The sequence below is a fragment of the Dermacentor variabilis genome, chromosome 10 (assembly GCF_050947875.1).
Source record: "Dermacentor variabilis isolate Ectoservices chromosome 10, ASM5094787v1, whole genome shotgun sequence".
Classification (NCBI taxonomy): Eukaryota; Metazoa; Arthropoda; class Arachnida; order Ixodida; family Ixodidae; genus Dermacentor; species Dermacentor variabilis.
In genome coordinates this window covers 25,650,033-25,938,390 of record NC_134577.1, presented here as the reverse complement: position 1 = coordinate 25,938,390, position 288,358 = coordinate 25,650,033, and the positions used below count along the sequence as shown (strand labels likewise).

At 46.9% G+C, this 288,358-nt stretch overlaps 3 protein-coding genes across 5 annotated transcripts in view; 2 read left to right on the top strand and 1 right to left on the bottom strand.

Annotated features, from left to right (window-relative positions):
* Positions 1-71,749: 71,749 nt before the first annotated feature.
* Positions 71,750-246,543, bottom strand: LOC142560192 (uncharacterized). 3 transcript variants are annotated; one of them, XM_075672105.1, is made up of 4 exons: positions 246,432-246,543; positions 119,677-119,735; positions 79,539-79,899; positions 71,750-77,381 (listed from the first exon to the last, which is right to left on the bottom strand). In XM_075672105.1, the coding sequence occupies exons 3-4, from the start codon at positions 79,845-79,847 to the stop codon at positions 77,112-77,114; spliced, it is 579 nt and encodes a 192-aa protein (XP_075528220.1). In that variant the 5' UTR covers positions 79,848-79,899; positions 119,677-119,735; positions 246,432-246,543; the 3' UTR covers positions 71,750-77,111. The 3 variants fall into 3 exon arrangements, with proteins under 3 accessions (XP_075528220.1, XP_075528219.1, XP_075528218.1); XM_075672104.1 differs by lacking the exon at positions 246,432-246,543 and adding an exon at positions 245,334-245,576; XM_075672103.1 differs by lacking the exon at positions 246,432-246,543 and adding an exon at positions 173,160-173,617.
* Positions 246,544-254,971: 8,428 nt separating this feature from the next.
* Positions 254,972-267,010, top strand: LOC142560191 (glucoside xylosyltransferase 2-like). Its single transcript, XM_075672101.1, has 6 exons — positions 254,972-255,573; positions 258,286-258,433; positions 259,108-259,239; positions 259,804-259,996; positions 262,404-262,714; positions 264,749-267,010. The coding sequence occupies exons 1-6, from the start codon at positions 255,374-255,376 to the stop codon at positions 264,923-264,925; spliced, it is 1,161 nt and encodes a 386-aa protein (XP_075528216.1). The 5' UTR covers positions 254,972-255,373; the 3' UTR covers positions 264,926-267,010.
* A 12,880-nt stretch (positions 267,011-279,890) lies between these two features.
* LOC142560190 (E3 ubiquitin-protein ligase SIAH1-like) overlaps positions 279,891-288,358 on the top strand; it is a 21,893-nt gene continuing 13,425 nt past the window's right edge. Inside the window, exons 1-2 of the mRNA XM_075672100.1 lie at positions 279,891-280,055; positions 285,141-285,417. Of these exons, the coding sequence (XP_075528215.1) occupies positions 285,225-285,417 (193 nt within the window). The 5' untranslated portion in view covers positions 279,891-280,055; positions 285,141-285,224. The remainder of the gene's footprint in view (positions 280,056-285,140; positions 285,418-288,358) is intronic.

The window sequence follows — 288,358 nt, the reverse complement described above, 5'->3', positions numbered from 1 at the left end:
AGAAATGAAAGTACGCTCACGCGAAATGCGGTTTAACTTGATAGAACGACGGTCGTTTTTCTTTCTAATCGTTCTTTCTTTCTTTTATGCTCGTCTCTAGCATCGCAGTCACCATGTCGAAGTCCTTTCGTACGGCGTATCGTTCTGCGCATCCCGTTAATTCCTCTCAGCCGAGAATGACACATTGAGCTTATCTCGCGGCTAGCAACGGCTGATTAGGTATGCGCGTAGTAGTGGTTATAGTGCACAGCTTAGAGTCACGTTACCGCTGGTTTGGTTCATCATGCCAACGCGCGTTCTTCAATTTTTTTTTATTGTTTAATGAATATCGTTTAAAATGTGTTCGAATGGGCGAAACGACAAAGCGCATTCATTAGCTAATAAGGCGGTTGCTCTCAGGAACACTGGTGGGCTTTTACCGCGAACGACACTTATGAGCTAGGAAATGGGCCGATCATGTTTACCCGTTTCCTATAGCCATGGTCTGAGCCTAGCTCGGCACGCCCGTTACCTGAAGTAAGAAGAATGATAGTATCGAACATATACCCACGTCTACGAAAAATTCGCGACGCGCTGAAATCGAACCAGTAACCTCGCCTTCACTTTATCAGGTAACTTGATCAACGTTCGCCGAAACCACTCGGCTGCAGCTGAAACAATTACTCCGCACCATGAGTAGGCATCATGAGTTTGATCAGGTGGCCACGTTACGAAAACAGCAATTTTTAAACAAGCGTGCGACGAATGTAAGGACGAGCAATACGCATTCTAACCTTTCCTCGCCTTGTTATGGGCAAAGTAAGCCCCTTCTTTCCAAGTTTAATTTGAACTTTCCATTGCTTACGGGAGTTACGGTGAGCCATTCGCGTTAATAACGTTATAACACACAGCCAGTCATTTCATTTATTACTCTGATTAGGAAACAGACTTTTGATAATGTAAATATCCCGCCAGTAAAATGTATATATGGCAAACGTCTGCTAGTGTTTATTGGAATTAAACTATAGAATAGCATACTACGTAAAATTAGTATCTCGCAGAATTCGTTAAGAGAACTGAAAAATTATCTTTGGCTAATGTTTTCTGCTTCCTTATATGATGGGTGGTTGTGTTTTGATTTTGTCAATTCCTGTGCAATTATTTTTATGATGTAGTCTTGTGCTTATTTTCAAGTGTTTTGTACTACTATTCTATTATATTTATCAGCCGAAGAGCCTCAACGCGACCTCTGTGCTGAACCGTGCTCCCTCAAGGGCAGCCGAAGGCAGTGGCAATCACTCCCTTCTTCATAAAGAAACATTTCTATCTCTCTCTCTAACGTATCCATTTTCTCTTCTTTTTTTCTTTTGTTCTCTATTGTGCGACATGTCTCTGTATCTCCTCGTAATTAACTCCAATTTCCGTATTCGCTGTATTATTGCATTGACAGCTTTTAAAATGCATTTTTGTACCCGTGCTAGCCATTGGCTATGGGACCGCAGATATGTTGTGTACTCCTTGCGCCATAAGACACTAATTAATAATAATAATAATAATACGTTGTGTACTTTTTCAAATAAAGTGATCGCAATAAACAACTCAGAACTTTATCGTCGTTTCTTGACTAGCTTCTCCAGCGAGGTGGAAGCGAATTCAATGAAATTCGCAAAATCTCTTCAACATTCCTATCGGCAGAGTAGTTTGTTCAAAAGTCGACTTCCTTATATTCATTTACTGAATAATACAGACATGCGTCCTTGCGCGAACTACATCTAGATATGCACCAAAGACAGAAATTAACCTGGAGCCCACACTCACTCAACACGTGACCAACACGCGGGTCTGGGTGCTCTTGTTGGAGTTGGCATCGGATGGTGAGCAGCATGTCTTCGCAGTTCGCGAGAACGTCGGTGGGAGGCAGCTGGTGGGTACTCGTCGGCGTTCTCGTTGCTGAAGTATTTTGTCGCAAACGTGAAACGGAGTGATCACAAAGGTGACAGTTAATGGATGTTAGCGTCGCGCCCACACGAAAATGGCTACGTTCAAGAGATATTTCCGTGTCGTTGAAACGCGTGGTCACTTGACAAAATGGACCGCAGAATTGAACGCACGTGAATTGGCTTCGGTGTGCTGTGCCCCATGGCAGCTGCCTTGGGCTCAACAGATAAAGTGAGCAAAGATGTCATGGACGTTGAATAAAGTGTGTGTGCGTGTGTGTGTGTGTGTGCGTCTGTGTCAAGAAAATTCGTTCCGTTATGGATAGCAATGGGAAAGCAGTGCTAAACAAACTTCTGCTAAATTTTGAATATTAGCCACTTCCATTGCATGCATGGGTGCCGATGTCGACGTGAGCACAAGAACTGGCCGCAAAAACAGGCGGAAACGCAGCTTAAATCGAAGCGAAGGCGCGAAAATCGCCAACGCGATGCGCAGGGTATTGCTGCTCACTGGGACTGCGCATCGACTGTACTGCAAAACAAGACACTGCAACTAGTGGGCTTCACCACAGCTCACACGATGGGAAAAACAGTTTGGCCAGTTTGGTTAAAAGTTAAGCCTCGCAATGAATGAGTATATCCTCTCTGCTATTACATATATCCCAGTAATCTCACTCATCTACCTCCCTCTCTGGTGACAGTCGTTCATGTGTAAGCAGCACTATGGTATATGATTACAGCGTGGGCCTACAGTAATTTCCATCTCTCCCTCCGTTTTAGTTTATTTTTTTTATTTTAATACTCTATACTACTACGTACATTTTATACTACACATTGGCTTCACTGCAAGTCAAGACACTGCAAGTAGTCGGCTTCACTACAACACAGACCGTGGGAAAAATTTTTTGGTTTGATTTTGCGAAAGATAAGCTTCGCACTGAGTAAGTAATGCCACCATTTAAAGTTTCGCGCCACTGAATTTTTTCTCCACCTTTCTCCTTTCCTCGGGCCTCACCCTCCCTAGAGTTACTGTATATACTACCGCAGGTAGCTACCTGTGGTAGCATATACAGTAACTCTATACGGAGGCTGCTTAGAGCGCCAGCAACAGGCAGCAACGTGAAGCGCCTCCGCTTGTGGCGCCATCTATATGCGGCCAGAATAAGCATACACGGCTGATAGGCAAGCGGCTGCTTCCCTATCAGCCAGGTGGATGTGCAACAGGCGGGGCCTGCAACGTAGCGTCTGCTGCTAGCAAACCGCGCTCGGTACGCTAGCACACTAGAAACGCGGGAGGACCAACATATGCCCGCTGGTTAATAAGCACTCCCAGCACATTCTTGTGCGTAAGCATTCTTTGGCGAGTACCGCAACAAGATCTGTCCGCCATGCGAAAAGTGTAATGCCTTTTATCTGTACAAAAATGCGTAGTGCACGAAGTTACGACATTTAATCATTGTAATAGTGTAAATGTAGATTGGTAGCTTTAAAATCGACAAGGAACAATTGAAAAAAAAATTATTAGAGACAGCAACGATAGATATGCATCAGGTCCATAGAAAATGCATGGGGAAGCCTATAGTAAGGGTGGTCCAACTTAAATTTGGGGGTGGCGCAACTTGAAATTTAGAGGTGGGCCTACTTGAAATTTGGGGGTTGGGCCAACTTGAAATTTGGAGGTTGGGCCAACTTGAAATTTGGGGGTAGGTTTATGGACACTTTCACAACTGCAGTAGAGTTCCTGCGTACTTTCTTTGCAGTACGGAGCTCTGGCTCCTCACTCAACCCATAGCGTGAACAAACTAACCTGATTCCGAGCGGTTTAGGAGAGAAGTGCACTCAGGTGAAACTTTAGCTTAGGGAAGTAAGCGTAATTATTTCTTTAAGCAATTATTCACGCTGTTATTCTTGTGATGACGACATTTGCTCAATTACTCAAATGGCCTTCGTTAAAGTTACGACGGGGACGTCTGCATCTGTAAGTGAGTGAGTGAATAAACTTTTATGTGGTCCAGCAAAGCGCGATAAAACGCGCACCCGGCTAATCCCACGACGGGACTGACAGATCTAGTCTGCCGGCCCGATCGCGGGCGCGCTGGACGGCCAGGATTTGATCCTCAAAGACGGGACTTCGCAGGAGCGCGTCCCACTCTTCCTTGGTGAACTTCGGGCCCAGCGACCCGCACTCCCAGAGCATATGAGGCAACGTAGCTACCTCACCACAGGCCACGCAAGAACATCTGTAATTAATAGTTAAGATTACTAAGATTAAGATTTCAAGTTACCCTTAATTATTCTTGATTGGGCTCCGTTGGTTTAACCTTCGTAACTCTTGATTAGTCTAATAATTTAACATAATTTTTGATTAGCCTCGATATTCCTAATTACCGTCAATTAGTGGCCGCTACGCTTAACTAATTGTATCCTAAATAACCTTAGTAGTCTTAATTAACCTTGATTACACTTATACTTCTCTGTACTGACTATATATAGTCATAATCATAAATCTCAGTAGCCATACGTACTCCTAAGGCATTCTCATATACACCTCCACCATAGGACCTCACGTATACTTATACACGCAGTGCATCGTGTCACGCGCTGCAGATAAACGGACAGACGGACAGCTTCCGATGGAATTAGCCCCAGAATGCTTACGCTTTAATATAGGTACGCCGGGAGTACCTAATAACTACTGGGCGTAGGATTATCGCTTGTACGTTTCCAGCGCGCTTGAGTACCCAACGCGGTTTGCTGGCAGCAGACATTGCGCTACAGGCCCCGCTCCTTGCGCAACAGTCTTGCGAGGGGGGCAGGGGGGGGGGGGGTGTTGGCGTTCCAGATATTTCTAGCAGGTGCTTGCCTATTGGCCATGCCTGGTTAGTCTGGCCGCGAATAGATGACGCCACAAGCAGACTTGCTTCTCCTTACTGCCACTTGCTGGCGCTCTAAGCAGCCTCCGCAGAGCCGTAGCCACGCGCTCGCGTGTTCCCTTTAATAAAGGACCGCCCAGTGCAAGACGCTTACGTCAATATCTTGTAAAATATATACAGACATTCCACAGCCACCTTAACTCTCCCCAAGTAGTATGGTACCTATAAAGAAAGGGGTCAGACAAGGAGACAATATATCCAGTGCTATTCGCTGCCTGCTTGGAAGAAGTATTGGAAGAATGCTTAAGAGGGAGGATCACCGGCGAAAATCTCAGCAACCTTCGATTTGCAGACGATATTGTCCGGTTCAGCAACACTGGGAACGGGTTGCAACAAATGATTGATGACCTTAACAGAGAGAGTGCAATAGTGGGGTGTAACACTAATATCCAGAATACAAAGATAATTATTAATAGCCGGGCAAGGGAACAGGAGTTCAGGATTACCAGTCGGCCTCTAGAGTCTGTGAAGGAGTACGTTCACCTAGGTCAATTACTTACAGGGGACCCTGATCATGAGGAGGAAATTTACAGAAGAATAAGAATGGGTTGGAGCGCATGCAGACATTGTAGGATTCTGTCTGAAAGCTAAGCATTATCATTAAAGAGAAAGGTGTACAATCAGTGCATACTACAGGTGCCAGCGTATGGGGCAGAAACTTGGAGACTGACAAAGAAGCTCGAAAATGAGGACCGCACGAAGAGCGATGGAACGAAGAATGGTAGGCATAACGTTAAGAGACAGGACAAGGGTGGTGTGGGACCAGAGAGCAAACAGGCATGGCCGATATTCTATGTGACATGAAAAGAGAAAAATGGAGCTTGGCAGGTCATGTTATGAGCAGGTTAGATAATCGGTTGACCATTTGGGTTGCAGAACGGGTTCCAAGGGAAATGCAGTCGAGGACGGCAGAATACTAGGTGGACGGGTGAAATTAGGAAATTCGCAGGCGCAAGTTATCGTGGGTTGCCGCAGGACAGGGGTAATTGGAGATCGCACGGAGAGGCCTTCGCCCTGTAGTCGACATAAAAGAGGCTGGTCATGATGATGATGAATTATTTAAAAGCTGAGGATTATTCCGAAAATGTTCAGCTCACAAAAGTGGTTTACAGCATGCTTTCTCAACTAATCCGCCCTTTTCACTTTGCTGTGATGTCCCCTGTTGCATGCCGCTGGAAACTGTTTGGAAGGGTGCCGGAGCTTTCGCCCTTTGATTTGTGCACTCTCGCCCGTGTTGGGTGTGCGTGATTGGCTCCTTCGGGGAAGCATGTCGCACCTGGAAGCCATGTCGCCCTCACCGACTACTGGATGAACAAGACTAAGCAAGCTGTTGTGCCAACGTTGCGGCCGTTAAAGGCGCAGTGAGTTCTGCCTGCCAACGCGGCGGCCTAGGAGTCTGTTGTCGCTGATTTCCGCACTGAAATCTCGCTTTTTGTACCCGTCTTACACATTTTTTTTTACATTTCGCATATTCCTCAAGTCTTAGCGCGCAGCTTTGCGCGTCGGATTAACCAAAGCGGTGCATTTTGTTTGCATCGACATCTACAGCCACAGATGGTTCATTATTAACTTCAAATATCGTGGAAACGGCGCATCGCTGACATAAAATAATGTCAAAGTGTACCAAACGAACATATCTGAGCATACGAGTGGCCCAGCCACTTAAACAATATATCTTTGCACTTTAACAGGCACAGCAAAAACATTCCACCCTGCTGGACATCCTGGCCAACCGACATCCAAAGTCGAGTAGCCGTCTGCGCAGAGACATCACAGACTGCTCACGCCACCGGCACGACTGGAGCACCGTGTCGCCTACGCTGCTCGCAACTGGCACCTGTGGCCCGACTTGAGCGTGCGGCAGCAGATGCTGTTCACCTCGCTGCTCCAGGAGCCAGGTGGACCTGGGAGTGATACCAAAGCCACAGTGAGAATCGCAGCCTACATGTATTCTTGAGCTCACTGATTCATTGACTGCGGCAAACATTTACAGCCAGGTTACGTAGTAGTCAACAGTAATTTCGCGCGCTTCATTCCTTCATTAATTTATTTCAGTAAACAAGGAATTACCACTACGGTAATACATTTACTGGCAAAAGGTGCAACGTGGATCTATATAAAAACTGGTGCGAAAAAGCTTCACCTTTAGGTGTGTGTTTCTCATGAGTATCCTAAGCCTTTGCAATCGTCATTAGCGTTCTATAGCATAACCAGTATAAAACACGTGAGCCCGTTGCCCCTATAATAATGTGCAAGAGGTGTGACACCTGTGGGCATTCTATGCAAACGACCTATCCACTGTACTCCAAACGACATGACTCCAAGCGAGAGAAGTCACGAGCTCTGGGCAAAACTGTCAGCGCTAATGCACATTCAATGACATTCAATGGCACAATACGTTCTCGTCTACTCTAACTACTAACAGCTCTTGCCACAGTCTTACGCAGTGCATTCCATGTCTGGGCGCAATTTTGTCTACTGATACCTGCTCCTAATAACACACTTAACTTCAGTGGTGTTTATGTTTTTCATGCAGTCACGTTTTATTTGTTAATGCAGATGTGGTATTGCTAGACCAGTCCATTGCTGGCATGGACATCCTCGACAGCTTCTTGCTCATACATTATGTCCGGGGGGCGCATCGGCATCATTACCGCTCACCCACCCACCTATGAGACCTTCGCCATGACCACACGAGGTAGGTCGCCATCTGCAGCATACAGCAGTGTAGACAACCTGCAGTGTGCGAATACGGTGATATACTGCCAACTGTGTTTGCGAATGGGCAAAGAAAGCTGACTACATGACATGCATAGACAAGGCTGCGACTACGATTAAAGCAATTAAATCCAGTTGGACGAATTTATCGAAAGGCTCCATGTCATTAGACTTTTCTGTTTGTGAAACAATCTCCCTCAGAGCGGCGAATACACAAGTATGGATAGTGATTCGATCTGCTCTTGTTGCCTCGATGCAGCAGACATCTTGTAAATATGAAGCCTTCCCTCAATGTCACTATAACTTTCGCTTACCATGTCAGGTTTGCTGACGAGTAGTTTGCTCGTATATCTAATTTTAGATTTGTCTTGCAGCACATGCAAGGCAAACAGTATATATAACTTGGGTGCAGTATTACAACTAGTATTAATTGGGAACTGCAGTTCAGTGATGCAAGCAGCCATAAATATTTGAATGGGTACTTAGTGCTTTCATAGTTTGCATCTATGCAAGTGACTATATAAAGAAGTTGTACATCACTATCTTCTTTTTCTTCTTCCAATGGCCATCATATCGAAAGTTCGCATGGTGTACCACGGCAGGCGGCGTGTACTGTTCCCGTACGTCTCCTACATCGACTTTTCTTGCCCGGCTTTCTATAGCCCACGACAACAGCGTAAGCCAACGTTGCTTCCCGCAATTAAAATACGCGCTTCTGAAAACTAGTGCCACTGATAGCCAATGGCACACCGGGTCACAGGCTGTCATTGCACTTTGATGATTAAGATAGTACATCTCGAGTTAGATAATTAGCATTACCTAATTAAATCTCAGTAACGAAACAATTACTGGCAGCTACTCCACTGTACTGTAAACAATATGCACTAGGTTTTTTTTTAGTAACCCATTGCTCTTTCTTTAAATCTTGGTGCATGATAGTCAGTGGGGACACCCTACATATATTTATGACCTTTGCATGCAACTAATGTTTCCGTTCCTAATAAATATTGAAAACTGTTATAAATTTTTTTTTTCATCAGTCGTTAGCATTGCTTACTGGAAAGAGAAGCAATACTGAGACACACAACATTCACATGCGTTTCACACGCCCTTGATGAAAGACTCTGCCGAAGGGGTCACTGCAGTCTATAGGTCTTTTTCATGGTCAAAAAAGCACGCAAAGCAATTTGAAGCCTGGTGAACATAGAGCAACATATTCATTCTCTAGGCATAGGCTATCCATACCTTTAGAAATAATTTTTAATTGGCTACCTCCAGAATAAAATTTTACCATACCATACCTCCATCTTTCAAAAGCATAGTGAACTGTGTCCTGTGTGTATATTGAAATATATTGTATATGTGCATGGTGTTTACAGTGGAAATTTAAAACAATGTTGAAATGACGAAGTATGGATGAGGCAGCTGCCGCTAGCGCTTCTAATGCGTGTGTCCTCCTGTTGTCAGGATTGGCAGAAATAAAGCGAAATCATAAATTAAAAGCCGTGCACGTCCGCGCCAACAATGATACAGCAAGTTATTAACCCTAGTAAAATTTCTAGTGAAAAGGTCGAGGAAAGTCAAAAGAAATGTCAAATGATGTGGGTGACAAAGCTCTGGTAATGACACTTTAGGTGTGTGTGCGTGTGTGCGTGTGTGCGTGTGTGTGTTTGTGCGTGTGCGTGCGTGTGCGTGTGTGTAGATGGGGGAGGCGGGCCTTCGGCATCACCCGGGGAGGGTGCTCAGCCCCCCCCCCTCCCCCGAAAATCTCCGTAGGGGGCTCGGGCCCCGAAGCCTTCCCCCCCCCCCTCCTTAGTCGGCGCTTATGCCATAGACAATAAATATTTCAAGTGTACTCCGTTATAGTTTTTCAAGCACTTCTACATATTGTGCCAATGCATGAACAACCGAAATTTTGAATCTAAGTTGAATGCAGTACTGCGCCGAAACAAGTTATTCAATTAGAGAATTATATGTTCAAAATTCCTTTAAATATTTCCTTATATTAGAATGCAACAGCCTACAAAGAATAATGGAGCTAGACTTCCATAAGTAATGTCCCATGCCGGCGGCCCACCGGAGACTTGGATAGCCATTTTGAAACCGTGTATAGTGGAGAGATCACTTTTTGCTCATGTATGATCTGCCTGTTTGAACAGATTTGCTTTCAAATGGAGTTTATGGGCATTTATTTTCTATGATAAAGTTATTCAAGTTTCACCTGACCCATCCTTCTTCACAATGATAGCGTGTAGTAGTCATCAGAACTTTCTGTCCAAACTCGATACTTCTGGAACAACCAATTGTTTAAATCTGAGTAGGTGTTCGTTTTATAATGAAATTACCTGTATGGGGTCATATCCCTTACATACTATCTAGTTTGTCTTAGCTTGTAAACGTGCTGGTTATTTTGTTATGTCTGAGTGAAGGTTGTGCGATATGTGTTTCTAAGAAAGAAAGACGATATGCAAGGGAAGAACCAGCTCATTTCGTTCAATACATTCCGTCCACGTGTTCTTTTTTTGAAACTCGACACTTCTGGAAGAACCAATTATTTACATCTCAGTATGTGTTCATTTTCATACTGAAACCACCCGTACGGGCGTACTCGAGGTATTGGCGTACTCGAGTTAAGTGTGTGTGAAGTCGTTTTATACGTGATTACTTTGGCGGAGCGAAAGGCAAATAAAAGAAATTACGACGCTAAACGTCACGTCATCGAACTGCTCACCTTGCTGGTTTGACTCGTGCAGTCGGCTCCCGTGCTGCCTCCCCCGCTTGACCTGGCGATGACGCACGAGAGGCCAGCATCGTCTTCGTCCGACAGATGCGTGCAGGGCACGAACCACGAACATGTCCATCTCGAGCCGTTCGTTGACAGCACCAATGAAAAAAGAAGACAACGCACATGTATGTGAGCAGCACGGTGAGGACAAGAAACCCTGACCTATTTTGTACACCATTACAAAGCGAGCTTGGCACAGAGCCAGAAACGCTTTCGGTCGTATGCGCGCACGTATCCGGTGTGGTCGCCCTAAAAGTGGTCGCCCTAGAAGTGATCGTCCCAGATGCCGATTTATAACCGCTGGCCGTCCGCACCTCGATGATAGCTATTCGCCTACGTAGTCCCATACACAGCAACGCCAGCTGTACGTGCCGTGGTGTTTTATGGCAGGACATTGATAGGCTGATGGGAAGTAATTGATGAACAGCAAAAGAAAAGAAAACGGCAAGCGCAAGCGAAGCGCACGGACATAGCGCCAACTCCCGACAAATGAATCATTCTGGAAAAGGAGAGGATAAATACTACGTCTCATCAGAGGGGATAAGGAACACGAAAGAGCCGCAATTGTAGGTTGTGCATAAGGGTCTAGGCCATCCACTCCATGATACCGTGATTCCCTAAGTAACAGCACAAGCGGTGCCTTGCGCTACCAACGCATGACGAACCCAACCGCCGTATGTTTCTTAGCTAATCTCTCTCGTCTGAACTCATTCCTGGGAATACGCAACGTCTGACTTTCTTTCGTCTTTCGGTGATTGCTGTAAGTCTGAAAGCAACATTTTGCTCACGCCCATTCTGCCTTTACTTAACGCAGCGCGCAGTTTTGCCCTACGCGTTCTCTGATGATTCATTGTCAAATGTTATAGATTGTACCTGTGCCCATGCAACGTAACCAGTGCGGTGCTTGAGATGAGCTTTGCTAGATGGATCAAGTCTTCGTTATAGCCCTACCATATTTTTGGTATCGGAGTCACCACATGTATATGATTGCGCTTTGCAACCTTTCTTTTCTATTATTAGATTTGGTGTTACACGTAAGGTATGATCTCTATGGTAAAACCAAGTCGGCAAGATAGAAGAGTAAGCTTGAATATTAATAGTCAGAAGACTAAGGTAAAGTTGCATAGCAACACAATGAGAATTCGCGATTGGTAGTCAGCCTCTTGAGCCTGATGAAAACGTGAATGGTGAATGGTCAACGAAAACGTACATCAAGGCCAGTCAGTCAAAGGGAGCCGTGATCATGGGAAGAAAATTTACAGGAAAATAAATTCAGCTAGAACACATACGGCATGCACTACAACATCATGACCGACAACATACCGGTATCTTTGAAATGCATACGCTCATCGTTTCTGCTGGTGGTAACACATTGAGCAGAAACTTAGGGATCAACAAAGAACCTTGAGAAGAAAAATGTTCGACCTCTCGTTCAAGATAGGAAGACAGTGAAGCGGATTGTTAGGGCTAGCTGGTATTCTAGTTGACATTAAGAGGAAAAGATGGAGCTGGGCGAGCCATGTAATGCGTAGGGCAGGTAATGGGTGGTATGGAAGTGTGATCGCGGACGGGGGGCAATTAGGTGGTGCGATAAAATTAGGAAGATGGCAGGCATAAGAAAGAATTAGCTGGTGCAAGACAAGGGTTATTCGGAATTGCTGGAATATCACATAAATAGGCTGTTGGTGATGATGACTGTTATTCCCCTTGAGGATTGTTTCCTTTTCCTAGCTTGCTTAACGTTTACCGGTCACATTCTATTATAGACGCAATGAGTGGCAACAGCTAACCACGTGAACCAACCCGTTAAGTTTGGGCAATAACCAGCAACACTAAGCGACAGATACTCGAGAAGAAAGCAGATGTTATTTATTATACCTTAAATACCCCGATGGGGCAATACATTACAGATTTGCTGGTTGTTTATTATCGTGCGTGAGCGCGGTATTAGTTGCGCTATCACGTTAAGAGTTATGATACTTCGGAATGGATGACGTATAGCATTCATATTACTCTTATTTTTTATTTATTTTGTTAGAACATCGCGCTATACTTGCACGCTTCGCTTCTATTAGTCCATTCATTCACTATCAGTATACTTGGATTATATTACCAAGGATCCGAAGCCCTAAATATCTAACAGCTGTTTTTCTGAGAAGGCAAGTACAAGTACATTGTAAGTACATGGAGTAAAGAATTGAGTAGGATATTAGGATGGATAGTTGGGCGTGTTGGTTAAGCATGATCTGAAGCGAAGGCGCTAAAACGACGGAGGACAAAGAAGAAACACACAGAAGAAGGACAAAGAAGAAACAGGGCGCCCTGTGTGTGTGTCTGTTTCTTCTTTGTCCTCCGTCGTTTTAGCGCCTTCGCTTCAGATCATGAGTAAGATAACGTGGAATCTGGACTATCAGTGTGAAAAGCAGAGCCTAAATGCTTCCGTTGTCTATCAGCTGATGATGTTCAAAGAGGCGCAGCACATATATAATTGGCTTACAAAGAACAAACACGGCATACGAAACGTAATAAGCACAAAATGTCAATGAATGAACCGGAGTAGAATTTGTTTCCCTTATAGTCACGCTGTTGCAGAATCTGCAGTATCTCAGCTGGCCCATATTAACAATTCAATATTTCTAATACATGCCACATGAAAACGGTTATGCAAATCCTACGAGTATGTTAGAATTTATCGCAGCTTAAGTGAAGCGTACACTCAAATGCTATAGAACTAACTGCGATGCAAGTTTACATTGGACTGGCGCGTGTAATCCCATACGATGTTTATCCACCACAAAGGTCATAACTTGAATCTCATGCAATTTTTTTTATATTTGTAACTGCACCATTCATAAGCTCTGCCGAAATTCAAACACTAAATCAGACAGTTGCACACTGTCAGTCGTCTATGCACCTATCTCACGAGGGCAAAGCCAACTTATGCTTGTCGATGCAAGAATGGCGATTACACAGAGAAGCGCACAGAGAAGCGTGACACACGTTTATATACATTTAGGATTGTGTACCTCTGGTGTCAACATTGGCGCATAACCATTCTGCAGGGTTAACTAAGCTTTAGCGCACACCCGGCGGGACATACCTAATGGGTAATTCAAAGAAAATCAAATGCACTAAATAATCACTTGATTATAATGTGCTAATTCATTAGGACGTCCATGTGCTTCAAAGCTAGTTATGTAGATATATGTCCATGTTTTATGTAGGAATTGTTTTTTTATTGCGCACAACATAGGTACGCTTGCTGGTGGCGCTAGTTTGTCGTTCAGCCCACAAGTAGTATACAAGCCTACTGACTCGTACTTGCACTTGGGGCACATAAAATTCGCATACACAACCACAAATACATAGACCGACATAATTACCGACGCAGAACCAGTGGTGGCCCAGCCAAGCATAGCAGGATAGGCAAAAGAACCTTCTTGGCAAAATAGGCAAATAAAAAAACGCACCCGTATCTTAACAATTGAACAACCAGTGGCGTACGTGTGCTCATCAAAGCAACTCCTGTTATATTGTTTGTGTGGTTTACGTTATGGCTAAGGTATTCTCTACTTTGCGGGTAGCTATCTGTCTGGCTACCAATATCGCACCCTAACTACTGTATCTCACAAGTGATTTGCACCACTACCCTAGGCACGACATGTACATATATTTTGCGCAGCAAAATATATATATGGGCTTAACTGTCAGATTACTGGCGGGATTGAAGATTGTTATTTTTGCTTTATATATACGTTATAGCGACACGCAAGATCTTAGGCCCTTGGCGCATGCACGTCGTCTACCGGAAATTGATAATGTGGTTACCACCGGTAACATTAATAGCTGCCTTAACTGTGATTACGCAGCAACATGGCAGCGCCCCGCGCAGGCCAAACCACCCGCTTCGATCCCAATTCGCGCTTGTTAAGGGCTGTCCGCCCAGAGAGTAACAAATAAACGGTAAAATCTATCATCGCTTAGTTTCATCTCGTGCTGAGGACATAGTTACGTTTTGTCGTTATCCGGATCAGCCGCTTGTTTTGACGCTGCTAGGACTACAGAGGCAGCGCCGATCAGCAAGTTTGGTTTGATTTCCAGTTAGCAGGTGGCACCACAGCGTTAGCGCTGGTAATGCTTTCACGATGTGGAACGCTACGAAAGCCTAATTATCCACTTCATCATTAATTTACTACAGCGTCCTAGTATGGCACGTGATGACGGTGGCGAGCAAAAACCAAATAGACGCTGAGCAGACGGTGCAGGGCGTGGGAACATTTATCAGGGCGTTCACTTTTACGAAAACCGGCTATGGAGGCTACAGTGAAATTGTCAAAAAGCGTATCCTTGAAGTGAAGGCCTGCTCTGGTATTCGTGAAAATACGGTCTATAGTTGGAACACAAAAACATGTGTTGCGCCACTCCACGAGCACTGGATGATGTATCGAAAGGATGGCAAGCAGAGGACGCGGCGGGTATGAATACGTGTTGATAGGCATTCAGCCTTCCTGCAGATTCTCCAGTGCTGCAAGGAACTACTGAGATAGAGTATAGCTCCACACCCTGTTTCCAGATACTTCATCCTTTTTATCAGTTAAACAGTGGTGTGTGTTTGTGCGCATGTTTGTGTGCGAGTAAGAGAGAAAGATAATTATGATGAAATGGTACGATGACAAGTACACACGTTGAACCACGACAAAAATGACGAGGACGTCATAGTGCCTAACGAACATTGCGATGACGCCACGAAGACGACCGGGGAAAAACGGCGACTCGGCTGTAACGGTGATGTCTGCGATGAAGCTTGACTGTGACGCCAACATTGACGGCTACATAACCACTACAGGGATGTGACAAAGACTGCACAATAACGATGACGGTGAGATACGGAAATGACAACAATGACGGCGTGGATACAGTAACACGTAGATAATGACAACACCGAAACGCTGAGCGCGACAACCCCAATGTTACAAAAGGGCAGTGTACGATGACTGTGGGATGGTGACTATGAGATGGTGGCATGGTTACATAAGTGCAGTCGCAAAAAAATTCTATGATTGCCTATGTAAGCTAATAGCCCAAATGAATGAACGAACGAACACCTGAACGAGAGAACGAACGGACGAATGCACAGTTTAACCAAGAAGTAATTAACCAACGAAGGAGCGAACAAAGGAACAAACAAATGAAGGGTTCCTTGACGAGTCCAGCCACCGACCAACCACGAAAGCAGACGGAAGAAGGGAAGAAAGTACTCGCCCAGAAGTTTGCGACCATAAACATTCTAAAGGGTGCGCTGCTGCTTAAGCATCACCATCAACGAACACGAACGCGCTGTACATGTTCAGAGTTGCAACTTTTTTTTTTGCCACAGCAGTTAAGTAGTCATGCCAGCAATGACATATCATCACGTCGTCATGCCAACGTATTCTTGTCGTAGTCTTGTCCTTAGCACGCCGCTGTTATTGTTATCATTACTGTTGTTGTTGTTGTTTTGTTGTTGTTTAAGTGTACATAAACAGTTTGAACAGTTTGAAGCGACGATAGAAGGGAAAATTGAGTTCCAGAAATGTACAAACTGAACAAAATGCAGACGGTAAATATTGCACACACACAAAAAGAAACGAGAAGAAAAGACAGGCACGGGGACTGACAAACTTAGAAGATACGCTGGTCTCACCAATAATGCAGCGTGGGGAAGGCAAACGCGATTGTTTCTCATTTTAACCAGGTTCCTTGACCAACACTGAAGACACCTGACGTTCCCATATTATACGATAGACCATTGAATACTCAGGGACTTAAGCACGTAGCCACCACAGCAGAGAGTACATGGCCCTCGGTGACACTCTACGCAAAGCTGCGAAACCACGCTTTCTGAAAATTGTGCAATTTCTCCTAACATGTCCCGAATACATGTGATTACAAATACCTTCTACTTCTCTGAGCACACACCTATCATCAACATTCTTCCCTCGACAAGCCTTCGTCCTCGTCACATTGCTACACAGGCGTCTCTAAATGTGCATCCGCCTGATTTGATGTTCGCATCTCCAATGACTCTGAACAGTGTAGTGCAAAATTCTTAAATTTGCACAAAGAGAATGTTGTGCATAGGCTTTGCATGGATTTGGCGTTGCACAACATAAAACAAAGAAATTGCGCGTCCCTGTTAGTTGTACAGCATTTATTAAGAGCTTCACTTCGAATAAATTAGAACATCTGCGTTGGGTCAGCATTATATTCCAATGATGCTGCCACGAGAGAAAATCAAAAACAGCGTGAAACGTCAGCAAATGTAAACCTGCCTGCACTATTCCTTAAATACTCCATCGACCGGTTTGGATCTTGTTGCTCTCCGAGATGCCGCTGATTGTATTAGCAACCAACCGACTAATTGGTGGGCGATATGTTACGACTCGAAATGAGCCCTACAGTGACTTTAGTCAACTCTTCGTCGCGGGTCCTGTGAACCTCTCGCGTCGGAGATACGAGAAACGCACGATAATATAATCGCGAAGGGACATGGCGTCTTGCTTCAGCGGCTGCCGGGAAATTGCGGTATCTCCGGCAAGGGCCTCGCCGACGAACTTGCTAGGAAAGCCCACGAAGACGCAAACCTTGTTTCTGTACCTTTATCGAGGACTGGCGCAGCCCTACACTTAAGCAAGCTAGCCCACCGTATGACATTGGAGAAGTGGAACACACCTGAGTTCATCCAGCATCGAGTGCATTCCCTCGACCTATCCATGAAACTGCAGCTGTTACCTAGACTTCAGCGAAATGAGGAAACAACGCTATGGCGCTCACGCTTAGGTGTCTCAGTCACCAATGCATATACGTGTTTAATTGGAATGGCTGATAGCGCGGAGTGCAATGCCTGCGGTGTCGAAGAGACTATAAAACATCTACTGTGCTTCTGCCCATCTTTGAAAATGAAAGACACGACTTCTCTAAGGCTCTAAATCAGTTAGAAAACTGTTCAACTTGAACAAGGTGTTGGAACCATGGCCTCTCATATCGCAGCTACAAAAGGCCACAAAAGCGCTGCTGCGATATTTGAAATCTACCGGATTGAGTGGCCGTCAATGGTTATAAAGAAAAAACTGTTACCTCGTCGGCGATATCCACAGTGGAATTTCTCTTCTTCTCTTAACCTTTCCCTCCCCTTTCCCCTTTCCCCTTTCCCAGCATAGGGTAGCCAACCGCGGGCCCAGACCTGGATAACTTCCCTGCCTTTCATTTATCATTTTTCCCTCTATCAGCAAGTTTTAATTACGTTTCGGAATAAGGACCGAACAGCTGATTTTTCAACTACGCGACATCAAATTCAGGGACTTGCCGCACAGAAGAAAGGGATGTAGTGTATTTGTCTAACCACAGACACGCCAACTTCACCAGTACGAAAGAGAAAGCGCTTACAGCGAAAAGCAGCGGATTGCACTTCGCGTTGCTCCCACCCCAAAAGTTAACCGGGGCTAATTCAAAACAGTCGTAAGGAGTGTGCTCACCTCGTCTCTCATAGGAAGCGGAACTTGGCCCGGCTGTATGTCCCCGCGTTCTTTGAACCGAGAGCCACGGGGATGTCTTGCATTTTCGAGCAGAGAGCATTGATCGATCCCAATTAGTGGTGTCTTAAAAAAAAAAAGAGTGGTGTGAGTCGCGTTCATGAGTTAAAGTCTAAAGATATTCACGAAAGCAAGTGAGCACTCATTCGCGCAACCAACCACATGCACGATCAATAGTAAGATGACATCCAACGCAAAGGTAATCCGCGATAACGAGTCAGGCTACATCTCCCGTTATCGTAGCGAAGACAATCTTTAAATAAAAATTAATGGCAGAAATAAATAAGCACAAAACATCGAAGGTAACACAGACGCTGAATTTCCGTATGTTAAACAACTCGTCCAACTTGTCTTTTTGATAAAGAAATTGTGATGGAAAAAAGTTTGGCACCTGTGATTGTTTAACGCATGCGTGATCTTCTGATCAGCAGCCAAGGAGGCCATAGGAACAGCTGGTCACCAGGTCAGAAGGCCGGGCATCGCGATTTCAGCTCGCTAGATCAGCAGGTCACTAGATCCACAGGGTGGGAGCATCAAGACACCATGCAGCTGCTCAAACAGCCGGCCACCAGGTCATCAGGGCAGCCCCTGCCACATGCCATCTTACTAGAAGGCCTGGTCACCAGGTACGCAGGGCAGGCAGCAAGACACGTGGCCGCTGTAGAACAGCCCAATGACCCAAAATGGCATGAAAGAGGAACATTAAAATGCTGCTCATGCCCAGTAGCACATACCCAGTTACGCAAGTTGTATTAAAGGATAGCGACTGAAGGCCAGTACGTCCTCAATGGCACATAAAACAAATTAAATCGCGGTGTTTTATGTCGCAAAACAACGATGTGATTGTGAGGCACGCCGTAGTGGGGGAATCTAGGTTAGTTTAGCCACCGGGCGTAGTTTAATGTGCACCCAATGCATGGTACACGGGCATTGTTGCATTTCGGCCCCACCAAATGTGGCCGCTGCTGCATGGATTTTTTCCGCGGCTTCGGGCTTAGCAGCGCAACGACAAAGCCACTGCGCCATCACGGCGGGTGATGGCGCATATCCAGTGTCCAGGATGCCATGGAATACATTCATTGAGGTGCGACACATACCCTCACAAAGCCCGTGACCCAAGATGGTCCCTCAGCCCAGCCGGCCGATGTCCTACTCATTGCATCATGGACTACACTGTGACAGTTGGCGTGGAAGAGGTTAGATACGGATAAACAAACCAACCGACAAAGATACCTCAAGCTGCTTGAAGTTAATGAATGCTAACCACAATAACTATAAGGTACAATTGTAACAAGCAAGAGGGGCAAATGTAATACTGTCGTGTTAAGGTTTTGCGTTGTGCCGTTATCTTTAGAATACTATAAGTATTGAGTCGGTGGGCTCAACGATTTCCCACTCGCCAACTATAAGAAACCCTGGGCCCCAATTAACCCCAGTCATGTACTCTTAATTCTTTTATGGATTGAAACTGCGCGACTTCTTTGAGTATGATGCCCGATGGCAAGAACAGGCGACAGATTTACGCGGAATTGGATAGCGTTACCAGCGACGAGGAAGCCTGGAAAACCGTTATGTGTTTCGCTTTTGCTGCAGTTTTAAATTGGGGTAAAATAATACAAAGCAACTCGGGGATTGCGAAGGACGCCGTAGTGGACAGATGGGACTCATTTTTACCACACGATACGAACGAACGATACGAAAGCGAAGTACATAGACAAGACTTATTTCACTGCTGGCATTCTGAAGTGATAAATGTAGCCTTTCAGACCGCACGCACACAAGACTCTGAAGAATACTATCATTGGGGCATAACTGAAATGTTATTGGACAACAGCGCAACATAAATGCTGTGAACGATGCAGATGCTTTCACGCTATTTTCCAATTAACTTTCACTTGTCAGGAAGCGCACGTCTGCCATTTTCTTTCTTCCCTGTTCTCGATGCGTTGCTGTGCTGGATAAGTTCCAGTTCGCCCAGTCTGCAATTTTTGGCAGTGATAACATTATTGAGGTGGAATTGTGGACTGCGCTAGGTTACTTTTTCATGCTGAAATGCTGACATAAACATGTATGTTGACACTTCGTTGATGAAAATTACAGAAACATTGGCGCACTCAAGTTTAGGGTGCGTGAAATTGTGTTATAGGCAACTGGCACTGCGAAAGGCGATGGAAAGATTTCGGTGCAGGACATGTTTTCGATGCGCTCACCTTTCTGGCCAGATCGTATAGTGCTGCCTCCCACACGTGACCTGGTGATGACTCACGAAAGGCCAGCGTCGTCTTTGCCCGATGGATGCTTGCACGAAAGGCCAGCGTCGTCTTTGCCCGAGGGATGCTTGCACGACACGACCGCGTCGACCTCGCCCTCTTCGTTCTCGGATCCGATGAAAAAACCAAAAAAGAAAAAAACACCGCACACGTATGTGAGAAGCACGTTGAAAGATGAGGAAACTAAACCTTAGCTACTACCATGTCAGCTAGTAAACCCCCCAGTTAACGAGAATTGTATCATGAGCGCCATTTTGTCCCCTGGTGCTTACTTAGCAGGCGAAACTCTGGGCGAAAAAAAAAAAGCATGCTACCATGACAACGGTTTTGTTCATGCGCGAGGGAGAAACGCCATCCCGCTCGCCGTCTGCAGGCTCCAACAGAAACCAACGTCGCTTACTTTTTATTTTTTTTTTTCGAATTGTTTTAGTCTTTCAGACCTTGTTTTCAACACCTTTCAGCTTCTCATTTTCTTGTAATCACAACATTTGTGGAACACATCTGTGTAAAAATGTATCTTTTTCTGTTCAAGATTCGCGAGCCAGCACGCCATGACGCCATGCGTCATGGCGTGCTGCAAACAAATAGGCAGAAAAAAGATTTATTCACTGTTTTTATTACCAACCTATCGCACAGCAAGGCATTCAATACACAACACAATAATGTACCGCCGAGTATGGCATTGAGTACAAATGGGCACATTCTGTACCACGATCATACGTACCTGTAGATAACACAGCTTTCCACAACATCTCAGACAGTAAATTACTACAGACGCCATGTGTAGTTTGGTGTGCACAACACAACTCTACCAAAGCAGTTTTTGTCGAAACAGTTATTTGCGAATAATGGAAAGATTATCAGGAGCAGCAAGTCCACATTTTTGGCATACCAGTATAAAGTTCTGAACTTAACGTTACAGCGCAAACACCTAAGACGATTCACAAGAAGTGTGTGTCGTGTCTTTCTTTTTGTGGATCGTCATAGGTGTTTGCGCTGTAACGTTAAGTTCAGAATTATGTACCAACTAGGCCCAAATGAAGTGTTACAGTATAAAGTTTTTATTTCATAGAGCGGGTGTACTTGCTAGTCAAAAAAACAAACATAACTGTGAAACAATTTTTTCATGTTTGGTTTCTTTCACGATACATGTAAGACCACCAGAGCTTCATTCATATCGAACACTCCGAACAAGGTATAATTAAGAAATTGCTCACGGGCATATTACAGACGTTTCTTAAAAATTTTGGTGCACTCCGCCTATTCTATCATTATCTAGGTATAAATGGCACATTCCCAAAACAGTAACAATAAGTAGCCCCGAGCCTTTTTGTCGAGAAATAGTAAATGCAGGAGAAGCATGTGTGAAGCAGCGGTTGATCGTCAGATGAGGTTGCGCCAGGACAGAGGGATGCACAAAGGTATTATTTAAGGCGTAGCTTCGGCACATGAAATTACTTTAAAGGTAGCTCAACTCGGCTGCATTCAATGCATCAGGGCAACCTGCTCAGAACAGTTTTCCTTTGAATGGCTTTTATGATCTGGCGCTTATACGCTGATCGTCGACTGTGCACTTTCTTTCCCGGAGCCCATAAGCTCAGTGCTGTGCCACCTGTTTCAAGCATGAGACAGGTTGCAGAGCTATGTTAGGAGGTTAATTATTGGCTAGAAGTAATCCGTCATGAGAATTTCGATGTCCGCACAATACGAAAGCGAAAGCAATTCAACTTGGCTAAACACCCGTTTATGGAACGGCATGCTTTCTTTGATTAATACGATTATTCGTGGCTTAGCCGAAAGGAGCACCCCTCTCCCTTTTTTTGCGATATTAATGAAGCCACTGAAGTCAAAAGTGTCGAGCAACATTAGTACTTGCACTTTATTGAAGCAAGCTCAGGAAGATTCTAGTATCCCAAGATCCGTGTATGGTAGCTACCTAACAAGTTCTAAAGAGGAGGGTGCAGGTGTGAGAGCAACGATTGCCTGCACAAAGAACACGCTGCACGATGTTTATGAAAATATTTAAATATGCCGAAATATTTTTCAAATATAGAGTGATCAGGATACCGCACTAATACTTATCGGAATTGCAAAAATAAGATATCGGAAAACGTTTCCTAATTTTCATGCTTCTGGAACTTTTTTTTGCAGTGGATTTCCTCTCACGATGTTATTTTGAGATCCGGATTGATGTCATTTATGTGCAGCAGAAGCCACGCATAGTAGAACTGCTGCAGCAGGTCTATGCGACACTTATTGGAGCAGAAGATTTCATATAGCATACTGCTGTTCTGCTTAAATTCAGTACAGTGGTCACACCGCACAAGTGCACGACCACGCCAAATTGCTCCAGAAGACATTTCTCCATTTCCTTCTCTTCCTCTTGCGATAATGGAGGACCACTGGCTCCAGAAGCATTAGTAGAACTCTGCGCTCACATGATGCATCAACTTCTCCAGTGCTTCCCCCGTGGTAATATTTCGGCAGCTCTTTAACTTAGCGCATTTTCGATATCTTTGTCTATCATTCCTCAGCCTATTTGCGACACGTGCGACCTCTGGCGAATATATTTTCCGCTTTTTGTCTTGCTGCGGTGATGCAGAACCTGCAAAGACAGATACCTCGTTAGAACATCTCGTTGGACCAGTGGGCAAATTTACGCCAAAGTTGCACGCTGTATGAAGGAACACTGCACACAGGCACACAGGACAAGTGCAGTGTCCAGTGTATTCTACAGTGTCATGTTGTATTGGAAAGCAAATTCCTTTGGCGACAAATGCGTACCATATGATAGCACTATGAATTTATTGAAACATGACATGAAAAGCACGTTCATTAGCAAATTTCTAGGGCACGTGATAAAAAACCGAACTGTTTTCGTAATTTAGTACCTTCAATCCATGCTCGTTATTTATGATTATATTTGGTTGCAGTATTTCAAGTAGGAATATAGCTCGAAAATTTAATAAGCGACTTCCAAGTTTTATGGCTGCTACATAGTATTGTAACACGTTAAGCATTCCTGCTTTCTCAAGAGCTGGCTCAGAATGCGAGGCATCAGTTCTTTTTATAGCTAGTTTTCTTGATCGATGAAAACCTTTTATTCATCTTGCTAAGGATTAGGTAATTGGGTGTTTTATCTACCTTGGCTTCATTTTTCTGCAATATACTCGTAAGAGAAAAATTAACTTCTATCTTTCGATGGTTTAAAGCTGCTGGGCAACTGAGCGTTGGAATTTTCGCTGCGGAAGAATTCCTGCTACAAAGCGGCAAAACCAAACTCCGGGAGAATACGGCACCGCGCGACAAGAACTGGCTTCACCGTATCGCATGCTGTAGCACCAAGCCCGGCGAGACATTTTTACGAACCGGAATTGGCTCATTGTCTGTTAAAAACTGTTCGGCTTTGTAGTTGAGCCTATAACCGGGAACATCGCGCACCGCAGACGAGCAAACGAGAAACAAACTGACAAACACGTGGTTTCTTCGCGCACGCCGAGCAAGTTTCCCTGCGTAACGTCACATGGCACCAGACCCCGTAGCAAATTATGTGCGTAAGATAGCGCTCGCCGTGCTAATGACACTTGCGCCGTGCCCCGTCGAGTGGCTTCCGTGCGAAAATAAGGAATTACAGAAGCACAGATTCGCAAACACTAATAACTTGTTTTCCTTACCTTCGTCGATCCGGGGACCGCACTTCCACTCCAACAGTGGGCACAGCCGACTGCAAGTCTTGTTTTGGCCGGAACGGCGTAGTTTCTTTCTGTGACATATTCCGAGCAGAGGCAGTTGCCGTTGCACATCTGCACTCATGTCAAACCCGCCAGGACAACCCATTTAGCGTAATTTCGCCAAATTTCGCATCTGGAAAATGGGCAAAATACCGCATGGTCATGGTTAAAGAACACCTAAACATGCAATAAAAGTTGACAGCATGAAGAAGCGACGAACAAGTTCTGTCCTTCTAGGCACCGTTTCAAAACAGAAGTGCTACTAGGTCGTCACGCATATAAATCTAACTTATTACAATTGAAAACGCAAGCGGGGACTTCTACGTAATTGTATTTTTTTTTCTGTCGTATTCATGAACATTTAAAGCTCGTAATGTCACTACAAGAAACTGGTCACCGGGATTCTCTCCAGCGGAACCAGTTTGTGCAACAAGCATTTAAATGCTTCAGCCAAATATAAATCGCAAATTTTCTACTCGTGGAAAAAAAATGAAGAGTCACCGCTAACATATACCGAAGTCAAATTTCCATCTGCGTGTCACCTAAGGTCAATCGGCCCATGTGCAACTGTCAACAAGTAGCTTCACTTTCTTACAACACCGCAGAAAAATGTGCTGCGCCAAACTTTAAAAAAAAAAAACCTTCACTTGAAAACAACCGCGGCACATTTTTCGTTTCGTCCTATGACTGTTTTGAAAAGGACAGCGCTTGTTTATTCATTACTGCAGAAAAAGTACGCTTACCTCTCGTCCGCAGGGAAACGGAAAAATTTCGCCCAGCTGTTCCTCCCCGAGTTGCCACACCACACAGCCGCGCAGCACGCCTTGTGCCCTTTCCTCGGTTTTTTCGAATTTGTCGGAACGTTCGAGGGCACAGAAAGAAAATTGTTTAACTGCGGAGCATACGAAAAAAACGTACACGTGCATAGAATGCGGCAGAAGCAAACGAGCAGAGTAGTAACCGAAGCCGAAGATAATTGCATCACTTTACTATATTGTTATGTAGGTTCGAAAGATAGAGCCACGTATGCAAACGTTATTGAATTTTCCTTTGGCTTCCAGTGTCGTGGCAACTCTTTATTGCCAATACCGAGTCTACCTCAACCGTCCACCAACCGCATTGACGTTATATTCTATACATCATCATACAGCGAGCTTGACACAGAGCTAGAAACGCTTTCTGCCGTTTACTCGTACAGATCCGATCTGATCGCCCGAGTAGTCGTCACCATAGATGTCGAACTCCTGGCTATCCACGCCTCGATGGTAGTTATTCGCCTACGTAGTCCCATATACGGCAATGCCAGCTGAAACGCAAAGGGATGGGCCGTGGTCTTCTCTAGAAAAACAACTCTAGGCTGACGGGCAGTAAATCCCCCCAGGGACAGTAAAATAAAAAAACTTCCAGACCCAAACGAATCACCCGAACATAGCGCAAACTCCCATGAAATGAATCGCTCTGTAAAACGCGAAGATAAATGCAATGTCTCATCAAAGCGACAAATCAATATGGTGCAATGAAGCGCAAAATTATAGGTGGTGCAGAGCGGCCTAGGCCATCCACTCCATGATACACAATTCCTGGCATGAGACAAGAACCGTTGTCATCTAACGATAATGTGTAACAAACCCAACCACCATATATTTTCTTGTACCTCGAGTATCTCTTTAGCCATAGTTAATCTTAAGGAATATGCAAGATTTGAGTTCCGTTAAATTTTCGGCTACAAGTGTGTGCCTGGAAGTTGAACGCAACCAACATATTTTCCTGACAATTGGCTTATGCTCATTCGATCTTTGCTTAACACAGCGTGCAGCTTCCCTAATTAATGTCTGCCGACAGATTGCCGAATGCCATATACTTCATTTTCCTCCGATGCCATGTAAGGACCGCGGTGTATGCGAAGAGTTTTGCTACAAGGATCAATTCTTGGTTATAACCTCTGCTTTTGGTGCCGAAATTCTCACGGGTATATAATCTTTTTTCCTATTATGTTAATTGATGTTAAAGGTAAACTATGACTGCTTTGGTATGACTGAGCCAACGGAATGAAAGAGTATGCTTGAAAATCAACATACAGAAGACTAAGGTAATGTTGAATTGCTTAGGCAGAGAACGGAATCCGAGATCGGTAGTAAGCCTCGAGAATAACAAATATCAAGGCAAAGGAGTCAAAGCCGATCATAATCAAGGGAAGGACATTTACGGGAAAATAAATGTGTTTGTATTGCAAAGTGGCGCACATTACGAAATCATGATCGGCAGCTTACCTCTATCCTTCAAATGGGTACAGTCATTGCCTTCTACGGGGGCGATAATATAAGGACCAGAGGCTTAGAGATTAACAAGAAATCTTGGAAGGAAGATCTTAGATACAATGTTCAGAGACAGGAAGACAGTGGTGTGGGATTGTAAAGAATTCAGAGGGAGTCGATAATACATATGGTTCGTATTAAGAGAAACAATGGAGCTGGGTCGGCCATGTAATGTGTAGGACAGATAACCGGTGCTTTAAAATAGTTACACAATGGGTGCCACAGGAACGGAAGTGCAGTGGAGGGCGGCTGGAAATTAGATGGCGTGATAACATCAGTAAATTGGCAAGCATAAGAGGGAATCAGCTGGCGCAAGACATGGGTTATTGTTTATTTCAGGAAGATGCAATTAATAGGCTGATAGTGAATGTGATGATTGCTTTATGCTTTCCATTGTGGTTCGCTTCATTTTCAATGCCTTAACTTTTTACGGTCACCTTCGCTGCTAGATGCAATGAGGTACAACGCTTAGCGAGACGAACAAACGCGATCAGTTTGGGCAATAACCAACAAAATTGAGCAATAGATATTCGAGAAGAAAGGATATATTTATTTCCCTTAAAGACGCCGATTGGTGGCTTTCAGGGATTACAGATCAATCACTAATCCCAAGTGAAAACCTGATCAGGATTTCAGTTGGGATTACAGATCTGTCCGTTGCTGATGATGATTATGATAATGATATGATGACGATGATGATGATGATATGTGGCTTTTAATGGCGCCAGGGCCAGTTATGGCCAAAGAGCGCCATAAGAAATGTTAATTTTAAGGATGTGTTATGAATGGCGTCGGCAGTGAATTCATAATGGTAGGTGTGACATGGCAGTCTAAGGGCCTAAAAACTGCCGCTGTAAATGGCGTAGAATATATAGGTACTAAAATAATGACACTGATTAGTTAGGGATGTGGACGATGGCACTTGTGCTTTGGTAAAAGCATACGAAAACGAAACAACAGTTCCACTAGAGCATCAACAGCCCCTCGAATACAGGGGCTGTTGATCACGTGTTAAAATTTCCTAGACAAATTATTTTCAGGGTATCGGTTACGGCTGAGAAATCTAAGACTATTTGCAGATTAAAAAGCAGTTCATCGCTAAGAAAAAATGCAGGGTGAAAAGGTATGTTTCCCTGATATGCAGAAGGGAAATACTTTTTTATCTCTGTTTCTATTGCAGGGCACTGGATAAGAACATGGAGGACTGTCAGGCTATTGCCGCACCTACTACAAGTCGGGGAATCCTCCCCCCCCCCCCCCCGCCCCAGTCAAGAGATAGGAGTGAGTACTTTAAGTGTGTCCTATTCTTAATCGGCAAAGAATTACTTGATTGTACCGTGCTGTTTTCTGACTTATCCAATTCCCTAGTTTTGGTTTTACGATTTGTAGCTTATTCAATGTTTGTGTGTCCCACTCTCCTTGCCAATGACTCCTCAGTTTACGCCGTAGAAGAGACTTTAGGTGTGTGGCAGGTATGGGGGCATTACCATCTGTGTCGCTAAACCTCACTGACGTAGCGTTTTCGTCAGCAGCTACGTTGCCTTTTATAACTTTATCACCTGGTTGCCAGCATAAGACAATCGCTTGGTTGTGCATATATGCGGAGCCCCACAAGGTATACAGCTCATTCAAAACAGAATTCTTATGTTTTCGTAAACTGATTAGGGCTCTCACGACACTTAATGAGTCTGTGAAGACAACAGCCTTAGCGACATTTCTGATTCTTATGTGTTTAATAGCCAGAACTATAGCGTATGCTTCTTGAACGAAAAAAACCAGTCAAAAACACAAAGGACAAGAGGAGAGGTTCACACCACAACGACTGGTGCTGTGCAGTCGTTGTGGTGTGAACCTCTCCTCTTGTCCTTTGTGTTTTTGACTGGTTTTTTCGTTCAAGTATGTACCAATTGGCCCAGATTTCAACCCTTCTGCGTATGCTTCTGCTGCAAAGATACTTCTGCTGTAAAGTTGCTTTTGTAGTGTGCGAGCATGGCATTCGTTAGCTATCGCAAGAAGTGATTGGTAACCCCGGAATGGATGACAGAGCATTACATTTCTCCGATTTGATTTATTTTGTTAGAATATCGCGCTATGCTTGCGGGCTTCCTTTCTATTAGTCCGTTTATGCACTCCGAGTATATCTGTGCTATGTTAGCAACGAGCAAGTCGTAAATGTTTTCTTCAGCAGCTTTAAATTTGCGAGAAAGCACATATAAGTATGTTGTCAGTACATGGAGTGCAAAGTTGAGTTGGATAACGTGATTTCTGGAATAGCAAGGCAAAGAGAGAGCTGAGGCTAGATGTTTGCGCTGCCTATATATATATATATATATATATATATATATATATATATATATATATATATATATATATATATATATATATATATATATATATATATATATATATATGCACTAAAATGTACACGATTATCAATATTTGAGCTAGCAGTGGCGTGTGCTTTTAAATCTGCTCCTATTACACTGTGCGTATAGTTTACCGTACGTGACGCTAGTTTCCACTGAGGGCGTAGATGTCTGCTTGCCTAATTATGTCGCCCACAAATGATAGCTCCGCACGGTGTTATCAGATGCTTCATCGCCATTGTCAGGCAAAAAAAAAAATTGGGCGCGTGTCCATTCGTGGGCATGTGTGAGTACGTGCGAAAGAGGCAATGGCACGATGACGACTACTCAAGGTTGATACGACAAAAATGACGAGTACGTCGTGGTGCCACATATAACACGAACAGTGCGACAATGTCGCGAAGACGACCGAGGGTAAACGACGACATGGTCGCCAAGGTGATGAATGCGACCAAGCTTGACTCTATAGCGCCAACAAGACGGCGATGACACTAAATACAGAGATGTAAAGAAGACAGTACAATACCGAGGACAGTGAGATACGGAAAAGACAACAATGACGTCACGGATGCAGTGACACGTAGACGGTGGCGCCGACATGTTGAGAACGACAACCACAGTATTACAAAACGACGGCAATATGACGACTATAAGATGACGTGGGTGGCATGACTACTTAAAGTGCTGCCGTAAGGAAAACTTTCGCAGTTACCATCGACGATGATTGCCATACGAACGAATCAGCAAACTAAATTACGAACAGAGGAACGCACCAACGATTGACTGAACGAGCGACTGAACGAGCCAACTCACTAACGACTGAACAAGCGAACGAACCAACCAAAGGACGAATTAACCAAGAACTAACTAACTAACTAACTACTAACTAACTAACGAACGAGGGAGGGAGGGAGGGAGGTTTCAGAGTCAGACCAACGGCCGTTGCCCACCGATTAACCACAAAAATGGGCGAATGAGACAATAAAGCTATTCGCTTAGAAGTTTGCAAGCGTAAACCTTCTACAGCGTGCGCCGCTGCTTAAGGATCACCGTCAATGGCGATGAACGCACATGTTTAGAGATGTAAGCTTTTTCCTACCACAACACGTAAGCAGTCATGCCAGCGATCACACATTCATCCTCACGTCGTCACGTTAACGTCGTTCTCTCCTTATATTGTTGTCCTTCAAATGTCGCTGTCGTTGATTATTGTTAGTATTATTATAGGTTAACATGTAACAAAATTACTAGAGTCCACGATGAACTCCTCAACATTGATGGTACACTAGAAGTGAAAACGCAGTTCCCGAAAGCTGCAAAGTGAACACATAAGCGAAGATACGTATTTCAGACAAACGACATATTCAGTGACCACCCACACATACAAAAAAAAAAGCACACTACCGGTAGAAAGAAGGTTATACGATACTACCGTTTAAGGATAACGCTATTTATTCTCTGTTTAACAAGGGGCATTGACGAATTCTGAAGAAATTCTTTCCCATAATGATACGATCGCTTTTCTAAGACACACACGGAGTTAAGCATGCATCCGTCACAGCAGAGGGCAGAAGGCCCTCAATGACCGCCTGCGCATAGTTGCTGAACCGCGCTTTCTCACGGTTAGAAATTCCCCGGATATGTCCCGAACACAAGTTACTAAAAATGCGTCCTACGTCTCTGTTCACACGCCTGTAATCAGCAGCCTTCCCTCGACAAGCATCACACATCGCCTTAGTCCTCGGTCACATCGCTACACAGACGTCTCAAACAGGGCATCCGTCTGATCTGGTGCTTGCATTTCGCAGTGTGTCTGAACGATCTAGTGCAACATTTTGAAGAAAACGTGCAATGCGCAGGTTGTGCATAAATATTGCATGAATTTATCATTCATAGGATGAAATTGAACAGGTGTGTGCATCGTGATTAGCTAATATCATTCATTAAGAAAACCTAACTTCAAATATATCATAGCGTGGCTGTGGGACGAGTATTATTCTCCACTGATGCTGCCACGACAGAAACGGCCAAATTTGAGCTGAAACGTAAGCCTATCTAAACACTGTACCATGCCTTGAATACTCTATCATCAAGTTTTGAATTGCATTTAAGAATACGGAACTAAAAAGTTATTTCTTTCAACTACAAGACATCAAATTCTTGTATGTGCTGCATTGAACTGGCAGCTGTAGTACATCTGTTTAATCATAAATACGCCAATTTCATAAGCACGAAAGAGGAAGCGCTTACGAGGAAGCTTTATCTCTGGCCCAACTCCAACGCGGCCTACTGAAATACATGTAAAACGCAGAAACCCTTTTCTGAGATAACTCCTCGACCGATCTTAATGAAATTGGTTGCATTTGAGTGAAAAAGTTAAATTATAGTGACTGTTGCAAGCGGAATTTCGATTTAGGCCTGAATTTTGTGAAAAGAATCTTCAAGAATTGCAAAGGTCGAAAGAACTAGACGCACGAAGTTTATGAATCAATAGCTCTGCATCAAAAACAGACATCGCGGTTCTGTCAACGGCATCCATTTGATCATTCAAAGCAGACAAATTCGATATGTCAATCTATATCTTATGTGAATTTTTTACGTGGTGTACAAGAGTTCTGAAAAAGGTGTATTTCCACATTACTGAAGTTTTTTTTTTTTAGATTCATGTATAACATATCAATCTTGTCCGCTTTAGATGCACTATGATATGCAATTCACAGAATTGTGATATCATTTTTACTTGCTGAGTTAATGAGTTATAAACTGAAAGTTATTTCTGAATTTTTTTTTATTTCTGCCAACTTTATTAAAATATTGACAATATTAATCAAGAATTCCAAACCAACAGTCACTACATTTTAAGTTTTTATTTTAAATGCAACAAACCTCGTCAAATTCGGTGCAGTGGTTACCGAGAAGAACGAATTCTCCTTTTACATGTATTTAGCTAGATAGGAGCACCCGAGCTAAAACTTCCTCTTACAGCAAAACAGCAGAGGACGGCACTTCGAGTGCCTGCTACAACATTTCAGCATAATGAATTCCAAACAGTCGCAAGGATTGTGCTTACCTCGTCCGCTAGGAAGCGGAACTTGGCACGGCCGTCCGTCCCCGCGTTGTTCGAACCAAAAGCCACGTAGATGTTCTGCATAAAGGAGTAGCGAGCATTGATTCATGCAGTTCGTTGTGTCTTCAAAAAGAGCGGCGCGAGTTGCGTTCGCGCGTTAAAGCCTAAAGCTATTCACGAAATAATGTGAGTACTCTTTCACGCGAACACATGTACGGTTAATGGTAAAGTGGCAGCCAAACCGAGATCAGCCCGCGATATCGATTCCGACTACATCGCCCGTTATTGCAGCGAGGACAATCTTTAAATGCAAAATAATGGCAGAAATCAAACAGCACGAGAAGAACGAACACAGACGCTGAAGTTGTGTATGTTAAACAACAACTCGCCCGACTTATCTTTTTTGATGGAGAAATTGTGATCGAAAAAACCTTCTGCGTCCGGTGATTCCTTAACGCACGCGTGGTCTTCTGGTCAGCAGCCTAGGAGACGATAAGAAACAGTTAGCCACCAAGTATACACCGTGCGCAGCAAGATGTAGTACAGCTGAATAGCTGGCCACCAGGTCAGCAGGGTGGGCAGCCACGTACTAGGTCGCTAAATCAGCTCGCCACCAGATCCACAGGACGGGGATCAGGATATCATACCCCTAGGAATGCTGGGCACCAAATTCACAGGGCGGGTATCAGGAACACCAGGCTGCTAGAACACCTGGCCACCAGGTCAGCAGGGCCTGCATAGAGATATAACATCGGTAGATCAGGTGGCCACCAGATCCACAGGGCGGGCATCAATACATCAAGCTGCTTGAACAGCTGGCCACCAGGCCAGCAGTATGGGCTTAGAGATACCACGTCGCCAGATCAGCTGGTATCTTCATGGTTCTACATCAGGACACCAGCCTGCTAGAACAGTTTACCACCAGGTCCCCATAGTAGGCACCGAGTTACAAGGTCGCTAGATCAGCTAGCCACCAGATCAGCAGTGCGGGCACAGGAATACCACGTCGATAAATTATAGTCAGTATATCCACAAGGCTGGCGTCAAGACACCAGGCTGCAAGATCAGTTGGTAAATAAATTAATAAACAAACAGCAGAGCACCATACCAGCACGGTGGTCCTACAGATACCACGTCGGCAGATCAATTGGGCACCAGCTCCACGGGGAGGACATCAAGGCGCCTGGCTGCTAAAACAGCTGGACACCAGGCCAACGAGGTGGGCATCGAGTTAGTAGGTCGCTATGTCAGCTGTCCACCAGTTCGACAGGGCGGGGATCAAGACACCAGGCTTCTAGAACAGTTGGAAACCAGGTTCGCAAGGCGGGCCGTCAGACAGCATCGTGCTAGAAGGCCTGGCCATCATGCCCGCAGAGCAGGCAGCAAGACACCATGCCGCTATGGAACAGCCCTGTGAAAGAGGTTCATGGAAATGCGGCGCCTACCCAGTGGCACATACCCATGCAATTACCCAAGTTGGTATCAAGAATATTTACTGAAGGATTACATTACGTAAGCATTACATGAAAAAATATAAATTCTAGCCTTTTGCGTGCCAAAACCATGATATGATTATGAGGCACGCCGTAGTGGAGGACTCCGGAATTATTCTGGCGATCTGGGGTCCTACCCAGAACACGCAGTACATGGCACACGGCTGTTATTGCATTCTGTTCACATCAAAATGCGGCCACCGCGGCCGGGATTTGATCCAGTACCTTCGGGCTCAGAAGCGCAACGCCAAAGTCACTAAGCCACTTCTGCGATTGTTGGCATCTGACCGGTGACCAAAGTTGGTGTAAAAGAGGTTCACTGACGAGCGGCACATACACAGTTAGCCAGGATGGCATCAACGAAGTTCACTGAGGGGCGACACAAACCATCGTATAGTCAGTTACCAAGTTTGTCCGTAGGTTGGTTTATAACCCGGTTCCTTCAGCACAGTAGACCGATACCCGACTCATTAGGTCACGAACTACCCCGTGACCCAAGCTGACATGGAACAGGTTTGATACGGATGAACAAACCAATGGACAGACGAAGATATCGCAAGCTGGGTGAATTTCCGAAGAAGTGCAAACCGCAATAATAAGAAGGTACAATTGTAACACAGTACAGCGCACAGAACTGCCATATTGTCGTGTTAAGGCTCTGCGTTGTGCCGTTACATTTTAGAATACTCAGTATTGAGTCTGCGGGCTCGATATTTTCCGAGTCGTTAATTGAAAATGACCCTGGTCCCAAATAAATGAGCCATTTACTCTTGTTTTCACGTTTTAAAATGTTCACCTTCGTTTTATGAAATGGCCATTCAGAAGTACGGGTGGCAGCGTTAAGGCGAATAAGCTTGCGTTATCGTCAGTCAGGAAGAAGCCTGGATTCCTTGCATTCTTTGCTAAAGCACACCGCTTTGCTTCAGACGACCGCTTTGGCGAAGGACGATTGGCAGGACGATTGAAGTGGGGCGTTTCGGTAGTAATTGAGGAAGATTTTTTTCCTGGTAATGCTTGCACCCACTAATTAACGAGTGTATGTAATACGAGCGGGTGATTCAATGATGTTAATGAATAAACGTAGCATGACTCACTGCACAATAAAAGAATATTGAATTACTATGTAACTGAGATGGGTCTCTATAAAATGCAGAGTATTTCTTATCCCACCTTGACTTGCTTTCGATTGAGTCCCCAGCACCTTGGCGCACAAGTACGTAAATTTCACAAGTTTCTCGACAGTCGATCGTAATTCCCGACTGAAGGGGATATCGTGGGCGGTGACTGTGTGGACTGTGTTTTGGGTGCAACCTTAGAGGTCATGCGAGTGCTTTCAGAGCTCATTACGCCTCGTCCAAGCGGCACGAGCAGCGCATACGGTGCTTGTATTAAACGCGGGGCTAGAAATGTATTCCAAGGTGTTCGGACTTTCCGCTTAAGAATTAAATTCAGATCAGTTCGTTTAACTATTCGTTCTTCATTCGGCAAACATTTTGAAGCAGCGGTTTGTCATATTTCTGTCTCAGTAAAGTACCTCGGAGCAGTCACTATCCGACTGTTTAATTTCAGCCTAAATGCTCTCGTGTGTGCTGCGTTGCGAAAGATTTGTTCTTGTTGCGCACAAGGCTTCGAAAGTAAGTTTGCTTTGTGATAGCTTTTTGGCAGAACGGACCTTATAACTCTCGTCACTTGCTTACGTCAGTAAACGTTCAGCTTCCAACATTCGTGCGTTGTCGGTGTAGTCACCGTCAATCGTGCTTTGGCGCTAAGTGTACTTCATACCTTGGCGGTAGAATGGTCGTACGGTTGCGTGTGAGTAGTGGTGGATGTTTGTAGGTAATGTGCAAGAAACTTAGAATGCCACTAAGTGGCTCTGCCTGCTTTTGTGGCAAGCGGCACTCACTGTTAACGGCCGACGTTTCGAGGTTGAAGATCTTTCTTTGGAGGTTAGCGATACAGCACTGGCGGATGAGCGATCTTTCTTTCCCTCGAGAAAAGCCGTGCATCGCGAAGGACCGGTAACGCGGGCAGTCCTCACGTAGCAGCGGCCACACAGATTGAGTCCATTCCTTAATATGCGAGTCACTACTTTTGCAGCCAACTTCCGCACATGTGTTCCCTCTATCGTTCCATAATTTGCATCATGAACTGAGAGCACAGTGCGTTAGAGAACACCAAGTTGCACTTCGGACAGCTGATCGCACAGTAGCAGGGCACAAGCAGTAATGGTTTCGCATTCGTGCGCTTTCGCGTAGGCAGCGTGCTGCGCGCCGCCGAAAGCTCTGTCTCTTTGCTCTAGAGCAAAATGCTTCGCGAAATGAGTCAGTACGACATGAAAGTGAAGTACGTAGAGAAGACAGGCTTTACTCCTGGGATTCTGGAGTGGGATATGTACTCATTAAAGCAGCAACACAAGGCGATCATTTGCTCATAACTGAACATTTTTTTGGACAGCAGCAGCCACATACATGATCTGAACGAAGTGTATGATTTAACGCTATTTTCCGATTAACTTTCACTTGTCAAGCTGTACACATTTTCTGTTTTCCTTGTACCGAGTTCTTCATGCGTAACTTCATTGAATAAGTTCCAGCTAGCCCAGTTTGTAATTTTTCGTAATATTATTAGTCATGTAAAATAATTGGGACACCGTTAAATGTAAACATTTATTTGATTATTTTCTGAAATAGAAAATTAGCAAATAAAACATTTATGGCGTCTTCTTAACACTTCGTTGCTAAGGGTTTCAAGAAGCATTGCCATACTTGATTTTAGTGTGCGAAACTGTTTCATAGGCAATTGGCAGAGCAATAAACATGGGAAAGATCACCTTGCCGTCCTGGCTCGCACAGTAGGCCACAGTGTTGCCCAGACCTTGGCCCGGTGATGACACACGAAAGGCCAGAGTCGTCTTCGCCCGACAGATGCGTGTACGACACGACCCTGTCGATCTCGTACAGTTGTTGCTCGGTACCGACGAGGCAAAAAAAGAAAAGAAAGCACATCGTATGCCTATGTGAGAAGCACTGTGAAAGAGACGAAGAAACGAGACCTTGACTTTCTTCTATACACCAGCAGATAGCGAGCTAGGCACAGATATCGCACAGATCTACCTATACTCGCACAGATCCGGTGTGATCGCCTCTGAAAATGATCGCCCGAGCAGTGATAACCCAAGATGTTGCTCCATAACCTCTGGCTGTCCGCGCCTCGATGCTAGTTCTTCACCTACGTAGTCCTATGTACAACAACGCCAGCTCAAATGCAAAGGTGCGGCCCGTGGTGTTTTCTGGCAAAACATTAATATGCTGATGGACAGTAAGAAAAATATCACAGGCAAACGCGTGTGATGCACACGAATATAGTGCTAACCCCGTACAAATGAATCATTCTAAAAAAAGGAAAGGATAAGTACTATGTGTCACGAGGGAGCAAAATCAAAACGGAGGAACAAGGAGCGAAATTGTAGGTCCTACCGAAGGGCCCAGGCGACACACTCCGCGATACAGCGATTCCTGACGTGACAGCATAACCGAACCCATGCGATGCTAACGCATTACGAACCCAACTGCCATATGTCTTTTAGGGGAGAGAAGTAGCGGTGTAAGGAAGTCTGCAAACATAAGATGGAATCAGCTGGCGCAAGTCACGGGTTACAGAATATGGCTGATGCAATATAAGTACGCTGATGATGATGACTGCTATATTATATTTTTCTTCTTGGGATTTGTCTTCCGCTATTTATTGCTTCCTTTTCTTGAGGTCACCTTCGGCGACTAATGCTATAAGGTGCAGTGGGTAACCAGACGAAACGACGGAGTGAGTTTGGGCAAGAACTAACAAAACGCGACAAATACTCGCGAAGAAAGGAGATATGCCGGTTGGTTTGGTGGTAGGTGAGAGTGGAGGAAGTTTCCCTAGCTCACAACTAGTTAAGTTATCCCAGAATGATGATATAATCTTACTTTCTTTTCTCAATTATTTGTCCGAATATTACGCTACTTTGCCCGCATCCCTTCTATGTACTTGCCCCTTTTTTGCGCCGTCAGAGTATTTGTATTATATTACCAACTAGCAAAGTCGTAACGTCTTTATTCAACAAATTTATAATGGTGACGTACTGATAACATTTCTACCAATAGAGAACCCAGTGTTGCATAACCATCACGATAGCTGTAATGCATCCTCTAAATCACTCAAATCTGTACCACAAAAATTCTTTAAATTATTCCAAGAGGTGAAAAGCACAAATAGACTTGTTTCATTCCTTTAACATTTTTACTACTTCGACTGTCCCAATTTCGCAACTGCAACTGCTCGGCTACGCTCGTCGTGTGAACAATGAGTCGTGAATTAAGTAGGATAACGTGGTTCCTCGAGTAGCGAGATGAACAGCATAAACTAAACTCGTTTTGGCTAGCATTTTATGGTTTTCCTCAGAACGGTGCAGAATTTCAGTGGCTTATGAATAAACAAAACACGGTAGACGAAAAGTAGGAAAGTACAAAAATAATAATATTTGGGGTTTTACGTGCCAAAACCACTTTCTGATTATGAGGCACGCCGTAGTGGAGGACTCCGGAAATTTTGACCACCTGGGGTTCTTTAACGTGCACCTAAATCTAAGCACACGGGTGTTTTCGCATTTCGCCCCCATCGAAATGCGGCCGCCGTGGCCGGGATTCGATCCCGCGACCTCGTGCTCAGCAGCCCAACACCATAGCCACTGAGCAACCACGGTGGGTTATAAAGTACAAAAAGTCAGCGTTCTAGAGTTGAATTTTGTTTCAGGAATTTTCACTCTGTTGTGCAACCTCTATGAACCAGTCGGTCCAAATTCACATTCCGAAATGTCTGATGCACGACAGACGAAGAAAATATGCCGATCCGGTGTGTTTATTTTTAATCTATGTTGAGCGAAGCTTAAGTGAAGCGTGTCGATAAATGCTATACATAATACGTCGATGCGTAAAATTGTGCTTACTTTTATCCTTTGCAGCGTTTAATCTCATACACTGCATGTGTTTATCCACCACGATGGTTGCAGTTTCAATCTCGTGCAATATTTCACGTCTGTAGACTACACCGTCCACCAGCTATGACCAATTTCCAACCACAAATCAGGCGGCTGCACAGCATTAGAAATATGCGCTGCGGTGTCACGTGTACATAGGCGACTTATGCTTGTCGATGCAAGAATGGCGATGACAGGTGTCGGCACAGAAAAGTAAGACATGTCTAGATACGTTTAGAATCCTGTACTTTTGGTTTTGCAGGGACGCATAACCGTTCTGCAGGATTGGCCAAGAATAGGCACACAACCAGTGGAACATACCGAATGACTAATTCAAGGAAAATCAACTGCACAAATACGCTTACTCATTAGGACGTCTGTTTGTTTCGGATATATATATATATATATATATATATATATATATATATATATATATATATATATATATATATATATATATATATATATATATATATATATATTATACATACATGCATACACACACACACACACACGTCGAGGGGCCGACCAACCCAGCAGCAGGCACACCAAACACGGATGGGCAGGGAAAGAAAGTTCCACTGTAATATACACACGTATCTAAAAATTTGCGCAACCTGTTGATTGCGCATGTAAAGATTGGTCCTACTACGTTGTTGAGGTTGCTTACATGATCGTTACGCTAGTCTCCACTGTGCAGGTAGCCATCTGCATGCGCCCTAATGGGAACGTCCCCGCCTTGTTACCAGATGATTCAACCTCAGTGCAAGGCGAATAATTTGTACATGCATGTGCGTGTGCGTGCGTGTGAGAGAAAGAATCCCAAATTGAGATGGCAAGGGTTTAACGAAGACCACACATTGTGAACGGTGATAACGGCGTTGAAGTACGACGCAAATGGCGAGGAGGTCGTGTTGACAGTGACAGCCCGAACACATTGCGATGACGTCACGAGGGCGACCGCAGAAAGACGACGACACGCCGGACACGGTGATGGCGCTTTACTGTGACGGCAACGTGACGTCGATGACATAACCACTTCAGTGGTGTGACGAAAACAGCACAATAACGAGGATAAAGATACAGAAACGACGATGATGACATGGCGACATTGACGAGTCGGTGACGAAAACACCAACATGCTGGGCAGGACAACCACAAGATTACAAAACGACGGCTAAATGACCACAGAACACCTAAAATGCTTCGAGAAGGGAAACTGTAGGTTCCACATTGGCACGGAAGGAAGAGTAGCGTTGGCGTCGTTAAGTAAGTAAACGACCTAGAGATGGCGCTGTCAAAATCATAACTAATATCTTTACGTTGTGAGCAATATGGCCGCTGCGGTAGCGGCTGGTCGCACTGGCCACTCACTGATTTGGGGTGTTTTATTACCGCTGTAGGGCAGTACTCGTGTGTATAGCACTCTGACATGGCTACAGATATCTATTATGTCGCCAAACGACCGAGAAGTTTCAACTGGCAAAAATAAGAGACTTCAAACAAGTACGCCTACATTGTTTATTGTCAATGATGAATGAAGCAGTACATGCTCACAATTTTCGCGCAGGTCAGGCGGACTTCAAGCTGTCAGTCGCTGAGCTTGCAACATATAGAAAAAGAGATATAGAAAAAAAAATCGAGCGAATTTTTCACATCGTGTTCAGGCGTGCCGCTTCAAGACAGAACGAAGCTTCAGACAACGACTTTTATGCTGGGTTATCCTTGCACTTTGGGTGCGTACAGTGGTGCTTGGCGTGTTTCACACCACGCGTACATAGCCTGCGTTGGATAAGTCCAGCTATATTTAAAAAAGGAAGCATAAAAAGTCATAGGAAAACATGAAGTTCCAGCAAGCTCGCGCTGCAATGTCCCATTATTTCGATAATATATTGGCGAGAGGTATGTAGTGTACGATCACAAAAAAAGAAACCGCGCTATATTTTCCAGCACATATCCTATTTTTATATTTGTGGTTCGAAAACAGGTCAAACGCGTCGGCCGTTCATACATAACTCGTCGAAGGTTCAAGCAAAGCGCTCGCATATACCTTCCAGAAAGTGGAACACTATTCGCACGGCGCACGTTTGTGTAGCTGCCGCGCGTACCGTAATGAAAATGCACATCCTAGCCACATGTTACGTTTAGGTGCGTCATTGAAAGATTTGACACAAGTGGAGTACTCGCAACGAACGTTATGGAGACAATAGTGCTTACAAGGACTTCTGCAAAGATTGTGTGACTTAACAAGGAGGCTGTGTGTGCATCTCTGTTTCTGTTCACGTCCGGTCTTCCTCGCGCAGTTCAAATTTTGCTGAAGCATGTGATAGTTGGTGGTATTGCCTTCAAGCTGATTTGCAAAGAACAGATGACAGAGTTTGTACAATAGCAAGCACGAACTCACTACCTTGTTCTGTTCTACTTGTCATCGTTCTGATGACCAGAAAAGAGACAAGTTGGGATTAAACGTGTTACTTTTTCGTTTGTCATAGAACGACCTTAAAAGCAAGTTAGCTTGTATAGCGAATTTCAGCATTCCCGCTCGGTACGATACAAAACAAGACTGCTGCTTTCCTGATAGGGCTCCGACCTCTCTATCTGGTAAACTTGCAAACATATCATGGTGAGGCCCATAGTTCAAGAAGACGTGTCATTATGATGACCGCCGTTGAGCTTCTTATGGTTCGATGACGGCAGCTTGCGCACCAATCATCTCTCTTTTGGCAGTGTGCCTGGAAATAGAAATGATGAAGCCATGATAAACATGCAAGCAAAGAATGATGAAACAAAAGTTTGACCGATGAATGAACAAATCATGGTTCTAGATGTTTAGAAACATACTTTGTGAGTATTCTAATCCTTGTTACTTCCAGTGGTGACACATTCACTGTTAACTTGTACGTTCCGGGACAATGAAGTCCAAAGAAGCGAAAAAATATGAGCAGCGTCTTGAAGGCTAGAGTCGGAAGAAAACGCTTCAATTGCTATGGCGTAAACGTGGGTGAACTTGTGATTCGTTTCTGACTAAGAACAGTGCAAAAAACGCTCAATGACAGAAAAGCACACACACACAACACTGTTTTGTGGGCGCATTCTTTTTCGAGTCAAACCTCGAATAGGTGACAATTGTTTATGCCAGATACTAGTAATATTTTTATTACGTCTCCAATGCAATGAATCTGACTCGGTCATTGGAAGTAAATCTGTCACTAATGTTCAGTGAAATTATCGCGATGTTACATTTATGCAGAAACAGGCAGAACTATTTATTATTTATGCTATATACTCCTGTTAGCAATGGGGCAAATTAACAAAAGTCTCGTTAGAATTGCCTTCGAAGGGCAATGATTATATAATAATTTTTTCCGCTTTCAAGGAATGACTACAGGAATATGCTTTATATGCCTCGCACGCAAAAAGAAAGAATCAATATTTAAAACGAGGCACTGCTTTTTTACTCACCGGTGCATCCGGCCAAAGGCTGCAACGTTAATCCGCTTTCGTGGGTAGTCTCCAAGCAGACCGTGCTCGGTTCCAGCGATGAATTTTCGCGCTAAATAGCGCATTCTTTTTTTTTCAAGCAATACGTCATTATGCGGCCAGACGCGGCAGATCAATAATGATGAAGTCGTGCAGCCGTTACGCCAGTGAAATGCCGCAGCTGATAAAATTCCCCATGTTTAAACACTTTCGCTTTGTGGCGGCTATCGAATGTTGGACGCATAATCTGACAGATATAATTCACATCAAAACAAGACTGCTTTAAAGCGAACCTGCGTTATGGTGCTCTAAAGAAGCGACCACTCCGATCGGTAATATTACCGTCGTACAATTTTAATCAATAAACGACCCGGACTGCAATCGATACTAATGAACTGCTTATCGCACAGACTTAACAGAACTCCAGTAAAATCAATGGCTCACATATCTTGTAAAAAATTGCATGTTAACCACGGTTGTCGGCTTTTATATGTTCATCTATAGATACAATGTTTAGCCGCGTTTTAATGTATGGGACTAAATTACAGTAGCTCGACTTACGCGCTTCATGCTATAAGGTTGATTTTTAGCCCTCTGTGGCGATCGCTGGAACTTAAGGGTGTGCGGGGCGTGAAATGGCGACGACGTGATGATGACTTTGACGTCAACGCATGATCACTGAAGTTCCGGGCCGAAATCACCGCAGAATATTTCCATTGTAAGTGATAAGTCAGAGAGAGAGAGAGAAAGGCAAAGAAAAGACAGGGAGGTTAACCAGAGATTATCTCCGGTTGGGTACCCTGTACTGGGGGAGGGGCAAGGGGATGCAATAGGTGAGAAAGAAAAAAGGATAAAAAAGAGGGAAAAAAACCTAGGCACACACGCGCACGTACACACAAACTATTTCTGTGGGCACTGTCACGCAGCCCGCAAACGCTTTCCTAGTCTTACACAGTGTCACCGTGTTATAAGTCAGAATGAGCGCATGAACCAGCGGGCCAACTAATGAATCACTGAAAGAGAACTAAGGAACGAACTAATGAACGACTGAGTGGCTAAATTAGCGAACGAATTTATTATTATTATTATTATTATTATTATTATTATTATTATTATTATTATTATTATTATTATTATTATTATTATTATTATTATTATTATTATTATTATTATTATTATTATTATTATTAGGTTTATAATTAAATCTAACTCGAGTAACTGCGGCACACAATGAACTGCTGAAAACTGACGTGACGAGAGAAGAGTTACCGAAAGCCACAAACAGAAGTAAACACGAGAGGGAAGGTACACATCGCACACGAAACTTTCCAAAATCGTCCACGAAGGAAACGGGCACAGGCGGAAACAACACGTTATACACTACACAGGTCTCACTAATAATGCAGCATGGGCAGCGCAATCTCCACTGCTCATAACTTTCACATTGTGCATTGACTAAGGCCGAAGGAACTCTTCTTCCCCACAAAGCTAAGATCGCTTTTTGGGTACAGTGGGACAAGCGTCAAGGCACGTAGTCACAACAACAGAGGGCACATGGCCCTGTGTGATTATCCTCATAGAGCTGCCGAACTGCACCTTCTCCACATTAGAAGTGCCCCCCACTGCGTCCAGATTTCACGTGGTTACAAATGTGTCCCACCTATAGGTGCATGCACTTGTCATCAGCATTCTCATCCTTCGACACGCGTCACACATCGCCTTCGTCCCCGTGACATCGCTACGCATGTGTGTCACACCGTGCATCCGCCTGACTGGGTATTTGCATATTTCGGAATACCTTCTGAACCCTGCTGTGCACAATTATAAAAATTGTCCTAAGCGAAGTTTCTGCATAAACACTGCGCAAATTTACTAGTTGTATAATATTAAATTCAATAATTGTACGCATCACCGTTAGTTGTGTGGTATCTATATGTGAAGCTTCACGTCGACTAAATTCCAGTGTGTGCCTTGGACCTGCGTAACATTTTTCTTTCGGCATAATTTTATCGCTCTTGGCAAGGCCCTGATATTGCATGTTTTCCTCCGTGGTGGCCACGGCACAAATCAGAAAAAGATATGAAAACGTTGTCAAACGCAAAGCTGCCCGGAATAGTCCTTGAATTTGCCTTTAGCAAGTTTTCAACTGCGTTTCGGAATCTGAAACGAACCGGTTATGTTTTCAACGCGCCGATATCGAATTCGGCGACGTGTTGCATTGAACTGGCAGATCTAGCGCACTTATCTAACGGTTGATACACCGACTTCTCGAGTAGGAAAAAAAAAACGCTTTACAGCAAAAAATTAACCAAAGCTACACATGGCGCAGCTGCTACAGAAAAAGTTAACTGAGCATAATTACGTCACTTCAAAGCAACAGAAAGGATTGCGCTCACCTTGTCACCCGGGGAACGGAACTTGGCCCGGCTGTTCGTCCCCCCGTTGTCCGAACCATGCGCCACGGGAAAGTCTCCCTACATGCACGAGAGCAGCGAGCCTTGTTTCAGCAAATTTGTGGCGCCTTCAAAAAAGTTGCGCCCTGGCGACACAACCTATTATTATTCGCAAAAACAGGTGTACCCTCCTGGCCTGAATCAGATGCACCGAGGAATGGGAAAACGGCAGCCAAAGCTAAAGCAATCCGTGATATTACTGCAGGCTACATCGCCTGCTACTGTGGCGAAGGCAACGTTGAAGTACGAGGAATTTGCCGAAATAAGAAAACTCGAGAGGAGGGAATTTGATTTATCAACACGTCGACATCCGATTCGGTGGAATGCCGCACTGGACTGGCAGCTGTATGGATTTCGTCTGGTGGTTCATAAGCCTAGTTCGCGAACAGCAAAAAAAAAAAAAAGGCGTTCTACAGCAAAAGGAGTAGAAGACACTTCGCACAGATGCTACGGGAAATGTTGAGTGTGCGTAATTATTTCAAAACAGTTGCAAGAATTGGTCTTACCTCGTCTGCTGGGAGACGTAGCTCGACCTGGCTGTCCGTCACCGCCTTGTACGAATCACGAGCCAAGAAAATGTGCCACAAAAATGAGCGGCCAGCATTCTTTAGGTCACTCTGTGGTCCCTACGAAAAAGCGGCGTGAGTTGAGGCCAGACGGCAGAACCTAAATACATTCAAGAAATCAGGTGAGCACTCTTGCACACAACCACACGCACCGACCAAGGGCAATATGGCAGCCAAGGTCAAAGCAAGGCGCGATATCAGTGCAGGCCGCATCGCCCGCTATTGCGGTGAAGTCCCAGTGCAAATAAATTGCCCAAATCAAACAACGCCAAAGTAATGAAAAAGAGGACGCCGATTTGGACGATGGTAGCCTACCAAATCGCCCAGCTTGCCGTTTGGTAAAGAAATTGCGATAGAAATAAAGAGACAAGAAAAGAATCTCTTCCCACCTGGGATTCTTTAGTGTGCGTGTTACCTTGTGATTTCCCGCAGAACTAACAACCTAGGCCTTTGATTGTATATTCCAGTACCTACTTGTACTACAGATATATAGTTCAGTATGTATACTAGCCTTCCTATTTTAGATACCCAAAACTTAATGTATCCAAGAAACCGACTCTTGCGCAAGCTTTGCGCGCGTCTTGCCGTTTTTAAGTCAGGGTAGTTTACAGGCCGGGAAGCCAACGATGACGTTCGAGTTGGATGACGGCGACTTAAGGTCTGGAGTGACAGCTTTTACTGTCGCACATACAACGTCCAACTTTTGCTGCCGGAGTGAATTAAGTTACTATTGTTAACGGCTTTTAGGCGGTCATTAATATTGCTCTACAACGGAAAGCGGAACACAGCTGGAAGCGAGACAGCACGGACAGCTCTGCCTGGCCGTCTATGTTCTCTGTAAGACGCTGCACCCGGAATATACGTGGGAGCGAAAAAGACATGCGCTGTGATATGGTAGCAAAATGCAACTTTAACATAACTGTCACTTTGTTTTTCGTCTCGCTGGAACCTGTGTTCAGTTTTGCGCCGTAAGTACATCATAGACCAACTCACTGCTGTGCACAGCGCACGGGCAGGTAGTCCTGTTCGTGGACGACACTGGGTGACACTTGCTGGTTTTCATATTGTGAACTATAGTTTCAAGCGTGGCCACGCAGATGGGTAAGATTTGGCCCGTTACTCTTCCCTAGCGGCAATGCTTGATCGGAGCGTTCGTTCTGCACCTAGCGATCTGCTCGCGCTATGATTGAATGGGTAGAATGAATAAACGGCCCTCAAGTTACACCAACCATACTAGGCGTTAGATTGGTCGGGTAACTGCAGTGAAGTTAGGCTCCTATTCAAGTAAATTTCTCGAAGCGTCCTTGTTCTTCCGCATTTTAAGACGCACGCTCGAGAACAAAGGCTCACCTCCTCCGAGGTGCGGCTTTCACAGAAGTCGCCGTGGGGGCTATTGCTTGCTCGTTGGTCGTGAGAAGGGTTCTGTACAACGCTGTCCCGTCGTGTCTCCCTTTTCGTGGTCCCCCTCGTTCTTCGAGAGTGGCTACTGTATAGTTCTCGAACTTTCTCGAAGACAACGAGGTTAAACCGGTTAAACCTGGTTAGGCGATTCTTTCCGTCATCGTCATTTGAAGAGCGCCCTCGAAACTATAAGAGTTCCCGCGCCACGAGTTGACAAAAAAAAAAGGAAGGCACGCTCGTGGGTCTCGCTTGCGTGTCAGTCGCATTCAAATTTATATCTGTCTGACGTAGTTCGCGTTGGTAACTCTTCTTATCAATCGTGCCAATGTGCCGCACAATTGTGCGCTCGTACGCGTCGGTTGCTCGCGAGACTTCACTGTGTAATTACTATCTTGTAAAGATGAGCATAGACCCTGTAATGCCCAACTTATCTTTTATGCTACAGACGCAGTGTTTCAGAGACCAAAAAAATTAAATTTACGCAAATGGACGGAAGTCGTAGCGTATAGTAGCGCCTCTTGTACGCTGAAGCGAGGTTTTAGCCGTGGATGACGTAAAAGAGTAATTACTAAATAAATCATTACTATGCTAATTAAGCTTTTGCTGAAACAGTATATTAATCTGACTTTTTAATATATTTTTGTAGAAGTGCACTGTCTATGGCCAGAAATAAAAGTGAACAAGTTGCTTTTCATGAATGTGTAGCTATGTTTGGGTAAAACAGGATTAATTAAACGGCAAGTCATTGCTTGCATATAATAGGTTTTTAGCGAGTAAGTCTGGCCAGGTGGAGAGAGGGGCCTTTCACTAAAAAGTGAACAAAATGTGACGCAAACGGCATCGTCTGAGCGAGGCGCGCAAGATTTTTTTACATCCATTGGGCACGAAGAAAATACACGTACAACGTGTTTCCACGACGACTGTCTGAAACCGGAATAGTATTGACTAAATAATTTTAAAATATGACTTAATTTATAATTGCTTTTTAAATGGTTAAGGAGAAGTTGCAATTTTACAATAGAAATAAGCTAGTGCTTTAAGCGCAACCATTCATTAGGAGCATTGTGTCTTGCAAATGTCTCGCGAAATGTTGACAGTAAAAAATGAGGCGAAGTGCATTGCTACCCCAGCAATGTTACCGTAGTGTGTGTTTACGATGGCCGCGGGAACAAATTCACTGCAGCAGGAAAGCACGTTACTGCACATCCTGATTCTTGATCTGAAAATTATAACAGCGCTAACACGTGCAACCACGCATGTGGTTGTTAGCACTGTTATAATTTTCAAATCAAGTGTGCATCAAATCGCCCAGAAAGAAATTTTAATGAAGTACTACATTCCGATTCTCGAGGCGGGTGCGAGCCGCAGAATTTCTGGCAGGGGACAATGCTTTCACTTCTAGCTGACCTCAAGTCTGCAATTACACTACGCGTTTTGAAATAAATCTTTATCACTAGTTCTCTTTATTATTAATCTTTTATCTCTAGTTGCGTTCCTTCGGCTAAATGAACAATTTAGACTGCACATGGAACATACTTGTATTGCTTTTTATTACACTGTAGTTATTCTATCGAGAATTATTGCGTAAATTTGAATTTCCGGCACTTCTATGAACTTTGGCCAGTAATAATTATCAAGTCTGAGGGAGACTTCGCCAAACAACGCGGAAATAAAGCAGCGAACGATTTTTTATCCACAAATACATCGAGCAGTCTTTTTTTTTTTTTTTTTTACTAACGTACCGTCACTCTTCCATCTCGTTTCACTCCACGCTCGTTTGAGCAGCCCTCAAATTTTAACAGAGTACAGATACGCAGTACATTCTACAAATTTACAAATGCTTGAAAACAGAGAACACCCCAAAACTTAGAGGCGTCGAACGCACGGTGCCCATAGCCTTGTGTCGAAGAGTTTAAGAACTGGCAAAGTACATCTTTAAAAAAGAAAGTAAGATACTGCAAACAGAAGAACAAGAAAGGAAATAATAACGGAACAGTACTCGCCGTCGACATCTGGTTCCGCCCATAGCCGGTACTGCTCAGGCCATTACACAAAGGCCGGCTGGAATCCGCAGTTCTAACGCTTGTTTCGTCTTGCGCTGGTGTCGCCGGTGTCGTCTTCTCGTAAAATACCGCTAAAACACAAAAAGACTGATTCTTGGGCTAGTTGGTACGGTTTACTCATGATGGCAAAGCCTTTAGCGCGATTCGAAAATGACAGGGACGTGACAGAGGTTCGGTGCGTTGTCCTGTGCGTTTGTCACGTCCCTGTCTTTTTTTAAATTGCGCCAAAGGCTTTGCCATTATGAGAAAACACAAAATAATAGTGCTTACAGCCCTCAAGGCAAGGTAGCGGGCCGACGCCCTCCGCTGTCCAAACGCCATTTGCAAACTGAGGGGCCGGATGTTCTCAAGCAGACCCAACTTCCGGCAAGATTACTAAGAAAAAAAATTTTTTTTTTGAAAAATAAGTTCTGCAGATTTTGCGCGCGGAACCGCCATCAGACCATGATGCAGGTCGTAGCAGACATCACAAGAATAAATTTTGCCCCCTGGAGCTTCCCGAACTTCCATGCAATGCAATGAAGCCGGGTTCGAACCCGCGACCTCACGCACAGCAGCGCAACGCCTTAACCACTGCGCTACTGCGGCTTTTTTTCTCTTTATTGCATGGGATTATCGTTACTGTCAAACCGATGCAGTTACATTACATACGATCATACAAGAGAAACAAATTCACAGAAAGTATACAGTCCAGTTTGCACTGCGCTACTGCGGCCGATGCGCCTCTCGTTTTATTTGCTGGCAATAGCATTCCTGAAGATATTTCTGTTCAATCTATCAGCTTCAGCGCATCAGTTAGTGTCATTGTGGGGCAGAAGCAAACAAATCGCGCCCAACCGCTAGCAAACATCCCCCGACGCCGTAGTAGCAACGCGATATCCCGTACAAACAATGTGAGATTTGTTAGTAAATGACCTTTCCAGAGTAGAAAAATAATGATATATGCTAATTTCGTGAGAGGTAGCCTGCTAAGCCAAGAGAGACCCGAAGACGAAGGAGGGGTGTGGTGCGTGCACCTGATCGCCGTGACGTCATCATTCTTTAATGGCATCTGCTCGGGCTTGGTTAATTTTTCATCGAAAGTTATGGACTATTTCGCATTCTGAAAGAACGAAAGAGAGAACTCAGCGTCTTTTAGAACCATTTAATGAGCGAGAACGACCCAAATAGCGAAACGATATCTTGAAATCCGTGACGTCACACTGACGTACGACCCGGTGGCTGACGCGCGAAATTTGAAAAAAAAAAAGAAAACTTCGCACTCCATTTTCTCTTCTAGTAACCAACGTATTGCCGCGAAATTAAAGAAAATGTAGTTTTTATGAATCCTTTATTTGTCTAGACTTATTTTCTTGTTTGTGTTTAGTGACGCTTTAAAGATAGATCTTGGCGGTACCTCAGATAGACAGTATCGTTATATCTCTAGGAGGTGTGTCTCTACAGGTACAGAAAATGGGTTTTCAATAAATATAACATCTTAATCAGACGCACCTTGCGAAATTGGAATTTAAAAAATAAAATCTTTAGTTACGTTAGGGCTTGAAGCACGGTCCTGAAATATTCCGGCGAGTCCAACATCGAACCCGTGACCTTTTGGCCCGCGAGCGAACGGCGTAGCCACTTCACTACCAATGCGGATCGAAGAAGCAGCGCTCATTTAGGCTATTGGGGGAGAGTTGTCGGTTGGATTAAGCGCTGCTACGACGCAAGGAGTAATTAGGAGGGAGGCTGTCGAGTTTTTTTTAAATATTTTTAATCACGTGATACAAGGAGACGTTGGCAGAAAAGTACTGCGCAGGCGACTTCTTCGCTCTTGAATACAACATACAGCTGCAACATACAACACAAAAATTAACATGCAGTTACAACAAGGTTGGGTTATCACATACGAGTCCAAATAGCACCACGACATTACAGGGATACGCTTAAAGCAATAATGCCAGCAACACCATCACGTAAGAAACCCTCAAGCAAAGATGTCAGTTAATGTAGTCCACCTGAGGTCGATCCAAAGCGCGGGTATACGCCTGTTTTCCCCAAGGCCCGAAACAGAATGCGGCCCACGCAGTTAGGAATCGAACCTGCGACCTCGTGCTCAGCAGCAGCCGCTTGATTGAATAAAATGTTCGCTCGTAAAGGCTATCCTGAGCTGGAGGAATTATTTGTCGGCATGGAATCTGCTGTCCTGGCCCCTTCACGAAGTGCCATCTTCAACGAGTTGAGCGCAAGATCGTAACCGACCGTTTTGACACGCACTCGCTTTTTTTTTCCCCTGCTTTCACGTGTAGCGTGTGCGTCTTGGCTGCTATCCACTGACCGACATCATTCGAGGGTCGCGTCCAGGATAATGGCGAAAGGAATTCTGTAAAAACTTAGAACCCTAAAGGAAACACGGCATCTTGCGCTATTTCTACATTAAGCGCATATATGCCCGCGAACGGTGGGCAGATCATTTTTATTTTATATATATAAAGATGAAGTACGCATGCACATTAGTTTGCATAACCTATCGCATGCGGCGGTACGCGTGTGTTTAAAAGCAATCCTTAAAAAAAAAAACATACTGGAAGACACCACTGAGTTTTTGGTTCCATTAGCTCAATTACTGCGCACAGCAGTTGTACGAAGACAAACGCCTGCCGCTCTCCATTGGTGGCACGCAGCAGTGATAGCGCGAGCTGGCTCGAAGCTTCTCGTCTATCGCGGTGCCAGCTCGCACCGGTAGTGCCGCACGGAACGGATGGCCACGGCACCCGACATGAGTCGGCGGTCGGAGAGGCACGTGATCAGTTCGGCATCGGCGCTTGGAAAGAAATGAAAGTACGCTCACGCGAAGCACAGGTTCACTCGGCAGAACGAGAATCGTTTTTCTTTTTCTTTTTTTTTTAACTGTTCGTTTCTATCCTCACAGTCATCATGCCGAAGCCCTTTCTTTCGTACTGCGCATCGTTCTGCGCAGCCTTGTAAATCCACTCTGCCGAGACAGACACCGTAGAGAAAGAAATTAGATAAGAGCAGACACTCCCATAGAGCCGAGCGGCCGAATCGACTGTAGCGCACCAAGCCGCCAGCATTGATACCTGAACTACACTTTCGGTTTCGGTTTTGAGCGCGCGCGTTTTGAACGCTGGCTGGCACACATCACGCCGGCTGCGCTGATCCGAGCGGCATTTTTTTTTTTCGCTTTTACTGCTCAACCACGCACGGTCTGGGCGTTATGGTTTTATTATTTAGTAAAAATAATTGCTAACGATCTTTACAAACCTCCATATAATCTATGCAACGTGAAATTTCATAAGGTAGACGCACGCGAGGCCTTGTGAAATGAGGAAATGTTTATTTCGCTCAATGTGAACGCTCGTTCCAGGCTTTTTGTGCTTTCATCCAATGTTGTGGCACCACGTGAGCAACAGTAGTTCCCGCACGAAGCTCCACCGGACGGCATCAGCTGAAAAAAGTAGATTACAAGCATGTGTCATTCTAATATTTAGACCTTATAGGGAAAACGACCTGTAGAGGCGAAACGCGCCGAAGTGGTGAATGGGCGGTATTATAAACAAAAGAAATTCGCTTCTACATACCTGACGTAGAAGATGCCCGACTGATGCTAAACATTCCCATAAAACATGAAGAGCATTCCACCGTTCCCGGGTAGCATTTCTCATCTTGCCGTAGCCAATAAGGCAGCGAGGCCGTGTCGAAGTGAAGAAAGAACGCAAGAATACGCCGAGAGCCCAACAAATCAAGCGACATCCAAATAAAAAAAAAAGGCGGCTCGCCGAACAGGTGAACAGCACATGCGCAGCCGGCCTCGCTCGCTTCGGTGGCGTGTCTGGCACATGACGTATGCATCTGGCTCGTTTTGCGTGCCGTTAGCTTGTTGTTAGGTGGCTCAAGAAAGATAAGCCGAAAAGCATGAGTTCATTTGTACGCAATAAGTTTTAGTTCTCGCAGGAAAAAATAAAAAAATAAAAGAAAATGTCTGCTTACGTCATTTCCCATATTTTTTTCCAATGCTCGCGGCAGCTACCGGATGGCCTAGCGTGACGTATTTCCTGTTGCCAGTTTTCGCGAGTGTCCCCTCTTGTTGAACTTCTTTCTCTATGATGACACGTACTGAGCTTATCTCGCGGCTAGCAGCGGCTGATTAGGTGGGTGGGCGTGTAGCAGTGATTGTAGTACACGGCTTCGAGTCAGGTTAGCGATGGTTTGATTTGTCACGCCAACGCGCATTCTTCTACTTTTTTTATGTAATGAATATCATTCAAAATGTGCGCCAACGGGCTAGCAGACTAAGCGCCTCGGATATCTAATAAAGTGGTTGCTCTCAGTAACACTTGTAGGTTCTTGCTGTGAACGACAGTTCCCAGCTACGAAATAAGCCGATCATGTTTACCTGTTTTCTATAGTCATGATCTGAGCTTAGTGCGGCACATGCGTGACCTGAAGTTAAAAAAGAAAAACAAATACGCTCAATATCATCGAACATATACCCATATCTGCGCTAAACACACCACGCGCTGGAATCGAACCAGTAACCTCGCCTTCACGTTATCAGGAAGTTCGATCAACGTTGGTCGAAACCACTCGGCTACAGCTGAAAGCAGCAGGCACGTGGGTCACCAGCAGACATCATGAGTTTGATGTGGAGATCGCGTTACGAAAACAATGATTTTGAAGCAACAGTGCGACGAATGCAATACGCATTCTAACTTTTTCTCGCGATGTTACGAACCAAGCAAGCCCTGTTTTCAAAGTTAAATTTTACCTTCCGATTCTTTGCGGGAGTTGGTGTCAGCCACATGCATTAATAAAATTATAACACACTGCGAATCCCATTTCATGTTTTATTACACTCCACAAGTTCTCACCAGGAAACAAGCTTTTGATAACTCTCCCGCCAGTGAAATGCTTACATGGGAAACGTCTGCTAGTGTTTATCGGAACTAACGTAAAGAATAGCATGCCACATAAAGCTAGCATCTCACAGAACTTGTTAAAATAACTGGAAAGATATTGTTTTTAACTAATGTTTCTTGCTTCTTGAAGGCATTGGTTTTTCTCTTTTGATTTTGTCAATACCTGTGTCATTCTTTCTCGCCTTGTAGACTTGTGCTTATTGTCAAATGTTTCATTCTGCTACCTTATTATATCTACCAGCTCAAGAGCCTCACCGCGACGTGTCTGTGCTGAGCCGTGCTCCCTCAAGGGTCGCAGAAAACAGTGCCAACTTTTCCCTTCTTTATAAAGAACCAGTTCTCTCTCTCTCTCTCTCTCTCTCTCTCTCTCTCTCTCTCTGTAACGTACCTTTATTGTCCTTCTTTTCTTTCTCTCTATTGTGCGACATGTTCTTGTATCTCCTCGTAATTAACTGCTACTTCTGTATTCGCTGTATTACTGTACTGACAGTTTTCCAAATGTATTTTTGCACCCGTGCTGTCCTTTGGCTACGGTGCCACACATATGTTGTGTACCTTCTGGAATAAAGTGAGGCGCAATAAAGAACTCAGAACTTTATCGTCGTTTCTTGACTGGCTGCTGCAGCGAGGTGAAAGCGAATTCAATGAAGTTCGCAAGCCCCCTGCAGCATTCCCATAGGCAAAGGAGCTTCTTGAAAGGTAAGGTTTCTTGTATTCGCTTATTGAATACTGCAGGCATGAATCCTTGCGCGAAATGTGTCTGTATATCGCCTCAACGACGGAAATTCACCTGGAGTTCGCACTAACCCAACAAGCGAACTGTAACAATCCCACACGTTGTTGCGGCGAATTATTCCATGTGGTGATCGCGGGCAACTTGTCTCCGCGTTCGATACGTGGGTCTGGGTGCTGTTGTTGGAGTTGGTGTCGGATGGTGAGCAACACGTCTCCGCTGTTCTCGAGAACGTGGGTGGATGGCAGCTGGCGGGCGCTCGCCTCAATCTCGGCGCCGTTCCCGTTGCTGGGCTTGCTTAACACGCCCACGGGTAGGTATTTTATTTTAAAGTTGAAAAGGAAACATCACACAGGTGAAGGCTAATGGATGTAGCTTCGCGCCCATAATTTCATGCTCTCCCTCCCTTTTCTTTCATTCTTATATTTTAATAAACGGTAGAAGTACGTACATTTTGTACCACGCATAGGCTTCACTGCAAGACAAGCCACTGTAAGTAGTTGGCTTCACTACAGCACAGACCGTGGGAAAAAATTTTTGGCTTGATTTCGCGAAAGATAAGCCTCGCACTTATAAATAACGCCACCGTCTCCAGTTTCGCGCCAGCAAACACCTCCACTCCCCATACGTGGGCCGATACCGAAGGTAGTGCAATGCCGGGCCGACCCGCGGCGGAGGAGAAGCAGGCGCTAAGCACTCCCCATACGTGGGCCGATCCCGAAGATAGTGCAATGCCAGGCGGACCCGCGGCGGAGGAGAAGCAGGCGCTAAGCACTCCCCATACGTGGGCCGATCCCGAAGATAGTGCAATGCCGGGCCGACCCGCGGCGGAGGTGAAGCAGGCGTGAAGCATACACCCGACCAACAACTAAGGGCGGGGAAAAGCGAGAGCCAAGGCAATCTTCGACAACATCGAACGTAACGAAACGCAAGTCCTCTTCGTTGACGTGGCCAGATATTGGAATCGAGGCGCCTACGCGGTCTCCGTGGTGGACGCCCATGGCTCGCTCGTCAACGCAGCCACGCTAGTTACCAACTTCACTCATGAAGCAGAAGAAATGGCCATCGCGGTGGCCCTTCGAAACCGCAGAGGAGCCTCCGTCCTTTAGTGGCACTCAAGAACAGCATCAGAACCTTCTCGGCGGCCCTCGTCTCTTGGAAAGTAGCTACGGTTGTTAACAAAATTTTCTACCAAGAAACGGGTGACTACAACCTGATGTACCCGCGCATCACATGGTTCCCGGCCCACATGGGCAACCTTTCAGGACGTCCTGACTGCAATCCGAACTAGCACGCACACCAACTGGCGCTAGAACTCACATTCCGCGTCTGCGGTCCGCCCCCTCGCTTCGACCAAGCGTGGAGTGACCTAGACAACAAATGCCCGCTCGTATCATACCACAAAATCACTTCAAATGATAAGTTAGGACGAAGAATTTTTCCTCCTCCCCACCCAAAGCTCAAAAAAGCACAGGCCGTCACTTACAGACAGTTGCAGAATCGAACATACAGTACACCAACGACACTAAACAGGATCTATCCAGACCTTTATACTGAACGCCCACACTGCGGCCACGAATACAACACCTTCGAACGCATGCTCTGGCTGTGCCCTGCCAACGCGGGCACGGACTTTCCTGACCAGTTCTCCTGGGACTCAGCGCTCAGAAGCACAGAGCTCATCGCTCAGCTCAAGGCTGTTCAGATTGTCCGGGCCGTCGCCGAAGGGCTCTGTCTACCGGCCCCGACCTGGGTGGAGCCGCCGGATTGATTTAGTTCTTTCTCCTCAGGACCTAAATAAAGTTCGCACTATCTCACTCGCTGGTCATCCGTCTTCACAGAGTGGAAGGGCACTGAGTTTTTTATTAGACAATGCAAGTACAAACATTTTATACTAAGCATTGGCTTCACTGCAAGGCAAGACACTGCAAGTAGTCGGCTTCACTACAGCACAGACCGTGGGAAAATTTTTTTGGCCCGATTTCGCGAAAGATAAGCCTCGCACGGTATAAGTAACGCCATCGTCTCAAGTTTCGCGTCGCCAAACTTTCTCCCCGTCTTTTTCCTTTCCTCAGGTCTCGCCCTCCCGTTCGCCTCCTTTCTATTAGACTACGCTTTACGTCACATGACGTGACGTCTTATTTTATTTTATTTATTTTTTTATGCGTAGGCATGATTCATTGTACGGCCGTACATCGGGATTCGCCGGTCACAGCGGCGTCAAAGAGTGCGTAAAGGGAGTGCTACGTCACGTGATGTTTGTAGTCCAATAGGAAGGAGCAAAATAGGAGCACGTGCGGCGGGGACACGAGAAAGAAGGTACATTGGCGCCAAGTTTAAAATGCTGGAACTGCGTACTGGGACCGAAAACGACGCAAAAAATTTTCCGACGGCCTGCGCTGTGGTGAAGCCCACTTCTTGGGGTGCTTTGTATTGCATCGCAGCCGACATACCAAAGCGTATTTTCGCTCAAATGACACGAGCATTTTCCCGCAGCCTTTATGATACATTTTGCGGTGAGGCCAAAGCATCCTCGCACTTGTCGTTGGCGTCGATTGCGACGTGAATACATGTTTTTTAAACCTGAGGCCTTAATATTTTAAGCGATAACACGAAACACCTCTTGGCGATTTGCCCTCTTGTACACGCAATTAGCGACAACAGTTATTCTACGCTGCTACAGTGCGTTCAAGGGAAAGACAATCGTGAGCGTTACTTTGGTTAACATTCGAGCGGTCGTATGAAATGGCGAAGCGTTGCGTGGCTTTGGAGCTTCTTTACGCAATCATTAATTAAATGTGAGCGGAACTACACTACAAAAAAGTAAGAATAAAAAAATCGAAGCGCCGGAATCGAACTAGTGACCCCGCCTTCATCTTATCTGCGAGCATGGTCAACGTTCGTCGAAACCACTCGTCCACGACCTGAATTGGCTCCTAGGCTCAGCAGCAGGCTTATATCGACAATTTCGCGCTTCCGTTAGAGACCAAGTTACCAAAACACCAATTTTTGGGCAAGTTTTTAGTCGTTTCTTGAGTAACTGTTGCAGCGAGCTGAAAGCGCACCCACTTGAAGCGCGTCGAGACCTTACATTACAACCGAAGCAGTAGTTCGCTTGAAAGTAGTTTTTTTCTTTGCTCTGATTGCTTCTACTTACCGACGCCCTCATGTCCTAGACTTCCGTGTTTCAAACATTGCAATCCACTTTGGAACAAATATTTATTCGTAAAGAACAGTACGGCTCATTCGGGATGCAGGGATAGACACAGGAGTATCAATTACCGCTGGCGCTCTACCTTTACAAAACAAAAAAGTAAAAGAGAGAGAGGGAATATGACGTCAGGCAACTAATTATCGCAAGTCAACCTTCGATGACGAAACACCACATAGTCAATATTGAAGGATACTTTATGGTTCGTGGTAGCTTTTATAGCGACGCCCGTGCCACGCTCTGTGGAATGCTCAAAGGGGCTAGAAGCTACCGCTTGCCTATGACGTGGCACTTTTGCAAAGCCATTCCCAAAGCATTTTTCACGACTGGCCTTCGAAACTGTTTGGTGACGCCCCATGACAAAGCGACATACTTTGACTACAGTGGCAAGAAGACTGCTGCCTAACTTGTATATATGCTCCTGCCAATTACGTTCGCTCATTTAAGTAACGTCATCGCGGAGGGGCCATTCTTTTTTTCCGTTATCCAACAGTTCCAATCCTTTGGAACGTTTGGCCTGGCTTCCTTGGAGCATCTTGTGCGTGATGTCCCGAATATCAGGGAATAGCCATAAAATGTGATTAATGTTTGCCGTGTAAAGAAGCCATAGTTTCCTTTTATACCCGCCGTGGTTGCTCAGTGGCTATGGTGTTGGGCTGCTGAGCGCGAGGTCGCGGGATCGAATCCCGGCCACGGCGGGCGCCTTTCGAGGGGGGCGAAAACACCCGTGTACTTAGATTTAGGTGCACGTTAAAGAACCCCAGGTGGTGGAAATTTTCGGAGTCCTCCACTACGGCGTGCCTCATAATCAAAAAGTTGTTTTGGCACGTAAAACACCATAATTTTAAGTTTTCTTTTACCTCACCTTTCCCCCGTGGTTCGGCAGTTTCTGGAAGATCGTGCAGGCTGGCTTAATTTGACTTACCGTTCTACGGAGGTTGCAGTCTGCGTCGTGCTTGCTCTGATGTCCGTGGCTATTTCTGGATGATCCCACTTACCTTGTTTCAGTCTTGTCTTGAAACGACGGCTTTCGTTTCCGTGAGACTCCTTTGTTAGTAAGGACGTCCATTCAGAAGCCTTAGTGACGATTTTGATGTACTACAGTCTGAATCACACTTCTCTAGAGTGATCAATAGGTCTATTTAGCTATCTTCGTTGAAAGAAAGAAAGAAAGAAAGCACAGGCCGACGTTGAATAATAAAGCGCATGGCCGGGCCACACATGGGGTCAATACGCTATAGGACAAACATAAGTAGAACCTTGAGAAAAAAAAAAAGACACTCGACCACTCCAGACAAGTGTTATTCACACTGCACCCCAGTAAAGTGACTCGCTCTTGTTCTTCTCTTTTCCCCTTTTGTCTCCAAGTGCGTGCGAGTGCTGGCACGTCGTGAGGTAAGCATTCCTGCACCGGCGTTATTTTTCAGACTACCTTAAAGTTCAGTCTTAATCTGCGTAGAGGCTCCTAGAGGCTCCTCCTTCTGGAAGATACCGGGGAAGCTCATGGTTACCTCATGGGTTTGAGCACTGGCTTGGGACTGTTTGTTTATCGATTGAAAGTTCGATTAGATTGCCTTGTAACGCTGCTAGAGACTTCCACCGACAACTTTGCAACATTTCCGCGCAGAAATAACTGATACCTAAATGCATAAATAAAAGGTCCGAGGATGGGGAAATAGTGAAATTCGTGACGTTTCCAAGACTAGAAAGAAAAGAAGTTGGTCTTCCGTTCCTCCGCTGTAATAACCAACCTTCGACCCCCAAATAAATAAAATTAGCGTGATGGGAGAACCTTCTACCAGCACAATTTGACTGCGTCTTCTCTCTTTATTTGTTCCTTTAATATCAAGGGTGTGTCATCCCGTGTCAGTGGGGCAGCTGGCGCCTTGTATGCAGTCTACCTTCTGTCTTCTCCTTGAGCGCTATCCGCATAGTTCCCGGCGTTCCTCTGCCGTCGCGTCTTGGTACAGGGCCTCGGCTGGAGCCTTCGACGCTTGTCTGGGCCTCGGCGGGCACTGCTGCTTCGTGGTCCTCGTGAAGTGGTCGCCGACTACTGTCTGGATGAGCTGCAAACATACGTATCCGAACTAGGAAAACACGGAACTAGGGAGCTTCTTTAGAGTGTCTCGATAATAAACTGAGGGACTTCATTAATTAATTCATTCATTCATTCCTTCGCTGCACAAGAAATTCGCTAATTCAGGGCTCCTCTTGAGTGTTTTGTTAATAAATTGAGGCCTTTCATTGCATTCATTCATTCATTCATTCATTCATTCATTCATTTGCAACAGAAAAACACCGCACGTCCGTGCTTCTCTTGAGTGTCTGGTTAACAAATTGAGGTATTTTGTTTCATTATTTAAAAAAATAATTATTTTGGCGTACTTCTAAAGGCCGTTCTCCACATTTGCACAACACATGGAGGAAGGGAGCTGGGGAGAGGGTTCACGAATAATTATCACGCAGACTGGCGTGCAGGTGTGACGATTTCCTCACGCTTTACGATAATTAATTATATTAAATGTGAGTAGCGGAAGGAGCTAGTACAAGCAAGAATGCAGCGGTGGCACCTAGATAAAGAACGACACCATTAATATCTCGAGCGTGGCCGCGCCATGTGCAACGACGCTTTTTTTTTTTTTTTTTTTTGTACTCGGCGATCTCTACTTCCCTCATCTTCCCCTCCTCTTCGCCCACTTTCCAACCCCTACCATTTTCTCGAGCTGCTGGTAACAGGTGGTAACCGGTGTTAAGACGAGCTAGGTTAAGGCAAACTATCGGATATAAGGAATACTGCACATTTAGACAGTTTCCAATAGTCCCAAAGCGAAAGAAATCAGCTTGAAACGAAACGCTCATTCTGTTGAATAGTACTTCCGCGGTCTTTCTGATGCCTGGCGCTCGGCCTAGCGAGAGGCCCTGATCGGCAAACGTGGAGGCGGCTCTGCTAGCTACTCAAGAAGCACGTTATGACTCTGTAAACAAAAACAGCTACGCAAGTGTCGGTGATGATGTGGAAAGCTGAAGGGCCGACACTAAATGCCGTGATTAAGTCCTCAATGTGTCCATGCAGTCTCAAAATTGGGGTGAGGACACCGCCCAGTGGTTAAGTGAAATGTCAGCTTTTCTAATAGCGCACAGGTTTGCAAAATGGCGGCAAGCAATAATTACTCATCAGCTAGAAGTGCGTCGACCAAATGCTTGGTATCGTGAAAATCTAACAAACGACTTTCTAAGGCGAAAGCCTGATATGCCTCATCAAGCGAAAAATCCGGCGTCCGGTGTTGACATCGGATGGCAAGAAAATTCACGTGACCGAGTGATGACGTCACGTTCCCGGCGCTGGACCTGCTGCAGCTCGCACTGCGAAATCCCACGGTGAACAGCCACGGCCTCGGCATGACCCCGCGGCCCACACCCAAAATAGGAGTAACATGGATTAATGAGAATTAACGTGGAAAAAAGTGGATTAATGTCAATTAAGGTTGGTACAAATTAGAGCAAGGTGGATTAAGGTAGATTTTTTAATTTAAGGTGATAATGTAGACAAGTCCTATTTCTTTCGCATTCGACGTTTCGAGGTACGCGTGCTTCCAGAACTCCTTGATTATGCAATGCCTCCATGACTTTTGGTATTCCTTGTGAATTAAATGCATTTTCTTGATCTATGAAAGTCTTATAAAAACGTTGGTTGCATTCCAATGATTTCTCAATTACCTGGTGGACGACATGAATGTCAATCACGTAATTAAATGTAAGCGTTCAAAAATATGTATTTGTTATGGTTCTTAGAGGGTGGAGGGTGTGCTGCAGGTGTCTTAAGTATGGGGAACCTGCCTACCCGCGGCTGGCTCGGGTCATTAGTCACGGAGACTGTGCAGCGACGTCTTTGCCGGAGGCGCAGTGCGTCGGCTGTCCACCAATCCCTGACGTTTGCAGTGACGTCACCTAGAGGAGGGTGGCAAGACCTTGTACACAGAGCTCGCTTCAATTTAGAAAATATGATCAGCCCTCTGAAATTAAAGGTTCTGAAATTAATTAGGAAATCTGCGCTAATTAGTGACTCATTACCACGAGTCACTTGTCACCGCCTGATCGCCACGGCTGATGGCATGTCCTCGCCGGAACCATGCTTTTATTTAAAAGCAGTAATTTTTAAATATTACATATATCATTTGTAGAAACACCCAGTATATAGCGGCTCGCGATGACGATGGCCGCTGGAGTGCCATAGGTTCGCGAATCAGATCGGCAACAGGAGACCTTCGGGGGAAACCAACCACTCCTGCAGTAAACTTAAGAGTATGACGATTATGATGATTGTGCGAAAACATACGGTGGGACCGCATTTAGCTATAGGTAAGTGCACCGATGAAAATGAAGGGTACGTGACTGAGGTTATGTCATTTCTGCTGTCGTTCTGGTTAGGAACACTACATTTTGGCGCAGCCGACAGTTATCGAAGACCAGCCATGCGGGTGACGTTTTTCGTCGACCAGGCGTCATCGGAGTCTGTTGTGTTCACCCGAAACCAAGCGCACGGTGAGCCAGCGACGGACCTTCCTCTCGAAGTTAGTTCTACCGCGCTGATCAACGTGGTGCTGCAATAAGCTGCAATCAGCCGCCAAGCCCTCGTGCAAACAGGATCGGTGACAGTGAATCTACAACTGCAGACACTGAGCGAACTCGTTCTTGAACCCATACGACGTGGCACCCTCAAAGAGGAAACGCCTGCCGGGAATGTGAGCCTAGACTTGACTGTTATGGAACTGCAAAGACACATTATGCAACAGATCGAAATAATGAGAACTTTCGCCCAAGCGCTCAGTCGAGAGCAATCAACACGAAGGATTGTTGAACCAGATGTCTTTGAAGGAAACTCGCAAAGTGCACACTACTGGCTGGGGTTTTTTGAGTATGCCTGTGTCAAGAATATGTGGCACTCCGACGACACAAACATTTTGAATATGCGCCGTTATTTGGGCGGTATAGCCAGAAAATGGTATGATGTGCAACTCATGGATCATGGAACAACATGTTGGGAACTGCGGAAAAACAACTCTTTAGCGGCTTTCGAAGGCAACGCAGCAGAAAGATGGGATGCGGCACTACGGTTCAGTTATACAGGTGGCTTTCTGCTTTCTGCTTTAACAAAGTTAAATTCAAGCAATCGACAGACGTTATGACAAACCCTAAATATTCAAGCGTCCCGTTCGAAGTAATTCATTTGGACTTCACGGAGCTCAAAAAGAAGGGAGAAGGAGTCAAGCGAAAGCAAGCTCTATAGATGAGTGCACAAGGACGATTGCGGTTAAACCTGTCAAAGAAAACAAACAACGTAATAGATCTCCTCAAAGCTGAATGTTTTAAACACACAAAGACGCTCGTCTGCGACAACGGGCCGGCTTTCCGGGGTGCCAAATTATCGAAGTAGGCACAGGAGCACGGCATACTGATCAAGTATTTTTCTCCATACCACCCGGCAGCAAAAGGCCTAGCGGAACGTGGCATACGAGATATCAAACAGTATCTGAAGATGTATCCAGACTTTGCCGGTGGCTGGAAGTGCTGTCTCGAGGCCGCTGTGAAACATCACAACAGATCGTACACCACTGGTTTAGGCTGCAGCCCTCATTTTGCAATTTCGGGTACAGCGCCCATGCTTCCTGCACATCGCGAGCTAGGCCTCCTAGAGAACCTCGAGCTCGCGGAAGTAAGGAAAAGTGTCAAGTCACAGAAGGTCTACAAGCGCCGCATGAAGCGAAACTTTGATAAAAGGCACAGTAGCGAGATACCGGACCAACAACCTGGAGACTATGTCCTTGTAAGGAAACGAGCTGTGCGTTCAAATTCAAAATTTTGCGGACCATTTCAAGTGATTAAGACTGCATGCCAGCATTGAATGTTGAAGAATGTCTGGTACACCGGAGCCTCGAGTCAAACGGAGTGCGCCTCTGTTGGAAACATATTCAAGTATTATCCCAGGAGGGGTAATTAAAAGAAGTCCGGAAGAATGAAGCGGTCTGCGCTGCACGCATGAAAGAAGACGAAGAAATTTGGCTTGGGGAGAAGTGAGAAGGAAGAAGTTGGAATAAAATTGTCATTTCTGCTGCCGTTCCAGTTAGGAACGCTACACTAAGTAAAAGTGAGGATGTTCTCGCACGTGAAAGTTTTCGGGTTTCAATGGTTCAAGACTGTTTGGGGGCCCTCAGTGCTGACGAGAGCACACCGTTTACGCTTCGAGCACTGGCACAGAATAAAGTAGCGCCACCGTGTTCAATTTATCGTATCTCAATTGTGCGGTTTACCTGTGTAAGAACTGTTGGCTCAGCGGCGAAGTGACGTGGTTGCAGAGGCCTCCTTGGTTCACGAATCGCGTGGTGTTCTCGTCAAACGAGGGGAAGGAGGGAGCACCACCAGCTGGCGGCCCGAAAGCAGCACGGTCTAGAATATTTTGGAAACACATAAACTTATTAGGCAGGAAATCTGAATAAATACGACATATCCTAGACGAAGATGAAAACAAAGTGGAATGGAGGCGGCATTAAATTACATCCGAAAAAATAACAGCCGCATCTTTTCAAGGCAATGACGAGGTTGTACTTTAAGAAAAAAATAACAGCCGCATCTTTTCAAGGCAATGACGAGGTTGTACTTTAAGAAAAAAAAATTACCGACGATTACGTTACTTCCTAATGCGAAATTTGAGCGCAGCAAATCAGCTGTTTCACCTTTTCGATAGATTGAGGCAAAGAAATCGAGCAACACATGTATGCGCTATCACAGAATTTTTGTTTTGTTTTTCACACGTATTCCTTTAACAAAGACTCCACTAACAGTTCTTGACAGTCATGAAGGAAGCTTTGTGGTCGGAGAAATAGACTGATATATGTTCGACTTGGTACACCAATGCTTGATTCTCAAAGACGAGATCTATACAAGTGCCTCGCGAGGTTGTCACAGCCGTGGGACGCGTTACGAGCGAGAGGAACGGGATGTTCTCCCGCATAAGTGTTAGGAAATTGCTGTTTGTCTTTATGTCAAGCCGCCACCGATCTGGCTCTCTGATTGCCACCGCACAGGGCGAACGGCAGCGGCAATTTCGGCTCGGGCGGTGCACATATACAGATCCGCCGCCACCGATCTGGCTCTCTGATTGCCACCGCACAGGGGTTGCATTGGAGGAGGAGCGAAGAAAGGAATTAAGTTCGAGCCGGCGCTTTGACAACCGGAGACTCGCAGGAAGAGGGGGGAGGGGGGCGGCGTGTACACCCAGCGGCAAACGATGGGGGCAGAAGCGCGCGCAGCAAGCGGACAACACGATAAAGGGAGGAGGGAAGAGATAGCAGCGACTGACTGATGCAACTGAAGAGCACCCTATCCGCCACACGAGAACAGGGGGGGGGGGGGGACCCTTTCCTCCTCTTTCTGCATGGCGGCGACGGTGTTCTATGCAGTCACGTTATCTTGACTCTCTAGCGGCGACAGCGGGATCCAGCGGTATCAGTCGGTCGCTGCTAGCGCTGGGGGGATGAAAGGGGGGCGGAGCTGGTTACGAGGCCGACGACAACGCCGACGACGACGCGAAACCCAGGAACGGACGCCAAAGAGCTGCGCTCTAAAAAAAGCGTGAAAGAGAACTCGATGGAAAAGGAGCTGGTGCTCAGAAATTTCAATTGAAGCGAATAGATTATTTTGCGCAAATTGCTTTTCGTGGCGAGAACATAAGCCTATAGCCCGTTAGAATGTCCACCCAGCCCTATTCTCACTTCTTTATAGAAAGCTGGAAATGGACGCACAATGGACTCCTGCAAATGCACCTATATTGACACTATATTTTATACCTGTCTTCCCGTTTATTTCACGGTAATAGATTGATTATTACAAAAGGAAATCAAAGTAACATTTTCATTTCTGTGGTGCGTCAAAATTTCAGCCCATGTACGTCAATGTGACGTCACAGGTGTCACTGTTTCTTTGTATTTTGACCGCTATGGTATACTTACTGAAACTTGCTAAATTTAACCTTTCGTTCTCTCAGCAGATACTCCATGTCCTCCTATAAAAAATTTACTAGGCCGAAGCAAGCGCCAACAGAATTCAAGTCAGGCCTCCCCTTGCGGCAGGAATAACTTTTGTGGTGTATATGAGTAACTCGCTAATACAGCTGAAACAGTGCTTATTATTAAAATTGTTTAAAATTATACTTAAAATTATTGCTTTACCAGTCATTAGTGCGTCCTAAATTAGAATACATTGAAACTGTGTGGGACCCGTACCATGAAAACCTAATTTCTTCCCTCGAGCTTGTCCAAAATAATTCAGTCCGATTCATATTTTCAGATTATAACCCTACCGCTGGCGTAACATCAAGGAAGGACAATCTATCTCTTCCATCACTTGCATCTCGTAGAACAATAGCACGTTGGCACTGTTTCAAGAATTTTATTACCATTCCTTCCTTTACAGTAACTTCATTTCTCAGGCGCATTACCTGTCCAGCCGCATCGATCATCACCATAAGGTCGGACTTCAAACAGGCAACACTAACACTTTCAGTCAATCTTTTTTTCCCAGATCATCACGGCAGTGGAACCACCTTCCCTGTGAAATTGTATCTGTTGTCGACAACAAACTCTTTCGTAAGGCATTAGCTAACATTGTATAATTGGAAATGATTAACATGTTATTTCCTTTACTTGCCATACTTTTAAACGACTAAGGACAACACTGGTTAACATTGTACTAACAGGAATTATCAAGGTGCTATATAGTTTACATTATCTGTCGTACTTACAAACATTAGGCAAGATATTACAAAGTATTGTGTAATTCGGAATTACTAAACGCTACATTGTTTACTTTTCGTATTTCATTGTTATGCTTCCCGTTTTCCCACTCCCCTCTGTAATGCCTTCAGGCCTTGAGGGTATCATAAATAAATAAATAAATAAATAAATAAATAAATAATAAATAAATAAATAAATAAATATTCTCTTTCTTGTCCCTTTAAACTAATTCTCGGGTTAACTGTCCTGAAAAGTGCACAATGCGCTATGAGGTGCATGACATAATTTACGGAGGGCTGCGGAAAGCTTCGGAACTGCGTTGGGTTATTTAACGTACACGAAAAGTCTTTATTTTACTGGAACTGTGCAGTGTAGTATAACATTGACAAACACTGCGATTTTGCTTGAGCGACCATTTTCACTCTGTCGCCGTGCAATCGGGCGGGCGTTGACGACGCTCCTGCGAGCACTTGGCCACTAAAACAACTTTTTCAGCGTCTGCATCATACCAGGGTTTAGGCATTTGCATATTGTTTCTTTTCTTATTATATGCGCCGGTTCGAAACCTCAAAATAAATGTTTCTTGATGCTCTGTCAAGGCCATTAAACAGGGAAGGCACCAAGAAGTCAGAAACGCAGTGCCTTAATTGTTTGCATCTAAGCAAGGCTGTCCGCGAGAGAGAACTGCAGAAAGCTGCACAAACGGAAGCATTGCATTCTAATTATGCTATTCCAACTAATCCCCAACGCAAGACTTACATATGATGGCGGCCGTAAATTGTAGTTGTATAGCGTCATCTTAAACGACTGGGGGCGCTAACAAAACAGACTCAATTAGGTCAGTTTCCTAAAATCGGTTTACATTTTTCACGGCTTAAATGCATACTTTTCGGTCAGGTGGGCAAATGTAGCCCTAAAATCTTGCGACTCCCGAAGAACACACGCGTGCTGTTATTGCCCGCCAACGAGACAATGCCGCCCCTTTCCTCAAGCAATTAATATCTAGTGAGGAGCAGTGGGAGGCTGCCTTGCGCAGCTCCAGGCCCGATCTTCAGGAGGCCATCCTGGAGTGGGCTGAGAGGATAAAGGAGGCCTACTTCGAGTAGTTCCTCCCCCCACCCTGTATTCCCATTGCCCCCTTCCCTTTAAAGAGAGATGAATAAAGTTTTTCACCATCATCATCATCACCTCCAAGAAAGGAGTGCTAGCAGCGTCAAATGTAACTTGAGCAGCGGAGCGCGTGGCCCAAGCATAAGTGAAGAGTGCGCGCCGTTCAGTCATCACCCCTGACATGCGGTTTGGCCACACTGCACGATTCCCCCAATAGCGAGCTATTTTGGCTTTCGCGGTTCTGGTTCTTACACTTGAAGGGAAGAAGATAAAAGCGAAAGAGAACAGCAGCGAAAATATTGCAGTTTACGCCAAGTATTGTCGTACGATTCGCCGAAACCATGAGTGCTATCGGTGGCAAATGAAACGCTGACAGCCGTGCCGGTATGGTGCAGTCTGCAGCGTCATCATCGGCGATAGATCGGCACGTGCTGTTCACTGCTCGTGCGCCGCATTCGATCGGCAAACTTGCGCAGTGTGGTACTGCTGGCAGCCGCGACGGCGGCCGGCGCACTGTAAAATAATTTACACCCTAAAAAGTGAAAAAGGGTGTAAATATGTCTATAACTCACACCCTTAGGGTGTCCGTTATATAGATAACACCCGAAGGGTGTGAGTTATAGACACATTTACACCCTGTTTCACTTTTTAGGGTGTAAATTATTTTACAGTGCGTGGACGAGCCGAGCGCGTTGGGCCGTTTGACATAACAGAAGCGAAAATACAGTTAAAACTCGATCTAACGGAACCGCACTTTACGAAGTTCCCGATATAACGAAAAAATTTCCATTCCCCGGCAGGTACCCATAGAGTTGAACGCTGTCATCAACCCGAATTAACGAAACTACCTTGGCCGAACTCGATTTAACGAAGTCTTTCCTGAAATACCTTAGTAAAGAAAAAGCGGCGATTTCTTTCCAATTTTGACACAGACGGGTTTTTCTTCGAGCGCGCGCGCTCTTAAGCTAACGCGTTAAAACGTCTAGGCGTCCTAGTAACGGCCCTAGCTTTGTTTTCAGGAAGCTGCACGCCAGGTCCATGCACGGAACTGTGGACTAAACACCGCCTCGATAGGGGCGGCGGTGGTTGCTTTCGTTATTTCATCGTTTATGCAACAGACGGTTGTATTAGCTGCAAGTACGATGCCGCGGTATCTTTTGCATGTCGCTACGTTACAATTTTAGGTTTCGAAGGACCGAGAAATTCCTTTCTCGATTTTACAAACTTCCCGATTTCACTTCATCACTTCGGTCATCACTTCGTCAAATCGAGTTTCAACAGTCACAGCGCACCAGCCATCAACTCCAAGTTTCTCGTCCTCGAACACGAACTGTCACTTTTCAATCATCATTTTTTCCGCGAGCTGCCAAGGACTGGAACGACCTACCCATTAATGTCGCTGCCATCACATGTCATTCACAATTTCTAGAAACTGTTGAAACTTGTATTTCAATGTAACACCTGCCTTTTCCTATGTTCACATGTTAACCACCCCTTATGTAATACCCCGAATGGGGTCTTTAAGGTAATAAAATGAAATGAAACTGTACCTCACTATACGGGGATCGCGCAGAGTGGCCAAATCGGGTGATGAGTGGGCGGCGCGGGCACTATTCTTTCACTTACGCCTTGGACCACGTGCTCCACTGTTCTCGTTTCGTTTCCCGCCGACAGTACGTATGTGTTTTGATGGCAAGAGATATATCATTAGTCTTAGCAAGATCAAACGAGAGCAACCGAAAGCGTTTTTTATTTTTCGGCTTTTCTAAACAACATTGGATTGTGGCCTCCTTTTCCTCCAACGGATCTTTACTCTTCTGACGACCTAAATTGAGTAACCCCGTTCGCAACAAAATTTCCAACTTATTAGCGCAACGAAATTCAGCACCACTTACCGCAATTGCAGCCACTATCGCCCGCAGCCAGGCCCCGACAGCGTTCTGCCGCTTTCACACCGGCCTTGCGCATGCGCGGCCGTTTCCTAGGTGACCGAGCAGAGTTAACCGGCAGCATAGGTTACCCTTCGTTTTTCTTCCATCGCGGTCTTCTTTTCCGCTATCCTTATCGTCTATCGCGCACGCTGCAGGGTTCAAGTGATCAAAGCGTTCGCACTATCAGCACTTCGTAGTTCTCATCGTCATTTTGAGACCTTGACGTCGGACGCCATTCAAACTTGCGACCTTACACTGAATAGCTGCGGCTTCATTCGCTGAACTCTTCTGTCCTCCTAAAGTGTACGGTGCTCGTCGATTTTTAGTTAATCATTGCATCATACATTACATCGTCATCGGTATATAAACGGATATGAGATTAAATGTTCGCATACGCGGGCGTTCTGCGTAGATCCGGGGCATTATGTGCGAAGCTTCGCGAAAAACGGTCTAAGTTGTAATTCTATTTTGTTCCTATAAAGAGCAAGCTGCCTTCCTAGAAAATAAATATTAAAAAACATTTTAATAGAATCGCTCTTGACTGGTACTACACTTTAATAAAATTTACACCCTTTGGGCTGTATTTTGTCCTCAAACAATAATCATCTGTCGTGCACGCGTTTCTTTAACGGCTGGCGCGTTATCAGCTTGACACAGCACTCTCGGCAGGAAAGTAGCGAGCGCCGAGTTTTCAAGAGAGGAAACGCAAGCAAGGCAGATGGACGATTATAGTTTGGGTACAAGATAAGCCCTAAAGGGTGTAAACATATTTAGAGCGGTTTTCTGCGATTGCATCGCTCTCGATACGATTACGTCATTCGGAGTTGCAGATCACTTTGTGATAACTTGTTCGCATTGCACACGATCATTGTGTCCTCCATTATTTTGTGTCGCAGTTGTAATATATGCGTCTTTGAAATTGCCGCTGCTTCTGCTTGCTGTTTACCTATTGCAATATTCAATCTAATTATGGGGTTTTACGCGCCAAAACACTTGATTTTGAGGCACGACGAAGTGGGGGACATTGGATTAATTTTGGCCACCAAGGGATCTTTGACGTACCCCCAACTCGTGGGACACGGGCGTTTTTGCATTTCGCCCCTATCGAAATGCGGCCGACGCGGCCGGATTTGATCCCGCAACCTCGGGCTTACACTATAAGTTTACACTCTTTGAGTCATACACTCTTAAAACGGTTGCACCCTTTGGGGTGCATATTTGTCCCACAACAATAATCGTCATCTGCTTTGCTTGCCTTTCCTTTCCTGAAAACTCGGCGCTCGCTACTTTCTTGTCGAGAATGCTGCGTCACACTGATAAGGTGCATGCCGTTCGTGACTGGAAAGTACCGGGCTCGCAGCGTTAAAGAAAGGAAACGCGGGCAGCACGGATGACGATTATTGTTGTGGGACAAGATACGCCCCAAATGGTGTAAAGTTTTTCTAAGAGTGTACACTCTTAAGTTTGCACCCTTTGGGGTGTAAACCTGCCACACAACAATAATCGTCACCTGCCTTGATGCGTTTCCTTTCTTTAACGCTGCGAGCCCGGTACTTTCCAGTAACGAACGGCATGCGCGTTATCAGCATGACATAGCATTCCTGACAGGAAAGTAGCGGGCGCGGCGTTTTCAAGAAAGGAAACACAGCAAGGCAGATGACGATTATCGTTGTGTGGCAGATACGCACCCCAAAGGATGTAAACTTTTCTTAAGAGTGTAGCGTGAAGAGGGAAGCGATAACGCATAGCTCCCACGTGATTTTCGTAAAGCTAAAACAGCGCACCGCGTAGTCGCCCACATTGGCGTATAGTGGCCCGTTCCACTGACGTGGATCGGGTACTTCAAGCGTGGGTAAATCCGTGGTCCGACGTGAACAACTCCGTGGAAGCACACCTACCTGGTCGACTGGTGAGAGAGTGACGCAGCGGACATTCGGCGATGGGCTATACTACATCTCAGAGTGACGTAGCGGACATTGGGCAATGGGCTATACTACGTCTCAGCAACTCCATGCAAACATACCTACCTGCTTGGCTATGGTCCGTTTGGAGTCCGCTTCAACAACTCCGCGCAGGACAGATGTTCACAGGAAGATGAAGAATTGATCAGGGCCGGTGTTTTGTAGCGATGCCTTTTCCGATTTTATGCCTTTTCAGGCTTTTCGCGCTTGGCCAGTGGTCAGAGCGACGGTCTGCCCACATTATCAACGGGATTAGGCGGCCGTGTGTGGTGGATGATAAGAATAGCATATAATAAGGCATAAGGCATCGCTACAATATAGCGGCCCCACAGTGGTCGGTCAAGCGATGTGTCTGGCTGGAGCGAGTGTTCCGACGACGGGACTTCGTGATGGCATACCATGCGAACACTACCTCGCGCCTTCAGAGATGTATCTGGATTGGAAGCCTTCATCTAAACGACGCCATCACGCTCGTTGCGTTCCCATCGGCGCGGTCACGACAGGCGTCATTTAGAACCAGTCAAGCATGTGCTTCAAGTTACAGTTATGGCACATTTCTGAATACAGGGGTAGTCGTGTTTGCCGGCTGTGACGTCGTGTTTGCCGGCTGTGACCTCTGAATGGTACAGCAATGGTGAATATAATCTTTACAGTCCAAACGCTCGCCCGAAACTTTCCATGTGCAGTCAGTGATACGTTTTCCGTTTTCTTGAACTTATGATGCGGTTTGGTTGGAATAGTTGATGAATGCAAATGAATTCCACGAGCAGAACAAATTATGCGTGGCATTCTTGGACTGCGTATGGGAACGTTTCGGTAAAGCGCCAATCTGAACTATTATAAAGAGAAAAGCAAGACGAGTGCTTGAAAATGATCAGAGGTACACATTCTTTGTTCGGTTCTTTTATTGCGTAGTGATTTTTTTTTTAATCTCCGCTTCGTATGTACAGTCATAACACACATTCAGAGCACATTCATTCGTAGGATGTTGTTGTTCTTTTTTTTTTTTGTACACAAGCATCATTGCCATCTACCTACGTCGCCGGTGGCACATTTCGCCAGGCGCTCATTTCTTACGTCGACACTCTTTTCGTGTGTAGTGTGTGTTGGCTCTATAAATCTCGCGTAAATATGGCTCTCTGTTTGCCAGTTGTAGAAAAAAAAAGACATCAAAACGGCGCATCACAAACACCGAAATGCTCGGACACCGAACAAGTAGGCATTTCCACTACCACAATAAGCTACGTTCTCGAAAGAGTTACAACCCAAAGGATGCGGCTTTTAAACGAAGAGAAGGCAGTGATAAATTTTACACACGCAACTCACGCTGCCCAATTCCTGTGTCACAAAAGTTTCTCGACAGGCTGTACGAAACGTAATAGAAAGTTTGTGCTCGTCCGTAAACGTTTTACGCTGGAAACGCACAAGTGACAAGTAGCGTTGGTGGCGCCATCGTGTGGCACATTCTCTAACCGGTGATGACAAAGCTATTATTACAGTGACCAGCCATATTCCACTAGTAGGCGGTGTAAAGCGTTGGCGTTTGATGTAATCGCTAACTTGCGCAGTCTGTTTTCCTTCGGCAAGAACACTCACGTAACATAAACGTTTCTAACCTGTTACGGTTGGGCAAAGTGTCGCTACTGCCGTCCATGTTTCCGATATTCCGTTAAGTATGCAACAACACCTGTGCGAACAAGGTGAAACTATTGGAGTGTTTGCGCAGATCACTGCGATTTATGCAATACCGAAACACCGGAAACTTGGATGGCAGCATTACTGCTGGCAGCTGCATTTTGTGGCAGTCTGTTGAACCACAAAGCAGAACTTTCTTTTCGATGCTGCTCTTATGGGAAAAAAGAAATTCACCCACGATTACGCTACCCCCTAATGCGAAATTTGAGCGTAGCTCTATACGTGTTTTCATTTCGCTACGCACTTGCTGGCGCGGACAATCCGTCTTGGTGCGGCACGTTGCAAGCGGAGCGAAGTGTGGCGCGAATGCCTCGCTAATCGGGAGACCGCGAGATGCAGCGCGTGGATGACGCGTGGGCGCGATTCACAGCAGCCGTCGACAGACCTCCGCTCATGCAACGCTTTGTTTCCATATATGGTGTCAGTGGCGTCATTGGCGAACAGACGATGTGCGCTACTCTAGAACCATCTTTCGGCGGTCGTTGCTGCAGAGCCTGTCTTTTGCGGCACTACGCATTTCTTCTCACCCTTTCGTCATACCCTCCTCCTCCGCTTTTCTCCTCGCGCTCTCTTCGCTGTCGCCATCTTTCATCCCCCGCTGCGCTCCGCGTTCGATCTTTCACCCTTCGCTGTGCTCGTTCACTCGGTTACGAGGGACGCCGACGCTCGCTGCAGGAACGGGTGAAGCCTACGCTCTAAAACGTCACAACATACTTTCATGATTACGATGTTGCCACGGTCTCCACACTAGCGACTGAGAAAAACATAGGTCGTCATGCAGTAACACTTTTGTACGTTCTGGCTGAACTCAGTGTCACCAAATGGCGTCACGTCTGCGTTTCCAGTAGTAAATAGGAGCACGTTTATGTACAAGCTAAAACTTCCTAGGGACAAACTGAGGACAGTGTTCAAGAGCACACTTTCAGTCCACGCACGACGCTGTTATGGCAACATTGCGCTGGACCGCACAGGGATTTCAAACACTTCATGAATATTCAAACGCTCATCAAACTCTAATTAAGGTCTGCAATATAATCGTTCATGATTAGACATCGGAGTTGGGTACAATATCGGCCACACACTCCCCATTAGCGTAAAAGAAATGCCAGAGCTCGATCAAACTGAGACTGCGCCTGAACAGCTTCTCGAAATTTAGAGCACAGCAAAAAAAAAAAAAGAAAAGAAAAGCAAGTTGAATGTCATCTGAACACTAACAAAACCCGTCTGTTTGCTGTGCCAGCTGACAGAAAGGTTTGTTTTCGACCACTCTGTGCGCTTAAAAAAAAACTTTTATAGCAGGGCAGACGTGATTGCACCAGGTCGAAAAATAACGCAGCTTGAAGGTAAGGCGTACTCAGGGAGTTTTTGGACGTACTCAGCCGGAAGTAGCTCAGTTCACTACTTCAAATGTGCAGCTGTGTACCTTTACAGACAGTACTTTTCACTTCATTCGGTCAGCTTCAAAGGGCACTCTTGCAAAAGGCTAGCGTGTCCAGTGTAACAGCGGCGTGCTCATTGGCACTCTCAAGATTTTTTGCATAGTTCTCGGCAAGAGGCATGCGCTACATGTCTCTGGAACATGTTTTGAGCGACTGGGTGTCTTATATTGACAAATAAGACTGATTAAAGGGAACAAATTTATAAGTGCTGAAAGAGATCTAGTAAAAATTCATGTTTTGCATGTCTTCTACATTGTTCAAGGGAGAAACAGTGCTAGGAACAGTTAGCATTTGGCAAACTGCTGTTAAGTATGCTCGTCAAATCTGATTTTACATGTGCTATGGAAGACCCACTGTGAATCAGTGGTACAGCATTCAGAATTAAATGTTTCTTGCATTGACTCGACAATGTGTTAAACATCAAAGGTGACGCATGTCGTAGCATCATATGAACGCGAAGACTATGAAGGTTGAAGTGGAAACCTACGATAAAGTGTTATGGAATATGTGATTACCCTGATGGTCTAGCGATGAAAAAAAAGCACTGCATCAGTTTGCTTGCCGTCGGTAAAAAGTACAAAATCGAACTTTACAGCAGGAAGGAATGAACATTTGGATGATAGTCATAAACCGTAGCAGCGCCATCTCACAATAAAGTTCAGAGCTGGCAACATTAATGGACTCATACCTTCAACTCAGAGAAGTAGCAAGGCTACTCGCATGTGCAAATTGTTCTAGTGTAACATTTGTTAAGCGGATTACACATGACTTGTGTTTTGTGGACCGATGGCAGTGTAGTATGCGCGTTCGCGCAGAAAACGGGGAATTACAATGAAATCGTGCCAGAGAGTATGCATTTCTGTTTCTGCAGTAGTTGTTACTGCCATTGCCTGTCTTTGCCAATGATAGCATCACCGATTGTCATTCAAGAATAAACAAGCGCTGGTAGCCGTCAAGTCAGCAGGTTGGCCACTGAGTTCAACTTGTTACCAGGCGAGTTCAAATGACACATCGTTGCAGTGGCTTTCATACTCGTAACTATAACTCCATCTATGCGTGTGCATGAATCGCCATCCTATACTTACCCCGAAAATGCATTTAGCCACGTTTTCCTAACTTTGTGCAGATAAACTTGGTCCGCTTGCATCTTTACGAAAGATTATTTGTCGTACGTTTCTTGATAGTGTTCTGTTTAGACTAACTGTAGCGCGTTTTATATGAGTTCACTTCAATAAAACGTGCTCCTGCCAACTTGCCAAACTGAGTTCATTCAGGGACACGGAAAAAAAGAAAAACGAGTGGTGACAATCACAACTGTTGCTGCATGGTCAACTGTTTCAAAGTGAACTTCAACAATTCAATGTTAAAATTGTACCAAAGAAGTCACGTGGACATGCGATGCGCAAAATGTCTACAAAGGTGATAGCTCCCTTGAAAAAAGCAAGGATTTGTCCAAATATGTAGGCCCATTAGATGAGAATGCGTCCAGCGTAAATATACCAAAGAAGCAAACATTTAATTACAAGAACGATCGGAAACTTGTGAAGCATATCACAAAACAACCAGCACAGAACTTTCACCAAGGTTTCAAGAGTCAAGTGCATGGTACAGTAATGTCTTCGGTGATAAAGTGAGAAAAAAACTGGTAAAATGTTGTGAGTTGCCGAGACGGCCCTGAACAAGCAGGATGAATGGCGCACAGCATAGGGGCGCCTTCAAGTAGTAAAAAATACTAAGCAGTACACACGCTATAGCGAAACACAACGAAACAGTAACCTGCAATTTAGACAATTCACTACAACTATAAGGAATGCGGCCGCCTTTCCGGCGTAAAGGGGAAGGCCTCAGCACAAGACTGTGGCCTTCGCCACGAAAGACACGGTACTAACAATGTCCTTCATTTCTAAAGATGCACATGCTTGAAATGGCTGTCCTGGTTGTGGTACACGTGCTAGCAAAAATGCAAAGGGGCACTCTTCCTCCGATTGGGAATCTGTGCGAGCCACATTTTCAGCACCGGACAGCCAACGAGAGAAACTCCCGTCAAAACTGATGCTTTTGAGGCGATAGCATAGCACTATATGCAGATGACAGTCCTCACCGCAACCTAGTGCAACCGGCACTGCCTTCATCGGCGATGCCTCAAGTCGCCATTCAACATGCGGACTTGGCGTTACAAATGTCCAAACGCCAGCGCTCAACGCCAAGGATTTGTGTAACAGCATTCACGTGATTGTCCACACGAAGGCTCGTGTTGGATGCCACGAAAGGAGCGTCAAGTAGACTTGGAGACAGAAAAAACGCGCAGGTCCAAGCAAGTACGCCGACGAAATCACTCGAAGCAGACGGCCAAAGAACGAAGAGACGATTGTCTAAGACGGCCAAATGCGCCACAACCTCGCGTAATGCACCTGTGACAGGGATCCGCCACCAGGGGTTGCGAGCACGTCGTGCACTAAGGTCCTTGTGACGCGTCGATCGAAGGCCGTGAGACGGACGGAACGTTGTCGATTCGGTGTAAGGTGTAGGGCCGCTGGGCGTCGCAAAACCGTCCCGAGGCGTGCCGATGGGTTCACACATACTCGGTTGCACGGGTGTCGGGCAGCAGGCCGGCCTCGAACCCTCCGCGGACCGACGAACGAAATGACAGGCCCGTCGAACCGATCCAGTCCGAGCGTCGCTAGAGAAAAGTTCATGTCACACCGCCTCTCCCGACATGGCCGTCTCACGCACAACGCCCACGTCTTCTCACCAACCTAAAGGACTAGCCGTTCTACCACAAACCTCTTAGAAACGTCGAGAGCGAGCCGGTGTGTCCCCTAGCAGGCGTTTCCTTGTTCGAGCACCATCGCGGCCACCTGCTCAGCTGACCTGCACGCAAACACCTCAAAGACTTTCGTCTTGCAACCGTCCCGCGTATGTTCTTTGACAAGCGCGAAGGCGTGCGTGCCAGTCACGTCCTCCAACCAAGAAAGAAAATTCATTCACGGCACATTTCTTTTTCGAAGTAAGATAGGGCAGAGACAATAACATTCACGTATTAAAACATTCACACTGGAAGCCTTAAAAAAAGCAAAACAAACAAAAAAAAAAGACCGACGGTCGCAGAGAATGGCCAGTTGGTTCGTCTCCACGCCACCGGGTCACGACCTGGCTTGGCCAGTGAAGCATTGCAGCTTGTTCATCGTTTGCCCTTGCCCTTGATGCCGAGGAATTTCCAGAAGGATTGCTGGTTGGACGAGCAGGACTCGGTCACGGTGCGACCGGCGTTGTTGTTGTCCTCGACGGGCTTGTTGCTGGGCTCCTTCAGCATGTCCAGGAAGGTTTGGTCCGAGCGCGCGATCTTGGCCCTCGTGAGCGTGATGACCTGCGGCTGCTGGGCGGGCGGCTGCCGGCTGTGGTTGTTGTTGACCGCATTGTTGCACAGCACCTTGGGATCCTCCACGAAAGCCTGTGGGGAGACGAACGGTGGGGCAATTGCTGAAAAACTGCAAGGCGGACGAGGAATCTAGCCACAGCGGCACAGATGAAAGGCTATAGTAAACCAAGTTGCCGTGCCAAGCACTCAGAAAGATGGGCAACTTTAGTGGCTTACGCTGTCCCCAAACAATACACGCCGTCCACCATTGCGTGCCTCTCTGTTCATTGACGCTGCGCGCCCGGTACTTGCCGGTCACGAATGGCATCCACTTTATCAGGGTGACACATCGTTTTTGACAGGAAAGTTGCCAGCACAGAGTTTTCAAGAAAAGATGGCGAATACTGTATGGGGACGGTATAGAAAAAGACGGGATTAAACTTCATTTTAGAGTGCAGCTGGTGCATGATTTTGACCAGAAGTGTGGCCCAGCAACACTTCAAGAGCTTGCAATATATGTCTAGTCTGATCTACTGAAAATAAATTAGGCGGAAGCATCCGCCTGTCCGTGTTGTTTATACAGTCTGTGCACTTATTCAGCGCCACAATAAAGGTAAAAAGCACAAGAAAGGCATCGTTACATTTATGCAATGGCACTCCTTAAGCTCTCTTCTAGCAGTCATGATCATAACCATAATCAATCAGCCTATTTTAGGTCAATTGCAGGACAAATGTGTTCCCCCCCAAGCGATCTTCAATTAAACACTAACACTCCAGTAATTATAATAGACCGCTGATCATCTTTCTTACGCACAACATGGTCGGCCCATTATGACAACTCTTATTATGATAATCTTCACCAAAGGTGCTCTATTTTCCTCTTCTGCACTTGCCAATAAGAAGTTAAATGAAGCGCTTATTTCAATCACTGCAACCTTTAAACGTCGTGAAATCACGAAATAGTATTAAGCACTAGAAAACAGCTGTAACCTCCCTCCTGAAGTTGTCGCGAAAGAGAGTGAAAATGTGCATCATCTTAAGGTCATTACGTTTATACTGTACAGAGGGAATTCCACGTGACACAGAGTGCCACAATCACCCAGATGTTCGACGAGGACCTGAGGACGTACAGTCCCGAACAAAAGTCTGCGGACCAAAGGTGATGCATTTTTTTTTTCACAGAATGGGCATTCCAACTGAAATCAAGAGCTCTGAAGCCATGTAGGTTGTCACTACGCAGTTCGTTATTTTCTAAATGCAACATAACAGTCATAAAAGTAATGTGTTCTAGTAACTTACTAATTGTGGATGTCGAAGAAACAGGCCTATAGTAATTTCATTCCAACGATTATTTCCTTCGAAGTGCACCATGTAGTCATCAGGCATTACAGAAAATTTTAAGGAGGTTACGTAAATTTTATGTCAAAAACTTTGCCACCCGGACAGCATATCTTTAAGAAAAACGTTTGATATACTGTCAGATCCAGGAGATTTCTTTAGAGCAAGCTTACGCAAAATACAAAGGATACCACCTTCACTTATATTCACTTGTGCGATCGGGTTACAAATGGGATACGATGGCTGGAGGAGGAGGAGAAGATAAAGAGAGAAGGCAGGGATGTTAACCAGAAATGTGTCTGGTTGGCTACCCTACTCTGCGGGGTGGGAGAGAGGGAATAGAAAGATGAGAAGTGTGCATGCGAGGCATTCCTCGAAAAAACTGACTGGAAATGTGTAGAATTTTTGAGCAATTATAGAAGGGTCAACGAGGTATCTATCTCATATACTGAGATAGAGACATAACCGTACACACACATGTGTACAGTATGCTTATGAAAAAATAAACAAACATTATCAAATTCTGCTATACGGTCGAATATACCATCTCGTTATCTGTCACTGACTCACAGGGTGGCTACGCCGTCCGTAACAAGCTCAAAACAAAAAGATGGCGCGGTTCAACTGTGTCCAAAAGCACCCCTAGAAGACGAAATCATGGCATTACCTGGACTTCTGTTATTCTTTGCACTGGGGTGTTATTCTGGACACTGTCAAATTCCGCCACATTGTCCGATTCGCCATCTTTTTACATCTCCGATCGGTTCTCCAAAATGGCAGCTCGCCGTGTGTGATATTAACTAAGAACATAAACACATCGCGGAATTCAAATTAACAGTGTCCAGAATGAAGACCCTTCAGTACCGAACGACATCCCCGCATTACCTGGACAAAACCTGTTCGACACTTCACCTGAGCCAAGTTGCGGCTGATCTGCTTCCGTATGGTCTTCTTCATCGACAGGTGGCGCTCCAGGTGCCGGAAGTCGCGCTCCGTCAGAGCGTTCGGCTGAGTGCCCGCGCCGCCGCCAGGGGCGCCGGGCGTCTTGTCGGGGTGTCGATTCTGATTGGACTGCTGCTGCTGATGCTGGTTGTTGTTGGGTGCGTGATGCCGCGGCGCAGGCAGCGGGCTGTCCGACTCCTTGCGCCTCGACCGGGGCGAGTAGTCGTAGGAACGCATGTCGCTGAACACGTCCCGGACGTGGGGGATTCGCCGCTCCATTGCGGGTTGTCACCGACTCATCGGCTCGTCCTCACAAGCAACAGGAGGTCGCCTGCACAAAAAAACGTATTTTTTTTAATTAGCTTTGCTAGTTTTACGTACAAGTGAGTCTATATACAGCACGCGAGACGGCAAAGAGAAAGAAAAAAAAAAGCAGGAAAACCAAGGAGGCTAACCAGAAAGAAGTCCGGTTTCCTACCCTGCACGTGGGAGAGGGGGGAGGTAAAGGAACATAGGAAGCGAGAAATAGAAGTAGCAAAACATAAATCCGCGGACGAAATTCTGAGGCGACGCACGTCATGATCAGTACCCCGCTGGCACGTCGACCGTAGGAAGGTAACAAACGATTTGGCTGTCTTTAGCGCATACGTCTGTTGTGAACACTATAGGAGTATATTTAGCGCTGATAGTGGCCAGCTGTCCACCGTCTCGAAGTCGCAGCGCCTGCCTCTTCGTATAATAAACGGGCGCGGATGTACAGAAGATGCGCGATTGTTCCGTTACAGCCGCAAGAGCCACCGATAGGGTTGCTGTGCTGGCCGATCCAATTATGAACAAATATGAATTGATAAACGCGGCACCAAGCAAGGGACCGCACAGATGAGTTTCTTCGCACCTTGGTAGCACCGAGGGTAAGACAGATCATTTGCAAGAATACATTCACAGTGTTTATAAAGTGTCGACGCTCTTCTCGTAGACTAATCTTATAGTGAATGTTTCATCTAACACATGCTTGCTCACTTCGTAGTGGATTAAGTATGCGGGATTCTGAAAAGAATGTAACTTACAATAGATATTTTGGAGAACAGGTAACTTGATTGGTCGTTTCACAATTGACATAGTCTCCAACAAGACACTTCGTACAAGAACGTTTTACTAACTCTCTATAGGGACTAAACGTTGTAGGAGTTTAAGGTATTCCGCGATGAATACGCCCTGTTCCTTAAGGCGTTTACTGTTTCATTTGTGTCTTCGCGCACTCATTGACCAGTCATTTAATCAATCAGTCAATTCTCTGTTCGCGTGCGAAGCACGGCTCTATGCCAAAGTCGACTACTATTGAAGAAGTTACTGCTTCTCTTGCAAGGAGATGCGTGTTTTCGCCCTTTTTTTTTCCATTCAAGCTGTTCGCCACTCTCGACTTCCATTTAACCTACGGCCTTGTAGGTTAAATCATTTCAGAAGTCAGACTAGGCTTCGAGGGATTGCCGCACCTTCTGGCGGCAGCACTAACATCTATATAGCACTTTCTTCCCACGCTTCGACGCTGCCCCGATACAATGATCTTATAGCCTATATATATATATACAAAGATCTGCCTGTCCATCCATTCAAAGTCCTCGGTATTGTTCTACGCTGCTCCCTCTCCCCTTTTGTACTCAGTGAAGAGCGCTCTAAATGGAAACGCTCATTGCAGACGCTTGCCAGACTATTTCGTCTGGCACAATGGCAGCGGCGACGTCTGGTGCTTTTTGGCTGCGGCTAGTTCCCTCTCGCGTCCTCTGGTGGTAGTTCTCTCAGCACAGAAAGCTTAGTTACCGAAGTAGACGTGATCGAGCAAGCTATACAGTGCGTTGTCAGCAAGCAAAATAAAGCAACAAGCAGCCCTGTACGTCCCTAAATTTGCTAAATATCTCTATTTGAGGCGAAGACAGAAAAGAAAATGGCTGTAATGGCGACTGCGAGGAAGATGGGAAGGGGGAGAAGGAAACGGGAACAAACGCATGTGCACTTTCGATAAACACATGCGTTACACAAGCATTACGCGATTCGCTCCGCGGACCATGACCGAGCCGGCTCGCACGGTGCGCGTTCGCGATTGCTCAACAGAGCCGGCAAGATCACGCGTGCGGGCGCAGTCGAAGTGCCGAGTGCGAACCTAATTGGATTCCAGAGAGGGAGAAGCTCCGCCGGCCAAGAGAAAACAATATTTCTCCTCTGCCCGAAGACAAAGAGCAATAAGTTTCAGTGCGAACATTTCGTGTCGGGCCCTAGGGGAGCCGGGAGACGAAGGCAGAGAGAGAGAGAGAGAGAGAGAGAGATGGCAAGGCGGAGCATAAATAGACGAAATAAGAAGAACACAAGGCAAGCAAAAAGCAACTGGAGGCAGCAACATCTGAAGAGAAAACGCGCGAAGAGGCCACGCTTCGCGTAGCACCGTAACTCCGAGGGCGTCAGTTTGTGAAGAGGATGCAGCATGCAGGCAACGTTTCTCAAGCGAATCGCTCCAGCACAGTACCACACGGAGCAGACGAGAAAACGAAACGCCTTCTGCGGATCGTACCGTGCCCGCGCATTTCAAGAGCGTGGGCGGACCCCCCTCCGCTCCCTAAGTATAGCTTCCGCACGCTCTGCAGTGTAGAACCGGAAGCGATGGGAGACAGGGCTGGCTTCCGGGCTGCGCTTGCGACTCCTCCTTATTATGCCTGGGGGTATACTTCTTTCATGAACGGGCCAGAAAGGCGGCCGTACGTGTAGCAGCAACGAGACGCCAAAGCAGCAGACGACGTGCCGTTTCGAATGAGAGCAGACGTCAGTTGCAGCGCGCCGGACGCACGACTATACAGACGACACTCACGCCGCCCACCGGCCTCTACCGATTCGAGCGAGTCGACAAGCAGCCGACGATACAAACGCCGCCACTGCACATTTCACGCGAAAAAAAAAATAATAAGACTGATACCCGTACAGGGATGAGCGCGTTGTGTTTGCGGACGAATTCAGCCACAGTTTCTCTGTTCAGTACAGTTTAGGCTTGACACTTCGAGCGCGCACGTATTCGCCCCCACAGAGATCTGGAGGCGGTAGCGAACCGACGGTGTCCCCAAGAGAACCAGAAGCAGGACACAGCAGCAGCAGCAGCACCGAGCGACGAACAAGAAAACGAAACCAAACTACTATTGCACGAGACGCGCGGACCGCACGAACAAAGCGGTGCGGGATAAGTGCCGGACGGGATGGGAGCCAGCGAAGAAGGCTACTCCATTGTTTGAGGCCGGCGCCGCTTCTAGCGAGAGAAAGAACAGGCGGAGCCGTTCGACTGCTGCCCGCTGCACGCCCGCCTGCTTTGCTTATGAGCGCGCTAGCTCGGCTGCCGCCTTGCTTCTGAAGCGCGGCTTGCCTATACTCCGAGTGTCTCGCACAGTGGTCATGAAGACGATGCCGCCGCGCCCGGCGCACTTCGTGACTTGGCTCGGCTCGATAGTAGGCTGGCTGGCCTGCTTCTGCCCCGTCTAGCGGTAGCGTCGGTGCACGAACCACGTTAACGAAAGTTCCCGAACATTACCATCTTCAGATGTTAAAACGAACACTTTCCAAAGCACCGTGCTGAGGCGAACTTCCAAGCGGCTGACCAGTTTGCATTAGCGCATCAGTCAGAGAGAGGTAGCTTTGAGGAAAGCATGACAGTCAAAGCCCAGACTATAAACTGGCATCACTTTCAAAACAAAACTTGGCCACTGTGTAGGGAGAGCACCTTGAAGTGCGGTAGGCAACAGATCTGGCCACGTGTCACGTGATTGACCTGAAGAAACACAACGTGCTGAAAGGGAACAATTCTATCATTTATTCTTCTAGCGTATCGGCGGATACCATCGTCAACCGTGATTCGCCAGAAGTCACATTGACTTGGCCTTACAGTCCGGACGTTGATTTTTCACACTACTTTCGAGTAATGGCGCAATGAAGCAGTCTTCCTAGGGCAGCGAAATGCCGCTTGCTTAGTGGGAAGGAAGCGAGCAGGAAGTGAAGTAACGTGCTTACTTTATCTTTTTTCTTTGCAACATGAAACTGAACTTCAGGCCATCCTAAATCATACGGCTCAACAAACTGCGTGTTAGTGCCACTCACAAGCCCATGACAATAAGCAATGGTCATCCGTGCACGCAAGTTACTCTAGAAAATTGGCGCAGTCGACAGGTTACAGTGAATCGCGTCCTGTCGTCTGCGCCAGGCGACATCCGCCACTGGCCGCACCAGACGTGAATCTACGGCGAGTCACCATGCATTGTTCACAGTACTACTACACCGAGTGCTATCGTGTGCACAACTGCTCTCCAGCATTCCAGTTCTTGTGCCGATGCTATCGGTTTAAGGACAAAGGGAGTGCTAGACGGTAATTTTTGCAAGAGTGACCACATTTGAAACATTTAACCTGTCTCCCAAAGTGTTTTACGAGAATGCCTAAGAGATTGAAATATGCGGCATGCAAATAACGCCGCAAAAGCGGGTGAAATCCCTCAAATGGTTCTTCAGTATAGCTTATGGTGAGCTGGGAGCCTTGGCTCGAATACGGCAGATTATGCGTTGTGGACTAAACACTAGGAGAAACGCGTTCTATCTAGCTGATTGCACAAAGAAGGCTTCTTTGACTTGTCTTCGAAGGTGCAGCACAGAAGAGAGAAATGATGAGGAAAAAGAAAGCAAGCAACAAATCTGAGGTCAGGCGACCGAAGTTGCTGCAAACTACTCACGTCAAGCAGTAATAATCAGCAGTCTACTGGGAGGTTACCAGGAGGGTAGCTCAACACTACCGTGCCGAGTGCTTTCAGTGATCAAACATAACTCTGAGTACACGTCATCGCGAAGCCAAGCGTTCTCGTATTGTCTGTTCGTAAGCGCGAAAAGGATCAAGTAGGTCTGCAGGCGCTTCTCTTGGCCATTACGCCTGTGGCAATGCCCGACACGTGCCACTTCTCTGCAACGCTTCTTTGCAACCGGCCCATAGTCGGACAATATTTGTCCGCGCAAACACGACTTCCCGTTCGCCGACCGACGGTTCCTTTCGATTAAGAATGTGCCGTCACGGCAGCCGCCTCACGCGTGTCCTTTGCGAAAGGCACAATGCGCTTTCCACGAGGCGAAAGGTGTAAGGGCACTGAACGTGCGATTACGACAACACGCGGCACACGCTCGAAGGCGCTCTTCTCGCGGAAGAGAACGCAAACCGCTTTCTAAACGCTGGGTACGCAATACCAAAGTGCCCGTGTGTTGTATTCGGAAGCGCACAGCCGTTAAGACAGAAATTTTGCCTGTCCGTACAGGTATTACCTTTTTTTTTTTTTGTGGAATAGCGGTGACCTAGACATGAGCATCTGTGCTAGTGGCGCCATCTGTGGTGCTGAGTTCAACCACGCACACATAGCTATAACTTAACTGCTTAACTAGTATCGCAATGACCGGCAGTCTGATGAGTATATCTGCTACCGATATTGTAATACTGACGTGCATGTTACATGGCAAATATTCAGTTCTTGTGGTGTTTTATACATACAGAAATCCGTGCTGTGCTGTGTTACATACGATTTAAGTATATTTGCTGTGTTATTTTCGCCATTGTGTTTTTCTTTTCAGTCGTTTAGTGTTGCTTTTACCTCTGTGATGCTGTTTCTAACGTGCTTTGCTTCTAAAGTTACCCGTTAGCTGGAACCGTGAAAATGCCTTTTTGTCACTCTAGTGTATTTGTATCCGTGCCTACTGTCTGCAAAGTAATCGGACTATCACTTATAATTAACATGCAGCTGAGCAGCTTTATGCGTTAGCTTAGCATTATGTTATTCTTTAACAACGGAAATCCAAGTTTTAAAAAGTTGAATGTCTGCGTTCTCAAGGCAGATAGCTCCGAAACAGGAAAGAGGAAGTAATACATTCAAATGACTCTGGCTTTGTGACCGCACACAAAGAGCTCAGACGCAATGTTTCTTATTTGCTGTTCCTGCATTTGGCTTCGCAGAGCGCTGCCCAGAGCGTCTAGGAAATTCATTCATTGCCTTATATTCGTTGTAAGCAGGGCAACCCGACTAGGTCATCATCTTATTTCAACTTTTTTGAAGCGGGAAATGGCAACCCCGTTTTTTTTTTTTTTTACATACGTAAAGTGCCAAGTTTCAAAAGTGACGAGCCGTAATATAGCAGAGAATTACAAACCTAAAATTCCGCAGTCTGCAATACTTGTAGGCAACTACGCATAAAAGTTAAACGACTGAGAAAAAAGAGGCTGCCAATATAGAGCCAGTAGAGCTTGACGAATAAAGTGGGCCGTGATTAAGCGCCATGAGTGTACTTGAGATTGAAAGCCTTCGTTTAGACGTGGCATGCTCCACGTACTTCTACGCGCTTGATTGAAACTGCCAATTGTTACTGCAGCGGCAACGAGCAAAAACATAAAGGAATCAGTGAATTAAGAAAGATAATAAAGTGGCCCGGAAAGACTGAACAAAATATAAGGTTAAAACAATTCAGCGACCGTCTTCAACGTACAAACACACACACACTGTGTTGCAATGCAACGGCTGCAGCAGTACACCCGCGCGGTGTCCCGCCGTACTGCGCGCATGCAGTGGACATTAGTCGTGCGGTTTTGAACATGGACATCAACGTCGTGCTGGGAAATCATTCCGTGTACATAATTCTCTCCATCGTCTAAGTCAGTCGTCGTTGCCATTGCCGCCAGCTAGCGTTTCAGATTATGGAAGTAGATGCATATCCGAGAGCTGGTGAATTCTCCACGTAATGCAGGGCTTGTGACACTCTATTGAATTTCGCCCCGCAATCTGAATGTGACCGGCAGTCGTATCCGCGGCCTCGTAACAGGAACGCTGCAGTCGATGTGCCTTTGCAGCGGGTCACGGCAGTCTCTTGCTGGGCGACTAGGTACACATATTTGTAGATGAGTAGAAAAACCAGCAAAGAAGACGCGTACACGAGGGGAAGTGGACATAAAAATTAACAGGCGCTGATCACACGAGCGTATTTTTTCTCCATGCCTATTGTTTTTGCACAGTAATGGCGCAAGCACTTGTATAATCGAGGGGAAGCCTACATCAGCTTTCTGAGTTACAGTTCTAGTGTTCTTTCATTTTTGTACCAAGAGGAAGCGTGAGTGACTGAGTGAATGCGCTGGTGTTTCCGTACATCTAACCTGACGCGTTGCTGGCCATGGCACTGCGCGAGCGCCTACTTTTGAGGCGGTGCCGTCTACTCCTGCACCATACGATAACTGATCACCTATAGTCCCGTCTCAACTCAATATATACACTTGACTTTCGTTCGTGTCCTTTCAGAATGACGTGCCCCTTCAGAAGGACACGGGAGAAGGAGAGGACGCATCAGCAGTCGTGCGCAAGGTGCTCCGTCGTTCCGTTCTACAGAAGGAGCGCACGCGTTATACGTCGTACTTTATGTCCTTCGGCTCTGTATTATAAGCGAGACACTGAAGCTGACCTCCCGGTCAACCCAGTCTTCCTCTTCAGAACGCTCTGCAGCGGAGTCGTCGAGCGCTTCCTCGACAAGCACTGTAAGTTCCAAAGATCGACCATAAAAAGTGAAGCGGCGATGATGGCGTCGTCGGCGATTCAACCATGTCTGACCGACCGACGCGGCGTCTCCCGTACAGCGGCGCTGCGGTACAGGGCCCAATAACTTCCGCTTTAGAATGGCCGCGCGGAGGCGTCTACGGCTGTTCGACAGGTTCTACTACACGATGCGTTCTTAAGAGATCGACAAGCGCACAAGCAAAAAAACAACAACGGACAAGGGCGATAATGGCGTCGTCGTCGGCCGGGGGCATGCACGGTGACCCGTGCGTCGTCGTAGTCGCGGACATCGAGAGAGAGACGTCGAACGAACTGCGTTATTGCGGCGCGCGACCTCGAGACGGCGGCAGGCGGCGCATTGTGGGACAACCCTGGGAAGAGCACAGGCCTACTATGGCGGCTATTTTCTCGCGCTTTTGAAGACGCCGCTAGCTAGCTCGCTCGCTCGCTCCTCGGCGTGACGCAACTAGTTCGCGCGCGTTTCTGGCCGGCAGAGCGACCGGCTGGCTTGCCCATCGCAAGCCGTCGGGGGGGGAGGCGGGGAGAGCGATCGGCTTGGCCGAGTCGTGATTGTATTGGCACGTACCGCGTTCTTCCGCGTTTAGCGCGTGGAGTTTTAGACACTCTCTTATAAAGAAGAGTCTGCGGGGCCTATTGCGGATATCGCCATATTTCGTCGCGTCGTCGAAGGGGCGGTGTCCATTGGGCGGTGTCCCCGCACGGGAACACAGCGCCGCGTATTCTTGATTGATCGACTGAGTTACTCGTTTACGTTTCAGCTTATTTAAAGACCCAACATTCGAAAACAACGCACGGAAGGTGAGATACGAAAAAAAGACAAATTGCGGAAAGTGCTTCAGATAATCAACTACCAATCTAATCCGATTCTGTATCTCTACTACGTGTACGATGAAGACAGTTCTTGAACAACGACGCCATCGCCACTAACCCTGCTGTGTTCCGCCAATATGCGAAATTCCAGCAGCCCGGAAATTTCACGCCAACAGCTCGAAATGTGGAATCCGTCCAGCCCACATGGGCTCGAAAGTCGTTTTGCAGACGCGCCAGCTTCGCCAAGGCACGTTTTCTTTTATCATTATTATTACCATACAGTCAAGCGCCAGCGGTGATGACCTTCCCGTGGCTCCGCCGGGGTGTTTCACTAACGCACTCGTTATCGAGGCCACTATCGGCGCTGGATACATCTAGCCTCACCGCGTGGACGCCATGGCCGTGAGTGACTCATCTGCAAAACAATGTAAGCGATGCGTTGAAAGCGGAAATCCTAGATGTCTTCGATGGATGGAGAGAGAAAGAGAGAGTGAGATGAAGAGGAAAGGCAGGGAGGTTGACCAGATATTAGTCTCCGGTTTGCTAGCCTACACTGAGGTTGGGAGATAGAGGTTAGAAAGAGGATAGAGAGGAAATGGTTAGAAAAGAAAGAAAAAAAGCACACACACAAAGACACACACACGAAGGGCGTTCCAGTTAGAGACGATCACAAAGGCCGGTAGATCGCAAGAAGCGCAGTAGCGCTTGCACGGCCTTCTTCAGTGACGCTAGGTCCTCGCTGCGCGCTGTTTGCGAAAGCGCAAAACTATTGACGTCACTCACGCTTGTGCCGCTCGCCTGGGAAACGGAACCAAAAAAACGTACCATCCACGCTAGTGTAAAAGTCAAATACATTTGCCACACGTTGAAAAGAGAGATTGAGATATTAGTAAAGTAAGGACAGGCAGGTTATCCAGGGGCACGCGTTCGGTTGGCTACCCTGTAACGTTGGCTACCCTGTGCTTCCTTGCCCTGTAAGGAAGCGCGAAGGACGAGAGAAAGAAAGCGTAGGCTATACAAGGAGACTCACGCAAGCCAGCTCATCGTTGCATGGCGCGATTGCCTACTGTTACAAAATAAGTGCGAAAGTTAGCGGACTTTACAGTTAAACTGCGTAATTATGACGCAAAATATATACTCAGGATGGCGCACATTAAGCTTTCATTGCCTTCTCCCTCTCCCCCTCCCTCCCCGTCACTTTTTGGCTGCTGGCTGCCTTACCCGGCTAGGCGGTACCGGACATACACTGCAAACTAATTTGCACCCTTACACACTTTTAAAGGTATGAATTACTGTACAGTCCAAGGCAGCCAGCTGCGTCAGGTGTTGGACGTAAGCGCAGACGTGAGCTCCAACATTAACACACACCGCGCGCGAGTGTGTGTGTGTGTGTGTGTGTGTGTGTGTGTGTGTGTGTGTGTGTGTGTGTGTGTGTGTGTGTGTGTGTGTGTGTGTGTGTGTGTGTGTGTGTGTGTGTGTGTGTGTGTGTGTGTGTGTGTGTGTGTGTGTGTGTGTGTGTGTGTGTGTGTGTGTGTGTGTGTGTGTGTGTGTGTGTGTGTGTGTGTGTGTGTGTGTGTGTGTGTGTGTGTGTGTGTGTGTGTGTGTGTGTGTGTGTGTGTCTGTTTGCGCGCGTGCACACTTACAAGGGTGGCAGTCTGGACACGTTGGTATTCGACAAGGAAAAACAAAAGAGCGCGACCAAGGCGGGCTCTGACAGAAAGCAGATGGACACAGCAAATTTTCTGTGTGTATTCATGTGTATCTTCTCACGCGCCTGTCTAGTTCGCACTTGATTCTTTTGTGTTCGTGGTACTTGTCAACAGAGCATAGTTTTTTTTTTTACTCTTATTTCGCAGGAGCGCGGAGTTAAGGGCACTGCCACTCGATGGTAAATGAGCGATAGTCGACAAAGTAAAACTATTCCATCTTGGGTTTTATTTCAAATACCCCATTGGCCCTCCGTGATTGGTAAGAATTTTTCATGCCACGCTTATTTTGCCTGTCGCCGCTTGACAAACAGGAAAAATGTGAGGAGCCTGCAAATTTTTTCGCCAATAACGGAGGGCTAATCACGAATTTGGAATAAACTCAGAATGTAATAGTTCGACGTTATCGCGACCCTAATGCCCTTCTCGATGACGCCGGGTACCAGGACACCACGGCATAAGAGGGAACTCATGGGTAAGCTTGTGTTAGTAAGACACACCTCTACAATCGCAGAACGACCATTAGGAGGTTAGGCAAATCAGAAGAGATTCAAAAGACGGAAGACGGGTGAGTACGCTCTCAAGTTGCTGCACTCTCTGACCATGACGTCATATGGCTTCTGACAGTGCCTACTCCGTTCTAAATACAATTTTTACGAGCAAAGAAGGATTACGTTGCGTTCTACTCGAATCAAGGACTAAATTTTTAACAAGTTTTGAAAAGATTTCCTGCACAAAAACGGCCCAAAGATGGTCTTTTTTTCTCCTTTCTCTCTCAGTCTCTTTTTCTTTTAATTCGCGACCTCTCTCGGACGTACCCACGCTGAGCTTTCCGCGCGAAATTCAAGAAACGAAACTTTGGCCTTCACTTCCTTAGAGCAACAGTACACCTTCTGCCAAATGTTTGTTGCTACAGAAATAAAGCACTGCACCGACCACCATCATGACTGATGGTGGCCTGACTATGACTACATGCTATCTGACTATGACTATGACCAGTCGCTGACTAGTGACTATGGCCTGACCAGCAGTCATAGTCACTATAATCCCTAGACAAGCCATAGAATGTAGGTAGTTTACACATGACGTCACGGACGGAGCTTCGCACCATGGTAGCACCCGAACATGACGGCGTCGATGACGTGTGTGCATCATGTTTTCACACGTACATCGTTTTGCCCTTTTGACGGTGGCTGTTCCTTTAACCCGATCGTCGCTGCTATCAATTTGTCGCTCCGCGCAAGACGTGCCTGTCGTGGTGTGACGTTCCTTGTACACGCAGCTTCGCGACTACCTAGTATGCCAAGATGGCGGCCACTGCTACGTGAATGCGAACCACCCCACTTGCAGCTTCTGTGGGTACTGCCATCTGAGTTACCACTAGTAATTCTTGTAGGAAACTTAAACGATTGTTCACCGCGACAGTTCCTTTCGGCACATGTATATATAAATACTTGCCCCGCACAGTTGACGCAGGTCAGTTACCTGGCTCTGCGTCTTGGTTGCCTCGGCCAGCGGCGCCACTCCCAGTAGAGCAGATAATTTCAGACCGCATCCAACTTTTACTCAGCCAAGCAGATTTTATGATGTCACGAACTGCTTAGTACTTGTATATCGAAAAAAAGATATTTCAACAAATGGCAATGCGAACGTTGCGGCCTAACGATGAGGAACCGATACTACTAGGACAATGGGGTCCCAGCAGCTGCACACTATCAACATGCCTAGTGTTTACAGAAATGTTCACAGTTCATGCACTGCATGCTACATATCGTGTGTCTCAACCAACATTAAGCAAGATGTTCAACGAAAGATCAGATTACGAAAACACCGGGCAAGATGCAATTACGAGACCTACGGTATTACGTCTTGTAAGACCTACCGGTATAAGACCTACCGAACACCGTAGATCTTACAATTGTACCTCGCACCACATTTTTAGCACTTTCTTTTCTTGAAGAGCTTGGGTGACGTTAGCTGATTAGATTATGGGTTTCAACGTGCCAAAACCACTTTCTGATTATGAAGCATGCAGTAGTGGAGGACTCCGGAAATTTCGACCACCTGGGGTTCTTTAACGTGCGCCTGAATCGACATACAAGGGTGTTTTCGCATTTCGGCCCCCATCGAAATGCGGCCGCCGCGGCCGGGATTCGATCCCGCGGCCTCGTGCCCTGCAGCCCAACACCATAGCCACTGAGCAACCACGGCGGGTAACGTTAGCCGGGACACCCTGTATTGTTACATAACCAACGGAGAACAGAGGTCGTTACGCATAAAGACATTTTCGTATAAACATATGCAATGTCGGAAACATGCAAATTTTTGGCTACTGTTATCAGTGCGTGCGCGCGCGCGCTTGTGTGTGTGTGTGTGTGTGTGTGTGTGTGTGTGTGTGTGTGTGTGTGTGTGTGTGTGTGTGTGTGTGTGTGTGTGTGTGTGTGTGTGTGTGTGTGTGTGTGTGTGTGTGTGTGTGTGTGTGTGTGTGTGTGTGTGTGTGTGTGTGTGTGTGTGTGTGTGTGTGTGTGTGTGTGTGTGTGTGTGTGTGTGTGTGTGTGTGTGTGTGTGTGTGTGTGTGTGTAATATATCTAGTCGCTTCCACTTTGAAACGGAGCCTTCGTTGTTGCATCGGCATTCCTCGCGGACGCTGATCACACAGTTCGTCAAGAATTGTCATAAAGACGGAGCAATTGTGGCGACGACAGAACTTTTACGTACATAGAACTCCCTACGTACCCAAGTTATCCTACTTTCCTTCGACACAAGGTTAAAGATCATCATGTAATACTGCGGTCACTGCGCTAACACACACGGACAACAGAAGTAGAAAAGGACAGGACGCGCGCAGATATTACAAGATGAACTTCCAGCAACTGGCCCAACTTGTCGCTCTACTGCAAGGTTAAAGATTTTCGCGAGCAGAAAAAAAAATTAATACAGATTTACACCGTCGTGCGAGTGAGGCAACGACGCCGGTCCGACCTGGTTTCTTCCAATCTAAAGCGTTCAATCCAATCGGCTTCAATCCCAAGCGGTTGCATCCCCGTCGCGTGAGATCAGTTTATTAGAGAAGGACGAGGGCCGTATTCGTGGACGAATGCGGTACACGTACCCCTGGAGGCGCTCCGCGACGTTTCGCGTCGCCGCGTCGTATAAGACGCGGGAGCCGCACCATTAAGCACACGGAGAGGAGCGCCGCCAAGGAGCCGAAGACAAGGCGAGAAAGAAAGAAAGACAGAAAGGAAGAAAGGAGGAAGCGAAGAGGAGGCAGCGGTGCGGCAACTTTACTGCGATGAAGGCCTTACGCACGCCGCGGTGCGCGGATGTGCCGACGGCTATGCGCCTGCGAGGCTCCGACGACGACCGAATCGATCTTCGCAGCTGTCTTCTTTTTTTGTTTCTCAGTTTGCATGTCTTTTGTTTTGTTTCCGAGGCTCGCCCAACTGCGCGTATGCGTGACAGTGGATCATCGACATTTCTTGCACCACGTTAGTTACGCGGGGCCGCCTTTACTCGGCGCGTCCGACGCCCAAAGGCGTGACGTCGCGGCGGCTCGTATATACAGATGAGTCACTGGATAGCTTTAGGAATAGTCAAGCCGAGCGGCTTTCGGGGTAACCCCTCCCCCCCCCCCCCCCTCCCGAAGAGTAGGATAAGTGACACTGCGCATGCGCAGGAACAGAACTCGGCTCGGTTTCTTTTCTTCTTTTATTTTTAAATGAATGACAACGTTTTACGTGCCAAAACCAAGATATCATTATGAGGTACGCCGCAGTGGATTAATTTTGACAACCCGGGGTACTTCAACGCGCACCTGAATCTAAATAGGTGAGTGTTCTTTTTTTTTTTTTTGCATTTCGCTCCCATCGAAACGCGGCCGCCGTGGCCGGGATCGAACCCGGGACCTCGAGCTCAGCAGAGTAATGATGTAGACTTAAGGTACCACGTTCGATTCGCGTTCTGTCGTGTTGGGGGCGGTTATAACGTTCGCAGACATTATGCCTAGATTTGTAGAACTAGCAATCATCGGTTATGCGCAAGGGCGGGACAATTTTAATCAAGTAATCATCATCATCTTCTTCAGCAGCAGCAGCAGCAGCAGCCTATTTTTATGTCCACTGCCCAGCATGAATGCATCTCCCTGCGACCTCTAATTACCCCTGTCTTCTTGCGCTAACTGGTACCAACTTGCACCTGCAAAATTCCCAATTTCATCATCCCATCTAGTTTTCTGAAGTCCTCGAATGCGCTCCCCTTTCCTTGGCACCCATTCTGTAACTGCAACGGTCCATCGGTTATCTACCCTACTGATTACACGGCCTGACCAGCTATATGCGCTATCTCCGTTTGCTCTGATCCCCACCGCTCTCTTCCTGTATCTTAACGTTCAGCCTAATACTTTTCGTTCCATCGCTCTTTGCGCGGTCCTTAACTTGTCTTCTTTGTTAACTTCCAAATTTCTGCCCCATAAGTTAGCTCCGGTAGAATACAATGATTCTACATTTTTCAACGACAGTGGTAAGCCCCAGTTAATTTTGGGAATGCCTGCCTTATGCACTCCAAACCATCTTTATTCTTCTGTAAATTTCCTCCTCATGTTAAGGATCCCCTGTGAGTAACTGACCTAGATGAACGTATTCCTGTACAGGAGTACGTTTATCTAGGCCAATTACTCGGAAGCAGTATGACCGGTGAATTCGTATATCAGAATTCTCACAGTTATGCAACGTGCCCAGCCTTCATCGGCTTCCAAGCTGGCCTCTGCTGCTTCCAGGACTCAATGGCGTCAGCGCGGGCGCTAATACTTCAGAACATGCAGTAGCAGTTAGGTGGTTTAGTGCTGCTTAATTTAACGTACTTTACGATACCCTTCCAACTATCCTACACCATGCCCAGCCTTTCTTACAGGAACATAGCTGCCCTGGGCTCTTGGATGGCCGAAACTAACGCACATCGTCGAACGTAACCTGTGTCAACCTAACGCAACCAAATTGACAGGACTAGACGATCATCGTCGAGCCGCTCAAGACGTCATGGAGGTGGCCGCCTGCGGCGATTGGGTGACGTCGCCACTTCATACGAGTCGTAATAAAAGTGGGAGGCAAGGGCGGCGTCTCCTTGTAGCGAAACATTCGCAAGGTTGTTTGGCTGTGCGAATGCTGCCTCCGACAACACGGGCGTTTGCGCGACTTTCTGCATTCCAACGACGCCCAGAAGTCGTTACGAGCTTCAGATGACAGTCGTAACAACGCTTAACTATCACCACTACAACGTGCTGTTATTGCAGGAGCGTTTATCCTCTTTTCGGCGAAACGTGCTCCTGCCCATTTAGAAGCTCCTCGGTGGAGATTCTAAGGAAAACGTGAAGGAAAACTCACAGGTTCCGTGAGAGAGAGAGAGAGAGAGAGAGAGAGAGAGAGAGAGAGAGAGAGAGATAATAGGAGGAAGAAAGAAAGACTGAAGAGCACAGCGAAAAACCGAGCGAAACAGTAGAAAACCAAACATAATCGTTCATAACAGTACAAAACAACACAGAGCGGACTAAACCAGACAAGATTAGACTAGACTAGACCAGACAAGACTAGACAAGACTAGACAAGACTAGACTAGACAAGACTAGAACGGACAGATAGAGGCATACCACCAGTCTAGACTAGACCAGACAAGACAAGACAGCAACAGACGGATAGAGGCATACCACTAGACAAGACTAGACTAGACAGACCAGATGGACAGAGGCACACAAACAAAAACCGCAGTAGGATTGAGCCAAAGAATATAAACTAAACAACTTTCGCGAGCAGTACATTCGCAGGCCGTAAACCCCGAGGTTCACCGTGATGCTCAAGGTGATGTCAACACGGTCGAACGCCGTCATAAGGAAATGTGCGGCCGCGGGCTTGTTCGCCGCTCCTCGAAGCGAATAGCCGAGCACGTTATGTTTGCTTTCGATCTGCACTGATACGATGCGGGCATATATTATAATACGGAGGAGCGACGATTTGGTCTCTGCGAGGCCACCTTGACCCGCTTAATGCGAGGCTGTGCACACGTGACGCGTCATTAGTCACCACTTACCTCTCGTTAGCCTTCGCCGTTATGCTCCGCAAAGAAGTGTTTTTCTCGCAAGAAGATGCCGGGAGGAAAAAACGCGAAATATCCGCCTCGCGTCGAGCGTAGCGCCGTACCACGTGTCGCGATGACACTTCGAAATACCCGAGCTTGATCACGTGCTGCAGAGCATTGCACAGGATCCACCTACCTCCCCCCCCCCCCGCCTTTTTTTTTTGTTTTTTTTTCTTTTTACTTGATGCATAACAAAGCTTTGAAGAATGGGTCATTACGTGCTTCGGATGATAAAAATTGTGTCTCCACCGTCAGTATTATCTGCGCGCAATAATTGTTATTCTCGAGCGCGGATAACGAAACAGATATATTCGTTCACTTATTAGTGCGACGGCTTCGCTAGCTTATCTCACAAAGTGGCTGATCGATGAAAGATTTCATTAACTCACCGACCACCCAATCGCTCGATCAGTTTGGGAAGCAGGTAACCAATCAGTGGCTGTGGCAGTTGTTGCGCCCTTTCCTTCCTTCTGGCGTCCACGTTTTGCACGGCTGCTTTCTCTCGCACGACGAATTCCTGACAACTTGATCGCCTTTCCGTTAGTCCTGTTGCTGTAGAACGAAGTCGCAGATTTTATCCTGCTCCGGTGAAAACAGCGGTCCGAGCACACCAATGTAGATCTCAATTGAACTGTCGTGTTTTACGTGCCAAAACCGCGATAAGGTTATGAGGCACGCCGTATAGTGGGGGAGTCTGAATTAATCTCGATCCCCTAAGGTTCTTTAACGTGCACCCAATGCACAGTGCACGGACGTTTTTTTTTTTTTTCCCCATTTAAACCTTATCGAAACGCGCCATCAATGTAGAGCGACCATCTTCGTAATCCACTGTCATCGTGGTCCAGCCGAACACACCAAATCTGTCCCGTTCGTCTCCCCGAACCCCCTTGTCCAGACGTTTATTGGGAGGCGGAAACTCTCTGGCACTCGTGTAGGAACACGTGCGCAGTCTCAGTCAAAAAGCGTTGCAGTGGCTCACTGCATGCGTGACTCAACCTGGCGTATAATTCGCGTACTGGGTCGGGCGAGGAACTGACTCGAATCGAATCCTATTTGTGAGTGAGGTGGGGCACCTCGCGGTCTTTCGCAGAGGAAGCCACCGATTCGCACATAACAGTGGCTTCGACTCGGCAGAGAAGATGGCGCCGCACGTATGCAACGACCACATAAAAAGATAAGACACACGGATAGCTATGTTCTACTCCACGGGCAGGCGCAGCGGTTGCGTTATCGTTATTCTTGCGCGGCGTGGTTGGGTAGGCAGACTCAGTTCACCGCACTGCAACGTGGCCAGCGCGCGCTACACTTAATGACACTTCGACGGAGCCCCATCGCTTCGTGCACCCCTTCTCCGCATCCCATCCGCTCCTCGCTTCGCTTTCTGATCTCGGCGTATCGTGCCTAAGCGCGACCAAATCCCAAGCCCCTCATCAATGACCAATTCCTTCTCAACATAAAAAAAAAAAAAAAAAAAAGAAACGCGTCCGACGAGTTGTCCTTAAGGCCCGCCCGCCCGCCCGCCCGCGCGCTGGCTCCAGCAGCAGCATCCCGACCGAACCAGCCCGCTTTGCGCGCGGCCGCGTTATCTCTGGCCCGAATCTCCGAGGCGCGATTATGCGGCGCCTCCCGATTTATCGCGTCTTTTTTGTCTGCCTTCGCGATCGTCTACGTATATATCGGCGAGTCGGAGCAGTAAAGGCGTCGGCCAACCGTCCTGCCCGCCTGCCTGCCTGCTTGGCTGCAACGCTGTACTATAGTGTCGTTTCACAAGTTCAGTTGCAGTGCGACGGGGGGCGGCTTGGAAGCCGGGGAACGCGAGGTCCCGCAGCGCCCGCGGCATTCGCTCACAAACATCGGGGGCGAGCAAACCGCTTCGGCACCGCTCGACAAACTGCAGAAGGGCGGCCGTCTCAAAAGCCAGTTTCTTTTTTTCGCGCCATTGTCACCGATACGCGGTTATACACGCTACGCGGTCGTCGGTTTCTGTGGAGCGAGAGAATTAGCGAGGGAAAGTCGAGTCGAACGCGGTCAATGGCCTCCTTGGATGTTGTGTCATCATCGATGTCTCGCGCATATAACTGTACAGTAATCAATGGACGGAATAGTAGCTCATAGTAAGAAGTAGGCGACCTATGGAGCGATTATTAGTAGCCAGTGGATGTAGCAGCCAACAACATTTTTATGTGTAGCTTTGCGATCGTGGACGCTTCGTATATGTATTTCAATAACACTCAGTATTAGTGAGCACTCAATGGACTGCAGTGTCAATAGTCAGTGCACAATAGTATTCAAAAGAATCAATGCTCTTGAGTACAGTCAATAGAAATAGTAATCAACGGATGTTATAGTCAGCAACGTCTTCGGGTGTAGGTTGTGATCGCCAATGCTTTAAAGATGTAGTTCAACAGCGATCATTAGTAGCAAGTAGTCAATGGACACTAGTGCTAATTGTGCTGGCAGTCAGTACTCACTAGCAGTCAGTAAAATCAACAATAGGCAGTTGAGTCGACGAGAGTAGAAGTCAACCACCCTTCTTGGATGTCGTTTGCGATCGTAAAGACCACCTCAACGTAATTCAACAGTAGTCAGTGAATTAAATAGCGGGTAATGGTCTGATTTTAATAGACAGTACTGCCGACAGTGTAAAGCAACGGTAGTTTAACAGTCAGTATTCAGTGGAGTAAGTGGCAGTAGTAGTATCGAATGGATGTAGCAGTGAAGGTTTGTGAACGAAGCGGAACACCTGGAAGACACGCTCCACCACGACACACGATGTCAGAAAGCATTGCGGCTCCCGCCCGGGGGCCGCGGGCAAACCTAATAATCGGGCCACGATGCGAAAATACGGCGATAAATCAAAAAATACCAAACGCGCTTCCTTCTTCTTCTTTCCCGCGTGTATTGCCAGGTAGTGTATACCATTAGCTCTTCGGTCCTTGCCCGACGAGCTGCTTGGACGACGTCGTGTGGGCAGCGAGGCAGCGAACGGTTGTTTTCGTATTCGGCCAGCCCCACGCGTGCCCACTCCGTCGACGGCGAGGGCGCGAGCTACGCGTTCGTCCTCGCTAATTGTGTGCAGCAGTGGGGAAGCTATAACTGCAGTGGGGTCTGTGCTGTAGCTGCTGAACACACGAGACTGCTCCGACTTTTGACAACGTATCCTCGGAAGCAGGTGCGTTTGCATCTACGTCGGTCCACGGGCGCCTTATAGTGTACTCTACCTTCCTGCACATTTCTGTCGTCCTGCCTGTCACAGAGTACGTGGCTGTCATTTGGCGTCTTATAGTAGAGGTTGGATTGGGGTGCAACATTTTAACGAGACACACAGAAGAGAAACACACAGTCTCTTTCTTTCTTCCGTGTGTCTCGTCGAAATTTTGCGCAATCCAACCTCTAATATGCTATACCAACATGCCCAGTCTTCAGCCTTGGCGTCTTATTGGTTACACGATTCCTGCAGATGTTTGCCTTTTGGGTGATCTAATATTGTACACGCATCACGGGCGACATAATATCAGAAGTGTAATGTAAGAAAATCTAAGGATTATCTTTGATCCCATTAGTATATCTGGGCTGACAACACAAAGCCTACAAAGTATGTGCCTGTATGGGCTGTAGACATTCGATATACTAGATTCTTCGAACTGTACACACTAGAAAGTGCAAAGGCATTGCAGACCTTATAGATCACTGCACTAGAGAAACGCTTGCAGGCTATCTGGAATTTAAAAAGTTCTTCTGCAAGCGCTCAACCTTCCCGTTCTCTTGTTTCCTCGTCTCTATCAACTAATATATATATGTTTTTTTTTTATTATCCTTATGCAGAGAAATATAGAAAAAGCCCCAAACAGGCCGAACTGGGGTAGTGCAGAGTAGGGCATAACCCGGGGTCGACGCCTGGCCAACCGTCGGTTGCCGGCATTTAACAAAGTTATTCCTATCATATCCTATAGAAAAAAAAACTGTCAGTGCAAAAAAAAAATTCTATCTTGGTCTTTCGACAACTTCACAGCCTTTTAAGCGCTCCGGAACGGCGCGTGCACGCAGCATTCGCAGCGAAATCACATTGTACAAATGGTTTCCAGCAGAACGTGCTGACACGGACAGAAAAGGTCGACGACACACGCTGGACGGCGACCAACTCTTGCCGTCGATACTTTCTGTCCGTGTCAGCGCGTTCCGACGAAAACCCTTTGTGCTATGTGCTACCGAAGAGCTCAGGCAAACGCCATTCTGAAATCGTATATCGTTCCGCTGTCTCATAAGCAGAACAATATAATGACAGCACACAATATATTACCCATAACCTACACGTTGACAAATGTCGTCGCCAGGTTAATTTCCTCTCGTGTTCTTGCGGTTCACAAACTTCCTAACGGGCTCTGTTCAACATTTTAAAAGAGAATAGTCGACGAAAAGTGTGATATATCAAGCCATATTAGCTCGCTGGGTGCGCACACATCCAGGTACATCTGCAGACTTACTGTGAACTGTCTTAAACAACTTTCAAAGAGATCGCTCGGTAACGCGATTGGCCAGTAGATGACATTCCAGCACGCGAGCTACTAAGTTGCTGTCACAGCCCGCATACAGCGTACGGCTTTGGCAATGATAACATACAACGCGCCAGCTGACTGACAGGAGAGACGCAAGTGCTGGTTTGTTTCAACTTCTTAGGACCTTTCGGCAAGTTGTACAGGCGCGAATAAAGTGGTTTCCTTCTGGTTGAGCGACATTGTACTCCAGGGCACCATTAGAGAAGATTAGAGTGAATTATGAATTTATAATAAAACGATTAAATATTGACGTAAGTAAAAGCTTAAACAGAGCGAAAATTGTCAGACAGATAAAGACTTGAGCAAAACACCTCAAGGGCAACGTGCACCAAACCTGCAAGCTTGAAAACAAACGGGTATGGTACAGCAAAAACAAACAAATAAGTTAATAACCCACACAGACACAACTGTTATTATCGCAGTTCACCTCCTTCGAGCAACAACCATTGCAAAGCAATGTTTTTTTAAAATCTCGGCCGTGTCAATCAATTTCGCCTGAAGCGAAGAAAATTAGGTCCAATAGTGTTTGTCAAATGTTTTTCCTCACTTCTGCATAGCACGTGACGCAGCGCTACACCATCGTGACGTCACGTTCTGTACTTTAAAGCGAGACGAAAGAAAAAGAGAGGTTCAGCTGCATTAGTAAATTACCCTCCTACAATATCACGAAATTCACTCTTGCCGATTCCCATGCGCTTTGCTGCGTGCACACAAAGTGTTCCCTCTATCCCACTTTCCTCTTTCTGTTCCCCCTTTCCCTTCCCCCAGTGTAGGGTAGCAAACCGGACGCTCGTCTGGCTGACCTCCCTGCCTTTCCTTTCTTTACTATCACTCTCTCTGACTCTTGCCGTGAGAAAAAAGCACGGTGAGCCAGAAACGACGCAAAATTGCGATGGACAGACCGTGGCGCTGCTTTGCAATGTTCCCGCGCGATCTCGCTGTGACGTCATGGCTTTTTGGAAATGTCTGCTCGGGCTTTGTTAATTTCTTATCAGCAAAGATGGACTACATTGTATTCCAAAGGAGCCGCAAACTGAAATTACCAAGCTGCGGTCACGTTCACTGCGATACAACAGCCCGAACACGAAAGAATAACATGAACGCCGGATCGTCAAACAGACGTGCTTACGTTATAGCATTTCCGAGTGAAATTAAAGGGACTGACAACCAATTTTTATGTAACCAGTTGTTAAAATCTTTTTCAAGTACACCGGAAACGTTACCGTTCAAGGTGTCCAACCATACAGTGATAACACGGAAAACGCAGAGGAAACATATTTTTTATCAGAATTTTTTTCAATCTGCAGAGAGGATGCTGTCGTATACGCTGGAAGCATGCCGGAAACAGCGACATGTGAACGCGATAACGATTACACGCCAGCGTTGGTGGTAAGCGGGCCACATTACCCGACTAAGCTAATTCGGTGTTCTCCTTCAGCTCCTTCCTTTAATTGTATCTAAGCTTCCTGCAGACAATGCGGGGTAAATGTACAAGACTGCACATACACGTGTCGGTATAGCTCGGGGTCGAACTTGCACTTTTCGTGACGCTGCACCGATCTGAAACCGCGGCGAAGTGGCAAGCAGAGGCAAGCGGCATGCGCCTCGGCGTGGACCTCACGCCGTGGGCCACGCCTTTGCCACGAAACAAGGAAGGAGCCCCCGTCGTCACGGCGAGAAGGAGGGGGGAGCGAGAACACGAGAGAAACGCCGAGCATCAATGGACCGGTTTTCCTCTTGCCTCCCCTCATCAACGCACCTCACGACCGTGGGCCACGGCCACTGTGAACAGGCCATCGGGTACCGCGCCGAATCGCCGGGGGAGCGCAGCAAATATGGGGGGGGGGGAGGGGCGTTGCTGCAGAGAGCACCCTGCGGAGACTGCTGCTGCTGTCATGGCAGCAGCAGTCTCTGCTGCAGCATGGGGGTTTGCAGCAGAGAGCACTCTGCAGAGACTTCTGCTGCTGTCATGACAGCAGCCTGGGGGGTTGCAGCAGAGAGCACCCTGCGGAGACTGCTGCTGCTGTCATGGCAGCAGCAGTCTCTGCTGCAGCATGGGGGTTTGCAGCAGAGAGCACTCTGCAGAGACTGCTTCTGCTGTCATGACCGCAGCCTGGGGGGTTGCAGCAGAGAGCACCCTGCGGATGCTGCTGCTGCTGTCATGGCAGCAGCAGTCTCTGCTGCAGCATGGGGGTTTGCAGCAGAGAGCACTCTGCAGAGACTGCTTCTGCTGTCATGACCGCAGCCTGGGGGGTTGCAGCAGAGAGCACCCTGCGGATGCTGCTGCTACTGTCATGACCGCAGCCTGGGGGGTTGCAGCAGAGAGCACCCTGCGGATGCTGCTGCTGCTGTCATGGCAGCAGCAGTCTCTGCTGCAGCATGGGGGTTTGCAGCAGAGAGCACTCTGCAGAGACTGCTTCTGCTGTCATGACCGCAGCCTGGGGGGTTGCAGCAGAGAGCACCCTGCGGATGCTGCTGCTGCTGTCATGGCAGCAGCAGTCTCTGCTGCAGCATGGGGGTTTGCAGCAGAGAGCACTCTGCAGAGACTGCTTCTGCTGTCATGACCGCAGCCTGGGGGGTTGCAGCAGAGAGCACCCTGCGGATGCTGCTGCTGCTGTCATGGCAGCAGCAGTCTCTGCTGCAGCATGGGGGTTTGCAGCAGAGAGCACTCTGCAGAGACTGCTTCTGCTGTCATGACCGCAGCCTGGGGGGTTGCAGCAGAGAGCACCCTGCGGATGCTGCTGCTGCTGTCATGGCAGCAGCAGTCTCTGCTGCAGCATGGGGGTTTGCAGCAGAGAGCACTCTGCAGAGACTGCTTCTGCTGTCATGACCGCAGCCTGGGGGGTTGCAGCAGAGAGCACCCTGCGGATGCTGCTGCTGCTGTCATGGCAGCAGCAGTCTCTGCTGCAGCATGGGGGTTTGCAGCAGAGAGCACTCTGCAGAGACTGCTTCTGCTGTCATGACCGCAGCCTGGGGGGTTGCAGCAGAGAGCACCCTGCGGATGCTGCTGCTGCTGTCATGGGAGCAGCAGTCTCTGCTGCAGCATGGGGGTTTGCAGCAGAGAGCACTCTGCAGAGACTGCTTCTGCTGTCATGACCGCAGCCTGGGGGGTTGCAGCAGAGAGCACCCTGCGGATGCTGCTGCTGCTGTCATGGCAGCAGCTGTCTCTGCTGCAGCATGGGGGTTTGCAGCAGAGAGCACTCTGCAGAGACTGCTTCTGCTGTCATGACCGCAGCCTGGGGGGTTGCAGCAGAGAGCACCCTGCGGATGCTGCTGCTGCTGTCATGGCAGCAGCAGTCTCTGCTGCAGCATGGGGGTTTGCAGCAGAGAGCACTCTGCAGAGACTGCTTCTGCTGTCATGACCGCAGCCTGGGGGGTTGCAGCAGAGAGCACCCTGCGGATGCTGCTGCTGCTGTCATGGGAGCAGCAGTCTCTGCTGCAGCATGGGGGTTTGCAGCAGAGAGCACTCTGCAGAGACTGCTTCTGCTGTCATGACCGCAGCCTGGGGGGTTGCAGCAGAGAGCACCCTGCGGATGCTGCTGCTGCTGTCATGGCAGCAGCTGTCTCTGCTGCAGCATGGGGGTTTGCAGCAGAGAGCACTCTGCAGAGACTGCTTCTGCTGTCATGGCAGCAGCAGTCTCTGCTGCTGTCATGACAGCTGCATGGGGGTTTGCAGCAGAGAGTACTCTGCAGAGACTACTGCTGCTGCTGTCATGGCTGCCTCGTGAAGGGATGACCGTGTAACGTATCTAGTTTTTCTGCAAAAAAAAATCACTAGAGGGAAGTCTGGCGCTAGTGTCGCGAGCTGCAGGCATGGCGGGCGGTTCAACCAAGCATGGGAATTATGGGTGTTGTAGGCATAGGCTTTGTCTGAATTTTGTTCCTCTGGTTTCAAACAGCTTTGCCAATTCGCAAAGTGCTCGTTTTTAACAAACGACTGCATTATAAAAAAAAAAACAATTATTCGTTTACCCTCAAGCGTATAAAAGATAAGGCAAAAAGAAAACAAGAGACGAAAAAGAAAACAATTGCGCAGGAATCATGGACGATTTAAATCTGAGCGAATAGCGTGAGCGAACGAATGAACGAATAAAACGAGCGAAAGAGCGAACGAGAAAGAAAGGGAACGTTTTCCTTGCCGATTTCGACCACCGACCGACCGCCAACCATGAAAGCTAACGAAAGCCCCCCCCCCCCAAAAAAAAAAAAAAGAAAGGAAAGAATAAAGCTATGTAGAACGCCATTTACAACAAAGTGCTTGTGGCCTCCGAAATAATTCATTATACACGTCACTTAGTCACTTCGGTTACGCATCGCACACCTCAATAGAACCGGGACAGAACTATTCCTTCGTTACACAGGACCTTTCATTATATAAGCACTCGACTGTACCCGCTTTAAAAACGTGACGGCACAAACACAATAGTGCTTAAAACGATTAGCAGTATTTCGCACAGTCCCGCGATGGCTTGCGAAAACACTTACCAGCGCTTTGTAAACCAACTCAGGCTGTCACCAGGTGCGACCAGATACCAACTAACGCCGCTAGTGTGCGTCTTTATAACCTAAGTCTGCTAACAAGGCGACACGAACAATTCGCTTTGAATCAGGCACACGTGTAGTACGTTACTCGAGCGCTCGATGGCGCACCGCCCGCATTAAAAGGCACGGCCATTTTCGTCGGGTAAACGAGCACGTTCTCTTGTGACCGGACACGTGTTGACGACGCATCGATTTCCGGCGTTCGAAACAGATTTCCCGCCCACCAGCTGCCGGAGCAGAAACCGCACCGACAATCTCAAACGAGCAGCTAGCTGTTCGGCATACTTTCGCAGACACAGATCTTCACAGATATACACAGACATACGGCATACTTCACAGACGAATACAGAATCGACGAGCTCAAACCGTAAAATACGGCTTCCCGCCGTACCGCCATGGCCTGCACTCGAAGAAGAAGAAAAAGAAATGCATCCTTGCTTCATTTAACACTTCGAGCTCGCTACTGTCCTGTCAGGAACGGTATACGTCACGCTGATAGGCGCTTTGTTGCCGCTTGTGGCCCGATTGTTCCGGGAGCCCAACGTCAGTCAAAGGGTATGCACCAAACATAGATGACCAGTGAACACGATAAGCCCAAAAGGGTGTAAAAAAAAAAAGCTTTGACAGCGTATATATTAAGGCATATGCTACCTCGTTTTACAGCGGTGGCTACTAAGAATATTGAGAGTCCTCGCAGCCGCATATCGGCGTAGCTGTCGGCGTTGTCGCAGCGGCTCTATCGTAACTATCATTATCACGTTGCCACGCCTATAGTATAAATAAAAATAAAAGATGGAAGAAAAAGACGCCGTTTATCGGACAGATATAGAACCCGACACGTTCATCATCGCCAAAGTGCGAGCGTTGCGTCACGAGGGCGTTGCTTCGCCGAGCTCCAGGTCGCTCCGAGTGTCAGGAACTCCAGGAGCTCTAGGTTCTATCCCGGCTACACTTCGATGAGGCCGAAATGCGAAAACGCTCGTGTACTTAGATTCGTACGCAGATTTAAGTGCGCGGTGAACAATTCAAGGTGATCAAAATTATTCCGTAGCCATCCCCCCCCCCCCCCCGTGCGGAAGAAGAATACAAAAAGTCATAACGGTGCTTGCCATAATTCGTTCTTTCATCGTGTTACCTGTGCGGCAGTGGGCGCTTCGCTAGCCATGGTCGGCTACAAAGCATTCCTAGTGCAGCCCCTTTTTGCACTCTAACGCACCTTCCCACTAAAATGTAGTGAACGTAAGGTTTCCTATCCACGCTTCCGGGACGAACTCGAGGCGGGTTCGTCCCGGACATGGCGACATGCGACGTCTCGCCAAAAGAAGATATGTGCCTCATGGTGGCATCGGTTCCCCCGGAGAAGATCGCAGTGAAGGAGCCATCATTTCACGACAGCCATGTTAGGACCATTGCTGCCACCACCACTTTTTGCTTCTAAGCCTTCGGCGATAGCTTATATCCCCTCACCTCCCCCCCCCCCCCCCCATGCATGCCCTCGTTGCAATTTTTGATCAAATGTGATCGAGGAATGTCGGCTTCCTTGTTGGAGCGTCGTGAGAAGCGTTATGCGGAAGCAATAGGCTCGTGGGTTGAGATGCTTTGAGAATACAAAGACTACCGCGTTGTCAGTCGATCTGCATGCGCAGACCGCCCCGTCATACTTGTAGTGGAAAACTCCTCTTTCCGCTTTTCCAACGTCTTTCGAGCTCTTCACCGGACAACCACCGGCTCTCGTCTCTATAGTGCAGTCCCCGTCACTTGTAGTCCCTGGTCAACCAGGGAATCCAGAAAGGGAAACCAGCCAGGTCATCGAGCCTAGTGCGGGCACAGGTCTATACTACTTTTGCTACTGTAAAATACCGATGTTCCGCAAGAAAGGAACATTCGCATAAAATTGTAAAAGCTGAAAGTTAGAGTGTATTTAGCTTTCCTTTTTTTTCTATCGTGTAATCACCAACTATATGCCGATATTATAGTTTTTATATGTTCATTGCAACATTACATTTTCCCGCGATATAGCGCAACAAACGTGTGGCGGTGACGGAAACCGAAATATGCCTGCCTGCAAACATTTCGTCAAAGCTTTTAAATGGGGTTATAATAAAAATTAGGGTTGCTATGTTTTGCACAAGCGTCAGTGACTATGCGAAAACAAAGATGTAAAAAAGAAAGAACGCGGTATATCGGGAAAGGAAACAAAAAAAAACACGCTTCGTGCGTTCCGATTTTGCTGCATCGGCAAGTATAACGCTAAGGTTGCCGAGAACATTTTTCCCAGTGGTCATTATACCAGGAGGCCGGAAGAGTTCGCCTTCTATACTCCAGCCAGCATCTACGTGACGTCACACCACGCTCCTCGTCTGAATGCTGTCGTCGCCGCTGCCTACGCCACCGAAATAAAAAAAAACAAAAAAGAACTAAAGGTGACGGAAAGAAGAATGAGAAGACTCGGGGGGCCTGCCCCGCGCAGGAAGTTTCGAAAACCCGGACGTAACGGGACCGGCCAGCGCAGACGAACTCGGCCGCGCCGTCGGTCACGTCCCAGACGAAACCGTCCCGTCCGGCCCTTTTGTGTCGACGTCCATCTCGGCGCGCGCGCAAAAGCCACAGACGGCGACCTTGTCGTCGCCGCCGACGCTTCCAGGACGCGGCCGCTCGCTGATCGAGAAAACGTGAGACTCGCCAGGAGCGCAGCACCCAGCGCTAGCCGGTCGGCGACTGACGGCGTCCCTCTCGGATGAGTCTCGTAACCTCTCGCGCGCGGTTAGTGCCGAGCTCAGCCACAGAGCCGCGCCAGCGAAACGCGGAAGAATAAGCAATAATTTTTGAAGGAAGATGTTCGTCGGCGGCGTTGCTTAGTGAACTCTGGGTTCTATAAAAGAGAGCGATTCCCATCCTGCGCCGCGAGCGGGATTGTGGTGCGCCACCACGCATGTGTATACGATCGACATGGGATGGCGTGCGGCACTTCTTATAACGGTCGCCGGTCGTTCGTTCTTCCGGCGTTGTAGACGAAAGCAAGGAACGGTAGAATCGAGAAAGACGATGCGAAGCTGCTGTGAACGTCATGTTTACGATTATTCTTTTTTCCTCAGCATCGTTTCCTTCAATACCCCAGCTCTCAAACCACAAGACGGCGATTTTCTAAGGAAATGTCTATACTTGTAGCATCGTTTCTCTTTCATACGTCTTCTTTCTTTTCTCGCTTCAATGCTGTACGAAAGGTCGTCTCTATTCGCTTATAGACATCGGCGGTGTGCACGTAGTGATCGGATCATTGTACACGTCAATAAAACGCGAGGTCAGAAAAAAAAACAAGGAGTGCATACGGTGCGCACCCTGTATTTCTTCAATCGCTTCGAACCTGCAACGTTAAACGATGAACAGCACAAAATAGTGATGCTTTGGGTACTACTGTTTGTGCTCTGTCGTGGACCCCTCAAGCGTACATTCAAACCACGATTGAAATTAAGGTTGAAGACAGACCCTGGTATACTCACTAACGGGCCTTGGCTCAAAGCTCTTCCACGGCCTTTTCCTTAACTCCAAGGCCACGATGATGATGATGACGATGATGATGATGTGAGGACATCCTTTGAAACGGCGCGGTAGCACATGACGCCAAGCTTGGTCTTTAAAGCTTTCTGGTGTGCTGTTTAAACCTTTCAAGAGGCCGACCACCCATTTGTAAGGGCCCAGTTAATTACAACGCAACGCAAAGCTCACCCTCGGTGGCGTTTAAATCTGCAGCGGTTACTCCCAAAAGCGCGTGGATATTTATTTAGTAAGCAGAATTTTTCGATCTGAGCTGCCTCTAAACAAGTAAGAGTCCCTCTGAGAAGTTAGAGCTATGTCGATAGCCCGCCTCGCAAATTGTGAAAGCCGCCCATCGCTCTGCTTTCACAGGAGTGAGTGTAACTGTGTATAACCACCTTAATTTTGACCTTGTCAACCAATTTTGACAATAACGAGCTGGTGCAATAAGTTCGCGTTGTTGTAAAGACATTTCTTATATTTGTTCCGCGTTTTCCCCCAAGTACACTCATACGTCATGACTGGCTGGCCCCCGTCGTCGCTGTTCTGTCGATAGACGAGCCAAGCTAACTCATCCAAAATGAAAGCGAAAGCAGCGCCACTTTTCTGCTCACTACAAGCGAAGGCTTATCTACACATTGCAAGTCAGGAAAAACTTAAAATAATAAAAAGTATACTGCATTTCAATACTAACGAAAAGACTAGGAACCGCGTACGCTAGTAAAATGCCACGTGGTGGACCTCTTGTCCAGCTTCATGTTTGTGCCGCGGTTCAAATTTCCGGAGTGCCCCCCTACGGCGTGCCTCACAATCAGATCGTGGTTTTGGCACGTAAAATCCCATAATTTAATCTTTAACATCTGCATCTACAGGGTGCTTCAGCGAACATTTTCAAAAAATCTTTAGAAGTTGCCCGTGGCAAATATCACAATTATAGTTCATGAGCTGGTCTACTCGAAGAAGCGAACAATACTTGCAAAAAAGATGAGATGCAAAGTCGACTAATTCATAAAAAAATACACTAGTTAAGTTTTTTTAATGATGACATTATGGCACATATTGCAATTTACAAATTCTAGCCGTGGAGTTCGCAAGGCGGATACACTTGGAACGAATTTTCGAGATGACACCAGTTTCGAGGTATAAATTCCCGAACTTTGCGGAGAAATGCATTGGCGTTCCAGTTACTTGTGTGCGTCAGTGCATGAAACGACGTTTTGTTAACAAATTAACTGGAACGCCAATGCATGTCTCCGCAAAGTTCGGGAATTCATATCGCGAAACTGGTGTCATCCTGAAAATTCGTTCCAAGTGGATCCGCCTTGTGAACTCCACGGCTAGAATTTGTAAATTGTTATATGGGCCATAATATCATTAGTTAAAAAACTTGAATAGCGTTTTTTTTTTATTAATTAGTCTACTTTGCATCTGAATTTTTTTGCAACTATTTTCCGCCTCTTCGAGTAGAACAACTCATGAACTAGAATTGTGATATCTGCCACAGGCAACTTCTAAAGATTTCTTGAAAGTGTTCGCTGAAACACCCTGTATACCATGGACAGCTAGTTACCTATACGCGTAAATGGTCCGGTCACATGAACCTCTTCCTTTCCTTTTTCTTCGGCCACTGTTCTAAACGTCCCTTGCTGCCCTCGACTGCTGACATCTTAATGCTGCCGTACGTCCGCTCTGGATCGCAGTGGACTTCTTGTAGGGGTCTCGCCGAGCGGGTGAACGCCTTCGCATTCTGTTAGGATGTGCCGAGTTGTCTCCCGATTTTCGCTGCAGGAGACATCGTCCTGTTGCGGACATTTGCTACGGTATGTTTTCTTTGTCTCTAGGCAACCAACGCAGGCTTCAAATAGCAAGGCACTGCCTTTTCTGTTATCGCACAGCTAGGTCCTCCTTTGTGATTTCTTTTCTTGTCACACTTGCAAATATCCACGGCCTTCCGAGGCGCTTGCTTCACTGTTCTACACTGCGCTTCACTCGTTCCGAGTAAGGAGCCTAAATGTACGCTTCCATTTAGGCTCCTCCCTAAAATGCAATCTTGCACATGGCTCCCTAAGAGGAAGCCACATGCTGCTTAGGGAGCCTTAGGGAGGAAATAAGGCTCCCTTAAGGAGCCACATTTCTGTGTATGGCTCTCTAATAGGGAACCATATACAGAAACTCTAATTCTGAATGAATCACAGCGCAAGCCCCCGACTTTAGAAGACACTGCGCTTCAATAACGCTCTTCGGGGATTCCCTAGGACGACTGCTGGTGCTTAAGAAACACACCTTCATAGTTCATTGCGTCAGAGTTGGCGATGAGTGTGCCAGGCTATAATACTGTTTTCGTCCAAGAACCGTGGGCGCGTGTCGAGAAAATGTTGTCACATTTTTTTTATTTATTCTTTTTTTTTTCGAGGAGTGGCGCTACTTAGCAAGCCCGCTGTACAAGCTATACATACGTCGGGGACAAAGTGGTTTACTTTTGCACTAGGATTTAGCCGTTTTTCACGTGCAATGAAAAACTTTGTGACCGCAAGCGATATGCAAGTTCAGTTGAAGTACCGAGGTTTAATATCATACCGCGCTTGTCTTACTGATTAGGTTAAATTGGCTCTAGACGAAGTGTAATGCCGCATTTGATCGTGTCCACCGCAACGCAGAAATATAGCGTGCAAGGACTCCTTTCATTTATGCGGAAAACATGCTGTGTGTTAGTGTGTATATAGTTGCTATTATTTTGTCGTTCTTGTGGTATTGCGTCACTGTCGGAACTTGCCAAGCTCGCGTTTCGCCGTTGGTACAACAAACACAATCTTCTTCTTTTTTCTCTCTCTCTCTCTCTAAACGAGGTATTTCGAGTTCGCCTCAAACCCTAGCCGGAGACATGTCCCTGCGTAAACCAAACAATAAATCACGAATAAGAACTGTACATACGATGTCGACTCAAGGGTATCTCGAAAGCCCGCCGACTTCTTAATGGAATAGCGCTTGATATTCAACGACACTCTTAATCCCTCGTACTCGGTTGCGCCATTCTTGGACCATTGGGTATACGTGTGCCACTGCGTACCTGCTCATTCCAAGTCAATCCCGCAAGTAAGGGTATGCGCAACTGCGACGCATGGGGTATAATATGCCGAGATGTAGTTATGTACGTGTCGTACTTCTTCTGCCTGGCGTACATCAATCCGCACCATCCTTCGTCACTCGACAAATCATGCCACATCTCTTTCGCCCTCGTGACTACTATCGCAGCCGCATGCGACGCCTCACACTGCACCTTTGCCCGATTCGGTGTTCGCATTTCGGCACACCTTGACGGCGCTGGTGTGCCTAAACAGACTGCCGACTTGCCAAGCACTTGTTCGGTGACATATGCAGCTACCCAGTTTTAAGTTGGATTTTGATCTTTACTTTTTGTTACTCTACCCCGTACTGCAGGCCTAAGCAGAAGGGGAAAGTACAAGTGTAAAAACACAATAGAGAAGGCTGCAACGCTAGTAAAACATTGCAAGAACTTTTTTTTTTCAATTTTTCATCATCGTCATCAGCAAGTCTTACGGTGTCGAGTGTTCTATAATGCGTGGGGGTGATACTAACTATATCGTATAATATGCGGCCTAATTATACCGCATAACTATACCGCTTAGCTATACCGCTTAGCTATACCGCTTAAATAAACGGTTTCAGCGGCATTACTTGTTCGACCACTGCTGCCCCTTGTAGCGCTTGTAGTAGTTTCGAACGAATGCTGGCCACAATAACGGTACGTGGAGTCCACGTATTCTGCTCACACGGAGGATGGTTCCTGCAATTGTTCGACGACACCAACCCCGAGGCAGTAGAGACAGGCACACTTTTAGTACTTTCGCAGACCTGGAGGCCACGATTCCACTTTTCCAATCACATTTAAATGCGATTAAACCATTTAAACAACAATAACAATGCATATCTCCAACACCACGGACGCTGGTTGTCGCGTGTTGGTCCTCGATACGCACGATAATGTCAACCGCGCGACTGTCTCCGCTGTTCCAAGAAACGAGCCAACGAAGCGGTCATTTCGGGCGAGTGACTCCACTGTTATGCAAGTTAACCTCCTCAACACACGAGTGACAGGTCTAAGCCATCGCTTTTCATGTGTATTTCTCACGGGCCAAGAGTCTTGCTCCAGTTGCTTCAACAACCCGTAAACCTTTAAAAATCCTTCCCGTTTACCGTCGCTTATGCACAACGCTTTTTCAACATTCGTTGCATTTCAAAAAAAAAAAAAAGAAAAAAGACGACGTTGACGTTTGCTGCGCATAAAACGTTTTATTTGCATCTCGACCGGCCCACCAGGCCCACGTTCGCGCGTCATATGCTCCCTACATCTCTTTGTTCCAGCGCAAACTATACGCCGGCTCGCCTCGGTGAACCGCAGTGAAAAAAAAAAAAAAAAAGAATCCCGACTCGAGTGAGCGGCCCAGAACTGTCACGGAGGAGCCATTCAGGTTCGGTCGTGTGGCGTCCGCTCCTCCCAGCCAAGGTTTCTGCACCGTTCTCTTGCTTTTTTTTTCTTTTTTGCTTTTCGACTCGTATATAGCGAGCAACGTTCGCTCGCTCACTTATTCCAGTTTCTTTTCGAGCAATGCTGCGCAACAAGCGAAAAACTATATGCGCGAAATGCACGAGCGAGGAGGTTCGCGAGGGAAAAAGAAAAATGGTCGGCGAAAGAAGCGCTCCGTGCGATGTGTGCCATGCGAGTGTGTGTGTGTGTTCGAACTCGAGAGATGCCGCAGAAATAATAATAACAATGATCGGCTGGGGTGGCGAAACTTCATCGATTATTGCACGGAGCCGCGGGAGTCACGACTTGGGGGCCCGAGAGCGATAGCGGAAGCCGCTAGTCGAGGAGAGACGGCGCGGAGCCGTGAGGGGTGAACGGAACGAAGGTCCACTGCCAACTGTAAAAGGCGGGGAAAAAAAAAAATCGACCTCATCACATTAACTATTAATAAATTTATAACTGGAGCAGGAACACAGTTCCGGGGTGCACCCCAGCCAGTAAGGCAGTAAGCTTACGAAGCGAATCGGTTAGGTTATATTACTTATTAATAAATTTATTATTGGAGCAGGAACACAGTTCCGGGGTGCACCCCAGCCAGTAAGGTAGTAAGCTTGTGAAGTGAATAGGCTAGGTTATGTTAGGTTCGGAGCTAGTGTTTGCACTGAAAAAAAAAGAATATGTGAAAGCATCCTGTATATTGCGTTCGGACAGCTTCAGGGCCGGGCAACCAGGTTCGGGAGGAAAGTGGGTGGATGTATTCAAAGAACTGTTATCGCGCTTAATAAGCAACCTTAAAGTGAAAGAGTGTTTTCGTTGTGCAGAATTTACTAAAGGCTTGACACGTTGAATGTTTTTCAGTCACTTAGCGACTACGGGGATTGCTCTATCGATTGCTGTAATATTTTGCAACGGCGCAGCTGTTATAAAACTAGCGATGGTATCCCAGTTCCAGCGATAAAACTACCTCCAGGGATCAAATGTACGATGGATCCAAACAACTTGCCCGCGTCGCTATCGTGAATACCATGTAGTGTAAGCAGGTTACTACCATGGCCTATAAGGTAAGTCACTACTGGTGCCTACTAAACCTATGTAGGTTACTATATCCGTAGGTTACTCCCTATGTAGGTTACTATATCTATGCTGCCATGGCCGACTACCGAGATCATATCCGAGGTAGTAGGCTACCAGTGCCCACAACGCAGGTTATAACGAACATTGCAATTAGTGCTTGTGACTATGTTGCTGCGGACCTACCGTGGTCTACTATGTGCGTTATGCTGCTACGGAATCGAGGCAGGATAGCCATATTCAAGAGGGTGTGTAGGGGTGCGCAAAAAGCATACTTAATAAGACTTCATTAGCCTTCATTAGTGGCGCTAAATATACGCAAAAACTAAGCACAAAGGTTACTTTGACGGTCACTACCATGCCCTACTGTGTAGGTTACGTTAGGGCAACTTTCAAGCCAGATAAGTCGGCTGAAAAATCAGGGTGAAGGTGTGCAGTGAGACACTATCGCATTTAGACGTAAGATCGCAAAATAGACAGTGCAAATTAAATCTAATGTTGTCTAAAGTAAACGAACACTCGCAATATTAAAAAGAAAATTAACGCCGTTTGGCAATGTTACCGGGCAAAGTTCCCACGCAAGGTTGCTTTAGCCCTGCACCCACGTTTCGTTCTCTTCCGCCATCACCCATCTCGAGACATTACACTCAATTTCATTTCTGTACCTTACAGTCACGTAGACACTACGTAACAAAAGTATACACAAACGGATTGTTTTGGCCAATATACTGAAGAAAGCGAGAGTAACAACAACAACAGAAGGAATGTCGAGATTTGGCGAAGAACAAACGCGGACCCCGACGAAAGTGTTCCGAGTGCTTTCGGGAGGGCAGGTCACTGGACCGAAGTTAACGCGCCGTTTCGAAGCTGTACGATGTCTCTTTCTACCGCAAACACGCAAACACACACAGATCTGGAGATGGCAAAGAAGCCTTGCTCCTCGTAGATTGTTACCGCAGCTTATCAGAGCTGGAGTGGCTCGCGATTCATCCCTATAGGCCAACAAAATCAGACCGAAAAGAAGCAGTAATCTCACAGAATCCTGCACACTTGCCGCACACACCCAAAGACGAAGAAAGAAAAAAAGAAAGAAAGAAAGAAAGAAAAAGAGAACGCTGTGCAGACGCGCACGCCTCACTGCGCCCCTAAGGCGTAGCCCGTCGATTCCGATAACGCAGGGTTCGAGCCCGCTCAGCCATGACTGCATCGCCGCGCGCAAGTCGTCCGAGGAGAAGCTCGGAGCGCGCGGGAAAAAAAAAAAAAAAGGGAAATGGCGCATGCCGAACGAACCGCGGAGAACGACAGACCACCCAGGCGACGAGGAGAAGCACGCGTAAGCGCCGATGTCGCTATATATATATTGATGGTTACCTTTAATGGTTACGAACCAACCAGTCGGTCCACGGCACGAAGAACTAGATAATTCACTCTCTCTCTCTTTTTTTTTTTTTTTTCTAAACGTGTAACCCGGAGCAGACACTATTTGTGGTACACGTGGACAATTTGTGTAGCGAGAAGCTGCTTCCACGGAAACGGCAGATAGGGAAAAGTAGCGCACTGTATCAAGACGAAGGTGACTCTTTCAGTTACATTGCTGGTACCGATTTTGTCACTTTCAGAAATATGTATGGGAACAAATTTGCTCGAAACATAACCGCCTGACCTGGGCGGCCACAAGGGTGGCACATCATGAGCGCAGCCGCGGCCTTGTGCTTTTTCGCGGACCGAACCGATTTTTCGTAAAGCTTGACAAGGCATTCGTAAAATGTAGCACGCGCCCAAATTCGTCCACTTGACGAAAAAATTCGGAAGAGCTGGCAGGTATGTGGTGCTAGGCGTCACATGGGCCACGCGACCCCCATTCCGCGTAAGATATAGCAGACGTGCTGAGGTTATGTCGGCCCGAAAGCCAATCAGGCGTCTCCTCTAATAGTCGGAGACGCTGTATAATCTGAAATATACTGGAGCAAGTCCGCAGTCACTTCCTGCCAGCCTTGCGATGGTCCTGTGAAACATCTCAACATGTTTGTTATAATAACAGTGTTCTACTGTTCCAGAAAATTCAACCGTCCTCAACATTTTCCAAGTATACACTGTCTCCTCATGTAGATGCACTGCTTGCGACGCGGAGATACCAACGCAGTGTGTTAGGCGGTCACGTGACTGGCTTCTCCAACTTGCAAATACCTATGGATCAATGCCAGTTCTCCGTAGACCGTTCACAGTCGAACTAGTCGCTCCCGCAGATGTCGTCCTTCTTCACAACCGCATCTTTCTCGAGTAGGAGGTAAAGAGGGACGTACACGCATTTATTTGCCCCCAAATGCAGATGTTAACGTTACCGGCGGGAGCAATAGGCTACTACAAAGCATTTAAGATGCTGCACGACGATTACTACCCCCATTTTAGCAAAAATAAAAAAAAAGAAATAACTGGAGGCAATGTAGGTCTGAACACCACACACGGTATGTGCTACATTTTCAATGTACGACCATGTAGTAAACGCACATTACGAGCAATTTGGCCATTACGTACACCGCGCACACAGGGGGGGTAGAGAAAACATGCATCATGCATCGCGAACGGACTACAACGTAAGTAATTCCCCACGCAGGCCATTTGACAATGCATGTCCGACAAACAAGGACAGAATGGGGACACATCCGGAATACAAAGGCAGAGACGACGGGCACGCAGCGACAGCCTTGTTTACTTTGAAGAGACGAAACAAATCGTGCGCGGATCTCGGGAACAATTGCGTCGTGACGCGTAACCGTACGCAATGTGTAAGTCTACAAGGGTTCATCCGCGAGGAACTCGACAAAAAATAAACAAACAACAGGGAAAGCAAATCGCCCGACGCAGTGTGTTTCACACGAACTAAACGATTCGGCGCGTCCCTTGTCTAAACGCCAAGGATCCAGGCCTCATTCGAGTGCGCTTAAACGCGGAAGCGAGAAGTATACCCGCGCAGTTGAATCGGACGGCCATGTTTGTAACCGCAGCTTTTTGTTCTCTTGCTTGTTTGTTTGTTTACTGTGGCAGTTAATGGATGAAAAAGAAAGGTATTTGTGTCAGAGAACGTAAGCAGGACTCGTTGCAATGAAAAACGCCTCGAAGTAGAAAAAAATAATAATAAAGAAAAGGAAACGAAGAAGCAGAGAAAACGAAACGACCGCAACAAACATTCCTCAAAACTATTCACCATTTAGGGTGTAATTACGTCGCAAGAAATACTCATCATGAATTTTTCGGTTCCCTTTTCTTTTGTGTAAATTTATTTGGATATTCCTGCCTTCCCGGTACTTGTGCGTCAGGAACGCTGCAGTACGCCGTCACGCATTCCAGAGTGTGCACTCATTAAAATATATCCATATATATATACACGCCTTTTAAGGGCGTACCTTTTGTCAAAACAATAATATTCGTCTATGTTGCTCGCAGTTCCACTTCTAACGCTGCGAGCGTGCTTTTTTCTCCTCAGAAATCTTACGGGACGCTGAGACACGCACTTAGGAGTGTGCACTCTTTAAGAAATACTCCTCTTAAGGCGTAATTTCATCAAAACAGTAATATTGATCAATCTTGTTGGTGGCTCATCTCTTTAGTGCTGTGCGCACGGCATTTTCTTGTCGGCAATGCAAACGGTAGGTTGCGGCACTCGTATAAGGGTGCATGTACACTCATTAAAATAAGTACACCTTTTAGGGCATACTTTGTCAATACAAAGAACGATCATCATCAATCTTGTGTGCGTGTGTTTCCTTGATACCGGCAATCCAATTTCTACACGCGCACGTGACTGGTTTTACCGGTGTGATCACCTGAAACCACGTCATCAGTCAAAACTTGTCTTCACATTGTGCATACCTATCGAAAATACATTGCCGAAAAAAAATACTGTCGAAAATAATAAAAAATACCACTGCGACAGAAAAAAAAAAAGAAGCACTTGACAATGACTGAAAGCTCGCGTTTTCACGACGACTCGAAATTGGTGCGCGTCTTCAGCAAGCTATAAAACTGGTTTACATACAGGGCACACCTGCGTAACCAGGCAAATGCACGGTATACCTGTTTTCGCACGGGAGCCAGTCTGATGAAAGTGTGCATTGCGGATAGAAAAAAAGAAAGAAAGAAAGAAAGAAAGAAAGAAAGAAACAAAGAAAGAAACAAAGAAAGAAAAGGAAAACACAGTGCAGACGTGCACGCCTCACTACCCCCGAAGGCGTAGCTTCGTGCGAAGAAGCGTTTTAGCGCGAAGGGGCATCAGGAGAAAAAAAAATTAAAAATACCGCGCATCAGCGTCATCACTCGAAGTCCCTGTGCGATCTCCAGACGTCTCTGGCAATTAGCCGACTGGTTTTTACACGACGCCGCGCTACTGAGAACACCGGCAGTGAGAACTTGTCAGAGCGCTGTTGGGTCGAACCCGATTACAACGAACAGACTCGTTCGCATGGGCTAAAAACCGTTCGATATATCGGAGAATTCGATATACTCAAACTCGCCCATAATAGACTCGAACGAACTTTTTGTGATGCGTTCTTTATGTACGAGTTTGTTATTCTAGAGAAGAAAAGAGGCAAGGATGAAATCAATAAAAAGAAAAAAGAACTACCCGTATAGCAGCCAGCAAGTTTCATCATCAGCCAGCCGTTCATCGGCGTCGCCAAGAATGGCGACTCGATAGGATCTCGCTTCGACATGCTTCAGATAGGCTTTTGGAATATGCGTCCGCGAATTCTCGTAAACATGCTTGAAAAGGCAAAAAGAAAAAAAGCCCATTCCGCAAGCGGCACGCACAGCCAGCCGACGCCCTGACTTCGGTATATTCGTTTTCTGTTCATTGTCAGTGAGGTATATTATATCAGTATAAGCCAGTAAGTTTCACGTGTTCGATATAGAGAATAGTTCGCTTTATCCGGCTTCAACTGCAGTCCCGTATTAAAAGCACCGGTCAAAAAGCAAAACGGACACCGGGATATCGCTACCAGTAGTACTATACCCTATGGAAACACCAGACTATGCCGGTAACCGCGTGAAAGTACACGATCACTACCCTAATATATTCCTCTAACGTTATCTAATTTTACCAATGCAGCCATGTCGTGGTTAACATTATTATTATTTTTTTTTTTTGCAGAGTAGTGCCTGGACGCTCGCAGACCGCTTAATGCAGGTGTATACCTTTCTTCGTCTTCACCTGCTTATATTGTGCGTGTGTGTCTACTAAAATGTACACGGAACTATGTTCCTGTATGCTGAACCTGGTTCTTTCTAGTATTCTTTTAATGTGTGCCATTTAATGTGTGTCAGATATCTTTTGTGGGCCCGAATTTTCTGCAAGCTGTAATGCTCGCAGCTTTTCGTCCGAGGCACTTTCCCCTTGATGCAGGACGAATAAAACATTGAGAATTGCATTTTAAAGAAAGAGAAAGAAAGACAGATATAGGGCAGACGCGACGTAAGAGTAAGTGCAAGTATGTTGTTATCTAGCACCAGACATGACTGTCATTCGCGGGCAGATAATGACTCTGAGCCGACATGACTCTGATACATGACATGACAATGACTCTGAGTCGGGGACCGACAAGGGCTCACCTGTTTTAAATAGCGCGAACCGCTGCTCCGATCAGTGCATCACTCCTTTCCGCTTCATCCTAAGAGAAACGATAAAAAGGAACAAGGAAAATGTTAAAAAAACGGTCACTGCTTTCCGAAGTGAGGTGGCGCCCCCTATGAAAGAGCGAAATCGAGCCACCACAATCACTTCACAGTGTCTGTGTAACTTAAGCAAACAAACAAACAAATACAGAAACGAAGAGAAACAAGAAAGGTAACACATGCGTGTGCGTGTACGTAGAAAAACAAGCAAAGCTATAGCTGAGGGCCACTTATATCTTGTCGTCAGATCACCGAATCTAGGCAACTGCAATGAACTCGCCGGAAAGCTTGGTGCGCTGAGCTACCAAGATGTTAATTTCGTGCTACGATTTATGCACTCTATGAATTTGCTGTTATGCTTTTAAATGCAATGAAGGTCGAAACAACGTGTTCCGAAAAGCCACTAGAATTCACTCGTTCCCTCGAAATGCAAGAAATTGCATTAAATTGAGTCGGTTGCCCAATGAGAACGTTTCTGCGTTTGACATTTCTTTGAATAAAGAAATCGTATTTGCCACCACCTAATCTCCTCTTTCTAAACAGCAGATTCATATCTTTCCTAGACCGATGAGCAGACCAAGACTTTATGGCTGACAGAAGCGAAGAATCTTACGAAAGGGTATCGCCGCTACGCATCAGTAGAAATGCTCTTGAGCGAGGACTCCGGGAATAACGACGAAGTACCTACCATTTATTCACTGCTATCTATAGAAGGACCCACTTGATCGAAGCATCTCTCGCTGTGGTCTTCGAACCCGCCTACTTAATGGCGCAACCCTTTTATTGCCCGTCAAGTGCCCAGCTGGCTAACTATACTTCGAAACAAAGTTTCCTCGTTTACGGGTAAACAGCCTTATCTAATGAGAAAAAAAAAACCTTACTCGCAGGACGCTGTCGACAGCGTCACTGTTTGTAGCCGAAGACGCGAAAACGGAATACGCAAATGCGGCAGAAAGTTAATACACTCCCCAAGTCTCTGTGTTGCAACCGTATGCAAATGCTATGTATATGCAGCGACAGAATTTGGCTGCTGTCCAGCTTGGTAAAAACGTCGTCGTCGTCGCGGTGGCATAATGGCCAGTTGGCCTCTTAGTCACTCGCGCTGCGATGAGTAGGAGCACAAGCGTGAACGGCACTTTTTCATTGAGACGTACGTCGCCGGGCCGGATTAGAACCCAAAAGCCATCTGTCGCCAAGCTTCGCTGTCCTAGATTACACTCGCCGCGACCAAGACGCCGCCTAGCGGGCGCTCCTACAAGCGTCGCACACTTACCGAACCTGTCCGGCTAACAGGTTTCTTTTTTTTTCTCTTGTCTTTTTCTTCTTTTCCGTTGAAATAATGAGTATTTGTCCGTTCCCCCCGTAAGTAACGTTGATTACTTCCTCCATGCTTTTCTTGCTAACTGGTTAGGCTTAACGAAAAGAAGCCGTTGGCCGAATAGCTTTGGTCGTCCGGGAAACGGACGATCCGGTGTGGCCCGGCGATGTTTATTGCTATCAGAGGAGTAATTATTACGTATATAAATACACTAACACTAAGCTGCAATAACTTAGTGTTCCCATGGCTACAGCGAGTTAGGAAAGACCTTACTGCAAGAAGTTATGCTGTTTACGCATATGGTAATGAATTACGAAACAGGGCATATAATCGAGCGTGAACAGACGATCGAACGAAAAAAAGAGGGAGGGAACTGGCTCAGCCTTCTGCAATTTATCGCCTGCCTGCGCCTGATTTCTGTGAGCAGAGTCCACGCCCTATATCGACTAAGCGGGACCGATGAAAGCAGTGCATGAAGTAAACTTAATTTTTTTAAAACAACGTAGTGTCACATAGTGCAGCTGCCCACTGCCTAATTTAGACTTAACAGTCGCTGGCCGCCTACGGTTGGTCGTTAAAAACACGGACGTTGCAGTGTGGGTCAGTAAAGATAATCGTATTCCAATACGGTCTCATGTTTACAATTCACTGTTACACACCTATACGTTAACACTAGGCAAATGTAAATCCTTCGATGGCTACGAGGACATTGTTTAGAGTAACTATCGAGACCTATATATAGTTGAAGCAGACGAAATGAAGGTATACGTGTCGGTGTGCAGAAGTGGACGCGGAACAGACGAAGCATATCTATTTCTACCATCTGCAATCCGTCGTCTGTTCGTTCCCGATTTCGCTCTGTGTGGGACTTAAAACAACGCACGTCTACCAATTATCCTTGAGAGTTAGTGAAACAAAGTAAGTGCAATTTTTTTCTAAAAAGAACTGCTTCTCGCCATTTTTGGGCCGAAAAGGAAGCGAAGTGACCGCGTTGGAAGATCGCATTGGAAGACAACACCAAGAACGTGGTCGCCTCCTCTGACGCGCACCGAATTCTATATATCCACACCAGAGGTCACTGGCTGTGCCCCCTCTGCTGGGAACACGCCGAATCAGCGAGCGCACGCCTAGAATCCAAGATTCCCTAACTGCAGCATCAACGAAGCCCCGAAAACCCGTGCACGAAAGGCTCATAGACGCAACATACGTTTTATCGACCACTCGGTGGGTGGCTTTATCGCCTTCTTTTTTCTTTTTTTGGTACCAAAATAAGTATAACGATGGAGCGAATGGGATACCCACAGAATGGAACACCTGTTTCCTCGAAGCAGGAAAATAGTGTCGAGCTAAAAACAAGGAGACCCGTAGAACCATTTCCATTTCTCGTTTTCCTCTTGTTCTTGATCAGAACGATGGTAGAGGAGGTATTGAGCTTCCTTTGTTTCTTCCTCTACGTAGCCGGGCTTTCACCTACACTAGTGGTGGGCGATCGCCACTTCCAGTCTATAGCTTATAGGTAGCTAGCTGCGTCCGGATATAGGTACACCCTGCACAGCTGCGCCATCTTGTCGCTGGGAACAGGTACGGACAAAAGGCGATTCCGCAAATCGCCGCCGACAGTTTGTTTCGCGTAACGAGCGAAACACGGCAAAAAAAAAAATGAACAAGGACGAGTGTGGGCCATTTGGTTCCGTCGAGGCGCGATTTTCACAGACGTCGGTCGTTTAAAGCGGACGCGGCTCTGAAGATGCATCGCGCGCGTGGTCCGGAGTTCTGCGTGCGGGAAGATTAAGCTAACGACGGTCAGAGAGCTGCAGGTGGGGAGGACGCGTGCCCTTATCCAGCCGCGAGGAATGAGAGAATAAACTGCTGTTCCCAATGACGAGCCGTCGGTGGGAAGGCCACGAATGCGTCGTTGATGAATCGCGACCGCGAGCAAGAAAGCCTGCGTCAACGAATGACCGGATGTAAACGCCACATTAGCGGTACACTGGGGAACACGCGGTGCAGAGTGTGTGGGAAACGCAGAGGAGAAGTGGACAATTAGTGTTAGCGAGTTAACACTAATTAGTGTTAACTCTAACACTAACACAATTAGTGTTAACGAATTATTATTTAACGAATTGTGTTAGTTAACACTAACGCAATTAGTGTTACCGAATTAAGTTGATCAGAGGTACTGGTAAGGAGACAGTTGTGATAAGACAATTGATCAGAAAATCGTTGTAGACCGGTGTTGTGTCTGCTGTCTTTGGTGACGTGGTTCTTGCTACAGACGTCGTCAGCCAATCATTCTGGGCCCATTGTATCCGCTGCTCAACGACAGTTTATAAATGCAATAGAGAGGAACTGTTTCACTGTCATTATCGGCAAGAAACCAGTGAAACCGGTTGAAAGACAACCTTCTTTGGCCTGCTCGTGTTGTCCATTGATTGTTAATACAATTCCTGCACTGTGATACCATACCCGTCTAAGCTTCACATACTTGTAAGATAGGAGAACCGTTGTTCAGCCTGATGGCAGATGTCTATGGCAGGGGAACGGTTCACCAAGCGTCCATCAAATGACCGTCTTGGAGGAAGGCGACCGTCAGGCTCAAGGATCCCTCCCCGACTACTACGGTCAGTTTAGTAAATACTACGTGACGAACGCTTGTGAATTAAATTTCGCTTGGTTGCAGGAAGAGTGCTGTTGTTATTCGTACATCCTATCGCACAAAGCCTCGTCTCTCTCAATGCTGCGTCACTGCCAAGCCACACGAATGTGCCCCGTGTTTGCGCGTGTTAAAAACAAACGTCTAACACTCCGCACATAATTACTCGACCATGTACGCGTTAGGCGTGGTGCCAGCGCCTCCGTCAAAACTCCGTCGGTGATATCCATTCGAATGGATATCACCGACGTCCAAGGGCTCTCTGCATAATGGAAAGCAGACGATTCCAGTTATCAGGGGCCCCGTCGCGAGACTAGGACGCATGCTCCTATCACTTCCGCAGTTGGCTGTTCTCTTCTGGAGCAGATGATATAAATCATCACCACAGACAGACGGTACATTAGCGTACGGACATGTTTGCGAAGTCGCAGGCGCTTGCGACGCACTTCCGTCCATTGTGTCCCATCTTTCAAGGATGACCGCCATATGCTATAGCGCGGAATCTGATAAGTTGCAACGAGAGCTCCTGGACAGCATCGAATATGTGACCTTCCCTTCGTGTTTGGAAAATGCACAGACGGACGGTGGCACCGGTAAACATTAAAGAAGGGTGAAAATTTTTATTGGTCCCTATGACGATCTCGACGACCTCACGGGCGGCGCGTTGGATTAGGGCCCGGTGTACTTCGGGAGGCCGGACACTAAGGAGTACTATATACGCGTCAGTTTAGACTGGCATTCTTCCAAAACACTATCTTCGTTAACTTCGCAGCAAAATGTCGATTACTCCCATTTATAAAATGAAGGCGAAACAAAGTTTTTTTTGTTGTTGTTGCTGTATTGTTTTAATTTCGAGCCGAAACTTAGCGCCGGTATATGACAATGTGACGTCATCAGTTTGAATGTACTTTCTCGTGTTTGGGCCGTTGTGTCTCCGTAAAGCTCTCGAAGCTTGCTGAGTTTAGTGTTTGACTCCCTTAGAAAGCGATATTAATTCCATTTTTACCGATGAAAAGTTAACCTAGGCCTGAGCAGACGGCTTACAGATCCACGACGTCACGGTCAGCAGGTGCGGGTGCTCCAAGGCGGCATCGCCACCCGCACATTTCTTCTGGCTTACAAGTTACTGAGCCTCCTTTAGGCACACTATAACAGCAAACGTTTGGTTGCCGTGAAGGCGTAACATACTAAGACAGCTCAAGTTACCTTTTTTTCTTCAGTGTCCATGTAAAAGTTCTTAGAAGGACACCGGCCCTCCTGGGCAGTTGTAGAGCCACTAAACTGCAATACGAACTTAGGCGAAAAAAAAAAAGGTCACGGCAATACCTATGCCAGGACACATACCAGCCTGTTTTCTTTTTGTGGTTTTTTTTTTCTGCAACGGACCGAATAATCAACCGAGCCAAAGACAGTGGCTAGTCTAAAAGCATATGTAAATATCGCGCCTTCAGCTAAGCCTTAGACCACGCAAATTATATACGTGCTGCTGGTCCCGTTTGGCACAACAGTGTCGCTACCGGGGCTTCGCCTACTTACAGCCTGAAATGCGAACACGACGACAAGGAAATACCGCGGACGCGCGCGACAAGTCATAATGCTGCTGCAATGCGTCGACACAGAGGAGTTTGCGTGAGCTGGAGAATAGCGTGTACGCACGTCGCACGAGAAGACCGGTGCGCTTCATCAAGTCGCGATCTGCGCATGCTCACGGACAGGCGAAGCCCTTAATTGGCTGTGCGCGCGCAGAGTGGTTGCGTGCGCACCCCGCTGCAACTTTCGACCAAAAGGCGAGCGGCTGTCACTGACTCGGGAAGCCCTTGCTCAGTGGAACCACCGCAAGCGCAGAGCGACCACAGACGCGAATGCATTGGAATTCCAGGTAATAAGGCCGAGAAGTGTAGTGATACCACCAGTTAGCTAAGGTTGGTCAAGTATACACCAAGTTCGAAGCCCCCCCCCCCCCCCACCCTACTTCTTATTTTGATAGGTCTGGGACTGGACATGTGGACAGCGTCTAAGCGCGTCTGATGGTGAGCTCGATAAGGTGAGGACTAGAGTTTGCACTTGGTTAAACTGCAGATGACCGCACCGACCACCGAGATGAGGCCACTTCGTCAGTGGACGAGACCTGAATTATTGCTAGCTGAGCCAACAGAGACGGCACAGATCTCTGACGCGCGATTTGCCGTCTTATTATATTACAGGCAGCCGGCAAAATCGCGAAGCTCCCGTTAGAAACGTTATCGACTTCGATTCACACACACACACACACACACACACACACACACACACACACACACACACACACACACACACACACACACACACACACACACACACACGCACGCACGCACGCACGCACACGCACGCACACACACACACACACACACACACACACACACACACACACACACACACACACACACACACACACACACACACACACACACACACACACACACACCAGTAGCACCGTCTCCCAATCCTATCAGTCGTCGTGTGGATACTCTTTGCGCTACATGCAGTGTACAAGAATGCCATACTAGCTAGCCCTTCACAGTCTGCCATTTTGATTGTCATAATCCGGTACTACTTTAATTAGCTTGCGTGTCGCGCATTCTTCTGTGTTTCGCGTATGTGGTGTGCGTGTGACACGCAGTGTGCGTGTCATTCCGTTACTCATCACTCTCACGTGGGGCACAGCATGCTTCAAACCTCTCCAAGATTCACGCTAAGGAGCCTTTCACTCTCTCTGAAGAAAATGGAGTTCAACAGAACGGGGAAAAAAAGAAACAACCACGTTTACAAAAGTAATTGTAAGAAGTGCGCGGTACGTGATCGATGCCTTAGTGACTTAATTCTCACCACCCGGGCTGCCTTAACGCGGACAGAGAACGCGCACAAGATAACGAACCGAAATAAGTCCCGCTACATATACGTGACTTGCGCGTGACTTCGAGAGGCGGCCACTGCGGGACAATTAAAGGGTTCCGGACAGCTAACGGAAATAATACAGACAACGCGGGCCATGCCCGCAGAGAAAGTGCGGGAGCTTTACCAGGAAGTCAACGCAGCAATTAAGACAAGTATATATACACACTACGCACTTTTCGCGGCAAGCAGTGCACGCAATGAATTGGGAGGCATGGCACGTCTGCATAGGACGCGGGAAAAAAACAACAATGCATTGTTGGTGTTGATAACAATCGGTTCCACGCTCAGCCCCCGTGCGACGGTGCTTTCTTTTTTCTCGCGGTTTCCCGACTGTGCGAGACTTCCGGTGCGTCCCGCTGTATATTGTAGGAGTTGAGGAGGACGTCGGGATTAAAAACTGGAGGTTTATTTGCATTATTTACAGTGAGACGACCAAGAAATTAACAGTTATAGAGTCATTACGGGCCGGCAGCAACTCGGACGCTGCGGCCCGTGGCAAGAAGCTCGAAAGAGATCAATGAAGGAATGCTCTCTTGCAGCTCCCGGTCTCTGGCTTTTAAGCCCTTCGGTGTCTCGAAGTCACGTCACGTTCGGCCAATCGGCGAGCCCGCTCAGGTGACGCCATTTTCGGCCAATCGGCAAGCCCGCTCAGGTGTCGTCATTTTCGGCCAATGGTAGGCGCCCGTGCGATTGTGTCACACCCGGCGGAGAGGGTCGCTCCTTGGGCCCCAATTGTCCGAGGACTTACTTCTCTCTGCGGTATTGCCTTCCCGGCTTACAATGTGCCGTCACAATAGGCGGATGGGGGCGATGCTGCCAGGGTTTCACGGTGCATTACAGCCGTCTTTGCTTCGGGACCCACTTTACCTGGAACAGTGCCAGGCTCTCGCTTCACTTTCGGGAAGAGCCAAGCAGTGAATAGCTCCACCTGCGGTGCACGAAGTGGGGGACGCCAACTCGTTTGCACGTGCCGCGCCTCAGGAACGGGGTAGATGTGCTTCTGCGCTCCTTAATTAGCTGTGTCGCGATTCGATGTGGTCTGGTGAACTCGAAGTAGGCTCAGGAAAAGGTCCCGTATCTAACAATATACGTGTCACGGGCGAGCGCGGATCGAGAATAGTTATGGTGATTACGACACGGCTTCCGACATAGACTTAACCGTATATACTCCGAGTGAGAAGGCGAATGGGGAGGGGACAGGGACTGACACTGTTCTTTTTTTTCGGCATTCTGCATTCGGTAGCTCGTTGCGTGGTCGATCCTCAGTTTCCCCTTTCTTCATCTTCTTTTCTTTTTTTTTAAATTTAGATACATAGTGAAGTTGCCGTCATTACACTGGCGACGGCTGCGCTTGTTCACTCGGTCGTTAAATGGGATTTAGAAAAATAAAGGTGTACAAATCCTCGCAAGTGATCATACTCAAACAAAAGAATACGTATCGATAGTTGGGCAGTATAAAAGCGGACCTCCCGTCTCGACTCCTAGTATGTGTGAGGTACACCAAGTTTGTTTCAGACGTATGAACGAGGCCAAGCTGAACACACGCGAACACGACACTCCTATGTGCACATGTGTGGCGAGCATTCCTCTCATACATGCTACAGCCATCAAAAAGAAGCCTTGAAGTGCTTTCATTGCCTTGTGATGCACTTTTGATGGCCATGACCCTAACGCGTTCTTTTCTTCGAACAGGGATATACTGAAAGTAACCACAGGTTAGTATTACAGGTTCGTCGGGGGTTATTGCTCCCCGAATAATCATCGTCGTAACCAGAAATTTCATGTCCATTGCAGGACGAAGGCCTCTCTCTCCCAGCCATCTCGAGTTACCCATGTCTCGCGCCAGATGATTCCATCTTATGCCCGCAAACTTCTTTATTGCATCAAACTACCTTCGCTTCCCTTTTTTGGCACCCATACTGCAACTGTAATAGGCCGCCCGTTATCTGCCCCACGCACAACACGGTGTGTCCAACTTCCTTTCTTCCTCTTTAATCTCAACTATATATCTACACCGCTGTCTTCGTTTCTCTTCTCTGATCAAAATCTATTCGCAAATCTGTCACTGCGATCACCGGTGCCCTATCTTTAAATTTAAAGTATTTCGCACCAACCTATGCACAAACAAGCGATACACAGTCATCCACACTTTTCTCCAGAGCGCTGAATCAGGCCTTGGCACTCTTTGGCCACACCTGGCCACTGCGCCGATAAACATCCAATAACCCACCAAGTCAATCAATCAGCGCTGAATGAGTGCGTTGGGACGCAGAGAAATCGATATCTATGCGTCGCTGGCTCATTCGAGAGGCCGATGCCCGTGACCACTGTAGCCGAAGCCACAAGGACACCCGGGAACGTAGTATTCAGCCCGGTGTATCTTAAACCTATCAGCGGTTGTGTTATTCCTCCGCCTTAACTCTGCGACCCAGCGCCTCCTTCGCTGTAGCCAGAAGTGTGGACGACCGCTGGAGTATGGGTCTCAAGCCAAAGAGGCAGCCAAGACAGGGCTAAGACAGGGCCACTCGACGCGCGACAACGCGTTCGGTAGTCGGCGCAAACACTGCAGGGTAAGGAGCAGGCCGCAGCTTTTTCGACTCGGAGAGCAAAACAAATGCGCAGCGGAGAAGGCAGAGAAGAAATGCAAAAGTGTGGCGTTCCCTTTCAAACAATGGGGTGTCCAGGCCAGCGGAGCGGCGGGCCTGGCCGAAAAAGCGCCGCGCCGTAATACTGTACGAGCAGCGCCGCGTATAACGCCCGCCCTCCCAAGCGTGGCCCGCCGCGGTATTATTTATATATCTGTGCGCGTTTCTGTACGGTTCCCGCCGAGCTGCCGTGGCATTGTCTGGATGCCCGCAGCACCTCGTTACACCTTAGTTCGGTGCAGTCTTGAGAGGGAGAGAGAGCGGGCGGCTGTCGTCTGCCAACCAGGCTTGGTTCCCGATGCAGTCTTTGGGAGCCTTGTCTGGTTAACGTCCTTCCTATGTTCCTCTCTCTCTCTCTCTCTCTCTAGTCTCTCTCTTTCTCATATAACGGATTGTATGACGAAAGAATAGTGAACTGAAGCTCAACTGAATAGACTTTAGAGGGAGCTCTCTGACGCCGAGATGGCTCGGTTACCATGGGAACGATCGGTATATTATGCAGATTCGTGTTATCTTCGTGCTATAGTGGCACCGAACGTTCTGTCAGTGTAATTTCTCACGCTCCATTTTTCTAAATTTTCAAGCAGTGATATCCTTCTACGCGAACGAAGGTAACTAATTTCTGCGCCCGTTCACAGTCACAGCGAATTGTTTGACGTACAACTCATTATCTTGTTGAAAACTATCAATTTGCAAACTCACAAAGCCCTTTGAAGCCAGAAGGGCGAAGTTTAGGCGAATCCAAGCACTGGCCATCATTCCCATGCCTCGCTGAACCGCCATGTCACATACTTGCAGCTCTCCTATACACTAGCGTCATAGTTCCCTTGGCAATTCTTGTAAGAAAGCCCATGTGCCATGCGTTACGCGTGGGAAATGCTACGCTTTCTCCTTGTCACGTTCGATCCGTCTGGGCAACATTTGGTCGTCTGCAGCCTATGATACACAGCGCTCGTAGCTGCGAAGAAACGCGCTCTATGCAAACACGATAGACGATCGTGCTATGTACCCAAGCTTTCACAGCCGTACAGAGACTACCGCTCGCACTTCGCCTTGTAGCTGACGTTCCCGCTTACTTCGTCTCTCGTTATTATTATTATTACTTTATTTTTCATTGTTCTCGTGGCTTGCGCAAAAGGCAGTTCTGCAATACTGCCTTCCATATGGTCGACCGAAAAGGTTTTTTTTTTTTCTAGTTACGAAATTTTACTGTTGATTCCTCGACGCTCGGTACCTAGACCTAGATACATAGATACACCCCTAGCACCATCGCCATCTTCTAAAGCAGGCACCCGCTGGTAAAATTGCCCCCCCCCCCCCCCCCGTTTCAAAAGTGGCTTCCCGCACTACGCAAGCTAAGCGAGCAACCGCCGAGCATGCGCCCACTTGTCGAGGAAGTCTTAGGGCCTTGACAATGCTGCTTATTATACGGTCCACTTTAGAGAGATAGCGCAACCTCGAAACTAACGCGCACGCCGATTCGTCGAGGAAGCCGTGCAGTATAGTTTTCGACAGCGTTTGAAATCTGCCGCGAGATGGAGTATCCCAATGCCTAACAAATTTCGCCCAGAGTAGTCATCGGGAAGGGTACGGGAATGAAGTGCGTCCGCGTGTGAGACCACACGCGCCACGCCCCTGCGACGAGGCACACTGCACGCAACTATAACGCGGAACTGGGGCCGGGCCCCCATTTCCATGTCGCTCCTTACGAGCGCGTGGCGCCGTGAGGGAGTGGTGCAGGTGGCGGTGGTGGCATATAAGCGGTATACATACGCGTACGCTAATCTGGCCCACGCGCCTGAAATAATGTCCTACTCCGTCCACTACCCCCATCTCGCTCACTTTCTCGCTTTCCCTCTCTCGACACCAACTACAAATCCCTCTCGGCCTCCGCGCAGTCCGGCAACAATTACAGCAGCCGCCGTCTTTTCTCTTTCCTTCTTTCTTTTAAAGCGCACAAAAGCGAAACCGGAGTGTGCAGAAAGCGGAGCAGCAGCCAGAGACAAAAGAACTGCGCCGCGCAGCCGCCGCATTTCGACGCCTCGCTCAATGAGAGCGTCGAGTTGCAAAAGGCGGGGGAGCGGTCAAAGAGCCCAGGCGGAGTCCAGCTGAAACCGCGTGCACTGTACACACTCCAGTTTCGCCGTTCATCAAGCGTCCGTGCGCGTGTTCGCGTGCGTAGACGCCTACCTACCCCCCTGAAGCGGGATACGTTTCTCTGATTTTCTTGCTCGCTTCGCGGTTGACGAACGACCGAGAATGAAGCGGACCTACTTGGCGCGCGCGCGGAGCTTGTGGTCACTGCCGCTGCGCGGTCGTCAGCTTTTCCTGGTGCACGCTTTTGTGCGCGTCGATGCGTTTTGTCCACGTAGACCCCCTTGCGGCGCAGACATGGGAGAGAAAGCGGAGAACGTGCCGGATAATACAGTGGCCTCGGAGATCCGGCGGTGCGCGTCGTCGCGTTGACTTGGTCAGCGCCACGCGTTGCCGTTCGTCGTTGCCGTATTCGGTGTTCGACGCTACCGTCGCTGACGCCTCGTTCGCACAACAATGTCGGCACGTAGGAATTTGTTGCTCGCGAAATCGTTAACGTCGTGTCGAAGTAGGATAAAAGGTACGCGCACAGGAAGAAAATCTACACTTTTACAACAAATTTTCCGTTTTAATGACGGTGCTTCATGACGTTTTTGGTCGAGACTTGCGAGGGATGCCGACGCAACAATGAAAGCTCTGTTACAATGTTCAGGTGGCCAGAAACACGAGCGTCTCGCGCCGGACAGAGTAACCGTGATAACATTGGGGAGAACGACCATTGCCATAAGTGAAGCAGTGACGTCATCGTGGTCGCTATGCTCGGGAACTAGCAAAGCGATAAGCTGCGTCCGTGACGTCAAGTGAAGCCTATGTATGGCAATCAAGGGCAGCTTACGAGCGATGGGCCAGCATTGAGATTATAGGCAGTACAAAGGGCTGGACTTTCACATCGTCCTTTTGTCTTCAAACGCCTTTGAGTCATCGCAAATTGATCATGTTCAAGAACATGTTGCGCTATAATATGCGACGATTCGCAATGGTTACGCGTGTGGGCCGAGATTATTTGCCTTGTGTTTGGAAAACTATGTGCGCTTGGAAATTAGAGCAGAAAAACGGGGTCAATGCGGCATTTCTGGTAACGACAGCGCAGATGAAGCTGTCTGATCGGCCCCCGATGGTGTCCACAGTGCAGAACAGATGCAGCCACAAAAATTGGTGTACAAACTTGGCTGCATGCTAAATCAGCAACAATAAGTATTTAGTTTCTTCTACAGACCATTATCTTTTATTCTGGTGGCAAATTTGAAAACTTATGACATCGTAAATTTGACAGTTTCTGTGTTCACATTAAAAAAAAAAATTATTTTCAATTTCACCCGGACTTCCCCAGGTTACTTACATAAAAAAAAAATAATTATGGGGGTTTTACGCGCCGAAACCACGATCTGATTATGAGGCACACCGTAGTGGGGGACTCCGGAAATCTTGACCACCTGGGGTTCTTCAACGCGCACCCAAATCTAAGTACGCGGGTGTTTTCGCATTTCGGCCTCGTCGAAATGCGGCCGCCGTAGCCGGGATTCGACCCCACGACCTCGTGCTCAGCCGCCCAACACCACAGCCACTAAGCAACCACGGCCGGTGGATGCAGCCACCAGGCTTCGCGCTGTCCCCGTCACACAGTGTGGCAGGAAAAGCGCTCTCGGTCGTGCGCGACAAACTGGACGATCACTCCTTGACCGAGGACAGAGTCCTGCAAGACAATGGTCCGCACCGGTTTCGGTACTTTAAGCTTTAGACGGGTTACACGGATACTTAAGGACTTCAGGATTGTGTGATCTTTCCGTCTCTCTCTATTTTATATCATTTCTCTCCTATCACATTCTATTCCCTTCAGCCCTTTTCCCCGCACACAGTAGCCAGCCGGTACATACATTGGCTAACCTCCTTGTCTTACTTTCTCTTATTCCTCCTATTCCTTAGCCGTAACAAACAACATTGCAAGACCGTTTGAAGCTACAAGCAGAAAGATTCGACAAATCGATATACTATTATTCATATGATAGCCGAGCGATCGCAGCGCTAGAGTTCCCTGTAGTGGTTTTTGCACGAAAGCCTACGCCGGCGACGAATGCAAAAACGACGCACATTGTCTCTATGCATGCGGATATTTCATACGGCCAGAGACGGTGCCAAAACGATCCAGACCAGTGCGCATGCTCTAGAACTGCTGTGGCTCTCAGCTTCGCCTTATGTGATATGACATGAATATGACACGTATTCGGTCACACAAGCGCATGCCACAAAGGCAGAAGCTAGTCCTAGTGACTATAAGTGTTCCATTTGTACGGCAAAAGACAGAAACAACCGTCCCTTCCCGCACCGTCACTCTAGTAACATATTCTCTCCAGTTAAAGACAGCGATAAAACATGATGTGTTACCGATAACCGTAGTATTCTCAGCTCACCCTTCATGTAATTTCCCACTGGGATCTCCCAGTTAAGCATACCTGATGACGTGTTCGTACAGAACGCAGCTAATAATTCCCTGAAGAACGCTTTGGAACTTTTTTTCCTCCTCTTTTCTTTCTTCAACTGCAAATTAAATTATGGGGTTTTACGTGCCAAAACCACTTTATGATTATGAGGCACGCCGTAGTGGAGGATTCCGGAAATTTCGACTACCTGCGGTTCTAACGTGCACCTAAATCTAAGCACACGGGTGTTTTCGCATTTCGCCTCCATCGAAATGAGGCCGCCGTGGCCAGGATTCGATCCCGCGACCTCATGCTGAGCATCCCAACACCATTGCCGCTGAGCAACCACGGCGGGTTTTCTTCAACTGCAGTGGTGTAATAGCCACTTCACATCTTGACGCAGGTCCTGGCGCAGTCAAAATGTCCATTTGGCGCAGCAGCAAGCACTTTAGGCGCAGAGTCCAACGCACGTGTGCTTACCATATACCTTGCATGCATAGCATGAATGCATAAATACCACGAATAGGATTCCCAAAGATTTTGTGGACACACACACAAAAAAATGAAAGCGTCAGCGCCACTGCGCACGCGCGAGATGCAATTAAGGTCTCGCGTTTGCGTCGGCGACGCTACTTCACCGAAACAGCGCAGCGACCCAAACTCGTCGCGACAGTTTTGCATCATCAAACATGGCGGAACGCATCGTAGTGGCGGCTCTCGCCCTGTATACCGTATTCGACCTCGTTCGCTAATACCATTCTTAACTATTCACCGCGCGCGATTCTGATCACAGCGGCTATTTTGCAAAGCCCCGCTATCATCTATAAATACCGAAAAAAAAATATCGCCGCCCCTTTCAACTCGTGAAGATGATCGAACAGCTAAGCTGTGTTAGTTACACAGAGTGTTACACCATGTAAGTCCGACTTCGCAAGCAGCCTATATTATACATCTTTCGTTTCACCATTCTTTCACCTCATTTTGGCTTTTGCGTGCTTCGCGTGGTGAGCATGCGTTAGGAGTGCTTTTTTTTTTCTCTTTTTTTTTTGCGCGTGAGCAAGTCTCTACGAAGACGAGCCCGTTCACGAGCCAACTCTCGCTGACGCTCGCGGTAGGCAGCTTCTTCCTCAGCAGTACGCATTACTCGTGGACTTCCCATAGTTGTATATATCTACAGCTGGGATGGAATGTGCGGAGCCACTAATCCAAAGCTCCGTATATTGAGGCCCACGAGCCATTACTGGATATGTGGGCGTTGCAGTCCTCTTGCCGATTGGCTGGATTGGTTCGACGATTGACGTCTTTGTTCTTTTTAATGAGGTTAGGTTAGGTAATGCGACGGAGAGAACGACATCAGTCACGGTACACCCGCCGTCCGCCGTTGTCGATTGCGTTCGATGTCTCGAGTTTGCTCGGTGGCGTGGTTAGCAGCATACGTACGGAATCGCCGCTTGTGAATCTTCAAAATTAAGTTGCTTCAAAATTACATCTGTCCGTCACGTAAGACAATGAATGACTCATACCCCCTTAAGCAATGGCTCATACCGCCGTAAACGCGGCCTCGCCATTACGACGACAGATGTGAAATTCTACGCCGGGATGACGAGCGGCAACGAAACCAGCTGCGGAAAACGACGACGACGACGAACGCGGGAGCAGTGGCATGATCGCGTTCGCGCGGTAGCGCCGAGGGGCGCCAACCGTGGAGCTAGCTGTTGCAACGATGCTCGAGCCCTTGCTGAAGATGATGGTTTTAGCGAACTCCGACAACCACGGCACAGGGTCCGCATAAGTAGCTTGGCTGTAAAAGCTTACCCTTAACCCTGGGATGTGATACCTTCGTTCTGCAAACTCCGCGGTACCACGCGGTTTCGATGAACACCGAAATGAAGCGCCAGCAAGACGGTACAGCGGCACTGCTATCATTGCACGTCCGTCAGAGAAACATACGCGAATGACGGACCGCATGACTCCAACGGGCCCATGGAGTGTCTCACTGTATGAGAAGTTCTATGGAGGGGCCTGTGCAAGGAACTATGATGATGATGATAGCTTGCTGTTGGTTTTGATTTCAGTTTTGCTAGCTGCGAAGCATCGATAGAAGGAAGCGGGCTTCGCGCTTAGCATGCTTTGGCGCAGGCTCGGCGCAATATTCCGCTAAAATGCTGTTTTGGCGCAGGTAGGCGCATAGGCCCGCTCTCGACGCAGTTTGGCGCAATTGGCGCAGTTGTTACAGAAGTAAAACTGTGTCGTGCAGTTACATCTAACCAACACTCACGCGATCCGATGTTTCAACACCATTCACACACGACTTTCTTAATAACAAACTAAAGAAACGGAACCTCCGGTTGTCTGGCCGCATGTCCGTCGCGCTAAAAATAAAATGGCGTTTCCGTAGACGAACAATTACGCCGCTCTCCACGATGGCGCGGAAACCTTCAGCACTGGCTGACACGACGAAAACATCAATTGAGGTGGCCTTCGAAACGCCTTCGCAGGTCGATAAGGATGATGACATCGTCGAAGCATAAGGACCAGGGCTGTTCGTACACGATGCAGCTAATGATGCCTATATGCAGGCAGTTTCAGCGAACACTTTCAAAAATTCTTAAAGGTTGCCTGCGGCAAATGGCACAATTCTAGTTCATGAGGTGGCCTATACTCGAAGCGGCTGACAGTACTTGAACAAAACATTGAAATGTATAATCGACTAATTACCAAAATAGTCAGTAATTAACTTTCTATCTAATTAGCATATGACCAATATTGCAATTAACGAATTTTAGGCGTGGAGGTTGGGACGCGGATTCAATTGGAACGAATTCTCAGGATGACACCAGTTTCGAGATACTAATTCGCGAACTGTGGGGAGAAATGCATCAGCGTTCCAGTTACCTTTGTGCTTGAACGTATAAAACGATGTTTCGTTAAGAAAGTAACTGGAACGCCAGTGTCTTTCTCCGCAATGTTCGGGAATTAATATCTGGAAACTGGTGCCATCCTGAGAATTCCTTCCAGGTGAATCCGCCTTGCGAACTCCACGGCTAGAACTTGTAAATTGAAACATCGGTCACAACTAGTTCAAAACTTAGTTAATTTTGTTAATTACTCGATTATGTCTTTCAATTTCTTGTGCAATCAATGTCCTCCTCTTCGAATAAGACCACCTCACGAACTAGAACTGTGCTATCTGCCACAAGCAACCCTTACAAAAATTTGAGTGTTCGGCGAAACACCCCGCATAGAGACACGTTGGTCCTTTTTTGAAGCCCCCCCCCCCTTCTTTTTTTTCGTCCGTATAGTGGATTCTGGTACCGTTTGACCTGGCTAGATCGCAGTTTGATCAGACTAGCACTTGTGCCGTCTGGTCTCCGGACACCGCTCTCGATCAAAAGAGTTAGCCGGAGTCCCACGTCCACTGACAGGCCCCCCCCCCCCCGACCTCAGGTAACAACAAACAAACCGTAGGAGAGAGAAACCGCGCGCACACCCGCTGTCCTTTGGCCGAACGTTCGTCGCGGTCTGTCAAAGCGGGTGTGCTCGTACGGCAAGCCGCGCGGCGCGTGCTCGGTGTACGTATACGGCGTACTACACCGCGGCGCCGCGGGGATCGGCCACGCGATACCGGAGGCGGCCGGGAAACAAACGGAACGAGAACAATGGGCGTAATGAGTGGCGACACGCGGAAGCCAACACCGCAGCGGCAGGACCGTTCCGAGAACAGTTCCCGAGCCGGAACTGGCATCGCTTTCCTTCTCCCCGCTTCTCGCATGCACAGGTACGCATCGACACCCAGCGGCACGCGGGAGGGGATCGAGGGCAGAAGAATGCGCGGTTTCTCCGGAGTCTCCAGGCGGTACTGGCAACAGCGGCGTTACGCGCATTGCCACGCCGAATTTGGCTGATTAGAGATTGATTGATTGATTGATTGATTGATTGATTGATTGATTGATTGATTGATTGATTGATTGATTGATTGATTGGTTGATTGATCGATCGATCGATCTATCGGTCGGTCGAATCGGGGTTCATTGGGCGGCCGAGCGATTGATTGACACGCGGAAAGTTAACTAAGGTAGGTTGGTGCGTAGCCCACATGCCCGTTGAAAGCCGACGCGTGTTAGATGTGTCCCTATCTGTGATCATTTAAGACCATGACTGATTTCGATCTTGCTTTTTGATGGGTATGGGGGCTTTGTTCTTTGGAAACACGACAGAGTGTGCTGTAATCCAGACGCGCAAGCGCGATGTGACGTCAGTTTGTATATATATATATATATATATATATATATATATATATATATATATATATATATATATAGCAGCTGCGAAGCAACTGACCTCGGCGGCGGTCAGACTTGCGACGCAGCAGAGGGTGCTAAGAATCCCTGGTTCCGGACAGGCCGCCATTGGAATATGAACCTGGAAACGTTTAACGCCAGAACGTTATCTAGTGTGGCGAGTCTAGCAGTGCTATTGGAGAAATTAGAGGGCAGCAAATGGGATATAATAGGGCTCAGTGAAGTTAGGAGGACAAGAGAAGCATCTACAGTGCTAAAAAGCGGGCACGTCCTGTGCTACCGGGGCTTAGCGGAGAGACGAGAACTAGGAGTCGGATTCCTGATTAATAAGGATATAGCTGGTAACATACAGGAATTCTGTAGCATTAACGAGAGGGTGGCAGGTCTTGTGAAACTTAATAGGAGGTACAAATTGAAGGTCGTACAGGCCTACGCCCCTAAATCCAGTCATGATGACCAGGAAGTCGAAAGCTTCTATGAATACGTGGAATCGGCGATGGGTAAAGTCAAAACAAAATACACTGTACTGATGGGCGACTTCAATGCCACGGTAGGCAAGAAGCAGGCTGGAGACAAGTCAGTGGGGGAATATGGCATAGGCTCTAAGAATAGCAGGGGAGAGTTATTAGTAGAGTTTGCAGAACAGAATAATATGCGAATAATGAATACCTTCTTCCGCAAGTGGGATAGACGAAAGTGGACTTGGGGGAGCCCGAATGGCGAGACTAGAAATGAAATAGACTTCATACTCTGCGCTAACCCTGGCATCGTAAAAGATGTGGACGTGCTCGGCAAGGTGTGCTGCAGTGACCATAGGATGATAAGAACTCGAATTAGCCTAGACTTGAGGAGGCAACGGAAGACATTGGTACATAAGAAGCCGATCAATGAGTTAGCCGTAAGAGGGAAAATAGACAAATTCCGGATCAAGCTACAGAACAGGTATTCGGCTTGAACTCGGGAAGAGGACCTTAGTGTTGAATCAATATACGACTATCTCGTGGGCATCATTAAGGAATGTGCAATAGAAGTCGGTGGTAACTCCGTTAGACAGGATGCCAGTAAGCTATCGCAGGAGCCGAAAGATCTGATCAAGAAACGCCAATGTATGAAAGTCTCTAACCCTACAGCTAGAATAGAACTGGCAGAACTTTCAAAGTTAATCGACAAGCGTAAGACAGCTGACATAAGGAACTATAATATGGATAGAATTGAACATGCTCTCAGGAACGGAGGAAGCCTAAAAGCAGTGAAGAAGAAACTAGGAATTGGCAAGAATCAGATGTATGCGTTAAGAGACAAAGCCGGCAATATCATCACTAATATGGATGAGATAGTTCAAGTGGCTGAGGAGTTCTATAGAGATTTATACAGTACCAGTGGCAACCACGACGATAATGGAAGAGAGAATAGTCATAGTAAATTGAAATCCCACAAGTAACGCCGGGAGAAGTAAAGAAAGCCGTACGGGAGCGATGCAAAGGGGGAAGGCAGCTGGGGAGGATCAGGTAACAGCAGATTTGTTGGAGGATGGTGGGCAGATTGTTCTAGAAAAACTGGCCACCCTGTATACGCAATGCCTCATGACTTCGAGCGTACCGCAATCTTGGAAGAACGCTAACATAATCCTAATCCATAAGAAAGGGTACGCCAAGGACTTGAAAAATTATAGACCGATCACCTTACTATCCGTTGCCTACAAAGTATTTACTAAGGTAATCGCAAATAGAATCAGGAACACCTTAGACCTCTGTCAACCAAAGGACCAGGCAGGATTCCGGTTATCTTCCCTCCTCATTACATGTCCTGCCTATGCCCATTTCTTTTTCTTGATTACAACTAAGATGTCATTAACTCGCGTTTGTCCCCTCACCCCAATCTGCTATTTTCTTATCCCTTAACGTTACACCCATCATTCTCCTTTCCATAGCTCGTTGCATCGTCCTCAATTTAAGCAGAACCCTTTTCGTAAGCCTCCAGGTTTCTGCCCCGTACACGAGTACTGGTAAGACACAGCTGTTATGCACTTTTCTCTTGGGGGATAATGGCAACCTGCTGTTCATGATCTTAGAATACCTGCCAAACGCACCCCAGCCCATTCTTATTCTTCTGATTATTTCAGTCTCATTATCCGGATCAGCGATCACTAGTTGCCCTAAGTAGATGTATTCCCTTACCACTTCCAGTGCCTCGCTACCTATCGTAAACTGCTGTTCTCATCCGAGACTGTTAAACATTACTTTAGTTTTGTGCAAATTAATATGGAATAATTTAATATATATATATATATATATATATATATATATATATATATATATATATATATATACTTAATTGAGTTTAATTAAGAAAAGGACATTAAGCGTTCGTTTTAGGGTACGTAGTAGTTGAGAAATCGCGCAGCGCGCTCGGAAATATATATATATATATATATATATATATATATATATATATATATATATATATATATATATATATATATATATATATATATATATATATATATATATATATCGTGGGCTCTTTTCAGAGTTCGGCAAAAGGACTCACGTAAAAGATAATGACATAGAAACAAGTTGATTGGGTTTTTCCGAGCGCGCTGCGCGATTTCTCAGCTACGACGTATACCCTAAAACGAACGCTTAATGTCTTTTTCTTAATTAAACTCAATTAAGTAGATAAATAATCGCACTTCAATGAACAATCTCAGTAACTCGAGACGACTCCGAACAATATGTCGTGGGTCGCACTTGTCTAAGCCACATGTTTAAAAGCGTTGTAATCACGTGAAACACCCTTATGTGTTAAATAAAGATGTAGACTAAGCGTTGACTCTGACACATATCCTTTCAATGCACGCCTCATAAGACACACGCAATCTCCGGATGAGAACAGCGAACTCCGAAAACCTCGAAAGCCGTTAACAAAACAGTAGTGTATTATACGGGATGATCATTTTTAAGTTTTACGGGATTTCTAAAAATCGCCTGTGGCAGATAGCTTAATTCTTATCTTGAAGCTGGGTTATTCGAATAGGCGGACATTACAGTAGCTCGAGGAATTGAAACACATATCCTAGAATTAATTAACCATATCCTTAACTAATTACCAAGAATTCAACAATCAAGTTAATTACTTTACGACACACATTGCAATTTGCGAAATGTAGCCAAATTACGAATTTACGAATTGGACTTCACGAATAGTGAGTTTGCAAGACGTACCCACTTGAAATGAATTTCCAGAATGACACCAGTTTCGAGATATATTATATATATAATATATCTAGATATATTATACATATATAGATATAGATATATCTATATAATATATATAGATATATTATATTATATTATATATTATTTCCCAACGCGTGGGACCAACGAAACACATGGGCGATCCAGCCGCTTTTCTGATTCATCGCACAAAAGAGAGTTTTGTCAAAAGGGTGTGTGGAACAACAGCGTTCTTTTTTTTATTTTATTTTTACGGCGAGAGTTTAACGGCGCATACGTCAAACTGGTGTCATCCTGGAAATCCATTCCAATTGGACACGCCTTGCAAACTCTGCGGCTGCAACTCGAAAGATTGCAATATGTCCCGCAAAGTAATCAATCGAGAAGATATACTAGTGAGTATTTGGTAATTACTTGAATACGTATTTCAATTTCACGTTCATGTAACGTCCGCCTCTGTGAACAACCCAGCTCACGGACCAGAATTACGTAATCTGCAACGAGCGATTTCTTTCAAAAGAGTTCCGGGAAACTTAAAAAAAAAATAATCCTCCCTTGTATGTATAGTCACGCGATGACCCGTCGTGCCTATGCATGCATGCGCATCACATGAACGCTGCCGTGTTGTTTCTTTCCTTCTCAGCACTGACCGGTTCCAGCCGCTTCACTTTTGGCGTCGCGACAATTACGTCATCTCGACTCCACTCGATCCTTGCAGTACTTCCTCCTCGCGTTGCCCTATCGCACTGCTTTTTCTCGCACCGAAGTCGTTGGCCTTGTTCCAAGCGACTCTTCGAAGCGCCTTTAAGTTCCGTCGCGGGTAATCTTCCACGTAGTGCACTTAATTTTTTTTTTTTCCGCATACATCCTTTCAGTGACACAAGTGTCGACCTCCCCATGCCGTTTACCTTCGCGTTTGTATATCTTTAACAGTGTACTGATAATCCACAGATGCGTGGCCTTTCATACGTTTTTCGCTGCCTAATGTCTATAGCTATCCTGAATGCAGTCAGTCTGCAAGTCCCGATGACCAAAGGACATCGAATTTCCGACGGTTTTTTCGCTGCATAGGCAATGTTTATAGGCTAATATATCTGGTAGGAACTTGGAGGTAACGAAGAAGATAATAATAAGGCTGTAACAAGAAGAACGATAACGAAGAAACTTGAGAAGCAACTAAGGACCGCACAATGGGCGACGGAACGAAGCATGGTAAGCCTAACGTTGAGAGACACAAATGACGTACGATGGGGTGTGGATTGGGGAGCAAACGGGGGTCGATCCGGCCGATATTCTAGTTGTATACACGAGGACTGAATGGAAGTGGGTAAGCCGTATTGGTGCGCAGAATATATGACTAGTGGTCAATTAAAGAGACAGATTGGATGCCAAGAAAAGGAAAACGTAGTCGAGGACGACAGACGAATAAGTGTTGTGGTTAAATTAGGAGATAACGTAGGCGGAGGATCGAGTCAGCTAACGCAAGACAAGAGTAATTGGAGAAAGCTGGGAGAGGTTCTTCGCGTTGCTATAAATATAAACCAGACCGGTTATTCTGAAACTTTTTAGAGGAAAAACCGTGAAGTGGTCTACTTGTGAACAACAATGTCTGAACTGATGACAATCTGTTTAAGGGCAAATTTCAATCACGACCATACGGCCTCTTTTCTCTGCAGTACAGCTTACAAGCACTGTACAGCATATATATATATATATATATATATATATATATATATATATATATATATATATATATATATATATATATATATATATATATATATATATATATATATATATATATATATATATATATATATATTCTGGGCGTACACCGATTCGTCATGTTTATTTACGAAAACACCAAATCGGCGATATTCTCTTACGTGCCACGCGCGTTGTCTGGTCACTCCTGATAGGATACGTGGCCACTTAAGACTGCCATTTGCAAAACGCTAAACGAAAACAAACAAATTTGATTCGATCTCGTCTCCTGTCAAGAACGTCGCCTGTGCAGCGAGCTTCTTCAACAAAGCGAGCGCCTGCAACGTTGAAGTGCGGGTCACACGAAATAAAACGCGAAGTATGTCACGAACTTCTGCACGCGCAGGTTGACTCTTGACCGGCGCACGCAGCAGACACCATGCCAAACCTCTCGAGGCATCAATGCTCTCCCCTCGACCCCGAATTTCTCGGACTTGACGGAGTGAGGTCCGAATAAAACACGAGAAAGCGAGATCAGAGAACTGGGCCGACCAATTTCGGACGGCGCGGTTTCGGCACGAACTCGAAGAAGGTGACCGCGCAGACGGCCGCTCTGGGTTCGACAGACGACGACCCGACGACGGAGCAGACGTCGTTGTCTTCTGGAAGTTTCTTCTTTGTCTTCTGCTATAGCGAGCTCCCCTCCCACAACTATGCGTGCCATTGCGGAGGCCGTGGGTGCCTGATGGAAATATCGCGTGTCGCCCTAGGCCACACGGCATTTCTTTTGTTAGGCAGTGCCCCCTTAAGTTATGGGACGACCAGTTTCGTGTATTCTGCAGCACGAACGGCATACTCGGTTTGTATTTGTTTCCCGCACAATGCGCAAAGGTCGCGCGCTTGCCACGACCGACGGGTCACAGGGGTTCGAGACCTCTAACTGGGCTCCCGAGAAGCAAAATTCGTTTTTTTTATCGTGCCCTGCGCTTGCGATACGTATAGCCTTGCTATCCACTGCTAAGAGTTGTGTTGCACAAATGGCATTTGGCACCTTAGCTGTCTAATCAGCCGTATACAGCGAGCATTGGAGCACAGCCCATGGCGATTCCCTAGCTACACGAGCTTTCGTCTGCAGAGCCACTGCGTGGGCAGACAAGGCCAGGCATCGTGCAAAACCTTACGAGGAGACACGTCTGCTTCATAACGCTCGCGCTAATGTCTCGTGGCGCGCTTGAGAGAGAAATCTCGGAGAAATGAGACAGAATTACGTCACACCGACGACCTTCGCCCGGAGCAGACGACTTTTGTGAAAGCGGCAGCCATGACGACAAGAGTTAAGAAAAAATAACACTTAGCAGCAGCTGCAGCAGGTCGCGATGGTTGCTGCTTTCGGACTGGAAGGAAATGTGATGATGTGCTCCAGGAAAAAATAAAGAAGTCAATATAGAAAGAAGCATACAAAACAAAATATGACGAGAGACGCCAGAAGGTATTCTACAGCAGCAGGGGGAAAAGAGGCGTTTCGAGAGCGGACGTTCTTTCTATTCTTTTTCTTCAGAAAAGAGCACAAGCGCGCCAAATAGAGACAGACGTCATCGTGGTGAAGCAGAACAAAGAGAAGCGGGGTTACGATGGCCTCACCGGGTGCGAGGAGCTGGCACAATGAAAAAGAAATGGAAAAAAAAAGGGAAAGAAAAAATTACAAAGAAGGAAACCTGAAAATGCGAGGCAAGGAATGAGCACTGCATCCAGTCAGTAAGGAAAGGAAACCTTACGGTCGGATAGAGATCGCGCGCGCGCGGCGTGCAAAAAACTTCGTCACGACCAGAAATCGAGTCGCGCACGTTGGACACCGCACGGCACGGCGCTGCCTCTGGCAAAGTTTCGAGACCAGCGCCGCCGCCTCTCGACCCTATCTGCTTTCCTCTTTTGTCTTGTGTTGGCTCGCCTCTCCTCCAAGGCCAAGAAAAAAAGAAAAGCAACGAAATGCCCACAAAACGTGTTCTTCGGCTCATTGCAGGTGGAGGTGCCAAGTCGACCACGAAACGCGAAAAAGAGAAAAAGAGAGAAAACGAACGATTTTTTTTTTCTGTCGTCTGCAACGTTTCCTCTCTCCCTGCCTGAATTTACACAGCTCTGCTCTCTCTCACTCTCTACGAAATGGTGCGTGCGATGCCACGGCCAGCAGACGACAAGATTACCGCTCGCCCGAAGAAAACGTGCGGCGCAGATGCTATAAACGACACGTGGAGGGGAAAATGGCGCTGTCTTTGCACGCCAAAAACGGCAGTGGCTTTCCTTCTTACTTGGAAGCGTTTGCACCGAGCGAAGCCAAAGCAAATCCGTTTCGACTCGCGTGAGCAGCCGCATTGCCTCGCTTGATGCAAAGCGTGCCGAACGACGATGTTGACTGTTTCGTCGCCTGAGCAACGCAGCCAGGGCGCCGCGTACTGCCATTGGTCGTTTCGGCTTACCGCCTGACCCCAGCCGTTGTGTCGTAGCCGGTTTTATCTCTGGCTTCAGTAGCAGGCGTCAGTATCTGTATATCAATGCTAAAGTAGTCTAAAGTTAAGTAGACGGAGCCATACGGTGGCTTTTATAGAACGCATATCTGCCTTGACGCTTTGTCACTCGTGCATTGTGGAACCCGGTCGCAACAAACTTTGCAACGGAATCGCGTTATAACGAACTGTGCTATAATTGGTACAGCGAATTATGCTCCCCATCGAACCATGCAGTTAAGACCGAGGCACGGAACCAACGCAAGATGCATTGCATATATCGAACTCTAGATTGGTTATATCGACCTCCGTGCATGTGTCGCCACTTGAAAGACACGCCTACGATAGCAGTTCTGCGACTATTTCAGCAAAACGAAAGCCCCTTTTCGCATCTTTAATTGGTGGTTTCAACTCTTCTCTTCAAGCGCTTTTTACGCGGTTGTGATTATCAACTTGGAAATCTGGAAGGTCCATTTTGCTTTTTCCTTTATCCCTTTTGCTTTGCCACTAAATTTACACGGTATTTGTTCCCGTGTTATTTGGTAATCACGTCGGACCATGGCGCCACCTATCTCTCGACTCGAAAAAGAGCAGGTCATGTTTGAAGCTGCAAAAATGAAATCTGCCTCAGCCACACTAAGAAGTGTTCTTGAAAAAGGAAATATTGTAATCCGCCCAAAACTAGCACGAAGCTACGCACGAAACTGCCAAAATCGTGCTTGTGTTTACAGGTTATGGCAACAATACTTGTATTACTGTTTTCCTATGGAACCGAGAATAACGAATTCACGATCTAAGATAAGAAAAATTTATAAACCCGAGTTCGCATATGTAGAAACACTGGAATGAACACATTTTCCTCCATCCAGCGATTTGTTATAAGTGGCTTTCACCATACATTAAGAAATGTGACATGTCCTGATACTTTCATTGAGGGCGACACCGGGATATTGAAGCACGAAGAAACAATGGAACTTCTACAACAAACGCGTCTCTGGAATGTCGTTCACAAGTTTGTAGCGAATACAATGCATTACTTTTTCAACCTACTCTTGCGTTAGACATGCGTGTTTTGAAATGCAGTTGTTCAATCGACACGTTAAACACACACACACACACACACACGCGCGCGCGCACACACACACACACACACACACACACACACACACACACACACACACACACACACACACACACACACACACACACACACACACACACACACACACACACACACACACACACACACACACACACACACACACACACACACACACACACACACACACACACACACACACACATACGCATACACACACACGGGTGTGCTGCTCTGGACACAGTCAATTACCGCCATATTGTCTAATTCCGCCATGTTTGAATTTTGAGCCAATCCGAGAGGCTGTAACGCCCTATGTGCCAACAAGTGTTCCAATTTTCGCTAGCTTTTGAGACAGTCTACGTCAGGCTAGGAGAATGCCAGCAAACTTGGAAAAAAAAAATACGAAAAAAAAAAACCGAGAGGCATACAAAGACAAAGCGACAGGAAGGTGGCTGGACAAAGCCATTTTCCTGTCGCTTTGTATATGTCTGCCTCTCGCTTTTTCCACGTTTTCCAAGTTTGCTGGCAAAAGAAAGCCAGGAAAAGTACATATTATATGTGTATTTTACATTTTGCTCATGTGTGCAACTATAAAAACTAAATGTACGTAGCTTACATTAAACTCATAAGAAAGCATGATTATACGATTTCTAGCGCGCAGGCGACCGCCGTCGAGTTTCCATGCGGACTGTCCAGCCGCCATCTTGTTTGGACAGTCTGATGCTATTCTCTGATTACCGTTCTTAGGTCTGATAAGGTATACTTGATATACTTGATATATCATATACTTGATAGGTCTGCTTCGGAAGTGCAGATTGACTGGGCGCCCCCGTCTCCTTCTCACGCGTACTACAACCCAGTCAATCAGGACTTCAGCAGCAGCCATTCTACAAGTGGACACTTGCAGAATACACCCCCCCCCTCCCCCTCCCCGTGCTTGACATTGCCAAATTCGGCCTTACTTACGAATTAATTCGCCATCTTTTCACTCCGATTTGACCAGAGTGCTGCTACGGCCTCTCTGATTGGCTCGAAACACCGCCATTGCAGAATTCGACAAAATGGATGAATTTCACTGTGTCCAGAATAGTGCTTCAGAATAGTACCTCTCCTCTGGCTATACTCTGAAGCCTCACCGAAACAGCCACGCCGTCATTCCGTAGTACAGTTCCTCTGCTTCCTCCGTGGATGTAGAGGCAGCAGACGATGAACGATGTGAGAAAACTCCGGCGCTTTGTTCTCGCTTTTCCCCCGTGCTTTGTTCTCGAGCTAGTATCGCCGGAGATCCGAGCCCGCCTTTATTATTTCTGCTTTCTCTCCTTCGTCGATGTCGTTGGTGTTGAAACGACCTCGTTGTTTAAAGCGGAGCGGGCTTCTGTCGCCCGGGCATTATATAGCGCTGACGTGCGTGGGAAGAGGATATAACTGATGGCCGCAGCGATGTATTTATGGATGTCGTTTTTACTTATCATTACACCGCGCTGCCCTTAGAAATAAACAAGACGGGAAGGAAAGAACGCGAAGCGCACTCTGGAGGAGGAAATAGTTTGCGGCCACCGCATTCGCTGGCTGCTTGAGAATGGTCGGAGGAGAATGCAAACGCTGGAAAAAAAGAAAAGGAAGTTAGCTAAAGAATTTAGTGTGTACGAAGCGCCCGAAATACCTCGTCGCTGATGATGCGCTTAGAAAACGTGTTGACGTGTTGAGGTGAAGGGGGGGGGGGGGGGCAGGTGTCTATCGAACGCAGACGAAAACCGAAAGGAACCAAAACGCCCGTCTTCCACGATTCCTCTTTGACCAAACACATGCCTATTTCTGAAGCTCTCGGAAAGCCCTTTGTGTTTGTGTGAGTCAGGCGATTCGCCTGCGGTTCGAAATTTTACTGCTGTGTGGTCGTTCGTCTTTGAGCTATTTTAGCGGGAGGATGAGAAGGTCGCGCAGTCTGCGCTGCTCCATCGCCTCCTTTGAAAGAGACGCTACGAACGAACGTAAAGCTATAGATTGGGTTTGGTTCTCGAATGTGGAGTCTCTCTACATTAACTGCTCGTGAAACTCGACACTCTTTCAATGGTAACTCTAACTTGCTTATCTGTCATAAGGGCGGCTTGTCAAATTTCAGGGAACAAAGATGTGGAGCAATTCACCACTTAGTTTGAAAGTGCATTCAAGAAATTGCAAACTAATGCGCGGTCCATTTTTTGTTTGTATGTTTTTGTTAATTGTCAAAATGGTGTAAGATGACCTGTCATGAGTCATGCAGGCTGTTGTTTTCTTTACACTTGTGATAAAGGGTAAGCGTAGGCATTCAGAGATACATGTTCGCATGGCTGGAAGTTGCTGGGCTGCCGCGACAAATCGGGAGCTATACGTATTGGCGCCTTGGTAGCAGCGAGTTTGTGGGTGCCAAGAAACTTCCGGTAGTGCGTCTCAGTAGTCCTTTATGTCGAAAAAAAAATTCTTTTTCGTGACGTTAGTTCAACGTAGAAGACGCCCCCTTATGCGTTATCGAATAAAAGGACAGTTATCATGCCTCAAGCACATATCTACAACTTTCCGCCGCGGATTATGCGGCGGCAACCGTGATTGTGATTGCGTCTGCGGATAAAAACTGTCGGAACTCTGCAGGGTTCTGTGTAGATACAGGTCGGCTGGTCGCCATTTTCTTTCTTGTACAATTTATTTCTATGGTGAAAACAGGAATCTTACCAGGGTACCTGTTTGCACAGAAACAGAGAATATTTGATCGCTCTGCAGAAAGCTTCTGGAAATCTGTTCGCCTTATTGAGGAAATGATGCGCTTGTAGGTACGTGGGTTTGTTGTTTGAACGCGTACGCTCCAAGAACATATTCAAGAAAGGTATCGGAATAAAAATGTACTCCAATGGAAAATTTTTCTTGTTGAACGGAATGACCTGCTAATGCTTTTACAAACCCACCCATGTGTTTTGTTTCAAAAGAGACGCTCTGTCATTGTCTCAGCGGAATAAGGCCACTGTCACTTTCTACAGCATTTGTCGAACACGTACGTTGCAAAGTAGCGGAAAATATTCAATGTTTTGATTTATAAGTTGCAAAAAAGCGACAGCTGTAGACAAACATGCGCGAATCGCTTACACAGCCGTAGCTCCCATGAAACGTCACGCATTTGTAGGCCTTTTCTGTAACCTTTGTCACAAGTGTTTCTTTACTATTTTACATTAAATAAGGCATAGAACCTCGTTCCGCAACTGCGCTGTGCACATCATCATCGGTTATTTGTCATTTTCGTGCGATTCTGATCTTACAATGGAAATGTGTAAAACCATTCGCCATGCAGGTAGATCTTTTTTTTTAATACGTGAAAAGAAAACATGTAAAATACGTATTTTTTTCTGTTTATACAGACATTTGTTAGAGCGTAAGTGTGTCAAGACCGGATCCGATAACCGGAAGATTTTTTTCTTTTTTTTTTTTTAATGCGAGGGTAAATGCCTCAGGGCATACAGACGTATGGGATGGGGGTGAATAAGGATGACTAAATGAATGAAAAAAGATTAACCGGAAGATCCTTAGCGGCAAACTGGCTGTACGAGAGCACGTGCGACTCATGGAGACGTGCTCATTACATGAGCACCACTCATGTGAATACATTAGTGAATAGAGCTTTAAATAGTTGGTGTTCGGCGACGGACGCGCCGGCCAGCCGATCGGTTGCGCAAAAGTAGGTGCCTTCTGCATCGGCACCTTTGCATTGGCGGAGAAACGTCCGACTGCCAATCACTGGCCACCAAGAAGACGGGTGAAGGAGACGAAGAAAGCTATTCGCTCTAAAAAAAAAAAAAAAAAAAAAGAATGCAATGGAAAAAAAAATTTCAGAGACACCGCAAGCAGCAGAGGCGGGCGCTTCCAGTCCTCATAAAGCTTCCAAAGCTTCCAAACCCGATGGAAGAGCTTCAGTTTTGAGCTGCAGAACACATTTGTTAACATTTGTCAGCAGTTACGGCATTGGTGGAACAGCCACTTGACCTTTCGGCGCAGGCCCTGGCGAAGGCAAAGACCCAATTTGGCGCAGCAGCAGCAGCAAGCACTTTTGGCGCAGTCCAACGCACGTGCGCTTACCATATACCATGCAAATTTTAACTGATATAGTCGATAATGTTGTGGAAACGGGTTCGCGCGTGGCTTACCCTGCAAGCGCGGTCAGGGAAGGAAGCGACACTCTTCCACACCGCGAAGCACAAAGGGCGCTACGGCCGGAGATACAGATCGCCAACAAACGCGCGTTTGTTAGCCCAGGATGCAACACAGTGCGACAGTCATGGCTCGTGGGCAAAGGCTCACCGCAAGACCGATCGAGTAGGCATGTCTGCAATGAACTTGACACCACAAAGTAGACTCGTCATGCCGTGCACAATAGAGAGTTTTCTAATGGGGCTGGTAAGGATTTTGCGGCCGCAAAAAAAAAAAAAAAAAAAAAGGAAACGCACCAGCACCACTGCGCATGCGCGAGACGCAAGTAACGTTTAGCGTTTGCGTCGCTATATATATACTTTACCGAAACAGCGCAGCGACCCAGACTCGACGCAATTGTTTTGCATTCTTGAACATGGCGTAGCCCATCGTAGTAGTGGCTCTAGCCGTGTACCGTATTCGACCTCGTTCGCTGATGTTCTTATCTATGCACCACGTGCGATTCTGATCACAGTGGCTGTTTTGCAAAGCCCCGCTATAACCCGTAGCTTACTTTCAATCCTAGGATATGGCATGCTCCTTCGGCAAATTCCGCGGTACCGCGCGTTTTAGATTAACACCGAAATAAAGCGCCAGCAATACGGTACGGCGGCACTACATTGTACGTCCGTCAGAGAAAAAAATAGGCGAATGACGAACCGGACGACCTCAACGGGCCCATAGAGTTTCTCGCTATATGGGAAGCTCTATGGACGGGCCTGTGCAAGGAACCATAATGATGATGATGATGATGATATGATCATGATGATGATGATAGCGTGATGTTAGTTTTGATTCAAGTTTTGCTAGCTGCGAAGCATCGACAGAAGGAGGGCTTCGCTCTTACGTATGCTTTGGCGCAGGCTCGGCGCAATCTTCCGCTAAAATGCCGTTTTGGCGCAGGATGGCCCAAGGGGTCACTCTAGGCGCAATTTGGCGCAATTGGTGCAGCTGTTCCACCACTCATTTACAGTGACGATAAATAAACACCAATTAAAAAACACGGACCTTGAGGAAAAGGAGTATGGAATAATTGCTTACGTTTTCGTCATTAGAACGAGCGAGTGAACGCGACGTGATGAACAGACGCGTCTGCTGCAGTGAAAGTGAGTTTGAGGAAACACCGCTTCTCGACGGCCCAAATGAGGCGTCGAACGCTGCCAAGATTGCAATTAAAACCAGCTTGCAAGACAGTGAAAGTCGGGCATTTCTGAAACAAAACGGCTTAAAAGTCGAAAGGCTGCTAAAATGCTAGGCTGTTTTTTCTGCTCATGCGCATGTATACAGTTTGTTGGCACTAAATTAAGCGCTTTGTACAACTCAAAGCCGAAGCGACGAAATGAACGGAACAAGCAGAAACCAAACCATCACACAGTCTTAAAATATCGAGAATTGAAAAAAGACACTATCGAAATAAAGAAAAGCAGTTTTCACAATCTCAAACATGAAGAGACGATTACTCTATGCATCAACATTCTGCTCCTGACGCCTAATAGTGGTATACAGATTTTTTAAATAGTCATTTTCGTACGAAAAATGAAGCCTAGAAAAGTTTAAGCGTTGCGCCGAGCTTCATCGGACGATGTTCTCTCTCTAGGCGGGCGCGACATGGTGCGACGCAGCAAGCCACACTGCAAAATAATTTACACCCTAAATACACATAACGGCTTACATGTGTCTATTAGACACTCATACCATTTCTTGCGTGTTATTCCATCCACTTTCTGGGGTATTTATGTCTCTCCACTAAGACTAACTCTAGGAGTGTTAGCCAGCGCCACCACTCAAGGCCACGGCGGTGATTGTAAAACGCCCTAACTACCGCAGGCATCCCGTATACGTGAGCATATTGGGCGAAGCGAACTGGTCAATAAACCCTCGCATGCTTCCCGAAGGCATCTAAGCTGCGCAATCAACTACTTAATGTAAACACGTGGCTTTCGCATTCCACCTGCAATCAGTTGTTTCTGCACCCACTATCATTTATAGTTTCTTTGCTTGAATTAAGAATTACGAATATTTTCCCCTACGCGTCGGGTCATTTTGTTCCCCTTCGTGCCATTTTTCGTTGGGTCTTTATGATTTGACTAATATGAATGGGGCGCTTGGGTTTCTTTTTTTTTCCTTTCTTCTCGTACATTATATATACTCGTTCTAAGCTCTGCCATCCCCTTTCTACGTCTACCACATGACCGGCTTCCCACACTTGTACATCCATACACCTCTTTCCACCTTTGATACCACCAATGCTAATGCATTAAAACGCTCGCTTGGAGATAAGCGCTGCAGCAGGGGTGGATCGACGTCGCGCATATATAGGCGGTGCGCGATGAGACCCTGGCTCCATAGACACCACAGTCAGCGGCGCCAGAGTCTCGCTCCAGTGATTTTGGTGGGAAACCTAACGGGTAATTCCGACCGAGAGGTCGCCCAGGCAAACTTCTCCTTTGGCCGTTCAATTGGCAAGGGGGCACATAGTTCGAGAGAAAGAAAACCACCGGCAATAGCTTCGAAGAGTGAACGAGACGAACATCACGGCGCTGCTGTTATGGTTAGCGGTAGGCAACTCGGATCGTGCCACATGCTATGGCGTTATATCGCGCGTGCGTCGTCCTCTGCAAAGTCTTAACAACGCGAAAGCCTATAAGGCACGTACGGACGGAGTCACGTTTCTCCGTGACGCGATGGTCCGGTCGAACCTTGCCAGGCATCGCGGCTGTACGAAACACGCCTTAACATATCCTGTACAGGAACCGTACGGTATAGAGAACACCCTCACTAACGCGGCGACCTCTGGCGGAGGCGCGGCGCGGCGTGAGAGCTGCTCGGTCTTAAAGAAAGCGGGTTGCGTGTTTGTCAACACAGCTAGGAACTGTGGCTACGTATAGAGCAGAAAAGCGTCTACACACCGCTCCACTATAACATGGCGCTGCACCAGAATTTGGGGGAGGGGGTCGAGCCTGGTAGCAGAATGAGCGTTTGTTCCTATGAATATGTCGTCTGCTCGGTCTCGAGCGTTCTCTCGAGCACTAGAGGTCGCGTCAGCACAGCTTGAACTCTAGGGCCGTAATACTGTGAACTTTAGTGCACTTAGCGTCTAGCAGAACTCCAAGTAGCATATGAACACCCCCATGCTTTTCGATCGACAAGCAAAGTCTCTTAGCGACAATATTCAGCACAACACTCGCTCACATAAAAAGTTTTGCAACCTTCGGGGCTTATCTTGAAGCACAACAATAATCGTAATCTGCCTTGCTTGCGTTTCATTTCTCGAAAACCCACTGCGCTCGTTACTTTTCTATCAAAAATGCATTGCCACGTTGATAACGTGCATGCATGCCGTTCATGACCTGGAACTAGCGGCCGCGCCTTGTTAAAGATTGGAAAGACACGCGAGACGGATGACGATTATCATTGCGGGACAGGATGAGTTCCAAAGGGTGCAAGCTTTTTTTTAATTGAATTCTGGGGTTTTGCGTGCCAAAACCACGATTCGGTTATGAGGCACGCCATAGTGGGGGACTCCAGATTAGTTTCGACCACCAGTGGATCTTTAACGTGCCCTCAATGCATGGGACACGGGCATTCTTGCATTTCGGCCCTATTGAAATGCGGCCGCCGCGGCCGGGTAAAAACGTTAAGATCTAGTGACTGTTGGTGTCAAATGTTTTGTTTAAATCATCAATTTTTTATTAAAAATGGGCAAAAACCGCTAATTTTCTGAAAACGAAACTATCAAGTTTACAACTACGTAACTCCGCAATAAAGATATCACAATTCTGTGATTTGCATCTAATAGTACATCTAAAGCGGACAAAACTGCTGTGTCACACATGAGTCTCAACAAATTTAGTAAATGGAAATACATCTTTTGCACAACCCTTCTAGACAACGCAATGAATTCACGTAAGATATAAATTGGCATATATAATTTGTCCGCTTTCAATGATCCAATAGATGCCGTTTACAGAATCGCGATATCTGCTCTTGGTGGATAATTATTAATTTGTAAATTTGGTGCTTCTATTTTATTTAACTTTCGAATTTTTGAAAAATCTTGTAACAAAATTAAAGCCCTAAATCGAAATTCTGCTACCAACAGTCAATAGAATTTAACTTTCTCTCCCAAATACAACAAATTTCATTAAAATCGGCCCAGTGGTTATCTCAGAAAACCGTTTATGCGTTTTACATGTATTTGAATAGGTCGCGTCGGAGTTGGGCCCCGAGCTAAAGCTTCCTCTTAACGGTGCTGATTACTCCGCTCAAAGGGTCACGCACACACGTCACAGGAAGGAGACAGAGACGACAGACTGGTACGCTGACGACAGCGCTACTGCATCGTCCCGTTATCACGCTGTGGAGTTTCTCCGTAGAGGCGCAATGAAAGGTTCCCTGCGGGGTAACTAATTAACGGGTTAACGAAAAAAGACAGTTTTGTCAGGCGGGCGAAGAATCTATAGCGATAAGGAATTAGTAGAGAGCAATACAAAGTAAGTATAGTAGTTTAATCGTCCGAATAAACTTGTAAACACACTTATTAACTAAATTAGCAAGCATCGTGTTGGCACGCAAAGGTAAACATGAAAACATCACAGTCGATGACCGCGGACACTTGCTGTCAAAACGCTGGCGTGAGGAAGTGCGGCCGCAGCAGCGAGCGAAGTGACCTACGTGTTGTCTATTGCTTCCCTGCAAATTGACCGGCGAAAACACAGCACGCACAAAGCTGCACCATACGACTGCACCCTAGACTCTACACCCAACGCAGATTGCTTTCAAGACTGCCCGAGCTACCACGCCAGTTAGCAGTTGCTGCCAGAGTACAACGCCCCCACCCCACACCCCGCTCCCCCCTTGCTTGCGCGCGCGAAATTGCGCCGTGATCGTCGGCTTACCGCGCACGCTTTCACTCGCACATACAGCATACGGCGCGCGGTGACGGTGTAATCACATTTGGACTTTATACGGAACATCACGACAACGGCGACGGCAAAAAGTGCGCCTGCAGTGTCCACGTAATTGCAACCGCACTAAAATGGAGGAGCGATCAGACGAGTGTGCATTTGCCGGGAACGGCCGGGAAAACAGCCTTTGATATTACAGCTGTCTTTCAGGTTTTCTTCTTGCGCTATAGGAATGAAACACTATTCCAGCAGATAGTACGCTAAGGTCTCTGTTGACGCACAAGAGACATAGGCATCGATGCCTCTTCGCGTATAGCCTCACCTCTTTGAGTGGCTTCTTTCCTTCTTGCTCGCTTCACGCTCGGCGGCGCTATAATCACCGTAATACGACGCAACGCTCGACTTTCACGGAGCCGCGAGAATTGGCTCAGCCGCCGAGATTTCCCCAGGTGCTTGATTCCCCCGTCATCGTGTTTCATTCTTTTTCTTTTTTTTTCATTACTTTTGCTTCTTTCTTTCGTTCCCTACCACCTCACGGCCACTTACCTTTCTATTTTTATTTCTTCATTATTCTGTGTATTTTTTCTGTACTCTATGGTTTTACTTAGGTGTGTCCTTTTTGCTTGTAAATTTACATTTATTTTTCCTTGTCGGTCTTTTCTGTCTGCATCGCTTCAACGCTCGGCTCTGTTTGCTCTCTACCGTGCACCTGACAGACTCGCGAAGCGAAGCGCCATCTCCGCCGCCTGTATGCTTTGCCCGCCTCGGCTAAGCGTGACTCCAAGCGTTACGCGTGAGTTCTCTCCCACTCAGGCTTTTTTGTCCCTCTTCTAAAGTTTCAGAACTGCCGAAGTTTTCTGCCTTTTTCACAACTCATGCGAATCTTTCTTTGACTCATAGGAGGCACTTTGTAATTTGTTCCTGCTTAACCTTGTTTCGGGCTTCTCAAGAGCATTCCGAGTATGATGGTGCGATTAAAACACTTTCTTCGAATCAGGTTGCAACGAAACATTTGGTAACCTTCTTTTTTTTTTCGTCTGAACACAATGAATCACTCGTCATGCCACAGTCGTCGCCATCGCCGTCGTACCATCATCTTCACCGTCAAGCGATCGTCATCGAGCCATTTTCGACCCGGGTCCTCCAGGCCAGCAGCCCGATGCTCCACCCATTAGGCCTCAGACGAGTTTTCTTTTCTTTATTACGCAAAATTATCGCGATCAACGTAGGGAGAATGTTATTCACGTTACTCTTTTGCGCACCGCAAACACACTATACAGAAGCATGGATGGCGCGAGAGAACAACTTTATTCATCCTACCCTCGCGCAAACTAACGCTTTGAGACGCAGCAAGATTACGACGTTACGCGTCGCACATCAACGTATTAAGACTATCTTTAGCGGCTTAATAGTTTATTACAGCAGCGACGAAGATGCGCTTCTGGGAAGGCAGCCCTTGGATGGCGCCACGAACTCAATATCGCGACCTTATAATTCGCCCTGCCCGGTTCCTTCTCTGCCTCTTGGATACCACCCGTATACTCCCAAGGTGCGCTACGAGATGGACAGTCGAATCGGACGCCAGAGTATACGCAAGCGAATGGCACGACACTGTCATACCCACGACCACATCACATCCTCTTCTCTAAAGTATTCTTCTTACGCGTCAGGCTGAAGTCGTGTTTGTTCCGTTGGCAGAAACAGGACAACGAGAAATCACCAGCGCCAACAAACACCGAGACCGCACAGAGCAGCGGCGATCTCAATACTGCCTTTCTATATTTATTCCGCGCCTTGGCGTACGCTGCATGGACTTCCCGAGGCTATGATCACGCTCGACCGACTTGTTCAGTGGCACCGGTTGCCGCCACAAACCACGCGAGCGCCCTCTGCGTCCACATATGCAGACGATGCACGCATCACTGGCAGACGACGGCGACCCGTTGGCTCAACGTCGCCGTCATTTAGTATTGCGTACTTCTTTTTTTTTTCTCGTCCGTCTGCTTTTGTTTAACGCTGAAGCGACCCGGTGCTGCTGTCTCCTGTTACAGCAAGGCGTGGCAGAAGACGACTTCTTGGCTCACCGGCGCCGCCACTTTGCCTCATTTTTTTGCAGAAGAATGCATTGCAGACGACGGTGCCTTCTCTTACAGTCGTCGTTGCCATTTTGTTTCTTGTTCTCGATGTATCTTACGTCTGCCCTAAAACGACCTGTCTATGGGCGTGTGTAAGACTTAGTGCTGTCTCCTGTTAAACGCAGACGGATAGCCACTTCCCTTAGTTTCGTTTCTGCATTATGTCGTATCCTGCAGAGGCCGAGCGATCTTTCTTTCCCTTAACTTTTCTTTGTTCTACGTTTTCCTCTTTTACACTCTCTTGTTCGGGTGTTACTTCTAGTTAACTGCATTCTCGCATCCAGGGAGATGGCATCGCCGTGCAACCCCCCCTCCCTTTCCTGTGCCTTTGTCACACACAGAAAGGGGAAAAAAAAGGCACGAAAAAACTGCGCAGTCGTGAAAACGAGAGAACGCACCAACCAGTTAGGAGACCGAGTGTTTTAATGAGCAGCAGTGGGTTGCTCCGTGTCCGCGCATATCGCAAGCTACGTGTTGTCTGTTCTCCAGAACCTTATGGCTGCAACCGAGCTTAGTGGCATGAGTTTCTTACAAAAAAAAAAAAAGAAAGCAATTATGGAAGGAACTCTGACGCTTGATCCAGCATGGGAATCATGATTAGCGCATGAATTTGCCTAAACTTCATCCTTACGGTTTCAAATGGCTCTGTTATTACGCGTTACTGATAATTTCCAACGAAACATTGCGTTACAAGGGCACCTGTATTCGCAATCACCGCGCATGTGCGCCGTGTCTTATGGTCTTCTGCGTTTGGAAAAACGTGACTGCCTAGAAATTTAGGTCAATAAAGCATATGAAGCGTAGCAAAACAAAGCCACAAGAACTTCTGAAGCCACAAGCACAGATATTACACAAATTCACGCTTACTGCCCACAATTCCCGTGGCACCCGCACAATCACAATGCCAGAGCTCTCTCTATATATTAAGTTTAGTGAGGATCCCCGTGGGTGGCGCCGCCGTCTGTCTGGATGCGGCTCGCCAGATGGCTTGGCTTCTGGCTCGCACTCGCGAGCGGGCCGGCAGGCAAGCCGGTGAGCGGCGAGCCCGTCGTCCCCGTTCGCATATTTACGCCCGCCGCAACGACGGTTGCGCGTGTCTTGTCGTGCCATCGAACGGCGAAACAGGGCCAACCCCCTCCCGACGACCGAGAGCGGTGGCCGGCGAGAACGTGATAAACGCTTCTCTCGTGGCTCCCTCTTCCATACGACAGCGGTCCATTTTGCGTGCGCACCCGCCCGGCCGTGTGCCAGCCCAGTCAAGACGAGGCGACGCGTAACGGACACTCACCGAAGCGAGAGACGCTGTGTGCGATAGCGCGGGCGTGCTGCCGCGTCTGTTATGTACACCCGGGACAGTTCGGCGGCGGGGTCTCGGCGACTACACGGCGTTGTGACGTACGCGACTGAACGGCGAGGCTGTGGGTGGAGTTTCCGGACGCTCCCGCAGTGTTTCAATCAAGGAGGTTTCACTCGTCACATCGTGACCTCCCATAAAAAGTTGTCAAGACGTTAAATTTTGATTCTAAAACGAGTGACACGGACCGACACATCAAGTATCATGGCGAAACTGGCCGTTTCGAAGCGGCTGAAAGCGAGAAGACAGCGCTTCCTCTACTCCGCCACATCCTAACGTTAATCGATTCCCCGAGCAAGATGGTGGCGGCCAGCTTCAATTACAGGGCACCATCTACACTCCAGAATTATTTTTTTTTTAACCTTCTTGATTTTGATGGAGGCGAATCGGAGGAAATCTAGCCTAGCGTATTCAGGTATCGATGCACATTCAACTACGGCGTGGTAATTAAACCGGCACCCTTCGTTAAAGTGCCTCTCGCAGTCCGTGCGTTGCTGAGGGAAGCTAATGGCAATCAATCAATCAATCAATCAATCAATCAATCAATCAATCAATCAATCAATCAATCAATCAATCAATCGCGGGTGTCAAAACATCACGCGAGGCTTCCGATTAGGTGTCACTTTGCTTATTATACTGTGAAACGGGCTGCAGTGTGTGTTGCGAGTGTTTCAAATGGACATCATTACAGAATTAGACTTTCGGAGCCTAGAGGCTCTCGGCAGACATATTAAGGACGACCTGCACTCGTTGCAGAAATATCGGTTTCACCTTTATGGGACTTATTGTTAAGAGCAGCTGGTTAAATTTCTTAAGCGGTAAGGTTATCACACGTATCACTGTTCCCAAAGGTCCCCAAATAATTCCGGCCCAGCACTCAAGCAACGTCATGTGCGGTGGGTAAAAAAATAATCATGTCAGATAACCACCGTTCATAAGCTAATTGCCCCGTAACACACATATTGCAAGATCTATACGAGTACTGAGCGTTGTCTACTTACACACACTTCTCCACAGATCTAAAATAATTGCAGGCAGTAATTATATAGGCAGCGTCCCTGCGCTATCATATCAAGCCCATTAGATGACGAATTTTACAGAATTTAGATATCGTCTATTATTCCCGAGAGAAGGAATTGTAAACTTAATGCTTCATTTTCTGTTAATATTGTTTGTTTGTGTCATTTTTTTTCATCGACTTTAATTAAAATCTGCTCCCTATCATCGCTAGATCTTGTTCTTTTAAGTGCGTCAAACCTCATAAAGTTTTCAATGTCAAGTTTGGATTGGAGTCTTCAATCTCAAGTCACGTTCACAGGCGGAGGAAAAAAGAAATCACTTAATCACGCAATCCCTGGTCCGCACACTTATGCGAAGGGAGGAGCACCTGAATAGAGAAGTCGTAGTTGACCCCGACCTAAAACCTCCTCTCTCGCCTTTGACTGGCAAGGACTGTGTGCTACACGAGTCACGTCAATACTGCGCCTTCAGACACTCCTAGCCGAGAGGACGGCCCTTGCACAACGCCAGGAACTGCGGATCTTAAGCGCATATTGCACCTCGCATCGCACTATTCTTCTACCAGAAATTTATCAGTTCGAAAGTTATGCGTTCAATACAGAGCGCCCAGAAAGCAGTTCGAGCGCTTTTTTCGTTACCTGAGGGCAACAGACTTGAGTGCCCGACTATAGACATCCTACACCTAAGTTCTCTCTCTCTCTTTCACTCCGCATTCCCTTCCCCACATGTAGGGTAGCAAACTGGACTCAGTCTGGTTAACCTCCCTGCCTTTCCGTCTTCCCTTCTCTCTCTCTCTCTCTCTCTCTCTCTCTCTGCAGCAGCTGCACACGCTCTCAGTTCAACTGCGGTGGTTACAGTGGGTCAGGATGCACATTCAAAGCCCGTGGGCGATAAGCTCAGCATTTAAAAAAAACGAGTTCGTAGTGTCTCTTTGACGTCTTCGTCAACTTCCGCGTTTCAGGCACATGTACTCGCAAAACAGGTTCGGTATCATAAAGGAATGAGTAGTGCTAAGTAGTTGACAAACCTTTCCAGAGAAATACGTTCAAAGTAAAAAAAAAAAAAAATGCGTACACGTTTTTAGCGGCATTGTTTAAATACCATGTTCAGCGCCCACGCGAATTTTAAACGATGTTCGTTTGTTTATCGCACTCAGGAAATTATTTCGAGTAGTTATGTATCCTCGAAAGTTATACTTTGAATTAAGAACGCTCCGTTGCAGAAACGAGCACATATATGTACCCATAAAATAAACGAGAAGGGGGTTAACCGAGGGGCCCGATTTTGCGAAGGTTGTGGGAACGTTCTCCACCTGCGGCAAGTTTTTTTTTTCACTTTCATTTCCATTAATTTGTCGTTTCGTTATTTCATTTACTAAGTACAAGTAATTTCCCCCATGTTGTTTTTGGTGTCATTGTTTGTTCGCTTATTATGATACACCCATTATATAATCACTCATGTTGTGTGCAACCATCGATTTGGAGCTATGATCGAAACTAAATAGCTTCTAGTATTTCCAGTATGTCGGGTAATCTTACCGAGATTGAAAAAAAGAAGAAACACACGCACGCACACACACACGCACTCAAGCAAACAAAATTGGTTGCAAGCATCATGGCGCTGCAAGTAAAACGGGTTAACAAATGATGACAATCTGATGCGCACACGAACAGTTTACACGAATGGAGAGATGTTCGCGTTCCGTTTGACACGCTTCGTGTCTTCAACAGACGCGCGCGCGATAGTAGCCGGTCAAGCAAAAAAAGCCATAAACTGGGACAACAAAAGCCACTGTTCTATATAAGAAAGCCAGGAGAGATGACAGGTCCCAACAGCCACCGGACAACCCAGAGCTGCCAGCTCTATAAATGGAACAGGACGCGCGGCGCCGAGAGCATGCGGCCAGAAGCAGCACCGAATGACCGAGACAAAGACGTAGTCGAAGCCACGTACAAAGCCGCCTCGGTGTTTGCTGCTTTTCTTGCGTCGTCTGGACGCGCCCTCGCTCCGTGCTTTCATGTCATGAAGCAGACGGAACAGACGAAGCGCGAAACGGAGTTTGCTGAAGACACGAAGGCCGATGAGCGATGACGCGGTATCCCTTGAGCGATCGCGCTCGCCTCTTCGGCGGGGGAGTTCCAGAGGGGGAAAATTAAAATGATTCGAAGCAGACGAGAGAAGAGCAGACGGACAAACCGGTGTGAGTGCCGTGAGAAAAACAGAAGACCGAGAGGGGAGCCGAGCAGAAGTGGATGATGACGGCTGTACGCGAGCGATTGAAATGCAGACGACGGCGTTATAATGGGGGTAGAGGTTGAAGCAATGGAGGCGCGTCTGCAAATACGGGGTCAAACAGATGAGCGATGCGCGCCACAGGTAGCGGATGGGCGCAAAACAATGGAGGACGAATATATGCATTCGGCAACGCATGGACAGCCGTGTATACGCGGTGTTTTCTGAGCAACGTGACCAATTTTTTCGCTCATGAGTGGCGTGGGAAACGTTCCTTCTCGTGAGCAGTCCAATTAATGTGAATGATATGGCGGTGCGCAAGTTATATACTGGCGTGTCTTTGAGGCTCTCCATAAGCAGTTAGGCGTAACGTGATGAAGGTAGGGCGCATGCACTGTTGCGCTGCATGTGCTGCCGACTGTAGGCATACAGACCCGAACACAGTCGTACAGAGCGCTCAGTGTGCTTGAAAGTGTGTGTAGGACGCCAATCAAAGACTAATCCCCACTCTGTCCTTACAAAAATTTACTGAGCCGAACTACAAGAATGCTACAGACTCCTGGCGTTTATAATGAACTCTGCAAGGTGTCCACGGATATTGCTTACAGAGCGTCTACAGCATATGTATTGTCTATAGCCTATATGTTTTATAAGATCATAGATAAGATAGATAAGGCCATAGTCCATATATAGGTTCATTTCCATACACCGTGGAAGAGAACACCGAACATGTATAGCGCCATTGTCGATCATAGATTTCAGTCGGAAAGAGAAACATTATATATCGTATTGCGACGTCCGGACTATCGGCCGTTGTCTGTGCGGGTGCTACTTGAAGACCGTCCCCATCGCTCGTCGGCCCACAAAGCTATGAAGGCCCTTCTGTCTTTCTTGAGGGCGAATGGCCTATTTGAACGTCTTTGACTCGCTCGGGCACTCCGCGTTCGTGCGCGAGCTCACCGCGGCTTTCCTCCCCTCCGCTCCTTCTCTCTGCCTTACCTTTCTATTCCCTATTTTCTGTCCCCGAGAGTAGGGTAGCCAACCAGACGCATTTCTGGTTAACACCCTTGCCTTCTCTCTTTATTTCCTCCTTCTCCTCCTCCCCCCACACCTCAGGCAAAATATCATGCATATAGACCAAAGAAACAAATGCATATGGCAACCGTACCCGCCGTGGTTGCTCAGTGGCTATGGTGTTAGGCTGCTGAGCACGAGGTCGCGGGATCGAATCCCGGCCACGGCGGCCGCATTTCGATGGGGGCGAAATGCGAAAACACCCGTGTACTTAGATTTAGGTGCACATTAAAGAACCCCAGGTGGTCGAAATTTCCGGAGTCCTTCACTACGGCGTGCCTCATAATCTGGAAGTGGTTTTGGCACGTAAAACCCCATAATATAATATAATAATATGGCAACCGATCGCACCTGTGTAAGATGTTTATAGACTACATAAACCTATTCTCGTGTATACATTCACAGTTCTTCGTAGCGGAGTGCGCGAAACGCTGCTGCCCCCATGGCAGCGTATGATCTGGCGCACGCGCTCGTAAATATCACCGCAACACTCAGAAGCACGTACACCCTCCGCGTCCCAAGTGATTGTGATCGAACCCATAGTTACAGGAGGCTGCTGAGCACGAAGTCGCGGGATCGAATCCCGGCCACGGCGGCCGCATTTCGATGGGGGCGAAATGCGAAAACACCCGTGTGCTTAGATTTAGGTGCACGTTAAAGAACCCCAGGTGGTCAAAATTTCCGGAGTCCTCCACTACGGCGTGCCTCATAATCAGAAAGTGGTTTTGGCACGTAAAACCCCAAATATTATAGTTACAGGAAACTAACCAGCTGTAATTCGAACGTATTCACGCAGTACAGGACACGCGCTTTCCACGCCAAGGGGCCAATTGTACAGGAAAATGGCTGTGTCGAAATTTGCCCTCGTACAACTGACAACAAACGCTGAGCGCGATCTGGAAAAAAAGAAGCGAAATATCTTATCGCGACAGCCAAACGGGATGTCCATTCTCTGGAAGATGGCGTAGGGCAATCGTGCGCGATAGGAGACAGGTATATGGAAAAATATCAACACGTTGATGGCACAGTTATCCAGAACGGACAACAAAGCGAGAGCCACGTCAGCGGAGGACTTTGGCGAGATAACCGAGAAGCCACGGCATATATTCAGTAATGCTACCGTGGAAGATAACCGGCAGCTTCATTGAAGAGAGCGGAGTGTTCTTTCGCCATACAGCTACACGATAACAACGACCATGTGTTTTGAGATTGCGAGGCGTGCGCAGCAGCAACGCGTGCCAAACCGATCTCGGAAGATCTACAGAGAGAGAGAAGGAGATTCTTGTTGATGGGAAGGAGAAGTTGGGGTAAAGTGCAGCGCAGTAACTGTCTCTCAGCAGAGGACACCTCAACCGCGCTGCACAGGGGGTAGGGAATGAACTACAGACGATACGGCGGAACCGGCGAAAAAGGAAAGGGGGGGGGGGAGAGAAAGGAGAGATAGAAAAAAAAACTCATGAAAAGTGTCGTCTGCAAGCCAGTGTGTCAGATCCAAAGTAGGATGCGCTGATACAAATATGCACCGAACGCTAAAGCAAGAGGCGTAGGCGGATAAAAGTATTGCGCAGCAACGGCTTGCGTCACTTTGCTCTTAGCAGATGGTTTCGAAACAAGCCGCGAGCGTACTTTTGGCTAGAGAAAGCAAATCGTAAGCTATATTTGCACACCATGCAAGTAGCGTATCAACACGGCACCAACGGCGAACGCAAGCTCTCGGAGACGACAGTTTCGCCATAAGCTGTTCAAGCTATCAAGCCGCGTCCGGGTGCCGAGACAGCGAGAACTAAAAGCGAGTCGGGGAAAAAAAAAGAGAAAAGGTCGTCCGCAACTTCAGCGCTTGTCGTCGATCGTCTTGCTCCCGAGCGCGTGCCATGGAATGCGTTCGCTTCGGTCGTCTGGTTTCTGCGACACGCGCACAGACCAGCGTGAGCTATGGAGCCTCCGTAATGCAATACAGAGATAGGATATTTATGTGCAACTTACACGCGGCTGCGTCGTCTGCTGTTACCGATAACAGTCGGCAGACGACGATGGAAAATATGGCAAACAATATACCCACTCGCACGGAACGTGGCCTTACATGCTGTAGTGCGCTTTATATTGACAAACCAGGCGATCGCGACGCACGACGTTCGTTTATTCAGCGTGTCCGAAAGACTAAGGGAGTATAGATCATAAAGTTTCCTACAAAAAATTTCTAGTGGGAAGTCTGGTGCTGGCGATCGCAAAGCTACCACAGTAACGAGAAATTGTGCAGATGTATTCGTCCAATATTTGCAGTTGCGGCTTTCCACGTTCTTGGGGCATTGTCTTTTACGCTTAGTCTTTCCTAGTTTCTACGCAATTTCTACTCGACAAGGCAATGTGTTTTTAAGCACAGGGAAAATAGCTGCATTTGATTTGTTCCTATTTTGTTGGAAATGAACGATTTTCAAAGTCGCAAGGCCTTTTGAAAGCACGCAGAAGGATGAAGTTTATGCAAATCCATCTATGTCTGTCATTCCCATGCTGGCGGAACCATAATATTTTTAGCTCCCGTAAACACTATAGCGCTGTAGTTATCTCTAGTATTGAATTTTTTACGCTATAGATGAGGTCACGAAGCTGCGGCGGCGCTGCAGTCTCATTCCACGCAACTGGGATGGGGACGGACGTCCATGTACCAATGGACGCATGGCAAACTTTAAAAAATCATAGTTTGCAAGGATTATTGTTCGAATCACCTAGTAACGAAGAAGTATCAACGATCGTCGTCTGCTTTCGTTCACGTGATGCCTGTTTGTCTATATGTGGTTTGTACTGACGTCATCATGGCCGCCATCTTGGGGTACTAGAATGTCGAGAAGCTGCGTGAGCAAGAAACGTGAGAGCATGATAGGCGCGTCTATGCGTCGTACGACAAAACGATAACGGTGATAACTAGGTGCAAAACGGTCGCCGTCAAAAAAGAACGCAATGTAGGCACGATATTGCGGTGCACTAACGTCATCGTGGCCGCCATGTTGGGTTACTAGCCCCGTGAGAAGCTGCATCCGTGACGTCGGGTGAAAACTATAGCATAAACGCTACCCAGACTTAGCACCACTTTCTTCGGCGCACCATAGTCGATACGTCATCGCGTCTGGCAGTTATCACACGGCTTTCACACGCGGATTTAGCGGCGCCGCTAGTTGGATCCGTGACCGACTTCGATTCGTCTTCTGCGCCGCCATCGTCTGCTACGCACCACGCGCGGCTCGCGTCTGGAAAGTCACGTGCCAAAAAGCTTGCCCACGCGAGATGTGGTTCCAGATTTGAACAGAAGACAAGAAGAAAGGGGGGCGAACTGTTTGCCATCGCGGACAGCACGAGAGGTCATAAAACAGGATATATTTTTCGCGCGCGCCAACTTAGCAGCAGCAGCCGCAGAAGACCGGGAGCGTGCGCGTGCATCGCGGGGGAGGGACGGCGCGGGAAAACAGAAATAAAGATGGCGTCGACCTTTTCCTTTGCTCTGTCCCGGATTTCGCAAAACGTGCGGCCGCTGCGGCGGTCATGATCAAGCGTGCAATCACGCTGACACCGAAACAACGGCAATAAAGAAAGAGAAAAAAGAAGAGAGAGAGAGAGAGAGAGAGGGGAGGAGAAGGGACTCCTTATAGCCGACACGAGTGCGCATACTAACGAGCTTGGTTTGTGCCGAGGACTTCAGCGGCGCCCAAGGACAAGCGTCGCCAGCGGCCAATAGAGGACGCCGGAAGTCGGTGACGTCATCGGCGAAGGGCACGAAGGCGCGCGCGACGTCTTTAGGGCAGCGCGTTCTGTCCCGGGGCGACTGAAAGGACAGAAATGGAAACACGGAGGAAATGCTGATACTGAAAGGTAGGAAGGTCGATTACGTACGACACGCTAAACGGACAACGTCGCCCTCGTCTGGAAGCATTTCGTAGATGCACTGCTTCGCAGTGAAAGCGATGTTTCGGCGAAGCCCGGGTGCGACATGGCAGACACCGATGTATGGTCTTCGTAGCTCATATTCAAAACTCCTCTTAACGCCAGCACAGAGAGATACACACAAGGGGCGCGGTCGGCGAGGAAATTTCACGGGACACGGTACTTGCGTGAAAACTAAATTCACACAAAACCTGCGCATATTAAGCATCGAAGTTTTCATATGCACATAGCAGCTTTCTTGGGCACCACATAGCCAGTTAACTACACACATTTCAGACTGAGATTTCCAATTTCTCGTGATACCCAGTTGCTGCAAAGTTTGCAGGCCGAATGCACATGGGAGCACATACACAGCGTTTACTTCTAGCAGATCACCGATTTTCAGTTTCGCAGCATAGAAAGCATAGAAATAGTACGTCAGATGGCACGTTAATTCCGAGGGTTTGTTGATATGTGGGTCGTCAAAAGTTGTAGTGCGGCCAGCCTCAAAAGAGCTACTAATCTGCATGGTCTCAAGTTTCCAACACGGTTCTACTTTTATTCTTTCTGTTTTAACCCCGCAAGTACTCAGTGTGTCTGTCATATATGGTACGCTGAGTCGAAGAACCTAAAATGGTGATTTAAGTGCTGTAAACAAAGCAAAAGCCCTTAGAACCACTGCTGACACTCGAACAGTCACTGGAGCGATACTTCAACTCTAATGCACACCTACGCAATTACTCATTAAACCAATCATAACTAATTACTATAGTAATGAATCTTTAATTCGAATAGCATTACGTATCATTACATGCGTACCCTTACAAAAATGGATTTCGAGTCTACAAATCGTCTATATATGCCATTCAGTGGGATTTGTGTATAAATAGTCTATAGAAAGTGCAACACGATAATTATAAAAAATGTTTATAGAGATCCTAGATATTTGTGTCAAAGGCATAGCGTCATAAGCCCTGAGACTGCGTACAGAGCATAGCCTAATTTACATGATTTCTCCATAAACATTCTATAGACAGCAGTTGATAAAAAGCGTAAAGTAATTAGCCATTCGACTGTCTACAGAGCAGTCTACAGGGGTGAACAGCCATTTCACCTTTCGGCGCAGGCAAAAATCCGATTTGGCGCAGCAGCAAGCACTTCTGGCGCAGGGTTCAAAGCACGTGTGCTTAATATATACCATGCAAATATTGACTGATCGAAAAAGTACCTTTAATCCTAGAAGGTGACATCCTCCTTCGGCAAACTACGCGGCAGCACACGGGTTCGATGAACACCGAAATAAAGCGCCAGCAAGACGGTACCGTGAGGGGCACTACATAGCACGTCCGTCGGAGAAAAACGCGCGAATGATGAATCGGATGAGTCCGATAAGCCCATATAGTTTCTCACTATAGAGCGGGAAACTCTATTGACGGACCCCTTCTTGTTCTTGTGATGATGATGACAGCGTACTGCTGGTTTTGATTTCAGTTTTTATAGCGGCGAAGCATCGACGGAAGTAGGGCTTCGCTTTTATGCATGCTTTGGCGCAGGCTCGGCGCAATATTCCGCTAAAATGTCGTTTTGGCGCAGTTTGGCGCGATTGGCCTAGCTGTTCCACCAGTGAGTCTGTAGAATGTGCCTATAGACAGTGTATTGACCTCATAGACAAATGTATATATACTCTTCATGGGCAGAAATAAAGGTGACGATGTAGTTCCAATTTTTCTCTGCGGGTAGTAGTATTTCGGCTTTCTGTTTCTTTGTTGAGGTATTAAGCTTACTACGCAGCGCGAACATGTCATGATGCATTTGAATGCCATAAAAAAAGTGCAGCGGAACTGGAGATTGATCTGTTGTCGGACGTTAGCTTCTGCATGGGGCACCACGCACATTCTGCGTCCACGTCGTTGAACGTGGGCCACGACAATTTTTCAAGAAGCAGCTATGTGAGCGAGAACTTACATAAATATATGCACAGGGACCCTGTAACACGGGCGCAAAATCTCTGCGGGGTGCACCGCAACCTCGAACATGCGGCAGCAGCGTTCATTAGACTTTAGTTTCAGTGTTGAGCTAAATTTGTGCAACATTCATTGAACAAATTTATGCAACCACTCTGTGAAAAGGCTATGGAATTACGCACACGATGTCTACGCATGCTGTCCCAAAGAGATAGAGAGAAAGGTTTAATGATACGAAATGTAGAGAGGTCGGCCTGAGGCACATTTCTCTAGCCAGCTACTCTATGTGGGGGGAAGGAGAAGAGGAAAAGAGAAAAGGAAAAGGCGCATTATGGATGACGATGATAAGAGGAGGAAGATGTGAAACATATAGTGAGCGAATTTCTGCAGGTCGTCTACAATGAATGAACTGCCCCCGGATCTGTGAAATTATGGATTCACATTGTTAATCACGCGATCTGCATGGGAATGGTTACCACAGTCAAAAGGAAACTCTTCGGGGAGGTAAAATGAGTGTCTTAGAAAAGAAGCGTCGGGAAAAGTCAGTCGAGTCAAGACTGACGCGTCCTGTACAGAACAATTCCTGTTTCAAAGGACGTTGATATTGCTGCGCAGGAAAAAAAAATAAAGTGATCACAGAAAATCGTTGCTGTTCTGTTTCACAGGAAGTTGCTATTACTGCGCAGTAAAGAAAATGATCGCACAACATCGTTGTGGTTCTTATCGCAGTGTGCGCAATACGAAGATTTTTCCCTTGCAAAGATTGTTTTCGCTAACGCGGGCAACGACGCCATGCGGAACTGTTCCACTCTGCGGGAGATGCCTGCTGTGGCGGATACGAGTCACGGCCACGGCGATGACTCCATTCCGTTCAATTACACGGGTCGCCAAAAACTTTCGTGCGCCGTGGTTTCTTGTTAAAGTACACTGGAAGGTCAAACTCATTCCCTGGTACATACTAAACTGCGTCAATTGTAGCCCTGGAGACCTGCAGTTCATATTAACAAACAAACTTAAAGAACGACGTCAATTCAGGGTTCTGCGCGAACGATGTTGACAATCTGCTGTCCCGTGTTTCGGCAATTACGGCGGTGTACGGAACGTGTACAACAGCCAGCGCCATAAAGGAAAGCCCCTCGTCCAGATTCCGCTGTATCATCGGGTACGCCAATGACAGAAGCTTTTTTTTTTTTTTTGCCTTGCAAAGGCATGTTTTCTTCCGCAGCATTTGGCGTTGTATATCTAATCATTAAAAGCCTGTCAAATCATGACTGGATGTGCCATGTATTGATCAATGTGCGTCATATAAGTCCAGCTCCTGCAAAGCTTACGCGAGATATTATCGAGGCACGGGCCTCCATAATACTCAGTGAAGGTCTCAAGCGTGTCGGTATACATCGTATTCTTTTTGCTGTCTCACAAATATATATATATATATATTTCATAAACAGAAAGATAAACAGAAAGCTTTACGTGTCTTTTCAATGATTTCGTTATAGGATCACGTAAAACACGTCAGGCTATTAAGTTGCCAGTTTCGCTTTCGTTATGTGTGTTCATGTGCGCCTTACTTATTGGCAAGGTTTTTTTTTTTTTGTTATTATATTTTATCGCGTCCTCTCTAAACATGAATGACCGAAGCGCCCAAGAAAATTTCTATACTTATCTTCTTCACAAATACCTGATCTCTATTGCAATACGTTGGGCTTACTTTGCCACATCGCCTAATGCGCTCCGCACGTTCAGAACGTTTCGACCGAAAAGTTGCTGGATAGACCACGTCGCTTTCCTCTGCGAATTTTTTTCCCGTTACAGCACTGACGAAGTTCGTCATGACAAAACTACTCTTCAGTCCTGCAGTCATCACGTGCTGAGGCGGTTCAACGGCAGTCGCGTTCTGCTGATGAGAACGGTGTCGCCGGTTCGAGTCGCTGTCGTGGCGGCCTCATTGTCACGGGTGCCAGGATGCAATGGAGGACTCTGTATTCACCATTTAGGCTCACGGTAAAGAACTTCCAGGCGGTTAAAGGTTAATCCCAAGCCCCCTTGGCCTAGCAATTGCTCTGGGACATTCTACCAAATCTGTCGACATAATTAAATCAATCAGTCAGCCATTTGCTGATGTGCGGACATGTCACGCCTAAACATGTATTCACAAGTTATTAAAAAATCGATCCTAGTTTATAATTGAAAGGTTTGTCAGCAATGACTATCAAGACTATATACAAGTACTGTCGGCTCTAATAGCAGACACAAGGAGCAAATTCAGCTAAAAAATAAGGGAGCTTCGATTCGAATACAAACGAAATCTGGATAGACTCTCAAGAGGCCTCATGCATAACAAAATGAACCAATAAATTACTGGGCAATACAAAAACGTCAGCACACACCGAGTGATTATTGCACCTACTAACAATTGTTAAACGTTAGCTAGTCAAGTGTGAATTGTCAACATGAATTTGTGAACTGCCGATACGTCTATATGTATTTTAACATGTACTACCTACATGCCCAAGTCTCTACCTCTCATAGCAAATTAGGTCAATATCCTAGAACTGTAAGATAGGTGGGCTGATTACAATTCAAAACAAAAGGTATTTTCAGTCGTCTCTGGCGCAAAAGCCCACCTACTATCCTTACGTCGACAACCGTATGCTAATACACAGCATTTGGCACGATCGCAATTACCGCTCAGATCGCGCCGTCATACCCCGAATGACTAAACTACTTTCATAAGTCGGCGTAATTACAGTCATTTCAGAATGGCGCTTAATAAAGCTCGGTTTTCCACGAGGCGCGTAGGACGAATCAATCAAATATTCCCAATAACGTCAGATTGGAGGTTTGTTCTCGCACTGAATAACGGTTTCACGCAGTGGCGTAGCAACAGGGGGGGCCGGGGGGCCGTGGGCCCCGGGTGCACGGGGCCAGTAGGGGGGTGGGGGGTGTCATATACGTCTGAAGACACCCGAAAATTGTCGATACCTGCGCCTTCCTAGACTACACCCGGGGGAAGGGGGGTTACAGGAGAGCTAAGGGCCCCGGGTTCCAGACGACCTAGCTACGCCACTGGTTTCACGTATAGATTCCTTATCACACCGAGCTTCCTATACGGTGTTTACTTGGCCCGTTGACCCTCAACAGCCGACCTAGAATCGTTGAGATACGATATCTGTCAAGCCAGCACCTCAATATTGATTTGCGCAATTAGAACGCAACGCAGTTTTCTGGAGACCTTCCGGCCGAAGATATCAGTGGAAAGATATTGTCTGCCACGACAACCATTAGAGGCCTTTTCCAATGCGCCGCGCTCCGACGTCTGATCTTTCGTCTGATGTCTGGAGGTCGCAAAAAAAAAAAAAAAAAAAAACTCTGTTATTTCTTGAACTCTCCTGTCGAGTTTTTACGCGGTGGAAACATTGAAAACGAGAAGCCTTACGCCATAATCTTTCTAAAAAAATGAAATCGACATTTGTGCTTTCTTATATTTCCGAAAGTAGATGAAAAAATGAAACGTGTACAGAATTCGGATTATCTATGTGGCATAGGAATAAACAACAGGTCCGTAACGCGCAACTTGTTGCTCTCGTCCTCCATTCCCAATTACAGAGCAAATTTTTCCTTCCATTTCACGTCAACCCTTGTTTATGGCCAATTTCCTTCCGGTAGGGTTGCGCTGGTTTAAGAAGTGCGCAGGTTTCCACCAACCTCGAGTCAAGGTTCCTCCGGATGCCTGCCAGGTATCCAAACGATGGCCTCGCCGAGCTCAGCTGACAAAACTAACACTTCGCCGTCAAATCCTCGCACTTCGATGGCCGAGCACAACTCCTGTCATCACGGCACAAAAAAAAATGCACAGTTCACATTCGACGTCGAGATGCCCGGTCTTCCGAGACGAATTCACTCCTCACGGAGCAACTGGTCGCTCGAGAAACTGTAGTTCCGGGATTATAAACGTTTGCAGACGTCCTCCGGAACTTCGTCTGGAACTAAAACGGGAGTAGTTAAGAGCCTTTTTCCTTTTCTTCAGCGGTGGGCTAAAGATGATGAACTTCTCACAACGTCCGTGTTTAAGCCGTCGCCGTCCCACAGGATAAGCGTAGCACACACACGCAAGCAAAGGCACCGAGCGCGGAGCGTCGTCTGCTCGCGGCCGAGAGGCTGTCGTCTGCTCCGAGCGATTGGGGAGGGGAGAAACGAGAAAACGCGAGAGGAGGAGGCTAACGCGGGGTTGCCAGACGAGGAGTGGGAACTGCCTAACATTGGTGTCACCTTATCGCACGCGTCAGGGAGTGGAAAACAAAAATGAAGCGCAAAAGAGAGTGGCGCACTTGGAACGGGTCGAAGCAGAAACCCGTTTTCTTTTATGAGTTTTCGCTCGCGCCGTTCGGCCACCGCGTACATCCTCGCCTGACTCGCCGCTCGACACGCTCCTATTAAGAGGAAGCGGTACTAAGATGGGGCTAAATTCCAATAATTTTTTTGTCTAAATTCAGAGGGAACGAAGCCGTGCTAATTTTGCTCAACCGCTGCAGATATTTAAGTACAGTATCTATCTTCGAATTATTCACAATTTATTCACAAGTTTAGTTCTTTACCTCTGAAACAAACTTTTTAATGAGTCCGACAAGTTCCTAAGATAAGCATCTGCAACGAAGCAGAAGCGCCGGTTAGCCCGGCGCATATCCAGCGTATGAAATGTAACCAAGTGCCTGTCAGTCAGGCGTATCACCAGCGCTTTACGCACGGGGCCGGTTCTGACTGCTCGCAGGGTTTTGACTACTGCATCGAGTTCGACCTCTCACTCCTTACGTACCCTGTCAATAAACACCTTGACGCACCAAAATTTGCGCATTCGGGAGCGTTTCGAAAGGGAACTATGGACACCTTTATTGCACAGCTCATTGATCGCTATTTCCTTCGCAACCTTAAGTCGATAACCTTTGCAAAAACTGACGCTTTTACAATAAGTCGTCTAGCATTCGTAACCAGTAAATCACCTAATAGCAACATATAACTCATCTAATAATTGTAACCGATAACTCATCTACTAGTAACTGTTAACAAGCCCATCTAATACTCGTAACCGATAACTTTATTAACCCTGAGCTCCATCTAACAATCGTAACAACTAACTCGTCTACTAATCGTAGGGCATAAGTCGTTTAATAGTCGTAACAGGGGTTTTCGAGTAGCAGAATGGGCGCTAACGGAAGCAAAACTCAATCGAAGGCTATAAAGAACTCGTTGGAATGGTTAGATTAGATTTGGGGCTAGAGGTACAATTCGACTGTTTTACGACAAGGAGTAATCCAATGTCCTGCTGTGTACGTCATCAAAATTAGCTTCAAATGACGATGCAGAATCAGATTTAAGGCCCGTTTTCTGTAATCAGTTTTCTGTACGGCATTCAGTAATTTTACAGGCGTATCGTACTGGTATTCTTGCGCAAATATATAGCGCTAATAAAACTAAATGATGAGAAGATAACCAAGAATGGTACGTGAAACACAAGAAAACGTGCATGTGGCATATAAGACAGCATATATAAATATTTATGTGACGAGGCCAATTGGATCAGGGGAGAGCACGGAAGGAACGGAGAGAGAACAGAAGTGCATGAGATCTCCTCAAATCCGTCTGCTTATTCTGACGGAGCTGTCAGCACAAGCTATTGCCTTTTCATAAAGAAGAATCAACGGACAGAAGAGGAGGAGACCGACTGCCGGCACGGATTAGGTTGGTGTCAGTGAGATAGGAGTGAAGGACTCTATGGAGGCACAATTTAAAAAAAAAAAAGGAGGTTTCGATACAGAAAAGGTTTCAATGGTGTGCCGATTGAATCATGAACAGCAGACGCAGAACGGGGACAGAAGTGTTGTTCGTTCCTAAATCCGTCTGCTTATTTTGACGGAGGCGTTAAAAGGAGCTGTTGTCTCTGCAACAAAAAAATACCAAAAACGAACAAAAAAGAGGGTGGGGGATCAAAAGGAGGCAGGCAGATTGAAGGCAAAGATTAGGGTGGTGTCAGGGGAGATAGGAGTGTAGGTCTTTATGAAAGCACAATAAGAAAGGAGGTAAGTAGCAGACGACGCCTTTTTTGAAACTGGAACCCGGCGCGCAGTACCAGAAGGAAGAGAAGAACGTATACGGCGGCTATACGGCCGACTCAGTGAGGGGGGCTCTTCGTTTTAGGAGCGAGTCTTGTCCCGAAAGTTGGACTTGATACAGTTTCTGCTGCGATCACGTTGTGCGCGCGAGTACGGGAGGGATCAAAGGCCGGGTAACCTGTCACGTCCGCCGCCGTTGGTTGTAAGGGAGGGGGGAGAGAATAAATACGAAACGACAGCCGGCTCAAGTGCATGTGTGTTTTTGCTGGACTTCTTTTTTTCTTTGAGGCCGGTGTGGGGTTAGTGGTATTGGTGGTCACGGGTGGGCTTGTGAGCTGCCGTCATCTATAGAATTGGGTCGATGGCCCCAAACGATTGCCGTGCTTGCGAGTGCGTGTGTGCGTGCGTGGCTGAGTGTTGGCTGTGCTTTACGCGCCGAGGTTTGGCGGCGAAGTAACGAAAGAGTCAGCTTTTTCGTATCTTCCAACTTTGGTCCCGGCAAAGATCGAGCTGGTCTGCCCGCCGCCCCCCCCCCCCCCTTCAATTTCTCGATCGGGAACAGTCAAGCACTTTTTTTTCTTCTCCCTCACCCTTACACACGTACTTAGGAAGGAGGGAAGACTTAGTGGTAGCAGAATGCAGGGGTCCTTCTCCGCTTGCGGGTCGCGATTCTCCGAGCTTTTTTTTTTTCTTTTTTTTTCTTTTCTGGTCACTTCGAGGGACCTACACATACGCACCCGGACACCAGCGTTGTTTTGATGCGTGATCCTACTACCGAAGCGACGTTTCGGACCTGCCTGCGTAGGGGGGTTGGGGTGTCTGCTTTCTTTCCAGGGAGCCGGCATGGCTGCTTCTGCGATGTCGGGATGCGTGGTGTGCCGTGTGTTTCGAAAGCCGGGTCCGCGCTGCTAGGATGAAGGAAGTAACGTTTCCGAGGGACGCGTTCTCTCTGTAAAGTACGTAGACTGAACGCATCCTCGTTTCCAGACGACTTCGCGGAAAACCGCTGGCTTTTCCTGCCGTCGCCAACAAACAACGTCAGCTAGATTTCATTATTATACCGGTTAAGAGTGAAACACGATGCAATGACTGTGGAGCTAGTGTAACAGCGTTTCTATTCGTTCGAAAACATCAAAATGGAAACCAAAGCAAGGAAATTTGGGGCAATACACAGTGATGAAGGCTGCCACGTGACTATGCGGGGAAAATGGTAATCGTGTAAGATATGAAGTAACGTCACGAGTTCAGTATAAGAAGCGCGAAGGTGGCAGATAAGAACAACTTGTGTGGCTTCCGATCTGGTCCGAGATAGAGAGGCCGGCGGAATTGGAAGAAACGTTGGGATTTTAATCACGAATCCGACACTCACGCAGTAAAGACAGCACAAAGAGCGATGGGCACTGTTGATCTATATTGAAATATTACGCTACGTACTTACACGCTAGAATAATTTTCGTGCGGCTCGATTTGCGTCGTAACGCGCAAAACAATGCCAGCAGCCATCAGGTTAGAGAACGTGCGCCGAAACAATCCTTGCACCGTCTGAGGCTTATCCTGTCTCCAACGCGGTAATCGTTGTCTATCTTGAATGCACTGGCTCCCTTTAACGCACTGGCCGGCCACGGTAGATTAGTGGTCACGGTCAGAATCTTTCAAAAACGTGCCGAGTGACTGCTAAGGCACTGTCTTGCTGAGCTCGAGATCGCCGGTTAGATCCCAACTGCGGAGGCCACATTTCGATGGGGTCGAAATATTTCTCTTTTTTTTTTTTCCAAAAATGCTGCTGTACTTAGATTTAGTTGCCCGTTAGAGAAACCTCGGTGGTCAAGTTTGATCCGGAGTCACCCACTACAGCGTACCTCATAGTCAAGATGGTGGTTTTCGCATGTAAAACATCAGGATGCAATTTTTCTTTCTTAAGCGCTGAGCTAATACTTTCCTGTTAGGAATGCTGCGCCATGCTGATAAAGCGCATGCCATTCCTGACCTAAACATACCTAGTGTTAGCATTAAAAAAAGTAAGGCATGCAAAATAAACGACGAAATGTTTTTATTTATTTATTTAATACTGGCTGTCAACCCCCGACTGCAAGTCATTGCAGGGAGGGCAAAATAAAGATGCAAGAAGCACATCTAAAGAAACACTAATCTATAGAAAACAGTCAATTTACTAAAAGGAACTAAGAATCAGATTCGTGGTACTACATGCCCATAGCGTGTTCAAAAGCCCAGACTTCATCTGAAGCAATAACCAACCTGTGTAAGTGGTTCCACAATGCAATTGCCTAAGGGGAAAAAGGTGCACTTGCATATGGACAAGGTTTCTCAAAATGCTGTTAAATCTTTTTTAAGGTTACGTTTTCGATTCCGTCGTGACCCGGAATAAACTCTATAGGGATATAGGGGGAGGGCTACGTTGGCGACTCCTTTGTGCTTGAGTGACGCTTTGTTTCATTTTTGTCTGCACATTGTGCTGACGCCGCTTGCTGCAACGTTAAACCGAGTTCCCAATAGAGCGCTGCATTTAGGAACCAGCAGCCAAACTGGACCTCTGGCAATCCATGATCGTCACCAGCGACGTTCGCACAACAATTACTGTTCGAGAAAGGCAAAAACACGTGCACTGCCGATGACTGTTTTCCACTGCTTTCCAAGTCACCGTACGAGTATAGGCTAGTCGGAAATTATCGCGATAGCTCAATATAGCTATAGTGTTCCGCTGCTGAGAACGGAGTCGAGCGTTCGCTTCCCTAACGCGCCGTGTACTCAAATTCAGAACCAAGAACACTCACGTTGTTAGAGTATATCCGAAGAATCAATCAATCAATCAATCAATCAATCAATCAATCAATCAATCAATCAATCAATCAATCAATCAATCAATCGATAGGTAGATAGATCGAACGATCGATACAAAGTTTCCCACCTGGACAAGGTGCACAAAGCTACTGGTACGGAAGTTCGTTGGAAATCCCTACCGCTACAAAAGCATTTCGTTGTATAGCTGAAGACCACCACCCCGAAAACATTTCAAGCATTACTCCCGGCGTACAATTCCCTAATCAAAGCGTTGCAGTTTTCTGATGCCGGCCTACAGGGCTACTTAGACAACGGCCCGCTTATTCTGCGCTTGCAGACTATGGTTACTTACTATGTAACGCAGTGAACATTCATCAAAGACTGTCATCCTTTGAGCTACGTCACGTACGTGGCCCACGTTTCGTGTATGTTTTGTATCAGTGTGTCGTGCACTGCAGTGCATGTCATTTCATTTTACACACCTGGAGTGTATAATGGTAGGCATGCCCCCAAGAAAACCTTTCCAGGATTCTCCAAATGCCCCCCCCCCATTTCTCTCTCTCTCTCTCTCTCTCTTTCTCCGACCACGGCGCAGCACGCCCTGGCTTTCATGATTTCTTCAGTACGTTCCAAGAATAATGCAAATTTTACTTAGTTTCAAGGCACAGCGCCGTCAGCGAAAGGAGCTCGTACACTCGTACCTGCAAGAAGGCTTTTCATAAAGCAGGTATAAAAAAGGAAAGACATAACTGCCTAAATAAACAAAAAAAAATTACGGAGCACTTGGGAACGCAAGCTTTCATTTCATTTCTGGTAATTTCTAACTCCGAGTGCAAACATGATATAGCCATCGTTTAGGTATAGCGTGCCCAGAAGGTCCGGGTACGCAGTATCGTAACGGATGCGCTCGGCTAGAGCGCTGTATATTCCATATTTAATTGCGTACGTAACTTTTCAAGTGCGACACTCCAATAACGAACGAAGGTCTTACTTTGCCCTACGAAGCCATATTAAGAATTAGCCTAAGCTCAAGAGTCGAGACTTAACATGGCCAATAAAAGGTTGTGTCACAGTTCACATAACACAGAATCACGAACAAAACAATCAAAGCTGCCACTCCACAGACACAGGATCATAAAAAAAAAACGGGCTTCGCGAAACCAAGAAGTCACAGAAGCAAGCGGTGCTCGCGCTAATCCCTGAACTTGCACTTCGTGCAACTCACTATCCGTCACATTATTATTGTTCCACCTGCAGGCTGAGCAACAAAACGCATCCCTTAAATCTTCTTCTAATAAAAGTTTCTCTCTCTAAAAAAAAATAAAAGTTTCTCTCTCTCTTCTTTTTTTTTTTTAATCATGTTTAAAACAAGTCCTCGAGGCAGCTTAATTCCATTTTGTATCGATCGCTTCTGAATCAAGTTGCGTCGATCACTGTTCGCATCCCGCGCAAAGTAAGCCACGCCCTCTTTTGTTTCCCGACATGCTCTCAACTCGCGCTGAAAACAACAAACACGCAATGTCAGGCGGCGAACTTGGCCGGTCGCGTCGGATCGCCTCAAGCTTTCTTGAGAACGGGAATCGGCCTCGACCTCGTATTTACGCGGGGCGAGGCGCGCTGCTGACCTCGAAGCGCGCATGCGCGCACGTCACCGAAGTCAACGGATTGGTTAACGCTGTCAGTGCGCATGCGCGAAGCCTGCTGATGCAGATTTGCCACTCGCCGCTTAGCAAGGCAGCGCTTTGCTTCATCCGATCCCTGAGCAGATCTACTACTTCAAACCGATAGGTAGTATACGCTCTAACAAGGTCAGTCGAAGAATAGGAAGAAACACAAAAGCACTTACAGGCGAACGTTTTTGGGACGAATCCGAAGCCTGAGGTAAAGTTGACTCTTTCTTTCCTTCTTTCTTTTATTTCTCTTCCTATACATAGTTTTGTTCCTCACTTCTCTTTCTCTCTTCCTTCATTTTCTTTCTTTCTTTCTTTTAGTTATTTTTGTTTCCTCTTCGCATCACCGTTTACCGGTTGATCGAAACGACCGAACGAATCGCCTTAAGCACAATAAACGGAATCGCGAAGATCGTTACGGAACTTCTTACGTCACCATTTCTTTCTACCCCAAAATTGACTTCCGACGAAACGACGGCCTCCCACAAAGTCAATCAGCCGCGAGAAAAGGGCAAAATACAAAGAACGGCAAACGAAAAATCCCATCGGCCATAAACGAAAAACGCGTATCCTCTTCAGCCACCCACTGTTTAAGTAGAGCACTCATGCGTAAACTGCTTCGCTAACTTTTTATGTCCGGACGACAAATGGAATACGAAAACCGATAGCCGGCGGGGAAGGGGGGGGGGGGGGGTGCGCCGAATAAAAAATAGCAGACGACAAGAATTAGCGAATAATAGGTTCGTGCGGAGGAAGCAGACGAAAAGCGGATACCAAGTGAGGAAAAGACGCAAAAAAAGAAGTGTGGACGACTTTTGTGGATTCGTCTGCGTGCGCGACGCAGACGTGCGTGTGCGAAACCGCACGTCGGTCGAGACAACAAAAAACTAGGCCTAATAGGATGATTGGGGTTGCGTTTCAGAAAGATGGAGATCCGATGAAGCACGAAAAAGAAAGAAAGATGGGAAAGAGGTAGAGATGCACGGCGAGGGTGAAAGCATTAAATGCGCATTCACAAGGAACTTACAGCAACCAGAGGGGAAGGATCGTTATAAAATCAAAACGCAAGGAGAAAAAAAAAAGAAAAAATGTGAGATAGCGATCAACTGGAGCAGACGCGTGCGGCAGGCTCACGCTGATCCGCAAGCATACTAACGGCAACTTCGGCAATAAAAGACAAGCCTCCTCGCGTTGGCGCCAAGAGGAAACGATTTGACAGACGACACCGAACTGCCTACCAATCAGGTCGCGCACGCGCGCCTACGTCACGACAACGACGTCGTCGTCTGCTGGTGTTCTTGTGATATACCACGCGTGCTCGTGTGCTGCGACGCGCATCAGCCCAGCGCTTCAAGTCCATGGGAAAAAGAAGCAGAAGAAGGACAAGACGACGAGGTATAGGAACAGGAAAAAAGAAACTATACCAAAGACACAAGAAAACGACCGCCTAATTTTTCCCGAACAAGAGCGGGGCAATCTAGGAGGGAGCTTTACCGTGCCGGATTCGGCGCGGCCCGCTGAACTCGACGGCGTGTAATAATAAATTGGTGTGCGGCGGCGGATCACGCGAGGCTTCGGAGAGAAAGACCGTCGTCTGCAAAGGGTCGTCTGCAAAAGTTGGCCGGTTGCAGATGACAAGTGGCAGGCGAAAAATGGCCCCCTGGCGGCACGTTGCGTAAATGCTCCCAATCAGGTTCGACATGGTGCAACGAGCGGGGTGCTATTAGGGTGGCGCGCCAAAGGTGTCAAGTCGGGCACATCGGGTCATAAGTCTCGGTATACCCAAGGATCTACGCCGTCGGGCGATAAATAATAATTCGGTTTTGTCAGTGACAAATTATATCGCTAGCCGTATGCCCCTCTATATAAAGCGCGATGTGGGTTACCCTGGTCATGGGCCGACACGTCGGCAATGGAGAGAGTGGGATCATAGCTGGTTGGATACAGCTCAGCATGGTGTTTAAAAGAAACAGCACAAAAGACGGGATAAACGAGTGGCAAACGCACAAACCCACAGCGTTGTGTAGGTTTGCCACTTCCGTCTTCTGTGCTTCTTCTGCACTGTTTCTTTTTAAGAAAGAAGGGGAAAACAAAAACAAGACACCTGCTAAATATTGAAAGAATATTCCATGCACGTACGGTTCAAACCCGTTGTGGCTGAGAGAGCAGGAAAGACGTGGAGGGCTTACGAGTTTCACCCGAAACGGTGGCTACGGCGTCGCGCTGCCGGGCACAAGGTCGCGGGTTTGGCCCCGGCCGCGGCGGCTGCATTCTCATGGGAACGGAATCAGTGGTGGGACAGCCACTTCACCTTTTGGCGCAGGTCCTGACTCAGGTGAAGAGCCGATTTGGCACAGCAGCGAGCACTTTTGGCGCAGAGTCCAACGAACGTGTGCTTACCACGTACCATGCATGAATAGCATGAATGCACAAATACCCTGAATAGGGTTCGCAAAGGTTTTACGGACGCAAAAAACGCGTCCGCGCCACTGCGAATGCGCGAGACGCAAATGAGGCTTAGCGTTTGCGTCGGCGACGCCGTTTTACCGAAACAGCGTAGCCACCCAAACTCGATGTAATAGTGTTGCATCAGCGAACCCGTAGCGACGGCTATCGCACTGTACCGCATTCGACCACGTTCGCTAATACATTCTTAACTTGTATACCAGGTGCGATTTTGATCTCAGCGGATATATTGCAAAGCCCCGCTATATATCGCCTATCAACACCAAAAAGCTTAACTTAAATGCTAGAATGTGACATCCTGCTTCGGCAAACTCCGCGGTACCACGCGTTTTCGATGAACACCGAAATAAAGCGCCAGCAAGACGGTACAGGGGCACTAAATTGTACGTGCGTCAGAGAAAAATGCTCGAATGACGAACCGGACGACTCCGACGCGTGCCCATAGAGAAGCTCTATGGACGGTCCTGCGCAAGGAACATTGATGACGATGATGATGATGATGATGATGATGATGATGATGATGATGATAATGATAATGATAGCGTGAAGTTGGTTTTGATTTCAGTTTTGTTAGCTGCGAATCATCGACAGAAGGAGGCGGACTTCGTTCCTTGCATGCTTTGGCGCAGGCTCGACGCAATTATCCGCTAAAATGCTGTTCTGGCGCAGGATGTTGCAAAGGCCCGCTCTCGGCGCAGTTTGGCGCAATTTGGCGCAGCTGTTCTACAACTGCGGACGGAAGAAAACAACGCTCGTATATACAGCGCACTAGGTGCACGTTACAGAACCCTGCGGTCAAAATGAATCCGGAGCCCCGCTCTGCTACAGCTGCTACAGCTCCATAAACCATGCACTGTGCCGTTTGGGGATGTGAAACCCAATTTTTTTTGCAGGTGTACACATTGTACGCGGCCATCGCCATATTCTGGCTCAGTTTGGTCCATTAAGTCCTGGACCTTCTCGTTTTGAGTGTCGGAATTGATAATCGCCAAACACACAGGCAAAGCATGCGATTGCATTCCATATAAGCCTCGTCCGCAACTACACGATCAAATAGAAAGCTGTTGTGTGAGACAACTTTATTAAATATCTTGCAAATGATGACCTGGGTCTAGGCCGCGCCGGGGCAATAGAGACCCTGCCTCTCGGTAGCTTCTTCGCCAAAAGTTGGTCCTGAAGATCTGAGCTAGTCAGTGCGGCTCTCCACCGCGCTTCTAGGTCATCCGGGACGACTGCAATTCTCCTCTGAACTATTTCACAATCACAGAGTACATGCTCTAGGCGGCTCCTCTATCCCATAATTTACATTTGGTATCAGGGAATAATTCCGGAAACACGCGGTTAAGATGTACCTGGTTCGTGTAAGTTCTGGTTTGAAGGCGCCTCCAGTCAAGCGCCTGAGACCTGTCCAATTTTGGGCTAGGAGCTGGATGTATACACCTCGACTTTCTATAGAATTACGTACTGTCACTGAATGAGAAGAGTCTATTTCTATCCTTACGTTCCATCTCTTCCTCGATCAGAGCTGCCCCTTCCCAATCAGCTAGGCGCGGTTAATGAGTCCTCGCGCAACACGATGGGCAGACTCGTTAAGGTTGGGGGTGGCGGTGAATTCGCACTCTGTATGGGCTGGGAACCGGATGATTTCCTTGTCGTGAAATCCCTCAGATGATATGAGTTTGGCATTACTGTTTAGCATTCTTGCAGCCTCAACTGATATCCCTCCTCTGGCGTAATTTCGCATAGCCGATTAAGAGTCGCTAATTATGTATCTATGTTCGGGAGAAGCGATAGCCAGAGGGATGGCAACCTCCTTCGCAACCTCAGATACCCTGGTTTTGATTGAGCACGTGTGTACGCTTTTTGCTTTGTATTAATTGCTACTGCTGTACACGCTTGGTTATTTGAGTACCCCGTGACGTCCACGTATAGCGCTTCCTCGTCATTGCCATAGTGTTTGAGTAGAACTTTAGCCTTGCTTTTCTCCGGCTCTGGTTGAATTCAGGGTGCATATTTTTGGGCAAATTTGGGATTTGTATCCTGCTCCTAACCTCTCTCGCCAACGCAATCTCGGGTCCTTGCTGGTTGTGGTAATTAATTCGTAATTTATTGAGTGTACTTCTGCCAGTGAGGGTGCTGGCTAGTCTTTCCAACTGAGCTATCTGCTGAGCTTCAATCAATTCTTCTAAAGTGTTATGCATGCCCATCTGCATTAATCTATCTGTACTGGTGCTTTCGGGCAGGCCTACGACCTGCTTAAACGCTTTCCTTATGAGTGTATTGATTTTGTCCTTTTCTGTCTTGTACCAGTTAACGTACGCAGCTACGTAAATGATGCGGCTTATAGCTAAATAGTGAATGAGCCTCAGAATGCTAGCCTCCTTCATTCTCTGATACTGGTTCGTGATTCTCCTGATCAACCTAATGGCGCTAGTGACCTTGGTAACGAGCTTTTTAAGAGTTTCGCCATTAGTTCCCTTCGACTCAATGTTGAGTCCCAGGACCCCAATTTGTTTAACTATGGGGATGGCGCTGCCATTCTTCGTACGAATTTGTATCTCCTCGTACTCTCTCTGTCTCTCCTTGATGTATCCCTTGGGCGGCCTGACCTTGAGGGTGTGTCTGTAAGAGAGCTGTGATTTCTCTGGGGAGCATTCAGGCTCCGTTCCTGCAAAGTACTCCTCCACTTTATCTTCCGCTTCCTGTAATTTCTGTTCTATCTCCCCATCGCTGCCTTGCGAGATCCATATCGTAATATCATCCGCGCATGAGTGATTGATTCATTCGATGTCCTCTAGCTTTTGCGACAATCCTATCATAATGAGCTTAAAGAGCATGGGCGATATCACGGAGCCCTGAGGCGTGCCCGAATCACCCACGTCCCTCACCTGAGACTTGAGTTCCCCCATGGTTAGGGTAGCCTTCCTATTCGTTAGGAAGTCACGAATGTAATTGTACGCCCTTCTCCCTAGGTTTAGGTTACTGACCCGACTGAGTATGGCCGAATGTGCTGCTTTGTCAAATGCTTTCTTGAGATCCAACACTAATACAGCTCTGATGGACCTCGCTTTACTGTCTAGTGCTTGCTGCTTGATTTGCAGCATAACGTCCTGTGTACAGAGTCCAGTCCGAAAGCCCCACATAGTATTTCGGTGTATTTCGTTTCCGTCCAGGTGATTGTTTATTGCATGCATCTGATTTGTCTCTTAACGAATCAGATGCATGCGTTAAGAGACAAAGCCGGCAATATCATTACTAATATGGATGAGATAGTTCAAGTGGCTGAGGAGATCTATAGAGATTTATACAGCACCAGTGGCACCCACGACGATAATGGAAGAGAGAATAGTCTATAGTAATTTGAAATCCCACAAGTAACGCCGGGAGAAGTAAAGAAAGCCGTGGGAGCGATGCAAAGGGGGAAGGCAGCTGGGGAGGATCAGGTAACAGCAGATTTGTTGAAGGATGGTGGGAACATTGTTCTAGAGAAACTGGCCACCCTGTATACGCAATGCCTCATGACTTCGAGCGTACCGGAATCTTGGAAAAACGCTAACATAATCCTAATCCATAAGAAAGGGGACGCCAAAGACTTGAAAAATTATAGATCGATCAGCTTACTGTCCGTTGCCTACAAAGTATTTACTAAGGTAATTGCAAATAGAATCAGGAACACCTTAGACTTCCGTCAACCAAAGGACCAGGCAGGATTCCGTAAAGGCTACTCAACAATAGACCGTATTCACACTATCAATCAGGTGACATAAAAATGTGCGGAATATAACCAACCTTTATATATAGCTTTCATTGATTACGAGAAAGCGTTTGATTCAGTCGAAACCTCAGCAGTCATGGAGGCATTGCGGAATCAAGGTGTAGATGAGCCGTATGTAAAAATACTGAAAGATATCTATAGCGGCTCCACAGCCACCGTAGTCCTCCATAAAGAGAGCAACAAATTCCCAATAAAGAAAGGCGTCAGGCAGGGAGATACGATCTCTCCAATGCTATTCACAGCGTGTTTACAGGAGGTATTCAGAGACCTGGATGGGGAAGAATTGGGGATAAGAGTTTATGGAGAATACCTTAGTAACTTGCGATTCGCTGATGATATTGCCTTGCTTAGTAACTCAGGGGCCCAACTACAATGCATGCTCACTGACCTGGAGAGGCAAAGCCGAAGGGTGGGTCTAAAAATTAACCTGCAGAAAACTAAAGTAATGTTTAACAGCCTCGGAAGAGAACAGCAGTTTACGATAGGTAGTGAGGCACTGGAAGTGGTAAGGGAATACATCTACTTAGGACAGGTAGTGACCACGGATCCGTATCATGAGACTGAAATAATAAGAAGAGTAAGAATGGGCTGGGGGTGCGTTTGGCAGGCATTCTCAAATCATGAACACCAAGTTGCCACTATCCCTCAAGAGAAAAGTATATAACAGCTGTGTCTTACAAGTACTCACGTATGGGGCAGAAACCTGGAGGCTTACGAAAAGGGTTCTACTCAAATTGAGGAGCTATGGAAAGAAGAATGATAGGTGTAACGTTAAGGGATAAGAAAAGAGCAGATTGGGTGAAGGAACAAACGCGAGTTAATGATATCTTAGTTGAAATCAAGAAAAAGAAATGGGAGCATGGGCAGGACACATAATGAGGAGGGAAGATAACCGATGGTCATTAAGAGTTACGGAATGGATTCCAAGGGAAGGGAAGCGTAGCAGAGGGCGGCAGAAAGTTAGGTGGGCGGATGAGATTAAGAAGTTTGCAGGGACAACATGGTCACAATTAGTACATGACCGGCGTAATTGGAGAAGTATGAGGGAGGCCTTTGCCCTGCAGTGGGCGTAACCAGGCTGATGATGATGATGATGATGATGGTGATGATTGTTTATTCTTACAAGGAATGCATGCTCCATAAGCTTTCCTGCGCACGAGGTGAGAAATATCGGCCGTAGATTTGCGATATTAAAAGCTGTTGGCCCAATAACTTATCGGAAGAAGGCGTTATTTTGAATGATAACTGGCACGTTTCGCTTACCATTTTGTCAGTGTCATTTTTAAAACAAAGTGGAGTAATCTACTAAAACGTACATGTTCTGCGAACGTTCTCTTAGAATATTAAAAATAATGGATTCTATACTAACTTGCATTTGCTGGCTCACCTCCGCAGCAGCGGCAGATAAAATAATTTGCGCGATAATCGGAAATACTAATATTAAGCAACAAATTCTCGCTAATTAATTCTTCAGATAATGACTCCAAGGAGCATGTTGGAATTCCGCTGGATTGAACTCAGCCAGTACTCGAAGGAAAACGCTTTTGATGGAAACTTTGTGAGTGGAACCAGTCTGGATTAACTAGTTACTAACTAGTTATTAACTAGAAAAATGCATTGCTGTTTCAGTCTGCATGTATCCACATCGTGGAAAAATTCACGCAGAAACTCTTCTGGTAGTTGTCTAAGTATGTGTAAGCATTGTGCCACTTGCTCATCTCCACTCAGCCTGGTGTCACTATCAAGTTATGGAACTTGATCCGACCAGTACAAACCCATATCAACCCTCGTCGGTCGTTATGAATCTTATCTAATATTCGCTTATCATGTTCAATAGCGAACATAAGGCAGGTGTACTTAAGATCAACGCCACAATCTTTTAAGCTCGAGGGCATGGCACTGAGTAGGGCGCGTTCTACGCACCGGTCTTAGTCCGAAGAAAGAACCACTGGCGGTGTGAAAGCCTGCATCTCGCAGTGATCTACTGCGCTTTTGCCAAGAGTCCACGCACGTCCTGACTTGCAAAACTTGCAACTGCAATTTGTTTGTCGGCAGCTGCGGATTTGAAAAAAATAGTGACGACACCGTTAACGACAAGAATAATCGCCTTCTGCTTACTTCGCAGACGACGACTTTCAGCACTTGGGAAACGCGTGTCCTTAAGCTATCCTCGAACGGGACGTGAAAAACAGCTGCAGGTTCACGACCAAACGAAAGTGTGTTTTCGAACACCCAAGGGTTACGATTGCTCAACTCCTTCGCCTGCCCGAATTCTTTGTAAACATTTCTTTGATAAGCCTTACACTGGTGCAGAGCTCGAAGCGAAAACCCTCTCCCGTTAGGAAAGAGAGAAGGCATCAATGCACATCGACTGGGCATTTCGTGTCCCCGTGCAGGGTTAAGCCGAGCTATAATGGCGAACTCTTGAGTATACAGGCTACAGCGAACGTCGACTGCCACTGGCCAACCTCAAAACATGTCCGTAGCACAGTCAAGGGTGCACACTTCAGTGTAGCGTCAAATTAACGGGCTCACCCACATTTGTCATGCACAACGCGTAGCCATAGGAGGTCGTAAAGTCCACGACCACATGCACAAATCGACTGTTTCGGTGAAGGCTGCCTCCTGTTTCGTCATACATCAGCCACTTAGCTCGTCTTTTTTTGCTGTTCTTGTCACTTTCTTGCTTCGTCGAAACGAGCAGACGAAAAGTTTTCCTCGTCTGTTTTACAACTGTTGTCGCGGTTCTCGGGAGCAGGATGTGCCCCGCGTGTCGAAAGTTGCCATCGTCTGCTGCAATAAAATTATCCCTTGGCACTCGAGGTCTGCCTTTATCGTAAATATTTTAAAACCTTTTTAACCATCACCGCCTCCCAATGTAGGCTTACAGGCAACTTTCCGGTTTTGCGATGAGCTTTGTACAGAAGAAATCTAAGAAATCGCAATGAAATAAATCGCACCTCGCCTCAAAAACTGTCTTATACGTTTTTTTTTTCCTTACGATTAAAAGTTCAAAATTATCACGCAATCTTTATGGCTATCTTGTTTCATGTCCACGTGTAAAGCGTGTAGACAATTTTTTTTTTTTTTAGACGTTCGTACTGTAAAACCCATGTCACTCTTGTCATCTGCATAAGCTCGGACTACTAAAAATGTTGTGGAGGGAAGATTGGAGATCTAATATAATTGAGATAACAGGCGATCAGGCTTATCGGTGAAAAAAAATGCTGTAAAAGGGCGTTCTTAAAATAAGTCGGAACGGTGCGTTCCGAACAGATATGATCGGCACAGAGAAATTGCGGGCGCCCTCCGAGATGTCAACAGCGGGCAGACGAAAACAATCTGGCGCCAAGCACTGGTACTTCGGTGGGCCGTCTGCGAAAGAACGCGTTCATGAAATGTGGCAGCGACAGACGACACTAATTGTGCAGAGCGCTTGCAAATGGCGCCAGAAGCGTGCCGGCGCATTAATTGCCGCACGAGCTGTTGGTTCACGGCGGACAGGCCTCTCATATACGAACGAAACTCGAAAAACTGAGCACTCGAGCGGGGCGCTATAGCAAACCCATCAATATAAGAAAACTCACGTACATATTTTATCCGCGATCTTTCTTTCTTTCGTTATTTCTTCTAGCCGAGTCACTTTTGTTTTGTCTGCCGTGGTGACCTACAATAGTCGGACTAAATCTCGCTGCCATATCGACCTTCCAGACGACAAAAGAATTTATGTTCCCGTGCGAGTCGCAAGGGGCACTGCATGACGCCACACATACAGCCTGGTTCTCGAAACGCCATAAACTGCATCCGCATGACCTCGTGCCGAACGTCTTATATTAAAACGCTTACAACCACCAAGCGAGCCAGAAGTCAACCAGAAGTCAAATCAGAAAGCGGCTCGTCGCAAGAAAACCGAGCCTGAGAAATGAGCGCCTATGTGTACAGTATATATATATCACGGCCAGAAGTCGTCGCGGGCGAATTTCTAGGCCGCGTATTCTGTCCCCCTAATGTTTGGCTCTGTGCCGCTTTTCCTTGTGGAGTTTTCATTGAATACACGCTCAATATTTCGCGTGCTACATGTAAAGCTCTCGATCTTTTCAACTGGATCACGCTCTGTAGATTTGTTTTCCTGGAACCCTCGATGGCAGCGAGAGGGGGTCAGCGTCGTCTGGTACGCCTTCTGCAACTAACGGCCAGATAAGGCATCAAAACTGTCCTTCTCGGCGACCTTTATACTGGCATACAACACGCAAGGCAACGCCTCCTGCCTCCGTAATACGCGCCAGCGCCGCCGGAGTTCGCGGTCTCTGACCGTTTCGTTTGCGTTCCGAATGTCAGCTGTACCGCAATCAACAACAAAGCGAAACAGGCGAAGCCGAAAGAAATACATATAGCGGCACGGCCCCGCCAACACCCTCTAGAGAACTTAAGAGGAAGCTTTAGCTCGGGCACAACTCCGACGCGGCCTATTCAAATACATGTAAAACGCAAAAACGTTTTTGTGAGATAACCACTGGACCGATTTTAATGAGCTTTGTTGCATTTGAGAGAGAAAGTTAAGTTCTAGTGACTGTTGGAAGTGGAATTTCCATTTAGGACGTGAATCTTGTTAAAAAGATTTTAAAATATTCGACAGTCTGAAAAAAATAGAAGCACAAAGTTTACGAATTCATAGCTCTGCATCAAGAAAAGATATCGCGGTTCTGTAAACGGCATACTTAGACCATTCAAAGCGGACAAATTCGGCATGTCGTTTTACCTCTTACGTGAATTTGTTACGTTGGTTACAAGGGTTCTGCAAAAGCTGTATTTCCAAATGACAAAACTTTTTATATTCATGTGTAACGTATCAATTTTGTCCGCTTCAGATGTACTATTAGATGCAATTCAGATAATTGTTTTATCATTTTTAGTTGTTGAGTTACAGGGTTGTAAACTTGATAGTTTCGTTTTCCGAAAATTTTCGATTTTTGCCAATTTTTAATAAACGATTGACGACCTAACTCAAAAATTCGAAACCAACAGTCACTAGATTTTAAGTTTTTCGTTTAAACCCGCCGTGGTTGCTCAGTGGCTATGGTGTTAGGCTGCTGAGCACGAGGTCGCGGGATCGAATCCCGGCCACGGCGGCCGCATTTCGATGGGGACGAAAACACCCGTGTACTTAGATTTAGGTGCACGTTAAAGAACCCCAGGTGGTCGAAGTTTCCGGAGTCCTCCACTACGGCGTGCCTCATAATCAGAAAGTGGTTTTGGCACGTAAAACCCCATAATTTTTAAGTTTTTCGTTTAAATGCCAGAAACGTCGTCAAATTTGGTGCAGTGGTTGCCGAGAAAAACGAATTCTCCTTTTACATGTATTTAGATAGGAGCACCCAGGCTAAAGCTTCCTCTTAATGCCTTCTGGCTGTACCCTCTCCCCTTGAGCTACGTCACGCAAGAGAGTCCCACATAGAAGTTCCATGCAGCGTGCTACGAAGCTACGAGCGGCGCGGCTGTGTTGAAAATGAGAAGCGAATGGGCGACGACGGCGATAACAATTCGATTAGTTCAGGGAACCTTGCCGCTCCTTAAATAGCTTCGGGGTTAGAAAAGTCCTGGCATGCTGCGACATGCTTCAGAGCGCTTTTTTTTTCTTTTTCCGGACGTGAACCGTGCATGTAGTCTCTGCGCTTGTGCTGCGATTGCGGTTGTGTGTCCGGCAAGCCTTCATTGCTGCGGAATGTGGATTACGTTCATGTCTGGATATGCCTACTAAGTGCTGCATGCCAAATTGCTGGAGCAATTATAAATCGGGGCCGAAAAATCATGTGTTCATGTTTCCGTAAGATCAGTGACAGAATATTGGACGTCAATGCTAAGGCAATGAAAAGAAAAGCTTAAATTCTGCGGAGTAAGGCAGCTGTCTCTCTATAAATAGTTGCACAAATGTTATGCATCTCTGTTGCTAAACTCATTTGACGTGTTGTATATAGGTGGACTGCGGTACTGTATGTAATAATGCCTCGAAAGCGAAATTATTCGTTTAGAGCCTAATCTAGACTGGAATAAATACATGTGTCCCGAATGTGAAGAAGGGCACACCAGTGAAGTTGTCATGAGATATTTGTTATGGTGCAGTGCTAACATTTTGTTGAAGAACTTTTGTGGTCGCATGAATGGCAAACTCTTTGACGCCGACGATAGTTCAAGGCAACGAAGCTACTCTAAAGAAGAGGGCAGCACTGTGACTTTTCAATATAAGCCATGCTCCCTGTCATTATTTACCCGAAATTCGTTCTCTATCTTAAGGCTGAAACATTTCATTTTTTAAGGACGGGCTTTTTAATAATGCAGCGCGTCGATAGTCTTGCATAAATAAAATAATCTTGGAACGCCCTCTGTTCTATGCCGGCCATCTGCTCAACTATGTCTAAAAAAATAATAACTGCGCTCTGGTTAACGTTGCCCATAAGGGCGCGAACCCTTCGTTCAACCCATATATATCCCCGAGCACGCCGCCGACCGCTTCTAAGTGACGTCACTCGCCGAGCGCTCAGATCTTCTCTGGTGTAGGTGGCGTTGGCCCCGCTGACCCATGAATCCGTTGCACTTGCTCGTTTTTCGTGCAAGGAATATTTGTTGGGTGTTGGCGCCTCGTCGCGGGCTCACGTTGAGCGCAGCTTCCCTGCTATCTTTCAGAATCTACTGTTTCGCATAGGCAAGGTAACATACCTCTCGGGCTACTATCAGTTGTATTTGCTTATAAAATCGGAACCCTCCAACGTTGCTTGTTCTCCTCTGCAATAACGTAGGGCGCGCTATGCCTGCACAAAGAAAAAAAAAAACTTGTAAGGAAAGAAAGGAGAGTATTGATCACGCAGGCTTGGTTACGGACAGCCAGAATGCCAAAACTCTGATTAAGGGCACGCCGCTGGGGTTACATCCTGCCTCTTTCTTTCCTGATATTATTGAGAGCGCTAGAATTCGGCACCTAATACAGCCTTTATGTACAGGGTGTTCCAGCTAACTTTAGCAATAGTTTAAAAATATGCCCATGCGCTCTAAGACAAATGCATATTGCTCACTTTTGTATTTAGTACGCTATTTCTTGCATTCTGATTAATTAGATGATTAGTCAAGATTAGTTGACGAAGTTCTGAAGCAACGAAGTTACGCAAAAATAATTCCAATTAGAAAGTTGCAGAGTGGCTTGCAAAACGTCCGAATAAACAGTTTCACTCCTTCGACCTATTAAGTATCATTAGTGTTTTTCAGCTTACTGCGGATGGTCTGCGAAATAAAAAAAAAAGAACACCACGTGACATGCCCGCTTGCGCGGCGTGATTGCAGCGCTCCCAAACAGTCCGCGCACAGAAAAACAGCATTTAGCAGGGCGTGCTGCCGCTTAAAAGGCGACAGGGCAGTGACGAAGGCGTTGGCTGTGCGATTTACGCCAGCGAAGTGCTTCCCTCGCTGCTGTTCATGATAGCGAGAAGCAGACGGGAGTTCACACCGGCTAAATGCTATGTTCGTTTGTACGCGGAACCCTTGGAAGCAGTGCAATCAAGACGCGCAAGCGGACATGTCACGTGGCCTCTTTTCTTTTTGAATTTCGCGGGCATCCGTAGTAAGCTGAAAAACACTAATACTTAATAGATAGAAAGACAGAAACTGTTTATTCGGACGTTTTCGAAACCGCTCTGCAACTTTCTAATTGGAATGTTTTTTTTTCCCTAGCTTCGTTGCTTCGGAAGTTGGTTAATCAATATTGACTAATTATCTAATTAAGCAAAATAAACAATAGCGTGACATACTACATACAAAAGTGAGCAACATGCATTCCGTCGCGTCGTCTTAGGGTGCATCGGCATATTTCTTTAAACTCTGGCTAAAGTTAGCTAAAACTTTAGCTAAACTTTAGCTAAAAAAGTTAGCTAAAGTTTTAGCTAACTTTCATGATGCTGATGATGAAAGTTAGCTAAAACACCCTGTATACAGTTGCGCTCTAACGCAATTGAGAAGTTTGACCCAGTCCTCGTGGCATACACACGGAATGACCCGTGAATATACACGCCAACATCCCGTCTATATGCGACATATATAGTTCAAGTTCCCGAACGATACGGCCGGAATATGGGGCGTACGCGGAGGCAGAAACTGCTCTACATGAGACAGTTGGTTACCCTCCCTACGTTAAGTTCACTACCACTAAACCTGAGACTATCAATCGGACTAGATTAAGCTAGACCAGACGAGACCGGACCAGACCAGAACAAAGCGCACCAAACCAGACCAGACAGAGATAGATGTTCGTTATATGAATCTACGTCTTTCGTGGAACAAGCTTCGACATCTCGTGACATCGGAATTTTCGAATTTCGACTTCACCCGAATGCGAGCAGGAGTCGCACCCGCGACATCGTGCTCGGCAACCGAAAGCCACAGCAGACGAGCCATCGAAGCAGCCGCCACCACCGCCTGCACCGATGAGTACTAGCCGCTCGCGATCCTTTTCGACTCGAGAATTATTCAAAACGAAAGTGAAGCGAAACGTATATACTAATGAATGCTATATACGTGCGGTACTTGCGGTGCACAATCAGCGCGGTGAAAAGCACCCGATAATATCAGAATGCCGGCATCGCAAATAGGCCTCTTGGAGAACACTTGACATCAGAATCCGGCAATCTCAACGAGCCTGCTCTGAACGTACGATTTCTACATATTCTAAACCAATGCGAGCAAACGTCTTCATTAGTACACGAGGAAAACAACCCTCGAGTTCTAGCAAGCGTGCATAGATCGAGAACGAAAAGAAAAAAAAAAGAAGAAAAGGCTAACTCTTGCTCTCTTCGACGAGCGAGGTGGTTTAGAGCAACAGATAGGCAATGGCGATAAAGCCTCAAAGCCGTCGTGGATGCAAAATTCGCTCGAAGCACGCGAAGCATTTGGCGGATTATAACTCGCGCGGAACGACGTCTCCGCCCCCCCCCCCCCCTCCCCCGTCTTACACCTATCTCGCACCTCTCTCCTCGAACCCCTGCATGAGCGCTCGATGCTGCGATAGCTCGACACGCTGGCCACCTAAACGGGGTCGGATTAAGAAAAACGACCCGTGGGAACCACGGGACGCGATCGTGGCAACGCGTCTGACCCCGTGCCTGAGTTCGGTGACTCCACGCTACGCGTACATAGTATCGATCGGGGCTAACGCGTAAGAGCGTGTCGTCCTCCCTAACACTTGCGTTACGCGTAGGTTGACCTTTCTTTTTTTTTCTTTTTTGATAAATGCGTATGCAAAGGGCAGGTTACACATTCACCTGCTTGGTCAACCACCACCTATCTATTTTATTTTTTCTTTAAAGGGATATTGGCTGTGGATAATCGGTAGTCGGCTGATCTTTGTCTTGCGTAACCGAAGCTAGGCTCGAAACGGCTTTTTATAGCTTGAGTGCTGGACTAGTTCTGATGATTTGATAAGAGTACACCACACACGGCTTCTCACGAGTTATTTCACTCCTCTGTGCGTCGTTTCGGAAGAATCAAATTTTAAAAAAATGCAAAAACAAAATAAAAGGCGGCAGCGCTACATTAAGATAATAGAACTCGCGAGTGTCCCCGCCCCCCCATTTCATTAAGGACTCAAAAAAAAAAAAAGAATATGAAAGTGCCCCGCGCATCGTTTCAACCGCCTATCGGCAAGTCGAATATGCGGTGCTCCAAGCTGACGAAATACGAAACAAGACGGTGCGCATGCGCCAACCGCACATCCCCCATCACTCCCTCTGTACCTTGCATGTCAGATAAGGTAAAACAACCGAAACGCGATCTCTCTTTACGTAGCTAGCAGTTCACTTTCGCTATGTAGAAGTACCTCGGTAGCATTGCTCAGGCACGGATGACGCACAACCTTTCTTCTCGTTCGTGCACTTGCGCATTTTCTTTAGCGTTTGCTCCGAGCACGCAGCTTTCGGGGTTGCATTCGCATCATACTGATATGACGATTTACCTTTACGCGCAGCACACATGCAAGCAACGGCAAACTCGGAACAGCAGACTTAAAATGGACACAAGGAGGACGATGCTGGTACAGGTACCATCGAAATTTAGCTTTTGAATGCTTTCTTTCCTTTTTCTTTTCTGTGTAATCTTGTCCTGCCCCATCTTCCAACTTTGCGAGTTTTTTCCGAGGACAGAATTCACTTTTTCGTAAAGCTTGACCCAACCTTCGCGAAATCGTAGAAGGCAAGAGAGGGAGAGAGAGAGATGTCAAATAGAGGAAACGCAGGGAGGTCAACCAGACGAGCGTCCGGTTTGCTACCCTATACTGGGGGAAGGGAAAGGGGAACAGAAAGAGGAAAGCGGGGTAGAGGAAACACTGTGTGTGGACGCGGCAAAGGCAATAAGGACACACGAGAAGGCAGCTGCAGAATACACACACGCAGAGCTGCGCCAGTGTATAATCGTCAAGCGCTTTTTGAAGTACGGTTGTAGCACGTGTATATAAGACAAGCACGCAAGACGGCACAGGAAAGACACACAGACACGGCACTTAATGTCGTGGCAGTTTGTCCTACTGGAAACTGTTTCTGCCGCCCGCTGCAAGGACTACGTGTTGCGGCGCTCTTCTTGACGTAGGGATGTCTCAGCGCTGGTAATGCCCACACCGTTCCTGAACCGGATCAAGCCATGCATGGGCACTTTCTCGTGTATAACCACTGTCGGATCCAGAAAGGGGGGGGGGGGAGTCGCGGTTCCGACCCTTCTCCTCACCCGAGGCATGCTCACACTTGGCAGCGTCGACATTATTGAGCGTGCGTTTTGCTGCAAGTAGTTTCTATATACGAGTTCGAAAATATGTATCGCTATCTGCTTTAACGAACCACTTCAAGAAGTTTTGCGGAAACCAGCCCTTTGCCCGGAAACCACAGAGCTAGGCTATTTCCGCTAAGCTCTCCTGAATGAAATCTCACGCGGCGGGAGGCTTTTTTTGAGGAAGCGAATGCCCAAGAAACGTTTCTTGTGTTCTTTTTTTCTTTCCCTGTCAACTTCGGAAAAAAATTACAAGAGAGCTATCCGCACGGCGAAAGAAATCCTTTGAAAACGGTACAGAGAGACGGCCAAGAAGCGGGGCGTCAGCGGAATACAACAGAAAAGAGAACAGATCTGATAACGCCGCCGCCACCACCAAGAAATACATAACGAAAGCCGGAGAACAAACCATCACAGTTCACCGCGCTTTCGAGCCGGCGACTTCCGGATTTAGAAAGAAACCCTAGGCAAGTCCTTCACACAGCACCCTGGTTTGTTCTTTGTTTTCCTTCTTTTATTTCTTTCTTTTTTTTGTTACTTCTGTGTGTACTTCTACTTCTGTTTTTACTTTTCACTTCCTCGCGTTCCACAACTCTAAAGAGGTCTTTCAGAGTTTCTTCCCAACGTTGCAGCCGCCAGCGCGGGCGGTAGCAATACCGTAAACGGGGTGAGTCGCTCACCGATAAACGTTTCCGAACGGTCGTGCTTTTGTTAAGTGTGAAGCGCGTCTGTATTGAGTGCGAAACGAAAATTTTTGTTTCCCTTTGCTTGTTGCCCGTTTGAAAAATGTAATAGACCAAAAGTGCGGGGCCACGTACGGCTTTCAAAAGCGCTTCGCGGTCATGTACTGCCGCTCCTTCGTGCGCACTCCAGCAGCCATTTGTATACAGGCGAGCAGACAAGGCATACGGGAGTGAATAGTATGCGGCAAGTGGTCGGCCGATCATCTTAACAGAGCAAGAGGCATCGCTAAATGCGTTACATTCGCCAGGTCATCCTTTTATGCGATATGCGCGGCTATGCATGCAGAATGGTTCGAGCGCGCGTGCGTGCGTAAATGTACAACTTTATTGGCGGAGCGGGATCCAGCAGTAGCAGTAGTATTGCTCCAGTAGAGGTAATAGCATTACTGCTACTGTGTCTTATGAACATATGTAACATTGTTGAGTATTATGTACAGAAAGAGGTCCCAGAGCGTAATAATGAAACTGGCCATACGTAGGTATAAATAGAGCTATGCAAGTACGACTCTATCCGTACAACGGTGCGCAAAGAACGACGTGCAACGATACAATTCACTATGCGAGGTGCTCAACCGAGACCGCAAGCACAAGCGAGTGCACTGCTTTATACGCACTCTTCCGCTGCATCTCCCACGCCCTTGGAACACCTAACGCAGACACCTAACGTCGCCTGTAGGGTACGACGCCACGAGCCAAGGACACCGCTCCAGAGCGCATGGGAGCAATCATGGGGAACAGTACAATACGCGCTGCATTTAAGCTCACCACCCCCCCCCCCTCCTCCGATGAACGCCTGTATTTCTATAGATCATATTATAAGAAGCCGACAAACAAAGACACCAAGGATAACATAGGATAACGTGGTGTCTTTGTTTGTAGGGCTCTCACATGATGTGATGAATAAAAATCGGGCCCCTCGGTTAACCCTCTTTCTTCTCGTTCTGTATTTCTATAGAGGAACATAGCCCTTCCTGCATTGGCGAAGCCAAATAACAAACAGGAAAGCGAAGCGCACGCTCGCGTGACGTAGCTCACAGCGCCTTCGAAGAGGCGGCCACCCAGGTACTTCGCGCTTACTTTGCGCATGCGCAGCAGCGCTCTATATAGCGGCGTTCTGCGCAGGATGATGCCCGGGGTCGGTCTCTGATCTTCTACATGTATGGAAGCGCAGCAGCAGCAAAGATGGGCTTCGCAATCCGCAAATGTTGTACTGTTCCCCGGGAGAACCGGAGCGAGCGTCTGCGAAGGCGTCGCGGCCCTTATACGCAAGAGACACGTGCACAGCCCCATCCAAAAAGGTTGAAGTTTATCGAAGCGAAAGCATCAAATGGCCCACTGAGCGAAAAGGCCGGCGTCTGTAGAAGCGATCGAAACTGCACCTCACTTCCCATTGGCTGCGGCGCCACGTCACGTGTGCTCCTCGACGGAGCAGAGAGGGTGAAAGGGGACACCTGCTGCCGCTATGGCGCGCCAGGTGTTGCGGGAGGGGAGAGGGCATCGCCGCGACGCCACGTCACCGTCGTAAGCCAGCGTTAACCGCGAGTTCCTTGACCGCGCAAGCTCTCGCCTGCGTTCTAACTCGGAAGAGAGAAAAAATAAACGTTGGTGATAGTGAGTTTTGAGCCCATGACCCCGCGATCAGAAGCTGAGTGTCTTTCCAGCTTGTCCAAATCACCGCCTCCTAGTTAGCAGCCCTGTGCACTCTGCTTTATGACATCGTGCGACTTGGACTGGAATTTCCATTGCCAACCCCGGCGCGACGAAAGCGGTGACGTCCAAATCACAGCGGCTTATTCGGGAGCGTCCCCCATTAAATTATATTGCAGTCGGGCAAGGTAACATGACGTCACGGATCGAAGTGCAGCGGGCTTGTGCTGTCCGGGAGGCGTAGCACCAAGCGTCTCAACGCGCTTGCTTGCCAGCGAGGAGTTCGTAACTCGATGGACCACTCGGCGGTGTTGAACTGAACATTATTGCTTTCGTATTCACAACTCACAAGAAGGGCTTAGGTGTCCTCGGATCTTTCTTTTTCTTTTTTTTTAAAGCTTGAGCTTTATTGAAGGGTTACCGCGAAATATACCGAGGAGCATCCCGACAAAACTAGCGGACGTAACCAGGTCTTTAAGGAAAGCTGCGAAAAGCATGCATGAACGAAGGAAAATGAACTAAGAGATACGTGCGGAAGCTAGATATGTCAAAAAAAAAAAAGAAAGAGAGGGAGAGAGAGATAAGAGAGAGAAAAGAGTTGGCAGTTTCGGGGCGGAGCGCTGAGAGCAATAGCAATTAAGGTTGAGAGTTGCGCTTCGTGTAGCTTCTCGGACGGCGTTGCAACTACAGGCCGTGCGCAAAAATTTACGGTACATTTAAAAGCTTTAACGAGCCGTGCAGGGTTTGTTAATGGCACCGCACAGACGCCACTGAGCTACCCGTAGGGCGCTCAGCCGTGGTCGGTAAAGGGCTGCAGAAAACAGAGCCTCTTTCCTCTTCAAAATCGCTCGCTCTCTCTCTCTCCCCGTAAAGAGCGGACCAACGCGAATTTACGTCACCCTCAGAATGTGAGCACTAATACGTTTTTGCGTATTAATAGTCAAAGAAGATTTAATATACAAGGCATGGGCTCTGAATGATTTTTTATCTTTTGTTTGCAAGCTCCAGTCTAAAAAAATTCTGAGGCGTCATTCAGCCAAGAACATAAACTTTTACCCGAGAAACTTGGGAGGTTTAATAATATAGCATCTGTATTTCATATACGGCTTAGGTAAACGTATCCACGTCTAAGGTATGCCTAGCCATCCACACATGATCAATTGAATGCAGCCCACATATTGTCTGGTAAATACATTTGAATTTGAATAAGGGCAACGTCTAATCGGCAATAAACCGGTTGATAGTTTGCACTTTGAGGTCTTGTCTGGTGCATGTGGCTATTTCTGTTGGCTACCGTTGATTAGGTTTACTCAGCGCAATTCAGTATGAATGATCGCCAAGAAACCCAGTTCCTTCCTTTATTAAGCATATATAGCATACATGCATACCTAAATGCATATATACGGAACGTCAAGGCGACGGCGAAACTTCACCTGAGTGTTCACATAATTGCTATCTCACAAAGAAAAAAAAATGGCCCCAGTTCACGGTCGTATTACAGTAGACTGCTGTGCCTTCTATCGCCGCGCTCAGCGCACGCTATTGCGAACAGGCGACGGGTACGTGCCACATTACACGCTCGCACTGCGCAACGAAGACCAAGCATAACGCAACAACTCGCAACGGTTACGCGTGCGCGCTGAGACTTGTAGCCTCGTCGTGTTCTTAAAGAAACCTACGAATGGCTGAAAATTTAGGAAGCTAAAGCCCAATAAATAACGTCACGAGAGCGTCTGAAGCCAGAAGCACGAAGATTATAGACAAATCCGTGAGCTTGACGTCATTCTCGCGGCTGATGAGCGCTCGCAGAACGGTGTGCTGGCTCCCCAGGGGGGGGGGGGGGGGGGGGGGCAAGGAAAGGATTGACAGTAGAGACGCCTGGGAGGCCTTGCTCTAGAGTGAGGCCGAAGACGACCAGCGTCGAGCAATGCGCCTGGCCGTTGAGGCCGCGAGGACTCCTTCGTTCTCCCCCCCCTGCCTGCGTGTAGGTGCCCCAGCTCGGTGTAATAATGAAGTTTTCAATCAATCGCAGAACGGGGATAGAACACGAAATGTCGCCGCTGCACTGACGGAGACAAGTATATCCCCTGTCAATACGGTGGCTCGAGCGACACTCCTTGTTCTATAGACCGCCGTTACAATCGCTTCGAGGCTCCGTTTTACCGTGAACTTGTCTGACTTGTCTGTTGTTTAGGGCTCCCTCTGGTGCCACTTTCGTAGGGAAACTCTATGGGCCCGACCAACCGGCTTGCCAGCTAAAACAAGGCGAGCACGAGGAAGCTCACTCCCGGCGTTGCTGACGGCGCCGGCGGTACGTGAACGGTCAATGTGGTTGCGCTGGCGCGCTTGAATTATACGCGTCCGTAATCTGGGAAGGAAAATGGCTCCCCGCCGAGCTCGCGGTGTTTCTCGCCAGGGTGTGCAGGAACGTGTGTACGCCTATAGTTGTACACGTATATACAGTGGCATCCCCTTCCGAAGCGATTACTCATTTTTCTAGCTGCTTTTAACTCCTTCGTGTGACAGCTGCGTTTCTCGCGGCAATTTCTCAAGCACCCGCCGGCTTTCTTTTTTTTTTTTCTTTTTCTTCCTTTGTTAGGAGACATGAGGATGCCTGCAGAGGTACTTAATGCGGAGCGCTGCCGGTGGCTTGTTGCGGATGAGAATGCCGGAGATTGCGCGCAGATTAGTCCCGAGAACGGGTCGCGCCTGTATGGTCGACGACGGCGCCTTTTTTTGGATGCGGGAAAGTCGCGTACTCTTGTCGCCCTTGTGTGTGCGCGCGTGCGTGCGTGAGTACGGACACAATGGGAGGGACCGGCGCCGGTGCTGTGCACTTCGTGCTCACGCGCGTTCGTCTCCCTTAGCGCTGTAAGAATGTTCCACAGGGCGCGCGTGTGTGTTCGCGAATGTGTGCGCGCATGTGTACGTGCATGTGAATGTGTGCACGTGCGTGACTCTAGGTGTGCGAGGCCACGCAACAAAGAACACAGTACAAAGATCAAAAACACATCGCGCAATTGTCGCCAGCCCATATTTGCCCCGGTGCTTCTTTCTTTCTTCTTTAGTTTAGCTTGTGTGACCGCACGAGGGTGGAATTGTAGGAATTACGGGGACACGTTTCGGTTCTTTTTTTTGCCGAGACTCGAGGCAGACGTTAGGGACAAGAGACGTGGTAGCGGTGTGTAACTACGCCGGTAGCGAACGAGTCTTGAGGAGCTAAGCGCAGGTGGTGTGCCGGCTGTGGCTTTTGCGTTATTAACGGCAAAAAAGCGTGCCACAGACGCAAAGAAAGGAGACTGGTCCATCTCCGATCCAGGAAGGAGTGGGACTTCCTTCCTGGATCCAATGTGGATATTGATGTGTCAAAGTTAAGATAAAAGGAAGCTGGAAGATTGGTCAAGAAGGGTGATAGGATTTTAACTGTTAGTGGGGCGAATGCATTTCTTCATGAGAATGCGACACTCGTCTCAGCCCTCGAAACCCAGGGGGAGTATCTTTTTGTATAACTGTCTGTCAAGCTACCTGGTTGCTGAAAGGGCTGGTATTTTTTTTTTTACTTAGTACTTCAAACCTTTCTTGACATAGGCCCACCTCTGTCTGTCTGTCTGTCTGTCTGTCTGTCTGTCTGTCTGTCTGTCTGTCTGTCTGTCTGTCTGTCTGTCTGTGTCTGTCTGTCTGTCTGTCTGTCTGTCTGTCTGTCTGTCTGTCTGTCTGTCTGTCTGTCTGTCTGTCTTTCTGTCTGTCTGTCTGTCTGTCTGTCTGTCTGTCTGTCTGTCTGTCTGTCTGTCTGTCTGTCTGTCTGTCTGTCTGTCTGTCTGTCTGTCTGTCTGTCTGTCTGTCTGTCTGTCTGTCTGTCTGTCCTGAATGTCCGTCTATCCACCCATCAGGACGTATATATCTCTAAATGTCTATATCTGCCTTTTGTTTACAAGTGCCTCACTGGCTCAGAAAACCTGCTTAGGGCAGAAGTCACAACTATTTTGTATTCTACAAGTATAATCTGCAAATATAGCTTAACAATTTTGTTTAGTACTTGTAAAAACTGCCAGTTCTAAGAAGTGAGAGTAATCACGTGTCGAACAATGCGGCGAAGCGCTACGCGCGCCACCGCCGGCGTCATCGCCTGCCGTCAGAGTAGCGGAACAGCTTGTGCAAGGGTTGAAACGCATAGCAATAGCCCGAATTCCTTTCTCTGAGCCATGCACTTCTCGGTGTCAGATATGTATACGCGGCCAGAAAAGGTCGACCTTCAAAACAGACAAGTTCAACGCCCACAAACACACCACCGGAGCGTAGAGTTCTGATAACTCGTGCCTGTTCATTCTCTTTCTTTCACTCTTCCTTTCCAAGTACAGGATAGCGAACATGGCCCACATTCTCATAAAACTTCTTACACTGGAATTGTTCGTAAGAGGAAATTTCAGCCAACCCTGATGCTGGACATATCGTCAAGGAAACCAGATGGTCAATGGCAGGGAACACTTACGAAAGAAAAACTTTGCTAGTTGCTAGTTGGCTCACATCCGTGCTTACAGCGGGAGCTGAGTGATGTACGAAAAGGCGCGGCGACACAAAAACAGAGGCAAAAACTGGTCGTCTGTCGTCGCGAGCATCGTTTCGTCTGCACCGTGAAGGTGAACAAAGTCTAGTAAATCTCCCTGCCCTCTTTTTTTTTTCTCTCTCTCTCTTTCGATGCCCGGATGGAGCAATCAGAGACGCTGTAGTGAGGGTCATTGACATGCTGAGAAATTTCGGGGCACAAACGTTATCGCAATCCACCTCTATCCAAACCCGGCCCAAGCGGCAATCGAACTCGCCACCTCGCGCACCCTGCACCGGAACGCCACCGGTAGCTGCGTGAAAACGAAAGTTACTGTTTTTTTACGAAGGCAACGGTATAAACAAGCGCAGGAGTCGGAAACGCCCGGGAATCTACCGATGACGTCACGTGTAGGCTACGGTGGAGGGAAGGGCGGCAGTAGAGGAAAGACCGCTTCCCAAATGTGGGAAGCGCCGAGCACCCTTTCCTCTTGAGTGACGCAAAACGTGCCCTTTGGCGTAACACAACCTGGCGCCGTGCCCGCAAACGCAAAAAACAGGTGGACAGTGCGAGGCGGAGTCTGGAGACAGAAGTTTAACGGGTAGGTGGAGCACACCCATGTTCATTAAAAAAAAGCAGATGGCAAGCGTAACGAATTAGGGAGAGAGCACCCACCGCAGCGCTGCCACCTGGCGCACGGAGTCAGAGATAACGGCGTGCTCTCCGCACTCACGGGTCGGTAGCAGCTCCGACACTCCCCCCTGCCTTTCTTTTCTCTTTAATTATTGTTTTCTTTCCTACTTTCAAATTATAAAAGATAGTCGTTAACCAGGTTTGTGGGTACGTCCATTTTTGTATTTGTTGCCTGTTTGCGTCTTTCGTATTAGTCGGCATTTAAACAAATTTCCCGCATTCGGTCCACACGCGTCGGACCAGTGCGGGTGGCTTTCGCTTTCGCAAGTCAGAATGACGTATACGTACATGTTATTACGTCATCCCGAGCAATCAAATAAGTCACCCTGCGCGCGCGCGCGCGCGCCCTCGGTCATTTGTCGGCGCGTACAACCGCGACAACGCTTTAAACTCCCGAGACCTCTTGCATACGCTTTACTGCAATTTGGCTTCGATTCTCTTCACAAATATACAGTTTTAGAATAGCGTTCGCAAACAGACGTGCACGGCTTACGTGCGTAAAGAAAAGGCATCGTTCTTAATGTCCGTACACGCTCCTTACGATAATGGGCAGTTATTTGGCTAGTTATATGTCGAACTTGACGTACGTACGTGCGCTGTAAGAAATAACATTGTCAAAACCACGGCCGGACTGCACTCTCACGACGATGACCGTGGCTCCCTCTTCAGAGCGAATTTATTCCGATAGCTACGCCCTCACTATCGCTGATCGTCAATAAAGGCCTAAGATTTCCCTTCTTCTGGACGCACCCGAAAGGCTAGTTATGGGCGCTGAGGGAGTCTTTTTCGCGAAATCCTTCGGCGATGCTGGCGTCGGTAAAGGCCTGAAGTGACGCTTCTGTGGTGGCCGTCACAACGCGTGCGCGCAAGAAATGACAGGAGCCTGGATTGTATCGCCTTGGACAGGTTGGACACGAAGCGCTAGGTGGCGCCCTGGGTTCTAACGTTTACCGCTGCCGCTGTCTGTGAAGCGGTAAACGAAGCAAATTTCTTCACTATACAAAGTGCTAAGCGTAGATTTTTTTCTCCATGTGCTGTCATGGTGTCCTAAGCTGATTTATTTTGTGATAAGGGCGCAGACACTCATAATTTCAAATACGAATGTGTTCAGATTTCTTGCAATACTTCCAGTTAAGAAACAGTGTGACCGATTACTTGGGAAAATAGCCGAATCCCTCCTGAATGAAAAAAAAAACATTTTATTTTTACCTAAGAGCTCTTTTGTTTCCTTTCTTTCTGTGTGTTTGTTTGCGCTCATTATGCAACATATGAATGAACTAGCTAAGCAGCATATTCCGATAACTTAAGAGTTTGCATGTTTGTGCATATTCCGGTTTTACTGTTATTTAGGAGCGAAAAGCAAAATATTACATCCTTTCTTCCGTTACTGTACAGTCGCCACACATTGTCATTATTTCCGATCCTCACATTGCTTCTACAAAATAAGGAAATCGAGGCTCGATTTTTTCGCAACTTACAATTCACTTAATAAGTTTGCGCTGCCGACGCCACTCACTATATCGTCACATATTTTCCTATCTCTCCAACCATACTAATTAGAATATTTTTAGACCTTCCAGGCGCCTAACTTGAGCGCTCGCGCGTCTTCCGTTGCACATTAACGATGTGTCCTATGCTGCGAAATATTAGCTTGGAGACTTACTCCGTTTAAGACATCAAATGCAGTATATCTAGCCTGCATGCGGGAGGTTAGATATACTTTTCGCAGTGACTTCATTCGCACTTAAAAATAGTTCGAAGTCTTGTGAGCGCAATTCTGTGAAACTGTTTTATATAGGCTTAGCACTGAATTTTTAAAAAAGTGTTAACCATCAGAAACAAAAAGTGTGGCAAACGGCTGCTAATGCGCTCTTTTAGACATTTTGTTTTTCTGTTTCTCTCGCTTCATTCATATATATATATATATATTTCACCTCGCATTTCCCCTCTCGGTCTCTCGATGCACATGCTGGCAAAATGCATATTTGGCTCAGCAGCACGCACTTCTGGCGCTGGGTCCAACACACATGTGCATGCCAAGTACCATGCAAACATTAATTGATATAGTCGATATGTTGGCTTCCCACACCGCGACACACAAAGGGCGCTACGGTCGGGTTGGTCGACACGGCACAGAGAAGGCACCACAGACAGATCGTCAACAAACGCGAGTGTTAACCCAGATGCAACACAGTGCGACAGTCAAGGCTTGTGGGCAAAGGCTCAGAGCAAGACCCATCGAGTACGCGCGCCTGCACTGAACATGAAATCATGCAATGTACTCATGTCACGCCATGCACACTAGGGAATTTTTCGAATAAGGGCCGCGAGGGTTTAGAAAACTGCGTCAGTGTCACTGCGCATGCGCGAGACGCACACACGGTTTTGAATTTGCGTCGGCGACGCTATTTCATCGAAATAACACAGCGACACAAACTTTATGCAAAAGTATTGCATTGACGAACATGGCGGCATCCATCGAAGTGGCAGCTCTCGCCGTGTACCACATTCGCTAATACCTTTCTTAACAATGCACCACGTGCGTTCTGATCACAGCGGCTCTCTTGCAATGTCCCGCTATCATCCATAATCGTCGAAAAACTTAACCTTTCATCCTAGAATGTGACATGCTCCTTCAGCAAATTTTGCGTTACTAAGCGTACGTGTTCGATTAACATCGAAATAAAGCCCCCTGCGCAGTAAAACGCTCCAGCGGCACTACATTCATTGTACGTCTGTCAGAGAAAGATGCGCGAATGGCGAACCGGACGACATCTCCGAGACTCTTTTGGACAAGCCACTGCTTCCTTCTATGATGATGACGTTAGCGTGCTGTTGCTTTGGATTTCAGTTTTGCTAGCTGCGGAAGCATCGACGCAAGGAGGGCTTCGCTTCTATGCATGCTCTGGCGCAGGCTCGGCGCAATTTCCCGCTAAAGTGCCGTTTTGGCGCAGGATGGCGCAAAGCGTCGCTCTCGGCGCAGTTTGGCGCAATTGGCACAAGCTGTTCCACCAATGTACTATAGTTTGTGACCGAACTACTTCAGTAGCTTCCACAGCGTTGAACCTGACGTCTGAAACGGAGCATAGAGATTTTAATTGCACGAAAGATAGAGACGTCGACCCGACCTAGTGCGTTTTGTCGAAACTGGGATCGAAAGGAGATTTCCCGTGCGCGTCAGCGAATGTTTACTTAGCCGACACCTCACGATACAGTGAAAGACGTCGCGTAACTAATGGGCAAAACTGGCACTTTTCTCTGTAGCGCCTTTTAGTTGCAACACCTTGTGTATATACCGTATAACACCGTATGTGTTATAACCGTATCTTGCTCCATGGTTTTTTTATTTCATTTTTTTTATTTTATTTGAATAGCTTGGCCAACGTTAGCTGTTATACATGGTAGGATAATACAGTGTCAGCTGCTCTGCCTCCTTCCCCCGTATACCCCATTGCAAGATAGAATAAAGAACGGTGCGTATACGGCGGTAGTATAAAGAAAAGTCCGGGCCCTGCTCTAGTGCTGCAACCTGTCGCGCCGTGTATCAGAGACGACATATATACCACGGGAGTGCCACAACGTGACAGATATGTCGTCGACGCGGCCAACGAGGCTTCACTCCCCGTGACGCTGCGAGTTGTTAAAAAAGGGGGGGGGAAGAAAAATGAAAAACAAAAATCTAAATAAAAAGACAGGAAATAGGTGACCTAAGAACTGACAAAGCAACAACCTCTATACTTTGTGTTGCCTTCCTTACCTTCCTGCACACGCTTGCTTGCTTGCTCGAAGTCGTGACTCGACTCACGGTGAAACCTCGGCGCGCCCCGCCTGTCGCCACGAAGTATGTAAGCACGACGAGACTGAGTCGACTGCTGCGGACAGGCTCGCAAGCCAGGAGACGCAGCGAAGCAAAGCGAAAAGGACTTTAAACCGCGCGTACAGGCGAGGGGGTTGGACAAGAACAGCAGGGCTGCTGCACCAAGGGTGGTGGGCGTCGTCTACATACATGCCCGACCGTCTGTTTCAGAGAGGCGTATACGGTCCGACCCGGATATAACGAACAGCAGGCCTGTGCGCTAAAGATAGTTCGCTATATCCGGTAATTCGAAATACCCGAACTCGCGCTTATAAGGAATTCAACGAAGTTTTGCGAGGGGTTTGTTATGCGCGGATTTGTTATATACATTGGCAAGAATGAGCGAGGACGGAATCCACTTATTGGAAACGAAACTACGCGTAGAAGGCAGCAACTCTCGCCTGTTCCTCAGTGTCACTAGGAATGGTGGTGTCAGTGAGCTAGACTGTGCAGAGCTGCCCGAGTCCGCTCCCTTCAATGTCGGCACTGTATACCGGCACGGTACACATCCAACGCAAGAGTGCCCTCTGAAGCGTCGGGCGAGGTGGCTCCTCATCTGGCAGCCGACACCCCAAGTTCGATATATAGTTATCAGGGAGCTTATTTTACATGAGCAACCGACAGTAAGGTTCTCGCGTTCAATATGGAGAGTAATTTACTTTATTCGGGTTCGACTGTGCACTGTATACAGCACACGTAGATGAGCGGATTGTGAAACGCCTCTCGCCGGGTGCCACGCAGTCACCAGCACGCGCAGTAGACTCAGAGGGAGGAGAGGAAGGGGGGGGGGGGACAGATAAAGAGGACTCGCGACTGCGGGTTGTATGGCACGGTTGCCTTTTGTTACTTTCGTGGTTTATTTCTGTCACGTTGAGCTCGCACGCGCAAGCGGCCACGCTGACGGCGAGGAATTTTGTTTTCCCCAGAGGGGCTTTGCCGTGACGTCGTGACGCTATAGTGGCGTATATGCGCATCTGCGTGCGACTCTGTAGAGGCCAGTGAAACGACTCCCAGAAACGAGACATGGGAGAGACGGGGAACGCACACACGTTGTCATTTGCACGGCACATGGCTTTGTGGCTCCGTGTGCGTTTGTGCCACGTGTGCGTCCGTCTCCTTTATTGGCCGTGTCTGTGTTCTCTCACGCGCGTAGAGGTACGTGCATGTGTACGCCTTTGTTTTTCTGTGTGTGTGTGTGGGGGGGGGTTATGGAGATGTGTGCGTGCGTATGCTTGAGTACACTGCGTGCGTACGCTGTGGGGGGGGGGGGGGGTATTGAGATCATAGGGAATGGCTTCCCGTCTCACACATCGTCCTGCACTTGACTCTCTCGTCGCGTCTCTCCTGTAAGTGTACGTCCGGAAAGCGACGCAGTCGGTTAACTGCTCCCCGCATACGCGTAAGCAGACGACACTTTAGCGGATACGACACGTAATTTGAGATACCGATTAGGAAGCGGCGGAAGAATTCGCTACAGTTCCTCGATGCTGCGGAAGCACGATTTCCAGCTTCTGTTGCTGACACCGCGGCCACAGAACGATCGCGACAGACACTGAGTCACCGCGCCGGATACGTGATCCACCCCACTCACGGCACACGTGTCACCTTCGAAGGGAACAGCGCAAGAAACGGAAGTTGCACAGAACACAGATACACACAGAGCGTTGCCCGCAGACATCTGTCTTGCCCGGTCTCTTGCGCTATTACTTTCAGCGTCGTTCGAAAGAGCGATACGACGACTTTCACGAGCCAGTATCGTTCGTCATATGTGACTTGGTGCTCCTATGGACCCCGCAACGCAAGCGCGCATATAGCTCGCATCGCGTGCAGCGACTGGCGATCCAGCAGACCTCACGTAACTCAAGTTGCTCGCCTGAAATCTGCCTACTTTTCCAATCCTTACTGCAGTCGCCCAACGGACTTCGTATGCTACTGGGGGCAGGTAATGGACATACTAGAAGTGGAGTGAGGAAGAAGAGGAGGTGAACGTGAATCCCTGGCTACCGGACTGCGCAATCACCCCATCGTTCATCTCCTGTATATGAAGCGTCTTACCAACTAGTTGAAATTCAGACCTTAGTTACGCTTGCCAGCTTGCGAACGACCCAACATCGGCGAAGGCGAAGGAAGACTGAACGAATTGGTAGTTGGAAAATTGAACTTGTGTCGTGTCCACGTCTCCTTCATCTTCGTTTTCAGTGCGTTGTTGCTATTTGCCATGAATCGACAAAGTCTGTAGACAACAGTACAGAACTGAGCTTTGAAGTTGTTCCTTGTTCTTTGGCCAAGGCTGTCTTTTGTTCCTTCCTTTATGGCGAGAGCATGCAGCCTTCCGGGGAGTTTCACGCAGCCGCTATTTTTGATACCGATCTGATATAAACACTCACAAAAAAAAATTGAAGTGTGAGTAAGTATTGATCCTTGAACAAACGGCACAGGCAATAACACTATCGGGGAAAAAATGCGGCGCCGCTTGTTTTTGAAGAACAATGTCTCCATTCCAGTAAAATTGTTCTGGGAAGCGCGAAATTGCACGAGGAGTGCGTCTTCGCACCGCTTCCTTCTGAACGACACATTCGACAAAACAACGGCTGCAGGCGACAGGGTGATCTAGCAGATGAACCTAGGTCGGTTTCTGTGGCGAGCCGTTTGTTGCGTTTTAGTGTTTTAACCTCACCATTGTTTACATTCTTTTATTTTATGGGGGGAATAATAATGTAACGGTTCTCTTCTGCCAGGAGGAGAACGTTTTGTCTGCGCCAAACACAATCGGTCTTCCCCTATCTCATCCAGACGATACTCCGTTTCCTTTGGAGACGTTTTTTTAACAGACGAGCGCGCACGCACGCGTGTCATATTATGCCCAGAAAGAAAATCGTTTTTCTTCCCGATCATATGAACTTGCAAGAGCCCTTCGAAGAAGAGTCCGTTTACGTCTGTTACATAAGCTCTTTCGTCTTCTGTCAGGGGGGCAGGCCGCAATATGCGTATGCGCCCTGTCGTCTGCGCCCTGTCGTCTGCGCAATATGCTTTAACGTCGCCATGCGAGGCTCCCGAGCAGACGAAAGCGAGGCGTCACCGTCGAGTGCGGCCGACCTCAGGGGTTCGTGCGATTGTTGTTTTGTTTCCCGTTTTTGTTTTTCTTCGTGGGAGGGGGGCAATTGGAGGGGTTAGGTCGCGTGACATTCCAACTGCAGCCCGCGGCGGCGGTCGCTTGTCACACGCTCACGGCGTGACGCGCGACCCGCAGTTGACGTTTCCGGGCGGCAGGTGAGTCTCGGGGGTCTTTTCAAAAGCACGTCCAGGAAACGCCACGCAGCCGGTGAAGAGCGCGCTGCACAACAAAGACATCCGAGTACAGCCTCGTCGCTTCCCTTATGTGTGTGTGTTTGTGCGCGGGCCTTTCTCGTCTCGGCTAACTCGGCGTCTCGGTGTAAGGCTATACGCTTATAGCACTGCCCCAGGGCGCACGCGCGAAGGTAAACCGTTTAATTACGCTAGAAGGAAATGGCATTCAGTGCGTCGCGCCGGACTCTATAACGGTCCACAAAGGCTGGACGCGAGTCTCTCCTTCTGCGGCGAGGCGAGAGTCGTCTGTTCACCGCTTTCATGTCGTCTGTTGCCGAGCGTGCAGAAGAGCGTCGTCTGCAGTTTTGTGCGCGCATCTCAGCTTGATCCGTCAGCGAAAGTACCACAATGGGTATGATAGAACGAAAGTATACCACAATGAAAGTACAAGAGTGGAAGTATACCTCCATAAGAGTACCACCACGAACGTATCGCAACAAAATAATCACCGTGAAAGTACCACCGCAAAAATACCGCAATGAATCCACAATAGTGAAAGTGCCGCAACTCAGGTGCCCCAATGTTAGTACTGCAGTGAAAGCACCACAGTAAGAGCACCGCTTCGAAAGTGTCACAATGAAAGCACCACGCTTAAAATGCCGCAAAGGAAGCACAGCACTGAATATACGCCACAGTGAAGGTACCTCAATAGAAGTACCACCATGAAAGTGTCACAATGACAATACCAGAATGAAAGTACGATAGATAGGACTTCAATTTGTGCATCACACGACGTCAATGAAGTTTGCACGCCACTGACCACTCGACAAAGCGAATCCGTGTTTTGGAAACCTCTTCCGAAATCATTTAACAGATTTAACGGAGTGACTGACTATATCTTTCTTCTTTCAGTCACGCTGTTACTTCTTTTTGGAACTTCGCCAGTAGTTATGGTTGTTTGCTTCAGCAAACATACCCAAGGCGCAGAAAACGGAAACGCCTATATCAGATTTTGCGTACACACATATATACAATAATATGTTCTTGCAATCTGTATATTTCTCGAGTGGTATCAACATCAAATTATGTCTATACAAACCCTACAGAGTACTCTAGACAGGCTCCAAAGGGTCAAATAAACAGCATAGGCCAGTTTAAAATGGTAAAATATTGTATTCGTTCAAAACTCTGTATTCCTTCTTATGGCGGATAAATGCTGGTTATTCCCTGAGAATGTGAATGCCAAGTGTACCTGTTTTGAATTTATTTCAATTATACGTCAGCGTGACATCATATTTTCCAAAGTGCTTTCTTGGCAAAAGAACATTCTCATTTCCTCAAAACTTCCATAAAGAATCTTCCATTCTTTCAGAATGCAGTCAGGCACCTGTTACCGATAAGCGTTTAAAATAAACGCGTTCAACTTTGTAAATCGGCAAAAAAAAATAACGATAGCACAATTCTTTAAACAGCACCAATTAAGACATTTAAATCGGACAAGAAATGAGACGCTATATACACCGCGTTCAAATAATAGCACTAGTACGTAAGCAGGACATGTCTGAAACCTTCGCACGCATTGTAACAATTTCATGAAAGTTGTAAATTCATATAACGAAATTTGTCCGCTTGAAATGCTCTAACGGATGCAGTTTACAGAACTGCGACATCTGTTTTTTGGCGCAGAGTTACAGATTTGTAAACTTCGTACTACTATTTTGAAGCTCACCGATTTGAGGCAACCTTTACAAAAAAGTATGAGGTCGTAAGAAAGAATACTGCTTCCTTTACAGAGTTGCTGGAATTTAACTTCGTCTCTCAAATGCAGTACATTTCAACAAAATTGGTCCAGCAGTTGTCTCTCAAGAGCATTTCTGCGTTTTACATGCGTTTCAATAGGGAAATCGGAGAGTTGGCTTTGTAAAAAACAGTCGTACTTCATGACGTCTCGAGTACATATGCAAGCGTATAATGCAGAAACTTCAGAACGGCGGCGTTATACTTTTTTTTCGTTTTACAGCGAAGCTGTTACAGCGACGAGAAGCTCTCAAATGTGTCATAACTATCTTTTCCCAGTGTTCTCAGAGAAATAAATGTTGCGCGACCCTAAAAACAAACAGCGAATCAGCTTAGACTCACCTATAGAACGTCGACCTATAGAACATCATAAACCCGACCTACAGAGCATGCCATACATGACGGGGGAAATTGTCGTCTGCATACCCCCTTCGGAGATCAACCTCGGCTGACCGCTCCCTGTTTCCATCCGTCAATGTTCGCAAAGCAGCCGCGTCAAGGTCGAGAAAAAACCCACCGATACATCGTTCTCACCTTCCGCTAAACGAATGTCAGCACTACCGGTGGAAAAGAGTAGAAACCCTGAAAGTACGAATGTACCAGGTTAATCCCTCGCGTTCAAGCAGACGCCGGGTAATTCCCGTCGGAGTCTCCACGGCAAGGAAGGGGTTCCAATGATCGCCCAGGCAAAGACGAAGTGAAGGAGCTCGCTACAGACGGTGTAAGGATTGATGAAGGCAAGGAGGGACGACGCGTCCAAATGGGATCCGATCAAAGTGTGTATAGCTGACGAGAGCCCGCGACTGCTATGCGAGAATGTCGTCCTTGGCAAACCTTGACACATGTGCACGCACCATCTCAGACCGAAGCACACGTACTAATAGAATTATGAGCAGAAAAAGAAGGAGAGGTTGGAGAAGCACCACCCTAGAAAAAAATATTCCAATGTAGCTCGGTCTGTGCGAAGCCTAGAGCGTAGTTTCGTACGCAGCCAGACGACAACCCTTGATATGCTTGTATACAGACAGACGGCGCGATAGCAGACGGAAAAGCAATAGGCTGTAACCGAGAACGTGCAGACAAAAAGAAAAATCGAAGATTGATGAGGCATAGGAGACACCTGGAACATAAGCAGACGTTCCTATAACTATATAAGGATGCAATCTTATGCACGCCCGGCAGTCGAGCGTCCTTGATAGACCTTGACACCTGCATAGCTTAGAAGGCTGATTATATTAGCTCCTGTAAGCATATAGACACTGCACAAATAGAAAAAGAAGTGGTAAAAAAATGGCAAGATGTTAGAGAACGCCAGGTAGCGACGCCTCCTTAAGTTTACCGCGCCTCCACGACGTGACGTCATGGATCTTGACCGCGTCAACGCTCGGGTCTAGCTAATTTTTTGTCGGTAAAGGAGGACCCCCATTACATTCTTAAAGAACAAAACACTGCAGTTAGCAAGTTTCCCGAACTTCTCCTGCGCCAAAGCGGTAAAATTGGTCGCCAAAATACTTTGACACCCGTTACGTCACAATGACGTGCAAGCGTTCAAGTTTTGGACGCTAAAGAGGTGACACGTGCATTAAACAAATAGAGCAGACACGCCGGATTGAGGGAAGAAGAGAACACAATGGCGCTGTGATGTAGTCGTGATGAAATAGGTGATTTCTAAAACACGGCGGCCATGACGTGTTTCCGGCTTCGCGATAACTTCCGGCGCAAGCGGCCCGCCAAACTATAGCCTTCGAGATATGCTTCTGTCACTCAGAGGCGACCACCACTGGTGCGTGAACCTGCCCACCAAGTACCGAAAAAAACGGTAAGTTTCGCCTTCCCTTTATTCCAAAATAATAATCATTTTGAGCAAAATGACTGGCAATAAAGTTTCTAAATACTTTCTTTAGCTCTGTAAGCCGATTCGGTCCCCCTTTAGTGGCATTGTAATAACGAAATCTCCATACTTAAAAGCAAATTTACTCGCCCTCAACTGTCCAGCTGTGTACTATTCCTGGTTGCAGGCACAGCCAATGCACATTAGGGAAAGAAGTTGTGCGTGTGTATATATATATATATATATATATATATATATATATATATATCATGGTGGGCATGGGCAGGACATGTAATGAGAAGGGAAGATAACCGATGGTCATTAAGGGTTACAGACTAGATTCCAAGGGAAGGGAAGCGTAGCAGGGGACGGCAGATAGTTAGGTGGGCGGATGAGATTAAGAAGTTTGCAGGGACAACATGGCCACAATTAGTACATGACCGGGGTAGTTGGAGAAGTATGGGAGAGGCCTTTGCCCTGCAGTGGGCATAACCAGGCTGATGATATATATATATATATATATATATATATAGTGAGAGGAAGCGCAGTCGAGGGCGGCTATAGGTCGGGTGACGAAATGTATAAAGTTGCAGGCGCAAGTTGGAATAAGCTAGCGCAAGTCATAAGACAGGGTTAATTGGAGATCACAGGCAAAGGCCGTCATCCTGTAGTTGGCTTAAGAATATGATGATGATGATGATGATATATTCAAAACATAGGATTATGATTTGCCGAATAATAATCGAGGGGCGCGATTTTGTTAATCGATGACCATATAACGCCAGCAGACAACGAAGCACAGGGAAGCATCGGGGCAATTAGATGCGGTTGAAATTGAAATGTAGAAAATAATTAAGGGGGGAAATGAAAGTTTACGAAAAGATAACTTCCTCCGCATTAGGCGCCCAGGAGCCAATTGTGCTTCGGCGACTGTTATAAATCGATTCATTAACTTGGGAATTTTTGTTTACTAGATCTAGCCCTGGGAGTATTAGCCAGCCCCAGTCAGCCATGGTGGGCGGATGTGGAAAGTCTTTTTTTTTTCCAATGGCGTCACGTAACATGTGAACTTAGTAGAGCAAATATATATAGGGTGTTCGTTTTTTAACTGCACCACACTTAAATATTGCCTCTGGCAAATGGCACAGTTCTAACATTTGATCTATATTACTAGATGAGGCGGGCGTTAGTTGTATGAGAAATCAAAATGCTCAATCGAATCATTTTCATAATTATGCTAATTGTCATTTTAATTCATTACTTAACGGCGCATGTTTCTATCCACGAATTGTAGCTATTGAGTTTGCGAGGCACCTCAACTTAAGATGAATTCTGGGGTTGGCACTGGTTTTCAGATATGCGCCGTCAAAGTTGCGCTAAAAATGTACTGTTGTTCCACTTGTTTAAGAAAACGCTATTTCCTGCATTGAAGCACTAAAGTAACGGTAACGCCAATGCATTTCATCGGACACTTTAACTGGTGGAGTCCTGAGAATTCCTTCCAAGTGACTGTGTCTATAGCGAACTCACCAGCTACAATTCGTAGACTGAAATACGTGCCGTAAGAAAGTTAATTAGCGTAATTATGTTCCCAATTAAATTAAGCATTTGAATTCTCGTAGAAATGGCCGCCTCATCCAGTAACTTAGGCCAAGGGTTAAAATTGTGCTAACTGGCACAGGCAAGTTTTAAGAAATTTGGTGCAGAAGTGCTTTGCTGTTTAATTTGAGTGCGGTTTAGAGCAAGGGAACAAAATTTCTTGGTTAGAGCAAAGAAAAAGTTTTTGGAGCAGCAGCTCACCTCTCTTGCGCAAGAGGAAGCTCTGCAAGGAGTTATTGAAGAAAGACAAGGTGCAGTACAAGTTATTACTCTCTGAAAGGTTGCATAGGTTGTCTATTACATACTAAAATGCAAGTCTTTTTTCCCCTTCAACTCACTGTTTCATTCTTCTTTTTTTCATTTAATAGTTTATTTATCTAATACATACTGCAGACACGAAGTCTACGCATGGTGGATACTACAATATTAAGTCACAAGAAGTAAAACAATGTCAATACAACGTCAATACAATATCAACCAATGTCAATACAATGTCTACACAATTTCTATACAATGTCAATACAATATATCAATGTCAATATAAAATTTATGCAGATTTAACCCTAATTCAAAGTGAACGCAACATTTCAATATACAGTTCATTCCTTGCATGCTTTCCTTGGCTTCGCTATCGGCTCGTCTGCTAAGCGTTTAACCTGCTAAAGCATTTCGGCCTAGGTTAAATACGTCAACCGCCCTATTACGATGCAAGAGGCCTGTCCTCGCGCATTGATAATAATGCGCCAGGCGCCAAAGGCGCATGCTAGTCAGTGTGCGGTCTGCTAAGCTATTACATTAACAGCGACATATATGACTGCCTCGCCACAAGGTTCTGACGCACTTATGGCTCAGTTAGTTATGGTTAGTTAGGTTCAGTTCCCGCACTATAGTTCGGCCAGTATACTGCCGGTGGTTGGTTCGCGTTTCATTGCAAAGAGTGCGGGTGGCCCATCACGTCACGGTTTGAACAGTGACATGTCGTGGGTGGAGCTGCAGCCAACTGCCGACAGGCGTCTCATTCGAACGCGTCCTTATTGAAGGTGTATCTGACAGTGACCGGTGTATAGGCAGTGGCGCAGGCAGGCACTGCTTCAGTGTCACTGTCTCGGACGGTATAGACCTATTTGAATAGTCATGCACGAGCGCCATCTTTGACAAGACGCCACGCCCCAAGCTGACACGGGCAAGAGGTGTACAAGCGTGTACATTTGTCCCAAAAGAGTTAGAAGTTAGCGCCGTGTATTGCCGATCTTATATCTATCCTTGTCTTTTCAGCGCTGTTTAGGATCCCAGTACACTGTAAAGCATAATTTGCACCTTTTAAAGTTGGAATAGGGCGTACATCGCTCTATAACTGAAACCCTTATACCCGTCTGGGGTTTAATGGTTTGAATAAGGGGGCGTAATTTATTTTTGGGGTGTAATTGATCAAGGGGTGCAATTCACAGCCTTACTCAGTTTTAAACGTGTAAGTCATGTTGTTTTGTATCAGATAATTTTCTCCAGCCTTCGTATACGAAGGCTGGAGATTTGTATATGAAACGGAGTGTACTGTATCATCTAGGACCTGCCGCTGTGCCTGTATCTATTCCCGGACCTTTCGCTGTGTTTGCGTGCCCCGTTGGAAACGTACCAGCGCAGGTCACGCCACATCAGGTCGCACTTAAAAGTTTGAAGGCCGCGAACTGGTTTAACAGTATACGCCTGATTACGTGTCCTACGCTTTTATGCTCGTTTGTCTTTTTTCTTCTTTTGGTGTTTTCTTTGGTTACGATACGTTAGGGGACGTATCGCGACTTCACCTCGTTCTGCTTTCGCAGCACGTGTGCGGGAGAAAGACTTCAGAGCACCTGGTTAGCTGTTGCAAACCAGAGCAAACCGTACATGTACCTTTACAAGTATGCCTATGGGTAGCCTTCAGAGCTTCTTCTTTATTTTTTTGCGAATTTCCACGAACACTACTAAGAAATTGATCCATTATTGATTGTTTGCTATGTAAAATTTATTGCTTGTACTTACACAATTTAGTTTGGTCCCCCTACTAGCCATTTAGCTATGTGTCTAACCAGTTTTGCTTATTTCTATGTATTGTAATAAAGAACGTGTAAGAAAGAAAGAAAGAAAGAAAGAAAGAAAGAAAGAAAGAAAGAAAGAAAGAAAGAAAGAAAGAAAGAAAGAAAGAAAGAAAGAAAGAAAGAAAGATTCTAATTAATCTTACGCTCAGGCAACTGTTACGCATTAGAGGTCAGTAAAGCGAGTCCTTGTTTCCCTTCAGAAGAAAATCTTTACTGCAGCGTAACAAGACACCCTCCTGTTTAATTATTTCTAGAGAATGTTAGTAAGCTTAAGAAGACTCGCAGGCTACACCCGATTTCTCAGCACACAAGTGAGTTGGTCCGTGCGAACGCAAACAGCTATGAATGCACTGAGTACAATAACCTTTGATATGTGCATGCGCATGTGCGTATCTATTCGGCCGTGCATGTATCGTACATATATACAGGAAGACACACAAGAACGCACGAATACCAACGAGAGTTCCAGTAAAAAGGTGGGGTTCGTGTTCTGCCACACAAGGAACAGAGTACGACACGTCATGTTCCAATCAACCCCGCCGCACCTCGAGCAATGTTCCTCATCGGTTGTTCCAATTTGAATTACCCCTTTCCGTTTTCAGTTCTCCGCGCACGGCATTACGCTCTGAGAGGTGGGAGTGATGCTAAGCTCAACGATAGGCTGGATACGTTTGCACGGCTGACCGCCTGACGTGCTTATACACCAGCATGTTAGATAAGAGACGAGATGCGTACAATAACAACAATGCAGCAAAACACACACGCACAGAGAGATGAAACGTACAAACGCGCAGGTGTTTTCAACACACTAATGCTATTCACAGTTTCGTTAAGCCCCGTAGTTTTCAACAGGCCAAGGATGGACCAAGCTCCACTTCGGTGTCACAAGTGCCACGTAGCCTTCCATTAGCGGTCTGTCGGACGAGTAAGGACTGTGGTCAAGCAGCACATGCCGGCAGATCGATGCTCGCGATCACTGCACATGGAATACATGCTAGGCTCCGAGGCGACCTCAAGACAACCGTCAGCCACCGCAGTTCCCAAGGAACGCACTTCACTGACACTAACGGTCTATTTGGCCGCCGTCGCGTGCGCTTTTATTTATTATTATTGAAATGAGCAATAAAACAAAGCTGCAGTCGCCCTATATTTGTCACGACGGCTACTGCTATTTGCATAGCAGAAACAATATATATATATATATATATATATATATATATATATATATATATATATATATATATATATATATATATATATATATATATATATATATATATATATATATGTGTGTGTGTGTGTGTGTGTGTGTGTGTGTGTGTAGAGAGAGAGAGATAAAAGGAAAATAAACGACGTCATAGGGCCAAAAACCCACGGCACACAGTCCTATACACACACGAACATATAGATGTAACTGTTTGTAGCGAATGGCGTTAACCGATTGAAAGCCAGTCTAATTTAAAGAATACGCACAAGATCGCCCCGCGCTCTGCAGCGCGGGCGATCGACACAGGGCGATACTCTCTGTTTGTGCGCAGAGTGTCGAGAAACTCGCGATGCGGGCCCCTTCGTTTAGTCATGCGGGTATTTTCGACGTTGAAAGGAAGACGTACCTTATTTTTTCTCTAATCGGCGGCTTTCCTGTGCTGGCTTTTGTCTTGTTCTTTTCTGTCTCTCTCGTGTGCTCGGCATTGCTTTTTCGCTCATAACCGACAAGAACACTGAACGTCTTCGGCGTTCTCTGCTCTGCTCTATACTCTGCTTACCACCGGAGAGGCAGAAGGCGTGGGCAGCGTAGCCCTATATATTAGATGGGGTCGTTACATTTACGAACGGGGTTACCCCGGTGAGAGTTCGCGGGCCACACGGTGTAACGGTCGCTCTGCCGCAGCCGTAATGCGACCTTTAAGCGGTCGCAAAAAAAAAGAGAAAGACAGAGAGAAAGAACGAAAGAAAGAAAGAAAGGAAACGCTACACGTTGCAGCAACTTTTCGAAATATTTGTGAAAATGAGAGAGAGAGAGAGAGAGAGAGAGAGAGAGAGACCTCTGCTGGGTTTGCCGCCGTGTGGCAGGAGAGAAACAGCTTCGCGTTTCTCTGTCTCGAAGAACAGTCGCGCTCGCTTGCTTCGGTAAACATATTTACTTTCCATTTATTGTTTATCTCCCCCCCACCCTCCCGCACTAGCGCGTTAGCGAAGGTCGCCACGTGGCAAGCGTCTCGCAACATTTCGACGCCTACGCGAAACTTCGCGAACTCGGTGGAAGCTTGGCAAGACACGACGGAATACGCGAGTATACAGCGAGCGAACGAACCGAACGATGGGCTTTTTTTGTTCTTTGTATGCACGGACGCCGAGACGCAGACAACAGCGATACGCGGCCTGTTTAAATCAGCACAGCGCTGTGAAAGTTGATTCGGCGTTCCTTTATGAATTGCCGTGTATATACTGAAGCAGAAAAGGCCAGCGCTTCATCCACGTGAAGCAAAAACGCGTCGCGTTTCAAGTGGCACTTCGCTATAGGCCTCCATAAGTGCCACTCATTCAATGGCACTCATTTAAAGAGTATTGGCGTGTAGTTGCAGAAAAACCTGCCACAGGATTCTAGCACGTGAAAGAATCGCGCAGCTAAAAGCTGCAGTGGCGCATACACCCAGCGGGCCCCGGCCGCGGCAGATAAATTTCAGACAGCACACCATCCCCGGGACTTCGGCCCCCGCGATAACGTCGAGATATAGAAGAGGCTCTCGCCCGCCATGGAGAGTGGGGGCTGGACTCGGAGAAAGATTGCATCGCAAGAAAAAAAAATATTTTTTTTTCGTTCTGATCACTCCGGCGCAAGGTGAAAACAAACACAAAGATAAAAGTGTACATACAGTGCCACAACGCGAACCAGAAAGGTTATAAGCCTCTCCCACACGAACATTGCGGTCTCTCGTCGCCCCGTTGCCCACGCGGCGGCTTCGGCGGCGTCGACGGGGTGGCATCGGCTCTGTCGTGCGCCCAGAGACAAACGGCTCATATATATATATATATATATATATCGACCTCGAACGAACGAAACGCCGCGGGGCGCTCGGAGTGATAATGACCGCCGCACGCCAGGCGAGAGTACATGCGCGACGCCGGAGGGGTCAGAGAGAAGTTAACGCACCCGCCTTGTGCTGCTGCTGCTACCTGCCTTGTTCGCCCAGGCCGAACCGCGACCGCCCGATGCAGGTACTATCGCACACACACGCACACGCAGCGTATACATATACATATAGATTGCGAACGGTATACCGATGCCACCGGAGTAGCGTGCACCGCCAAGGCTCATTCTTAGACGTATCGTGGTTACCCCCCCCCGCCCCCCCCACTGCTGCAGGCTTTCTTTTTTTTCTTCTTTGAATTCCCCACGTTGTATGCCTATAGAGTGCGTTGCAAGCGTGCGAGAGGTCGGGATCTGGCGTTGTTGTACGATGTTGCGTGTGTTGTTGCGTAGATGTGAACTGAACTGAACTTAGGTGCGTGGTTTTTTTTTTTTTTTTTCATTCTCTTATTTGGCACACTTTCGCTCGTTTACGGAACTGTGGATGCCTCCCGGTGTCATTTTTTGCTTTCTTCTGCGGGTAGAATTTTGGGGAACGTTCCCGCTCTTCGACTCTCACCAGCGCATATCACTTCTTTTATTGCTTTTAAGTTATGCTTGCCCGGTGAAAGAGAGTAGCCGCGGCGTCAATAATTGTGGCAACCTTTCCTTCAATTTCGTATGAGTAAAAGAAAAAAATCTTCTTCCTAACTAAGAAATGCTTTATTTTTTAATCATAACGTATCCTTTCCTTTTTTTAATTGCGTCTGCAAGATAGCACAAATTTCTACGGTGAAAACAAACTGTCGATCTACTGGGCCCATTACCGCACTCACAACAGGTTGATTGATTGATTGATTGATTGATTGATTGATTGATTGATTGATTGATTGATTGATTGATTGATTGATTGATTGATTGATATGGTTTAGGCTGAACTCGTCAGACGGACACTCGCGCCAACAGAGTGGCCGTAATAAAGAGCTTCTCTCGCTCACTCATTCGCTGTTTTTATTTTTATTCTTTGTTTTTCGTTCCCACCGAAACGCACGCGCCACCGGCGGGGATCGAACCGGTAACCTCCTGTTCGGCAGCATAACGCCATATCCAAAGATCCAATGAGGCGGTACTTAAACATCGTTACATACAAAGAAGTAACTACGACACCATTAAGGCGAAGCTTTCTATGCGGAACCCCCCCCCCCCCCCCGGATTTAGCCGACAGTGAACGTTGGTGGTGCCGGGCGATGCTGCTGCCACCTGATGAAACAGCTCCCACAGTAGACAGCACTCGAATCACAAATATCGGCTTCTATACTAGGTCATCTTTTAGATTTCAGATTTTAGGCTGTGAGTGAGTCATTTGTTCTGATGACGTGGGAAATGTTGGCAACTGTTGTGCTGCCGGCTTCTACACAAGCGGTAGATTGTCCAATCAGAAAAGGAGTGGCGAAAACATTGCATATCACGTGTGGACAAAAAAAAAATCGGTCAATGGAAATGAACGTACATCTCCGAGAAAAGCGTTCCACAGTTATATAGTTAAATGGAGAAAAAAATGCATTTGTCGGTTCTAGGTTGAAACGGTAAAAAGATTTAGCCTGTGAGAGCGACGGGTACGTGAAATGTTCCGCGAACTCAATGCGTAATTGACTAGCAAAACTTCATTAGCGAACTTCCTGTCTAATTAATTTTCGGCGTGTGCTGCAATCTACGAATAGTAGCCCCTTAAATCGCGCTCTGAGCAGTGGATAGCGGGAAACAACACACTGTATCGAAATAAATATACCGTTTCAAACACATAGCTTAATTTAATAAAGCTAAGCATTCTATGTGCCTCTCTCTCTAGGGCTTGGTGCGCCTACTCAGTCAGCTTCTCGCGCCACTAATAAGAGTGCAATAAAGAAAAAAAAATGTTCAGAAACCGTCGGCAATGATTGGTCCATCTGTTACCCGAATATATCAGAATGCTTCTTCAAAAGTATTCACTTTTCTAAAGGAATGATGTCCTTGACGGCGCATAACTTGTCGTAGCGAGCTCGCCGCTTCTGCCGGTCTTTATTATGCTGACCCGCCGTGGTTGCTCAGTGGCTATGGTGTTGGGCTGCTGAGCACGAGGTCGCGGGATCGAATCCCGGCCACGGCGGCCGCATTTCGATGGGGGCGAAATGCGAAAACACCCGTGTACTTAGATTTAGGCGCACGTTAAAGAACCCCAGGCGGTCAAAATTTACGGAGTCCGCGTGCCTCATAATCGGAAAGTGGTTTTGGCACGCAAAACCAGTGTTCGGACAAAAAGTGTCCACGGTCATCGAGCGTGATGTGTTCGTTCTTGCCTGTGTGCGCGTGACAGTGTGCTTCTTAATTTAGTTAGTAAGCGAACGTTTACAGAAGTTGATGCAGCTAATAAAATCTTCCTTCGTATAGCAGTCTATAGCTCAGCCACCCTGTAACGGCTGATAGGCCAACAGTACGAGTAGATAACACAATTACTGGCTATTCGATAGAACTTAATGCTTCGCCTTTCGGGCAAAACTGCAACATTTCTTTTTGTAAATAAGCAGCGATGAGAAACACGAAAGTTAAGAATTATAAAATTTTTTTTCTGTAGAAAGTACACGCATAGGACATTGATCTACAGCATTGTTTGAGACCTCTGCAAGCGAAACAAGTACATTTCAAAAATTCTGAACACGTGATAATTTTTAGAAGTTCTATATAAGGCACTAAGCAACAAGTCATTTCGTAGTTTGGCGCGTCGCAAGACTTCGATGCGTTAAGAGCAAGTTTTACATCATTACCAATTCCCGCTTCTGAGTCCAAATACATGTAAAGACGCACAAATGCTCTCATAAACTGCAACCGCTGGACCGACTCGAATGAAGTTTGTTGCGAAAGAGAGAAAAGGAATAAATGAAAGCGGGAAAGATGAATTCTGCCAATTTCAGGAAGCAGATGTTTGGATTTGCGGCCTGACAGCAATTACAAAAATAACCGAAACTCAGACATCAAAAAAAAAAAAAAAGTGCAGCACGAAGTTCACATACCATCCGTAACTCTGCACCAAAAAGAGATAGCTCGTTCAGTTCTGATAATTGCATATGCGCATAAATGATGTATTGGTTCGTGGGTTGGCTGATTGGTCAATTGATGTTTAATGACACATTGGCATTTCGTGTGTATATATATATATTTCAGGAGAAAGACTAACTTCTCGCTAAGCTTTAATGCACCCAATTACGCGGACGCAACCGCGCGACCTCTCGGCGATCTGTTTGCACCCCAAACGCGTGCACGGACACGTTTCGCGTGCCTTTCGCTAGCCGCTGCTGACTTTCCTTTCTTTTTATATTTTTGTTAGCGAGGCCACGGCTATACTTTGCACCCACGGTGGCCTCTGTCCGGCGTTCGGTTTCCATCGGCGCCCGCGGCGCGAGTGTGTGTATGTATTTATAACATCGGTCTGGCAGGACAGCACCCCCCGTGTATAGCGGGTGCTGCTTGCCAGGTGGCACGGGAGACTATAATGGCGACTGACCCGCGCCCCGAATCCTGACCGGCCGCAGAATAAATAACCGATCGCGTGAGGGGAAACGCGCTTCCCTATCGGCTGCTTGCACGTCTGCAGTATATACACTGCGCACGACGCGACGTTGGCGGTATCGTCTGCTACATACGAGCAGACGACGGTGATCGTGAAAACCGAGTTTGCGCAGCGCAAACAGACGGGGCGTAAGCAATACAAATGACGTATAGATGGCGGGTGCTTGTAGTTCCCCTTACGTCGTTGTCCAGTTGCGCCGCACGAACTCAATTTTCGAGAACAGTATGTACCAAGTGACAGCACACGAAGGAAAACTTTTGGACGACGATCAGCTATGGTAGCTGCCAGGTCGATGTTGCGTCGGTCCAGCGGCAGTAGCAGCTTTGCGTGCTACGTCCGCCCCAACATGTACCCGCGCATAGTTCGAACAGTACATGTCTGAAAATTCCAAGCGAAACGCTAAACCTCGCTATAAAAGTTATTAATTAAGGTTACTACGGATATTAAGGTTGCTGTTAGGCTATTAATGGAAGTTTCGCAACAGATTTCGTGCGGCGGTGAAGACAGGCGTGCGACTCAACGTTTGACAGAGTCCAGAATTTGCTTTGGAACGCAATAATGAATGATAACATAAAACTTAGCTTGCTTACATGTAAATCTGATAGACAATAGCTTACACGCGCGGTTTTGTTAAGCAGTAAAACGTGATTTTCGTTTCTCAAGTCGTGAATTAGCAATTCCATGTTGGAAGGTCAGCTATTAACTTCCACTGCAACGGCGGTGACGGCTGATGGCGTCGCCCAGCCTGACAACGACCCCCGAAGCGGTCGTGTGACCAAGGTATCCTGTGTACTTTAGCCAGAATGTTGGTGATCAATCGTAAAAAAAAAGAAAAAAAAAGACAGAACTTCCGCAGAGTGGGAGAAGTCACGTATGCAGCTTCGCTATCTTTGGTTGCCGTTTGCTCAGATCGGTATACATCTGCGGTAGCCCGACCTGATTATGAGGTATAATTTGCCCCACCTGAAGTTCTTTAACGTGCGCGTAAATCTAAGTGGAGCCAAGGAGCAAAACATTTTGCAGAAACTATCGACGATGATTGTCAAGGTAAGAGAACAGCCGAACGCTTTCCTTCTCCACTTTTTCCTTCCTTGCGGTGAGGATAACGCAGCGTACGTTCGTTGTTTCAATGAGCAATCCCGTAAAGAACGGATGCGTTGACAGTTCAGCTGTAACGGCAGTATAGAGGGACAGCAAGTGCTTCTCAACGAGTTATAATAGCTGGTATTCTGCGGCGAACATTCTTCATCTCACAAGTAGTTTGCGGCACTACCGAAGGTGCGAGGTGCAGACGGGTGATATCCTTGCGCAACGGAAAATAGTTTCAGGGGTAACTGTCTGATAATTGGCGAGATCAGAGAGTTTTACTTTTGCTCTGTACGTGACACGTTACAGCCATACGTGACATGTTAGCACCTTTGCGCGTGCACGTTGTATACCGCGAATTACTGTAGCGACGAGCAGACGACGCAGCACGGATGGACACATCTAGAGGGTATATTCGGCCTTACTATTGGTTAAGGAGCCCTGTAACTTCCCCAGCGCTGTAAGATGGAGTATACACTTCTCCCTTCTCTTTGTGTATGTTGAGTGTGTTCCACTGCATGCACGACAGATCATAATTTTCTTTTAAATCGATCGGTTGCAGAAGAGCACGCGTGTTGCAGAAGAGCATGTGTTGTTGCGTTTCGCCTGCGACACGTGGTTTTGCCGGCGCGACTGCGGCGGGGCGGCAGACATTTTGGCCCGATCGTCGTCGCCGCAACGCTCCCCGCCAGGTGTTTCCAGGCGCGACTGCGGCGATGCGACCGCAAAGGATCACCCTCTCCTTCCAGTCATTGTGCCCGAACCAGGCGATGCGAAAGCAGGGATCACCCTCTCATTGTGCCCGACCGGCAGCGCTACGACAGTGTGCTACGACATTGTGCTACGACATTGTGCTACGACAGCGCTACGACAGTGTGCGTCACCATTAGCCCATTGTACATTCACGTGCTCGTCTATTGAGGGGTTCCTTCTTGCCCTCAACTGCGAGAGTATAAAAACAGCTGCCCCCGGACGCAAAAAGGAGGGCTCCGATTTCTTCTGTTGAGTAAAGTGCTCTCCCGTCTCTCTACTTCGGTCAACCTGACCGCCAACTCTTTGCGATGTTAAAATAAACAAGTTGTTTTGTTGTTACCAGTCGACTCATGCTTTGCCGGGACCTTCGGATGCTTCCAGTTGCACCCCAGGCCGCCAGGCCAACGCTACCCTTGGGGCTTGCGACCCAGGTACAACCACGGGCGTCAGCGCCGAGTTCCCAACAAACCGATGCCATCGGTGCGGATCCAAACATCTGGTTGGCAGCGGTGGGATCGCCTCCGACTTCAAACAACTGTCTGCCAGCGGTGAGATCGCCTCCGACTCCAAACAACTGTCTGCCAGCGGTGAGATCGCGACAACGCAGGCCAGCAGCGAAGAGATGCAGTTGACTGTATGCTGAGCAGCTCAACGACGATCCGGGAGCAGTGCAACGAGCCCTGTGTGACGACTGGTTGCCTGCAGCGGAACGACTGCGCGGAATTCCTGCCTGCGAGGTTTGGTGAGTGCGGGACTTTCTTCTTCTGAGCTTTGCCAGGCTTTTGTTAGTGTTAGAAACAGAGCTGGTAATTGTGGTTGTCGTTGCTGCCGGGTTAGTTTGCGGCAAGACAATAGTAAGCAGTAGAGAAAGCAGCATTCAGAGCAGCCATGGATTTGAAGTCGTTGCGCAAACCGAAATTGTTGGAGCTTGCAAGAGAGTTGGGTCTGGATGTCTCAGACAAACTCAGAAAACCAGAACTGCTAAAGGCTATTCTTGAGTTAGAGGCTGAGGATGACGAGCTGTCGGAATGCCTTGAGACCATTGAAGAGAGGGAGACTGCAAAAAGACAGGAGCGCGAACTTAAAGAACAGAAAGAAAAAGAAGAGCGTGAACGTAAAGAACAGAAAGAGCGAGAGCAACAAGAGCGTGACCATCAACACGCTTTGGAAATGAAGCGTCTTGAGGTAGAGATGGAACGCGCTCGTAATGGAAGTCAGGCACACGGTGCAGGAGAACGCGTATTGTTCAAAATGACTGACCTGATGCGGCCGTTTAAGCTTGGAGAGGACATTGGTTTGTTCCTGGTTAACTTTGAGCGAACGTGCGAGAAGCAGGGGTTCTCTCGGGAAACGTGGCCACAGCGCTTGCTCACTTTGTTACCCGGCGAGGCGGCCGACGTAGTCGCTCGCTTGGATAGAGAGGAGGCAGAGGATTTCGACACAGTGAAATCGAGTCTTCTAAAAAAGTACCGGCTGTCTGCGGAGGCGTTCCGTCGGAAGTTTCGGGAAAATGAGAAAGGCAAAAGTGAGTCATATACAGAGTTTGCGTATAGGCTTATGTCAAACATGCAGGAGTGGCTCAAAGAAGAGAAAGCGTTTGGTGACCACGATAAAGTTCTGCAGTGCTTCGGGCTAGAACAGTTTTATAGTCGGTTACCGGAGAACGTGCGATACTGGGTCTTGGATAGGCCAGACGTTTGTACGGTGGCTAAAGCCGCTGAGCTAGCCGAGGAGTTTGTGACGCGTCGGGCTCGCTGAGCTAAGGACGGTCAAAAGGGTGAATTTGGCTCGAAGTTTGAGAGGCCGAAGTTCACACCCATGAGAGCAAAGGGGAACACGCGTAGTGCGGATGCGAGTGGAAGCAGTGCGACCGAACCTAAGGAGACGGCGGCAGCCGAACGCAGAAAGCGGTTCGAGATGAGGCGAGCGGGCGTTTGTTATACGTGCCAGAAGCCGGGTCACTTTTCGGCGCAGTGTCCGGAAACAACACCAAAGGTTGTGTTTTTTTCAATAGGCAGCACGGACGAGAACATGAAGCTTCTCGAGCCTTACATGCGAGACCTCCTCGTGAACGGGAAAGAGTGCCGAGTGCTTCGCGATTCCGCAGCTACGATGGATGTAGTTCACCCGTCTTACGTAGAACCCCATATGTTCACGGGCGAGTGCGCATGGATCAAGCAAGCCGTGGAAGCTCATAGCGTGTGTCTGCCGGTAGCAAAAGTGCTTATTGAAGGACCTTTCGGAGCGCTTGAGACAGAGGCGGCAGTGTCATCTATGCTGCCACCCCAGTACCCGTACCTATTTTCAAACAGGTCCGATCACCTCCTGCGCGAGAAGGGGCTTTTGTTTGGTGAAGCTAGTGTTCAGGCCTTAACCAGATCGAAGGTTCGGGAGCTCGCTGCAAAGGCGGTAGTTGCGGGGCCGACGTTATCAAACAACGAAAAAGGGTCAGAGGCGCAGCAAGCTGATATTCAGAGCACGCCCGAACTGAATAAACTTGAGTCTGTAACGTTAAAGGCGCCAGATACTGGAGAGGAAACGCCCGACACGGGAAAGTTAGAAGAGCTATCTACTGATTTGCTCATCGCGCCTACGTCAGACGGACTTGATAGGTTGCTAAAAGTTAGCCGGTCGGCTTTGATAGCCGAGCAAAAAAAGGATGGCAGCCGGGAAAACGTGCGCTGCAATGTCAAAGAAGGTATCGCCAGGAAAACTGCGCGTTTTGTGGAAAGAGGTGGAGTCCTGTACCGGAAGTATCTAGACCGCAGAGGAGTGGAGTTCGATCAGCTGGTCGTGCCTCAATGCTATCGTCAGGATCTGTTGCGCTTGTCACATGGGGGTTCGTGGTCCGGACACCTAGGAGTTAAGAAAACTAAGGACCGTCTCTTGCAAGAGTACTATTGGCCAGGGTGTTTTCGGGACGCAGACCATTTCGTGAGGACATGTGACACTTGTCAGCGGGTGGGCAAACCAGGGGACAAATCCAGGGCGCCGTTGAAATTGGTACCTATCATAACGGAGCCTTTTAGACGGCTCGTTATTGATACAGTGGGACCTCTGCCGGTAACAGCCACGGGGTACAGACACATTTTGACTGTGATCTGCCCAGCGACAAAGTTCCCTGAAGCAGTGCCGCTTAAAGAACTCAGCTCAGTTGAGATAGTCAATGCACTACTGTCCATATTTGCGCGAGTTGGTTTTCTGCAGAAATCCAATCAGATCAGGGCACAGTGTTTACTAGCGCTTTGACGACAACTTTTCTCGAAAGGTGTGGGGTAAAGCTGCTACACAGCTCAGTGTACCACCCACAGTCGAATTCCGTTGAGAAGCTCCACTCCGTCATGAAGCGCGTGTTGAGAGCCTTGTGTTTTGAACATCGAACTGACTGGGAGCTGTGTCGGCCTGGGGTGATGTTTGCATTAAGGACCGCGCCGCATGCAGCTACGGGGTTTTCGCCAGCTGAACTGGTGTACGGTCGCTCGCTTCGATCTCCGCTTCGCATGCTTCGAGAATCGTGGGAAGGTAGTGGCGACGACCCAGTCGTGGTGGAGTACGTACTTAAGCTCCTCGAACGCTTAAGAAGGGCACAGGAGTTGTCAGGTGAAGCAATGACAAAGGCCCAGCAGAGGGCCAAGGTTTATTATGATCGGACAGCCAGGGCCCGTCGTTTTGAGGTGGGCGATGAGGTCATGATATTGCGCACATCGCTAAACAACAAACTAGACGTGCAGTGGGAAGGCCCAGCACGAATTGTTCAGAAACTGTCGGACGTTAACTACGTGGTAAGTCTGCCAGGAAAGCGGAAAGCACAGCAAGTTTACCACTGTAATCTGCTCAAACCTTATAGACAAAGGGAAGCAGTGGTGTGCATGATGGTAAACGTTCCTGAAGAGCTTCCGGTCGAGCTTCCGGGACTAGGCTCAGTGACGAACAGGGAAGACACCGGTCAAGTCATTAGTGACCTTATCAGTAAAGCACCGCTGTCGCCCGAGCAGAATACCGAACTACACCAGCTTTTACAAGAGTTTCAAGGTCTGTTCTCTGAGAGGCCTGGTAGGACTTCTGTACTTACTCATGATATAGAACTTACCTCCCCAGAGCCAGTACGATCCAAGGCGTATCGGGTGTCACCCCGCCAGAGCGATATTATGGAGGCTGAGGTAAAGAAAATGCTACAGCTCGGTGTTATTGAGGCAGGTGAGAGTGATTATACCTCCCCTTTGATTTTAGTTGAGGTACCGGGCAAGGAACCTCGTCCTTGCGTCGACTACCGCAGGCTTAATTCCATCACTAAGGATCAAATTTATCCGATCCCTAACATCGAGGAGCGCCTTGAGAAAGTTAGTAGCGCTCAGTTTATTTCCACCCTAGATCTTGTCAGGGGTTATTGGCAGGTTCCACTTACAGAAGAGGCTAGTAGGTATGCGGCGTTCATTTCACCAATGGGAACATTCCGTCCTAAAGTGTTGAGTTTTGGTTTGAAGAACTTGCGGGCAGTGCTAACCCGCCTGCGCGAAGCGGGCTTGACAGTCAAGGCTCCTAAGTGCCAGTTAGCACAGGCCGAGGTTGTCTACCTCGGTCACGTGATTGGTCAGGGTCGTCGCCGCCCCTCTGAAATAAAAGTGGCCGCTGTGCGAGACTTTCCGCAACCGCGCACAAAGACCGATATTCGGTCGTTCTTGGGTGTCGCCGGCTACTATCAGAGGTACATCCCTAGGTACTCTGATATCGCGGCTCCCCTGACGGATGCTCTAAGAAAGTCAGAGCCTCAAACAGTCGTCTGGGACGAGACAAAGGAAAGAGCTTTTAGCGCCCTAAAGAGTGCCCTAACAAACCAGCCTGTGCTACGATCACCAGACTATACAAAAGGGTTCATTGTTCAGTGCGATGCTAGTGAGCGAGGCATGGGCGTTGTACTGTGCCAACGGGAAAAGGGAGAAGTAGAACACCCCGTCCTGTATGCTAGTCGTAAGCTGACCAGTCGTGAGCAGGCGTATAGCGCCACCGAGAAGGAGTGTGCGTGTCTCGTGTGGGCCGTTCAGAAATTGTCATGCTATCTAGCCGGCTCGAGGTTTATCATTGAGACGGATCACTGCCCTCTCCAATGGCTGCAGACCATCTCTCCCAAAAATGGCCGCCTCCTGCGCTGGAGCCTCGCTTTACAACAATATTCCTTTGAGGTGCGTTACAAAAAGGGGAGTCTCAACGGTAACGCCGATGGCTTAAGTCGAAGCCCCTAACGTAGGAATCAGCCTCAAAATTGTTTGTTACTGATGTTTTTCTTCCTGAGGCAGGATTTTTTTTAACATATTGCTTTTGTTTAGTGTTTCAAAGTGATGATATGCTTTTTAGTGCAATTTTTCAATTTGTGGACGCGTTCTGAGTGATGCTAGACTACTGTAAGGAACTAGGCAGTGGTATAAAAAGGGGAAAGAGCCTGGCAGGGCTTAGTGAGGGTTGTGCCGTGCTTGCTGACTGAGCGGTTGAGTTTCAGCGTAGTTCTAACGCTTGCCGGGAACGAGAACAAAAATGTGAACTCTCCCGAAGTCACTTTGCAGTGTCCCGTGCGAACCTGAACGAGAGAACGAGGCCTTCTCTGTGCGCTGCGCTCAAGAAACGTCGAGGGACGCCCGACTTCGGTTATGAGCATCATCGAGCGACATCCCTCCGGACAGCGGATGCAGTCCCCTGTCCATCGGGATCTCCTTTCCCCGGCGGGGCGGTCTGTTGCGTTTCGCCTGCGACACGTGGTTTTGCCGGCGCGACTGCGGCGGGGCGGCAGACATTTTGGCCCGATCGTCGTCGCCGCAACGCTCCCCGCCAGGTGTTTCCAGGCGCGACTGCGGCGATGCGACCGCAAAGGATCACCCTCTCCTTCCAGTCATTGTGCCCGAACCAGGCGATGCGAAAGCAGGGATCACCCTCTCATTGTGCCCGACCGGCAGCGCTACGACAGTGTGCTACGACATTGTGCTACGACATTGTGCTACGACAGCGCTACGACAGTGTGCGTCACCATTAGCCCATTGTACATTCACGTGCTCGTCTATTGAGGGGTTCCTTCTTGCCCTCAACTGCGAGAGTATAAAAACAGCTGCCCCCGGACGCAAAAAGGAGGGCTCCGATTTCTTCTGTTGAGTAAAGTGCTCTCCCGTCTCTCTACTTCGGTCAACCTGACCGCCAACTCTTTGCGATGTTAAAATAAACAAGTTGTTTTGTTGTTACCAGTCGACTCATGCTTTGCCGGGACCTTCGGATGCTTCCAGTTGCACCCCAGGCCGCCAGGCCAACGCTACCCTTGGGGCTTGCGACCCAGGTACAACCACGGGCGTCAGCGCCGAGTTCCCAACAAACCGATGCCATCGGTGCGGATCCAAACAGTGTGTGTGTGTGTGTGTGTGTGTGTGTGTGTGTGTGTGTGCGTGCGTGCGTGCGTGTGTGTGTGCGTGTGTGTGTGTGTGTGTGCGTGTGTGTGTGTGTGTGTGTGTGTGTGTGTGTGTGTGTGTGTGTGTGTGTGTGTGTGTGTGTGTGTGTGTGTGTGTGTGTGTGTGTGTGTGTGTGTGTGTGTGTGTGTGTGTGTGTGTGTGTGTGTGTGTGTGTGTGTGTGTGTGTGTGTGTGTGTGTGTGTGTGTGAAGAGACGCAGCACTCCTCACGGCACAACGAATGTACATTTAACGACTCCATAAGTACTACAGCAAAATGACTCGCTATAGCAAAATGCACAAAGAATCACCTTACCACGCTGAGTCGCTTTCAATGCTGTTTCCCACGCCTTGGGATAAATTCATACAAATTCGACGCATCCATCGACAGCCTCACAACTCGCGACCGAATGGGTTAAGCGTGACGCGCTGCGCACGTGATTTTCAACGCATCGCGGAAGAGCGAGGGATGTCTCGGCGTGAGCACGTACGTGAGCGCAAGTCAGGAAATGGTGCTCGTTGAAGCTCTCTTCGCCGCAACGCAATACCTCGCGGGGCGAAGCCCACTTTACACAATTTCTTCGTGTCAATGAAGAGTCACAATTATAAGTGCACGATGTCGAGCAACCGAGATTATTTTACTCGCGCAGCACCCGGTGTCACTATAAAGCAAAAAGGGGCAAAAAATACGGCTTTAAGAAACGAGTTCGTTCAACCACATTCACTCGTCTTGTGAGCTCTGTTCCCTTCGACGCAAGCGTAATCACAATTTTGAGTATCTTGTGGTTACCTCGAAATGCACACGTAGACGCACCTGCCGCAGTCGCTCTACTACTTTCCTTTATTCTAACCTGCGCACCTCTTTTCTTGTCTGTTATAAATAACCGAGTAACCAGTTACTCTCGGCCTGTGTGCGAGCGGACACTACATGGAGCGTTTCCGACCGCCACGGCCAGCGAACCAGGAGAAACGAGGAAAATATCGTGCGGCGCGAGAGAACGCGTGAAAAGAGGCACGCGACGTCACCTTCCTGCCTTCGCGCCTCCGGCAAATCGTTCTCTTTCTTTCTTTCTTTCTTTCTTTCTTTCTTTCTTTCTTTCTTTCTTTTATCTCGGAAGTTGGGTGAGACGACGTTGATAGCAGCGAAGCCGAAAGCGTGCTATCCACAGCCGTCCACCTAGAGAGCGTAGAGCGTGAGAAAAGGCCCTCGCGCTTGGACAACAATGTGTGCGGAACGGGCGAGACGGGCGAACGCTCCGGAGAGCAGTCGAGAAAGCCGAAACGTCCGCTACTTCTCTCCGCGGTTGAACAGTTCCGGTGATAACGGAGGAGAACACAAAGGCCGAGAACGGAGAATAAGATGAAGTAGACGTGAAATGAGGAGGAAAGGAAGAATATGGGTTGATAAAAGAAAACATTAATGAAACGAAGTGTGACAGTATGTGCAGCGGAACAGTTACAGCGTTATACTAAGTCAAAAGACCGAAAGTCGAGTATTACACACTTAAGCGTAATTAAACAAAGTTCCCGGTACCAGTGTCTGGAATTATGTTCCAAATATCCGTGACTACTGTACGGGGATATGATTTCACATATCGATTGTTATGCGTATTTGAAACGTACTAGATTCAAATATGTGGAACGTAATCTTGTGATTTCCTGCAAGACGCCGTTCCGTATCGGTAAGTGGGAAATATTTGCAGGAGGCCTTCCCAGTTATGGATGGACCCTAAGTAGAACGAGACAAAAAAAAAAAATAGTGCGTACTCCGGAATCGACTAACCAACGCGAACCATCTTGCACAGCGTTGAGCTCTTTTCGCGCGGACAGAGTACGTACAAAGCAGGAAATGCACGCTCTACAGCCGCATTTTTACGCACAATGCGCGCATCTTTCTCTCAGCCACAGAGGCGTGCAGACGATACCCCCTTGCGCGCTGGTCGACGCACAATCCAGACCAAACCAGACGGCGGCGTCGTAAGAAGAGAAAGCGGGTTGACCGAGGGAAGCGGGCAGTCTGCGGACGGCGGAACGGTGTGGAAACAATGCACTCCGTCTTTCATTTTTCTTATCTGTCGTCTTCCCTCGCCCTGTCTCCGTTAGTACAACGGGATCAGGCATCAGACGAAGCAGACGGACGCCGAAGGATGCGGCGGACGGCGGTGAGAGTGAGCAAGCGCGTCGCTGACGCTCGCAGCGACTCCTGCGGAAACGACAAAAGAGTGTAGGTCGCGTTCCTATGCGTAAAAAGACAACCAGTGTACGAAATAGAGTGTTAGCGTCCCCTTTGAAACGGGGTGATGGCAGTTTCCACCATGCTCGGAGAAAAGGAAGGGCATGAACGCCCCCTTGCGGCGGGAGTGGGAGGTGTCGTGACATAACGGCATAAGATGAAACTGCAAAAGTTGAAGAAGCACGCGACTGTGTGAGATGTGCAGGTGAAGTTTGGGAAACACAGAAGATGTATCGTGGGCTGGCTAAATACTATAACAGAAAACAGGAGTATCGCATCTTCTCAGTTCAAACCCTCGCCTTTGAAAAAGTAGCGCGCAAATATGCCGTGTAGCTTCAAGCTTCAACCTGTGAGGGCATTTGTGTTTTTGGCAGATGTATATACTTCACGAGGTTTAAAAATGCATAGGGGATTCATCGGTGAAACAAAAACAGGAAGTGTGACAGGTAGAGGAAACAACCACTGGGCATCAACTCTAGCCGCTTCTGGAACTCTTAAGCATTAACTTAGGAACAGTCGAGAGTTCAAAGGACAATAAGAGCGTACGAATATAAAGATACTGGACATCAACTCAACTGTTTTACAGTTGATGCTCCAAAGTTCCAGAAACGACCAGAGTTGATGTCCAGTGCTTGTGTCTAAACCTTAGTTGTTGCTTGAACTCTCTTCCAGAGTTGATGTTCCAAAGTTCCAGAAACGAGAAGAGGTGATGTCCAACGCTTGTCTAGACCTTGGTTGTTGCTTGAACTCTGTTCGAGAGTTGATGCTCCACAGTCCCAGAAACGGTCAGAGTTGATGTCCAACGCTTTTTGTGTCTAAACCTTAGTTGTTGCTTGAACTCTCTTCCAGAGTTGATGTTCCAAAGTTCCAGAAACGAGAAGAGGTGATGTCCAGCGCTTGTCTAGACCCTGGTTGTTGCTTGAACTCTGTTCGAGACTTGATGCTCCACAGTCCCAGAAACGACCAGAGTTGATGTCCAGCGTTTGTCTAGACCTTGGTTGTTGCTTGAACTCTGTTCCAGAGATAATGCTCCACAGTCCCAGAAACGGTCAGAGTTGATGTCCGGCGTTCGTTTAGACCTTCGTTGTTGCTTGAACTGTTTCAGAGTTGATGCTCCACAGTCCCAAAAAACGAACAGAGTTGATATCCAGCGCTTGTGTCTAGACCTCGGTTGTTGCTTGAACTCTGTTCCAGAGTTGATGTCCCAAAGTTCTAGAAACAACCAGAGACGCCGCCCAGCGCTTTTGTCTACTCTGCTTGACCGTTGAACTCTGGACCGCTCCAGAGTTGAAGTACCAGAATTCCAGAAGCGACAGGAATTGATAAACAGCGTTTTTTTTTTTTTTTGTATGACCTTTCTGTCCCTTGTGTGTCCCTCTGCGCTGAATCCACTATGCACTCCGAAATAGTGGCACCAGGCACCAAATAGCCTACTTAATGTGTCTGTGAATTCATAAGGTTTATGAAACGCTGTGCAGTAAGTAATGAGGGTCACCGTAGTGGAGGTGCGGCGGTTTAAACAGCTCGGTTTTTTGACGTACACTCAAACCAGCCCGTTTTCGCCGCCATCGGAATGACGCCGCCGTTGCGGTCGGTAAACGAACCCGCGACCTCGTTGTCGGTCAGCAGAACGCCACATATGCCACTCAGCCACCGCGACGATATGCACACTTGTGGACGCGTTGGAGGAGGGACGGCTTAGTAAACTACAATTCAATCCAGTTAAGTTGATTTAATGACGCAATGATGTTTGGAACGACTTCAACGGAGTTCTTTAACGCGTGCTGAGGTCTCACCACACGTGTGTGCTTTACTTTTTCTTTTCGCTGTTGTAATGCGCGGTGCCATGCCGGACGTTTTCAGCTTATGAGAGAGAGAGAGCACAATCATTCTGCTCGAATCCATCAGAGCCGGCCAGATGACCAAATCGGCAACGTGGCGAAATTTTACAGCGCGCAGAATCATAAGAGTTTCTTACAAGTCACTATAGATGGAACTCTGGCGCTAATGTGTCTGCGGGCGCTGCAAGCGGGCCGGCTCAGCCAGCATCGGAATGAGGGTTAGAACATGGCTGTGCCCAACCTTGGTCCATCCGGCTTCAAACGGCTTTGTTAGTACTTTGCAATGCTGGTCATTTTGGACAAAAGATACTAAATTACCACTGCAACAATCCGCAATGATTACGGCGGTGCTAGAAGATATTTTTTTTTTTTGCTTTACCGTGTTTGGAGCACTGAAACTGTCTGGATAATTAGCAAACTAAAGCGTAAACAAATGACGTCACAAGAACAGATGAGGCCACAGTCAGAATGACTAGGCAAACCCATTTACGACGTATATATCGTTCCCATGGTAACCGGACGTCACAGCACCTGAGTTCGCTCTATAGTAGAGGTTCGCAGTGAAAAAAAAAATGCCCAGAACAGCACTCCTGTTCTCATCGGCATGCGACCGCCGCGTAGCCTCAAATCGAGCCGGCGATCTTGCAGTTCGGAAGCGGAATGCTATATGAACCGAACCACCCTCGTTTCGAATGAATTCAACTGGCAGGGAAAGAAAAGACGTCTGTATCATCTTGAACTAACAACGAATCGAATCGCTGCCGCCTTTCTTAGACAACCATATCGTCCTCTTAAATCAGCTTCGTTCTCTTTTTACCCAACGTGGCTGCTTTCGGTAACTTCCACGCGCCTCACCTCTACTTACCCCGCCAGCTCATTCATTCCTGCCTCGACTATAGACTTTCGAGACAACGCCCAGTGATTCCTGGGCACCTCTTTTATAAAGGGACAGCACGTTTCCTCAACGTCGCGAGCGACACGGGTAGACTCCAGCTTCGTTTATTTTGATTTCGCGACTGCAGTTTGAAACACCGAGTTGATGATCACTTCCCTCCAGACGATTTGCAACAGGTGAGTATCTCACTCCTTATTAGACTATGTCACCCTTATATGGATTTCAGCGCTAGAAAAGTGCAAAGGTGGACTGAGAATGCTCGAGCGAGCATTTCAACACTTATGCGATAACATATTAATCAGAAAGAAAGCTATATTGCAGCTATGTTACGCTGTAGATCTACATAACTACCAAAGTCTTGTACGGTATATCGGAAAATTAGGAAAAAAAAACGCAATCTTGAGACGATGCTACGGTGGCAAATGTAGGCAGAGACAATTTTTTTTACTCGTTTGAATGCAATGTTGCACCTAAAAGAAGTCTTCCGAAAACAATGGGGAAGTATGCACTTGCTGAAAACATACGCGGCGTTGGGGCGGGCGCAAAGCCGGCACTTATCCAAGCTTTGATTTGCCTGCAGCAGTCGAAGGCGGGCACACACAAGCACACATAAAGAGAGACGCGCACACACAATGGGAGAAACGCACGCAGGCACAGAGATACGAACAGACCAACAGTGACAAACACATATAAAAAAATAACCCGCGCTAGCAATGCCCCCTTATGTCACACACACACACAGATATGCACACTAACAGCCGCAAACGTACAAACAACACCCAAAAACACGCGCGAACACGTGGTTATGCCACCCACACACTTGCACGCACATACTGTTGCCAGCCGCGGTGAGCCAGTGGCTACGACGTTCTGCAGCTAAGCACGCGGTCGCGGGTTCGAGCCCCAGCAACGGCGAGCACATTCCACTGGAAGACGCTCGTGTACTTTAAGTGCAAGTTAACTACGGGTAGTCTAGATAAATCAGCAGCCTTCCGCTACAACATCTCATAAGCCGAGCAAGCATTTCTTTGGAACGTTAAACGCAATCAATCAATCAATAAAACAATAAGTCAACGCACACGTTAACACGAGAACCAGTTGTCATACATTAGCAGCATCTCTAGGAGCAGCAGTCTCACTTTAAGCTCACCGCAGGAACATTTCCCTCAGCGACCACAAATTACCACTGGCCTGCATAACCAACGTAACCGCAACAACCATCATCACTCCAATCATGGCCTCGGAGATTGAGAGGTGCATCCCGCAAGCGCCCACAGATCTCGAAGGCTATGCTCCGGCTCATTTCCGCACATCCGTCGACTACAGTTTTCTTTCCCTTCGCACCCGTGCTCTAATATACCGGCCGGTTCACTGTCCTGCGCGTAACGCGACTCACCCAACTCCGTTCGCCCACTCGTGTGTTGTTTCCTAAACGGGTTCGGATTCCAGGCGAGTAAACACGGTATAATGGAGAGGAGCCGAAGGTTTTCGGACAGTGGGCGCGACTAACCGGAGGTCGTTGGTGTTCTGGAGCATATACGGGAACACAAAAGGGAGCGCGACGATGGCCCCTTCGCTCTATGCACCAGGCGCAAGCGAGGTTCAGAGACGACGACGTCGAAGGGTCAGCGCAACAATCGCCGATTGCGGGTCAAAGGTCAGGCGAGCGTGACGGTCGAATGGACGGCTGGCGAAGGTACGCTCGCTTAGATTTTTTACACGGTAGCGTGGAAGGAAAGGTCGATGGTGCCAGGTCGCTTCTATAGCACACACGTACCGTGGTCAACCAACCACTCGCAGCAAAATGCGAACGTTTTTCTCGTAATGAAGTGCACTGACATACTTTCGAAGTTGTAGAACTTCTACCGTTCGCTTTTCGCACATTAAGAGGGTGGCACTTAGCAAATATGAAAATCGGGAAAAACATTTATTATAATATCTTAATTTGATGCTAAAGCTCTCATCAATTTTTTTTTATATGCATATTCTGCGGTTCGGCGCCCGGGAAGTAATGAGCGAGTGACGGCTTATGAGGAAAGCCGTACTGGAAGGGTCTGGATTAATTCTGACCACCTCTTCAGCGTTGCACCTAGTGCACCTAATGCGTTTTTTTGCGTTCCCCACCTATTGGATGGAATGCGGTTCCGGCAGTCGGCATTGAACCCGCAGCTTCGTACTCGGCAGTGCAGCGCCATTGCCACCACTGAGCTGTACACCGGCTGGTTTGCCTTCGAAATGCCGGCGTGTCATTGACATTACCGTGACGTCATGACGCTGAGCGTAATTTGTTAACGTTATCTTGTGGCGATAAGGCTAAGTATTACGGCGCTGCTCATGAATTAATGAATGAATGAATTTCATTCATTCATTCTCGCGTGTGGCAGCAGCACCAATCACAGGAACGGATCGAGTCATAACGTCACGACGTCGCGATCGTGACGTCATGACGCACACGCCCATCCAGGCACCAAGATCAAAATTGTTTCGCAGGAACAAGTGTCATAGCAAATTATTCTAGCGCGCAGTGGCGACTACAATTTTTTGTTCCTAAGCTTTAGAAGGTATTAAGTTTCATTTACCGTAGAAAAATGGCAAGTCGAAAAATATCATACGTCAGCTGCTACTTTAAAGGACTGCTCTAAAGAACAGAAGATTTGGCCATTTGTACTTGGTAACAGGTATTGTGTATGTAGCAGCGCAAGCAGTGGTGCCCTGTTTACACTATAAGACAAACTTTCTTTGCGCGTTATTTATTTAGGCGGGCGAACGGTCTCGCAAGCATTGCAAAAAATAATTGATAACCAATAACAAAATCGCAACCCCAAATGCGCATTCCTAGCCCGTCGATACGCTTATGCGGCACTAGTGCACGGTACAAAGTATGCATGCGCAGATCAATGCGTGAGCCCCGGGCTGCCTTTAGGAATAGAAAACTCCGCTCGTATTAATGAGGCTTCGCACATGCATGCAGACACACCTGCAGCTGCAGCCGCTAATCGGGAAAGCGCTATCCCGAGTGAACGGCGCTTTCGCGAACCGCAAAAAAAAAACCGGGCCGACTAGTTTATAGAGGACTTTGCGGCGGCTTCGGGTGAGCGGGACCAACCCGACCACACAAGGACGCCGTTTCGTGGTGCATGTTAAACGGCTATATACTAGACAAGTATACTACATAACGGGCAACCACCGGCGAGCAAACGTCAGTTATCGGTCATCGCTCAGCCCACCGCGATTGGACAGTAGCGCGTCCCGCCGCGTTGACGTATGCAGTTCCAGCCCCGTATACAATTCGAAAACCATAAATTGCGTCCGCTTATATCAGTCAAAGGCCAACGAAAGAATGTCCCGACGCACTCGCCGCTTTCGTGACACAAGACCCTCCGATCAGACATTGACGAGCGACGGTCGGAGCGTATGTAAGGTGTTCCAGCTAACGTTAGCCAAGCTGTTCAAAGAAAGAAAATAAGAATATGTCTGAAACACTGAAGTACTAAAAGCGCCAAACAGACGACACAAGAAGAGACACGCACGAGCGCTCGTCTGTGTCTCTTCTTGTGTCGTCTGTTTGGCGCTTTAGTGCTTCAGTAACATGCACCGACTAGCCCAACAAAAAGTTCTGCTGGAATATCTGAAACACACCGCGCAAGATACGCTTTTATGACCTATACGATGTTCGGTGGTCAGACCCCTGACGACCGAACACCGTACGGTAGACCGAACAAGTCGAACACGCCGGTGTAGACGGAACACGCACGGTGTAGCTGCATTGCCACTGATGTTTTCACGAGTACCGCTTATAGATATTCCTTGACACGTCGAACCAGCTGAACTAGAGTTCCCATCTCATACGTCTCTCTGCAGTAGCACTGGCACAGAATACGCTCTAAGGGCCGTATAAGCTTGTAAACATGAATATTTTAGCATTTTTATTATGTATATAGCCGGCGCTCTTTACCCAGGTGACGGAAAGTAATACTAAATAGCGGTAATTTGCCCTAAACAATGCTAATATGACGCCTAAACTTGTCTGCGGATCCTGTTAGCTGTGTGTAAAATATAAGTACTACGTATAAACACTTCAATAAATTGAATTGAACTAGAGTAAAGTTACGTGAGACCTAAAGTTCCCATCAGCTGGAGTACTACTGAAGCTTACAAGAGCAAACCTGGTTTCGCCTAAACAGCTACACCAGCCGTCACGTTACAGCATGTATAACATAACGTTTAGCACTGAAGTGCATATTGCCTTTCCAATTTTTAATACTGTTATCGGTACATTTTGAAATGACAAAAAATGATCAAAATATCCTCGCCTGCCCGGCTCTTGCCGTTCAAGTATATTCGAGTGTTATTGTATTTGTCGTCGGCGTCATAATATGTATATCATCATCATCATCATCATCATCATCATCTGTTTACGTCCACTGCAGGGCAAAGGCATCTCCCATACTTCTCCAACTACCCCGGTCATGTACTAATTGTGGCCATGTTGTCCCTGCAAACTTCCTAATGTCATCCGCCCACCTAACTTTCCACCGCCCCCTAATACGCTTTCCCTTCCCTTGGAATCCAGTCCGTAACCCTTAATGACCGTCGGTTATCTTCCCTCCTCATTACATGTCCTGAACATGCCCCCCTCCCCCCCCCCATTTCTTTTTCATAATTTCAACTAAGATGTCATTAACTCGCGTTTCTTCCCTCACCCAATATGCTCTTTTCTTATCCCTTAACGTTACACCCACCATTCTTCTTTCCATAGCTCGTTGCGTCGTGCTCAATTTAAGCAGAACCCTTTTCGTAAGCCTCCAGATTTCTGCCCCATACGTGAGTACTGGAAAGACACAGCTGTTATACACTTTCCTCTTGAGGGATAGTGGCAACCTGCTGTTCATGATTTGAGAATGCCTGCCAAACGCACCCCAGCCCATTCTTATTCTTCTGATTATATCAGTCTCATGATACGGATACGTGGTCACTATCTGCCCTAAGTAGATGTATTCCCTTACCACTTCCTGTGCCTCAGTACCTATTGTAAACTGCTGTTCTCTTCCGAGACTGTTAAGCATTACTTTAGTTTTCTGCAGATTAATTTTCAGACCCACCATTCTGCTTTGCCTCTCCAGGTCAGTGAGCATGCATTGCAATTGGTCCCCTGAGTTACTAAGCAAGGCAATATTATCACCGAATCGCAAGTTACTAAGGTATTCTCCATTAACTCTTATCCCCAATTCTTCCCACTCCAGGTCTCTAAATACCTCCTGTAAACACGCTGTGAATAGCATTGGAGAGATCGTATCTCCCTGTCTGACGCCTTTCTTTATTGGGATTTTGTTTCTTTATGGAGGACTACGGTGGCTGTGGAGCCGCTATAGATATCTTTCAGTATTTTTACATACGGTGATATTAAGGCTGGCCCATCAGAGTATCAACTCTCGTGGGAATTTCACGTTATAAGTTGCAGTGAAGAACGCACTATTAACTACAAAGGTTTAGAACGGTCAAAATAAACATGGAAACATGCTGGAAGTGAATAGGCAAGCAACGAATAGTTCAAGATTAAACACACAGGATTGAAACGCACAATATTAGCGTTATTTACGGTTAAAAAGCGCAGCTTACATACAATAATGTGAAGATGTGCAAATTTATAAATGTTGCCGTTCCTTGAGTGTATTATACTCGCGATACCGTCATGTTAGAAACAGTGGTAAACTGAGCGTACTGTTGACCGGTTCGTCCCTGCAGTTCAAAGAACTGCATTTATCACACACCGGTAATAACTGTCTACTTAAATCACTTGCAAAGGCATCGGAATAAAATGCGGCACCAATCAACAAAGGTTCTTGTGCGTGTAGGCAGATGACGATAGCGATGCCCGAAAAAGGAGACGAAATCTGTTGGCTGTAGCACCGACACAAGTCTTGTTCTTTTATCCGCAGCATGTTAACAGACTGGTTGAAACAATACCTTTGCTATAATTTGCACAAACGTATTTTTCAACCTGCTGCTGCGGTATCTTTAGAATGAACATTGCTCATAACTCAGGTTACATAATAAAGGGGCTGTTTCACTTTAAAGTGGATTGTTTTTTAAGCTGACTTGACAGCTGTCACTTTTCTTGCCGTATGCTGCTGACACTAACCAAAATGCGGTGGGTGAGGGAGTGAGGGGAGGGGGCATGGCAAGCCAGGCAGTTTTTAGCTTTTCGCTTCCACCTCCTCTTGAAATGTTTCTCAAGGAAGGTTATACATTAATCGACTTAAGAAAAATGAACGCTACGACAAAACTTACCTTCAACGCCGACGCAGAATCAGCGACAAGCCGAGCACTCCAGTACACACAATATCGTCTGCACTGCAGAAGTTCCGATATTCGTCGACACGTTCAACGGCGAAACAGACGACGCAGAAGAGGCAGGACGTTATCCTCTAGCGGCGAGTGGATGTATCGGAAAGGCTTCACGCAGCGCAAGGGGCCACGTTCTACGGTCTCCTCTTGGCCAGAAAGCCACCGGCACGGAGAGGCTTTACGCTTACGGGCGAGGCAAGCGGACGTAGCTCAACTCAACGGCAGCGGCCGCGGCGACGGCAACGCGCGGTAGTTTGGGAGATGAGAAGAGAGAGGCAGATGGAGGGAGGGGAGAACGATACACACGGCGTCATACTAAGCCTAATTATGTGCAGCACAGTGAAATGCAGCGAGTCGGGCACATGCGGTCAACAAGTGCGTATATACAGTCGGTAATTTTTTTTAAAGGTGCACGTTGTAGATGATAACCGATACCGCCTGCCGCCGTGACTGCGCAAGTTCGTGGTTGACCGCGCACATGTAGTTGGGATAAAACAGTAAAAAAGGCGTAGATCCGCCACTTTATGCTCAAATAGTATGATTTGATTACTGCGCTATTTACCACGAATAACGGCAACAGCCAAGCGAGTTTAGACTTCCTTCTTTTATTCTTTGTGAGGTGTGAAAACGTAGCATCAATGTTACTGAAATTTTTAAGGGACAATATACACTCAACTTTGAACAGTAGAATACGTTACGTCACACCTGCCGTAACATGACACTTGGGAGTTAGAGCGAAATGGTTGGCCTGCGTAGAGTTGCACTCGCGTAGACGCAAACTTTACGGTCTCGCATTACTTTAGGCTTCATATTATCTTTAGGCCAACATACCTTTAATTAATTGAGCCATGCTACCGTTATTTAGAGCAAAAAAATACCGAATGCACACAAAATTGTGAAAATGCGCGGCTTTTGTGGAAATGTATTCGAAGTGCAGATGACAGCAAAGCGCTGATCGTGGATCTCACTGTGGATCTCACTGTGCTTACTATCGTGTCCTCGGATTCATCCCCCGCATGCTAAAGTTTGTCGTCTGCTCACCCTTCTCGACAGCAGAGGACTATGTGCTTGCAGATGCGGTGCATGCCTCGGAGACCAGTTCTGCAGGCAAGCAGACGCTCGCCTTTTTTTCCAGCGTCTGCAATCGACTGCGGCTTCCATAATGCTGCACGATACAAAGCCAGCACCTGGAAAGAATGAGGGGGGCGAAAGAGAGGGAGTCAGTATGTGTGTGTGTGTGTGCGAAGAACAGCAACAGACGAAATTAAAGAAAAGAAAGCAGACAACTTAGAGAGGAGAACGAGAGAACGTCGAGAAGAAAAATAAATAAGTCAAGAAAAATAGGTAGCGATGAAGGAGCGGGCGCCCCACAGAAAGAGAAGCCCTTCTTCACGTAACGCGGAGAGCGGTGGCTCGCGCAGACTGGATGCGAAGCCGGCAGCTAGCCTAGCCCAGCCGAGCCGAGAGAGAGAGCGACCCCCAACAACAAGTTCCCGTCTTGGACGAACCAACCTGTTCCGCGATGCGACCGTTGCTTCGGTCGTGCTGTAAGCAGGCTCTGCGCCCATTAAAGGGCCGCACAAGAGAACCTCGGCCGAGAGTACTAGCGGGGACTCCACGGAGTACAGTATATACAACATTCTTATCAACAAAACAAAAAGTGTTGTCATTACTAACCCAGTCATCACACTATTTATTTCCTTGGTATTACTGCAACTGGTAACGGTAGAGTTAGTTACATTACGGCCTAAGCAAGGTACTCGCTTTTACTAATGAGTTTCAGCTACCAATTCCAAACGGAGTTAGCATCACCGGATACAAAGTTTCCAGCCTATAACTCGTATATCGGACTAGCCCTGGCGTATTCATGGGGGGGGGGGGGGGGGGGCAATAGGTGGTTACAATTTCTCAACTGGGTATTGGGACAGCCGGTTATGTTGTGGTCTACCTGCCCATCTGTGCGCACTTTAATTATTAAACAACCACAACGCGTCCGTGTTTGCTGCATGCGTGCGTCGTGCACATTCCGTCACGTGATCAATCACAACCTCCGCTGCTGGCGCCGAACACGAGGCGTGCACTGTAACATTACACGCTTAAAAGTGAAAAAGGGTGTAAATGTGCCTATAACTCAAACCTTTAGGGTGTGATTTATATAACTGACACCCTAAGCGTGCGAGTTAGACACGGTTACATCCTTTTTTAGCTTTTAAGGGTGTAAATTATTTTACAGTGTATTATGTGCGACATACAGCCGTCCCTGCCGATTTTTCGGGAAGCTATATGCAGCTCGACACTTCAGCGAGAACTGTACAGAGGCGCTTACGTAATGACTCTCGATACGCGTGCTTGAGCATCCTCTTCACGGTACAGCGGTGCGTAGCACGTCACCACCTTTAAGGATTACGCCTAACTAGAATACCTGTTCTGTTTACTACACTGAGATTAAACAATAAAAGAGTATGCAGCGGTCTCTTAAATTCAGCGGTTTTACGTTCCAAAACCACGACCTGATGTGAGGCACACCGTAGTGGGGGACTCCGGATTATTTCGACCACCTGAGGTTCTTAAACGTGCACCTAATGCACAACACACAGGCGTCTTTATTATTTTTTTTTTTTAGTTTGGCCCCTATCGAAATATTACCCACGAAATATCCAGTGATATCTTGTGAAGTCTCCTGTGAATAGCCTGTGGAATAAAGTACCTGCGAAATATCCGTGAACTCTATGGTTGTCACATTCGAGACGTCGAGGAATGTGATACAGGTTATTGTTCTGCCGCTCATTTACCTAATTTAACTGCACTTAATTGTTCCGCATTTGGCTGCGAACCGCTAAATTCCTGAAATAATAATTGTCGTTCATTTATTTATCTTCTTTTTTAGTTTACCAATGCACCCACAGTGGCTTCAAAAGGCATTACGAGGCGGGGAGGGGGATACGGATAAAGAAAAATTCACAAACACAACCCAGATTACATAGGGCACTACAACATGTTTGTGTTTATGTTGGCGCAGTGCCAACTAAATACCACCCGGAAGAGGCTTCCCAACCACAACATTTGAAATTACCTTCAAAACGTCGCTTGGTAGTCGATTGCAGTCTCAAGTAGTATTGCTGGGGCGAGGACTTACTAAAAGGGTCAGTTTCACTTGTTTCTTTCACATTAGGGCCAAAGTGAACAACCAAGGAAACGTAGTCGGGTCGATGTATATATTTCGTGCGGTCAACACCTTTTCTTCGTTAAATAGTTTCGTTAAACTAAAATGTCTGGTATGATTTCCAAATACAAACCACACATCTTTATTCTGAACGCCTTCCTTTTTTTTTTTTCTATGTACGTTTGGGTCCGTGAATTCTACACTACGGTGGCGCGCTCGAGCATTCTTTGCGATCATCGAAAAGTGGCTTGCATTTCTTTTCACGAATCCTAGAACATGAGGCAAGTAATGTGATCGATGTGACGCTTCCGAGATAAATCGGGGGTGAAATACAATCCCAAGTACCTAAATCGCAAAACAGTCAACAGCTGCGTTCCATTACTATCATAATTATACGAAAGCACATTTCTTTTTTCTTTAGAGAAAACGCGTGAGCACTTTATATACATATATATATATATATATATATATATATATATATATATATATATATATATATATATATATATATATATATATATATATATATATATATATATGCTAACGCCAGTATGTCATCTTGCGCAACACTAATCTTGTCCATGCCATATTGTGAAGCTGCGCAATCACCTACATTATTGATTACCCGGTAACTCATCTACGAGCATGGGAGAAGAATTAATATCATCGCAAAACATAAATAAAAGAAAGCACTGATTGATCCTTGTGACACTCCATATGGCACGTCAGCCTCACCCACTGCCTCGACTTGACGTTGAAGACTCAAGTAATTTTAATCTGGAGCACTATATAGGAAGCTCTCAGCAAGGTCACTTTAAAAGTTTCCTTTCACCATAAAAATTTTCCGCTCACAAATCCGCCGAAATAATGCTAGTCACTGAGCATGTGCTGGTGGGCGAGTTGGTTATGCATGGTTGCAACGAAGGCGCCAAAATAAAAGAAGCAACGGAAGAAGGAAGGAGACACGAGACAACCACGTAGGCGCCTACGTGGTTGTCTCGTGTCTCCTTCCTTCGTCCATTGTTTCTTTTATTTTGGCGCCTTCGTTGTAATAATGCTAGTCTCAAATTAGACCAAATAATGTCTATAATATCAGAATATCATGAGGATATATGCAGTACTTAATTAATGGAGCTTAAAGTAAAGCTCAATTACCAGACCGAATCTTGGTTTTGTGAGAAATGTGAAGTCATAAGCTAACTTATGAGTTTGAAAAAAAATAAAGAAACGCCAATCTACAAGATTGCCTATGCAGCAATGGTTCGCTTATGGCGAGTCACGTGACCATACCATAATTTGGTGGTCCCGGGACCTCTGGTTACGAAGGCCACAACACCCGCCACCACGGTGTCACCAAGTCCATGGCTTCCGAGATTACCTCCACGCGAAAAGCGCGCGGGTGCGATCTCGGAGGCCACGTCAAGTCTGCAGCTCGTCCTCCTTCAGGCGCTAGAGGCGCAGCAACCCCGCCGCTGGCGCGGACGTGGGTGGCGCGGAGGAGAAGGCTTATTGGTGCAATGATTAGATATATAGGAGAGGAGGAGGACAGTAGAGGGTTACATAGGGTTACATGTACACGGGCGCCACTCTCCGCTGCTGTTCCTGCTGAATGCAAATACTTCTCGACCAACGAAGGTGACCGTTATTCCGATGTCATGCGCCAGAACTGCCAGAGACAGGAAGCAACGCGCTAATCTAACGGCAGAAGCAAGAACGTGTGGCTCGCGAAAGCGCAAATAAGGCGCCACTGTAAAAATGCTTATCACCATGACAATTACCCTTAAGGATGTTTCGTTTTTTTTTTATCCACCAGTGATGGAACAGCCATTTCACTTTTCGGCGCAGGTCCTGGCGCAGGCAAAAAGCCGATTTGGTGCAGCAGAAAGCACTTTTGGCGCAGGGCCCAACGCACGTGTGCTTACCATATACCGTGCAAATATAAACTGATATAGTCGACATGTTACGGAGACGGATTCGCGCGAGGCTTACACTGCATGCGCGGTCAGGAAAGGGCGCCACCTTCCTCCACACTGAAACGCACGCATGGCGCTACTGTGGTCAGGTTCGTCGGTACGGCGCAGAGAAGGCGACAGAGACAGACCGTCAACAAACGCGTGTTTATCAACTCAGGATGCAACGCACTGCGACAGTAACTGCTTGTGGGGAAAGGCTCACCGCAAGACCGATCGAGTACACGCGCCTGCACTACGACATCATGCAATATACACACGTCATGCCATGCACATTGGCGAATTTTCGAATAGGGGCGGCAAAGATTTTGCGGCCGCAAAAAGAAATAGCATCATTGCCACTGCACATGCGCGACACGCAAATACGGTTTTGCGTCGGCGACGCTATTTCGCCGAAATTGTGCAGCGACACAGACTCGTTGCAGAGGTTTTGAGTCATCTAACATGGCGGCACCCACCGAAGTGGCGGCTCTCGCCATGTGCCATATTCGCTAATACCATTTATAACTATACGCACCACGTGTGATTCTGATCGCAGCGGCTCTTTTGCAAAGCCTCGCTATCACCTGTAAACTTCGAAAAAGCTTAAGTCCTAGAATGCGGCAAGCTCCCCGGTGCCACGCGTTTTCGAAGAACACTGAAATAAAGCGCCAGCAAGACTGTACAGCGGCACTGCATTCATTGTACGTCCGTCAGAGAAAAATGTGCGAATGACGAACCTGACGACTCCGAATACCCATAGTGAGAAACTCGATGGATGGACGGACAGACGGACGGACGGATGGATGGATGGATGGACGGATGGATGGATGGATGGATGGACGGATGGATGGATGGATGGACGGATGGATGGATGGATGGATGGATGGATGGATGGATGGATGGATGGATGGACGGACGGACGGACGGTCATGAGCGTCCCCTTGGGAACGGGGCGGTGGGTTGCGCCACCAAGGTCTTGTTATTTATACTGCCTAATGTCCCGCTATTATATTGTTATTATACTGCCTAGTACCTGGATCTCCTTATGCGCGCCACCTGGCGCGGCGGCGCAGGTAGTACATGAAAATCCGAGGCCAGAGCCGGATGGTGAAGCTCGAAGATGCCGCGACCCCGCCGGGTTGGTAGGCACCGCCAGTCACTCGGCGCAGGAGACTAGATAGATACAAAGCGCCCAAAGTACGCAAATTCTTCGCGTTAAAAAACAAAAAGAACGAAAATAGGGAAGACACGCCAACCAGAGTCCGTACTTCGAGAGAGCCGTCGCTGCAGGTGTGCGAAGTGAGGAGCACATATGTGTCGCCGGCACACGAATCTAAACGTCTGACCAACAATAACAACGACGACAACAACAAATCTTCCTTACGTCACGGCCTCTTTCTGGGTATACTTCTCGTTTACACATTTGCTACCACAAAGGCTGTTCACATATGTTATCATATGCAGCAAAGTAGTACCTGCATGTCTCAGTCCCAGGTGGGGGCGCTCTGGTTCCGCCAGTGCTTAGCCAGTTGAGTAGAGAAGTAAGCCAGCAAATACATATCACGGCTGCCTCTGCGTAAAGAGGACGCAGCTTACAAATACATAAGATTAGCTAGATTTATTTGCGACTCCCATGGACGTTTCCAGCTGTTAAGTACGCGCTACAAATCGATAGCTTTCACGTGAGCTATAACGCAGCTTCTCATCATGCTGTATATATATATATATATATATATATATATATATATATATATATATATATATATATATATATATATATATATATATATATGTTTCACTGTGTCTAAAGGTACGTCTGGCGTACGCTAATTCCAGAAGCTAAAGGTGGATCGGACAGACTTTGTCGCGCCTGCAGCGCTGAGACAGTCGTGCCGTATTATAGCTTTCTCGCGACTTACGGCGCCCTACCTTCAATATAACATCACTGATTTCTCGGGGGAGCAGTACGGGCCGTAGTAGAGACCGGGCCACCTATCCTGGAGCAGTAGCTTCGCTCGTGCCAGGCTTTTTGTATGCTGCTCTCCGTGACTTTTCAATAGCATTTTTTAATAGTCCCCTTTGACTAAGTAAACATCCTTCTGCAAAAACACATGCAAAACTCGGTAGGCGGGAGCCGCGGAGCAAGCGAAACGGAAGCAAAGCACGCACGTACGTCCGACGTACCAGTAGACAATTTGTTTACGCGGCCTATCGAAGAATGCCAGCGCCCCAAGATGGTGGCCACGAGGACGTCAGTGCAAACTATCTATGGCAACGCAGCCTTGGCCAACGCGCACACAAAATGAGTATCCCGGATAAACGCCTGCTAACATGCATTCTAATGGCTTGTTGCAAACTACGCTATGCAAAACTACTTCTGGAAGCAATCGCAAGTCTGCTCGATTTCACGTACGGGTACGTCGTTCACAGCAGCACGACCTTCGATTCCCCAGCGCTAAAGTGCGCTGCTCCATCTCGACCACAGAATGCGGTATGGTGCAGCAGAGGCAAGTGACGTCATGCAAACGACGTTCGCAATGCTGATCTCGGCCGACACGACGGGCGCTTCCAGTGGACGCAAAAGAAACGCTCCCCAAGTTTAATGGAGTCCGAACGGCCTCCGGTGCAGTAATCAAAATGAGCTGTTTGCACAGTCTTACGTCGTATTTGCTTGATTATCCGCACTGTCAGACAGGCTAAACATGGTTGTTCATGGAGCAGCGTCGTGGGAGTGTTTTAAAAATTGGAGGACGCTTAAGCTTCGCCTTCAAGAGTGGAACGCGACAGCGTTCCCGTCGACCTGTCAAGGGGTGTAAGACAATGGGCTACGGCGCAGCGACTACGCGCCCCGCATCGGACGCGGTGAGCGTCGAGCAACGCAGCGTTCCGCGCGACAACGAAATGTGCGCCTGAGCAAGCGACGCACGCCTGAGCCTTAGAAACAGCTCGTTTCTAAGGCAACACCGCGTTCACTAGAGGCGCTTTTGTACCGCTTTGAAGCATCGAACTCGTGGCTCAGTTTAAAAAAATAAAAAACTCGTGGCTCAGTGGTAACGTCTCCGTCTCACACTCCGGAGACCCTGGTTCGATTCCCACCCAGCCCATCTTGGAAGTTGCTTTTTATTTATGAAGTGCCTGCCGTGATTTATCGCTCACGGCCAACGCCGCGGACGCCGACGACACCGGCTTTTCTGCGACACGAGCTCCTTAACGCTTTCGCGTTAAAATTTCTCTGAGAGCGCGAGAAGCCCGCGCTGAAACCAAGACGCGGCCGGACGCGTCAGGCCAATGAGAAATTTGATCAAGCATACGCTGCAAGACCTGCACCATAAAGCTTGCCTGCGAGTGAAACACGCTGCATCCACAGGCCAGTGGCTGCGCCTGTACGGCCAGAAATTTTTCGGCACCGATGCCGTGAACTGCGCGGGAATCGAACACATCTGCAATTCTCGAAAGAGTCTCTACCCCGTTCGTAGCGAACGGTGCAGCTCTGTGCGCTAATGCAAAAGTATTGCGCACCATTTACTGACCAGTCCCTGAAGCTTTTGCGAGCCTTACCTCGCATGGAGGAAGACAAATACCACTGTGCGTCGAACAGCCGCGTCAGTCGCACTTCGAAGTTTCCCGCCTTTCTTGTCCAGCGCCGAAGCCACGAAAGCCTGACCTTTCCACTACATTCTCGTAATTTGTTTGTTTTTTGTTCTTTGTTTATTTGCGCTCTAAGTATTAAGGCTGATGCGGAATCGAACTTCTCGGCGCGTTTACTCACAGTGTTTCCTGCCATAGGACATCGAGGGAGACTTTCGTTTCACTCGCGGCCTTGGAGTAGAGTGTACGAGGATCATACTTCGCATAAAATAGTAGTAGTAGTATAAATAAATAGTAGTAGTAATAGTAGTAGTAGTAGTAGTATAAATAGTAGTAGCATAAATAGTAGTAGAAGTAGTATACTTCGCATAAAATAGCAGTCAACCCGGCTAAAACCACAACTGGTACCGGTCGACAAAAGTCGCGCGCGCACCAAAGCAAGTAAAATCACTACAAAATTTTACCGCAGACACCTCCTGCGAGAAAAACTCGGCGTCCACCAACGTCTGCGCCATAGAGTTACTGGTCTGCGCAACGAACGCGCGCCCACTAGCGGACGACGCACTTCACAACGACATCAAATTTGAAGACATGTTGTATGACCCATGCCTCAAATGTGCATACGTGGCAAAAAAAAACTGTCAATATAAATTTGCAGTTGAAATAAATCGCCATTATAAGAGTGTACGCGCGAAGTCGGTATCAACGTCCGCAGCGAAATTACGTTTAATATGCCTCGAGTGCGTCTCGGCCCCCACTCCAATTCGCTCGCAGCGCCCTCGCAAAATTTTTACACACGCGGCGCCTCAGCGGGAAAGCGTCGTTCGATCCACTATGGGCACGCCCACGGCAATAGCCACGCACTCGCCAAACGCATCCAAGCCCATCCAGGTAACGGGCTTGGAAGTTGTGTCAACAAACAGTCCGTGCTTCCCAGTGTCGTTGTGTCATTGCCATAGTCTAAAGTAAACACACCGCTGCTGTCAGAGCGATGCCTGCGACGAAGAACATCTGATGCGTAACACTCGTTGCCCAGGACATGGCTTACATTTTGGTGCAGGCGTCGCAGATATGTTCCGCTTGCGGAACAAAGTGCGCGCACCGGAATGACAGCGCGCACAAGCATCGACGCAATGTCATCTCCGCTTGCGAAGCGTCATCGCAAAACGAGCGCCTAGTCCCGTCACCCGAAGAAGTCGCAAGTCCGCCTCGTTGACGTGTTGTTATTCCAAAGTGTTCCAGACTCGATACGATCTCCGCTTCCGCGGCCAGGCTCTCCGATGGCCGGACAGAGGACGGTGTTCTTCGTGAGGTGCCTGTTCGTCATATCCGTGCTAGCAGCCGTGTGCTTGTTGAAATACGAATACACCAACATCTGGACAAATACGCCGGATGGCTTTCCGAAAGCCAGGAAATCTCAGAGCACGGTTCAACTCCGGCCGCAGCCGATTGCGGCGAACGTCACCGGCCAAGCAGCTACGTGAGTTAGGCTGCCTAGTATGATGTCCAAGACACAGCGTGTTCCGTGCTTATGGTTAATGCTGGCGGCGGGTTTCATTGTCCGCTACCCGGCCGTGTGGTAATATCGAGATCGGCGAAGCGCAATGTGCGCGCACGTCACCTGATGCCTCGCGTGCCTTAAATGGGCTGAGGCCAACCGTTAAGCTCGAACGAATACGCATCGAAATGAAACAGCGCAACAGAACGTGTAACGATAAACGCCGGGCACACGACGCTGACTCCGAGCTACTTTATTGCGGCACCCACGCTTATCTCTCAAGGGATAGGATAGGATAGGAATAAACTTTATTTGTCCAACGGTTGTTGATGTTGGTGCCCGGGGCTAGGCTGCCAGAGTTCCATCGCCCGAGGAAAATCTTTCGAGATCCTCGGCAACGGCCCTGGCCCGCTGGACGGCCCACTCCTGGTCTTCGTGTGCCTCGCTGAGGAGGTCAAGGGAAGTCGTCCCAAACACACGCACGAACAAGCGAACAGCCGTGTGGACTTTTTGTTCGTCGTGTGCGTGTCACTTGCGTGCGGTGGCAGCAGAATATAGGCAGTCGCAAAACTCTTAGATTCTGGTAATCGATGCAAGCTCCATTATTGTGCACTTATTCTGATTGTTTGTATTATACACGTTGCAATTCACAGTCACCGCGTAGCAGACGACGCGTCGGCCTCCAACGAAAAGACGACGAAGTTCCTTCGCTTCTGGCAAGCGCGTGGCAGAAGTCGCATGGCGCGATTATGGCTTGCGTGTAGTTTCCTACAAAAATGAGTACAGGACTCTGGCGCTGCGAATCATTCAGCTACCATAGGAATGATAGTACATGGACTTGTTTAGCCTTTGTTCATGTGGCTTGAGGCATTTTTGTAGCCCTATTTATTATGCTTTGTTTCGCCAAGAAATTAAGTTCTCCTTAACTCACGAGGGCAGCAAGCATCTGCAGGCATGCATAACTGATCACGCTCAAAGCTTACAAAGCAGTTTGAAGCCAGAAGGACAAATTTTTGGCAGAATGTACTGCCCATCATTACAAAGCTGGCTGAAGTGCCACACTTGCAACTTCCTTAGGAACTAGCGCCAGAGTTCCCTCTAGTAAGTTTTGTAGGAAACTATGGTGGTTCGAACCAGTGACACCTTGAAGATAGGGCATCGTTAGAGCCGAGCTGTGCTCTCCAGACGCTGTGCAAATCATCAAGACAAAGCCTTGGCCAGTTGTCATCCTAAATGCAAGCTTTTATATGCGGCTGGGCTTCATTCATTTCTCAGCTAATGCGACGCACTCATAAACACCACTAATGCTCTCATAGCTCTTCTGGTGCTACCACATTTAGAATGTGATCAGTATTACCCAATGTTCGTCTTCGTTGCAATTTCGGTCTTCTACATTGTCGTAGAAGTCTTCGGGCAGCTCTATCAAGTCGACACTGTATCAGTCATACGGAATGACTGACACTGGTCTGTCATTTTGTATGATTGTGACACAAAAATCGAGCCTCATCAGTTCCTAATCTTCTTGCTTAGTGGACAGTGTCTGTCAGACATGCTCTATGCTTCAAATCTCCAATTCATTCTCCTGCTTTTCCATGTAGGTATCTAGTGGTCCTGATAAGAATGTTTAAAAAGAATACATCCCAGTGCTAAATACTGTGGCAGCTCCACTGCACTGATTGCAATGACTGTGTGCCACATACTTCACTCAGTTTACATGTCAGTGGAAGAACATAAGCAGCCTTGCCATCACTTAAAGCAATAGGAAACTCTTCTGTATCAGATATGGAGGGCTTACAATAGCTCTGTGAGAAGCCTTTAATTTGGTTCATGTGTTTGCAAAACATAAATCAAATTACGGGCTTAAACATCGCAAAGCAACTCGCAAGCTATGCGAGACTCCTTACTGGAGGATCCACATTAACTTTTACCAACTGTAGTCCTCTATCATGCGCTCAAATATAAGCATGCGAGTCATGTACAGTCATGTACAGGAATCAAGCCCACAAGCTTGTCTCCAGCAGCAAAACATCACAGCCACTGTCGCAGGTGTTATACATGCTTGCATAAGTCATACATCAGTTTACTTATTATTTACAATCTGTAATCACAAGAAGGCATTTTAGCAGGGTGTGATAATGCAATGAGTAGTAGTACAAAATGACAGAAGAGAAAAAAAGAAAAGCTCGTAAAATGTTTACAGCAAAACTAGGCTCGAGGGAGGAAGTAAAATATACAATCGCTACAGACATAGTTATACACTGTAACCCAAGCAAATCCAAGAAATGTTTCAAATTCGAAAAACAAAACCGAGTCACACTACAGAGCAAGGAATACTGCCTTGTGTAATGGTTTCCCTAAATACCAGTGCCATAGCCGGGAAGCTTTTCAGAGGGGGCACCAGCATGACCGGGGATGGAGTGAAGGAAGAGGGGGAGGGGGCACAGGTCCGATGTGTCACCTCCTGGCTACACCACCACCCTGAACGACTCTTGTTGGACAATTATGCCAGTGCTCATGCAGTGTGCTTTTAAATGCAATTTACGGTGGTCCTAAAATTCAGTTAGGGACTATTCAGCATATGTCCTGTTACCTTTGCTATGGTGCTGTCTGTTTCCATGCTGACAAATTCCTGACCAAGAAGTGACTAGCCCAAACAGTATACATTGCTTGTTTTGCTATTGCTGCTTTGCACAGAGAGCGTGTCAAGCTGGTCGTGGTCACATGCAAGAGCCTGCTCAACATGACTCTCACCAACATCAAGTCAGCAGTGGCTTTCACAACGGTGCCGTTGGAGCTTCTGCTTTTCGCCGACGATGAGAACAGAGAGCCGCTGCGACAGGCAGTCAGTTCCTTCGTCTTTTGTTACACGTCAAGTGCATCACTCTCAGAAAAGGGCAATCTCTCATAAAATGAAGTCGAAATCATAACTTTCATAGGAAATTGCCGTAATGGGATAAAGCTGCTGAATTTACATCGACAGAGTCTTGTCTGTGGCAGAAATAAACCACTGACTTGTTTGAATTCTTAAATGCTCTAAGGACTGACTGACGTTAGTGCATGATTACAGGAAAAACAGTGTTATCCGAGAGGATGATACAAGAAAGAGCTCACACAGATGGCATGTTGCTAAAACTGAAATTAAATTGTGCAGTTGTACGTGCTAAAACAATGATCTGATTATGTTGCACACCATAGTGAGGGGATCACGATTAAACAACAGGGCTCATGCACTTTCTTGAAACTCTTGAAAGCCCTTGAATTTGGAAAAGCACATTCAAGGGCCCTTAAGACTCCTCGAATATAAATGCGTTCTTTGATTTTGCATAGAATTGCACAAAATGAAGTGGAATAGAGAGTGGCATAATATAGAGAGAAAGGAATCGCTACATTATATCGCCCTAAACTTGCTGTCGCAAATCCTTTTAGCTAGTTTTATGCAAAAAGCCATCAAACTTTATTTGTTTCTCTTGAATGCTAATTCTGTAGTTTCTTTGCCACATTACCTTCTCTCACCAGATTTCTTTGTGGCCTGAAAGCGTGCTGAAGCGGATTCATTACAAGGTGTCACCGGTGAAGTTCCCAGAACCGGATTCCAAAAAGTGGCAGACCCTCTTCAAGCCTTGTGCATCGCAGCGCCTATTTCTTCCTGTGAGTGAGGAGGCCCATCTATCCTTTTTGTTGCCCACTTGTTTTTGTTTGTGCCACAGTCAAATTCAGTATTATTTTTGCAAAACACTGTCGCTTACTGCATCACAAGGGCACAGCCATATCGTTATCACCACAAGCGTGATGGAGTATGTAGGTAACTTTCACATGGATGCCAAGGCGAATACCGAAGGCAGACAGTATCGGATAAACAGCCACTACAGTAGCTGTAGTTGCTTCAGAGGATGATTGGTAACTAAAAACAATATTTGCTTATGCCCAAGGGTTTTAAAAAAAGTTTTACTTCACGGTCCCTGAATTTCAACTTCACCATCGTCAAGCTTGTTGAATTGACCTTGAATTTTAAGTCAAACAATCCCTTCAAACCCTATGGAAAGCATTAAAATTCTACTGAAGCAGACACACTTAACTGCTGGCATGAGATGTCTTACCTAAAGTGGCACCTAGTGTCAGTCATCATATATGCCAGTGAGGAACCGATTTGGATGCAGGTACTAGAAGTGCGCCTCTCTTTGTTGTCTCCTGTACCGTGTGCATTGCTCGCAGAGCATGCTGCCAGACGTGGACGCGGTCATCTATGTCGACGCCGATGTCCTGTTCCTGAGCCCCATTGAGAAGCTGTGGCAGCATTTCGCATCCATGAACGGCTCACACCTGGCAGCGTTGGCCCCCGAGAGTGAGGACTATGCCACCAACTGGTACCGGCGCTTCGCCAGGCACCCCTTCTACCAACCGCTTGGTAAGGAATGGCATATGCCCCCATCCTGGTAGCTCATTGGCTATCGAATTGTGCTGCTTAGCACAATGTCATGGGCGGGCACGCAAGCGGCTGCATTTCAACAAAGGTTAAATGAAGAAATGCTCACATACTTGGATTCATGCAGGTCCGTGTTTAAAAAAACCCTTGTAGTGAAAATTCATTTCATGCACTCCACCACTGGGGTTCCTTATAACCAAGTGTGCAGTTTTGTGGCATCACATCCCAAAATTCAGTTTTAAAGAAGGGCATATGTAACAGATTACCACTAAGCAAGACATTTGTTGGAGGAGAAAGAACACAGTCTGTGCTGTTCTTTCTTATCTTTGCTGTGATAGTAGTGCTTCTTCTTTCTTGAGGTCTCAATTTCTGTTTGTCATGACCCAGCAATGCGTCACGCATCTTATTTGTCAGCTTTGTCATGACCTATTGCTGAGTCCCACACTTGTGCAACTTTTGTGAGCTCCAGCGACATGAAGTGATCGTCACGAGCATGGTTGCATTGGATAGTGACAGTGATGCTGGCAGCGATGATGCGGTAGGGCAGGCTGCTTCAACATTGTCCTTGCATGAGGCCCTGCAAATAATTCAGTCCCCCTGGGGATTCATTTTTACAAGAGACCTTCTGCTGCGCAACGTGGAGCACCTGGATGCCTTAGAGAAGGATGTCGGCAAACTTCGCGTATAGCAAGCAAGGCTGGGGCAAGCCAGTGAGAAGTACCTGGCGAGATGCTTGTGGCAATCTTGCCCCAACGTTTCTTCTGTATTTCTCAAGCTGAGAGGCTGCCACAGCAGCCTTCCAAGTTCCAGTTAATTCAAACAAATCTCGCAATTATGGTTGGCTAGTATGCCTGGATCTGAAGCAGATTGACATATGAGGCTAGAGTAGCAAATATGGTTATCAGTAAACTCGAAATCAAAAATATGATATTCATTACATATGTAAATAAAGGTACTGAATAGGATAAGCTGCTCGAGATGATCACACTTGTCTATAGTCACTCACTTGCGCTGTCAGTTGACGCAAGAGTCTTTTCTTTTATGCACACCCTTCAGAAACTGCTCCTGGAGCTTTTCATATCTCGTAATGAATTACCCCACTGTGTCATCAAGCCTGCTTGCTTCATCACCCATACTAATAGACCGTACCATTTCCATGGTATCAACTTCAACTCCAAATGTCCTTTCGAAAGGAAAGGCCATGCTTACATTTCAAAGAGACGTCTTCTCGGGTACACTCATACAATATGCTATATGCAATATTTCTAATGGTGTGAAGGATGCATATGTGAGAGAAAGCATGTGTGAGAGCTGTTCTCCTTGTTTATGTCCCATTCAAGCTGTTTGAAAGAATGTTTACATTTGTGGGTAATTCTTTCTTTCTTTTACTCTTTTGTGAGAACAGAGGAGCGCTTATCGCATATTTTACTTGTTGCAAATTTAAGAAAGTAATTAAGATTCAAGAAAATACACTAATTTTATGCAACCGAGAGAAGAAGGGGAACTGAGGGGCTCGATTTTGTCAATCATGACCACATAAATGTGGTCATGATTAATTTTATGTAATCATTCAATCTCTACTTTCCCAATAACCACTGCAATTGCTTGCTCAGGAACTAACTTTCTGTCGTTGATCACGAGGTTGCGGGTTCAATTTCCAGCATTGTACACTGGGCACAATGCAAAAATAGTCTACTTAACATTTAGGTGCATGTGAAAGAACCACAGATGACTGAAATAAAATGTGCACCAGTGTGCAGAGTTGGGCGAGGTCACCGATGATTATGTAGGCACAGCACCACACATATTACAATATGCAGAACTGAAAGGGTACACTGGAGTACCCACCACTTCATCAGTAAAGGATGACCTCATTGAAAACAAAAATAAGCAGCGACTTAGCCTGGTGACTTTGAGAAGCTCTTCCAGGCACAGGAGCATCTGAAAAACGAAAACATAATACTATGGCATCAACGACATCATGATATCTTTTATGCTGCAATTTCATTGTCACATTCAAAAAAGGAATTCTGACCTTACTTGCATGACTTGTAGTCAGTCTGTCAACGGCAAACAAGTGCACATATAAAAACAAGGTGGTTGTGGTCATTGACCAAGTCAAAAGCTAATTTAAATTTCAGAAATTATTGACACGTTGTGAACAAAGGAATCGTATGGATTCTAAGACGTCACTTACTTTTGACTTGGTCAGGGACCTCAACATTTTGTTCTTCTAATGCGCTGTCTGACGAGATGAGTGCTTGTAGTATACTCTTTACCAATTAGAGGGGTCATTCTAATCTGAGTGGGTGACCCTTCATTCCCACTAACCTGTGATCAGTTCTTTCATGATTTGTTTTGCCAACTTTCCCGTCCGTGCCAAACAAAGGTGTCAACTCGGGCGTAATGCTGATGAACCTCACCCGCATGCGGAAGTTTGGCTGGGAGGAACGCCTGGGGCCACTGCTGCAGAGGTACGGCCGCGATATCACCTGGGGTGACCAGGACCTCCTCAACATTTTGTTCAGCGCCCACCCTGAACGCCTGCTGCTGTTTTCATGCCGTTGGAACTACCGGCCCGACCACTGCATGTACGGAGTGTACTGTACTGGACCGCCGGCTGTTGTCCACGGGTCACGCAAAGCCTTTGTCAAGGACTCGGAGCCGGCATTCCGGGAACTTCACCAGGCCATGGGGCAGGTGAGATTGGCACGGCTTGTGCAGTGCAACCCACCTAAATAACAGAAAGATTTAGCCGGTGTGTACACTTCCTAGCATTACCATATACACTCGCATAAGAGCTGCACCTCCAACTTGGCAGCCCAAAACTTTGGGCAAATGGAAATGCTATTTCGTTTGGTACCCCGCTGCTGCGCGCGCTGCATGGCACTACAAGATCGCAAAAGCTGTGTGCTGACCTCTGGTGCAATGGTATGTCCGGGGATCTGGGGTGCGCAAAGTCACTAGCTGTGGCGGCGCCATTTTGACCAAAAGGTTCGGTCCCGTGTTAAGTGCACCACCTCGTCAGAATTGTGAGAAAAAAAAAGTGTGGCTGTTACACGAGTCTATATGGTGCAATTTTAACGGAATGCTAGGACATAGCTACAAACAGCAACATGGTGAAATCTGGTGACACTGTGCTCATTGGGTAGTCCTTTTAGTGTATTTTGCAGCTGTGTGTCTTAACTGCTGACATAACGACTGCTGCAGTGACCGAAACTTCTAAATAGTGCAGTTGACTTCTGTTGATTTGATGTTCTTGGGATGAAAGGAATTGATCTAATTCCATTGCTCACCAAGAAAGTGTGGCGACCATTAGGGCTATGAAGCCACAGTCATCGTTGGGGTCACGCAAGTGCATGCTGACCACTCACATTAGAATTTTCCGGAAAGCAACGGCTAATTTCATAATCAAAATAACGAAAGACCCAGTCCATGGGTATGTGTGGGTGTTAGCCAGAACATTCAATTATAATGAAATTAACCAAAATATTAAATTGACGAAGGTCTTCTATAAAACATAGAATTAAGCTAAGGAAGCAGCATTAACGAAATCTTGAGTCATTGTCAATAGACACTTTGGAGAACTGCACAATTTGGCACTTTTATTCCAATTAAAGTGCATGGTCAGTGGTCAAACACAATGTAAAACATGGCTTTAATTGATATGCGTGTCACAAAATAAACACAACTTGAGGTGTTTATCTAGTGTCCTTGATACATAAACCATTATAGCTTATTTCAGTGTTACTCGACTATTCAAATAACTGTTTACTTGCCGTCTCTCAATCTGTTGCAAAGCTTTATTGACTCTAGATTGTAGTTGTATGTACCTAACAATAGAGTTGAGCCATCTTAAAATGTGCCCTCTTGTGACATTACTGCTGCCCAGAGAAATGGGGGAAACGGGCTGCATTTACAAGAGCATGCAAACATTCCAGGGATGTCTTTGCCAAGATGTCCTTGAGCAGCTCTGGCCTGCACATGTGACAGCTAGGGTGTGCTTTTTTTTTTTTTTTTAATACTCACTGGAAATGAGCCTCCAACCTGTGGTAGATGCGGGGAGAGGCTGACCATCTTCCACGTCCTCCCGGAGTGTCAAGAAGCCGAATCTGAGAGAAAGAAACATTTTCCCCTAGCATACCGGCAGCACATCCCCCTTCATCCTGTAATGCTACTCGGCCCAGAACCACTCTTTGACACCAACGCAGTCCTAGGTTTCCTGAAAGATGTTGTGTTACATGTTATCAACCCCATACATTCGTAGCGCCTCCTCTCTTCAGAGGATGTCGCTGTGAGTTGTTTCATATAGCAAATGCCTCTACGCCCTTGTGTTTCAAAGGCTCTGGCAAGGCAGTAGCGCTCTAGGCAATTTTAGCATCTCACGTATTTTGTACATTGCATCATTTTTTCGCAGTGCATTTTAGTGTTCATAGTACACGTCATTAGTCATTGCCATAATTTTATTACGCAAAGATTTTATGCAATTTACACCAACTCTTTTAGGCCCCCTTACAGCCGCGTCACATTAACGTCAGAGAACCCACCAGTCCACTGCGAACTCATTAGGACTAGCATGGCGCCCTTTGGCCACACCTGGCCCTTGCGCCATTAAACATCAAACATTCATTCATTGTACTTTGTTATAGCAAGCATTTAATGTAATGACAAAATTTAGCTCTAATTATGGCTTCATTATATCATGGCTTGCCTGCATCTGTTCTTTTAATTCAGTATGAGCTGGGTGAAAGCCTCAGGGACACTTTCATCGCCCCATTCGAGGATGGACTCAGCAGAAGTCGCAAGACTCGTTGCGGGCAGGAGTTCCTCAAGCAGGTGGTGCACTGGGAAGCAACAGCACGCAGCGTCGACAGTGCTGCCACTAAGACCAGACAGAGTACAGAGTCCTGAGAAGAATCCTTGGTTGGGATAATGTAACGATTCTATTCTATTCAATTGCTATTTCTTTTAGCACTTCATCACTTGCCACGCTTACATTATCACCGAGATCGGTTAGTCATGAATGGTGAATATTCTGATAAGAATGGAATCAAGTGAAGGGAAGTCTTGCATTATATCGGGCTCTGTGTAATTTAATCTTCTTGTCATATACAGTAGAACCCCTCTAATACGTTTTTCACGGCACCACGAGAAACTGGAGATGTATTGTGTGAACATGCTGCTAAGATCACACGAACATGCAGTTAAATATTAAAAGAAGGACGCTATGCACAGCTCAGCTTCCAAAGTATTTGCAGTCGCAGACTGATAATGTGGGCTCAACGGGGACTGCCTAAAGCTCTGAAATATTGGATTTTGCAGGGAGTGAGTGGCTCATTGCCAAGGTCGCCAAAAAAGCTGTGTCGTATTCTGGGATTGTCACTTTCGGGGATGCCTTATCTTTCGCAAGATTTCACTTGACTAACGCTAGACATGATGGCTTTCTTGGTACAGTGCCAGCATCGCTGTTGCCAGTCGACCCATCCAGTGCTACAAAACTAGTAGTAGTATCTTCGAGAGTAATAGTCCGAGAATACAGCCCAACTATGTCTAGGCGTTGCTGCGCGCACATGCGCTCGCCTGTGACCTGGTCAGTCCATATTTGGACCATTGTCATGCTGTCTCTACAGATAGATGCAAGTACAGTCAATGCATGCAACTAATCTTCGTCCCCTGGCAACATAACCACAGTGGAGCGAGTTGCAATAGCCAAATGACTGTGTGGTTTCTTGCTGAAGTGGCTAGCGCAAAAGTAGACATAAGGTACAAAAGGGCGACAAGGATTGCGCTTGTCCGACGAGGACAAGCGGAATCCCAGTCTCACACACTGCTTCGGTTTCTTGCCACAGTCATTGCCTGGCGTTGCCTTCACAAGCAAGAAAGATGGTGGTTTGTGCTCCCATCTATATTCCATCTTTCATCTTAAAGGTGTTGTTAACATCACGTTGATTGCGGGCCTGTAATTCTATGTTGCCATAGTATTTACGTATTTTAAGTATGGGGGGTTTGTATTTAAAATGACTGCTTGGCGAAAATTCGAGCTGCCATTGTCGCTGTCACGAGTTTCTCCTGTGCACTATCTCATAGTAGCTCCCAATTTAATATTTTGTAGAACTAAAAATGCGCAAATTCTTTAGCCTATTTATGCAATTCCTTGCTTCTCTGCCTCTAATAGTTCCTGCAAGTCGCAAGATTACCTCTCAGGTGCCTGTTTGAACAAATGTACGCAATTGTTCTTTGTGCAGTATTATCAATGTTCGCGCATAGAATTGCATAAATTGAGTTGTTTCTTATTGAGTAGCCTTTCCCTATGCGTTTGTTTAGGATTCTCAAGTTTTTTTTTTGCATTTATTTTTGCCCCATCAGAAATGACATGCGCAATACAGTAGGGCCATATGGTGTCACAGTTTCTTTTATGTCACTTTTAATGCATTTTTCTAGTTGGCTTTTCTGCACATTTTGAAGAGACACTAAAGGCAACCATAAATTCAAGCTAATTATCAATCAGCATTACATTAGGCGTCTGATTTGTCACTTTTACGCTTACAGAAAAACCCAGCGTGGTGACTAGTGGCTACGGCATTCTGCTACTGTGCACATGGTCATGGGTTCGATTCTGAGCCACCATGGCTACATTCTGATCAGAGCGGAATGCAAAAATGCCCCTGTACTTAGATTCAGGTACAAGTTAGATTACCCCAAATGTTTGGAATTAATCCTGGGTCCCCTGCTACCATATCTTCTGTAGTGCATCAATTCGGGATTCTTAACCTTATAATTTGACAACTCTACCGGAAACAGAGCATTTATGAGCAAGGAAATGAGACCCTGTATAAAACAATGTTGGAGCTGCCACATTGCAGACGTGATACCAGCTCCCATGGCGTAACTAGGTTACCACTGATCATTTTAGGAAGTCAGATATATGTCACTATGACAACTGATACGTCATACACATCAAAGGCTTTATAGGAAATTTCTTAAACCCTTCTGAAGTATTAGGGGTCTGTTTGCTGGCTCACACCCTAGCTCGAATGCAGCAGCAATGCATTCACTCCCGCAGTTGTATGTATAAGCTTCTGGCTGACCTCCAATGCGGAGGCAGTGAAAGGTGAAGAAACAGAAATTGCTGAGTGCTGGTTAAAAACAAGAATTGCACAGGTGAGTTGTCAATGCAAGTGACATACACGCAAGATAACATTTATGATAATTGATAAATATCTTTCATAGCGAAGGTAGGGGCCGTGGCTCTTCTTTAATGTTTGATACGAGCCACACCTACGGGGCAGAAACCTGGAGGCTTACGAAAAGGGTTCTACTCAAATTGAGGACGACACAACGAGCTATGGAAAGAAGAATGATAGGTGTAACGTTAAGGGATAAGAAAAGAGCAGATTGGGTGAGGGAACAAACGCGAGTTAATGACATCGTAGTTGAAATCAAGAAAAAGAAATGGGCATGGGCAGGACATGTAATGAGGAGGGAAGATAACCGATGGTCATTAAGGGTTACGGACTGAATCCCAAGGGAAGGGAAGCGTAGCAGGGGGCGGCAGAAAGTCAGGTGGGCGGATGAGATTAAGAAGTTTGCAGGGACGGCATGGCCACAATTAGTACATGACCGGGGTTGTTGGAGAAGTATGGGAGAGGCCTTTGCCCTGCAGTGGGCGTAACCAGGCTGATGATGATGATGATGATGATGATGATGACACCAATGCACAAAGCCAGCTGTGGAACTCTGCTTAAAAGCTTAAACAAAACAGCTGAAAACGAAATGCAGCCTTACCAATTGGATTTTGAAGCTTGAGAACTCACTACCTTTTCATGCTGCTTTGTCGGTAGTTTTTATGAGAGAGTGGTGCCCCCTCTTTCCTATCCACATACTCATGGTAGTTGTGCCCAGCAGAGCATGGCCTCAAAAATCACTAGTGCAGCTATGCAAGACAAGTCATTTTCTGCTAGCTGTTCGAATCTTGGAGGTACTATTGTGTGGCCCCTCCAGTGAAATTTTTTCCTGCAACGATGTGACCTCTTGGCATAGAACAAATACTGCAAGGTTTGTGGAAGGCTAACTTAACAATGTAGATTACTTCACTGATTGGCTTTGTGTTCCTTTAAGTCTGAAATGTCACTGGTAAAACATGTCTCATTAAAGCATATCAAATGTATTTTACGTGCATTCATTTCAAGTATGTGCTGAATTGTGCCATGTACATTTCTCCCTTTGCGCGTTCTGTGTAATTATGTGATGCAGTCAGCACAAATTTCCATTGCTCTGTTGGACATTTTGAGCAGTTTGAAAGTGACTCATGTGTGATGCACTAAGCACCACAGCAAAGATGGAAAGGAAGCGACCCTCACTGCTGAAAGGTCAAGCCTCGGTGAACCACAGCTAATTTTGGATTGACAATCACTGTTTACAGTAGACTTAGAAAGAACAGAAATTTATTTAACCGGCTGTCTCGTAAATCATGATGTCATCTAAGCTCCTTTCAAAACTGATAAAGAAACACCCTGCTTGTGTTGTTAACCAAGTCTTGTGAACTGATACTTGCGTTCAACATTGTCTGTTCTGCAAAAATTTGTTTCAAGAACGCCAGCCTTGGTGCTGCTGAGAAGAATGCCTACACTGCTTGGTCTGTAGATGATGTAAACCTCGCAATGGGCGCCATGCTTGTAATGAAACAACACATGTTTATGTAAGTTTTGTTGACAACACCATTGTTTAATTGTTTATTGCCACTTGTGATGCTTGCATTCTTAGAAAAGACAGCGAACTCTCGGACACTGATTCTCTCAGTTGTGTACTTGGCTCCACATTGGAGCCATTTGTGGTGACCGATACTAGCTGCACATTTGGTTTTCACAAATTCATAAATGTCACAAGAAAAAGGTGTCACAAGGAAACAGTGTCACAGTGTGGGTGGGCATAACCTCAACACGTACACAGCACTGTCGAGTGTTGTGCTGAGCTGGGTTTCGAGCTAGGCTTCAGTCCTTATTGTGATAACTTTCAGAATGTGTTCGCATTTTTATGAACCACTGGCACAAAGAGTGTTTGCTTAGGTTTACCTGTAGTTCATTTGTTTCAGATCTCTATGCTGTTTATGTTTAGCTCATTGATTGCATTTAAGCTGGACTCTGTTACGTTGAATTTATTGATAAGCCAAGCAATTAGGCACTTCAGTTCCCGTAGATTTGATGCACTTTGGTTAACCTCAACTTCTAGCAGAACAATCATATTGCGCTGTCCCTTTGTGTTTGGCTTGAGGGAAGTCTACTTTATTACAGAGCAGGTGATCTAGCTAAGTCGTTCACACCTGCAAGTTGCTGTGTTGGACAGCTTTGGAAGCATAAAATGGTGCCATAGTTTTTTTGCAGTTTTTTATTTTCCTCGGGTGTCTCAGCCTTCCTAGGAACCTCTGTGCTATGCACACAATGTCTACAAGTTTTTACATTTCTTGTCTAAGGACGGGTGCCTGGCATTGCACGCTCCGTGAACAAAAAGTCGTTGTATATTGTGCTTCTTGCATTTCTTTTTTGTTATTATTGTTATTGGGGATGCATGTAATCAATCATTTCAAGTTTGGTAGCTGCCTGTAATTAATGAGATAACCGTTTCCAACAAACTCACATCGTCATTATGACCACTTCTGTGGTTCATGACCAGCCCATTTTATCGTAAACTTTTTTTTTCCTGTCATATGCAGGGCGTCACTTTTTAGCATTCCTTTACATACTTCTACATGTTTTAGAGTAAACAATAATGTAAAGCACCAAAAAACCCACTGGCCATTTTTGCCCCCATTTTACTAAAAAAAGAAAGCGTTGACCATCACGAGGTTAAAGCGCACAGTTATGTGCTTATAGAAGAGAAGCTGTCCATGTTCCTAGGTTGTCATACAGTAGTTAAGTGAGGTCTGCAAATTTGTTGCTCATCTAACTAAAAATTTGCAAAGGCCTTCTTAATCGATTAAACCACACTTCTTTAGACATTTATTAACGTCCCTCAAATATTGTGCAATGAGTGTCTGATAGAGGGCAAGATGCAGAGTCAACAGTATTTTAAAGGCACAGGTTCGCTTGACAGTGCTCGACTTCACATATAGCTGTTAAGGCCTTGCAGTACATGCTTAGTATTTATTTCGTTTCTTTGATCCAGTGCACTTTTAGATTGCCTAGTTATGTTGTACAGTTGGGAATCTTGTTTTCAGAAACACCTTTCCGGTAGCATACCAGTTGAACTGTAGAGCACACTCTTTGCCTGTTTGTTCCAAACTTTTGTTATGCTTACTTTGCAAGATACTATGTACAATTGATAATAACCAAACAAAGCCTAAGTTCACTTACTGTGTGATGCATGTCGTGACATGATGGTACACATCTGCCACCGAGGCCACGAGTCGAACTAGCTAACACTCCCAGGGCCAAGTGTACCATATGTACACAAAATACCCTAGAAGGTTGGCAGAAAAGCGACAGCTTTCAATGTATGTGTCACAAAAAGTTAATGTAAGAAAAAAGAAAAGACCGACAGAAAGACATTCTTTCTGTCCGTCTCTTTTTTCTTCCGCTTACCTTTCACGCCAGAGACATTGACAGCTGTGCACGGACTTGCCCAAAATAGTAGTGCACTAGGGAGAGCCACCACCATAGCTCTATTGGTAGAGCACCATGTATATCATATAGAGGTTGTCGGTTGAGCTCCCACACGCGTGAAAGTTGTCTTCCACTTTTATTTTGCCTTTGTTAATATTTCTACCCCAGCCTTTTTAAAAGATATAGTTAGATATAGTTAATTTCCCCCTATGCACTTCTTGGCTGTATTGTCTGTTGGCTTCATTTGATTGTTCCTAACAATAAGCCTCGTGGATCCCCTGATTATGTACAATTGAGTTTTTCGTACACCAGAAGTCTACAATCTCAGAAATGGCAATATGCTCTCTAGTTACTGCATGAACTTGTGCAATGGCTGTGCTTTTTCTTTCTAGTAGTTCTTTTTTTATGCGAACAAATTTGTGCTCAATTATTACGTAGACAAAAACGTGATGATTTTTGTAAGCAAAGGTTATTTGCAAGAACGAGCCTGCTTCTCTTCGTAACGATAAACCTCCAGGATAAAGTAGATGCCATACTCAAGTGAAATAGCGCACTGGCTACTAATTATGATTACCAAGGCAACCAGATGAATTTGAGTCAGCAAGCAGATTGTAATCTTTAAATAACTGTCTTGGCTTGTGCAAAATAGTCTGAAATGTGCAAATTATTTCATCAAACTTGCCTACTTAAACAGCATCTAGCCCTGTTTAGTTCAAAACACTTTTTGTTCACTCATGTTTACTTATGCCTTGAGAGATAGCTGAATATATGAGAAATGGTGCGAAAATTGAAATAGAAAACCAGCTGTTATCACTGATTACAGTTCTATACCTTCATCTCAGGAATGATAATGGCATTCACATCATGCCAAGACGCACAAAAATCGCAACACTCAAGTGAAGGATACATTGATATTTCATTGAACCAACAAACCCTAATATATCACAGGTGAAACTGGTCACCCTGATGGTGACAGCATAATATGTTTATACGCTGGTTCTCATTACTTTTAAATATATAAAATACACAAGAATTCAATAGGGACAATCAACATTTCAGTCTGCGGACAAGCCTGACAAGCTCAGTATTGACGAATCACGCCACCACGCAAGGATGTCGTAGACCACCAGCCACTTGTGCGATTCACTGCAACTTGCCATGTTTGTCTATGGAAAGCATCAGCGATCTGTGCTGTTGTTTAAATTCTTTTTTAGAGGTGTGGCTGTTGCATTATTGTTAGCTGTTGTGCAAGTATATACAGTAACTGGATTATGTTTCATGGAGTTCAACTATGAATAGCAATTTAGTGTGATACATTATGAACAGAAATGAGCATTTAAGAATCTGCACTGCTGTGTAATGTTTTGAATGCATATTTATTTAGATGGGGGACATGTGCCAATGCCAGTAGCCGCACAGAATCTTCGAGCACAGCCTGTAATATTGTGCCATTGTTTTCGCATTAAGTTAGTACTGGATACTAAAAGCTTTGTTCCTCGAGATATCATATTGGACGATCTCGTTTTTGTTTTGTTCCAGGATTGTTTCAGCATTTGTTTGTTTGTTACACCCTGTGTGCCATGATTAAGAGCAACAAAATAAACAATGCAGCACAAAAATAAATGTCTCGTGTTTCTTTATGCAAAATATATCCTTTACAATGGAATGGGCAAATTTTTTTCATTTGTAGTTGGGATAATGGAAGTTTATGCAACAATTCTTTAACCAAAGACAATGTCTGTAGCCAAAATTTACTGTCGGACAGCATCTCGACGCCCTGCTACAGTGGCCCCTGGAGGGACACACAGACCTTATTGCAGTAGCTCACTTGACATGACAATCTCGAGCTAAAAACAATTTTGCATTATCGCTTCAATATGGCAGTGGCCACACTCCAAGGGGCACAAACACGAAGACTCTTTTGTACTTGGATTTACATAAATGTTAAGAATGGCAGAGACAAAACTATTCTGGAACCCGCCACAGTGGCATCCCTTATAGGCCCTTGCTTTGAAACGCTGAGTGTTCTATCAACTATCAAAAGAAAGTTAACCATAAAGAACAAATCAATCAACTGATTCATTTTCAAAAATTGTGTCTTCCACTTGCTTTGTGTATGATGCAAAAGAAGCGATGTTTTACTGCATCGCTTCATTTAACACATATTGTTAATGTGTGGTTAACACTGTATGTTTATTTATAGTTTTCCTCCTGCCTTTGCCTCCCACCTAACACTTGTCTCGTACTTCTGTTATCAGAAGGCTCTCAGTCCAGCATTCTAACAACACTTGCCTTCATTGTGCAAGAGCAACTCTAACCATTTTGTTAGGCGAGTCCTCACCCTCGTGTTAGTTTCATAGAGGATCCCAGTGATACGCAAGACAGCGACAAACCTGGGTCCATAGGCGCCGACTACGGGGGGGCTGCAGGGCCCGAGCCTCCTCCAAATTTATCTGGGGAGGGAGGGGGCGGGGCAAAGTATCTGATCAAATTGGTGTGAAATGCACGTGAATCATTTGTGTTTCAGTATTGCTTCTCATTCCAGTAGGCAATACTAACGACGACTCATGAAAAAGAAAAAAAAACTCTAATCATTTACAATATTTATTAGGGATGGAAACATCGCCACTGACATGCAGAGATCATATTATATATATAATTTACTCTGCAGTCGAAATGAGGCCAAGCCAGATTCTCTCGAAGTCACATTCAACAACCAGTAATGCACAGCAGTGCTCATACTTGGACTCAGAAAAAAACAATGAAAAAGGAGGCTGAAATTCCACTGGAAAGGCAAAGCTGTATTACTCGTAGTGAAGCATAAAACGATTACACAAAGGAAAATTCTTACCACATAAACCCGAGTAAGGGCTGCATCCCGAACTTGACAGCCAATATTTTTTTTAAATCTAACCGAAAAGCAATCACGTTCAGTGCGCTGATTCTGATCACGCTCAACAGTGAATTTTCGAGCGGAGCATACTTTCGCACGTCGCTACTAGATGGCGAGAGGAGGCGATCGTGGCTAGGGACCTTAATTGTGGTTGAAACCCCTTAATAATTTGAAAGTACCGCAACTCTTTGAACTATGCCGCCGCCGCGCAACCACCTCCTCGCCCCTTCGGCGTTCCCTCAGTGGGAACCAGCTTTGCGCCCGTTTTTCTGCACAACTATTGGTCTCCTTGCCATTGCCCTTAAAAATACACGGATCTTGCGTTTTGCTTGCGTTTTTCTTTTCGTTGGCGCCATTTTTCTCCTTAGATCTGCTGGCTCGGCGCAGCAACCGTTGCACACTGTGTTTCCTGCGGTGTTGTGCTAGTGCTGCACGGTGGTGTAGTGCATGTGACTGCAGCAAGAAGCCTGAAGGTGGTTATACAGTTTTTATGATACCACAAGGAAGTCGTGACGGCTTGCGCAAGAAGCAATGGCTGCACAACATTGGCCAAAAGAACTTTGTTCCGACAAAGAACGGTGTTGTGTGCGAGGTAAGGCGCCTTTCTTACTGCTTGTATCAAAGTATCCCCGAATGCTTCATTTTTGTCATTCTTCCAGCCTGCTCATCAGCATTTTTGCTGCGACAATTCGTATGTTGCACAAAAATGGGGGTGTCCTCAGTATGCTGAATATTCTGCTGGGACTCATCACCTTGCACGTCGTCAACTATTATTATTCAGTAGGAAATGTAGTGCTATAGATTCTGCTTTCCCTTGTGAACATTTATGTGCAACGATATAGCCTCTCAATCGCACTTTCCTGATTGTTAGGACCTGTTGCCTGTTTTACTGAAAGTCAAAATAGCGGCTTCTAGAGAAGCTTTCTTATCAGCTTACTTCAATGTGTGCCTCAGTCACTTCGATAGAATGGATGCAGGCCATGAAAAAATTAATGGCAAGCATACTCGTGGCGTTTTCAATGCGTAAGCATTCTTTGGCAAGTACTCCAGCCCCGTCATGTGAAAAATGTAATGCCTTGCATCTGCACAAAAATGCGTAATTTGCAAACTAGAGACATCTAATCATTATAATAGTGTAAATGTAGATGACTGGTAGCCTTATACGCAATAAGGAACAATTTAACCCGCCCCCCCTCCTTCCAATAAAGGGCTCCTTAGAAAATGCATGGGACAGCTTATAGTAGGGGTGGGCCAACGTGAATTTGGAGTTGGCCAACTTAAACTCGGGGATAGGCCAAGTCGAAATCTGAGAGTGGGCCAACTGAAATTTGTGGATAGGCCAAGTTGCAATGTAGAGGTGGGCCAACTTAAATTTGGGGGTGGGCCAACTTAAATTTGGTGGTAACGTAAATTAGGGGGGAGGGGGACTTAAATTTGTGGATAAGCCAAGTTGAAATCTAGGGGTGGGGTACTTAAATTTGGGAATAAGCCAAGTTGAATTTGGGCGTAGGCCAACTTGAAATTTGGGGGTATGCTTACACATGCTTAGACAACTCCAGTGAAATTTCTGTTTGAACCTTTCAGTTCTTGAACTTGTGTTGCACTGGGCTGCCACGCACGCATGAGTGGGTGACGATTATTATTTTGTGTTCTCACGAGTACAGGCAATGTACACGGGGTGCTCACATGATCACGCACGCTTGCTCACACGAAAATTGCGCAACCGTCATGTTCAGTTCAGGGATTATAGTGCAAAAGCTACTCTTGCGGCTAATTAATTATAAGTGGGCGCGCTGAATACTGTGGGGATGCGCGACTCTCACGCATCCCCTGATATGTCGTTTTCCCGCACAGCTCCCGTCTCCTGTAATCCGGCTTCGCAGCGTGGCTTGGTGCCAGCGGCGGTCAGTATGCTTGCAGGGTAGTACGAGAGATGGCGCCAATGTTGCTCTGCTAACACCACCTAACGGCGGGGTTACTTGGGCGCAAAAAGGAGAAGGCTCTTCCTCTTTGGCTAGGGTTCGGAAAGCGGCGCGGACGTTCTGCGCGTGCGCAAATCCATGCTTCTGCGAGACCCCGGAATGGACGAACACGATGGTTCGAACGTGCCCCCGTTCGCGTGACCGTACGCGCGAACGACCAGGCGTTGGTGTCCAGCATGGGTCGAACACATTCGCTCGTTATCCGGTCGCGGTGAGTCGGACTTCCGCGATTTGTCGCGCGTCCATCGGCATATTTTGCGGATAGCAACTCGGCTAGCAGGCATTAATCTATGAAAGGTGCAATAAATGCCCTTGTGATTGTTTGCACTACTGTGTTGTCGTTCCTTTGTCCCAAGAGCACGGGTGAGAACCCCACTGTACCTGCGGTGCACATGCGCACAGAGGCAAGAAAAAAAAATCCAAGCATACAGGGATGTGCCACAAGCAATACTAGATCAGATGCACAAAGCATCATGTGGCAAAAAAAAAAAAAATGTCTGGAGTATGGAACTCGCCTCAAAGCTCCTTTTACATCAGTATGGCCCATTTATGCGGCTTTAAGAAGAAACCAACCTCCTCATAAACGTTGCCTTCAGCATTCTCACTGCTGTTATCACCATGTTTGGAAATTTTATACACCATGGGTCCGTGCAACTGGCCCGAAATCATGTGCCTGCATCGAATACTGTGGCCCGTCCGCGGGTACCATGGAGAATTAAAGAGCGTGCCGTGCGCAGCTGACGCGCAAGAATTGAGGAAAGCGTCGTGGGGAGAAGAGTGCCGGTACTTTCAAATTATCGAGGAGTTTTAATCGTGGTTAGGGAGCCTACAGGCAAGCTCTGTTTTAGAGTGGTGACAGCCTTCGTAAGGGTACTTGGCGCCGCCAGCTAAATCAGCGGGCTAAGCTTTCCGACAAATTATAAGATGTGGGTGACAAGACGGCGAAAAACCAGCCGACAGAGCATGTTTCTCGCAGCGTTTGGTGACGTGAAACTGATTAGCTTTCTTTCATTAAACTTTGGCCTGAGCAGCCAGAGACACAGCATGCCTGAGTGCAGTACACGGCACCTCTTCCACTCTAGTTTAACAGGCTAGTAAGTTCAGTCTTTATTACAGCACACTTCGATACACACCCTTTATATGTTACGTACAAGTGGAAGGCAACGACAGTGCTTAATGCAGCTCATATTCTTGGTGTGAGATACCAGGAGCACGCCACCGCGTACCTTGTAACTTGTTGCTTTATGCGTGTCGCAAGACATGCAATAGCAAAAAGTAAGTTTGATGTGTGAAAAGAAAAAGGCAACTACAGGTTTTCCCGCTCAATTTATTCCAAGCGCCAGTCAATTTAGTCCAAGCGCCAGTCAATTTAGTCCAAGTGCCAGTCAATTTAATACGAGCGCCACTCAATTTAATCCAAGTGCCAGTTAATTTAATCCAAGTGCCAGTGAATTTAATCCAGGAATAACAGAATTCAAGAACCTTTGAACTTCAAGACTTCCGAAAATTTGCGAACATATAATCAGCGAACACCTCGGAAATTAAAGAGCGAGGTGATAGACCAGTAACTTTCCTGCCACGTAACTAACGACAACTTTTGGAGGTTTTTATTTTCTACTTCGTCATGAGAGCGATACAGCAGATGACAATTCTCGAAATTAATTGAAAGAAAACGTCAGCGTGAGTACGTTGAGTTAATGATACACGCCGCGAGCCCGGTACTTTCCAGTAACGAACGGCATGCGCGTTATCAGCATGACATGGCATTCCCGACAGCAAAGTAGCGGGCGCGACGTTTTCAAGAAAGGAAACGCATCAAGGCAGATAATTACTGTTGTGTGGCAGATATACACCCCAAACGGTGCAAACTTTTTTAGAGTGTACACTCGAAGAAAAGTTTACACCCTTTGAGTCGTATCTTGCCACGCAACAATAAACGTCATCTGTCTTGTCCGCATTCTTGTTCGCATTTCCTTTCTTTAACGCCGCGAGCCCGGTATTCCCAGTAACGAACGGCATGCGCGTTATCAGCATGACATAGCACTGCCGACAGGAAAGTAACGAGCGCAGCGTTTTCAAGAGAGGAAACGCAAGCAAGAGAGACGACGATTATCGTTCTGTGGCAAATATACACCCCAAAGGGTGCAACGGTTTTTACACTCTTAAACCGGTTGCACCCTTTGGGGTGTAAATTCGTCCCACAACAATAATCGTCATCTGCCTTGCTTGCGAAAGGAAACGCGGGCAACACGGATGACGATTATTGTTGTGGGACAAGATACGCCCCAAAGGGTGTAAAATTTTCTAAGAGTAGAAATATTTACACCTTCTTGGGCGTATCTTGTCACAACGATAATCGTCATCTCTCTTGCCCGCGTTTCCGTTTTTTTAACGCTGCTAGCCCGGTACTTCCCAGTCACGAACGGCATGCGCGTTATCAGTGTGACGCAGCTTCTCGAAAGGAAAGTAGCGAGCGCCGAGCTTTCAAGAAAGGAAACTCGGGCAAGACAGATGACGATTATCGATCGTTGTGGGACAAGATAAGCCCCAAAGGGTGTAAATATTTCTAAGAGAGTGTAGTCAGCGGCGCCGGCGCACGGCCATTTCTCGTTGGCGGTGGCGGCGCCGGCGGCGTGGAAATCGAAACCACAAACTTAAAAAGCCGTTTCTTTACATCCTTCTTTGCTAAACTGGTTGAAATTCTGGCCTTTTCACACTAAGGCCCGAGGGGACCGAATACAGAGGTCTTGAAAGAGAGAGAAACGCAAAACGTCGTGCAAGCCTCTTGCTTTTCAGCCAATATATTTAAAAAGCAATGGGCATATATATAAAATCGTCTATGTTGAGTGTGTTTGTGTATTCCTTTCTCCATAAATATGCAGAGTCTTGGTCTTGCGTCGTAGTTGTAATTGTTCTCTTTTTCGCTATGCTTCCGTTTAAACGAGATGTTTTTCCAGTGAGCAAAGAGTCAGTGAATTCTGCTAGAATTACTAAGCCTGCAAAGATGCACGTGACACTCTATAGATATGTTAACCTTGCTTCCACTTGTTTTGAATGAGATTGTGCATATACAATATGCTTTACGTAAAACAAAACAGACCTCTTCTGCGACCAACTTTTGCGGAGTTCAACCCTTAAGCTGTCAACCAATCAGCAGATGTCATAACGCACATTACCGACTGGACAATAAGTGAAATCACTTGTTCTGAATATTATTCACCCTTTGGTTATGCAACTTTTCTTATAACGCATTTATTTCCCTGAAGAAAAAAGAATCAAAATACCTTTTTTCTGAAGCAGATGAACCTTTTTTTTTTCTTCAACTATCTTATGATACTGTAGAAAACAAATTTGCTCAATTTGTTAACTCGTCGTCACCAGGCTGAATGAACAAGGTGTGGATTAGTGGAAATGGCAGGCATTGCTCGGATGCACAATTATTTTGTTGAATAGTTCTCTTTTAACGTGCACGTCGAAACTGTCTTATACTTCATTGCAGCCATCGGTGTCACTTGCATTCAATCTTTTATATATGGACGCTACAAAGAAACAGCACCATGATGTAGGCATGTAAGCATATTTTTGTTTACATGTACGAAGGTAGAAAAACTGCGCCGAATGCAACGGCCTGAATAATGCTTAAACTTCCATGAAGTAGGCATGTAAGCATATTATTGTTTACATGTAGGAAGGTAGAAAAACTGCGTCGAATACAACGGCCTGAATAATGCGTAACCTTCCAACCGACACCTTAAACACATCGGAGCCAGAAATTTCTATCTTGTTACAAGTTTCATTTCTCGCGTTGATGCCGCTATCGGACACATCGCCGACTATACCCGCAACTATAGAGGGCCCACGACCCCCAAGCCGCGATTCGGACGTGTCGATCGAGGCTGCTGTTTCCTCTCGTTGCGCCATATTACCGCATCGCGGTTTTGGAAAAGAAGTTCCGGAATCCCGCGTTGCGCTGACTTGTGACGACACGCATGCGCAGACGCGGGGAGAGCAAGGGTTACCTTTATTGTGTTGCTTCATTGCTCCCCTGCTTGACATGATTCTACGCTCGAGACGGTCGAAAGAATTACGCACGACAACAGAAAATCTCGAACGAAGCTCGATGGACTTAACGAAGAAATCATTATATGCCTATTTAAATGGTGCGCCGACCTTGCCGACAAGAAACATCGGTGGCGGCGCGCCGACGTCTCGGCTCATACCTCTACCAATGCCTCTACTTCTCCGATTCCGCTCGTTTGATAGTTGGTTCTTTATTCTACGGCAGAGCTTTGCCAACTCCACAGGCGTGGAAAGCGGAAGGCGATAATAAATTTCTCTCCTCTGACGTCACGGAGAGCAAACGACGAGCGCCCGCGTCAGGCGAGAGACTTCGCGCCAGGGTCTCGTCGTAGCGCTGCGAGCAGTAGCGAGCAGCGGTCTCTTCGGACAACTGTATCGGTGAATGCCGCTCGTATCGGCGACGGCACGGAGCGACGGGTGTCGGTGCGCGTTCCTAGTTTCGCAATGGACAAGAGCCCGCATCTAGAGTGGCCCTATAGCTGATCGAGGTAAATTTCCCTCCATTTCAGTTACATAAACCCATAGTGTATGCTCGCCACCTGAAAGTTAACGGCGACTTGGACGAGCCTTTCTAGATTGCGGACGTGGGAGCTGATCCTTGCACTTCGAGCACTCTTTAGCGTCGCAGTGACCGCCAACTGCTCAGTCAATTTGCGCTTCGCCGGCGTAATGAGGGTACACCTTGTGCGCGTGCTTTGCAACTACTGTACTCGTGCAGATGAGAACGAGCCTGCGAAACCACCGGACATCTATACAGGGTTCAGCAAGCGGGTGCAGCATTGCAAGCATATGAGGGCGTGTCTCACGCGCTGTGTCACAGTGAAGTACTTCTACAGCGAAGCTGTATGGTGGCTCAGATCCGGGGTTTCGTGGCGTCTGCGAGCACAAATTGTCATCAGCAATGGCTCGAGCGTCGTCGTCGTCTTCTTCGTTGGCGCGCCTCGGGCAACCGCGCAAACACGCTAGTGCCAGTTCTCGCGCGTTCATTTTCGTCTTCTTCCACAGCTGACTCCGTTGTGCAAAACGCTATCATCATCAGCAATGGCTCGAGCATTTTGTCCTTTACAGCCTCGATATGCCTCTTTGAGTCGAATCACGCCGTGTTTTCTAATTCAGCCACGTGAGCCTAATCAGACACACCGTAGCCGCCACGTGAGCCAATCAGAGCGGGCGAGATTACTAATTTGACAGCGTCCAGAATAGGTGGCCTCCAAAAGCTGACGTCTATGACGTACTTCCGGCTCTTGGTAATCGCTTCCGCCGCATGCAACCAGCAGAAGCACAGCCTTCGATATCTGTATTCGTTAGCAGAGGGGGGCCGTCGCTGGGGTGTGAATTTGGACACAACCTGTAAAACCCACGACCACAAAGGATGGAAAAGAAAACAAAATATGAGTGAGCGTTACATCACGTAGCCGGCCTTCGCTAGCCATCTCTCCGAGAAGCCACCCTCTTCGCCTTTTCTGTCTCGGAAAGTCGGCCGACCACGTGACATGGTGCTCGACCGACCCAGTGTGTCTGGTGCTTTTCCCAACCGGCCGATATGCCGGTTTTAACGTTATTTTAACGTTACCAGAGCTTCCAAAAATCGCCCGGGACACAGCAAAAGTACAGTTATCGAGCTGGAAGTTATCGAAGAGGTGCACATTACCTACAGGGGAAATCAATGTGCATAATTGAATAATTAGCGAAATTTCACTAATGGACGTTTAAACTAGTTACTTTAGCACACATCATCATCATCATCATCAGCCTAGTTACGCCCACTGCAGGGCAAAGGCCTCTCCCATACTTCTCCAACTACCCCGGTCATGTACTAATTGTGGCCATGTTGTCCCTGCAAACGTCTTAATGTCATCCGCCCACCTAACTTTCTGCCGCCCCCTGCTACGCATCCCTTCCCTTGGAATCCAGTCCGTAACCCTTAGTGACCATCGGTTATCTTCCCTCCTCATAACATGTCCGGCCCATGCCCATTTCTTTTTCTTGATTTCAACTAAGATGTCGTTTACCCGCGTTTGTTGCCTCACCCAATCTGCTCTTTTCTTATCCCTTAATGTCACACCCATCATTCTTCTTTCCATAGCTCGTTGCGTCGTCCTCAATTTCAGCAGAACCCTTTTCGTAAGTCTCCAGGTTTCTGCCCCATATGTGAGTACTGGTAACACACAGCTGTTATACACTTTCCTTTTGAGGGATAGTGGCATCCTGCTGTTCATGATTTGAGAATGCCTGCCAAACGCACCCCAGCCCATTCTTATTCTTCTGGTTATTTCAGTCTCATGATCCGGATCCGTGGTCACTACCTGCCCTAAGTAGATGTAGTCCCTTACCCCTTCCAGTGCTTCGCTACCTATCGTAAACTGCTGTTCTCTTCCGAGCCTGTTAAACATTACTTTAGTTTTCTGCAGATTAATTTTCAGACCCACCCTTCTGCTTTGCCTCTCCAGGTCAGTGAGCATGCATTGCAATTGGTCTCCTGAGTTACTAAGCAAGGCAATATCATCAGCGAATCGCAAGTTGCTAAGGTATTCTCCATCAACTTTTATCCCCAATTCTTCCCACTCCAGGCCTCTGAATACCTCCTGTAAGCATGCTGTGAATAGCATTGGAGATATCGTATCTCCCTGTCTGACGCCTTTCTTTATAGGGATTTTGTTGCTTTCTTTGTGGAGGACTACGGTGGCTGTGGAGCCGCTATAGATATCTTCCAGTATCTTTACATATGGCTCATCTACACCCTGATTCCGTAATGCCTCCATGACTGCTGACACATTGCCGTAAATGAGTGAAAGCAAGTGACTCCACGAGGCCCATCTGCTTGGAACGAGTTATGAAACTAGCACCAGCTTTGAAATAGTTGCAGCCAAACTTGCGGCATAAATACATTGTTCCACTTTAACATACAGCCTTGTTCTGCATTTAAACGCAAACATCATTGGAAAACGAGTGCATTCCGTCGCAAAATTTGGGAACGCATAATTTCGAAACCAGCGTCATCCTCAGAATTCCTTCCAAGTGGACATGAGTTTAGAAGTAACCGGCTACAATTCCTAAAATTGCAGTAAGTGTAATAAATTAAATGATTTAAAAGCTAAATACCAAAATTTGTTGTTTAGTCAAATATTCATTTTCATTCTTGCATATAATGTCCGCATCCGAGAGTAATCTATCTCTAGAAATATAATTGTGCAGCGTGCCACGAGCAATCTTCTTTTTAAATTCTGTTAACGATAAAATAAATCACACCGTATAGCGTGAGCGCTTCGTGTGCAGTTCATCTTGCTCATCTGTACATATACCGGATGATACAGCGCGCGCGCGCGTGTGTGTGCGTGTGTGCGTGTGCGTGTGTGTGCTTTAAGCAGACAGCACAATTCTAGTTCATGAGCTGGTCCGGTCTACTGCAAGCGGCCGACAGTACTTGCACGAAAAATTGAAATGCACAATCGACTAATTAACAATTCACTAATTACGTTTTTAACTAATCACCTTAGGGCCAACATTGCGATTTACAAATTCCAGCCGTGGAGTTCGCAAGGCTGTTCCACATGGAACCAATTTTCAGGATGACGTCAGTTTCGAGACAACAATTTTCGAACTTTGTGGAGAAATGCACTGGCGTTCCAGTTAATTTTGTGATTGAATGCATAAAACGACGTTTTGTTAAGAAATTAACTGTGACGCTCCCTTCTAGTTTTTTTCCTTCCTCCATGCTTCCCCAGGTACATGTATCGTGTGCACTTCTACGCTGAGCACCTCACACACCAGATACCGTTTTTGCAAACTGAATATTCCCCCATGCATTTCGTGTGTCGAGCCTTTCTTGTCGTGTCGTCTGCGCTGTTCACCCCCGCATCGTCTGTATAACTTATGTCCGGGCTCCGTTATCTTCACTTGGCGGCGTGCCCGAAGGCTTGCGCATTTGACGTCTGCTGGGCAACTTCCCGTATCCCGTCGGCACAGGATACGCGGAGAAGTAAGGGTCAACTGTTATCGGGCACACGTGAAACATTTCGAAATAAAAGAAAATAGTCAATACATCCACGCAATCGCGGTCACCTTGAAGACCAGCGAGGAATGCCAAGCCTAATCAAGCGTATGCAGCATACAACTTATCACACCGTCTGCTATCGAGACCGCAGCAGACGATCCCGCTGGAGCACCGGACGATGCGGTCATTGTATAAACCGCATAGCAGAAGGCGGTCAAAGCGCTCACGTGGTGCTCCCTACGAACAAGTAAATTATGTGAATGCGTTTGTCACTCTCGCGCTTAACCACTTCGTACATTCTTTGCCATCTTTGTCTCCCCTTGTAGCCGCCCCTTATTCTAGTAGAGACAGGCAGTATACTAGCGAGGGAGGAAGAGAGAAAGAGTTTCGTTATCATGTTCCAGGAATCAAAGTGCACGAGTGTGTTCCCAATCCGCCCCCGCCGTAATGCGGCCTTCGCAGTCTGGAATCAAGCCATGCAACTTCGATCAGCAGCAGGGAATCATGCGGAATAATAGCAATAATAATAGCAGGAATCATGCCTAAGTGTTAACTTGGACAGGCGAGGAGCATTGTGACTTGTTTTGCAACCACGTATACTACTACTACAACATGTGCACCACTACTGCACAATGTTTTACGAGCATCTTAACATTTGTTTGTTTGTTTAATAACTGCACGCAGATTGGAACGTATAATAGACTACATAAGAGCCGGCTATGCCAACACATAGTTGAGAAATGCGCACACACATGCCGCAAACACACAAACATACTAACTTCACGAAGTAATTCTAAACAACAGAAAAAACAAAGTCAGGGAAGCGACCTACATGTGCCCGCGTTTATTCCAGTGCTGTTTGCCCGTTGCTGTGGCTCTTTCAGAATTACTCTGCTTTAACGAAATACCGTTTAAAACGAATTCCGTTTATTTTTCAGATGATGCCGTTATAACGAGGGTTCGCGTGTACTCGAGTTATGTTTTTCTCTCATTTGGCTTCCCGTTTTTTCTTTGCCAGTGATAAGACATCTATTTAAAGAAAAATAGAAAACGTTTTTTTTTTCGTAGTTAGTGTGACAAGCGTTTTTTTTTTCTTGCTACCGCATTCTTTGTTGTTGCTTTAATTATATGTCTGATTTCTTTCTTTCCTCTTCGTCTTTCCTAACGAGTAATCGGCCTGCGTTGTCCTATTTCCGGTGGTATTCGCCAGCGTGCTCCCTCCCTATGCCCCTCTCTGTCCGTTGTATATGTGTCGTCAAATAGCATAATAATAATAATAATAATAATAATAATAATAATAATAATAATAATAATAATAATAATGCAGGAAATGTTTAGAATGAGCAAAATCAACGATTTCGTAGTGTTCCTTTCCTCTGCGGTCGTTTGAGGCTGGGAGTCCGAGATGTAAGATGCAGCGAAGTGTCGTGTCTTATAACGATGAATTGTGTGAAACGTTACCCGGACGGACGACGGGAAAACCTTGACGAAAGACTGTTTTAGGAAGAACCGCTGTTAGTTAACGAGATGAGAGAGTTCCTGGAGCCCGTTTGATTTTTCGGTCTGCCTGTTTTTGCAGCTTATCGTGCCTCGAGTGTTGTACGAAGGAGGTTTCCAAAGGATCGATCTGTGACGTCAGAACGCAGCCTTCAGCATCCGCGCGATGAGCGAAAACACTTCTCGACCACGGGCGCCGGCCTCGGCTGACCTGGCTTCGGAGTTGGCCAGCGTGTTCGAGTGTCCCGTGTGCCTCGATCCCGTCATGCCGCCCATCGCCCAATGCATGAACGGTCATCTGCTGTGCTTCCCGTGTCGCAACAAGATCACCAGTTGTCCTCTGTGCAGGGGGCAGATCAGTAAGTTGCCGATAAATAGGTTATTTCTGTAAGCACAAGATCCGTTTCTTTTAGTTTCTTCTTTTTTTTTTCTAGCGGAATTGTATTTGCCTACTCTTTGGATTCAGCCTGGAAGCAGCTGGATCGCTGTGTATCTGATGAAGATGTGCGGTGCTTAATGGCGCAAGGTCCAGCTAAGGCCAAAGAGCGCCGTTACATATGGCAATGACTATGGTTACATGACCATACTATATACTATGACATATGACATATACTATGACCGTTACATATGGCTAATGTCTATGTATTGGATGTGAAATGATCATATGAATTGCAAATGGTGGATGTCATGCGGCTGCAAAGAGGCCTAAAGATGGGTCGCTGTAAACAAAAATGTGTAAGCATCAAAGTAGTGACAATGTCTCATTATGTGAGCTATGAGCGTAAAAGTTTCCTTATGAAGAAGTGATATAATGCAATGTATATAAGCACTACTGCCTCCACAGGGCTCTTGAAGTTAAGGGGCTATGATGAGGCACGTGTTGTAAAAGCTCATGTCACTGCGGCTAATGCCTCGAAGGCAAGGCTGCGTTACGCGGGACCCGGCCAAATTATTTTGAAGATATCAACTTCATACAAAAACTGAAAACTCTTTTCAAGTTAAGAATTCCCAGTTTCGCCCGCAAGGCGAAGCATCGATTGCGATAGCAAATTAATGCACAGCTATACGAAATAAGGATACTACTTTTATCGGCCGTATAAACTTGGAAACATTCACTTACTAACCGAATTAACAAGCACGTGGTGTCAGCGCGCACGAGCGAACATGAACACATCACACTCGGTGAGCGCGTACACTCGCCGTCAAAACGCTGGGGTGAGCAACGCGGCAGCTGCAGCGAGCGAAGTGACCTTCGTGCTGTCTATATATGCCGCTTCAACGCAAGAGAGGCGAGCACACAGCGCGCACAAAGCTATGATCCGTCTGCAGATCATTTTCTAGATAGGCGCGCGCGACCGCACAAAGTACACACGTGTTGGCGAAGTCGATATGCGTGTCGACTCCCTCTCTCCCGCGCTGCCTCCCCGTTTCCTCTGTATATGTGGCGCACGAGATTGAGCCGCGATCATCAGTTTCCCTAGTGGCCGGTCGCGAAATGCGCAATTGATGCCAGAGAACAACGCCCCCCCCCCCCCTCCTACCTCCCTCCCTCCCATCCTCCCACGGCCTTTCATCGCAGTGCAAACTCCGATTTCGCCTTTCGCGCGCGCCAGATTGATCCGCGACCATCGGCTTCCCTCGCGTTGATGATGATGATGTATAGGGTTTTGTGGCGCAAGGGCCAGTCATGGCCAAAGAGCGCCAAGCAATGGTGTTATGTGCTCGGTGAGAAAAGTAACAACAATGGGTATGGTGGCTGTCTATGACGAGATAGTGTGGCTGTATAGAGGCATAAGACAAGAAGCAGGCTATAAACATGTTAACATAATGACAATGGCTTGTGAGGTGTGCTGTTAACCTAAAAGTTATACCATGAAGGTGTGAGGTACTAAAAATGCATATATGTCAGTAGCACTACTGCCTCAACAAGGTCCTTAACTGAAAGGGCCCGGAGGCAAGTGCTATACAAAGCGCTGCTTTCGCAGCAGGAGCCTCTGATTAGAGGCCGTGCTACGAAACTTGTGGGCCTAGTATTTGTAATGCGTCAACATCCTGTAAAAAGTTTAAAACTGTTTTTGGGTTAAAAAGCGGGTCGGCACCAAGGAACATACATGGGTGTAAAGGGATCTGCTGTCGGTACGCTAGAGGGAAGTGCTTTTTTCTTTGAGATTCCGCTTCCCGACACTCCAGCAGGACATGGAGGACGGTCAGTGTTTCGCCACATTTACAACAGGTTGGAGCTTCGCTACCGGTCAATAGATAAGAGTGTGTGCATAAGTATGGCCTATCCTAAGGCGACAGAAAATGACTTCAGTTCGCCGTGTTTTTGTTATTGGTGCGTAATTTCCTAAGTGTGGCTTAATTAAATGGAGTTTATTGGAAGTTTCAGTATCCCACATCTGTTGCCAGTGCTTTCTAAGTTTTTTGCGCAAAAATAGTTTTAGGTCTGAAGGTGTGATACCTATGGAAGGGTTGCCAGCTTTTTTTGTAATGGATGTGGCAATTTCATCAGCGAGCGTGTTGCCCTCGATGCCCCTGTGCCCAGGCACCCAACATACTATGACCTGTTTATTGCACGAATATAATTTGCACAGGAGTGAATATAGATTAATGAGTATGGGATTCTTGAGGTTCTTGAGAGATATCAGAGATTTTACGACAGATAGGGAGTCTGTATATACAATGGCTTTCTGTAGCTTTGTTTGCTTGATTTGTTGGACAGCAGACAGTATTGCGTAAGCCTCTGCAGTGAAGATGCTCGTTTCCGGGTGCATAACGTTGGATTCGGAGAACGATGGGCCTACAACTGCATAGGAAACGCCAGCGTACGACTTCGAAGCGTCAGTGTAAAATTCTGAGTAAGGGTACTTGTGCTGGAGTTCTAAGAAATGCATTCTTATGTGTGCCTCTGGAGCGTGTTTTGTAACCTCTACGAAGGACGTATCGCATTCTATGTGCTGCCACTGCCACGGCGGCAGTGGCTTTGCTGGGACTATAAGGTTTTGCTCAAGAGCCGGAACTTCCATTTCCTCAGAAAGTTTTCTAATGCGCAGAGAAAATGGTTCTCTAGCTGCAGGTCGATTATCAAACAGCGTTGCAGATGCGAGGTTGTTTATGGTTTCGTAACACGGATGATCGCGATTCGCGTTAACTTTCAGAAAGTAAAGAAAACTACAGTACGACCTCTGAAGATGAAGCGACCACTCATTGGCTTCAACGTAGAGATTCTCCACAGGACTCGTCCTGAAGGCACCGGTAGACAGGCGGATACCTAAGTGATGAATAGGGTCAAGAATCTTT

Bases quoted from the DNA above. Each gene is read 5' to 3' on its own strand.
- LOC142560192 (XM_075672105.1), bottom strand. From the start codon at position 79,847: ATGGAGCGGCGAATCCCCCACGTCCGGGACGTGTTCAGCGACATGCGT. The intron at 77,382-79,538 runs GTGAAGTGTCGA...GTCTCCCCACAG, and splicing joins TCAGCCGCAACTTGGCTCAG to GCTTTCGTGGAGGATCCCAA.
- LOC142560191 (XM_075672101.1), top strand. From the start codon at position 255,374: ATGGCCGGACAGAGGACGGTGTTCTTCGTGAGGTGCCTGTTCGTCATA. The intron at 258,434-259,107 runs GTCAGTTCCTTC...TTCTCTCACCAG, and splicing joins GAGAGCCGCTGCGACAGGCA to ATTTCTTTGTGGCCTGAAAG. The intron at 259,240-259,803 runs GTGAGTGAGGAG...CATTGCTCGCAG, and splicing joins CGCAGCGCCTATTTCTTCCT to AGCATGCTGCCAGACGTGGA.